General features: G+C 38.5%; 4 protein-coding genes and 1 non-coding gene across 11 annotated transcripts; 1 reads left to right on the top strand and 4 right to left on the bottom strand.

Annotated features, from left to right (window-relative positions):
- Positions 1–42,771: 42,771 nt before the first annotated feature.
- Positions 42,772–59,828, bottom strand: LOC128108916 (transmembrane protease serine 11B-like protein). The gene is made up of 10 exons (XM_052735918.1): positions 59,809–59,828; positions 54,765–54,880; positions 51,768–51,886; positions 51,612–51,679; positions 48,523–48,683; positions 47,658–47,696; positions 46,541–46,715; positions 44,849–45,108; positions 43,729–43,871; positions 42,772–42,933 (listed from the first exon to the last, which is right to left on the bottom strand). Exons 1-10 carry the CDS (start codon positions 59,826–59,828, stop codon positions 42,772–42,774), a joined length of 1,263 nt encoding a protein of 420 aa, XP_052591878.1.
- A 24,062-nt stretch (positions 59,829–83,890) lies between these two features.
- LOC128108575 (transmembrane protease serine 11E) lies at positions 83,891–197,827 on the bottom strand. Of its 3 annotated transcripts, none has more exons than XM_052735308.1 (12): positions 197,665–197,827; positions 192,560–192,632; positions 130,348–130,435; positions 112,119–112,243; positions 106,779–106,900; positions 104,371–104,438; positions 102,759–102,922; positions 100,124–100,162; positions 98,515–98,695; positions 97,340–97,599; positions 93,326–93,468; positions 83,891–87,271 (listed from the first exon to the last, which is right to left on the bottom strand). In XM_052735308.1, exons 3-12 carry the CDS (start codon positions 130,353–130,355, stop codon positions 87,110–87,112), a joined length of 1,272 nt encoding a protein of 423 aa, XP_052591268.1. In that variant the 5' UTR covers positions 130,356–130,435; positions 192,560–192,632; positions 197,665–197,827; the 3' UTR covers positions 83,891–87,109. The 3 variants fall into 3 exon arrangements, with proteins under 3 accessions (XP_052591268.1, XP_052591267.1, XP_052591269.1); XM_052735307.1 differs by having other exon boundaries at positions 192,560–192,805; XM_052735309.1 differs by lacking the exon at positions 192,560–192,632.
- A 61-nt stretch (positions 197,828–197,888) lies between these two features.
- Ythdc1 (YTH N6-methyladenosine RNA binding protein C1) lies at positions 197,889–230,547 on the top strand. 4 transcript variants are annotated; one of them, XM_052735302.1, is made up of 18 exons: positions 197,889–198,264; positions 202,865–202,900; positions 209,624–209,725; positions 210,722–211,050; positions 211,162–211,585; positions 214,951–215,040; positions 215,513–215,566; positions 216,134–216,228; positions 216,983–217,091; positions 217,182–217,299; positions 220,826–220,910; positions 222,219–222,385; positions 224,837–224,919; positions 225,999–226,035; positions 226,108–226,171; positions 226,269–226,331; positions 227,868–228,002; positions 229,573–230,547. In XM_052735302.1, exons 1-18 carry the CDS (start codon positions 198,237–198,239, stop codon positions 229,795–229,797), a joined length of 2,244 nt encoding a protein of 747 aa, XP_052591262.1. In that variant the 5' UTR covers positions 197,889–198,236; the 3' UTR covers positions 229,798–230,547. The 4 variants fall into 4 exon arrangements, with proteins under 4 accessions (XP_052591262.1, XP_052591263.1, XP_052591265.1 ...); XM_052735303.1 differs by having other exon boundaries at positions 226,132–226,171; XM_052735305.1 differs by lacking the exon at positions 215,513–215,566 and having other exon boundaries at positions 226,132–226,171.
- LOC128109239 (U6 spliceosomal RNA) lies at positions 221,543–221,649 on the bottom strand. Its single transcript, XR_008217769.1, has one exon. It is a non-coding gene; the product is annotated as a U6 spliceosomal RNA (small nuclear RNA).
- Positions 230,548–254,724: 24,177 nt separating the features above from the next.
- Positions 254,725–267,618, bottom strand: LOC128108917 (UDP-glucuronosyltransferase 2B31-like). 2 transcript variants are annotated; one of them, XM_052735920.1, is made up of 6 exons: positions 267,147–267,618; positions 264,944–265,092; positions 260,052–260,183; positions 257,913–258,000; positions 256,955–257,174; positions 254,725–255,004 (listed from the first exon to the last, which is right to left on the bottom strand). In XM_052735920.1, the coding sequence occupies exons 1-6, from the start codon at positions 267,616–267,618 to the stop codon at positions 254,725–254,727; spliced, it is 1,341 nt and encodes a 446-aa protein (XP_052591880.1). The 2 variants fall into 2 exon arrangements, with proteins under 2 accessions (XP_052591880.1, XP_052591879.1); XM_052735919.1 differs by having other exon boundaries at positions 266,895–267,618.
- Positions 267,619–288,358: the final 20,740 nt, after the last annotated feature.

The following is a 288,358-nucleotide window of genomic DNA, read 5'->3' on the forward strand; positions in this document are numbered from 1 at the left end:
GGTCACAGCATTAGGAAGAATGAGAACCACTGATTTTGCATGATAATGACCATAGTTTGTTGTATATAGCCTTTATTACATCAGTTACATTCCCCTCACTCCTCCTCTTTTCTGAAGGGCTGTTGGATCATGGCAGACTTTTTTCCTGCACAGGTAGGCAATTGTGAAATTTCTCTCCGTGAGTCCATTTTTGTTGCATATTACATTTATGGATTTGTTTTATTGTTGATGATGAACAATTCCTTTATTTCTGGAATAAAATCAACTTTACCATGATGAATGATCTTTTGAATGTGTTCTTGAGTTGAATTTGAAAATATTAAATGAGTATTTTTGTATCTATGTTCTTCAGAGAGATCAGTCTGTAATTTTCTTGTGTGTGTGTGTGTGTGTGTGTGTGTGTGTGTGTGTGTGTGTGTGTGTGTTTATCTGGTTTATATATCAGGGTAAAAGAGAATAAGGAAACATTTTTTCTTTTCTTATTTTACATAATGGTCTGAGAAATCCATGCTTTTTTTTTTTTTTTTTTATAAAGTCAGGTAGGATTTAGCTGAGATTTCGTCTGGGATTTGACTTTTTTACTTGGGAGGTGTTTTGTTTTTGTTTACATACTTTTTTAATTTCACAGCTTGTCACAAATCTGTTTAAATTCTTTTGTCACACCTTAGTTTACCGTTATTAGGTCATATACAAATACAAATTCATCCATTTCTTCTGAATTTCCCAACATAAAGTGTGGTGATATTTTGTTTGTGCTCTAACAAATAAAGCTTGCCTGCAGATCAGAGGAAAAAGCCAGCCACTATAGTAAACACAGAGGTCAGGCAGTGGTAGCACACACCTTTAATTCTAGCATTCAGGAGGCAGAAACTCATCCAGATTTCTGTGAGTTCAAGGCCACACTGGGAACAGAGCCAGGTGTGGTGGCATAGACCTTTAATCCCAGCACTAGTTAACCATAGAGTCTGTACAGACAGACAGGAAGTGACAGAGCTGGGCGGAAATTTAAGATGGCAAATAATCTCATGCCACATAGTGAATCGTGAAGAGATCTCTGGTCCATAACAAAGAATGTGAATGGCTTTCCATCATCAGAAAGAGCAGATGCCTTGGTTCATTAGAATGGCCAATGAACAAGGAGTTATACATTTGCACATATACATGTAACAAGAATTACTGAAAAATAGAGGCCATGAATTTGAATAAAAAACAGAGGTATATAAGGGTTTAGAGGAAGGAAAGAGAAGGGTAAAATGATGCAGTTGTATTATAATCTCAAAATATTAAAGAAGTAACTAAAAAACCAAAAAGAGTAATAACTAAACTTCATAACATAACCCTTTCTGTATAGCAAGTTTAAAAAGCCTGTGAAATGATGAAGAACATAATGTGATTCTGGATGATAATGCTCTTCCATACTGATTTCCTCTACGAATTGGGAGCTCCATCTATGGATGTTCTTCATTTCCCAAGTAAAAACAGACATTCTTCCTCAAAATCTAATGAGTTTCCTGGACTGTAGGAACAATTGCTTTTTTCTTACTTTTAAAAATATTTATTATTTGTATATGTTGTGTGTAGAGGGGGAGATATATAGGAATAAAGAGGGTGAACTCACACCTATGTGCATGTGTGGAAGTCCAATGACAAATTTAAGGAGCCAGCTCTCTCCTTTTTTCTATTAAACTTTTTCATTTATTTTACATACCAGCTACAGTTTCCCCTACCTCCTCTCCTCCTGTCCCCTACCCCTACTTTCCATCAACCTCCTAGCTGACCCATGCACTCTTCCTCAGTCTCAGTTCAGAAAGGGGCAGGCTTCTCATGGAAGTCAACAAAGCATGACACCTCAAGTTGAGATAGGACCAAGCTCCTCCTCCTGCATCAAGGTAGGCAAGACAATTTAGCACAGGGAATAGGTTCCCAAAAACCAGCTCCGGGACAGGTCCTGACCCCACTGCTAGGAGCCCCACAAACAGACCAAGCCACACAACTGTCACACATATGCTGAGGGCCTAGGTCGACCCCATGCAGGCTCCCTAGCAGTCAGTTCAGAGTCTGTGAGCTCCCACTAGCTCAGGTCAGCTGTCTCTGTGGGTTCTCCTGTTATGACCTTGACGCCCCCTGACTTGTATAGTCCCTCCTCTCTCTCTCTTTGACTGAACTCAGGAGCTCTGCCCAGTGTTTGGCTGTGGATCCTTGCATCTGTCTCCATCAGTTACCAGATGAATGCTCTCCATTGACAATTATGGTAGTCACCAATCTGATTGCAGAAGACCAGTTCAGGCATCCTCTCCACTACTGCTAGGAGTCTCAGCTGGAGGCATCCAACTCTCTCCTCTTACCATGAGTTCTGTGAATCAATGTCCTGTGTTCTCTCTCATATGTGGTTACTATCTTATACTCTCTAGAAATGTGTGCTTAAATTGGGGTACCCACAGAAGTCAGGAAACTAGGAAAGGACAATGAGGTACGATTTCACCAGCATGGAGCCTTTACGGTGTGAAGGAGGAGAGAGGAGTAATGAAATAGGATTAAGTGGTAGAGGGAATAGGAGGGCAAAGTAGAAGAGGGAGTGTGTGGAAGAATAACTAACACTAAGACATTGAAATGCCATTTGGAAACCCAGTACTGTAGAAGCTCCTAAAATACATACATATATGTATGTAAAAGTTTAAATGGAGTTGCCCTGTAATGCATGGGCAGTGCCTCTTCAGATAATATCAACTATCAAACAAAAAGCTCTGTGCCAAGTATGCATTGTGTCTTTCTTGTTGGTTGCTGGAATTCCATAGACCCTCCCACAAACATTGAAAGCAATTGTTTTCCTTGGGTACCCTCAAGAACTTGATGGTAAGGTATTATTGCCAATGGTCCCACGTACTTGAGTTATAGAACACAAGAAATCAAACTTGTACTCTTACAGAAGCTGCATCCCTACTGGCTATCCTTTAGGCACCAGAAGATTCTATACACTAAAAGTCCTGGACATACACAGTGAAATAGTATTTGCTAGACATACTAGGGCTGTTGCACACAGAGCTCATTAAGTGGTCTTGGTGGGCTTAAACAAGAACTCATGGAACTATGAGAGTAACATCATGGGGGAGATAGGGGAGCAGCTATAAGGAAGATGTTTTTGATCAAAAAATATACATATATGAAAATTTCAAACAATGCTAAAAACAATAAAAAGAGTTAACATTTAAGGGAAAATATGTAAGAATACAAAATGTGCAAAACACAATCCTTCCTAATCTCTTTTCTGGAAAAAGAATAGAAAGAACACAATCAAGAAATTAGGGTGCACTCTAGAGTTGTATTCCTAAGAAATGAAGGTAGCTTTTTGAAATCTTAATTTTTCTGTAGTGAAGACTGAACCACAGGGTTGAAGGGTGCTAAACAAGTACTCTATCACTGAGCTACATCCTCGGCCCACATCTTTCTTATGTTAAAACAAAGTCTTTCAAAGTTGCCCAATCTGTCCTGTAATTCGCTCTGCAGCTCAGGTAGACCTCAAACTTGTGAATCTCCCATTTCAACTTCCTGAATAACTGAAATTACAGACCAACACCACGAGCCCACTTTCTAAATCATATATTCTAGGAAGAGATATTTGGATGGGTGAATGGGTAAATGATAAGTAGGTAGGTGGTGTGATGGTTTGAAAGAAAATGGTCCCCAAAGGGAGTGATACTATTAGGATGTATGGCCTTGTTGGAAGAGTGTGTCACTGGGGTGGGCTTTGAGGTCACCTATGCTCAAGCTACTTCCAGTGAGACAGACCATTTCATATTGCCTGAAGGTCAAGATGAAGGACTCGCAGGTCCATCTCCAGCACCATGTCTGCTTGCATGCCACCATGTCGCACCATGACAATAATGGACTAAACCTCTGAAAATGTAAGCCACCTCAATTAAATGTTTTTCTTTTATAAGAGCAATAGAAACCCTAACTAAGACAAACGGGTAGATGGGTAGGTAGGTAGATAGGTAGGTAGGTAGGTAGGTAGATAGATAGACAGACAGACAGATGATAGATTGATTGATAGGTAGGTAGATAGATAGGTAGGTAGATAGGTAGACAGATAGATAGTGCCCCTATTTGTTTTATTTTGTCAACTTTTGATACAAGCTAGAGTCATTTGGGAAAGAAGGAATCTCAATTAAGAAAATACATCCATCAGATTGGCATGTAAGCAAATCTGTAAATCTGTATGACATTTTCTTGATTAATGATTTGATGTGGGAGGGTCCAGCTCTCTAAAGGTGGTACTAACTATGTGCAGGTTAGTCCTAAATGATGTAAGAAAGAAGTCTTAGTGAGAACCTGGGGAGCAAGCCAGTAAGCAGTGTTTCTCCATGGCATCTGCTTCAGTTCCCACCTTGATGTTCTTCCCCTGAGTTTCTGCCCTCACTTCCTTCATGATTGACTGCAACTGTAAGATGAAATAAACCCTGTCCTATCCAAACTGCTTTTGGTCATCGTGTTTATCACAGTAATAGAAATCAAACAAAGGCAAATAGATAGATGGTAGATAGATAGATAGATAGATATAAAATAAGTAGATGATAGAAGAATGATCATTTCTGGACTTCAGTTGGGACTGGGTTCTATTGATGTGCTCCAACAAGATTTACCAATATTACAATTTTTGTATATCCAATTTTTCTAAGAAAAATTCATTTTCATCAGACTCATCATGGATTTTATGAAATCAAACTGATCAAGATCTATTGATACAGAAATGTAAGCTGATTAGATTCCATTACCTTACACATGGGCCCATCCCATCGATAATGTGAAGATCTCTATTCCTTAGTCACTTGCCAGTTTGTTCTTCTCTTAAACCCTCAGAGCGAAAGTTCACAGGCAAGTCTACTCCAACATACAGGGAAAATTTTCTAAATTTTCTGAAGTCTTGATGCCATGTGCTCCTTTCCCCTTTACCATTTTGTTTTTATTCTGTATGCACAACTGTACTACTTTGTAAGGTAAAAATTAAAATGTGTCGTCCCTTAGAAAAAGAATTGAGAGAAGAAGTAGGATGGGGAGACATGAGAGAAATGGAAGGAGTCGCAAAAAGAGAAATAGTAAAACTAAGAGCGAGGAGAAAGGCAAGCCCAGGGAAGAAGCAGAAGAAAATGACAGGGCAGAAAAAATGTGCAGGAAGTGGAGGAAGGAGAGAGATTCCAATTCAGATTACAACAGAATATTCTCTTGAACCATCTGGCGAAGGTTTACATGGTTCTTGATGAAAACACATAGCCTATATTTTATATAAATAAATATATGTAGTTGCACGCACATACTTCTTATATGACTGCATGTTTTTCTTTTTAAATTTTTGGATAGTTATATGTATTGGTCCCATTCCAAAATGTGTACTCATTCAAAATATTCAAATAACTTGGTTATCTTTAAACTTCCTTAAACCAAGAACATTTCCAGTTATTGTACTCAAACTTTCATTTGTTGATGCATGCAGTCATTAAACATTCTATGTTGGACACCTGCTTTGTGACAAGTAGTAAGTTAATTGCAGAGCAAAATAGAGCAAGCATCATTCTTGTCTCTCTAAAATAACCTCACAGTGGATAGAGGAAGAGCAGCACCAAGCAGAGAATCCTAGCGGGTCTGTAATGGCAGCTGAAGTACCAGGTGCTAGAAAGCGACATACTTGTCTCCTACAGTCAAGACTCTGGAATCCAGAGAAACCAAACAAGCCCTGTGTTCTGTCAGTGGAGGGTCATTTACTTTTATTTCATTATTTATTTGAAACTAGCTTAAACATTGTTACTCTTCTATTCCAGTACGTCAAATAAGAATTTTTTATCTGAAAAGCCATGTGATACAGATGCAAATAGAGTCTACAGAATGTTTTATAGAATATCTAGTTTGTAATTGCTATAATTCGTCAGGCTCAAACCTAGCAAGGGAGATAGCAGAAAATATAGAGTTTTCAACACAGTGTTTTGTTTTATGTATTACACAGAGACACGTGAACTTGTGTCAGATGCTGAAAGTATAATTCCAGTTTTCTATTTTCAATCCATGTTTGCAGCCTAAAATTAGCCATTCCTCCCCATTCATTCTCTCAATTCATGGCTATTGAATGATCATATAGATAATATAGTACCTTAAGTTCAAGAGTTCTAATAACTAATAACAACTATGATAAAATTATTTTAATTCAAAGTTTAACTATCTGGCGAAAAAAAAAACAACTTGATTTTGTTTTTAACCCCTCAAATTATACAGGGAAAATTATGTCATTAATTATAAATTAATTATAAATGTTTATGCTAGAAACTTTCAAGCCACACAGAGAAGACATTTGAAACGTGTCATTGATAAGATTTTTCAGGTGAAGAAATATTTTTATCCTTTAAATTTTTTGAGGTATAATTACATTATTTCTCTCATCCCTATTCTCCCTCCCTACATATACCATGCATACATCAGAGTCAATGAGATTTCTGTCTCAAGAGTACTGTGGTGAGTGAGAGAGATGAATAGCCACCATCTTCCTCCGGCCTCCTTCTGTATTCATACACACGGATACACTGCACATTCACACACACACACCCAAATGAAAACCTTAGTACTACACGTACTTTATTCCAAAAATGATGATAACAATTATTTTACTCATATGATGAAGTGCTCTATAGATGCACAGCACAGTTAAATGTGATGGCCTACTCCATCCTTTCATCTTTCAGTCACCTATGTTCTACTCTCCCTCCTCCCTTGAGATCCTTCTTCCCCCTCAATATCAATGGTCCCCTTCTGGTTCCCTACATTCTACAGCACTCTAAATTAAACACACACATCTGAAGATGACACTTCAGATCAGACACTAGGATCTATGTGGGATGCTGTACTGGGTTACCTCACCTATATAATGTTTTCCAGCACCATTCATTTATTTATAATTTTTTCTTTATAACTGATCATAGTAGGGAGGGAGTTTTAAGTTGGAAGAAGGATAGGATGGTAGAACAGAAGTAAGGGACAACTAACACTAATAATTTTGAGAAAGACATGTGGAAACCTATCATTTTTATAAGTGCCATATGTGATTTCATACATAAATATAAAATGGTTTAATTGTAATTAGTTTATACAGGGGATTATGCTCATCCCCAAAGTCATAGTTTGCCAAATAAAGAGCCCAGTTCCAAGTTGTTGGTAAGAGATGTCCAAGATGTCTTCCCAAACAGTGAAAGCTATTGACAATGCTCCTGGCTGTCTACCAGAACTTGGTGGTAGTGCCCTATTCCTGAAGACAAGGTACACTTTGGAAACATGACAGGAGAAATCAAGCTGGTACCAACCAGTAAGCTTCCTCCATGCTGCCTATCTTCCATAGAACTGTAGGGGTGTTACATAGGCTTCTAGGTGGGGATGGAGTCATCATTAGTCTTGCCTGGCTTTGAACTACAATAACGGCTAATGTGGCAAGCAAAATATGCTCATGGGTGAAACAGTGGCACAGATGTTATGGGGGTAACCAGAATTTTCTGAATGGATTTAAGGCCAACTCCATAGGAGGAAACATATGGATAGCATAGCACATATGGCCAATATCCCAATGGTTGGGGAGCTCTTGGGCCCCAGGGAAGAAGCTATTATATTCTGCCAAATGGCAACAGTATCAAATTGCCCTCTAAATTCTTATCTTTCCATCCTTATATTTGTGCAGCTCTGAGACTTCACTGTGAAGTACGTTTGTGTACTGGATGGTAGTCAATGTAGAAACATACAGGTCATCAAGTGCAAAGTATCAGTGATTGCGAGTACTCACCCAGAAATGGGACATCAATATGACTGTACCCACTAAGGCCTCGAAACTATTGGGGAAGAGAGGAAGGAAAGCCTTCAAGAGCCAGAGGCTCAGAAAGAACATGCCTTTTAGTCCTGACAAGACTGTTGTACTCATAAACTCACAGCAGCAGTAGTTGCTTATACTAGACCTGCACAATATTGAGCCAATAAACTTTCTACCATAGAAGTTGAAAGGGTTCATGAGCCCTAGCCCTAACTGAGGAGATATTTGTATGTAATGGCTTCTTGGGAAGACAGAGTCAGTTTTCTAGGTGGCCCCTGGTAGATTGACTGTATTTCAGTGGAAGTTCTATACATAGGAGTATATAGGCAGCATAAACTGGTTTGATGCATTTATTTTAAAAAAAAAAGAACATGAAGTTTCATTATGGGTAGATAGGGTATATCTAGGAAGAGTTGGGGGAGATATGAAGGTAAATATGATCAAATCATATTGAATAAAGTTCTCAGAGAATTAATTGAAGTATTTTAAGAACTGTGATGACCTAAAGAAACTTGCTGATCAATCATGTTCCTCTCAGATAGCAGTAACATAGTGATATAACACATGATACATTAACTTATATGAACTAACTTGATATGTTAGCATAATACTTTTGTTTTGTTTTGTGTTGTTGTTGTTGTTGTTTCTTTTTGCTTTTTCAGACAGAGTTTCTTTGTGTAGCAGCCCTGGCTGTCCTGGAACTCACTATGTAGACCAGGCTGGCCTCGAACTCACAGAGGTCCGCCTGCCTCTGCCTCCCGAATGCTGGGATTAAAGTTGTACACCACTGCTTTTAACTATTAGAATTTTGCAAATTTTGGGGGGATAGAGAGATTTATTCTTTAAGAAGTGATTGGAAAAATCTTTAAATAACATCTCAACTTGCAATAGCTTGACACTTTCTCATCATACTAGACATAAGATACAAATTAAATTTAATTTAGAGATGCTTATGTATTTCACAAAGCATATAAACTTTTAATGAATGTATTATTTTGTTTCCTTTTTTTTTTTTTTTTTTTTTGGTTTTTTTGGTTTTTCAAGACAGGGTTTCTCTGTGTAGCTTTGCGCCTTTCCTGGATCTCGCGCTGTAGACCAGGCTGGCCTCGAACTCACAGAGATCCGCCTGCCTCTGCCTCCCGAGTGCTGGGATTAAAGGCGTGCGCCACCACCGCCCGGCTATTTTGTTCCCTTTTTAACCTGAGCAAAACATAGAAGTGGTCTTTGAATGACATTGTTTGCTAACTTATATTTGTAAAAATGATAGCTTCTAAGACTGTGAAACTTGAAACTTTGTGATTAATGTGGAAATATTTAAAACTTAAATGGTTAGGGAAACATTATTTTGTGGATGTAATTTCCATTTAAACACCCAGAATATATTTTTACTAATTGTGTCCCCTAAACACGGTGACCATTTTACTCAGTATTTAGTTCATATTTATATTTAGAATATTTTTGTACAAGATCCAGATTTACTCTGAGGTATTTATACTATCACAAAGTTATAAATAATTTTCTAAGACTGTTTTAATGTACTCTAAAATTGTACTAAAATATTTTTATTGAGGCATCTTTTAAATAATCATTAAGATTTTCTTCAAAGAACTAAACCAATGCAGCATTATTATAGCTCTGTATAAGGCTGATGCCACAGTAAAATTATCTTGCCTTTGAAAAAGACTTGGAATTGATCCGTGCATGCAAATTTTTATATCTCATTCTTTCGCAAACCGCGCTTTATATAGACTTAAAGTTATATTAAAGTATATTAATATTGTAGCATGTGAAGATAATTTAAAAATTAACAGGAAGAAATTTTGGGTCGAAACCAAATTTCCTTTTCTGATAATATATAGCAAATACATTTAGAGGCAGTGATTTATTTTATTTTCAAATGAGCTTTTTTCTTTATTGCTGACCTTTATATTTATAACACAGTTTTTCTGATATAAAAGGGTTTGTTCATTTTGACATATTCCAAAAGTGAGTTCTTAAGCATTGTACTGATGAGGCTATAGTAGTATTAATTGTCATAACATGGGGTTTTTTTTAAATTATTTTTTAGATGTATGTGGCTATTGCATTTGACAGACTTCTTTGCCCTTTGTTCCACAGGCAGAATTGGTTATAAAGATCTTCACTACTCATATTTACATGAAATATGCTCTATAATGTTCCTCTCAGAAGCAAGTGCAGATTGATAAAAGTGGAGCATGTTAGCTATTCATACATTAGTTATTTGATAGATACTTTAGACAAATGAAAGGATAAATCTTATCCACAATATAAAGACCAGAATAGTAATCATTCACCAATAAACAAATGCATATTGTAGTGTATATATTTCTGTATTCTATAGTCAAGAAGTTGTACTGTTTTCTCACCTCTATCTAAAATAGTATGACACATGACCTAAAGTTGTATGATACATCGCCTAATGGTATTGTTTTTCCTTCTTTGACCTCACTGCTTTATTATTTCTTTCTTGATCCCTTTATATCTGTGCAAAAATAGTTTTAGAAGTTAGAATCGGTTTCAATATGAATTAAATCAGTTAGCACTGGTCAGAACAAAATTCTCTTTACAACCATGACCGCTTTCATACGTGCTGGTAATGTTCAGACAGAATATGAGTGGAAAGATTTCTGAAATTATTTTGTAAAAGCATATATGTAATAGATATGAAACTTTTTTTTTAATTCCAGGTAATAATCTATTGCTCCCATATGGTTCTTGTCTTTCTTTCTTTCTTAAGAAATTTTTTTTCATTTTACATACCAAGCACAGATCCCTCTCCTCCCTCCTCCTGTCCCCCAGCCCCCCCTCCCCCACTCCCTCCTCTGAAAAGGCAAGGCCTCCCAGAAGGAATTAGCAAAGCCTAGTACATCCAGCTGAGTCAGGTCCAAGCCTCTCCCCGCTGAATCAAGGCTCTGCAAGGCTCCCACCATAGGCAATGGCCCCCAAAAGCCAGCTCATGCACCAAGGACAGACCCTGATCCCATCGCCAAGAGGCCCCCCAGGCAGACCAAGCTACACTACTGTCTGGCCCATGCAGAGGGCCTGGCCCAGTCCTCTGGAGGCTTCACAGCTGTTGGTCTAAAGTTCCTAAGTTCCCACTAGCCCTGCTAGGTCGCCTTTGCAGTTTCCTCCATCATGATCCCGATGCTCCCTGCCCATAGAATCCCTCTTCCCCTACCCCCTACCCCCGCATTGGACCCCCAGAGCATGGCCCAGCACCTGGCTGTGGATCCCTGCATCTGCCTCCATCAGCCACTGGATGAAGGCTCTAAAATAACAGGCAAGGTATTAGCCAACTTGACCACCAGGGTAAGCCAGCTCAGGCACCCTCTCCACATTCTCCCCATATCTATTCAATATAGTACTCAGAGTTCTGGCTAGAGCAAAAAGATAACAGAAAGAGATCAAGGGAATACAAATTGGAAAGGAAGAAATTAACTTTCGCTATTTGCAGATGATATACATAAGTGACCCAAAAAATTCTACCAGGGAACTCCTACTGCTGAGTAATGTGGCGGGATATAAGATTAACTCAAAAAAAAAAAAAATCAGTAGCTCTCCTATATACAAATGATAAAAGGGCTGAGAAAGAAATCAGAGACATATCACCCTTTACAATAGCCACAAATAACATAAAGTACCGTGGGGTAACTCTAAGTAAGCAAGTGAAACACCTGTATGATAAAACCTTGAAGTCTCTGGAGAAAGAAATTGAAGGAGATATTAAAAAATGGAAAGATCTCCCATGCTCATGGATAGGTGGGATTAACATAGTAAAAATAGCGATCTTACCAAAAGCAATCTACAGATTCAATGCAATCCCCATCAAAATCCTAACACAATTCTTTACAGACCTGGAAAGAACAGTACTCAACTTTATATGGAAAAACAAAAACCCAGGATAGCTAAAACAATCCCCATATGGTTCTTTGCTGACTTTAAAACAAAGGAATTTACACCCCCATTCTCCATTTTACCTTCACATCTTTCTATAGTTTTCAGTTTACAAATCACTGCTATATTGTTAGTGGGACATTCTTTTTGGACAAAAATATACACTTTTTAGAGTAAGCTCGGGTCCTTACCTCCTTTTAAGAACCAGGAAAGCATGCCAAGTTCTGAAAATTTTACTTTTCTCCGAAGTAAAAGCAGACAGTTCGTATCTACTTTTGATAGATACCGAATATCACTTGAAAGAATGACTATAACAGGTCACCTTTGGAACATTGCTGCACATTGTTTCTGGGAATTATTTCTTTCAAGAATCATTAACCTAAATAGCTACTTCCAACCCAGAACTCTTCCTGATTCTTCTTCCCAGATACTTTGAGATACTCTGCTTCAAAGGGGAAGGAACACTCATGTCCACAAGCGATACCACATATCACTTAAAGTTTTTGGTTGGCAAATAGCTGTAATGCATTTTGATGCAATCCTCTAACATCTCAAAGACTGGGGCTCCACTTCATCTCCTGGCATCCTTGGCTATTCTGTCACTGGTGTCTTCAAGCCCTTAAGGTAGAGAGGTTTCTGCACTAAGGGCTCCAGATATTTCTTTTCCAGTTCAATCTTTCATGATTGAATCCATTCTCAGGACTTTGTAGAATATTCTTCTATTCAGACAACCCCAAAATTTATATCTCCCCTCACCTGTGATTGTAGTCTTATTGATACCCAGTAGGGGTCTTTGTTTCATTATCTTGCCACAGTCTTGTTCAATTGTCTTTTTAATTAATTTTAATTATCTATTATATATCTGACACTGTGCCTGGCATTGTACAAAAGCCAACATGTTAAAATATGTTGCCACACTGTTACTGAAGAATGTAGTCTTTGCCCCTCTTGCTTTTCTGTCTTAGTCGGTGACACTACACTTAGCTTCAATTGCTTGCTTTCAAAATTCGTAGAGCATGCTTGATTCACAGTTCCGTTCTTTGCATCCAGCCAAAATTTGGTAATCATTCCTTCATATTGTTTTGCCCAAATAGTTTCTTCTTTCCAATTTGTTTATAATTTTAAAGCAGTATTATAGCTCAGCTTCCTGACCAATGTACTTTTCTCCTTCCAATACAATTCGTGCTAATCCAAAATCAATTGTCTGTGAGCTTGCACATGAGCTAATGTCAGAGTATTAAAAACAGCTTTCTTTAATGACATGAACCTTGGTAGGTCAACCACACTTCAGGCACCATTTTCAAGAATAGTTGGCCAAACAAATGGAGAGAGGTGAAAAAAGGTCAAAGTTGGGTGATTTGGGATGTGAAGGTAGAGAAGGTGGATATGGAAGGAGTTGAAGGGACAGTGAACATGGCCAAAGTACATCGTATGAAATTCTCAAAAAGGTAACAAAAATATTCTTTAACATATATATTGGCTGGCTCTTGGTAACCTATTCCCCATACTGGGTTGCCCTGCCCAGCCTTAATACATGGGGAGGTGCTTTTTTTTTTTTTTTTTTTTTTTTTTTTGGTTTTTCAAGACAGGGTTTCTCCGTATAGTTTTGATGCCTGTCCTGGAGCTAGCTCTGTAGACCAGGTTAGCCTCAAACTCACAGAGATCTGCCTGCCTCTGCCTCCAGAGCGCTGGGATTAAAGGCGTGCGCCACCCCCACTCAGTGGTGCTTAGTCTTACTGCAACTTGATATGACATGCTTTGTTGAAACCCATGGGAGGCCTGCCCCTTTCTGAACAGAAACTGAGGAAGAGTGGATTGGGGGGAAGGGCCGAGAGGAGGAGGGAGGAAATGGGAGGAGAAGAGGGAGGGGGAAATTTTAGTTAGGATGTAAAATTAATTAATTAAATTTTAAAGAAGATATATATATATATATATATATATAATTTTATTTATTTATTGCTCTTTTGAGACAGGGTTTCTCTGTGTAACAGCTCTGGCTGTCCTGAAACTCATTTTGTGGACCAGGCTGGCCTCAAACTCACAGAGTTCCACCTGCCTCTTTAAGATATTTTAATGGATACCTATTTTTCACCATATCAAGAATTTGATTGGTTTGGTTTGAATATAAAATTTCACTAGGGACCTCCCTGGATATTAGAACTTGGTCTCCACCTGATGGTAGTATTTTGGAATGTCCTGAAAACTGTGGTAGAAGTCACTACAAGAGTGTAAAGGGTATCTATCTTGCTGGGGCCCTTGCTCTTTTTCTCTGCAGCCCATCTTCCGTGAAGTGAAAAAGATCCTCCACCACATGGTGTTCCCATGATATTCTGCCAAGCCCATTGGATCATGGTCTCTAAACCATGACCTGAAGTAAATCTTTTTCCCTGATGTTGCTTCTCCCCAGTATTTTGTCACAGCAACAATAATCCAACCAATGCATGCCCGAATAAAATTCAAACTCCTCTAAGAAGCAAATTCTTCTCAACTCATTCTCTGTGATACATCCGCCATGGACTTTCAAGTCTCACTACATTTTGTCACGCTTCCATCATCTAATGTACATTTTAACACTGTAATTTTTTTTCCGTTATCAGTCTCCATCCTACTGAGGTGTTCTCTCTATTATTTTGTCTCATTTAAATATGTGTCTGTAAAACCCCAGCTTAATTACCACTTCTAAACGTAAAACTCCAACAGCTTAGGTAGCAGTTTAAGTGGGGTGGTTGATTGCATACTTTGACTCAAGACCATGTTCTGCCTTTAGTTTTGTTGTGTCTAATAAGGTACTTGGTCTTCCTGGGCCTCCGTTTCTTCACCCATGTAAGAAGGATGAAAATATCATCTGCCTTTAGAACAGCTTGAAAATGAAATAATGAATGTAGACTATTTGGAATATCACCCCAGAAATCAATCACTCAATAATCATGGCAGCAGTAGCAGTAATTTAGCAATGATAATATATTCCTCCACAGCTCTAATCCTCTCTTCTGGTAGACTTTTCTTTCATTTATAAAAATGACACAGAATTTGGACTTCAATGAGATTCAGATTTTTGTCACTGATATCATCCTATGGTATTCTTAATCTGTCTCTTCAATGCCATTTAAGAGTCCCAAAGAACAGAAACTACGTCTTCTACTGTTCAGTTGTCATCTAGTATGAATTTCAGACTCAGTGTAGGAAGTCCTTTATCAGTGAGCAGCTGAGTTTTTCCTATTCTGCTTCACATTGTGGTCCATATTTACCCTGTGTGTAAAAGCTAGAGGTTGGAGAAGGATCTGCCCTTTCCTTTTTACCTTGATCTCGGAAGTAAATCATAACTTTACACAAATTAAATTAATTTTTTACCTCTCCAGAACTTTTTCAGTATTTAATATTCTTTCTTTACTGAGGAATCCAGGAATCAGATGATAAATTAGACCTACAACAAAACCAGGATAGTCCCTTCTTCTAAACATTTTTCCTGCCAAGGTTTTTGTAGTGGCTTATCTAAATATTCAGAATTGATTGAAGAAATCAACTCTGATAAGAAACAGCATGGGCTATCTACTGCTGCTATCTGTAAATATAGGTGTTTATGTAAATATGTATATGCATATATATGTATACATATATGTGTGTATGTATTTATGTAAATATAAGATTAGTACCAGGTGTGATAGAAGCAAACTATATACAGGAACTCGGGATACATATAATCTTTAAAGAATTGAAAAATAAGGAAACCAATTAAAGTTGGTGTGGTAACTATCTCTATACACCAGCAATGCTAAGCAACATCATTGATAAAATATTCCTCCCTGCTGGAGGTGGACTACTCCCACTGACACCCACAAACATGCATCTCCCACATCACTGTTCAAAAATTATCCTTGTAGAAAGTGGACCTTTTCTGGTCCCTCTGATGATTCTTAAATATCTTAGAACAATTTTAAAAATAAAACAAACAAAAAATCCTTATCATCTTTATTTATTTGTGTGTGTACATGTGGACACACGTGTGTGTGAAGGTCAGAGTACAGTTTATAGAAGTTAGTTCTCTCCTCCCACTCTGTGGGTTCCAGGGATTAACATAAGTCATCAGGCTTGGTGGCAAGTGACTTTACCTGTGGAGCCATCCTGCCAGACCAGCTTTGTTGTGCTCTGTTCCAACATAAAAATACACTTCACAGCAGCACAGTGTCAAAGATACAAACATACATTTCATAAAACAGTCATATTTTACACTAATAGTTTGTAATACTGATTTTGAAAAGTTCTGCTCTGATATGGTGCTTAGTCACCCAAATGGGAATCATCAAGAAAGATTTGTAGGATGAACTAAGTAGTTGCCATGGGCTGTTGTCAACTAATTTTAATTCAAATCAGAAATCAGCTAGACTCGTGGGTGAGGGAAGACACTGAGGCTTTATTTTATGTCCTTTGATACAGGAGCATAGGAAACAGGAATAGTAGAACAGAAACTAATAGGCATGTTGAGGGGTAGACTTCACCCAATGGTACTCCATCTTTGTTCTGAGTTTTCTTTCTCCACCTCTAGCATTGCCCTAAGCACCACTCTCAAGTTCTTGACTTCCACTCTGTCTACAACACATTCACTTCTCACATTGAATTCGGCCCACTTTCATTGACAGCTCCAAACACACAGAACATTGAAGTTTATTCGTCTCTATTCCTTTTTAAACCTTGTGTTTTGTTTCCTTTGTCTCCAGTGAGTGTACTAATTCCTTGGTTATCTCTCTCACTGTCTATGCATAATTCAGGGTGCCTGTCACTGGAGGTGTTACTCTGTGCCCGTAACTTATGAATGAAACCAGCAATGATGCAACTTCTGCTGGTCAGGACTTCCTTTTGAAAGCTATAGTTACATGCCCAATTAACAGCAAGATGAGAGGTTTAAACTTCATGACACATCTCAAGTATTACAAATTATTCTCTCTTATCTACACTTTGGCTTAGGATAGAAACAAGTTGAAGACATGGGCAGTCATTATCATTTCCAGAATGTTATTATAAGCAACTAAAAGTTTGTCATCTAACCTTAGGTAATGGTTTCAAGGAGGACGAGTTAGTCAGTCTCGGTTCTGCATAGTCATACAAATATTTCATGTCAAGTGAAATGAACCTAAACTTGCTTCCATAGGGACTGCAAGGAATAATCATAGAAAAGTATGTGGTCTTCTTTTTAATAGGTAATGTTAACCTAGACTTTTATTTTTAACAGTTTATGTGTCCTAATGATGCTATGATGTGGCACAAGAGCATAAAAAGACATTCAATGACTGAAGAGCTGAGGAGGAGGAATGCTATTTGCAGGATATATAATTTTCCACATGAACATTTGATTATGAGAAAACGGACAAGCTGGTTAAACATTTCAAAGTGAATTGATGCAACATAGAAACATACCAAATTTAATCCTTTCACTAGTAGCTGTTTTTTCATAAGAAATATTACAAAGGGGACATATTAATGTAAGATTAAATATTATTTTATATGTGAAAGGTGGCAATGTATAACCATTTAAACAATATAATACATTTTTTTGGTTTTTTTGAGACAGGGTTTCTCTGTGTAGTTTTGGTGCCTGTCCTGGATCTCACTCTGTAGACCAGGCTGGCCTCAAACTCACAGAGATTCTTCTGGCTCTGTCTCCTGAGTGCTGGAATTAAAGGCATGTGCCACTGCCACCTGGCAACAATATAATACTTTAATGTAAAGGTTCATATAAGCTTTAAAATAGGAAAGAGGGGGAAAACAATAAAAATAAAAATGGATGGAAATAATGGAAGAAAAGAAAAAGGAATTTAAGAATTCTAGTGAGTATAAAACTCAAACGTTCCTTTTGGTATAAATTTTATAATGTTCTCAGACAACATTCAACTACTATTTTGTTTGGAATCCCTCAGAGTCACCAGATGAAACAGCAATATTATTTAAATAAACATTACAAATATATGTATAAGTGTATCTAGTCTTATGTTGAGGTCTTTGATGCACTTGGAGTTGAGTTTTGTGCGGGGTGATGTTGATGGATCTATCGCACTCTCCTACATGCAGTCATCCAGTTAGACCAACACCATTTGTTGAAGATGCTTTCTTTTTTTCCATTGTGGATTTTTGGTGTATTTCTGAGGTACAATTTGAAATCAGAGACTGCAATACTGCCAACAGTTCTTTTATTGTTCAGATATATCTATCAGTGAGGGCAATAAAATAATAGAAACCTAAACTAAACTTCCAAATTTGATTTTCAGCATCGTATTTACCAATGTCTACTTTACAACATAAAAAAAAAACAAAAAAAACAAAAAAAACATTGATTTAATAAAATGAAACCCTCCTAGGATGCTGAAAAAGTGAGCAAAAATTTAAAAGATTGTTGTTTTAGGTTTGTGTAATTGCTGTAAGTAATTCTTCAGTGTTTGTCTTCAAGGTTAAAGACTATACACACCAGTGTGTATATCAATAGAGAATAAGGGACAATATAGTCGAGAGATCTTTTGTTGAGGAAACTCAACAATCCTTGGATTAGCATGAAACATGCCGTATTTTCTATCTGTCTCTGGGTCTCTTATTCCATCTTTGTCATGAGGAAGTTTATACTACCTTATTCCTGAAATCCTTATCTATTCTAAGATTACTGTACTTCTGTGATAAACTGACCTAGGAAAAGCATAGAGCTCTGCTCTTACTAGGGTGAAAATTCTGTGGCTCAGAGAGGACATATTGTTACAGGTTCTCAGCACAATTATGGAAATGACTATTATGGAAGTGCCTGTAGATGAGACATCGGTGTTCATTACAGATAAAATGCACCCCTGGCACACGGTGTCACAGTCTTTGAAGCTTCTGGTTTGCATAGTCACCAGGTGCATCATCAGGGTGCTGAATACCAGATGGACTGAGTCACTGGGTGAAAAAGAACAGTAGCATTTTTGTGGGCTTATATATATTTTTTTAATCTAGCTGTGATAGTAATACACTAACACTCTGTCATTACATGGTTCTTTTACGACTAAATTTTCCTTTGTAAAGAATTAAGCCCAACTTTTTCACACACACTTTGATGTTAAGACCTGTTTATATACTAAAATTCATTATTGAGAAGATATGGCTTATGTGAAACATCAACATTTACTGTATTAGGAATTTAACAAGGAAATTACAGTACCAATTAATTTACTTAAAATTACAATGATAAACAGTTTATATCCCTTGTATTTTTTAAAATTAAGTTTTCCAAAAACTAATGGATCTCATTTTCAAAGTGATAAGCATGCTTTGGTTCTCCCTAAGATTTGAAATATGTTTATTTCTTAACAGTTATGGGTAGCATAGAATATGATGTGCTCTTGTATTATCCTAAAACTCACTGGTTCCACATACCTGATTAGATCTTTTATTGTACATGATTTTATAATATTCACTTAGGAATGCAAGCAGATCCAAACATTGATGTATTTCATCACATAAAAACTATTAACACCAGCACCAAATTCATTATATAAAATTCTAAGTGTTGAGGAACAGTAAAATTCACAAGCTTTCAATTTCCTTATTTTTGCTTCAGAGTTTGAGTTTTATCACTAAACAAAGTGAGATGCTTACTTCACTGACTTTTAACAAATTGTCCTTTACAAATGTAAATCCAAATATCCACACCATGTCGATTTTCCTTTGCATTTACCCATTATACTGTAGTATACACAAGATGTATCAACACTTGCTTTTCATTTTGTTACCCAGGACATTTGTAAATGATCTGAACCTATGATCAGTTTTAATAAATTAATAATCTGTACTGCTCTGTGAATAGCAGTCAGTCCTCAAGGAAGCTGTTTTTGTTTTTGTTTGTTGGTTTAATGTCCCTGTTCTGATTCTGACACAGTATCAGTGTTTCATTGTGACTATGCTGATACAGCTAAAACAGAGAATGGCATTTTTGTGAAATGGTTTTTGACTTCAGCAACTCATGAGAGTCTCAGGGCTCCTCAAGTTTAAGAAATACCAAATTAATCCCTCCAAATAATATAATTATCATCATAAACTTTCCAAAATTCTTCTAAATTTATTCAAAGTAAATTTCTTGACAATAAATTAAAGCATAAAATCATTCATTTAATGCTTAAGTAGAGAAAATTTTGGACAAAAGAACATTTTAAAGTAACTCCAAGAATTTCTAAAACCACACCCACAAGAAGCTAACACACGTAAGAGAGAACACAAGCAAATTTTAGAATATGTATAATCCATGTAGTCTTTTCCATACCTTTTGGTTTATTACCTTTGAATTGTTTCTTCCTTACATAGCTTGTGTTTCTTTGGTTGACTGTTCTTGAAAATGATGCTGGAATAAAAACTCTGGAGTCTTCTCTCTGAGATCCAAAATGGATGAAAGACATACACTCACCCTCCTGTTCCTAAGACTTAACCCTTTACCTCTGACTCAGCCATGTACTACAGAGTCAATCAAAACGGCTCTTGCCTGGAAGCTAGTCACATGTCATCTTTCTATAGCCAATCAAAAGGCCGTAATACAAACAACAGCTGCTCAGTTGAGACATTCATCTAGAAACCTGTAAGTACCACTGTCATTATTTGTGGCTCTTTGCCAGATGGATCCAGAACAGAAAACAACCCATCGGGTTTTACAACTTTCAAAACCTAGAAAGGAAACATTGTCCTCATTTTATATATGGATTATATAATTTGTTTTGTCCTGAAGCTCACTCATCAAAATTAACACTGATCAAAGTTGGAGAAATATATTTATTTCTGGAAATATCTTTATTCTTTTTTTATATGCCTGTATGTTCCCAAAGAGAATCAGCAAGAAGTCTCTCTCAGATGTAGCACTTTGATATTGGCTACATTTTTTTATAATTTTTCTTTACCCTTGAAAATTTAATACATGTATATATTGAAGCATAATCTAATCCATCCCCATCTTCCCGATATAACTCCCCCATATCATCCCACTATGGCCCCTTCCCAACTTTATGTCTTTTGTACTTTTTTGTTAACTCACTAAATTCAATTAGTGCTGTCCATATGTGATAGTGGTGGAGTCATCCACTGAAGCATAGAAAATCTACCAGCAGCCACACTCTTTGCCGTTGGGAATCTGTTTATAACAATGAGCAATAAATTTCTGGGTTTTTTTTTTTATAAACAATTCAGTCTGTGGCACAACACAGACCACTATGGGCACCAACAACTTGAAGGCATGAGCAGATATTTGCTTTACATAAATTGCTAATTGTACCTTTAGAAGTTGATCTGGCATCCAGTTCAAAGGGATGTTGAGTAAACATCACAAGAAAAAAAAATTGTAACTAGACCTTGGCTTTAAATTGTAGATAATTATCAATGAAGATAATCTTAAACTATAGTCTACTGTGTTATCAGTGTACCTTTTGTAGTGGTGATTTGCCTAATACTTGACAGATGAAAGGGATGAATCACAAGACACCTTAAATTTTCATTATGGTACAGCACCTTGAAGACTTTTTCCAATTCTCCACCTCTGCCCACCTATGAAATCTTTCAAATTCTCTGGGTTTGGCTTTTATGTATCTTCTTGGTCACATTTTTCCAACCACTTTCTTTGTTTAAAACATCCTCTATATGTTCATGATAACCAGACAACCATTTCCGATCCTGATGTCTCCCTAGGCTCCAGGCCTGCATGTCTAAATCTCATGCAACACTTTGACTTGTGTTTCAAATTTCTCCTTATACTTCATGTCACTAATTTAATAATAAATTATCCTCTCTGGCAATCTCTAACTGCTTTTCCATCATGTTTCCCAGTCTCAGGAAATTGCACCTTCCTTACCCATTGGCCATGACAAGAGTGTAGTGAATCTCTGCAACAGTTTATCTCAGGGATGGGGAGAAAACAACCTCACACGCTGCCAACAGAAGGAAAGACTCTTCTCAAATTTCTAAGCTTTAAAAAAGTGACTTAAATGTCTGTTAAGCTTGGTCTTGCACCTTCTGTCGATGTTTTATTTCCTTCCTCCCACCTCACATAATTCACTCAAAAATGTATTAATCACTTGGTGCTCATAACAGTAGCTATGCATATGAGGCAGCCAGAGCCTGTGCAGGCAGGATAAGGAAGGCAATGCCTACACAGAAGAAAGTGGAAATAAACACGTATATGCACACATAAAGTTACATATATGGCTATTATTTAGTTCTGCTCACTAAGAGGGCCTTAGAGCCAGAGAACCACAGCATGCAACATTCAGGGTTTTGTTTTTTTTTTTAACACATTACTTTCCACAAGAATTCCTTAGAGATAAGGCTCATTCTAAGGCTGAATCAGAAATTACAAATTGAACCTGGAACATTTTGTTCCACTAGACACTATGGAAACAATTAAGGGACTTATCAAAAATGCTTAATCATAAGGGATGACCACTGAATAATTTTTGTATCAATGCAAATAATAATATTATATTGTTATCTATTAGATAAAACTGGGAACCAAAAAGGAATCTTAATATTAAGTAATAACTGAATAAAGAAATGGGGAAATGTGTAAAGAGAATGGTACAACTAGAAAAACCACCTCCTGGCAGCCATTTAACAAAGATTGCTTTAGATGCACAGCATCACTAGGTGCTACAGACAGTAACTTAGATATTTGGAGATAGCTCAATTCTCAAATAGACTCAATATAGCACACACATACACACACACACACACACACACACAACTTATCAACCTTTAAATATTACAAAGGAGAAATGTGACAGGTTACCTTCTTAATACAGTGATAAAAATCATTACCTCTAGCAATGGGGCAAGTTGAAATTATGTTGTAGGATGTACGGAGAAGACAACAGCATGATTTTTGAGATGTGTATGTTCAAAATCTCAAAGGATCAAATTGAGAGAGAGACACCTTGCAAAGTAAGTGGCTTTTAGATTTCAAAATTATGACGGTCAAAAAGGTTGATGGAAAATGGCAGAAGTCCTCCAGACTACAACACATAATCATGTGTTTTTGTTAGAAGAACGCAGCATGGCGTGCAAATTAGGAGCCTGTGCTACAGAAACATTCTTGACTTTGATGTTTTCCCTGTACTAGGTTAATGTCTGCGTGGAGCAGAAACAGGACCTCTATGTATACAAATAATATGGAGGAAACAAAGACTGCTTAGTAGTCTCATACCACTTTTCTAACTTTGAATATTTTTTTCAAAAAGAAAAAGAAAACTCTAATGAAGATGACATCAATGGCAAAACCACAGTTCTCCAGTTATTTTCCACAATGGAAATGAAGGAAAGATAATTTTCAAAGTTCGGGGAAAAGAACTTCCTTGGCTTACCTTGGTTGCAAATTGATCTTCTTCAAATTCTTCAAAGTGATTGTCATGATTATGTGTTTCTTAGGCCACTCAATAAATATTCTTGTTGGATTAATACTTTTGATAAATATCTATTTATATCAAATTTTGTAACTACTATATTTATAGAACTTATAGATGCAAGTTTGAACATATTATTTTGGTATTGCTTGAATCTTTTTGAACTCTAGTTTTCTGTGTTTCTCTAGCAATGTTGACTCATTAACCTAGTGAGCAGTTTCTAAGATACATGATCATTTACCTAAAACAAATAGATACTAATCATTCCTTTTCTAAATATGTATATGTTCTATATAAGAAGTGGTGTTTTGCAAAATGACTGTATCAAGGCTAACTTATTAGGAAGAAGCTTAAAATCAAATAATATTATTAATATTATTTTCATCTTTATCAAAAATTAAGAAAAAAAATTGAATAGTGACAGGATAAAATTATTGTGATTTCTTCCTTATAAAGTCATATTCTGGATGATTGTTCCATTAGATCCATCAATGCTTCTTGCTATTTATTTCTTTCATAGTTTACATTAATTTTCCAGTAGGAAACGGTGAATGTTTGTGAAATATTGTGTTATATGAGAACTTACTGTACTTTCTATTTCTTTTCAGATGGTTCCCAGTCCCAAAGTTAACTTGATGATATGGCAAAGAAGAGATGAAGGTCAAGGAAGAGACCATAGGTTGAGATTCAGTTGTAGATGGTTTCTTGTATTCCTCATATTTCTGTTTGGGGAGATGTTGTAGAGTCAATGTTTACTTGCTACACCCCGACACGAAAAAAATATGGCTGCTTTTCTTTTTTTGTCATAGGCTGTATCTTTCTCCTGCTGTTCCTTTTTCTTGCATGACATGTAATATGAAGTAAATGCCTATGTCTTTATTTTAAACTTCCAGTGTTCCACTCTACAGCTAATCTGGGTAGTTTCTTGGATTCAGAGTTCTATTTCCCTCAGGATTTGTCTATATGATTCTGTTCAGGAACAGACCCATTTTATTATAATGTTTTACTGATTTTTGAATCCCTTGCTTCTCTTCTCCAAGACAGTACACTGATACACGGTCAAATATTGTTTGTAAGACCCTTGTTAGTAAGGGTCTCAGAATCATAGGACACACACTTAATCTTTCTACATTTCTGGTCTGGTCCTTGGACTTGTCGACACTGAAATATTAAAGAAACCTATCTGGGTTAAGGTTACCATGCTGGCACTCACCACCAAGGTCCAGTCTTGGCCATTTGTTTCCCCTTGAGAGTCCCTTCTTTCTTTACATAAGCCTAGGTTTCAGTCAGTTTCTAAGCCCTCTAAGCAACCTGTGATTTTCCCTGACTTACACAAGAGCAGCCTTTCCCCCCTGTATCTACACCGTGGGGATCAGGCTGCACACTTATCTATCATACCTTCTTTCCCCACTGGAGGTGCTACATTATTGCCACAGCACACTTGACAAAGCTGTGTGTACAGAGCTTCACCTAGACATCACAGTTCTCCTCTGCCATCACATCTCCAGTGTTCATGGGTTCATCCACATCATTTTTTTACTTCTCTCTCATTCTTTTGGAGTTCCACCTCAAGAGAAAGCATGAAGAGGCATCTGACTTCTGTGGCTTGAGTTTTCCTGCCTGGCCCACAGTCAGGACAAATCTCTATCACCTGCCAGTCCCACAGCCGCTCAGACCCAACCAAGTAAACACAGAGACTTATATTGCTTACAAACTGTATGGCCGTGGCAGGCTTCTTGCTAACTGTTCTTACAGCTTAAATTAATACATTTCCATTCATCTATACCTTGCCATGTGGCTCGTGGCTTACCAGCATCTTCACATGCTGTTTTTCATCATGGCGGCTGGCAGTGTCTCTCTGACTCAGCCTTCCACTTCCCAGCTTTATTCTCCTCCTTGTCCCACCTACACTTCCTGCCTAGCCAATGGCCAATCAGTGTTTTATTTATTGGCTAATCAGCAACACATTTGTCATACAGAACATCCCACAGCACTTCCCCTTTTCTTTTTTTAAAAAGGAAGGTTTTAACCTTAACAAAGTAAAATTACATATAATTTGGGAATTTGGGCCTAGCTTCTCTTACTACTTCCTGCTGGAGGGGGGCGCTGTATCTTATGGGGACACAAAGAAAATTTTAGGATTATGGAATAGTCCATGAGGCTGTATCGTCTGAGCCAGTTGCCTTCAAACCATTCTGGATGTTGGATCATCTGGGCCATGGTGTCATCAGAGACCTTTCAGGGGGTCTTGGCTGGTCAAACCTGATGTATCTTAATCTGGAACAAATCCATAGCCTCTTGCTTTCTGTGGAAACAAAAGAGACTCTTTTCCAAAGCAACATATCCTTATATCCAAATTTTGAAGTCAAGGTACCTTTAAAATATACATATTGGCATAACTCAACAGTTTTTACAATCAAATGTTTTTCTGCAGTTAAAAATCCCAAAGACAACACAATCCAGATTCTCTGTGTAATATTCATCTTTACGTGGCTTATTTTTTATATTAATTTTACTGTCTCTTTAAAGACTTTATTTTTTAAAACTATGTATTTGTTTATATAACTGTATATATCACCTTTTTTGTCTCTTTCAAGCCTATGTATATTTTACACACATTGTAAACTATTACATCTGAATCTGTCTTATTGTGAAATCTATTGCTTTAAACTGCAGCAGCTGTGGCTGCTGGCTCCGTCCACCTCAGCTTCCCAACATGGCAGTGGTAGTTTACCACCAGCTCTGGGAGCTATCGTGGGTCTATGCTTTTATCCAAGCAGCATGTAGCCCAGAAACCTCTTTTTTTGTTTTGTACTAGCAAAGGCTAAATCCACCACGCAGTTTAATGTTCCACTTGCAGAGGCCTCATTCCTGCCATACTGCAGGTCTAGCTCGCAAGCTAGGAACCCACCAGTAGCTCAAACGGGCAGCTGCTGCTCATTTGAGAGAGACAATTAGGAACTGTTTTTAGCTCCATTTTAGAATCTTTTTTCTCAGTTTTTAGGTGGAAACTCTTGCCCCACGTTGGATGCCATTTGTAGCTTGAGTTTTCCTGCCTGACCCACAGTCAGGACAAATCTCTATCACCTGCCAGTCCCACAGCCACTCAGACCCGACCAAGTAAACACAGAGACTGATATTGGTTACAAACTGTATGGCCGTGGCAGGCTTCTTGCTAACTGTTCTTACAGCTTAAATTAATCCATTTCTATTAATCTATACCTTGCCATGTGGCTCGTGGCTTACCGGCATCTTCACATGCTGTTTGTCATCATGGCGGCTGGCAGTGTCTCTCTGACTCAGCCTTCCACTTCCCAGCTTTATTCTCCTCCTTGTCCCGCCTACACTTCCTGCCTAGCCAATGGCCAATCAGTGTTTTATTTATTGACCAATCAGCAACACATTTGCCATACAGAACATCCCACAGCAGACTTCCCTTGTTAACTTCTGCTTTTCTCTTTCTCCCCGCACTTCACTGGAATGGAAGGAATGTCTTCCTTTTTCAAACACAGATTTACGTTAATGCATAAGTACCTTCCGCAAGGCAGTAAATCTGTTTGGTTTTGAAGAAGAAATGTCCTTTTAAAATTATGGAAATAATTCAATGATCTTACCAATCCATGCCTGAAAAAAAATGATACTGTTTATAAGGGGTTTTTTATTTTTGGATTGGCAAAGCTTAGGTATTAAAATTTTTTTATTCCTCAAGTACAAGTTAAACTTATTTGAGATTTTAAAAGTTGTATCTAGAGATGGTGAGATGACTTGGTTATTAAGAGTTCTGGCTGTTCTTCAAGAAAATCTTTGTTTGTCTCCCAACACCAGACTGAGTTCATCACAACCACCTATAATTTCATATCCAGGGGATCCAGAATTCTCTTCTGGCTTCCATTGGTACTGTATGCACACTCACACACATACACACACACACACACACACACACACACACACACACACACACACCTGTGCACACACACATTTACATACATACATATACACACAAATGCACACACATACATTCATACATGTGCACACACATACATACATATACACATATGCACACACAGAGACACACACATAAATAATAAATAAATGAATAAATTTAAATTTTCTGTCATTCTTTTATAAAATTTTCATTGTAAAACTCCTAACCTAAATCAGTATACTTTGCACAATAAGGGGTTATTGATGCATAAAACAATACAAAAAAGAAAAGTGTATTGATTTTATTTACAAATATCACCTTATTACATATATCCCATTATCCTTTATTTCTCACAACATTGTTCATTTTGACAAAGAATCATCTCAATTGAATCTCCTGGAGAATTTGGAAGTACTAGATCTTATAGTTCCTTGTGATTTCTTTTTCATTTTTTATTACCCTACCCTGTCTGTGACCTAATCTGAGGATCTTCATCTGAACTATGTGGATCTAGGGATGTATGTTCAATTATAGTTATCATTTAAGGTTTTTTTTGTCCTGGGGATTCCCAATAAAGAGATTTATAGGAAGCACAGAATATCAATTTAAACATTTTATTCTACCACTCATGACTTTTTTTCTTTTTCTGTTAACTACTCATTTATCATTCACTATTAAGAAGCACTTGTACCTATTATCAAGTTTATAAAAGCAATAAGTCCCCATTTAGAACCATGTACATAGGAAATATATTTTTAAGTCATAGTATGAGATAAACACGATAGTCTAAGGGTGTTCAGTTAGTCTACAAGAAAGAATAGGGCAAGAAAAACAACATACAAGATTGACACTTTGAATTTTTCCCAAATCATGACCTTAGGTAACACGGAAAGATTCTTCAAGAACTTCACAACTGCTCTCTTGTGATGAAATTCTACATGACACACAGTCTTATCAAAATAGCTGAAAGACATGTCATTGCTTCTCTCAGTTTTCCATTGAGAAATTAGGTTGACTATAATTAAATAAATTATTGAGAGAGCTTAGACTCACAGACACATTCAAATAAAAGAAATTCTTCATTAGCAACTTAGATCTTATGTTTTTAAGACAGCATTGCACTGAGATGAAAACTACATATTGGTTTATGTCATATATCACATTATATCAAAATTAATTCATGCCAGAGCACTCAAAGTATTACTAGCCCCCCTGCTTTAAAATATGAAGAACTATTTTTCAAAGAGTTTAATGAACAAATTCAACACCACTCAGTAAAAAATTGGATCAAGATCTTAAGTTAGAATGATTTTTTTTCATTATATCATTTTAGTTTATAATTTGGGGAGAATGCTCTCCTCTGCATAGTTTTCTACAAAGCTCTTCTCCATAATTTGAGCAGGGGTGTGGAATATCAGGAACTGCCATTATCTCTAACTCCCCCAAATCTACAACCATAAATACAATTAGATTGCAGCTGGAGAACGGAGGCTTCTCTAGATACATGGCTTCTAGACAGAAAGGAATAAGTCAGTCTAGGCCTCACCACCATTTCCTGGAAGCTAAGTTTCCAAAATTCAAATGACTCTTTTGTCTAAAAAGAGGTTGTGTCCTCATAAAGAGAGGAGATTGAGAAATAGAGCAGGACTCCGAATGGCATCTATCTCGCCAACTTAAAAGGAACAGAATAATATGGACAGGAAAACTAAATACCAAGACACAATCCCTGAGACACAAATAGGCTGAGTCCCTACCTGTAAAGGAACAAGTCAAAATTGTAAATAGAAAACAAAAAGAAAAGGAATAGACGAACAATCCCAGTGACAATTGCACTCTAGAGAAAGGGAAGGTCTTCATCAGTGTCATGTGCCAGTATAGCATTTGCCCAAAAAACTCTCATCTGTGTTTTAGCCAAGCTGAGGAAGGCTGTGACTCCTGACTTCCTTGGAAGCAGCCAAGAACCAGGGGACAAGAAGAACAGGATTTGTCACTCTGATTCAGACATATTTACTCTACCTCCACAGTGTGATATTTCAGTTATGTTTCCTTACTCTCTTAAAAAATACTACAGACCACAAGAATGGAGGTGATGGGCGTTTATGATGTTGAAAAGAAGGAGGGACAGTGGAGAAGGAACTGTTCCTCAATGTGTGGCTTTGTGTGTATTTGACAGAACAAAAATTTAGAGATGGAGGCTGACCAAAAAATATATTTGAGTCTTCGAATATTTTGTTTTATTCTGTGGAGGGTGTTGAGCTACTAATGTCTACATTTATGTGTTTATGGTGACAGGTTAATGGGTGTAACTTCTCTTCAAATTGATCAAGATATACACACAGCATATGTATAGCTCTATGTTTTGTGTGGGGGGGGAGGATAGGGACAAAGAGTTGAAACACAGAATTTATATATAGCCTAAGATGTCCCAAAATTTACTATATATCCCAGGCTGGCCTCAAACTCACAATCCTCCTGAACTCAACATTGGTTATACATAGATCAGGTTAGAATAAGAGAGGGAATTTTGAGTAAATGATGTACTAATAGGGATAAGAAGATTTATCAGATAAAATACATGATTCCCAACTGGATTGAATTTCAGATCTAGTCCTATGCAATATTTCTCATGCCCCATCTCACTAACTATAATGTCCAAATTTGAATCCAGCCACTTATTTTCAAAGACATTTAGGGAAGGATTAGGTGAATATTTTTTAGTGTAATTCAAGTTTACCTGAATGTTCCATATTTTTACTTGAAAAATCTTGAGATTTTTACTCCAGAGTCTATGGTTTGTCTATGTGTCTATTTTTCCATGTTTGTATTATTGTTAGCCTGCATTTGTCTTTATATGTATGCACCTACCTGTGGGTATAAAAGGGAGAAGAGAGATACTGGATGACTTGGAAACTGAGGAGTAACAATAAGGTAAGTTGTGCACCTTATATTTCTAAAACTAAATATATTTTTCTTCTATTAAAATAATGCTATCATATAAATTATATATTTTTAAGTTTGATATTATAATTCAGACCTGTAATCCCAGCCATTGGGAGGATGAGGCAAGAAGATCTTGAACCAAGGTCAGCTTGGGCTACATAGAAAGAGACTGTCTCAATGAAAAGAATATATATATATGTATATATATATATATATATATATATACATATATATATAACAAGGAGAAAATTGAAATCTACAATCACACACTAAAGATAATCACCATTAAAGCTTGCAAATTTACCTAACTTCTTCTTTGCTACTCATACCCACAAATATAAAATAAATTAAAAAAAAATCTTAAAACCATATTAATGTTGTGAAGTATCCACCAGAAAAGACCACTCAGACATTGGATCAGGCCAATAGAAAGTCCTTGTTAGCTGGCAGGCAACTACACTGGGTGTTTGGAATCCAAGTGTGGGCCTGAGCCTTTCTCAGAGTGGGCTTTAAGCACAAAAACACATCCTTGGTTGACACACACCTCAGATAGCAAGGACAGTTAGCCAGGAGCAGAATTACAGAAGACAAAAAGGAAGATTACTATTTTCAGGGACTTTCTCAGAACTATGGACTTTGAATGATGAAGTCTTTGTTTTCGTTTTGGCAGGTGTTGCTGCCTATGGACAGGGTTCCAAGGCCTGAATGGTACTTCCGTCATGGTGTCAGTTGTGATAGGGCTTGGGGGCCTACTAAAGTCTGGGGGTCTGTTACATTTAAGTTAGCATTTCTGGAAGACTTAATATAGCCAAGTAATTCAAATGGTTTATGCAGATGAACACATTAGATCTTTGGTGAGAGCCCTCTGAGGTAGGAATCAGCAGATTTTCATGAAGCATTGCTAGGGTCATAAAGCAAACAGTGGTCCAGCTGAGATTCTGATATGGGGAGTGACTGTGGTGCTCAGTCATAGATGAGTCATCTGGACCAACCTCAACTCACCCAAGACAAAGGGAACATCATGGAAGAGAGGACATAAAGAATGTAAGAGCTGCAGAATGGGGCAGGGAGACCTATGGAAATATTGTCTTCTTGATATAACACATGCTCAGCACTAACTGTATTCAGTGGACTCGTAAAAATAATAAGTTTTTCAAAGAACATGAAGAATTTGGGAAGAAGACAGTTTGGTGGATCCTGGGATGAGTTGGAGGGAGGTAGTAGGGGGATAGTATGATCAATATAATTTGTATTCATGTATGGTATTTGCAATGAAAAAATGATTTCATTTAACTTATGGTTTTTAAGATTTATTTTTATTACTTTAAAATATTTATTTATTATTTAAGTTTTCATGCAATCTATTTTGATCATGTATCTCCTCCTTCAGCTCCTCCCAGATCCTTTATCTCCTTACCCACCCTCCTGCCATACACACAACTTCTCTCTCTCCCTTTTTTCCTCCCTCCCTCCCTCTCTCTCTTCATGGTTTTTTTGTTTTGGTTTTTTTTTCGTATGCTTTTTGGTTTTGGTATTTTTTTGTCTTATTGTTATTTGTTTGTTAATTTTTTGTTAGAGAGAATTTTATTTTTAAAAGCTAAGGAAATAAAGTCTGAACTTTCATTATCATATATCAGTATCAATTCATTTGCTGGAATTCCAGTTGGAAGTGTTATAAACCTCAGGCAGCACATTTTCTTAGTATCCTGTTGGCTGGAACACTTTCTCACACTTTGTTTTTTTAATAACTTTTACATTTTTGAGGAATAAGCACTGGTCATGTATTTTGTAGACTGTCTCTCAGGATTCCCTCATGTTTTCTTTTATATTGGACTAGATTATGAAGCCTTCCACACTGGTGGAAGCCAGTTTTTGTATATTCCTTAGATTCTTGAGTGTGACTTTCCTTTCTGTAGGATGTTCCTCACTTTATTACAGAGGATTGCCTGGTACCCACCACATTAGGACAAACCATTAAGCTTAAGTTTCAGATGCTGGAAGAGTGCTTGTTGATGCCTTCATGCTGGTAGACCTGCTTTCTTAGTACTCCACCAGCTTGGCCAAACAGCTCTATTGAGTTGCTACTCCCAGGCCATCACAATGTTCTCAAGCAAGACTTGAGTATGTTGTCTCATTTGTTCTGTTACATCTCTCACATCCCATCTGAAGTCTTCCCACTGCCTTTGAGATACTGCAGGTGCACTGGCTTGTCCAGCTGGGCCTGGAAAGCTTCACACTCTGCATGAATAGTTGCCAAGCCTCGCTGACCTTCTTCCACCCAAGAGCTTACTCCATGCAGTGTGCCTGATAATGTGTTTGCTTTCTCTACTGTTTTTGAGGTCTAACTTCCTCATAGCTACTACAAGGACCTAGTGAAGCAAACCTAAACTATGTCACAGATGATGTACCATGAGATGAACTTCTTCTAATTGCAGCTGGATAAATACGTCTGTCTCTCTCTCCCTGATCAGACATTTCAGAAACACAGTATCCCCTACAGATTCTCCAAAGAAACCCCAATGGCTTGATGTAAAGGTCTAGTGACATTGGTGATATACCCCTTGTACACATTTTCCCTCTCTTCTTTTTCTTCTCTCCCTTTTCAGTCTTTCCCAAGAATTGTATAGCTAAAAAATTGAGAGGGTTTTTTTTTATTTTTAAATTTTCTTTCCTTTTCTTACTATGACATCTAGCAGAAGACAGCTGTGATCTGAAGATTCACTAGCCTCCGTGTCCATTTATAGAGCCAAAAAAAATGTTCATCATATTAAAAACAATTAGCAATAATTTTAAGTTGTAGTATATAAATCTTTTTAGACTGGTAGTCTGATAGTTAGTAGTTGAAAGGCAGAAGAAAATAAAAAGGAATCAGTATTCTGAGCTACAAGGGAGGAGCGCTTGTCTCACCAGTAGAACTGTGACAAATATCTTCTTGGTTTTAACTTTTGTGCACTGCACACAGGAGGTAGTACAGTGGGTGGAAGAGATTACACACACAACGTTCAAATGCTGAAAATATCTCATCTGATTTGTAAGAGGCAGATGTCGCAATAGGACAGTATATTGACAAATAGGTCATCTCATGAATATTATTTGACAGCTACTGCGCTTTACATAATTGTGTATTACGTATTCACTGCCAAACATCTACAACAAATTTGCCAACATGCTACGCTTAAAGGAGAGCAGCCAATTTTGGAGAAAGAAAAGAACATACGGGGACCACTACTTGCACTTGTTTCCCAGGAAGAAAACTGAGTTGAACCATTCCTGTCGAGTCACAGGGAAAAGGAAATTGAGACACCGGACAAGTCCCAACTTCTGCCTTACAGTTAACGTAATCTAATTGATTTGGGTCTGTGGATTTTATAATAAAAAGCACGGGCCCTAACATAGTAAGGGCTCACATAATATGACATAAATAACAAAAATTCAGATATCTGACTATATAACACTATAATTTAATGTTTTGGGTACTATCAAATATATTGGTAAATCTTAAGTATACTTTTAGATGATTAATTGACACACAATAAAAGATATTGTTTCTATTATACATTTAAATAATCTCACATCATGGTGCTTTTTTTTTTGTCTTGTAGGTTAAGTTGTACAATTTCAAAATGTACTGGTAGTGGATAAATAGGCATCCACATAACAACACACATTGCCTAATAAAAATAATTAATATGTCATAGGTTACTTAATGTTAAGGAGTCTTGATTGATGTCTTTATAATTTGAGCACTAAAATGAACAACTACGTAGTGTAGTTGTATAGCAAGAGCAATCATCTCACCAAAAAAATAAATAAATAAATAATCTCTCACATATTTAGAGCAGCTTTTATTCCCTCTCATGGGTCTCACTGAAATTGGGTTAATTCTTCTGTGGCATCTCATTTACTAAGAATCTCTCCTTTTATGCAGATCAAATGATCGCTCTGAAGCCATTAGATGCTTTTTTGATTTGTATTATTCAGAGAACATGAACATGGCTTTACATAACATAAAAGTTCATTTCTCTTATTTTATACTTTTGAAACTAGTATTTCAGTAAGTATTTTTTTTTAAATTCCACCATGTCTGGGTATTCTTTTGGGTACTGGAATGATGATGGTAGATTTGGAAAACTTCCTGCCCTCATAATAACTTATGTTCAGAGAGATAGATAGGGAGTGAGAAAATAACTCTTCTCTCTGAAGGACTTCAGCTATGGCTTCAGGTCAAACTCACTTGTGTGTTCAAAATTGTTCTTCTTCTTGTCTGAAAGAGCAGCTCCATTTAATTCTGTAGATATTCAGCATATTCAGAGTCTCTTCCCATCGATATCTAGCTTACATGACACGGGACCAGCAGGTTTTTCTTTTTGTTTATTACATGCTTGTCACTGAGCTAAATGCTCACACAAAGAGAGGAGCTTAGTCCTACCTCAGCTTTGTATGTTACACTTTGTTGACACTCATGAGAGGTCTGCCCCTTTCAGAACAGGAACAGAGGAGTGGATGGGGGGGGAGGGAAGCGAAGGAATGAGAGGAGAGAAGGGAGGGGAAAGTAAAGTTGGGATGTAAAATAAATGAAAAAATTAATCAATAAAAAGAAAAAATACTGAACTATTATGAGCCTAACTTTTTAAACAAGTGCAAGGGACAGTGGGGAATTTAAGACACTTGCTTAAGTTCGTAACATCTGGAAATGCTAGGGACAGAATCCCAGCATAGTTCTAGGGTCTCCAATGCCCACATTTTAAGCCATTATTCTAATATAACATACCAGATCACCAAGGGCAACTATCAATCTTGATATGTTCTCACTTCCAAATACTATAGCAGGTACATTTCCTGACTTTTTCGGCCACCTTTTCATTACTATTTCATAAAATTTAATACAGATTTTTCAAGGATGTAGGAAATGATCATATTTTATAATATTTTGTCCTTTTTGACTTAGACTCGGTAATAGAGTTTGTTAGTTTTGATACATGCAAACTAAGAAACATTCGCTAATTAAGCTCTAAATACACATTTTGGTTGTATTACGTTGTTCCCAGTTCACATCATCCGCAACTCCTTCGTCTTTATTGCTTGCAAAAGCCCAACTGCATGCTCAGAGTTGCCTTTATGCCGTCTACCTCTAGATGTTAATGAAGAGCACATGTCTACGAACCCCTTCTGAAGGAGCACGTTTTGGAAGGAATATTCAAAGGAAATATAAACAGTGTTGGAAGAGTCACCTGAGGAAGTAGAACTAACTGTATCCTTCTTTGGTTCTTAACCCAAAGATATAGAAAGAAATCCATGGCAGAAAATAGAAAAAGAAAACAAGATCCTATGATTAGCCTTCTGTACAAACCTGGTCCAGGAAACAGTCTTAGTAACATTATTTCTTTTAAAAATGAAATCCAAACACGCAAAATACCCCCCCTTTCTCCTTTCAAGTCAAACCACAAACAGTTTCTCAAATACTCTGAGATTTTAAATTCACCCTCACTCAGTGTGACGGGCACTATACGCATGATATAACTGAGTGGGAACATTCAAAATCAACCACCACCTTGTATCACAAGAGTCCACCCTACAGACACAACTTACCTCCAAAGGCCAAGTATCCACCTGTCAAAACTGCCCTTACTTGCATGGTGATAGCCCAAGCTGAAAAAAGCATAGTTCTCCAATAAAAAAAAAAAAGCCACAGGCTGCCATCCCTGTAGCAGGTAGTTCCGTTACCACCCTGCCCATCACCCTCAGTGGTGCATTCTTTAAATAAACTTGGTTTTGTTTTTTGTTTTTTTTCTACTCCAGTGTGATTTGGCTGAGTTCTTTCTTAGACTGTCACCACTGGATTCCAACAGAAACTTGGACAAGTTGAGTAGATTTCTAGAAGAAGACAGATCTTAGGGTCACCGGAGGCATCGGCACAACTAAGCAGCAAGCTATGGGAGCAGAGCGAGGACTGCGGGCCCAACGGGCAGAAACGCCTTTGGGGTTCTCAAAGGGACTCTGGCAAAAGATGAAAGAGGTTGAGCTAAAAAAGAAGGTAAGGGCCATCCCTGAAAAAACTGAAGGGGAAAGTCAGGATGTCTTTATTTTTTCTTGTGTTTATTGAGGTGAAATCAGGGTTTGGAAATATCAAAGTAACCCAGGATAACAAAATGACAGAGGGAGTGTGGGAAAAGAGCAGCTATAGCAAATCCTCAGAAAGGCCCCTAGAAGTCTGATAACACGGAGGCAAGAGTTTTAATGGAGAACATTGAAGTGTACTTGGTTGAAGGTACTTTGCAAAGATCTGAGACCTCAGATAATACAGATATGAGCATTTTATTGACCTTTAAATTTTTTTTATGTATTTTTTTAATTTTATATTTTTATTTAAGAAAATTTTTTATTCATTTTACATACCAACAGATCCCCTTTTCCTGTCCTGCTCCCTCTACCCTGCCTACACCCCCACCGCCCCATCCCCTCCTCCAAAGGTAAGGCCTCCCATGGGGAGTCAGCAAAGCCTGGTACATTCAGTTTAGGCAGGTCCAAACCTCTCCCCTCTGCATCAAGGCTGAGCAAGGCGTCCCACCATAGGTAATGGGCTCCAAAAAGCCAGCTTATGCACCGGGGATAGATCCTGATCCCACTGCCAGAGGTCTCTCAAACAAACTAAGCTACACAACTGTCTCCCGTATGCAGAAGACCTAGTCTGGTCCCATGCAGGTTCCTCAGATGCAAATTTATTGTTTTTTATGTGTATGTGTTTGGTTGCTTGTTCAGTAGAGAACCAATTCTGTCCTCTGACCCTGATCTGCATATTGGGGTGTACATGTTCTCTCTCTCTCTCTCTCTCTCTCTCTCTCTCTCTCTCTCTCTCTCTCTCTCTCTCTCTCTCTCTCTCTCCAAATAAATGTATTAATATCTTTAGAATGCTGTTTGAGTTTGTACTCAGTACTTAGTAGTGGAAGATGACAAAACAAAATGAAAACTCTTTTTCAGGTCAGGTTCTTTCTTTTCTAACTTTGCTTTTATACCTGACATAATCTGCAAACCCGATTTTTAAAAGTCAAAAAGAGTCTTTGTGATGTCTGACAAACAGTAGAATTCTTGAGACTTTTCTTCTTAACAGAAGTTTCCAAAGGACTGCAATCCCCTGGTGTTTTGTTGTTTGTTAACTGATTTAACCTGGAAATATTGAATGGGAATATTGAATATTGAAAGGGAAGAGCACTTCTATAGCTCCCATTGGAAAAAAAAATCCTCCTATGGGTATAAACCTTTGAAAATGTTTAAAATCTAAACCTGTGCTCTTCCAGGAAAGTGATCACAAGGAATTAGATATTAGAATACAATTAAATGACTCAGCAGTTCGAGTACTTCCTGCTCTTCCAGAGGAGCTGTGTCCATTTCCTGACAGTTCATAATCATCTGCAACTCCAGGCCCAAGGAACCTGATGGCCTCTTCAGACCTCCAAGGTCACTGGCAAACATGCAGCTTGCAGGCATAAATGCAGGCAAAACACCATGCACTTAAAACAATTAAATAATTTTAAAAAGAATACAAGCCCCAAGTAACTGGATTTCACTCTGATCCACTCCCTGATGTGCTATTTATCACAAAACTTGACACAGGAGGAGGAAGAGATAGATACCTTTAATAAAAGATAAGCTTTGATTAAAACTGATAAGAATGTGCATGAAACATTTTGGTTCACAGTTCTTGTCTAAAGAAATGTAGTTCAGAAAGAAAATTTTCAGCTTGGCTGTGCTGTTCAGCTTCTTGGTGTGACTTCTCTTCATAATCACAGTTTTCAAGTTTGACATTCGTAGAAAAAACCTAAATCCTGATACTTGGGTTGCAGCGCCCTCTGCTGTAGGAAATGAAGAGGTTCGGGTGTGTTCTGCTTATACAAGAAAAATACAGAAGCCTGATGCCTGAAGCCTGAAGCCAGAAGAATGATTAAAGACTTAATGTTTAAACAAATGTGAAAATGTACATGTAGAAAAATAATCCAGACTAACACATTCATTTATATATCACTTGGTTTTAGAATTTAAAATATAATCTAGTTTAAAAAAACTCAATTAAGACCAATTTCCCTAACATACTTGTGGGGAAGCAAGAATGACTAACAAATCCGTCATGCACTAACATTTATAGAAGTACTCTTATTGCCTTTCAGTTCTTTGTTGCTATGGGATAAAAGAGTTTTTCCCAGATCGCTTGATACAAAAGACGAAAATGGTCAAACCTGTTTCAGATTCGATTCCATCCACATGACCCATCGTTGTGGATGAAATAACAAAGACTTTTTGTTATAAAGTAACCATTCTCATTACGGAAAGTATGACAGGCTGGAGAAAACAAAAATTATTAATAATAGCACTAAGATAAACTTCAAAATAAACTCTGTTTCCTACCTTTGCTTCTGGTCTAACTCAGTTTTCGGACAGAAGAGGCATGCTATAGCGCAAAGTTATGGAGCTTCTTTCTATTGAAATAATGGCACATATATCAAAGAAGCTGTGAATGCTTCTCCGCTCAACATAATACTTCTCCCTTCTCTTTTTGACTCTAGTAAAACACTGAGCTTTCCAATAATAGACACTGATCATTGTACTACAGTTAAATCTATTTCAGACTTCTTTGTTCTGGAAATGCACTGCAACTCTTGTGACTTATCATCTTGGTTGATTCTCAGAGCTCCCTATTGCTTATTACGTGGAAACATTTTGTTCTTTCCACACTTGAAATATGAAATTAGCACCAGAGATTTGTTCTAAGGTACTAGGTTAGACCTGAGAAATGTGGCTTTTCAAATAGCCATAAGCCTTGTGGTATGTCTCAGTGATGTTTAAGATAACTTTTAAATGTTTTTCAGTCTTAGTATTCAGTTTACTATCAATAGATATGTTTTCTAAAAACTTCAAAGAAACATTGTTTTTAAAAGCTCCATGAGATTATCAACAGTTTGGAATGTATTAAAGCATTCTGAGAATCTAACATTTCAGATTAGCAGTGTGACAGCTACCATTAATCATTAACTTAGACACAACCTAGATTGTAACATTTCAGAAAAACAGTGTGATGGCTACCGTTAATCATTAACTTGAACACAACCAAGAATTCTCTGAACAGAATCTCAGTGAAGGATTGTGGGGAAGTTTGGCAGGAACTTCAACAGCTGTTCACATAATACCCACAGTCAAGAACACAGAGAAATGAATAAATACATGCTAACTTGCTTGCCTGTGCTTCTTGTGTTTGTTCATGCTTACATAGTTCATGACCCCCTGCAAAGGGAATGGTGCTGCCCACAGTGGGCTGACTCTTCCCACACCAACTAATTTAAGACTATCCTCCACAGACAAGGGGCATTTCTATGTGGGATCAGATGAGAAAACACAATGTTTTACAAATACAAATGTATTTGGGAAAAGTGGTGTTACTGTCATTTCCCAGTATGGATTTCTTGATAGTATTACCTAAAGCTATAAGGAATTTTCACTCTTAAAAAAAAATCAAGTAAGCAAACAAACAAAAATAAAATCACACCACAACAAACAAATACACAAAAATTATGAACTGCTCAAACTTCCTGTCAGAGTTGCTTCCTTACCAAGGCTTCTGTGACTGGTTGGCATAGGACAGGATGGACATTATTTTGTACCTTTGGGCAAGGTTGTTAACCCCTGTGTGTTTCAGATTTTATCTGTAAAGTTAGAGTGAAAGCTTTCCTTATAGAATAGACAGAGCATTAGTTGGGATGGAGTCTTTAGAATCATTCCTTGACACACAGCAAGAACTCAACAGTTGTTAAACAGTGTTGTTTAATTTACTGTCATGATGACAATAAATAATATGGTGTGAAAATAATTGTGACATAAATTAAATATCAAGATAATTAATTGGAATTTAATATGCCAAAGCCACTTTAAGAGAACTGGTCTTTGAACAGTTTAAGAAACTGGGATTATGTGTAACATAAGAGAACCAAAAATACCACTCAAAAGTAAATTTATAATCTGGATGTGATGGCATATGCCTGCAATCCCTGTAACAAGAGAAATCAATTTAAAAAGGTTAATTTATTGTGTGGTTAGACATGATATACACATTCATAAAACCACTATTTAGGATAGAAGAAAAATAAGTAAAATATTTTCTCCTATAGGACCAGGAATATACAAGCACAATGGAAAGCACCTGCTTAGGCAGTATTTAAGAAAGAGAGAGAGAGAGAGAGAGAGAGAGAGAGAGAGAGAGAGAGAATATTTTTCTCTTCTAAATCCTGTCTAGGTCACTGAATATTAAGTAAAATTTTAAAATCTTATAAGGATTTAATCTTATAAAGTCAATAAATGAAGGTTTCAGAAAACACTGATTAAGAATTGTATTTTTCAAGAGTGATTATTAGATTGAAGTCACTTGACTGTAGAGACTTGTGCCTCGTAAACACTGTACTATGCTCATTTCTGGGAGCTGTGGGAGCACATAATATTAAGCACATTTCAAATAAGAGTAGAAATATATGTACATTACAACAAATATGGTTCTGTATTTGTATCACTATACAAATTATCTGGAGTAAGAATATAAAAATAGTTTTCATTTGTATCAATATGCAAGAATCCATAACAGTGCAATTTATCTAAAGCTGATATTTTACTAAATTAGTTTACTAGCATATACAATAATCTACCTTAATATCCTATACCTACCCATTCCCCTTTTTTGCTTTTCTTAAGGGGAATACCAAGTCCAATGTTTTCTTCCACCGCCAACCCTATAGCCATTAATCATAACCCTCAGAGACATGAAACCTTTGGGAAAAAAAGGATTAATATTCTCCCTTATAAGGCATCTTCCTACAGACACAGCATGCCTATCTATCTTCCTTTCTGGCCCCCCTACTACTTCCGGAAAAATCTTAGTCTTCCCCTCATCCCTCTTCCAAGACTCACCAATGCTATTATATGTGGTTGGCTCTTCGTTGTTGACAAGCTGTAGGCTCTCAGGTCAGCCACATTATTCCATCAACATCACCAGCAGGACTTCCTTACTCACTCTCTCTCTAAGTTCTTATCTCCACCAGAATGGTGGGCACTGGAAATAGTGGGTGCTCTCTTGAATTGGCTAAGAAATACCAAAATGCCTGGAATGTATTGAGAATGTGACACCACACTAACCCCAATGGGGACAGTAGCCCCTGGGGATCAGTGGCTCTGGAGATGAGCCTGAAGCAGGCTTTCATGTCTGTATGTCCTGAACCCTAAGGCTTTGACACCCACTTCTGTAGCTTCTTGAAGAGTCACTTCTTAGATCAATCAGGAGCTGAAATTTACTGGGAAGATGAGTAACCACATTATCAATCTCCACAGGCTAGAAGTGTCCCACCTAGGCTAGTGTGCTCACCTTCAAGTGGGACTAGAGACAGTGACCTCTCTCACTCCCACAAGAGAAAAGAAAAACTAGTCTACTTAATAGTAGAACCACTAAGTAAACACACAATCAAGAGCTATTACTGAATAGAAAGATCTTTCTTTACATTTGTTTTAATTAGGACACATCATACATTTTTATTGATCTCAGATAGTTTAAAAAAATATATTATACATAAAAAATTTTCCCAGAAATCTGTGTCTATGCTGAAGAATTACTATACTTATTATCTGTAACTTAAAATGTGCTTTTCTCTCTCGTTTTATTGGTAGTGAGAAACTCACAATGACTTCAGATGTGGGAATGCCTCAGTAAAAAGAGGTTGTAATTCAACACTTCATTTCAGACTAGATAAAGTTACAACTACAGCCTTCCACAAAGCTCTGGACATGAAAGTAGATCCAGCACATTCCAACCTGATTTTTGGGAGGCACTGGTCTCTCATCATGCAGTCTGATAAATCACCAGTCAACAACATGCTCCCATAGTTCTACAAGGTCTACATGATAAAACCCAGTAGCCTTACTTCATGGTGAAATAGTAATAATGTAGGCTGATAAACCAGGACAAAGAGAGTATTTTAACAGTATTTTGGTGGGAGTACTTTCTTGGCTAATGGCTTCCTAGACCAAGAAACTCAAGATTTCTTATTTTGTTTTGTTGAATTTTCTTAAAAGTTTACAAAGATTTCCTTAGGGCTATAATTTTTTCAAAATGGGCCATTATACACATTTAAAAAGCATGGAAAGTATTAGACAATGGTGACTCCATAGTTAAGAGTCCTGACTGCTCTTCTAGATGACCTGGGTTCAATTCCCAGCACCCACAGGGTGGCTCACAAACATCTGTAACTCCAATCCAAAAAGATGCAACACCCTCTTCTGACATCTAGGCATGCATTTGGTGCAGGAAAACACCCAGACACATAGAATAAAAATGTTTTAAAGAGAGCTTAGGGTTTGCTCAGTGATAAAGCACTTGCCATGGAAGCCTACGGACAGGAATTGGGATCCCCAGAATGCACATAAATACCTGGTGGGCATAGAGGCCTGTCTGTACTTCCATCCTTAGAAGACAGAGGCAGGGGTTCCAACAGCAACCTGACTAGTAAGACCAAGAGCCTGTCTCACTGAATGAGGTGAAATAATTGAGGGTGATTCTTAACATCAACTTGAGCATCTATATGAGTGTACACAAAAATGCATGAGCACAGACACACATGTACCCATACATATGCAAACACACGTACATACAAAATGGAAAAAACAATAAAGAAATGGATGTTAAGTAATAGTTACAAGTACCAGGCAACAATGATCTGCATTCAGTACTAGAAGACAATTTCCTACTAGATCCCAGTCTTGGAGGCAATCCAGTCACGGTAGGCAGTCACTCTCATATAGACCCCTGGCTTGTTGATTTTGCCACATTCATGTCCCCAGCTCACTATCCCAACAAGGTACCAAATACCTCGAGAATTGGGGTGAACTAGTGGTCCTCCAGAGTCACCCTAAATAAAGCAAAGAACATTTATCATTTTGACAGGTTCATCTGAGACAGCTAACGCTACCTACATGCCATGATGTTCCAGATGAAGTTGTAAATTATTAATGCATCTTCAAGATTGTGGAGAGGCATAGGATACAAATCCCTATACACCCCTAACCTCAATTGATACTGACCAAAATATATTCTCTGCTTCTCCTTTTTGAGTGAGAATTTGAAAGTATGACCTGAGAAGTTACAAACTAGTTCTTGAGAAAGTTTTTAGGAAATACATTTGAGTATGCTTGAAATTCAAAGTTTTGTATCTGAAAAACATGACCAGGGCTCTAGCTATGAGGGGGATAAGAAAATAAGAGTAATGTGGGAATAGCCTGACAAGGCTGAAATATCTCTGAAACTTATCACTTTCTGACCTATGGTTAAGAGGATGTACTGTGTTTTGAGATAACCCAGAATGTGGGTGCACACTCCTACCACCTAGCAGCTGTGTGATTAATATAAAGTACTTAATGTTCCTCTGTCTCCATTTCCCTATCTATGAAATGAGAATAATAGTACTTATATCATACAGTTATGGTGAGAGTTAAATGAATTAATATTTTTAAAGGACCTGGGATGGAACTCAACTCAGAAAAATCTACCCTCAGTGTTTAGTAAACACTTATAAACATGTGCTACCTACAGGCCTATCAAAGCACAACTAATGAAGAACAGAATGATCTCCAGAATGATTATCATCACAGAATGATAAGGGTTGTTTATACACTATGTGGTCCTTATAAATAATTTCCAGACTCACCTGGCAAGCGTCAATATTGCCTTCCATGTAACCAGCACAGAGCATTGTGTCCAGTATCCTGCCGTTGTAAGCTTCTTCAGCATTACAAGTGTTTGTGTCAATAATTTTAACAGATGCTTTCTGAAGTAACAGTGGGGATTCACCTGAAGGAAGTAAGCATGGTTAATATGGTCAGAAAAACAGGTGCTGAGTATAGACGAAATTCTAAACAGTCTTATTAAATAAGAAACACAGAGCCAAATACAGAGTTAAAAGCCCAAGAGATCCGAGCACTAGCAAAGAGCCAAGACCACCTTATCTTACCACTAGCTGCCGTCCTTACCCTGAGAGAGAGAGAGAGATCTTCTTCCTATGTGTCCTGAGTGTTATTGCTTTCCTGTTCTGCCTTCTCATTGGCTCTAAGCCCAGCCACATGAATTCCTCGTCACTGCCTGTCTATACAGACCTCCTCGTTTCTATGGTTGATATTGGGTTTAAAGACTCAAGGGTCACCACACTTGGCTGTGTCCTTGACCACACAGAGACTCTGCCTGCCATGTGATCGGATTAAGGACGTGGGCTACCACCACCTGACTTTTATTCCTGGCTCTCTGATAATGACCTCTGATCTCCAGGCAAACTTTATTGACATACAAATAAAATCACATTTCAGCACAATTAAAATATCACCACAGCTGAGGACCTGACCAGAATGGACACTTGCCTTTTTTTTAGGATAAACACACACACACACACACACACACACACACACACACACACACACACACACTCCCCTGCCCTCTGTCTTTCTCCCCTCTCAAAACTAATGAAAAATAAAAGTCCAAAGTATTCACTAGAAATACCTTTCAAGTGTTACCATTGCTTTTCCTTCTTACATCATTGGTCCAGAAACTTTTCTATTCGTCTCTACAGGACAAAGAGTCTCTATACCTAAACTGGTCTCCTTTGAAGGTTTTAAACCAAAGTATTCTGAAAGGTCCTGAGCAATATTCCCTGAGGGATGGCCTGAAGGAATTGTGCATTTGGAGATAAAATGCTGCCTAGCTAGCACGCTGTGCTCCGGTGGCTGCATGTTCACATTGCCCCTGTATCTTACGCTTTGTGCTTCTGTTGGACTCACCATTGTGCGAAAGCGCTCCCCATCCTGTAACAACGACTCCTTCACCTGGTGGGAAAATTTGTGTGGCTTCCGGAAGACAAACCCGATGGACATCGTTCTTGAATAAAACTCTTTCAGTGAGCACGATAACGGCTATGTCATCGTGATGTTCCCCCTTTACATAGTTTTCATGAATAATAACTTCTTGAACATAATGTTGCATGTAGGGTGGAGCTACTTCAGTGCCAAAGCTAATAGTTAAGTTTTTTGGATTATTTGTCCTAAGGAAACAAAAAGCACATATTTTTGTATTTATTTTTAAATGCCAGAAATACTGCATTTTATAGCATATGGTAGAAAATTTACATCTTCCATATGTTTTTTATGGCAGCAATATTTCCTTGCATTATAGCCCATTTCAATGGCACAGGCTGATTTTTAATTTTTTTCTGATTTTTTTTACGTGTATGAATGTTGTGCTCGTACATATGTCTGTACACTACGTGCATACCTCGAACTCTTGGAGGTGAGAAAAGGGTATTGTATCCCCTGCAACTGTAGTTATGGACAATTGGGAGTAGTTGTGTGGGAGCTAGGAACTAAACTCAGGTCCTCAGCAAGTATTCTTTTTTTTTTTTTTTAATTTATTTTAATTTATTTTGCAATACAATTCAGTTCTACATATCGGTCACGGATTCCCTTGTTCTCCCCCCTCCCGTCCCCCTCACCTTCCCCCCAACGCCCCCCCCCCATTCCCATCTCCTCCAGGGCAAAGCCTTCCCCACAGACTGAGGTCAACCTGGTAGACTCAGTCCAGGTAGGTCTAGTCCCCTCCTCCCAGGCCAAGCCAAACAATCCTGTATAGGCCCCAGGTTTCAAACAGCCAACTCATGCAATGAGCACAAGATCTGGTCCCACTGCCTGGATGCCTCCCAAACAGATCAAGCCAATCAACTGTCTCACCCATTCGGAGGGCCTGATCCAGTGTGGACCCCTCAGCCATTGGTTCATAGTTCATGTGTTTCCATTCATTTGGCTATTTGTCCCTGTGCTTTAAGCTCAGCAAGTATTCTTAACTGCTGATCCACCTCTCCAGCCCCATATAATCTAATTGTTTTAAATCATTTTTGAAACATCTTGTTTGAATCTCTTTACAGTACACTAGATAGGGAGATAGAGTCCTTGCCTTAAAGAAGCTTAAATTCAATGCAAGTTCTACATTCATATGGGTAATTATAAATGTATAATATTTATGCAAGTAGTTAATGAAGCCAATAAACAGGAGGACATAAATCTGCATGCTAAAGAGGAAGGAAATTTTTACTTTTAGAGAAAACAGTATTTTAGACTGAGTCATATTTACCTAAATGACCAAGAGACTTGGGTATATGTGATGAGTTAGAGGGAGAGAAGAGATATGATACAATATTTTAGGGCGACTGCAAGTGTTTTAAGATCTGAAGTATAAATTGATCAGAAATGAGACTTGTGTAAGAAAAAAAGCATATTAAAAATGAACAGCATAAAAATCAATAAAAATGTAATCACTCTTCCAATTTTTACTGGTAAAAGTAGGAAAGGCTGAGTCAGGCTTACTTGCAATAATATATTTTTCAAACTTGGACACCTGTGAGCATGGACGACAATTTGCCTGAGATAAGGACTGCCTAGCTCCTTGGGTTTCTCCAACCTCAGAGAACATGATGAACTTACCTTTGAAGGCAGTGAGCTGCTGTCAGCAGGAATCTTGCACCGATTAGTGAGGCCCCGCAATAGTGTCTGCCATTCACCCTGAGACTCGCTTGCCAGGGCCACTCTCCTTTCTGAGCAGTGGAACCTCCCTTGATTCTGTCGTAGGTTGCCGACATTCTTGGCCGTCTCCCGCAGCCTTCAGAATGGGTTGATTTGGTTTCATGGAGGATAGAAAGACATGAATTTGATGACAATACAGAAGGTGTTTCCATTCGTTTGGCTATTTGTCCCTGTGCTTTATCCAACCTTGGTCTCAACAATTCTCGCTCATATAAACCCTCCTCATTCTCGCTAATTGGACTCCCAGAGATCCACCCAGGGCCTAGTCATGGATCTCTGCATCCAGATCCCTCAGTAGTTGGATGAGGTTTCTAGCATGACAATTAGGGTGTTTGGCCATCCTATCACCAGAGTAGGTCAGTTCGGGCTGTATCTCGACCATTGCCAGCAGTCTGTGGTGGGGGTATCTTTGTGGATTCTGTGGACCTCTCTAGCACTTTGCTTCTTCCTATTCTCATGTGGTCTTCATTTACCATGGTCTCCTATTCCTTGTTCTCCCTCTCTGTTGTTGATCCAGCTGGGATCTCCCGCTTCCCCAAGGTCTCTTTCCCTCGACCCTCGCCCTTCATTACCCCCACTCATGTCCAGGCTGTTGGGTTTTCAGCTGTTCTGGTTTGGTTATATGTGATACTGTCACCATCCAGCACCAGATAAGAATAGAATCATCCATACGGAGAATCACCAGCAGCTCCAGGAGTCTCTCACATAGTGACTTTAACCCTTGGAGAATATGTAAGTTTTGGAAGACATAGCCATGGTTAATTCATGGGCTCTGCCACTAGACTCACTGAATTTGAATCTTGGCCCTATCATTTACAACCTGGATGAATCCAGGCAATCTTTGTGCTTCAATGCCATCATCTCTAAGATACAATTGTAATCATACCCCACTCTAGGAGTGTTCTGAAGATTGAGTAAGTTATTATTACATGTAAAATCCGCTGTGCCCTGTTGCAATGATCTTGACTGTTGTGGTTTAAATTACCTCATGTGTAACTGGAAAGGGATTTGAACTTACGGTTGTTGATCATCTTTTCAGCATCAACCTTACTGATTTCTGAAATAGACCAAAAAGTCCACAGTAAATTTAAACTGGGCAATGGAGATAGCATCTTCCACAGACCAGAGGTGTCTAGTAGTAATGTGGAATCCAGAACAAAGTATCATAGAAATGAAAGAATTAGCATATTGAGATTTTTTTGTTACATTTATTCAAGTACCAACACATTATATTCAAGTACCATCTTCATTTTTTTTTTTTTTTTTTGGTTTTTCGAGACAGGGTTTCTCTGTATAGCTTTGCGCCTTTCCTGGATCTCACTCTGTAGACCAGGCTGGCAGACCTGTAGACCAGATCCACCCGGCTCTGCCTCCCGGGTGCTGGGATTAAAGGCGTGCGCCACCACCGCCCAGCAAGTATCATCTTCATAATCCAACTTGAGAAATTATATTTTCATTAACTGGAGCTATAGTCTACATCATCCAATGTCAAAAACTGGGACTATTTTCTCTTGAAAAAAGTGTAAGTTCAACAATCAGCAAAACTGATTCACGTCAGCATATAATTACAACTTCTAAAAAGAGACAAGTATTAGAATTGCTAGTCTAATGTTAATTTTCATACATCAAGAAAATAAAAACACATTGCTTAAAATGTTTGCTAAGTATATTAGTATCTATTGTAGAATGAGAGGCCATCCCTCCTTGTTCTAAGCAACTACAAATTGTAACATTATTAGGATATGAATGACAGAATGAAAATCTCTCTATAATGACATTCCTTTAAAATTGTACTAAAGATCAGCTTTGTAGTTGGTGTTTATGACCTATCCTAGACACAAAGTGATACAGTCACGCTGCTGTCATCCAATAGGTAAGCTTACCCACGAGCTTCAGAGACCTGGGATCTGTAGTCGGTGATCCTGAGTGCTTCTCCAGCATCTGACGTAAGATGCTTTCGATTCTCCTTCTTGTGTTTTCCTTATTTGACCTGGGATCCTTGAACACCAGCCATATATGTGCTGTCACGCTGTTGTTATCAGGACTGGAAACAATATAAAGCTTTCACCCAAAGTTAAAACTAACACCCCCTCCTCTAATCTTGAATATTTTGATTTTGTTCTCTCTTTACAGATTTGTGCAATAGCATCACTTTAGGTGACGTTTTCAGTCTGCCATATGCCTACACACATGTGTCAACGGAATGTGTACAGCTGTGCTATGCAATTTGGAGGACATGCAATTCTACCTATCTTTTAGAAACAGAAGTAGCCAAAGGTGCCAAGGAAAGATGATCACAGAAGAACTGAGACATGTCTATGTATTCACCAATCATTTATTGAGCAATTGCTATAGATGTGTAACTTCTCTGAATTCCACTGAGTGATGACTAAGGCACAGTCCCTATCCTCAAGGAATTTTTCAGACTTTAATGAAAGATAAGGCATGTATGAAAGGACTGTAACAAATGACATGGAAACAGATACCACAGATACTTGGAGGAAATACATGTAATTTTTTGCTTAAAGGATTAAAGGAACATTCATGTAAGCAATGATATAGAACTGGACATTAAAGTACTTTTATTTCTACTTCATCATCAAACTGAAATTTTCATCAAGCAGAGATGAGAAGAGCTATATCACAGAACAACCATTGAAAATGGCTGTTATTAATTAGCATGTATTGATTAGTGCTGTGTTACAGGTACTGTATTGTTACATTTATTGATACACGTTTTGTCATCTCTACTATTCTACAGTAAAAGTATTGTTATCAGATTTTATTTTTGGTTTCTTTTTTTGTTTTTTTGTTTTTTTGGGTTTTTTTGGTTTTTCGAGACAGGGTTTCTCTGTGTAGCTTTGTGCCTTTCCTGGAACTCGCTTGGTAGCCCAGGCTGGCCTCGAACTCACAGGGATCCGCCTGCCTCTGCCTCCCGAGTGCTGGGATTAAAGGCGTGCGCCACCACCGCCCGGCTTGTTATTGGATTTTATGAACAAGGACAAATTGAATACCTGAGAGCTTATGTAATGTATTTAGGAGTATGCCACTATCAAAGTAGGCATTTTATTCAGTACAGATGTACTCTGGATTTTTTTAACACTATATATTGTTGTCCTGTGCCTAATTATCCAGTGTGTAGACTGGGCTCTGATGGAGAAGGGCCTTGATGCTAGCCAGTACCCAGCAATGATGACAAAATGTATAAAACTGACCTTGAAGTAATTTGGCTATGGTGTTCAAGGAAGACTTGCACAGCTTGGCAAAAAATAGTGACCAGCTGAAAGACTGAAGAATGGGTGTGTGGATATTCTTTATGATCCCTGGGAGCAGTGTCTGGAAGGAGCCTCAATACTGTGTGTACGAATCAATCATTTCTGAGAGCTACTCAGCTCGAGTGAACTTGGGTTATGAAGCAGTACATAGAGATCAAAGAGAAGTACACTGTCCTGTGGTCTCTTCTCCACTTTGTCTGCACTCTTGCTACCTACTGTAGATGTAACCAACGGTCTTATTAAATAAGAAACACAGAGCCGATTCAGAGAAGAAAGCCAAGAGGTCAGAGCTAAGAGCCTCACCCTTCCTGATTCAGCGATCCTCTTCAGCCAAGAGAGCTCTCCAAAAAGGGGCCTACTTCCTGTGTGTATGTCTTTATATACTCTAGCTGTTCTGCCTTCTCATTGGTTGTAAACCCGAACATGTGACTGCCTCGTCACTGCCTGAATGTACCGCCCTCCAGGTCCTTAAAGGCATGCGCCACCGCCGCCACGCACTTGCTATGGCTCTAATAGCTCTGACCCCCAGACAACTTTATTTATTAACATCCAATTAAAATCACATTTCAGTACAAGTAAAATACCACCACATTTCCCCTTTTCTATTTTAATAAAAAGGAAAAAAAAGAAAAAGGTTATAACTAACAAAAGAAAAACAACCTACAGACACATGAATTACATGCATGTGTAATAAAATAGAAACACACACATACACACACACATGCATGCACACATACACACGCACATTGTGTGCAGTCACCACTGAGAGGTACATGGACCCTTCGACATTAATTTTCCATTTGGGCCAATAGTCAAATTAACCCAAGGTTAGTTCTAATGGGAGCATGAATCTATCCTGCAATCCTGGGAGTCACATTAGTTCAGGAATGGGGACAAAAAGGTAGGCATTAGTGGCATTGATTAAAGTAAAAACAATGTTTTTCTTCATTTGAAATGTGTTTATTTGCAAATATTTCTACACATGCCATCTTTTCTATTTTGCATACTGGTCTATGAAGAAGACAAGAAAGCTGTTGGCATTAATAGTTCATTAAACAGAGAGGCTCACCTGGTAATGTGACTCTCTTAAGGCCCTGGGGCTATTAAATTATAAAATCTGGACTCAGGTTGTCCAATGCCTATTCTAGTACCCTCCCTGTGACTCTTTTGCTACTCTAAACCCATGTGCAGGGAACATATTCTTTATGGTGTATAGAAGCCTTTTGTGACATCAAAGCCTGGTATAAGTGTGATTTCTTCTACCCCACTTAAGGAGAGCCTTAAGAACACTTCAAACAACGTTTGGCTGACTTTCAAGTAGAAAGACAGGAGATAATAAAATCTATATTTTGGATAATCATTAATAAAAACCAAGAGGGGATCAAACATTTGATTTAGGGACCATCTAATGATTTGTGGATACAAATATGTAGGAAATGAGAAGGATAAGTCAAATGTAATTTAAGCATCAATATATTCCCTTAAATCTAATAACCTCAACTATATAAGCTCAATTTGTTTTGGTTTTATATTGAACAATTATGCTAATAGGTATGATAATGTTTGTACTTAATCATTGTTGGCAATGGCTGTGATATATCAGAAAATTTTATATGCATTTTTCCTGGAGCACTTGCAATACAATAATATGTATGATGGTTTTATCTCTTTTTCTGATATTAATGATAGTTACTTACACCAATGTGATGATCTGAGAGTTAATATATTGTCTGTAAATGTTAGAATTTTGAAAGGCATCAACCATCTGTTAAGAGAAAACAGAGTTAAACATCAAATTTCAATAGTATGTTTATACTTTAAGCAGTTAACAAATACATGAAAATCTAGCTTACTTTAGTCTCGAGGATTTCACTGAGGCCATTACTTTCTGGTGATGTCTCCCTCTCATAATTTCTGTTATATGGAATATTCAGCACTTTAAAGCTACCTTGATAGTAGTAGACCTTGTTTTCTGTGAGACAAAAATGATCCAAGAACTATTTAAATTAAATGTATTTCAAGTCAAGACACAGATTGCACAGCAACACAAGGCAGGATGCATTGTGCTCGTTAGATATGGGTAACCCCTTGTGAATATTTCTGGAATGACTAAGTGGATAATCTCTATATTGTAAATAATGGTTTTAAAACCAATAATAAAAAGCAGATAGAGATAGATGATAGATAGATAGATGATGATGATGATGAAGATAGATAGATAGATAGACAGACAGATAGATACATGGATACATAGATAACAAGGAATAATAACATATGTTTTAATCTTTGTGCATGTGCACACACATGAATGATTTGCATATATGACATACATGTGTGTGTGCATATTTGTGTGTGTGAGTTGGGCACACAAGTGCCGTCTAACATGTGTGAAAGTCAGAGGACAACCTCAGCTGTCAGTCCTTACTTCTATGTTGTCTGAGACATGGTCTCTCTTGTTTGCTAGCTGGCCTACAAGCTTCCAGTGGTTCTCTTGTATCCACCTCCCATTTTTCCACATGAGTACTATGATTACAGATGTGTACTACTGGACCTGGCTTTACTTGGGTTCTGGAGTCTGAATCCCAGTCCTCATAATGGGTGGCAAGTTCCTTTACCCACTAAGCAATCTCCCCAGCCCTAAGAGAAGCGTCTTGATTGAGACAGAGAGAACTATATACTACTTAGTAGTGGTTTCTGATTAGAGTAACCAGTTGTCAGATTATAGATTTTAAAAGTTGCCATTCATTAAGTACTACTACCGGATGATACTATAGAAAAATCTTAAGAAGCACACTAATTTTTCAAGAGAAATACAGTCTCACAGTAGTTAGGTAATCTGCATAATATTATATATCTATTAAGAAAGGTCAAGTATAAAAACTCAGTCATCTGACTCAAAGGCCTGCAATCAATACATTATACTCAATTCCTCAATTTTCACAGATACTAATCTAATTGATATACATATCACATCTTACATATAATATAGATAATATCAAAAGACAGTTGCTATTTTCATAAGACAATCCCCAGTAAGAATGGTGAAGATCAACAAAATAACTGACAATAAATGCTGGGGAGGCTGTAAAGGAAAAAGAACCCCCATTCGCTGTTGATGGGAATGCAAATTGGTCCAGTAGCTCTGGAAATCAGTGAGGAAAATCCTTACAAAACTAAAAGTAAATCTTCCTGATTACCCAGCTTGACCACTTCTTGGCATATGCCCAAAGGACTCGACAACCTACTCCACAGAAACTTGCTCTGCCATGTTCACCACTATATTCACAACAACTAGAAAATGGAAACAACCTAACTGTCCTTCAACAGATGAATGGATAAGGAAGAGGTGATGCCTATGCACAATGGAATACTGTTCAGCTTAATTAAAAATGAGATTGTGAAATTTTCAGATAAAGGAATAGAGGTAGGAAATACATTGAGTGAGGTAACCCAGACAGACCCAAGAGAACAAATGTCACATGTCTCATCTGCAGTTCCTGGCTCCAAATCTTCAGATGTGAGCATATAATGTAGAGCAACCACAGATACCAGACAAGCATAGCTATGATCCCCCATCAAATAAGATTCTCTTCACAGGAAACGGGGACCATCACAGAAAACCACAACTGGATAAAATGAAGAGATCAACAGATCATGGAAAGGCCAGCCTGAATGTATACATCTATATTACAGCTCCTGCATCTACAGCCCAGAGAATATCATGGAATAGGGTATGGAAAGGTTATAAGAGCCAGACTATCAGGAGGTTTGCTGTGAAACAGTCTTAGAAATGGCTGCATATAGGACCTTCACAGATCTACATCTAATGGGGTCCTAGAGCTGCAAGAAGAAGTGGGCACATACCCCCATCCCTAACCCGGAAGCTATCCCCAGTTGATAACCACTTGCAAATGAAAATTTAGTTTTCTCCAAGGGAATATTGCTAGGGAAATAGCACTCTTAAGGGAAGAACCCATGCCCAACAATAGATGGCCAGCACAAAATGAACTCAAGAGCATCTTTGGAGGTTCCTTGTCTCATAATGTTAAGTCAAGGTTTTGTATTTTTAACCTTACATGGCCTTTACATATATATTATGACTTCCAGCTTTGTGTTTTTATGAGATTCCTGTGTAGGTACGTGTCCATTTTTTTCTAATATAAACAATATATTATATGAAAAAAATCTATTTTCAATAAAAGGAAAGAAAAAATGAAATGGCTGCATAAACAAAACTGGAACAATAATAGTATCAATGGACATGTTAACAAGGGGAAATTTTATAGATCTCCACCCCTAGGCTGCAAACTACTGACAGTTGGGAGAAGAAGGATTAGCCTGAATCAAGGGCTAACCCCCTTGTTTATCCAATACACAGTGGTCAACCCAGAAACCATATACATACCACCAACAAAAATAGACCCAGAAGGTTATATTTATATATTTGTGCATACTCAAATATGTGTGTCTGTGTAACAATAACAATCAAAGAAAAATAGGCTATCATAAAAGTGGAGGACATGAGAAGGGCTAGAATACAAATATATCAAGAGAATATAAGTATATTATATCTATATTACATATAAATATACCACATGTAGAATTTTTTTGCTTGTTTATCAGTTAATGCTCATCTGAGTCTAAATTTATATTCATTCTGTACCTGTGTGTGAGAGAAGTGCGTCTATAGCACAACATTTGCAAATGCTAGTGATGCTCTCTTGCAGGGCTCAAGGTCCCCAATGCTGCTATAGAGGGAGATAATTCATGGGTTGCAATTGCTTCTTTATATCTCACAGAAATTGAAATAAAAGCACAGCAAAAAGAAATTAATACAAATGTATACCAACCTACTGCCAGAAAGTGAACTAAGAGTCCAATAGTTACCCCAAGCACTGCCCCTACTCCAAGCACACCAAGGATGATTACCCACAACGGGTAAGATTTGCGGGATGCTATGACTGGCCTGTAAATGAAGGACATGAAAAATACATCAGAAAACACACAGATTTTTCAGATCTGTCTTACTTTCTTCTTGACACCTGTAAACTCCCCGTGATTAGGTGCATAAGTATGAAAAGACATAAAAGGGGGGAAAGAGGTCAGCAAGATGGCTCAGCAGGTAAAAGTATTGACTGCTGAACCCATGACATGAGTTTGACCTCAGAAACTCACATGGTGGGAGGGGAGAATCAAGCCTTGTATGTTGTCTTCTAATTTTCACTTATGTAGTATGGCGTGCACACATAAGCCTGTGTACATGCACACACACACACAGAGATACACACACACACACACACACACACACACACACACACACACACACATACATACACACACAATAAAATGTAATAAAAAAATTAAAGAACAGAGAACGTATAGTACTTAGGAAGGAAAACACCAAGAGTGTGTGTGACCGTAGTTGAAAGAAGAGAAAAAACGACAGGTGAGGTCAGCTAGAACAGAAACTCTCATAATCCATGGGAGCGGAACAATGGAAGCCTGGGAGATGATGTCAACAAGGGAAAGAAAATGAAGAATTTGAGAAAGTTTACAGACTAAAAGCACTTGCCAGAGCGTGGGGGCTATGTTAGTAAAGGGGAAGAATATGTTTTAAATGGGAGTACAAAATAACGCCTAGAGGAGATCAGTTGAGGATACAATGATGTTTTTTAGACCTGGGTTTTGAATGATTTACAGATTTCCAGTACACATCACATATGGCATGTTGGTGATTAACTGAGGAACCACAGCTGCGGGTAGGAATTTAGCAAGCATCTACATGCAGGAAGAACAGAGATTGTAAAACCGGGTCGGTGTGTGAGAGTGTTGCACACAATTAGCATTTCTCTTCCCAAGGTAAAACATTTGCTTCCAATTTAACAGTGATTAAGCTGTCACAGCTTTTCATACGCTTCCTGCATTTTCCATTCTGAATGCTTGGTGCCCCTTAAAAGTGTAAGCCTTTAAGTGATGAGCCTGTTTGCTGACTGACTCAAAACATTGTTGATCATCAGAGTTTACCGCAGCTCACAAGAGCTCAGTTCCCCCAACGTGTTTCTCACTGAAGGGGGGTCTAGTCTCAGTCCAAACCCTTTGTCTGCCTGTCTTCCATGAACTTTGACAAATTAGTACTTTTCTAATTATCTCTTAATTAGGGATTCATGTTTATGTTTCTTCTTTTGATTAGTTTTGTTTAGAAAACAGTTCAGAACAGGCCTTTGTACAATCTGGAGACACAAATTTTCTTTGTAATTTATATTCTAATAAAAAACATAAAAGATTTGCTTCTGTTGAATTTTTGCCAAATAAAATTTCTTAGTGTTCATTTAGCATTTTGTTTGAAAAGAAACAACTGAAACAGCTTTTTGCTCATTCATCTTATCCAATAACTATAGGATACTGGGCTTTATAGTTCATTCCCTATCCATGTTCTGCCTTGATTATTTCATGTCACTCTTTGGATTTTTTTTCTGAGTTTTAGCTGTCTTTCACACATAACCCAAAGACATTACAAACTGTAATCTAGCATAAATGATTAAATAAATGCTAACAAACACAAGGAACATTCTCAAGCACAAAAAAAAAGCATTCCAGTGTTAGCCAGTTTCTGATAGCCCACCTTATACTCTTTAGGGAAATCTTGTAAGAGATACTTCAGGGTAATATGGAATATTAGATGTATATTACCATGAAATTCTCACTGTCATGTTCACAAGGCACTAAAACAGATTGTTCTAGGTTTTTTCTAGTTTATAGCCTGTGGTTAACTCTAAGAAAACATTAAAAATAATAAAATTTGGTTTTGAAGCCTACTTCTATACCTGGTGCTCCTTTCACTTCCTGCAGCCATGCATCATTCAAGCACCTACATGCATCCCAAAATTCACCAAAGCCTCCTTAAATCCCTAGCACAATCAACCACATTTCCTAATCCTTCCAAGCTCAGGAATATAATTGGCTCAGTGTTTTACTCTGAGAAGTGGATTACAGAATTAGGGCTTTGAGTCTTGCCTAGGTATCTCAAAATTCTCGAAATAGTGGCTTAATCCTTTTACTTTTTTTAAACATAGGACTTCACAGGGATATAAGCTAGTAGTGGAGAAAGAACGAAACGCTCTATAAATAAAATCTATCATGTACCCAGAATAGAGTTGATAGCTACTCACAAAACAAACACAAACAAACAGTCATAATGGACTTTTTCAACTTAAGTTTGCTTGATGACTCTTTAATTGATAGATCAGAGATATGGAAAATAAGAAAAATTCAGGTCATAATTGAAATACTATCTTTAATACAAAACAAAATCACACATAAATTCTTTAAGCCAAGAAAGTTGTTCTTAGTATGCTTTATCACAATGAGTGTATCCATTCTAGAATAACACTGGATGTTATCCATATAGATATGTCTTATGGGCTGTTTTTTTACCTAAATATATAGATTTAATAACACATACTTCAGAAGAATATTTACATGAGATATACATTAACATCTTTACAGAGACAATGTATAGTAATAGTACTGTGAAATCCAAGATAATATTTATTAATGCACTGTCAGAAGCATGAGCTATTCAACAAATACAAAGAGTCCATGATCCTTGTATCTACTAACCACTTTTTCATATTTAACTCACAAGAAAAGAAAATGTCTCTGCTATAGCCTCTCCACTGGACAACAGTCACACAGTCACATTTTTTTCCATTCACAGGATATTAGGTTACATACCCCTTTTTTTGAAGCACCCCTCAAATCAGTGCTTAACACTTTAGATTCCAAACACAAATACATGTTTGTGACAGTGCAGCTACAGGCTGAAATGCCAACATGCTATGGAATCACTATGTATTTTCCATCTAAGCACAATTATTTTGCCCCAGTTCTTAAGGTAGAACTCGAATTGAGAAGAAATTCTATTTTGTCAGAATTTTAGACTAGCAAATTACCACTTACCTATACATAGTGTGCCGATTCAGTGATTGCTGGTGTTAATATACAGGGAACTTCTGAACTCCTTATGTGTTGATAGTGGTTCTCAGATAAATGTACTAGCTACAAGGAGAGTTGAGATTTTAAGGGTGGGTACGATAGCAGAATGCCATTAAAAAGAAACTTGTTTAACAGGTGTGGTAACAAATGAGGATCTTTAGCTTCAAGGAAATAACGAAGATCGCCTTTGAGTAGAATACTTAGAATGAAAACAATGAGTATAACTTGGTCATCGCAAAGACCCACCCCAAAACACCACCACACATTGGTGAGTCAGTGTTCTGACTCAGGAGCTAGCCTTCCTTTCAGCACACAGACTCTCCCTAGAGAAACTAACAAGTCCATCCGAGCATTCTGACGAATGACTTAACTCCAAGTTGTCTTGTTTAGGATTAAACAATCCTATGAGCGTATCAGTCATTTGAAATGCACTTTAAATTTAAAGAGTCTCATAGGAATAGTCGAATACTTTGTAGAGCTGAAATTACAGGTGACAAGTAGATTTAAAGTAACAAAGCATTTCACTTTTATGATTCTTTGCATAGAAAGTGAAATGACCTAATTAGTCATCTGATAGTTGTTTTACTAAATGAACATATATTAAGTTTTTGAGTGATACACCGAGTTCTTGTGAAAACAGAGCTCGGGGATCCACTTAAGTATTTGTAGTACACACATCTTGTCTCTTGTGACTGTTTTTCATGTCTTGAAGACCACATTTCTCTATCTGCTCATTCATTTAATAAATATTTTACATACTTCCTGGAGTTTCATATTGTTCCAAGAAATGTTAATATACCAATGGGTGTGATGAAAGCCCTGTTCTCACACTCTTACACACTAATGGGAAAGATCAACAAATATAGACTAGTGAATGTATAATTTAATATGAGATAAGTAACCATGCTAGAAAGAAAATAAATGAAACAGGATGGTCGAGTAGAAAGGATGGGGTGATGATCTATAGAGTATGCAGATGAACCTGGGAGATGAAGCTTCAGGCTAACACCAGAATGATGATGTAACTGCTGTGATTTGTTCTCCTATTACATATTGGTGACATGTTTTATTGAAAAAAATTAATGGTTCAGGCAATAGCCTAATTGATAACACGCTTGCCATATAAACATTAGAACCTGAGGTTGGGTCTCCAGAACCCACATAAAAATCCAGCCACAGAAACATGCTTGTGATCTCAATGTTATTGAGGTGGAAACAGGTGGGTCCCTGGAGTCTTTGGTCAGCCAGTCTAGCTGGAAAGGCAAGTTCCAGGTTCAGTGAGAGATTATATGTCCCAAGTTATAACATACAGAGTAACAGGGGAAGACATGATGCTGACGTCTGACTTCTACACACTCTTGCATACATCACAAACATGTATACATACACCAATTGTTTTTAAACTCTCATTGTCTTTCTGGATAAGATATAAAACTCTTTGATTGTTATTGTACCCTTTTGGATTCCAGCTCTTTTATTCAAATAATAGGATGATATAACAGAAGGGATGTGGTCTCTACTCCAATGCCAGGCTGAGTGACAACTAGCTGTTTGACATATAGCTTCTGACACTGACCCTCCCAATAAGTAAAGATGTGTGGGCCAACAGGACCATGCTTGGGAAACAGTTGTATTGACTGAGACATGCTTGACACACATGCACACACACACATACACACACACACACAAAAAAAAAAAACTGTTTGTCTTAATAATTACAATTTGATTTTATTTCAGTCATTTCTAGGTCTTTCTTGAATGCCAAGTGTTTTCCTGCTGTATTAATTTTATTCAAGATCCATAATGCTGCCCAAATTTCCACTTACCTTATCCAGTGATCATTCATGCCTCATGGCCCAACTAGTTAACATTTCTTTCACTGAGACTTACTTGTAAAGCCTTACCTTCTCAATAATCATCTAGCCTTATCAATACTAGTTTTGCATTTAATCATCTGCTTTTATATCAGTTTCTGTTTGTATTTGTCCTATGGGTAGTCTTATCATCTGAAAGCAAGCTGCTTGAACTTGAAAGCAAGAATCATGTGAAATGTCTATTTTTCAGATGCTTCTCACAACACTTAGTATTCAGTGGATTTAGCAAATAAGTTATCCATTCCAGGTATTGCTTAATACTCAAAATATGTGTGTGCCTCCTAAAATTGAAAAAAATATATTAAATGTGTAACTTTAGGTATATATTATGCACATACACAGATATGTGGCTCTGATAGATTCTTCAGACAAAAACACAAGTGGCCAATTAACATAAAAATGGAACTTATCCTCATTATACATAGTATTTACAGAAATAAAAAATAAATAAATAAAACAATGGTAGGTCGCTGCTAAAACTAAAAATATTTATTACTTAAAGAATTTTTTAAAGAGCTGGAGAGTTGGTTTAGTGGTGAAGAACACTGACTATTCTTCCACAGGACCTGGTTCTGTTGCCAACACCCACATGGTGGCTTAGAAACATCTGCAACTCCAGTTTCAAGGTTATCCACCACCATCTTCTGGCCTCTGCAAGCACTGAATGCTCATAGTACACAGGCTTACATGCAGGCAAAACATCATACACATAAAATGAAAATAAATAAATCTTTAAAAGAAAAATAAGATATGGAGAACCAGGCAGAGTAGCCTATGCCTGTAATACCAGCACTTGGGTTATGGGGGTAAGATGAGCAGGAGTTCAAAGTCACCCTCAGCTATGTGATGAGTAGGAGACTAGCCAAAGCTACGTGAGACTCTGTCTCAAAAAACACTAAAGAGGCAAAATTTTTAATCAAATAAAGATTCTGTAAAAATATGGAGCAATGTATTCTAATATCTGGGTAATAGGAGTTAGAATTGAGACAGTATCTTCTCAGGGTGGTTCACAGAATTAAAAGTTAACCAAGTTATTATCTATCCTAGCACACATGTTCAACTAGAAATACATGAAGAAATTTATTACAAAATCCCTAACAGCAAAAAATGGAAATAAATTATTCAACAAAGAATGGTCAAATGAATCATTTTATATCAATACATGAAATATTGCTCAATGTTCAAGGGTATAAGCTTATAGCAGCTCTTATGAGTTAACACACTCATCCTACATTCTAAGGCCCCCTCTTGTGTAGCCACAATTGGGAACCTAAAACCTACATCTTCCATAGTTTCTTAAAATTGTGATTCTGGATACAAATTAAGTTTCTTCCTTATTAGATGAAGCAACCAAGGGCCTTCCTATGTAGAAGTAAGACTGCTATGGTTCTCTAGCAATAGGCCATCGGGAGGTGATGCTTCCCGAAACAATGCATATAATTTGCTTTCCGTCTTCCTGGATCCGAGAAGCAGTTTGTGGACAAGAGGAAGTTGTAGTATTGATGTCATAGTTACTGGATCTTCTCTGTTGCATTCCACAATAGCTTCCCATGGGTGTTGTTTCTTTACTGTTCTGTGAATCATCACTGGGACTCAGTCCAGAGACCCCACCTCCAGCCTTTCAAAAAGTTTTAAAGTTTTGAAAATTTTTCAAGTTCTTTCTGCTTAACATGTCTTTCCTGATTTGAACGGACTCCTTCTCCCTCTCCCCTCCTCTGTAAATTGAATAAATATCTTATGCTTTACATATATATTTAAAATATTATATATGGGGTAATTGTGTAAAATAACATACCATGGTACCATTAAAGCTTTTTCAAAAGGAAATAATACTGTCCTTTACAAATGAGTTCTAATATTTATAAAAGTTTAAAAATAAACTATGTGAAAAGATCTGGAAGGTTTTACATATGGGCTTACTATAGAGGACAAGGAAATAGATCAGAACTGGAAATGATAAATAAGGAACAATAGTCTGATTTTAATGGGTTCATTTTCATCACAATAGTAGTCTATTCATAGATTCCTTGTATGATGTTTCTAAAAATTAAATAAATCTGTTATATTTTTAAAGGTTATCCTCATAAATCCAAGTTGAGAAAAAAGTAGAGTTGTGGATGAAATATAAATTTTTGGAAAGTCAATGTCAAATTAATATTAAATAAAAAATCCTGTGTTTGTCTGTTTTGCAGAACTTTCTAGAGTGAGATGGTCACTTGATGATTGTAGACACAAAACCAATGAGAACAGAGTGAATCGCAGGTCTCATGAACGTGCAAGCTAACTTTTCAAACATGGTATAAGGTTTTCAAGACAAAAATATCAGAGGGGGGTATCTCAGACAAAGTCCATACTATTTCGTTCTTTGGAAATTTTAATATTCTGTTTGGAACCAGATTATATGCAAGCACATTGTGAAAGATAAAAGTAGCAGTCCGTTCTTGATACTGTATTGCAGTTTTATTCAGGCAGACACAAAATTTACCTGCACCAAGTCAATCACACATCCTCTAACACAGAAATTAAAATCATCCCTGAGATGATCATGGTCTGGGAGAATACTTCTCTGCATAGGCAGGTCATTATTTTATGTCTTCAGGAAGTGGAGTGACGGATGCATGCTCTGAGCAATCTGCAGTACCTGCCTGGGAATGTCAGGACATTTCCTAGTGTAAATCACGTCTGAGCTGTTTCTCCATCATGAGTAGGAAGAGTGAATCAAGCTTTGTGCATTTATAAGTCATTCTAGAGTGTTTAGGTTTTCTTCTTTAATGGTGTTGAGTTGGAGGTGGGAAGAGGCAGCGCTGGATTCTAAACAAGAAGAAAATATTGGACAGAATTCTGAACAATCCTTTTATAAGGCTTTAGGGATAATGAGAATGGCCAACAATTTAGGTGATGATGCCACGTTTTCTTTAAAAGGAAGACAGAAAACTGAGAGCATCTTGCAGGTTGTTAAGTGTTCAGCTCCGGCCATAGTTGGTCTGTCTCATTAACTGACTGCGGAGGGTAACGTGAGAACAACCTGTCATGACTCAGTCCAGTGAGCTCTCCATCACTAAATCTGAGAGATGAATGAGAAAGCGTAAACCAAGGCTTTAAATATATTCCATTACTTGATGGGATTATTGTAAAATACGTATTCTCATACTTAGAGTAAATTTTGCTCAGTCAACTGTAAGTACTTTCTGTGACAAATTATAAATGGTACAATTTTGAGGCGAAAAACATGAGAAAGTATAATAGAATTATTTTCACAATTAAGTACAGTGACTATGCAGGATAGTAACATATTATTAAAATGTGAGATTTTCTTGCTAATACCTTAGTGACTATAAACTACAAATATAAAATGTCTTTGACATGTAAATATGAAGTGTCTCAAAAGTAGATGTTTCTGAAATAAATTCCTACAATGAATGGAATTATAGGCAATGAGAAGCATGACTCACCATGGTCACTAGTAGATAATACTTTGGGCATTTAACAACACATCTGGAAAAAAATCCCAATAACTAATTTGTTATATCAAAAAATAAAACTTTTAAAAATATTCCCATTAATTCTTTGTGAGTTTCATACAATGTAATTTTTTATTTCATAATTTAATTTAATTTTACATATCAGCCATGAATTCCCCTGACCTCCCCTCTCCCATCCCCGCCCCTTCCCCCCAGCCCACCCCCCCATTCCCATCTCCTCCATGGCAAAGACTCCCCTGGGGATTCAGCTCAACCTGGTAGCTTATGCAGGGACAAAGTAATTTTTTAATATTCACCTTAAGTCCTCCCAGAACCACTCTTACTGCCCTACCAACAACTTAGTGCCCTCATTTTTTAAGTTTAATAACCCATTGGTTCTAGTTTGTGTTGTGCACACACTTCTGGGTGTGGGGCCACCCACTAGAATGTGGCTGCTCTACCAGGAGCCTGATCCTGAAGAAAATTGACTCTCCATCAACCGTCAATTGCTCCTCAGTTAAGAATGGAGGCTTGTGAACCCCTTCCCACTCTGTGCTAGAGTGTTAACTGTCTTGATCTTGTACAGGTCTTACGCTGGAGACCAGAGCTTCTTTGAAAACTTGAGTGTAGCAGTCCTGTCATGTCCAAAAGACACTGCTTTGTTCAATCTTCCTGACCTCTGTCTCTTACAGTCTTTCTGCCCCCTCTTCCACGATGGTCCCTGATCTTTAGGGAAGAAATGTGGTGTAGATGTCCCATTTGTGGTTAAACACTCCACAGTCACTTATTCTCTACACTTTGAATAATGGTGAGTTTCTGTATTAACCACCATCCACTGCACAAAGAAAGTTCTTGATGAGATTGGAGAGCTATATCAAACTGTGGGTAGAGAGATACAAATTTATTGGGCAGTTTAATACTATGTCCATTTAGCATAATAATATTAGTAAGCTTTCTTCTGGGGCTTTAAGCTCCCTAACCATGGCTTGTTGCTATATTTGCAGTGCTAGGCATGTAGAATGTGCTTTAAATCCAATCAGAAAGTGCTTAGTTACCTCTGTAACATCCATGCCATTCTTGCACCCATATTTGTCATACTTGTTATGATTACAGATTACAGAGTTTGCAACTGAGTAAGCTGTCATTGACCTTTACCCCCAAGCAGCCTTCAGAGCATATTCAAGTACTGAGAGAGCTAGCAAGCAAGGAGGAAGTTTATCAATCAATACCAATATGATTTTCCCATGTCCTATGACTTGAAAATGTGGTATCTTCAGCAATAAAGTTTTATCATCATGTTCTGGTGAACAACCAAAAGCAATGGTGGTAGCCTGTATTGTGTTAGGGTATCTGAACATCTCTTACCAACAACTTGAGAAGAAGTAGCCCACATCTGGTACTGAACTTCTTGTTTGATAATCTATGTCTTCTGTAGGTAATTCCAACATACATATTATGTATTACTATATATTAATATATATTATAAAATAGCAGATTTACTTATGTTTTTTTAATATCCTTAGAATTAGTTATCCCTCCCCCATCCTGATCCTCTGTCCTATACTCCCATCCCTCTTCCCACTTAAACCTCCTCCCGTTACTCCTCTTTCCTCTTTCATATCACCTATATTCACTATCCCTCTTCCCTTAAGAGCTTTCTTTTCCCTCCTTACCAATGGTACTTTTCTGTCTTTTGAGTTCCAGTATTACCCAAATTAAAGATATAAATCTAAAAACGTGATGCTATGATTCACCTTGAATGAAAACGTGATATTTGTCTTTCTGGGTCTGGGTTACCTCAGTCAGTATAATGTTTTCCAGTTCCAATCATTTACCTGCAAACTTTTTAATTTCAAACTTCATAATTTCATTTTTCTTTGCAGATGAATAAAACTGTTTTATGTAGCTACCATGTTTTCTTCGTCCATTCATTTAGTTTGTTTCTATGCCCTAGCTATTGTCAATAGAGCATCAGTGAATATGGATTAGCGCATGTCTTTGTAGTAACAAATGTAAGCCTTTGGGTATATATCCAAAAGTGGTATAGGTAGGTGGTATGGAGGATCTGTTTCTAGCTTTCTATTGAATTACCATATTGATTTGCATGGTGATTTTACTAATTTACATTCTCAAGAACAGTGCATGATGGTTCTCTATTCCCCACAGATTACCAATATTTGTTGCCTTTGTTTTCTTAGTCTTAGTCATTCTGACTACTACAAGATGAAATCTTAAAGTAGTTTTATTTTTTTATTTCCCAGAAGGATAAGGATGGTGAACACTTTTGAGAATATTTTATAGCCATTTATATTTCCTTTGTTGCTGAGGCTTTTTTAAGCCCTGCTTGTTTTTTGGTTTTATTTTCTGGGCAACTGTAGTACCATTCTGCTGTGGGATGTCTTTCTGTATGCTGTGAATATGTGTGGCTCCCATTGGATAATAAATAAAGCTGTGTTGGCCTATGGCAAGAAAGCTTACAGCCAGGTAAGCAGAGATACAGAGAGGAGAAGGGTGGAGTCAGGAGAGACGCGCTGAAGGAGCAACAAGATGCCAGCAGACCGGTAATGCCATGGCCACATGGCAACACATAGATTAATAGGAATTGGTTAATTTAAGATGAAATAGTTAGCTAGCCAGAAGCTGAAGCCATAGGCCATACAGTTTGTAATTAATATAAGCCTCTGAGTGATTACTTTATAAACGGCTGGGGGACCGCGGAGCTGGGTGGGACCAAGAAACTTCCGGTTACACTATTTGGAAAGTTCTTTCCTGAGCCCATAACCTCAAGTGTACTCCTATTTTTTTCTTCTAGAAATAAATAAGGGTTCTGGGGACATTTAATGGATAAGACTATTTGGTACACAAGCATGACAACCTGAACTTACATGGGTCCTAAGAACCCATTAAAAAAGAAACCATGGTTGCACTTTCCTGCAGCCCCAGTATTGGGGGTGTGGGAATGTAAGAACAGACGATTGCTGTCCGGCAAGCTAGCTCCAGATTCATTGAGAGAGCCTGTCTCAAGAGAATAAGGTGAAGAATGATACAGTTGGGTAACTGATGTCCTTCTCTGACTGTATTGTATGTTCACAGGTGGGTACATCTACATACAGACACAAACACACAATGGTGTACACCGCAAACCACACCACATCACATATTCACACAAACTAAAAATATAAAAACTGAAATAGTAAATGAGAAGCAGTTACTTTGATTCATTTGGTAATAAATGTTCAAGAACCAAACCTTGGAGGCAGTGGGTTTGCAGCAGTTTCCACACTGTAACAGTGTTACGGACATTTTCCAAGCTACCCACATGACATCATGACACTGGGATTTATCAAGGGATGAGCAGTAGTGTTCTGTTATAAGACATCCCACACCACACAGATATAATAGCTGTAAATAATTTTATGGCCATAAAGACTATAAATGTAAGACTAAATGTAGGACGACAATTAAGGTGTGTTAAGTTTTAAGTACTTGATGCCTGTGATTTCCAAGTATGATGCATTTCATAATGGGTTCATATAATTCCTGGAGGTTTACCACTTCACTTTGTATACTGGTGCAAGCCCACAAATTGCTACTGTGCATTTAAACTGTAAGGGCTATCAGACATTTCATAACTTTGAATATTTGAAAAGACTCATAAAGACATTTGAAAGGAATCATAAAATAACTTACTGCATTTTTCTTTAGGAACAAGCCTTTCTGTCACATCCTTGCAGGGTAGAAGAGATCAGTACCCTGCACTCAGGATTTCATCCCTCCAGGGGCCTGAAATTCCATCATCTTGGGAGTAAGTGTTGACATATGAATTTGAGAGAGAGTCTGAAATTCAGAATAAAGCAAATGGTCTGATGGATTGTTAATGAGTATCATAGAACCAGGAATGGATGTGGGGTACAGAGATCTCCTGGATGGAATGTGGGAGTTGAGACCCATGGGATGTACCAACGACAAAGACTCATCATATCAATGCCAGGAGCAACGAGAAGAGCTGGGATTTTGAGGACTCAGACAAGTGGGAGCTTTACTGAGAGGATAGGGCACCCCTAAGCCTTTGCTGAGAACAGCACCTCCCTAGTATTTTCCTGTGAAGACAGTCCCATTGGACTTCCCAGGGTGACTTCTGTGTACCAACATCTATGTTAAGTGGCCAGCATGACAACCCTAATATCTCAGACAAAACAATAAATGGGCCTTTTCAGCTCCCAAGGCCAAAAGACACAGTCCAAAGAAAGTGCCTTGGATCAAACAAGCTTTTCACACAGAGGCACAGAAAGGAACAACTGGAAGAAGACTTTACCCTTGCTTGCAGAGAGGAGAGGAAGGCTCTGCCTCAGTGGTGCCCAGAGTTTCTCAGGAAAAACAGAACAGATTTCTGTAGCTGCATTTTGGTCCTGAGCAGAGACTGTGCGTGAATGCCAGATTAGAGTTTAGTCATACAGGCTGATAACAATCATCAGCAGTGACATTGAATATTTTATCACTGATCCATTATCTGAAGAGTCTAAGAGGATGGCCTTCCTACCCCTGGTGATCTGCAGCCTCTGGCCCACTTATCTGCTCTCAAGGGGCCAGACCACTTATTGGTCTCAAATCCCTGGACCTTTATCTGCAGTGAAGTCACTTGCCCAAGGCTCAAGCCTTGGCCTTATCCTCAGTCACCTCCTGGACGATGTTCTCCAGATCCAGAAAACTTCAGGATATGCAGGACAGAGTGCCACTCAACACTTGCATGTCCAACACCTCCAAGTGCCTCTTCCTGGATGCGCCTATCCCTAAACTCCTACAATGTGCTGTTCCGGTGGAATGGATCTGACCTAATGTCATCATCATTTGAAGAGAGACACTCAATCCGCTGGAGAAGTCAAGAAAATAAAAGCAGGCGGGATGACAGCTCCTTCTAAGAGGGAGGACTCATCTATACTTTCCACGAGCAGGTGGCTGGGCTCCTCTACCAATTTCCGTTGATTCCTCTCCGTGTCCCCTGGAGACGAACGCTTCAATTCTAGCCTTCTAATTCTGCCCTATAGCCGTGAAGTATGGGCATCCTATATGCTCTCACATATATCACCTGTGGCATAGTGTGTTAAAGAATGAATCTCTTTTACTCCAAAAATCTTCCCCTTCTCCAATGCTCGCAACTTGACAACCAAGTTCAGGCTCTGAACCCCATTTTAGTCTTTTGTTTTGTTTATTTTGTTTTGCAGCTCAAGCTAACTGAATGGAAACACTTTCTTGATTCAAGTGCACTTGCAAACTATTCTGCTTTTATCCAGTATGTGGTCCATGTCGGTGCAAAGAAAGCTGATGAAGTGCTGGTGGACTCACAACCCTAGTGAGAAGGATTCGCACTGTGTGGGCAGTCCTCTGGCTGGACCGCTGTCACAGAGAACTCTGTAGCTCATGTTTACAGCACTAGATTTCAGACAAATTACAGGCCAAGGACTGTAAAGGAATGACATAAAAGAGGCACACAAAATGCTTTGAAGATTGAGGTTTTATTTAGAATATAAAAGAAATAGTTGTTACCATCCTACACATAATAAATAGATCTTCCCATGAGCATCCTCTGTAGACTGTAGAGGCTGCTGCTTGGTATGTGTCACAAGTTGTCACATCTTCATTTTCCCCTGTCCCCAAATACAAACTGCTTAGCCTGGCATACTAGGTCACCATACTTTCAAACAGGATAAGCGTGGTGGTATTTCTTTGAGTAAAAAATATACTTTAACAAATGAAAATGAAATAGCACTTTGTTTGGTTGGCACAATTATCCATTCATTCATTTAGAGAGAAAGTGTGTTTTCAGTCCATTGTCATTTTTTTAAGAAACAGAAGAGTATGAATTCCTCAACTGAAAGAGTTCACTCTTCTGAAGTTTTTTTCCTGGTTAGTTTTTAATGAACTCAGCACAAGTTAGAATTACCAGGGCATAAGAACCTCTCTTAAGAAAATGTTTTAGCAGATTTCCTGTGGGAAAATCTGTAGGAAATTTTCTTGGTGAATGACTGATGTGGAAAGGCCCAACCCACTGGAGGCAGTGCCACCCCAGGTAAGTGGTCCTGGGTATATAAGAAAGCAGCTGAGCAAACTATGGGGAGCAAGCCAGTAAGCAGCACCCCTTCATGGCTTCTGATCCAGTTCCTGTCTTGATTTCTGCCCTGACTTGCTTTGATGATTGACTATGATATAAAAATGTAAGTCAAATAAACCGCACACCAAGTTGTTTTTGGTCATGGTCTTTATCGCAGCAATAGGAAGCAAACTACGACAAAATCAAATATTTTTATCCCAGGTATAAATCTTTTCCATGTATTTTTACCATCTTTCGTATTTTTTTTCTTATAGGAACCTGTGCATGTGAAAGTCAAATGCCAGGTTCTGCCTAAGATACTATGTTACATCATCCAAAAAGCATGTGTATGATGTTATAGGAACGAGAGCCAACTATGACAAAAGTAGGCTGTAGAACATCTTTATTAATTATAAATATTGCATTGAAATATAGAATACTAAAGAGTCTTTCATAATATTTTACAATTTTACTCTATTTAGTCTAAATAGCTTAGAGAAAGTGATTAGAATCTATTAACTTAGTGTTATATACAGAATGCTAAACCCATACATTTACATGGAGGCAGATAAATATGTCAATAATAGAATATACCATACCCAGATTCAGAGAAACCATTGTGTTCAGAGTTCCTACTCTGGATGTATTTCTGAAAAATCATATTGCTTTTAACTTAATTATTTGTATGAATTCTGTCATCCTACAAATTTTATTTTGAAACTCTAAATGGTAGGGTGATTGTATTTGAAGACAGAGTCTTAAAGAAAGAAATTATGATTAATTAAGATAATTGAGATGAGAACCTATGAGCCAGAGAAATGGCTCAGTAATTTAAAACACTTGTAGCCACCTGAGGACCTGAATTATGCCCCCAGAACCCACATTGTGAAAGGAGAGAATCAACTCAACTCGTTCAAGTTGTCCTCTGACTACTAAATGTGTACTTTAGCACTGTATACATGTATACACACACAATAAATAAATAAAAACCCATTAAGATAAAACAAGAATATTTTTAAAATAAAGAAAATATACTAATTATGCTATTAGTCACTAAATCACTGTAAGGAGAAACAAAGACCAGAACTAAACATCAAGTTAGTATCTTTCCCATCTCCCTAGCCCTCATCTGTGCAGAGTGAAAAGGCCCTTTTAGGATACAGTGAGAAGAAAAAGCTGTCTGCAAGCCAGAAGAATTCATAAGAAAGCAACTCAAATAAAACCTTGATACTGAATTTCAAACTCGCATCTATAGAGTCCTTTGTTGTGGAAGCTTGAGCTTAGTGATACAATTGTTTAGATAAGATGAATAGGAATTTTCTCTATGTCTTACAGTATGACTAAGGATGTTCAGTTTTACAGACCCAACACTAGCCAGTCTGCATGGCAACCAGCCAATTCCCAAAGTTTGTAATAGAGTGTTCTACTTTAACATAGAATAGATGCTTGGTTACCTCTCCAAAGCAGTATGTTAAACTCAGGGCTGGCAACACTATCTGAACTTCAGAAAAACTAGAAAGTTTCTAATGGCATAAATTGAATGGTCCTGCCCTTGTTTTACCAAACCAGAAAACCCTAAGGATGGAGAATGGGTAGGTGGCTCAGTATGTAAGAGTGCTTGCCTTACAAACCCAAAGACCTGCGTTTGAATCCCAGAACCCACATAAAGAGCTTGGCATGAGAAGAGTCATTTGTGGATTTCCCTTGCTACTTACCAATACTATCTTAATAATAAGTACCAGATGTCTGCCAAGGATAACAGTGGTCCTCAGAGTTTGAACTTGTGTACTCAGCAATATATCCAGCCAACTAGAATCTCTCCAAACCAGCTCTTCCAGTGAGTGCTGGCATTGAGCCCTACAATCCTGCCCACACTGCCATACTTGGTAACAGCCTATCAGGAGGCTTCAGACTCAAAATCATTGTAAATTTTGGTGCCAATTCACAGAAAATCATGATCGTGGAATAAAATGGTAAGTAAATAATAAAACTCCCTAGAAGAAATTTAATATTTGTGTTTCTTCTCAATTTTGTGAAGTAAAGGATTGAGTGATATAGAGTAAAATTTAAAATAGCATACTAACTGATGGCCAAAAAATGAACCAGGAGGCTGATAGATACTCCCAAGATTGCCATCACTGCAAGGAAAGTAAGGATCACCGTCCATGGAAGCCATGGTCTCTGGGAGGATGCAGTGGGTCTATGAAAGGGAGGATGGTTCGGATTAGATGCTGGATGTTCTAAATCTACCTGGCTTTCATTCAGTTTAGACATGATTTATAATTTAATACCCTATTGCTTTAGAACACAGGGGATTCAAATGTTTCAAAGAAGAAACACTTCAATGCTCATTCTCTTGAGAAAGGGAGATTTGAATATTGTGTCATCTAATGAGGCTACCACTGAGCAAAAACTAAAAATTAAGCATGATTTCTGTTTTCATGTTACTGAGACAAAAAAAAAAAGACAGCTTACCCAAGGATGACCCCAGCTTGGACTACTGGAAATAGTGGAGAGGGTGCCTGAACTGAACTGGCTTGCCCCAGTGATCAGATCAGTGAATACCCTGTCATCATAGAACTTTTCTCCAATGACTGATGGAAGCAGATGCAGAGATCCACAGCCAAACACCAGGTGAAGCTCCAGGAGTCCAGTAGGAGAGAGAGAGGAGGGATTCTATGAGCAAGTGCATCAGGATCATGATGGGGAAACCTGCAGAGATGACCAAACCAAACAAGTGGGAACTCATGAAAGTTGAATCAATGGCAATGGAGCCATTGATTGGGATTGGACTAGTCCCTTTGCATGGTGAGTCAATTCTGTAGCTTGACTTGCTTGGGGGGCCCCCTGGCAGCAGGATCAGAATCCATCTCTGGTGCATGAAGGGGCGTTTTGGAGCCCACTACCTATGATGGGACACATCGTGCAGCCTTGAAGCAAGGAGAAGGGCTTGGACTTGCCACTACAGGATGGGCCTCCCCATGAGAGGCCTTGCCTTCTTGCGGGGGGAGGGGGCAGGGGGGAGGGGGTGGGCTTGGGGGAAAGAATGGGGGGGCAGGAGAAGGGAAGGGGGGAATCTTTGGTGTGTAAAAATGAATGAAAAAATCTTAATAAAAAAGATAACATTTTATTTATTTTTCTTTATTAAGAAATGTTTTATTCATTTTACATGCCAACCACAGATCTCCCTCTCATCCCTCCTCCCATTCGCCTCTCCCCCCATCTTCTGCCCCCCAGCCCAACTCCCAGCCCCTCCTCAAAAAGATAAGGCCTCCTATGGGGAGTCAGCAAAGCCTAGTACATTCGGTTGAGGCAGGTCCAAACCCCTCCCCCTGCATTAAGACTGTGAAAGATGTCCAGCCATAGATAATGGGCTCCAAAACCCTAGCTCATGCACCAGGGATAGATCTTGATCCCACTGCCAGGGGCCCTTCAAACAGACCAAGCTACACAACTGTCTCACTTTTGCAGAGGGTCTAGTCCAGTCCCACACAGGCTCCATGGCTATTGGTTTAAAGTTCATGAGTTTCCATGAGCTTGGTTTGGTCATCTCTGCAGGTTTCCCCATCATGATCTTGATGCCCCTTACTCATAGAATCCCTCTTCCCTCTCTTCGACTGGACTCCTGGAGCTCGGCCTGGTGCTTGGCTGTGGATCTCTGCATCTGCTTCCATCAGTTACTGGATGAAGGCTCTATGATGATGACAGCTAGGGTATTCACCAATCTGATTACAGGTGTAAGCCACCTCAGGTACCCTCTCCACAACTGCTAGTAGTCTAAGCTGGGGGGTCACCCTTGTGGATTCCTGGGAACTTCCCAAGCACCAGGTTCCTCCCTATCCCCATGAGACAACATTTTAAAAATCAAAAGCACATTATAAAATATTAGATGCAGTTTTATTATATTTTTGTAAATCATGAGTACATCATGAACATGGATATATAAAGATTTATATGCATGATTAAATCCATCCTATTACATCCTGTACAGATTTAATAAATGAGGAAGGAAGCACTGTGCTGTCAGCTTCAGTAATCCTGACGCTATGAAGCTGTGATTGATGGTTTTCTTTGCTGTTTATCTTTCCACCACTGGGTGTTTTTAAAGTTTTCCAACAAATGTCAATTATCTACCTAATATAAGATGATGATTATTGTTTTTTTTTCTTTCATGAAAATCAAGCAATCAGGTGAAAAAGAATCACAATATACACTGGCTTGACACGTGAAGATATAATAGTTAGCTGTAGCCAGGTTTTTGTGGCCATACTTAACCTAGTCTATATGAAGTTAAACACTACCTTTTAAATCTCAAAAAGTGTAATGTCATGTGATTGCCTATTTGAAGGAAGATCTGTAACACACACACACACACACACACACACACACACACACACACACACACACACACAATCTCACTTCAAATATAAAACTACTGCAATTATTTCTTCAGTCTGTGTTCTTCATCACTCTATATAAACCTTCGGAAAATACAGCTGTAGCTGGAACATGCCTGACAGATTAGCTCTTCCCTACAAATATGTGAATGTTTTGTTCTCATTACAATGGACTTTTAGGTGAGTATTTTTTTTATTAGATAGGCTTTTCATTTGCTTTGCTTTGCTTTTCAACATAGCTGTGCAACTCCACCTAGTTTTATTTCCTCTTTACATATTCTCCACACCTAATCCTTCTTCTTCCTTATACCTGTCTCTTTTGATGAATTGTTCATCAGCATTTCCCAGAAACAACCTTATTTGTTAACTCTCTTCGAAGAAACTCCCTATGTCAGACACATTCTGTGTATGCTCTTACCTGAAGCTCTGCTATTTAGTCCCATCCTCAAAAGGAAAATGGCTACCTGGCCAATATTTCTTTATAATGTTTCAACTCTGTTAATACTTTATAACATACCTTTCCTGGTGACTGTAAGGTAAGGCCTCGTGTTGTTTTGGATTAACCTGCGAACTTAGTGTGTGGCTTAGTTCATCTGGGGTGTGGTTATTAGTCTGAGGGACTCAAATGTCTTACAACCTAAACACTGAAGCTAAAGTAGTGAAAAGACCTCTATAAAATAACTACTACTTTACAGCTTCTGAGAGGATGTTCTCTGAAAGCAGCTTTTGAATACTTTGAAAACCATGAAGAATCCATATTGCTGTCTACAGCTCATATAAGAGTGTTTTGCTTCCATATGGCTCTCTTCCAGTCAAAAACAACAAAGGAAATTCTTTTGCAGTGATTTATGATTAATTCAGTCTTTCCTCTAGTAACTGTGATACGCATATTCTAGAAACTGACTTCTGAATAATTGCTAAATATAATGTTGTGTCAATAAAGTCCTGTGCAGGAAATAATTTACTATCTTACCAAATTCTTTTTTCATCATATTTATTTGAGACAGGTGCTTATGTTTCATAAGATACCTTCCAACTACCCATGTATCGAAGGATGAGCTTGGATTTCTACTCCTACTGCTACTGCCACTACCACCCTAGTGTTGGGATTAGAGCTGTGTATTCTCCCACCAGGTTTAGGGGGGTTGGGGGATAAGACCCAGGTCTCTGTACTTGCCAATCTAATGCTACAACTGAGCTACTTCTCCAGCCAGTTTGATCATGTTTTCAGAGGTAAGAAATTAAATTGCTGGATGAATACTTAACAAAGATTTATTTTAATTAACTTTCAACAAATCTAAACATCTTCATATATTAAGCTAAGCTTAGGATTGCCTCACTTTGGAATTGAATCTATTTTAAGAGTTCTTTGTTAATTCTGGCCTAATCAGCCATCGGCCCTTAACTCAACTTGCAAAAATTATGCTATTTTTTAAATTAATATAATTAGAATATTCACAATACTAAAACAACATCCTCACTATGAGTCTATGCTCAGACCCCACAAGAATTATCATTTTCTAGGTTAGCTTTATTCATAACTATATTCAGGAACTGCTTTTGCATGGCAAACTGCAAAGCACACAAAAATATAGTTCAAAATTTGTAAGAATTTGATTTACAAACTGAGTTAGTTGCATCTGAATCTGTTATATAGTCGTCAAAGCAAAAATTCTCTGAATTTCGTAAAGATAAACATTTTTCTGTGGAGGACTTCTTAGTCACTGGAATAAATATTATAAATAAGAAGCCCAGAAGCACAGTTTCTTTACTGGGGTGGGTGGTTTCCACCCCCTTTATCTCCTGAAACCCTGGAGCCCATAGACCTATCTACAAATCCATGAAGTTTGAGAAACGCAAGCAGCCTGCCTGCTGTTGATTTGGTATCTATAGTGTAAAACAGATTTTTTTTTTAAATTAAAGATGATCTGTAATGATACTCATCCTTTTAATTATATATAATATAACTTTTTTATTTGTGTGTGTGTGTGTGTCTGTGCACAAGTACACACGTGCTCATGTACTTGAGTGTGCGTGCAGAGACCATAGCAAGATGTTAGTTATCTTCTTCTATTGTTCTGCACTTTATTATCTTGAGATAGGGTCATCAGAAGCTCACTATTTTAGCTAGGCAACCAGCTCTAGGGTCTTCTTGGTTCTGTCCCCTAATTCTGGGGTTTTAGGAATGCACCATCTTGCTCATATCTTTACATAGGAGCTGGGGATTGGAACTCAGGTCCTTAGACTTGCAGAGCAAGCATTCTTACCCACTGAGTCATTTCCTCGCCCCTAAGAAAGATTTTAATATTACAAAATGTGAAAGTAGCCCTGGTACGTGGTTTGTAATCTCAGCACTTGAAGAAGCTGAGATTATGAGTCAGGTTGTCATAAACTGCATAGTGAAATGTTGTCTCACAAAACCAGAAAACAAAACAAAACCAAAAACATATTTTAATTGTATAAAATTACAGTGTCATTATGAGTGAGTGAGGAAAAAAATGTTACACTTAACTCCATTAATGTTTCAACTCAATTATAAATTTATATTCTTTACCAGGAAAGCAAAATCTTGCTAAGTTTTGATGACTCTTTTTGTTTTTATGTTTTTACTTTTGAGAACTTTCTCATGAACCTCAAGAGGACTTTATACATTAGAAAATAGTGTGTTTCAGCTATGCATAATGGCACACACCTTTAATCCAAGTGCTAGGGAGGCAGAGGCAGCCTGGTTTATATAGAGTTCTAGGACGACCAGGGGCCTATATGCAGAGGCCTTGTCTCAAAAAAAAAAATATTAAGAAAGGAAGGAAAGAAGGAAGGAAGGAAGGAAGGAAGGAAGGAAGGAAGGAAGGAAGGAAGGAAGGAAGGAAGGAAGGAAGGAAAGAAAAGGGAAGAAAAGAGTATGTTTCTTGAAAGAGCCAAGAAATACAAATTAAATTATAGAAAACAACCACTCAACAAAAATTTAAAAAATACTTTCCATCAACATGTTAAGTTTCCCAGACTTACTCTCCCAAACACAATCCCATTTACCTGCACATAATATTCTGACTCTTGTGGCCTTGTCAATGACGAGGGTGATGCCGGGTCTGGTGATGGCGGTGGGGCAGGTGATGATACAAATAGAGCCTTCTGGTGTGGGTTTTTATTTGTGTCTTAGATCTAGTGTTGTTTGGCTGAGTGTTATGGGTTGGGTAAAATGTAAAGAACAAATAAGATGAAACTTGTCTGACTAGTATTAATAACAGACATATTTTGATGGTTTCAGTATAGGAGTCATCAAGGACATAATTTCCTTGACTGGCTATTTAGAAAAATAAAAATAACCCAATTTGGATTGGTCATCTAAAAGGTACACAGACCTAGGCATGCTACCCCTCTCCACCCCTCACCACAGCTCGGGCCTGAGTGTGTGTGTGTGTGTGTGTGTGTGTGTGTGTGTGTGTGTGTGTGTGTGTGTGTGTTTAAATATACAGTATTTTAGCGTGTAGTTGGCTAGGAACCAATGAACGATTCTCCTGTCTCAGCCTCCTGAGTGCTGGAACTACAGGTGTATACCTCCATATCCAGCTGATTTTTAAATTTTTATAATATCATTATTGGTTATGTTTCCTTTGTAATTTGTAGAATGAGCCATAGAAGATTCAGAATTCTCTGGGACTGGGAGATGACTCAGTGGGCAAGAGAATGTATTATGCAATCATGAGGATGTGAACTCAAATCCCCAGCACCCAACGAAAGAATCAGATGTGGCCTCACTGTGGGGTACAGAGATAGGAAGATCACTGGGTCTTGCTGGCTGCCAGCCTAGTTCGAAATTCAGTGGGAGATTTTATCTTAAGGAACTATGCTGTAAAATGATATAGCGAGAGGTCTGATAGCCTCATTTCGTTTTCATGCACTCACAGGCATATGTACAGGCATATATAGATGAGCACATACTCCAAACTAAATGATTTCTTAGCCAAAGAGACCCCATGGAAATCCCAAAACAACCCAGGCTACTGCCAAGGCTATTGGCTGCCCTTCACAAACAGGTGGTAAAGTCCTTTTGCCAAAGACAATACCTACATAACTCACTGAACACGGAGAAGTTGAGCTGGTGCCTACCTAGAGCCTTCACCCCTACCAACTATTGTTCATGGTATTGGAAGACACTATACACACTGTGGGAAGACACTGGTAAACACTAATCCTGCTACAAACCCTGTGATCTACAATAGTGACCTGCCTACAACATACAGTGGTGAAATAGTGTCACAAAAGTCATACACTAGAGTAACCAACCACTATCTGATTATATTTAAATACCACTCCATGAAGGGGAACTTGTGCCTGACACTGCCCAGGTGGCCAAGAACCTGAGACTAGATAGGCCATGGACCTAGAGGAAAACCTAGTAATACTGTCCTGGTAAAGGAGCATGGCAATAAAATGAGTTCTAACAACATTCTGGTACAGTCATTGATTAGCATCTTGCTCAGCCATCATCAGAGACGCTTCTTCCTGCAGCAGATGAGAACAAATACAAAGACCCACAACTGCAAAATGTGCAGAGCACGAGGGACCTTGAAACACTCAGTCCTAAATGGGATGTCTTCATCATCAAGCCCCTCCCCTCAGGGCTCAGGAAGCCTTGCAGGAGAGGAAGTAGAAAGAATATAAGAGCCATAAGGGATGGAGAACACCAAGGAAACAAGGTTTTTCTGGATACAACAGGATCGACACAAAGGAACTCACAGAGACCGTGGCAGCATGCACAGGGCTTGCACAGGTCTAAGCCAGATGAGGTCCCCATGCTGAGAGAAGTGGACACGGATCCACATTTCTAACCCAGAAATTATCTTCAGTTGATTACTGTCCACAAAGGAAAAATTAGTTTTCTCCTACAGAGTCTCACTGGGCATCCAAACCACACTTAAGGACAGGTCCAGCAGAAGATGGCCAATACAAATGAACTCAATGGCACTTTTGGAAGTTTTTTGTCTCATAGTGCTCTGTCTGTACATATTTTTTTAATCTCACATATATTTTACTTATATAGTATGATTTCAGTTTTTGTTTTTGTGGATTTTCTATGTATGTGTATGTGTGTGTCTCAGCATCTATATGTGATTTTTGTGCCTTTTCTTGGGCTACTTTTTTCTGTTTGTTTGATCATATATCTGACAAAAATCTTTTTTTTTTTTTTTGGTTTTTTGAGACAGGGTTTCTCTGTGTAGCTTTGCGCCTTTCCTGGAACTCGCTTTGGAGACCAGGCTGGCCTCGAACTCACAGAGATCCGCCTGGCTCTGCCTCCCGAGTGCTGGGATTAAAGGCGTGCGCCACCACCGCCCGGATGACAAAAATCTTTTTTAACAAAAAAAAAAAATTGCAATTCTACTTTCAGATCTTCAATCACTTTTAAAAATTACTTAAATATATTTCTTTTACTGTGTTTATTTAAATTTTTAATTATCATTTGATCACATTCCAAAAGGAAATTATCAGAATTATGTTTGTATTAATTGACTCTACAGATAAATTAGAGAACAATTGACTTCAAAAAATGAAGATCCAACCTATAAATTTGGTCTAGTCTCTATTAATTATTTTTTTCTCATTAGTGACTTAGTTTAAGTAATACATTTGTTTTCTCAAATTTAGTTTTATAGCTTTAATTTTTTATTGTAAATGGCATTATTATTTAAATCTCATGCTGTTTTATGATTATTATTTAGGAATATGATATCTCTTTGTATGTTGACCATATAACTGTAAAATAACTTGATTGATTTATTACATGGCATTAATTTTAATTTCTTTAAATTTAAATTTAAATCTTCATGAATGTGTGCATGTGTGTGCATGCACACATGTGTATGTGTGGGGTTTCTTTTTGAATTATGTTTGCACCAGGTAGATGGCCTTGAATTTGTAATCCTCCTGCCTCAGGCACCCCAGTGCTAGGGTTAGATATAAGGTCTCTGTTACCACACTAGCCTGATTTTGGATTTTAGAACACAGTGTCACGTTCAACAACGATTATCATTTTCAGATAAGTGCAGTGTTATTATCTCCTTTTATGTGTTTCTATTTTTCATTTTGTTTTGTTTGGTGAATGACTTCTACCTCAGGTCCAGTACCAGCACATTGAGTCAAACAATGATAATGATGTCCTTCTTAAACCTATGATTTCAAGAAAAGGTGTCTAATAGTTCCTCACAAACTGAGATGTTTTATCAAATTAAAGAAATTATTTTCTCTTTTCCATCAGATGACTGTAATAAATGGAGTTTATGGTAAAAATTCATATTTATCTTTTTTGTTTTCATTGAAATAATCCTGATATTTTTCCACATCTAGTTTCAATACTACTATGTAAATTAGAGTGACATTTAAATGTGAAAATAACCTAGAATATCCCCAACTTCATGGCAATTTACTACATAGGTTATTTGTTGCAGGATTTCATGTGCTAATATTTTGCTTAGCATTTTTACATCCATGCATCTGAGACAGAACAACATATTTCTTCTGTCTTGTTATTATGTTTTTTGTTTTTTTTAATATATTTTGTTTTTCTTTTTTTATTTTCATTAAGAAATTTTTTTCATTCATTTTACACACCTATCAAAAATCCCCCTCTTCCCTCCTCCCGTACCCCCCAGCCTCCCCCTCCCAACGTACCCCCACTCCCCCCTACAAGAAGGCAAGGGCCTCCCATGGGGAGGCACACCCAGTAGAGTTAAGTCCAAACCAAACCCTTCCCCTGCCTCAAGGCTGCATGAGGTGTCCCATTATAGGTAGTGGGTTCCAAAAAGCCCACTCATGTACCAGGGATGGATTCTGATCCTACTGCCAAGGGGCCCCCAAGAAAGTCAAGCTACACAACTGTCTACAATATGCAGAGGGCCTAGTCCAGTCACATGAAGGCTCCACAGGCATTGATCCAACTTTCATGAGTTCCCACTAGTTTGGTTTGGTCATCTCTGCAGGTTTTCCCATCATGATTCTGATGCACTTGTTCATAGAATCCCTCATCTCTCTCTTTGACTGGACTCCAGGAGCTCTGTCTGGTGATTGGCTGTGGATCTGCATCTGCTTCCATCAGTCTTTGGAGAAAAGCTCTGTGATGACAGAGTATTCACCGGTCTGATCACCAGGGTAAGCCAGTTCAGTTCAAGCACCCTCTCTGCTATTGCTAGTAGTCCAAGCTGGGGTCATCCTTGGGGATTCCTGGCAACTTCCCTAGCACAGGGTTTCTCTCTATCCCCATGATATCCCCCTCTATCATGATATCTCTTTCATTGCTTTCCCATTCTATCCCTGTTCCAGCTCAACCATGCCTTTACCTTATGTTCTCATCCCCTACCCTCCATTTCCCATCCTTCTTCCCCAGTTTACTCATGGAGATCTCATCTATTTCACCTTCCCAGGGTGATCCATGTGTCCCTCTTTGGGTCTTCCTTGTTAGCTAGCTTCTCTGGAGTTGTGGGTTGTTGTCTGGTTATCCTTTGCTTCACATCTAGTGTCCACTTATGAGTGAGTGCATACCATGTTTGTCCTGAGTCTGGGTAAACTCACTCAGGATTGTATTTTCTAGTTCCATCCATTTGCCTGCAAATTTCATGATATCATTGTTTTTCTCTGCTAAGTAATACTCCATTGTGTATATGTACCACATTTTCTTAACCCATTCTTCAGTTGAGCGACATCTAGGTTGTTTCCAGGTTCTGGCTATTATGAATAATGCTACTATGAACATAGTTGAGCATGTGTCCTTGTGGTATGATTGAGCATTCCTTCTGTATATGCCCAAGAGTGCTATAGCTGAGTCTTGAGGAAGATTGATTCCCAATTTTCTGAGAAAGCACCACACTGATTTCCAAAGTGGCTGTACAAGTTTGTATTCCCACCAACAGTGGAGGAGTGTTTCCCTTGCTCCACATCCTCTCCTACATAAACTGTCATCAATGTTTTTGATCTTAGCCATTCTGTCAGGTGTAAGATGGTATCTCAGAGTCATTTTGATTTGCATCTCCCTGATGACTAAAGATGCTGATCAATTCCTTAAATGTCTTTCAGCCATTTGAAATTCTTCCTTTGAGAATTCTCTGTTTAGATCTATAGCCCGTTTTTTTAATTGGATTGCTCAGTATTTTGAAGTCTAGCTTTTTGAGTTCTTTATATATTTTGGAAATTAGCCCTTTGTCAGATGTGGGGTTGGTAAAAAAAAAAAGCTGGTCCCAGGGTCACAGGAATGGGAAAGCTGACCTTGCAACTTCACCAGCTGTAGCATTCAGAAGAGTGGGCCCTGAACCTTGCCTGGCCAACACAGTAGAGCTGACCCTATTGAGGAGGGTGAGGTGATTCCGCACCACAAACATACATGGGAGATCTGGTCCTACCCCTTATCTGTCATGCAATGGAGTGGGTGAGGGAGAGATGACCTCCCCTCTACACCACCCCTCACTACCTGTGACAGGTGGGAGAGCCCGCCCTGAGGTCATGAGACTGGGAGAATTGGCACTGGCCTTCTCTGGCAGCAGCACCCAGGAGAGCAGCCCCTGTACCTCACTCAGGCAGCAGAGTAGAGCTTACCCTGAATGTAGAGTGCAGTTGAGCGAGTTCTGTAGACATCAGAACAGGAGAGCTGCCCCCACCCCTCCCTCAAATACCATATGGTGGCATGGGTGAAGGAAAGATGCCCTCCTTCTCCCTGCCCCTTGCCAGCAGGCAGGAGAGATGGCCCTAGGTTCACGAGAGAGAGAGAGAGAACTGGTCCACCCCTCACCAACTGCAGCACTTGGGAAAGCGGACCTTGCACCTCACTTGGCCCTGGTGGTGTGGGTGTGAGTGTGGGTGGGAAAGCCAGACCTGAGGGCATGAGAGCAGAACTGATTCCATGCCTTGCTGTCTGCTCCTTTGGGTGAGCTAGCTGGGGTAGTGCCGGAGAGCTTGCCTGGGTGGTGACAGTGAAGGAAAGCTCACATGCTGACCAACCCAGCTACCATTCAGACCCAGAACCAGGCCTAGGAGTTAGTCCACCCCAACGTTCCACCACATCTTTGAACAGCTGGAGCATGTGAAGGGGCCGGACCTGCAGAACTACACTACTGATATTGGGCCCTCACTGGGACTCTTTTTGGATATGTCATTGTTGCCTTGCGTCATGGAGATCCTCATGGAGATATCCAAAAAGAGTCCCAGTGAGGGCCCAATATCAGTAGTGTAGTGTTGCTGGCTCTGCAGCTGGGATCCCACGGTCTCTGATTCCGGGGGCAGGGGATGAATAGATGCAGAACCAAACGACACAGGCTCTGGGAGGTTGTAAGCAATCTCCTTTATTAAACAAAAGGACTGAGGTACTTATGTGTGCAGTTTTCGGCGGGCTCTGCTTCCAGCTACTGTGGTGTTTCCCTGTTGGCTCTGGGTCTTAGGTAAGCAGCTGTCATCTTGGGGGTCTAGTTTCAGGCTCGTCTGGGTCAGGATACCACTGCGCATGTCAGAGCTCTTTGTTTGCTTAAAGCATGGCCCAGTGCTTTCGGCCTTACCTGGCTCAGTGTAGCAGTAGCCAGAGGCCTCGAAACAGAGCAATGATTCATTGCAATGAACACTTACAAGCAAAGATGTATGGACTAAAGGGTATATACGCTGTCTGACTCACTGGACCACACTGCAGCTTCCACACCAAGATTTTTGTTGTTGCTGTTGTTGTTGTTTTCTTTTCTCTCATTTTGGTTTTACTTGTAAATTTTGGTTTGGTTTGGGGAGGAAGTTGCAAGGGCAGAGGGTGGAAGGGAGAGGAAAGGAAGATGAGTGGGATCGGGATGCATGATGCGAAATCCACAAAAATTCAATTTAAAAAGTTTTAAAAAAGGAAACTAGGTGAGTAAATATTATTTTCCCTATAGATGAGTGATTTAGGCTTAAATTATCTAAATACCTGGCTTCAGTTGTATAGTTACGATAAGTTCTGTGATCAGTTTTAAAAATCAGTATGTAAATACAATCATGCATTGTTTTCTGATGGGATGCATTCTGAGAAAAGGCTCATCAGGCTGTTTCATCAACATCAATGAACATCACATCATTTATGCAAAACCCAACAAGAAAGGTGAATTGTTCCACATAAGATGGGCAGTAGTGATGATGGTATAACATGACACAACGTTTTAGAGTCAACTTTTTTTAATGTAGGAGTACATCCTAAATTAACAACAAAAATTACAGAATAGTAAATACATGAACTATTGTTATGGTCATTTATTATCATTATTATTAATTGCTAACGTATTATACTTTCAGATGACACAGTGTAATGGGTTTGTTCACACCAGTATAACTACGAATACATTTATAATGGAGTGCACTGCAGCATCAGGATGGCTAGAACAGCAGAAGGTTAGAGAAAGTTAGCACCATTATAATCTCATGGGAGCACCATCCTATACATGGTGTGTTACTAATGAAAATATTATGTGGCACATGACTGTACAATAAAGCTATGTTTTCTGCATAATGAAATAAATAGAAGATCCATTAAATAACATGCATTAAAAGAGTATTACATAGAGTAAACTTAGTTGGTGGTATGGGTTAAAAGATACAGAAGAGAAATGCCTGTTCTGTATAATTAATAAATATTGCAAGCACCACTCCTTAACCTCCTCCAATTATGGTTAACACTGATATTCTAAAGAACAATAAAGCCCACTTTATATTACTTTCTAAAGTAGTCACTGTTTTACGAATATGGTACTGTGCTGCCTCATATAACACTTGAATAACTGTTATATTTTTGTTGTGACACAAACCTCTCTCTTTAAATGCTTTGTGTAAGGAAATGCTACATGTATTTATCTAAGGAACATAACACCCTCATAAAACCTAAACCTCTAAAATTAATCTTTAAGTCTTTAAAAGTTAGTTTATAGAGATAGATTCTCAAATCATGCAATATTAACTACAGTTTGAAACACAAACTCCAGAAATCTGCAAAATACTAATAAATGTCTTAAATTAACATGAATTCACCTATAAATATGTTTTCAAACCTAGATTTTATTTTGTGGTTTTTGAGAACAAGCTATAGAATTTTGACTTCTGCTTTGACTGTATCATGAAAATACAAGTATCTTTACATTCAGGAGGCTTTCCTGTAACTTCCCACAGCTGTAGGCTGCCATCTAGAGGCTGTCATGAATAGTATACTTTGGGAATTTTTTTTTTTAAGATTTTTCATTTTATTTTATTTTTAAATTATTTCTTTCCTTTCCTTCCTGCAAGCCCTCCAATTTATCCTTTCTTGCTCTTTTTCAAATTCGTTGTCTCTTTTTCAACAATTATTGTTTTTTGTGTGCATATATATGATTTATAATTTCTACATACATGAGTACAACCTGGTCAGCTTGTATAATGCTACTTTCAGGTATGTTTTAAGGCCTGACCGTTTGGTATTGGATAACCAATTGGTACTCTGTTCTCTAAGGACTATTTAAGGACTATTTCTCCCACTCTCTGTATGTATGTATGTCTGTATTGGTGATGTGAGAAGGTGCCCATGGATGCCAGAGGTGTTGGATGCCCTGGGAGCTGGAGTTACTTCTAAGGTAACTCAGTGTGAGTGTTGGGAACCAAACGTCTGTCCTCTGTAAGGACAGTGTGAGTCCTTAACCTCCGAGCATCTCTCAAGCCACACTAATCAGTTTTTAACAGATCTCTGAAACTAATATGACTTTAATAGTCTTATATATCTCTAAAGTTCATCATTTTATGAACTTTCCTCCAAAGAGCTTTTTAAAAAGAACCACAATAATTCAGAATATTAAACATTGACAATTCATGTTAGTTTTCATATCTTATCTTAGACAAGTGCCTAACTTTTATCAGTCGATAAGGTGAATATTATTTGAGTTAATATAAGTCAACATTTTTCCTGATAACATTGGTTTCACAATGGCTATACTATGGTACTATGTGCTCTATTATATATTCTTTTATAGTCTGTATACAATGAGGAGATGGTTGCTGAATGCCTTGGTGAAATCTTACCATAAACATGTCATAGACCATGACATCTGTCCTAATTTCATTATGGTCTGGATCCTTTGGATCTAGGGTATCTAATGTCTCAGTAATAATTTTTCAAACTGAAATCACAAAAGCGGCCAGTATCTGGCTTCTTCTCTTCAGTCTGGGTGTTGAAGTGGGTTCTAATGCAGCACAATGTAGATGCAGCTTCCAGGAGTTCTTCCCTGTGGTCTCATCCCAGCTGAGTGACATCTCAGCATAGACAGATGTCACAAGCCCACTTTTCACACACAGGCTGAAACTGACAGCAGAGAGAGCATATCCGCCATCATCTCAAACTAGAAGACCAAGTCCCAGTTGCAGCCAAATCACTATTATCACACACTAATATCTGAACCTTATTCTAGTCAAGATCTACCATTGGGAAAGGGTTAGGGATTATCCCACCACAGTCGTTAGGTTAGACTGAGTCTTTGAATTCCATTCAACTATACAATTATTTTACCACATAAGGTATGCTGACTATTTGGAAATAAACTTTTAATCTACCTTCAAACCTTGAGAGAATTTCCAGTAATTTTATTAGTAAGCTTCTCCTCATCCTTCATTCCTTCATTAGTTTTCATGTTGCAATGTCAAGCAAGTCAGTGATTTATTTCATTCTTGATTGTATGTTGACATCCTCTGCATGTCAGTTGCAAATAAATATTATTTTCTTTGATTTGTTCATAACAAGTACATTATAAAGAGTTTGTGTGATTATTGTAGCCACAGGAAACAATCATTTTCATGTTGCTCTTGTCAGTCATGCAGGAAGAAAATTTAGCTATATATTAGTTTCTCCATTTCTTCAACTTCTTCTCCAACATGAAATTTTGACCAGTCTGTGGCTGCCCATGCTTGCTGATCTTTTATAATGAATGTGATCACTTCTCACATTCTATTTTTAAAAATTCCTAGTGTTTTTCTGTACATTAAAAAATGTAGTTCCTTTTCATTTCCCACTTTATGTCATTCCTCATCTTGCACTTGAAAAGTAGGAATTCACTAATATGAGAGAAACTGATGAGATAAAGGAAAGGCTTGCTTCAAATTGTAAGTGTGCATGAGCACTTTGGATCAGCAATTCAAAATTTTGGTGACAGGAAACTTGTAGAAAATAAAAGAGTGCAGGTTGGCAGAGTCCCTCTGAAAGAAGCAAGAGGCTCGTGTAAAGAACTAAGCTAGGAAGGAAATGTACACTTCGGATTGTTCAGTGTGGTGGTTTAGGTCCTCCTGATTTATAAAGATTCTTTTGCAGCTGTGTGTCTCTAAGAACAGCCTACAGACTAAAACATCCATTTCATCCCACTGGGTCCTTCTGCTTTAGAGACCAGTGTTTGATGCAATCCAGTCCCGAAAGGAAGTCACTCTGGTATAAACACCAGGCTTATTTGGTTGGGCACATTCATCTCCCCAGCTCACTATTCCAGCAAGGTACCAGATATCTCTAACATCTGGAGCAACCAGTGGTCCTCCAGAGTCACCCTAAGGAAAAATGGAGAGATTATTTAGTTATAATTTACCTCACAAAGGCAGAATTTGTTATTTACCCAAGGTAAACTATAACAAACGTAGTGATTTTCAAGTCTTCAGTGTTGTGGAATATTAGTTTAAGATGTGTTATGTTTATTTATGCTGTGGAATATTTGTTTAATGATGCAAAGATGTGCTGCATTCTTTTATGTTGCATTTGTTTAGTTTTGTAAAGCTGTGTTATTTGCCTGCCTAAAACACCTGATTGGTCTAATAAAGAGATGAACAGCCAATATCTAGGCAGGAGAGGGATAAGTGTGGCTGTCAGGCAGAAAGAATAAGTAGGAGGAGAAATCTAGAAAAAGGAAAAGAGGAGTGAGAAAAGAAGTAGCAGAGGATGCCAGGGGCCAGCCACCCAACCACACAGTCAGCCACAGAGCAAGAAGGAAAGAAAGATATATAGAATAAAGAAAGATAAAAAGTCCAGAGGCAAAACATAGTGAAAAAGAAATGGGATAATTTAAGTTAGAAAAGCTGGCTAGAAACAAGCCAGGCTAAGGCCGGGTATTCATAAGTAAAAATAAGTCTTTGTGTATTTATTTGGGAGCTGGGTGGTGGGCCCCTGAAAATTAAAAATAAAAACCAACTGCACTTCAGGATGTTGAAATAAAGAGCAGTGCAGCTACCCACAGAAAGGCATTCTGCTGCCAGGGGAGTTGGTTTGGCCTCGTGTTTCAGGACACAGACAGAAAGTTCATTTAGCTGAAGAGCAAATAGTACTGTGGATTTAGCTGGTACATCTGACCAGATCACTCCTTCTTCAGGTCACTACCTTATTAATATGACCTAACTCACCAGTAAGTGGTAAATAGTCCATTACTAATAAGCCACACGGACATGAGCTTTGAAAATCCGGAGACCTTAACATCTGAGGCTAGATAAATGGCTCATCTACAAAAAGTATATATTGCTCTTCAGAGAACCCAAGTTTAGTTTCTAGTATTCACAACACACACTCACAAATATCCATAACTCTAGCTCCAGGGAGATCCACCACTTGTAGCCTCCACAGACAGTTGCACTCACCTGCACATACAGACACACATATACACATAATAAAAAATAATAAAAATAGCCGGGCGGTGGTGGCGCACGCCTTTAATCCCAGCACTCGGGAGGCAGAGCCAGGCGGATCTCTGTGAGTTCGAGGCCAGCCTGGGCTACCAAGTGAGTCCCAGGAAAGGCGCAAAGCTACACAGAGAAACCCTGTCTCGAAAAACCAAAAAAAAAAAAAAAATAAAAAAAAAAATAAAAATAATAAAAAATAAAAATAATAAGTATTTTAAAACATTTCACAGTTCTACTGAGTTTGGGAATGCAATTAAATTTTCATCTCACACTAATAGCCTAAAACATGTGAATGAAAATGGCTTTGGAGTATTTGGAAATTTGGGATTAAATTTGAACAAGAGTTTAATTTGGAAGATACAGCTTTGGGGAAGTCATTTTGGGAAGCAATTACAGTTAAATACTTTAAGGTGGCTTCTTTGAATGGGTATAAAGACAAAACAGAAAATTTCATATGAGATCTGAATCTTGACTTCTTGGGTATAGAGATTGCTGATAAGAAAGATAACTAGGGGATAAAACCAAATTTGAGAAGATGGAAGGGGAGGCAGAAATCAGTTTCATGAATTAGGATCGTGGAATCTGAAGAAAGATTATGTTTTAGAAAAGAGAAATTTGCCAAATAACACTGAGATGAGAAAGACCAGACTCAGTTAACAGTGTTGTTTTAGATTATTAATGGTTTTTTGTGATATTAAAGCTGTACAGAGCCATACAGGTGGAGAAAATGGAGACACAATTCTATCTCAGATTCAAGTGTGTACAATTGGCACTCAAGCATCTTCCTGTTCTGTTCATGTTTCTCAATGATCATAATAAAAGTGCCCTGAGTATTGAATTCAAGCTAAAATATTTTAGTGAATGGGAACAGTTGCAAATATGGATTTAGCAAATGTACTTTCAAATAACTCTTTCAATATTCGATTTCACCTTAGGACATTTATTTATAGATTAACCGTTGTTTGTTTCTTCTGTTATCCCAAAAGCAATGAAGATTAGAGAAGAGAAAATTAAACACAATGAAATGAGTCTAATCTTGAGCTTGAGCCTCAGGCATGCAGAAAGGTCAGCTATATGAGAGAGCTCAATTATGCAAACTGAACATGGCTAAAATGATTGACCCAAGAATAAGGCAGGAAAGGTCTGTCTGGTTCCATTGGTGGTCAAAAGGGGGGGGGGGGGTGATGGAGGTGGAAACTGGCAGTGTTCCCATGAAATCATGAGAAAAAAATATGAAAATGTGTAAAGTAAGAGCTTGAAAAAATACATGTCTTTGTATAGCTCTAGATTGAAACCCGGAGAACAAGATGAACTTTCAAAGAATATGGAATTTAAAAAACGTGTTAAACTTAGTCTTCTAAAATTACAAAGTAAAAATTGTAGGAAGGACATACCCAATGAAGCAGTTAGCCCACTCCAATATTTTGTCAGTGATGTTTTTAAAGAAACCATTTGTGCATCTTATAAAAAGATGAATTTTCATACTGACCAAGACACTGAATTGGCAACGCTAGATGGTTTATACTGGGATCAAAACTCAAAGATGTCTGTAATTCAAACTAGGATGGCATTGAGTTATCCCATTTCCTGGGGCTACATTTGGCTAAAGCTAAGAATCAATCGTGGGTTCTAGAAATGAAACAAATATAAAAATATTCTGAAATGTAAGGTGAAGAAAGCAAGTAGACTAAGTAACTTCAGACTTGGGGAGTAGTACAGGAAAAAATTGCATTTTATGGTCTGGTTATTTGAAGCTGAAAAAGTCACCAAGTTGTCAACCTGTGAAGATGTGCAATTAAAAAAATTAATTTTAAAGGTCTCAAGAAAAAAAATTTTTTTCCAGGCTGAGAGATGGTTTAGCACTTATTCTCATAGAGGACCTGGATATGGATCCCAGCACCTAAATGCTTGTTCACAGCCATTCATACCTCCAGTTCCAAGATCCAAAACCTTTGCTGACCCCCATAAGCAGCAGCTACACATGTAGTGTACATAAATGTAGGCAAAATACTCACACCCATAAAATAAATTAGTTTAAATCAACTCAAAACCTCTCTAGTAAAAGAGTCAGAAGTGGGTAGATGGGGAAGATAGAAATACTAAGCAATCAGTTCAAATCAAATAGGTAGACTTGCTGGGTAGTTTTATGTCAACTTATATACACTAAAGTCATCTGAGGGAAGGGAACCTCAATTTAGAAAATGCCCCCATAGACCAGGTTGTAGGGAGACCTGTAGGGCATTTTCTTAGTTAATGATTGATGGGGGAGGACCCCGCCCATTATGGGTGGTGTGATCCCTGAGCAGGTAGTCCTGGGTACTATAACAAAGCAGGCTGAGCAAACCATAAAGAGCAAACCAGTAAGCAATACCTCTCCATGGCCTCTGCAACAGCTCCTACCTCCAAGTTGCTGTCCTGTTTGGGTTACTGTCCTTATGTCCTTCAACAATGAACAGTTATAAGAAAGTGCAAGCCAAATAAACCATTTCTTCCCAACTTGCTTTTGGTCATGGTGTTTCATAGCAGCAATAGAAACCCTAAGACACAGATTCTAGGACTTGTCAGTCTGTACAAACAGGCCCATTCCTTTATACACTGGTGTTAAAGCAGGCTAAGTGATACTGAGACTTTCTTCCCTACTAAGGGACAGCAAAGACCTCACCCAAAACCTCTATGGTCACTATGGGGGAGCACGGTCTACAAGCAGGAGATAATGTGTCATGAGTCTCCTCCCACCATGATGACATCAGAGAACACATAACTGAGTAGTTGTTAGTTTTCATTATTGTCAAGGACGAATAAAACCACTATGTTGTGGTATCAGCAGTGGCTATAAGGGTATGGTAGCAAGGTGTTCCAGACAAAGTGATTGCAGAGAAGGCTTCATAGGGACGCTGAAATTCCATCTAAAAGCAGACACAACAGGGCACTCTCCTTGAGTGGGAACAAGGCAATGCCCACACTGCCCTTCTCCTACCAGTGTGGCCTCAGCAGAAGCTACTAAGACTGAAAATTTAACGGCAGTTTTATGAAGTCAAGTATTCAGCATCCATTTGAAAGTGACTCATTCTGTGGTGAACCAGGAAATTCTCCCCTTGGACAAAAAAGGCAATATGCAAACACCAGCTCTGAGGTGATGGATGAGCAGCCCTTTTTAAAAGTCGCAATATCTCAGCGTATGAGATGAATGAAAACTAAAATAAATAAATAAATAAATAAATAAAGGAAACCTCAGCAAAGAATATCTAGATGCAAATGAGAATAAAATGAAAACCCTAGAACTTAGTAATCCAATAACCAAAATTGAAAACACCATTCAGCAGATGAGCTTTGTGTAAGAAGGGCAGAGAAAGGGTAGTGACTTGAATCGGAATCAAAAAACTCACCCAAGCAAGTAACAGAGCAGTGGAAGTAACAAGTCAAGTGGAAACAAATGAACAACAACTCATGGACCTCTGGGACTACAACCAGAAATGTCACATTAAAGTCCCAGAAGAAGGAGAACGAAAAAGTGGAACTCAAAAAGGAATTCAGAGAAATCACAGCTGAAAATTAGCTCAGGCTAGCAAAGGACATAAACCTATGGACTCAGAAGAATCTGAGCAAACTCTGAGATGAATGAAGACAAGGAAATCGATCCTAAGACATAGGGTGAAACCTCTATAAAGACAAAGGAAAATCCTTGAAGACAAGAGAGACATGTACAAGCAAATCTCATGGCTGTAGATTCTACTCATCTCTTGAGGGAGCCATGATGCAAGGGCCCAAAGAGAGCTATCTGTCTCCTACTCTATATCTGGCAAAATTATGGTGCAGAAATGAAGGTGAAGTAAAGGGCCTGACAGACAAAATAAAAATAAAAATAATAATAATAATAATAATAATAATAATAATAACCTTTTCATCAACAGACCTACATCTAAAATATGGTTAAAGGAAGTTCCTAAAACAGAAAAGAAATCTTAGAAAGGAAGGAGATATGAAAACCTTTGAGTCAACAGAGTTTTCTTCTTCACTTGAATACCTAGATTATGCTTAGCAATGAAGAAAAACATTTCATAATGTAGCTCTCCACAGAGAAGAAATTTAAATATTTGTACTTATTAATATTTAATAAAAAAAGAATGGTAGAGATTTAAAGGAAGGTATTTTTTTGATTCTTCACTCAAATGAATAAAATGTTAATAGCAGCAGACTTGGTAAGGTATATATCACATACATGTATCCACACAAACAAGTTAGAGTAACTACTGCATTTTTCTACAAAGAAATAGTTAAGAGTAGTATCAGATAAAACAAATGGAATTCCAAAATAAGTAATTGTGTGATTTTACTTAACGTCCTGAAAAACCACAGGACTATAGAGATGGAGGAAATAGCGATTGCGTGGTGTTAGAGATGGCAGGGGAGGCCAAGAGTTTATTACCCAATGTAGATCTTCAGAGTAATGGAATAGACGCCATCTTGGCCACAATGGCAATTCCATAAATCTATCTTAGGTTGCAAAATACTGCATATCTGGATGCACAGTTTTGTGTCACTGTCCATTCCCCTGATTTTACACAATTATAACTCCCTGTAGCTTTATCATAGTTGTGTGAATGTAACCACTGAAGGAAATAGAGTAATGAGTACACTTGGGGAAAGATGACTCAGAGGATAAAAGCATTTACCACCAGCCTGGATCCCTGCATCCAACCCCTGAAGCATGCATATGGAAGGAAAGAACCCCATTTAGTCGTCCTCTGGCCTCCACATACACATGCGTGCCCACATGCCATACACACCCAAAATAAAATAGCATGGAGCACAAGTTGTTTAAAAGAGGACATGTGACCTTCTTCCACGAAATCTATGTGGTGCCCTGGGAGTCCATAATTATTTCAAAATGAAAAGTGTACAAACCATCGTACAGTATACTAATAGGCAAGTCCATACCTGGCATGCATCTTTCCCTCCTCTTAAGAAGCCAGCACACAACATCCTAGGAGTGATGGCGCCATTGTATGCTTGAGGTTGATTGCAGGTTTGAGTGTCTATGTAGTCCACCTGTACTTGCCGAAGGTGACTCTGGGTAAATCCTGAGAAAAGACAGTCATCTTTATAGATATGAGTATTTTATAGACCTGAAAAAAGACCTCTGCTCTAATTATTAGATAAGATGACAATATGCATGTGGGGAGGTGAGGGGGTGGGGGAGTGTTTAAGAACAGTAATATTTGAAGGAATTCTTTCTAACTAGTTTAAGTAAAATTTTCAGTGCCTAAAAAAGACCTTCAAATTGCTGAAGCACCACAAGATTTTGTCTGGGGAGAACAGCTGTACAATTACTTAATCTTCACAATTAGGTATATCAACAAACCCTGATTTCTCACATGGCCAATTGTATGGTAGGAAAATCAGTAGCAAAAGCCTAGTGTGTCATCACATGCCCGAAACCCTGGTGGGTTTAAGAGTGGGGAGGCAGAGACGGCTGGAATCTTGAGGTTTGCTGGCCACCGGTATAGTTGAAACAGCTAGCACTAGGTTCAGTAAGACATCCTGTCAAAAACACAAGTGACAGCTTATGCTGGCAAAGATGTGGAGCAAGGGAAACACCCCTGCATTGCTGATAGCAATGCCAACTTGTCCAGCCACCATGGAAATCAATATAGTGGTTGATTCCTCAGAGAACTGGGAATCAATATACCTCAAGACCCAGCTGTTGTGGAATATTCGTTTAAGATATGTTACCCTTGTTTATGCTGTGGAACATTTGTTTAAGATGTGCTGCATTCTTTTATGCTTCATGTGTTTAATTTTGCAAAGCTGTGTTACTTTGCCTGCCTAAAACATCTAATTGGTCTAATAAAGAGGCGAATGACCAATAGCCAGGCAGGAGAGGGATAGGAAGGGCTGCCAGACAGAGAGAATAAATAGGAGGAGAAATCTAGGCTCGAGAGGAGTGAGGAGTGAGAAAAGGAGGAGCGGAGCAAGCTAGGGCCCAGCCACCCAGCCACACAGCCAGTCACAGAGTAAGAAGAAAAGAAAGATATATAGACTGAAAAAGGGTAACAAGCCCAGAGGCAAAGGGTAGTTAAAGTAAAAAGGGATAATTTTAGAAAAGCAGGCTAGAAACAGGCTAAACTAAGAGTGGCATTCATAAGTAAGAATAACTCTCCATGTATTTATTTGGGAGCTGGGTGGTGGGCCTCCAAAGATTAAAAAAGAGAGAAAGAAAACAACAACAACAACAAAATAACTACACTCAGCTATACCACTCATGGGACACTCCATGCTACCACAAGGACATTTGCTCAACTATGTTCATAGCAGTTTCATTCATAATAGCCAGAACCTGGAAACAACCTAGATGATTTTCAACTTAAGAATGGATAAAGAAAACTTGCACTTGGGAGACAGAGGTAGGTGGATCGCTACAAATTCAAGGCCAGCATGGTCTACAAAAATAGTTCCAGGACAGCAAAGGCTACACAGAGAAACCCCTGTCTCAAAAAACCAAAAACCAAAAGAAGAAGAAGAAATGAAAATGTGGTACATTTACACAATGGAGTATTACTCAGTTGTTAAAAACAATGACATATGAAAATTGCAGGCAAATGGATGAAACTAAAAAAAAAAAAAAAAGACATCATGAATGAGTTAACCCAGACCCAGAAATACATATGTAGTTGTGGTGATATATTGTGTTCCCCAATATATTGTGCACCCTAATAAAGCTTATCTGAGGCTCAGAGGAAAAAGCCAGCCACTATATTAAACATAGAAGTCAGGCAATGGTAACACACACCTTTAATCCTAGCATTCTTGAGGCAGAGATCCATTGGAATCTCTATGAGTCCAAAACCGCACTGGGAACAGAATCAGGCATGGTGGCACATGCCTTGAATTCCAACACTAGTTAACCATAAAGAACTGGAGGTCTGTACAGAGAGACAGGAAGTGACAGAGCTGGGCAGAAAGAGGAAGTGACTTAACGAAGTGATACGGCAGGGACAGAAATGCATATAGGCGTGTGTATACAGAAAGTAGGTCTCTTCGGAGACTGAGGCATCAGGATGGTGAGGTTGGCTGTGGCTTGTCCCATTCTTTTGATCTCTCAGTTTTAAACCCCAATATCTGGCTCTGGATTTTTTATTTATGAGACTGTTTAGCAATTTGTGTTACACGTGGTATGTACTCTCTTGTAAGTGGACATTAGCCGTTACATAAAGGATAATCATGCTACAATCCACAGACCCAGAGGCTGAGTAACAAGAAGAGCTCAAGGCGGGGGAATGCAGGTGTGGATGGGAACAGGAAGGATCAGATCAGAGGCAGGGGGCAGGAAGTGGAGAGAAAGAGTACTGGGAGGACATTTGGGGGCAATGTAGAAACCTAGTGCGGTGGAAACTCCCTGTAAATCTACGAGAGTGACCCTAGCAAAGACTCCTAGTAATTGGGGTTACATAGCCTGAACCGGCCATCTTCTGTAACCCGGCAAAACTTCCAGCAGTGAGACTGGGACACCAACCATCCACAAAAGCTTCCATCTACAATGTGTCCTGCAAGACGTTCAGGGGTGATAGTGGTGTAGAACTTGTGAGAGTGGCCAACCAATGACTGGTTTAGCTTGAGGCCCATGCCATGAGAGGAGCCCACACCTGACGCAGCCTGAATGGCCAGGAACAAGAGACTGGACAACCCAGAGATCCAGGATAGAACTGAACACAACTGGTTAAAAAAAAAAAGAAAAGAAAAGAAAGAAAGTCAATGGAATAATTTCTAACAATATTCTGTTACACTCATGGATCAGTGCCTAGCCCAATTTTCATCAGTCAGGCATCATCCAGCAGCTGATGGGAGCAGGTGCAGCAACCCACAGCCAAGCACTAGGCAAAACTTGAGGAACCCTGCATGAGAGGGGAAGAAGGATCATAGGAGCCAGAGGAGTCGAGAACACAGCCCACAGCATCAATCAAGCAGGGCTCAGAGGGGCTCACGGAGACTGAAGTGACAATCAGGGAGCCTGCATGGGTCTGAGCTAAGTTCTCTGCATATATGTTAAGGTTGCATAGCTTGGTATTCTTTTTTTCTCCGAGACAGGGTTTCTCTGTGTAGCTTTGTGCCTTTCCTGGAACTCACTCTGTAGCCCAGGCTGGCCTCGAACTCACAGAGATCCGCCTGGCTCTGCCTCACGAGTGCTGGGATTAAAGGCATGAGCCACCACCGCCCGACATAGCTTGCAATTCTTGTGAGACTCCCAACAGCAGGAGCAGGGCTGTCTCTGGTTCTGTTGCCTGCTCTTGGGACATATTCCTCCTACTGTGTCACCTGAACCTTGATATGAGGGTTTGTGCCTAGTCTTTTTGTAATTTATTATGCCATGTTCAGTTGCTCTCCCTGGGAAATCTGTTCCTTTTTTGAAGGGAAATGAAGGAGGAGGGATCTGGGGGAGAGGTGAGGCAGGTAGGGGCTGAATGGAGTGGAGGGAGGGGAAACTTCTGTCAGGATGTAATGTATGAGAGAAGAATAAAAAAGACATCCTGTATCTAAATAAATAATAAGGTGAATAAGGATGAGTAAAACATTCTGAAATCATCCTCTGGCCTAGACACACACTCACATCAGAGAACACACAAAGCACACAAACATATAGCTCCACACACACACATACATTCCCTACAGGTGCATACACTCATTTAAAAAAAGAAATTCAGTGTCCAACAGGTATATCTGCTCCTTCACATGTCCTACAAAATCGTTACAGTAACAGCAGCAATGCAATAAATAGAAACTGAAGGTGAGAAAGAATGTATGCATTGTCAGAGTGGCTTAAAGCCTGCCTTAGCCTGAATCCACATGATGAACAACCAACATACTTTGTCATGTCATACGTTGTCTCATTTCTTTAAAATGCCTTGGGACTCCAAATTAGGTCATTGTGCCTTGATTTTCCCTCCAGATGCTCACCATCATTTTGCAATGCTCCAAATCCTGTCACAAACATCTTCTGCCCCGAACGGAATTCATGGTTTGCATCGGGGAGACAAACCTTGTGCACTGCATTTGTGCAGGGGACCGGCCTAGAAAGCTGTGCCAGGGCAATGTCGTAGTCATGTGATGGGTAGCTGTATTTTTCATGAACAATTATCCTTCGGAGGCCTGTCCTCAGTTTTGGAGGTTGTATTGTTGCCCCAAAGGAAGCAGTCCATCTGGATGGGTCCTTGTGCCTACCAAAAAAATAGTAGTAATAATAAATTCTAGCTTACTTTGGTATCAGTGTAATAATTGGTAAGTAATGGTTTTATCTGCAGGTATCAGCATAAATGTTTTTTTTAAGTTATAGTTTATATCAGCAGAAATAAACTCTTTCCAATGAGAAAACTGGGCTCTGGGTTCAAGCCAGGGGGAAGCCACAAGGGTGCTTTCCCTCAGTTACATGTCACACTGTGCACCATGGTGTCTGCTGCAGATCCAGGAGCCTTTTCTATAAGTGGCTACAAGCAACACATGAAAAGAAAATTTTGCATAGATGAAAGTAAAACATTCCACATACCCCACATCCTCTGCCTGCAAGAATATATATTTTTCAGAAGTCCACAAAGGTCACGTATAATTTAAAACGCATTACTACTGTGGGTATTGTCAATATTTTGACACCATGTTGAAAAGTCAACATTCCTTCTAACATGAAAAGTCAACTATTCAGTTATAAAATTTGCTACTTTCAACTTCCTTCACACTTGCTCATCTTCCCTCTTGGAATTTCCTCATAGGGATCAAAACTACCATCTGATCAACTTCAGTTCTTGTAAAGATACTTGGTTACCATCTTCTCTTTGATAACAAGCTCAAAATTCAAACGTGACTTCAAGTGCATATTGTTCTTTGGCCAACTATCATAAATTTCTCAATGAATAGTTACACCACAGCAATGTACGTTGGTGTCATTTTCATTCCCAGAGACCAGAAAACTTCCTACTAAGTTATCTGAGACTCCCTCTATGCTTCATGATAAACATACCATTTTTTTTTTGATTTGTGCCAAACTCACTTCTCTAAAAATTCATGAATTATTTCATGAATATACAATATAAAACCTCATGCACTTTCCTTCTGCCCCATCCTCAAAGCCCAGGACTTACGTTCGAAAGCAGTGAGCAGCACTCACAAGCCATGTGTTATTGATCAAAGCTGCTCCACAGCGATGAGACCCATCCCACTGCAGGCTACTCTGCCATGGCCATTCCCCCTCTTCTGCTTGGGTCCCTCCGACAATCCTGAGACTAGTCTGTGCTGCGGATTTATTCCGCCGTGTCCCACAACCTGCCAAGTAAACAGAAGACCGTAATTAGCAGTTCTTTAAGCATCCCAACTCTCTTTTACTGCGTGGTCCAATAGATCAAACATTTTCTCATGTTTTTATCATTATATAAATAACAACATTTTATTTAGTCAACTCCTAAACATCTTGTGAGATTTAAATTGGGCATTGTTTGTCTTTGGGTGACCTCTCTATCAATTTCTCTGCTTCCAAACTAAATTAATTGTGACTTCTTTCATGCTTCCTTAGTGGCAATACTAATTAATGATATCATTCCATATGTGTGTGCAAGTGGTTCTGTTGTTATCATTATTTTTGTTATTATTATTGTATTTGTTGTTGTTATTCCTCCGCATTGCTTACAATGGAGTTTTTCCACAGCCTGGGTGCCACTGCTGCTTAGAGTCATAAGAGTTTTAGGCATGAGTGACTATCCTTAGTAGGGCTTCTGATTGAGACAAACTAGATGTCAGTGATCATGAATCAAGCATCTGGTAATATCAGAGTGTAAACTGCTTTGGGCAGGTATATGTTGCCCATTTTGCATCGCTTTTGGCTCACACAGAACCAGCACACCCTAGGTTCCTAATTATTATTGATGGCAAGAATATTTTGTTGGTTCTAGGCTTAGTGAACTTTATAAACAAATCAACATTCCAAGCTCTTATCTTAATTTTTAATTACACTTATTTACTTAGTGTGTAAGTATGTGTGTATCTACTACTGTGAGTGTAGGCCAGAGGACAGCCTTCAGTATTTGGTCCCCTGCTTCCCAGTATTTGGTCCCAGGGATTGAATTCATGTTGCCCGGCTTAGCAGAAAGTGCCCTTACCTGCCGAGCCATCTCACCTTCCCTCCTTCCATTAAAAAAAAAAAAAAGATAAATAATGTCCTCTTACCAACTGTGTAACTACTAAATATATTTTTGAGCCACAGTGAGTGGTCTGCTATGAGAGAGTGAAGGACTAGGTCTAGAATCAAGACCTTTAAAACTTCATCATTTTTAATTTCATCTAATAAACCACAAGTCCATAATTACCTACAATTTCTATTGTAATCAAACAATATCAAGATGATTTTATTTAGAGTAGTTTGACATTAAGATAAAAAATAACAGCATGTGGCTCAGTGTTATATATTGAAAAACTATGAATATAGCCACATGCAAAGAGAGTATTTTTGCTTCTTCCTTAACAGTTGTCCAACTCACTTCAGTTCCCATGGACACATGGACAGCCAATCTGAAGTTCTCTCAATTTTGCTGTTCCTTAGCGGATCTCAGACACAAAATGAAGTGCCATGAGCTATGTACAAATCATTCAAATTCTATTCTATCTCTGCAGTATCAACACAAAGCCCATGTAAATGTTCTAGAGTGTTAACCTTTCTGCAATCAGATAATGCAATCTTAATGAATACATTCAACTTACAATGGTTGAGATAGTTGTCTGTTTCTGTCTTGTTGATTTCTGAAATACACACAAATGGTGAATAGGATGGGGTGAGCATAAGAGAATTTCACTAAGTTTTCAGCACTAGACAGCTGATAAATTTCTAAAACAGTATCTTTGGGTTATAAGGAAAGGAATATAGTTAGGTTATCACAGACATGCTTTTTTTTACTGTTTCGAAGAGGAGAGGAGGCATGAGCAATGAGCCTAGAACTCTGGTGTGAAAAAGAAGCACATAGATAACCTGTTTATAATGTAGATTACTGTTGCATTCTCAATAACACTGATTCACAAGTTTTGTGTTGAAACCTAAGAATGTGAGTTTTAAACCAGAAAATAAGAATCTGTGAATCCATGGCCTCTCTTTGATAAATATTAAATTAAACTATAACATCAATTCCTTAAATGCAATGATAGGTTTACTAAACATAATATCGGAATATTTTACTACGTACATAGCATAGTTCCACATGTGCAACACAGTCCTCAATTCCATGATCAAAATTAAAAATAATGCTCCTCCTCTCTAAATTTTCTTTCTGCTAGTGTTTTAGATATAAGACTGTCCACACCTTCCCACTCAACTCAGCCAGACCTTGATGACACTCAGCAGTCAGGACCTAATCATATGAAAACAATTGCTCAAGTAAGGGTACAGAATACCCTAAGTACTCACATTTCCTGACATAATAGTTTTCCAGTGATCAACTGTTCTCTTTGAACACATGGCAGGACATGTGTTCTAAATGCAAAAATCATATCAATCTATTAATTTTTCTTCTCATGTTTAATAATTTTGACATACTGAGGTTTGTATTACAAACATTCTTTTTTAATTTATTTATTTTCATTTCATGTGCATTCATGTTTTGCCTGCGTGTTTGTCTCTGAGAATGTGTCAGATTCCCTGAAACTGGAATTATAGGCAGTTATGAGCTGCCATGTGTTTGCTGGGAATTGAACTCAGGTCCTCCGGAAGAGCAGCCAATATCCTTAACCACTGAGCCCTGACATTGTTCTTTTTTACCTTCTCCATCATGCCTTGCAGGAAAACAGAAGATACAAGGAAGGCTGGCTATTGAGTCTCAGTTGCTATTCAGCTACCTAGTAGTCTGTTTCATATAATCTATTCTCTACCTCAAATTCTTGCTAAAAGTTCAGATTTTATCTGTTTCCATACTAAGAATAGCTTTGTGCTTATTTTCAAGTCGCTCTGTTACTACCCTGAAATTCTTAATAATTTTATCTTGTGATGTGTGTTTTGAAAAGGAAGTCCAGTGTGATATTCAAACACAGTATGACCAGAGGAGGCCTATGGAATTTGTGTGTCTGTGATGGCTCACCATGCCACTTGCATGTATCAGTCATGATGCTCTGTGAAGTAGAATCCTGGTGAACACACAACATGTAGGAACATAGCAAGACTCAAAACAAGTACAAGACAAGTGTGTTAAACTCAGGACCAAGCATGGAGGGAGCACTGGCAATAAAGAAGGACATGTTTGTGTTTGAACTAGAAATTTGTAGAACCCAGGAAGAAAGCAATGGCATTCTAATAAGCACAAATGAATATGACACCCTATATAGTTTTTTTTTTGCTCAAAATTTTGTGTATATTGGCTGTTTTAGCTGAAGATAAACATACTGAAATCTATAGACCTTTTTCTACCTAGTATTTCCTTTCTCATCAATAAACCAAAGGCAGAAAGCTTTGAAAGGATGTGTTATATTAAGAAGGGGACTAGAAATAGTCAGCTTAGCTTTGTGTACTGTTCTCACTGTGTTGCAATGAAAATGAGATACAGTTGTCCTTTTGCATCTATAGAGGACTTGTGTAAGGACATTCCCAAAGATCTCAAAACACCAACCATGCTCTGAAATGGTTCAGTATTTGCATTTAACATATATACATCTTCCCATATGCTTTAAATCTCTCTTGACTACTTAGAGTACCTGACAATATAAATACCATGCAGATAGGATACTTACATTCTTAAGGAATAACAAAAAACGTGTGTATTCAGTAAGAATTTTTTTCTGAATATTTTTGGTTTTACAAAAATAATGTGATTTTCTGACTCCATGGAAATAGAGCCCATGGACCAAGAGGACAACTGTACTTGCAGGAACTACAAAATATTATTGCATCATCCTCTGTAGTTCCAGAAAAGAATAAACAAACAAAAATATCACCTCAGCCTATTCGATTACAGTTGTAAAATGCACAGAAATGAGTATATGTGAATTACAGTTGTTCACTGGAAATAATCTTAAGAAAGCAGATGTGAGAAAGAGTATTAAAGCTTTCCTCATGTCATACTCTCAGAACATATGGTGTAAGCAACAAGCAGAAGAAGACTATTCAAAGCCACTTTTTCCATGTTCAATTAGATTCTGTATCCAACATACAAGGCACAATAAAGACACTTCTTGGGAGATAATAAAAGCCTGCATGGGAAGGTTTAGAACACTTTCAAGAGCGAAAATGGTTCATTAACACCATTTAGTCCAAATGTCAAGACCTCAGCAATTAAAGGACAAAAGAATTTTTAACTAAATGCCTAAAGCTATTTTAGAGTTATATGAGAGAAATAAGCAAAATAGACCAACCTACTTTTAATTTCAACTGATTCAGGATCGACAGTGGGGGGTCCTGGAACATATTTCAGCTTTTCATGCAGAACATGTTCAACAATTTGATGCACAGCTTCAGGGTCCTCAGTCAAGCGAATTCGAAAAATCAGTAGCATGTGAGCTGACACTCCATCGTATTCTTTACTATCGTCCCAAAAATATAAAGAAGGAAAGAAGAGAGAGAGAGAGAGAAAGAGAGAGAGAGAGAGAGAGAGAGAGAGAGAGAGAGAGAGAGAGAGAGAGAGAGGAAAAATGAAAGAATTGACGGAGGGAGGAAGTTTGTGAGCAGAATTTATTATGCATGGTTCTTTGGTTTTCTTTTTTTATATCACACTTTATTTTTTTCCGGTCTGTCATCAAATCAGACTCACCTTCTCAGTTCCCGTGGTCTGCTAGTGTCTTAACGCTATGGTTCTCTAAGTGTTCATGCTTCCCCTAAACTTGAGCTTTTTATGTTACAGCACCAAAGGAAGGAAAAATGAGCAATAGCAGGATCAGTAAGATGAAGTCAGCTAACTGCAAAGTGACTTGGGAAATAAAACTGGTAGTGCTTAGTTATTTTATAAACGAAAGGGTCTGGGTGAAAGAGGCTTGTGTGGCAACTTCAGGTTTCTCAGTGGTGTGATTAAATCCTTCTTGAGTTAGGGAATTCACCATGCAACCTCTTGCCAGGGGTGCAAGAACAGACAAATAGTTACAGAAATCAGGAAAACCATTCAGACTGGACATAAAAATCAGATTCCAATAACATAAGATGCCATGTGGATGATGTACCCCTTAAGAGAATGGAGATTTAAGAAGTAGAGAAAGAGTCCAAAAGGATGCTGTCTCAGGTATAGAATTTTTCAGGAGAAAGTCTTCAAAACAATGCCTCAGAAGTGTCAGTGAAGTCACAGGCTGGGAATTAATTCAGAATGGTATCATTTGAATAATACTATAAACAGTTCTTACCCTGTTTTAAAAAAATGTAAATAATGTGTGTTAGAATAAGTTCTTTAAAATCAGTAAGTAGCATTTTACTTAAAAAGTGTTGTGCTTGACAGGTAATTACACACTTGTAATCCAAAGACTGAGGGCAATAAGATTGAGAGTTCAAGGCAAGTTCTGATCTTGACTGTTCAGCAATAATTGATAAGAGTTCTGAAATCCTCTTAAGTACATGTTTGGAGCATGAAAATATAGAATAGAAGAAAATAGGCTAAATTAACTAGGATAAGGGGTGGGTGATAGAAGACATGAGGACATAAAGATCTCATTTGCCGGGATACTGCTCGCTATTAAATTAACCCCCAATTACACACACACACACACACACACACACACACACACACACACACTATAGCATTGGCTCCTATTATACCTATGTCTTCAGCAGGCATCTCACAAATGTTCATTTTCAAATTAGAGACTAAATAAAGGACTCTTTAGCCCATGGGTTTCGTACAGTAGATGAATAAATGCTTGTAAAACTGAATCACATCACATCACCAGTATTTTACAACATATTTGTCAGTGACCAAGTTAAAAATTTCAGCATTGAAACAAGTCTCTTCATTAAGTTAAATCCAGCATAGCATCTTCGGTCTACACACCTGAACTTGATGATGTGAGCCTTGACAAGCTGTCCCCTCAGTGGAGATTTATAAAATGCATTTTTCACCTGTTTCAAGACATTTAAAACACATCAGCAAGAACAGTTTTCTGAAATCCTTCAAGTTAATCCAATGCTCCAGAGAAAATTAAAATACAAAACAAAGCAAGCAAACAAACAAAACACATTGAGAACATTTACAATGGACTGAAGCTGCCTAGTCCTCTGTGGTATCCTACCCAGTGTCAGGAGCTGAGCTTTGTATTCAGAATGACAGCCACATTGAGGCCAGTGAGGACCTAACACGCTCTGCTTGGAAGGCTATCAAAGACAGTGAGCATGCTGTTTCCTTAAAATAGTTCATCCTCTGCTTCCTGAGTTAAGAACTTTTACTGCAGACAGACAAAATGAAGCATTTCTTTTAGTTTTTCAGACTTCTATCACTGTGACAAAATGCCTGAGCATTTAAAGGACAAAAAAAATTGTTCAGACTCATGGTTTTGAAGAAGGAATGAAGTAATTCTGCTAAGTGACAGTGGTTTGTAGGAACGAATGTGTGTCAGGGTTGGATGAGACAGTGACTAAGTATGCTCACAGACTGAGTGTCCAGATCAGACTGGAAATGTTCTGAGAAAAGTCCGTGAATTGGAGCTCTGAACAACCACAGTTACAAAGTTCCTCTAGTATGATGACAGACGTATCTTTGTGAAGCTATTTCTGGCTATAAATCATACAAGTGAATTTAAACTTTAAAATTCAGGACTTGAGTAAGTAAAGAGTTCAGTGATTTCTTGTTTTTAGTGTGTGGATATTCTTGAGACACAGTGAGTGCAGACTGGTGATTTGCAGAAAGAGTTAACTTTTTATTCTGTTCTTGTATTTCCTTGGTTCCAGAACTGATGCTACAGCAACTATAGTACAGTTATGTCCTTGTATTGCTGATTCACTTGGATGTTTTCACTTAAGGGTTTATTTTTATCAAGTATTTCAAAATTATTATTGATTTGGAAGGTACTAAAGATCTATATTCTTTTAGATTGAAATTAATTTGGATCTTAGAAAATTTATTTTGGTAAATGGCCCAAAACACAAGGGATATAGTGACATTTCGGCTTTCTGAGCTCAGTTCACTTTTCTTACTTTACATGTGTATTAACATTAGGGAAGAAGTCCTTTGATGTTTTCCTCGCAAGTACACAAGTCACCAGGACCTCAGAGAGCTACAGTTTCCATGAAAGGGTGTTGGTCGGTTTAAGATTTAGACATGGTTGGAAGGCCTCCCAGGGCTTCATGCACTAAAATTTAATCCCCATTGTAATGTAGTTAGAGAGTGAAAAATCATAGTGTTTATAAAGGTGGGGCATTCAGGAGGTGAGTCAGATTAGATACGGTTATTAGGGTAGAGCTCATGATTGAATGCTGGTGGCTCTGAAGAAGAGTGAGAGAGCAGGAGAGACTCACTATTCAAGTGCTCTCCGTCTTTAGTGTGGTGACATGGTAAGGCTCCCTGCCGTATCTGCCAAGAAGGGAAGATCATCTTTAGATACAACCCTTTGAGCTAGCACTTTCCAACCCATGAACCAAAATAACCTCCATGCATTAGGAACTAGACTATTGAAGTATTTCACTACAGCAACAAATAATGTAGGTTATTTCCATTCTGTCCCTATTCAGAATATTGAAACTAAAAGACATTTTTGCAAATTGCATTAACTTAAAAGCTGAATTAACATACAAGGAAATTTGTCTGGAATGAAAAGTGATCTGCCACACACTGACATGTCACTGACTGACGGCTCATGGCAGAAGTTGCTCTTCAGTTCTCTTTCCATCATGTCATACCATAAATTATCTCAATAGCCAAGAAACTTCCAAATTGTTGTCTAAGTAATATAGTAATGGAAATTCATCACTCAGGCCTTTGTTCTTTTGATCTGTGCTGCTGGTTTTCTATTTTCTTAACTAGTGAATTCCTCCCGCAGGATGAATACTGATGCCTTGTATGTACCAAACTGATACATTAGATAAGTCTACAAGTAAAGCACAGTGTTTATGTATGGGTCTGAATGGTTTTAATCTCTACATTCTTTTGCTCGGAGACTCTTCCCTAGAATGGATGTCTGTGTAAAAGAACCTTATTCTGGGTCAGCCCCACAGCTCCAGAATTTCTGCACTGTGTTGATCAAAAGTAATACATTGTAGAAAAAGAGAGTGGGAGGGACATTCACAATGGCTAGATGCTACTTGGTTTGGCCTTACTGATGTAGTCTTCTAAGTCAGCTATTATGAGTTTTGTTTCAGATCCCTTATTATGATGTCCTATCAGTTTTCAAACATACGCAGGGAATCAATTGATTATTTCAGAAAGATATGCTCAGTGTCATAAACATGGAGAAAAAACCTACTTACCATGGTTTCAATTCTCTGGCTCATTTCTGTGAAATTTTTAGAAGCCTCTCTTCCAAATTCAGAATACAGCTTGTCACTTGTGAATGGCAATGTGCTGTAGTAATGGTAGGTCCTCCTTTGATCTACAAGGAAAGAGGCAAAACCCATCATAATCTTTATCAGATATATAAAGCATCATTATTACCCCATTTGGTGATTACTTGAAACACTAAGACAAGAAGGAATGTTCCAACCCCCGGTCATCAGCTCCATCATCCTGCTCCAGGCTCCAGAGTGATCTCAGAATAAAGGGAAATACTCATCATACTATTATATAGAGTGTAAAGGTGGTGAGAAATGCCTGGTGCTCTGGAGTGCTGTATAAACACCACATGGGAACTGTGGGTTAATTACTCATATGTTTTCCATTCTTTAGTTAGTCCAAAGGATGCAGTCATGCCTTCTGAATGAGCACATCAGGTTGTATTTAGAAGCTTCTCAGGGTTAAATTACTTTATATTAAAGAAGTAGACCCCTCCCCATTCACTAAACTACTCATCAATTCTGGATGTAGTGTGAGAAAAAATATTTTTCTGGAAATGGAAATGAGAGTAGGAATTCAGAAAATAGAAATTTAGGGAGCTAGAATTGCCAGCTGGTGTGGCCTTTATAGACACTAAATAGGTTCACTGGACTCCTCTGTCACAGAACTTATTTTCTCCCACTGGGTTTAGGGAATGTCTTGTCTGCTTCTTAGCCACTGTGTCCAGTCTCTGCTATCAATTCATGCACCTGGTCTTTTGACCTACTGCAGAGTTAATGTAGTGCAGTTTCCCTCTCCTGTACATGAATGAGTTAGAGACTTGAGTCTACTTTCAGTGGATATTAATGCCTACCACATTTTTGTGACAGATGTTGTACCAAGCATTACAAATATAACAGTAACCTAAGACCATTGAACATGGTTATTTGTAAGAAAATGGACTATACCTCACCCAGGCTCGGGTTCTTTCCTCTCCCCGCTTCCTTCCCATTCTTCCTTAAACCCTGGCTAACACTGAGCACTAGTGTCTCAGGCTATTCATATGCCTCATTAAAATTACAAGAACCCATTAGAAAGCAGTGTTATCTGTATTTAGGGGTTTCCTGCAATTGGTTTTGTTTTGTTTTATTTTGTTTTGTTTTATTTTGTTTACTCTTTGTTCTCTGGGAGTCCACCACCCAGCTCCCAAATAAAAACACAGAGACTTATTCTTACTTATGAATGCCTGGCCTTAGCTTGCCTGGTTTCTAGGCAGCTTTTCTTAACTTAAATGATGCCATCTACCTTTTGTCTCTGGGTTTTTACCATTCTCTATTCCATATCTCTTTCTTTCCTTCTTACTTCATGGCTGACTGTGTTGCTGGGTGACTGGCCCCTGGCATCCTCTTCTCCTTCTCCTCTTCTAGCTTCTCCCTCTTCTCTTTTCTTCTCCTATTTATTCTCTCTGCCTGGCAGCCCTGCCTATCTCTCTCCTACCTGTTCAGCTCTTTATTAGACCAATCAGGCTTTTTAGGCACACAGCTTTTAACAGCGCTTTAACACACAGTTTTAACACATCTTCATAGAGTTAAACAAATGTAATATAAAAGAATACAACACATCTTTGCATCATTAAAAAAAAAATCCACTGCATAAATGTCATACATCTTCAACTAATAGCCCACAACAGTTTCCAGTCTCAGAAATGTAAATAACTTGACAAAAATAGTATAACACAGCCAGAAAAAATATATGACTGAATTTCAAAACAAGGCCCAGCTAAAGCACAGTCTCCTTTGACATCTAGCTTCTTAGAATGAAAAAAGCAAAACAAAACAAATAGCCACTCATTAAAACTATGGGATTGCATGTACATGCTGGGTGGTGGTGGCGCACTCCTTTACTCTCAGCACTCGGGAGGCAGAGACAGGCAGATCTCTGTGAGTTCAAGGCCAGTCTGGTCTACAAAGCAAGTTCTAGGACAGCCAAGACTGTTATACTAAGAAACCCTGTCTCAAAAAACAAACAAACAAAAATATGTATGTGCACGGTACACGTGAGTGTGGCATAAGTGGCCATGGGAAGCCTGTGGCAGTCAGAGGACAACTTTGTGGAGTCAGCTCTTTCCTTACACCTTGACATGGCTTCCAAAGATCAAAATCAAATGGCCAGTCTTGTATGGCTAGCACTTTTGTGTACTGAACCTTCTTGCAGGCCCCCAAAAATTATGAAGTTTTTATTATAAAATTAATTCAAAAATCCTGGTAAACTTAAAGATAATACCTTGGCCATCTAGAAGATTTGGCAGGACAGAAGGAGAAATGGATGGTCACTCTGGCAGGCCTAAGCAGCAAATGACAAGAAGAGGCAATGAAAGTTCAAGGACTTCCGGGCAATCTCAACTAAAGTGAGCGACAAGCGAGAGTGGGTGTTTTTGTTACTTCTCCTTCTACACAAACCTTGCCTTGAATGGCCAAGATGACATGAATGACAGGCAAGTCCCTGAAATATAAGTGCTTGAAAGAAAAGTTTTCAAGTCATTGAAATATTGAAAAGTAGCATAACTATCTTTATAAACTGCTGCTATTCTATTTTGCATTTTTTATTTCATCTTATTGGCTAGTATGGTATGTTTATGGTGTGTACATGCATGTGTGTGTGTGTGTGTGTGTGTGTGTCTGTGTCTGTGTCTGTGTCTCTGTGTACATGCACACACCATTACATACATATGTGGAAGCCAGGGGAGGTGGGATGAAGTTCTCTCTCTCTCTCATCTTAATCTCCTGAGACAGGATCTCTCCCTGAACCTGAAGCTCTCTTTCTGCTTGCTGACTAATCAGCAAGCTCATAGGATCTGCCCGTCTCCATACCCCAACCCTGAAGTTACAGACACATGTGACCTGCTAGGAAATCAAATGCAGATACATGTGCATGCACAGCAAACTCTTACCCATTAGAACATCTCTCCAGCTCTATTTTGCATTTGAAACATCTGTCTCGTGGTTAACTATAGCTATCTATATAGCTGCATTCTTTAGTTTGAAATATTGCTTCTGAAGCTGTAATATATGAATAAATGGGCCACCTGGGAATTCTGGCAAAACAAAATAATTGTAAATGCAGATTTTTTGAATTTCTAAATGTTCCAAGCTGATGCTGATGTAACCAGTACTCAAACAAACGTTAAATAGTAATGTTATCAAGAAGGTGAGAGGCCCCTTTATTTGCTTAAGCATAGCTTTTTTAAAATTATAGATTAGATCATTTGAATTTGTCATTTGAAGAGGCAAACATGGTCACAATCAGCACTTTCATATGGATCACCCACAGGAACAATTTATATAATCAATACTGTACTCTGCTCTGTAGACTTAAATAGGCCACTAAGCTTTAGTAGTATTCCCAGCTTCTAGCATTATATGCAATCTCTTGTAATTTAATGACTATTGAACATGTTAAAAGTATGTATGAACATGAGTTTATTGATAATTTTCTAATAGGCTTGTAATTTTACAACTTACAGTGATGTTGTTCACTAACAGATCCACCTGACATCCACAGTCTCAAAAAATGTAAATAGAGCCCCAAAGGCACAGGACAGGAGTTATACAAACAATTCTAAACTGTTCTAGCTTCACAAAGTGAGACTCAAAATGATGTTTTTCCAAATCTAGTCACATGTCTTTATTCTGTAACACATCTATTGAGTTTGGCATGTGAGCTCCAGACTGCTCATTGTTTTAGCTACTAGGTTGTTAGTTTCCACCCCTAGATGGTACATCACACATCACACATACAAAATAGCAACATACAAGAATCATTGTTTATTCAGGTGTGTTGTGTGGGCATTGGAAGGCATGTGTTACAATTTCTGATCTGATTATCAAACAGTATGATACAGGAACCAGTTACTGGAAAACATGACCTGGTTTTCAGTATACACTGTGAGTAAGACCTATAATCTCATAAAACTTGGTTTTGAAACGGCAAAAGAAATGTATGAAGAAGTGTTTTGCTCTCACAGAAGTGATCAAGCCTCTGACATTATCAGGGGTTTCTTATGAAAACAGATAATCCTAAAAATATGTCATTTATTTTTATCACTTAGTATTAAATAAACATTTATAATGGACCTAATATATGCCAGGAATATTCAAAGTATTGGAAATATAAAAATGAATAAATCATAGCCTTACACATGCATACAGAAATAACAATGCTTATAATATAATAAGGCTCAGTATATTCATAACATATAGGCATTGTAATGTTATTTTAGCAACTCTTTTATATTAAAAATAATCCAGAGAAATTTCTATTATCAAAATATACCCCAATTTTAAAGACCTGTGTATGTATAAATGCCACATCAAAAAAATCTGTTTTAAGCATTGTTTTTCCTTAAACCACCCAAAAGAGATGTATCCACCTTGGTCTGGAAACCAAGATTGCACTTTGTAGACAGTCACAGAAGATAACCAGATTACAGATTCCTCTTTCTCTGTATACAGAAGCAACTGTATCAGATTCCCAATTAAATTAGAATCAAGTGATTAGCTTCTATGGTTTCAAGGTCTTCAATATCAAAACATAATCTAGTCACTCAGGGAGATATTAAACTAAGAGGTCATAGTTGAGTCAACTAATTAAAACCCAAGGCACAGAACAGGGAAACTTCAGAAGGGTTGTTACATCCTGGAAGAATAGCTCTGTAGTCCCCTGGGTACCTTCTTAATAACAGCAGCTAGCAGTTCATCTGGCAGTGAGAGACCTCATAACCACAAAGTGAACCTCCTCATAATTAACCTCAGCATATCTTGTCCTCTGTCATCACTAACATTCAAAGATGAGATTTTAAATAACATGGGCACTTATTTAATAATCCACCATTGTGAACGCCTTTCCAACTTACTTAGTACAGAATAGAACTTAGCCTTCCATGATATTTCATTGTCTAATTCACTCATTAGAATGTTAAGATTTTGATGAACTAGATTTTTTTTAAAATAAGGTTGTTGTCCTGTGACCTCAGCTAACTCAAGACATTATATTCTAGATAACCTGTGGTCTTCCCCTACTTAAGATCCCTTTATCACTTATCAGCTATTATGAAAAGTAGCATTCTATTCCTAGCAGGAAGCACTGTTCCCTTAAAGATGGAAGAATGAATCCTCCTTGGTTTGTGGAGATTAAAATGAAAAACAAAGCAGTCAAAGTGTTCTTAGCTACACAAATAAATCAAAGTGATGAAGAAACAACCCCGAGGCAAGTCAAAACAGGAAGTTCCATGAGGAAACAGCTGGAGCAAAACACGTGACACCATGGCATCTCATACTTACTGTATCTGACATAGTGAACGGTGAGTCCAATACACACAGCAAGGACAATCAGGGATAAAAAAGAGATGAGGCCAATAACCCAGGGCTCTACACAAGTTCTCTTCCTGGCTCTCACCACAGGTGACCTGAGGAAAGAAGTAAACAGAAGGATTAGGTGGCAGTACATTCTTCATCTACACTTTAGGCAAGTTAGGAACATTGAACATTCAGATGGCAATGTGCTGCCTTGGTTCCCAGCTGCTGAGACAAATCCTAGTTCTGACTACCCGAACTTGGGCAAGTAATTTGACTCTTTCATGCCTTAGTTTCTTTATTTATAAAACAAAGATGACAGCAATGGTCCTCATATCATAGGATTATTTGTAGGGACTAAACACAAGTTCTATATGTAAAATAATGAGAATAGTGCCGGGCTTGTACACAGGGCTTCTGTACGAATTAGCTATCATATGTCCAACAAACACTGTATGAGCTACAGAGTAGAGTGCTGTAGAGCTATACATTTAACGTTTGTTTCTAGGCAGTAGAATTTTAAATGGTTTATAAAATAGAGTAAAGCTTAAACTGCATAACACACTGCAGATCTAATTCTACTTGCCTTCTAATTTTACGATTAAATTCCAAACCTAACCTTGAGGGTACATGGAAAAGATTATAGAAGGCCTCCTGAAAACCCTAGTGTTTGAGCTAATATTTACCAGTAAGCTTCCATGATGTTTTGGAAGCTCTTTCCATGTGACATCATCTTTCCCTCAAAGCACAGTCCTAACTAACACCTGATGGTAGAGCAGGCTTTTGTTTGGTTGATTAAATTGCCAACCATTCAGGTTATATATTCTAGTTGGTAAGCAAATTCAAATGCTAAATATAATAATAATAAAGTCACTGCTTAGTAAGGCTTTGGGCTATAATGCTGCTATTTTTTTATTTAGCTATTTCTCATGTCTATAAATGGGCTTCTTTCTTTCTAGAATGCTACTCGTCCAATACATGGAAGATGGAGAGAATGTAATGTCCTGGTGGAGGAATTCTGGGTATTGAATCCCATGAGAGAGAATTATACTTCCAGCAGTTTCATTACCAGCTCTGACTCAGTTCTAAACCATTCAAATGCTGTTTCTTCACCTATCAGTAAGGCACAGGACACCCCTCCTGTCTGCAATACCCCAGTGAGTGCAGGAAACTTCTTGCAAACTGCAAAGCCTTTGCAATAAATACTTTTTACTTATGGAAATAAAGAGAACTCATTGCTTTCTATATAGGACCATCAGGAAATATTATGGCATTGATCTTGCAGCACCATCATTATATCTTTGTGCCTGGACACTGAGTAGGGAAAATTGGTGTTACCATCTTCTTGTCCCAGCTGCTGGTTATGGAGTATAGTGTCTAGGCCCAAGGGACTCTAGTTGTTTCCCTCCTTTCTTGTTATGATTTTCCCATGGGATGGTAGCCATGGAAACTTCAGTGTTCTCTCTCTGACCTCTTTGATCTCCAGCTCTCCCTTGAGTAGGGTTCCAAACACCTGTTCCTAGAATGGCAATTACTATAACATAAAAATACTTTTCCATGAGGTGCTTATTTTTCCATGCGCACTTGTGCCCAAGGAGCTCCCCAGCCTTATTCCTGTTCCGTCTATCTCTGAATGCTTGCTATTCATCTGCTGCAGAAGACAGGAGATGCATATAGCAGACGTAAGCAAGACTTTGGGGTCGATACAGGGAGGGAAGGTTTTTCAACAAATGTCTGTGCATGCCAGATTAAAAAATATATAAATTTACATATTTAGAAATCAGGATAGAATGGTCAACAATATATGGTTACAATGCTGAGATATGAAATATAAGTTGTATTTGTTTGACAGTGACTTTTTAATCCAGACAGAAATCCAAGCAAAGCACTAAGTTGTTGACTGCAAATCTGCTTGTATTAACATGAAAGTGGCCAATTATCCATTTAGCAAAAAAAAAATGATGATGATATGAATGAGATGTATTTTATATTCTAATCTTTAAGATAATTATATGGTGTATGCATAATAAAAACACAGGAGGTGCTGGATTATTAGCAGGAAGAAGTAGAATAAGAAATGAACAAAACTTTCATTTGAATCCAAGCATGCCTTAGTTTTATGACAGATTCTTTAAATAATAAATAGTCTTTTGAATTAAACGGAGAAGAGAAAGAAAAGAAAAATGATAAAGAGAGCTTATAAAGAATTAAAAAATGACTGAGGAAGATCAGGTCTGGGGTGTGTGTGTGTGTATGTGTGTGTGTGTGTGTGTGTGTGTACTTCTTTTCACTACCGTGCTAAGGTACCACTCTGGCTTCCTTCCCTGATCCCTGCAATATCTGAGTGGCATGCTTTCTTTGGTGTTAGGGGGCAAGAGGGATATCATGGGACAAAGATAGAGAGAATCCAGTCAAAGCAATGTAGACAAACAATTTTGAGAGTGAGTTTCTGCGTGAGGCCACCAACTTCTTTATCCCAGTAGACGCACAACTCTCTCCTGTTTTCTCTGTACGAAAAACAAGGATTGTTATTCCCCACTCCTAAGCTGGTGAGCTCTATGGCAGTAAAAACGTGAAGTCACTTTATTACATTGAATGCCAATGTGAAAAAAAATACAAATATCAGTAGCATTTATCAAAATCATTTAAATTATTAATAGTAGTATTGATGCCCACATTACCAAGACATATGCCATTTGAAGCACTGTATCTTCTTTTTCCAATCTATAGTATAGCATTGGTTTTCATGCCAATTGACTTGGCTTCCTTTTTCCCTTTATTAAGGTATAATTTATTATTTCTTAGCTACCTTTTTCCCTCAGCAAGTCATTCAGTACTAAACTGCTCCAAAGTAGCTATGGTTAGAGAATGCTCTAAAAACATTCATAAAACAGAGAAATAAATCCATTTCTCATATCGGTTGGTGTTCCTGTATCAAGTGCATGCTCTGTATCAGGTATCCTATCCAAACACTTCTTTGCTCCTCTAAAACTTAGCTTAATTCGCCTAAATTCACCCTCAGGAAGACTTTTTGAATTCTAATTCCTTCAACAAGTTCAAATCGCCAAATTGCTCTCTAATTTTTCTTGTCATGTGGGGAAATGTATAATTAGAGAGAAGCTGAGTAAATATAGGTGTTAAGGTACAGGTACAATTGACTGGCTTTAAATTGCTGGGAGACAAGGGATAGACCCAACATTGTGTTGTCCACATCACTTCTTAATACGTCATGTTTAGAGCAGTACCTTAAAAAAATAAGAAAGAAAGAAAGAAAGCCAGTGAGAGGGAAACATGAAGGAGCAGGAGAGGCGGACCAGCAAGCAGGCCTGCGGGCATGCTGTGGGCGATTACGTAAGGAGTGCGATGTTTGTGAGGAGAGCTTGTCAGAACAAGCGGCTACTTAGCACAGTCAGCACCGTGTTTAGAGCAACAGCGGTTCTCAAATTTCTCGTTCCTTCTCCCTGATGATAAGCCGCGCTGACGCTGTCAGTTCCCACATCTCGGCAGCTCAGTCCAGCCCCGCTGCTCTCACAACCATGTTCCTGATGTCCATAACTTGGTGACCCTGAAGAATGATCATCAGCTTCTTCAGCCAGAGTCTAGCCAGCTTTGGGGTGAAGGTTAAAGTGATAGATCTTTCTGTTTTCTAGGCTGTAGGTTCTCTGCTACAGCTACTCAGTTCCGTCACTGTGTCCTAAAGCAGCCACAGACGATACAGAATCCATGCGGGGCACAGCTGTGTCCTGGTCCGTTTTCATATCTAGAGACCGATACTTAAATATGTTCTAACTGTCAAAATAGTTTATGATCTTTTCCAGTTTGCTTTCAATTATTTAAAAGTGTGAAAACTGTTCTTAGTTAAAACACCATATAAAAGCAAACCATGAATCAGATTGGATCCCTATAGTTTGCTGTGGCTGTTTAATGGATAGACTACAAGTCAACACTAATGATCTGGAGTCCTGACAAATCTGTCCCCTACTCTGCTGCCAATGAACTTGCTTGGGAAATTCCCACCAGTATTTGACTCACAGCTTGATAAGTTTTCTCTTCCAGCTCCCTAGTCTGAAACTCTCTGTTCTAGTAAACTGTCTTTCTACAAGTGCCATGGACAATGGCTTAACCTGCTTAAACCCCACACTGCTTCTCGTAGCAAGCTCTTCCTATTGCCTCCCATGTAGAGTATCTTAGAGCCTATCCTTTGCTCACACCCATAAAATGCTTTTGTATATTTAGGAGATGATTTAAAAATTCTCTGCTCTGGTTGCTCTTTTCATCCTGAGCATCATATTGATATCTTTTTGTTTGAGTTTTTGTTAGTTTCATTTGTTTGTCTTTGTACCTTCCTGGGGATAAGCCTGAGTCTGTATGCATTCTTATCCCATGCTCAAGAGTTGATCATTCTTCAGGAACTGAAGCAAAGTTGACTAAATTAAGTTGCAAAAAACTCATTTTTCAATACCACACTATGGTATTTGATCTTTCTCAATGAACTCGAAGTCCACCTTAGTTCCAGGAAACAACTTGAGATACTGAAGACAAGGAAAGGCAAGTCAGACCTTGTTAAGAATAACTGCTATTTTAGAAAGCCTCATTATTAGACCAATCAAGTGTTTATTAGGCCAAGACAGGCAAAGTAACACACCCTCACAGAGTTAAACAAATACAATGTAAAAAAAATGCAACCCATCTTTGCATCATTACACAAATGTAACACATCTTTAATATTCTACAACAGGAGGACACCTGATGTAGACCTCTGGCCCCAACAGATGCACACTTATGAGCATGCACACCTCCACACACGTACACCACCCATGAGTGCACACATTAAATTTTTTAATTAAAAAATAAAAAAGCTGGCTTGGTGTGGTGGTACACGCTTTAATTCCAGCACCCAGGAAGCGGAGACAGACAGATTTCTGAGCTCAAGGCTCACTTGTTCTACAGAGCTAGTTCTAGGACAGCCAAGTGCACACAGAGAAACCCTGTCTCAAAAAGCCAAAAATAAAATAAAATAGCAACACATCAAATAACATTTGCTTGGTGTTCACCATGTGTTTGAACCAGCTTAGCTTACAGTGATGGTTCTCAACCTGTAGGTTGAGACCTCTTTGGGGGTTGCACATCAGATATCCTGCATATCAAATATTTCCATTATGATTAATAACAGTAGCAAACATACAGTTATGAAGTAGCAACAAAATAGTCTTATGGTTGGAGTCACCACAACATGAGGAACTATATTAAAGGGTCTCAGGACTAGGAAGGTTGAGAACCTCTGGCTTACATGATTGTGCCTGCTTTTTTCACCCATGCAGATGGGTGCTTCAGCTGCATTTTATTTTGAGTAAACCATGTATTGTTAGGACACTGATTTTTTACTCCTTCTGATATTTCTAAAACAAAACTACATAAGTACCCAAGGGAAAAAACAAAGTAAAAGGTATACATAGACATAGGTAGTGTGCTTACTAATTTTATATCAACTTGACATAAACTAGAATTATATGAAAGGAGGAAACCTCAATCGAGAAAATGCCTCCAATAAGTACTGGCTGCAGGGCATTTTTCCAAGAGAGCTGAGAGGGCCAAGCCATTGTGGGTGGTGGCATCTCTGGGCTGGTGGTCCAGGGGTCTATAAAAAAGCAGGCTGAGCAAGGCATGGGGAACAAGCCAGTAAGCAGACCCCTCCATGGCCTCTGTGTCAGTTCCTGCCTCCAGGTTTCTAGCTTGCTTGAGTTCTCCTCCTCCCTGCTTTGATGATGAATTGTTATAGAGAACTGTGAGTGAAGTAAACCTTTGCCTTCTCAAGTTGCTTTTGGTCATGGTATTTCATATCCTCTCAGCAACAGTAACACTGAGATGGGTAGTATGTTTTCATTGCTATCTTTTAATGTATTAGTGGACTGCTTGCATGCATACATGAGTACCACTCGTTTGCCTGGTGCCTATGGAGACTAGACAGGGCATCAGGTCTATAGAGTTTCAGATGGTCATGAGCTATAGTGTGGGGCTGAAAACTGAACCTGAGTCCTCTGCAAGAGCAATAAATGCTCTAAACTGTTGAATTGTCTTTCTAGCTGCCATTGTTAATTTTTTAAGAAGAAATTCAAGCAAATTATTTTCATAAAATTGCAAAAAACCCTATTTATATTCCATTCGTTGATGTGCAGAACACATCTATGAAATATCTAAGAAAATCATCTTATTATGTGGATTGAATTATATGTTTAATCCCTGTAATGATAATTATTAATAATTCTCATAAAGAAATTGCAATTAAAGCAAGAATATCACTAGTTGCCAAACAACTATTTCTATTTTATTTTATAGCATCAATACAAACAAAAGAAAACAGTTTTTTTCTTTTTAAAAAATTTATTATTTTATTTGCCTGCATGTATTTCTGTGTGATGGTATTGTGTAGTTTGATTTTTCTTTTGGGCCATCAGGTCACAAATAATGACACAGAGACATTAATTATGAAAGCTTTGCCATTAGCTTAGGCTTGTCCCACTAACTCTTATAACTTAAACTAACCCATATTTTTATTCATCTACGTTCTGCCACATGGATTTTACCTTTCTCCCATTCTGTGTGTCCAACTCCTTCTGTGTCTCCACGGCATCTCAGAAAACTACTTTTATTTCCAGCTCTGGGGATTAATTTAAGACCTATGTTGGGTAATTGCTCTATAAGTGTTCTTATCACAAATATTTTTGTCTCCCACATTGTACCAAACTGATTTAAGATGACATCTAAAAGTGTGTGTGTGAGTGTGTGTGTGTGTGTGTGTGTGTGTATGTGTGAGTGAGTGTGAGTGTGTGTGAGAGAGAGGGGGGAGTTGTTGTTGCTCTTGCTACTAAATTAAATTTGTGGATGGAAGAAGAAGGCAAAACAAGTAAAAAATATAAAATGGAAATAGTACTAGAAGTATTTGCATACAGACATTTCCTTGAGTCATGCCACAACACTGGTAGGTTTCTAGAAGACATCCCCCAAACAGAGTGAAAAAAAAAAAAAAAAGCAAATTCTGATCTGATATCTTCTTTTTGGCATCCATAAGGAAAAAGCAGCACAAGTGTTCAGCAACACCATTATTAGGCCTTCATAAAAAGCATGCTGTGCAATATAATTAACTTCAGTCTCTATTATTAACATCTAAACAAAAAGAGCTGCAGAACACTCTTATTATTTCCCTCAATACTGGCAGTGTCAATAACAGTTCATTAAAAGTAATTTGACAGGAAAGGGGCTATATTAAACCATTCAGACACAAAGCCCTTCAATCAGTTTTAAAAATATCTGACCAGCGAGGACACTGTGAGAACATGACCCACAGAATCAACTAAGCAGGGCTCACAGGGACTCACAGAGACTGAGATAACAACAGGGATCCAGCACGGGTCTGAGCTAGGTCCTCTGCATGTTTGTTAGCGTGGTGTGCTTGTGGGACCCTTAACAGCAGGAATAGAGGCTACCTCTGACTCTTTTGCCTGCTCTTGGGACCCTTTTCCTCCAACTGTGTTGCCTCATCCAGCCTTGATATGAGGGTTTGTGCCTAGCCTTACTGTGATTTGTTATGCCATAATCAGTTGATATCCCTGAGAGGCCTGCCTTTTTTTTTTTTAAGGGAAATAGAGGAGGAGTGGATCTGGTTAAGAGGGGAGTTTCAGGGAGTAGGGGGTACTGGAGGAGTGGAGGTAGGGGAAACTGCAGTCAGAATTTAATGTATGTAAAGAATACAAATTTAAATTTAAAAAGATTTGACCAGGCTTTCATAATTATTACGGGAATGGCTTAAGAAACACTATCATATTACAAAATAGCTAAAGATTATTGGAATAATAGGCATAAAAGTAGGCTTTAGAAATATCATATTGTTTGGTAAACAATTTCTAAGTTATTTTAACAGAAAACCCTATAATATATTAACTTAGGCAAGCCCTAGAGTATTTAACCAACGACAAAACTCAGGTGATATTTCTTTACAGTAATTCTGGCAAGATTGCAAGTGGTAGCATCAGACTTTGATAGACATTTTATGTAAATGCTAGTAGTGACTCCACAGTGGGGACTTGACCTGACCTATATGACCCTGCCATCAATGTCATTATAAACTTCTCAACCCTATAGGCTACAACTTAGGTTGCCACAAATTGGCATGCATGTTGACATTTTGCCCTACCTCTAGAAATTTATAATTATGGATAAATAAGGCAAAAAAAATTTAAAAATATGTCATTGAATAGTTAGGTATAGGATTATACAGATGTTGATCTGTTGTAAGCTTTAGTACCACCGATGTTTACTTTCCTCATACTCTTCTATTCAAGATAATAAATTGTCATGGGGGAACTTTAAAAGTCACAGTTGACTACAGCAGGACAAACAAGGCATGCCATGGCAGCCAGCACTGGGAGACTGTACCTCTAAAGTGGGGTGGGGCAAGAATTATCAGGCATGCCTATGCTACTGTGTGTGGAGGGGGATATGGAAGGAAGGGTGAGGAATCTGAGCTGGAGACCTCCCTTCGCTGCTAACACAGAGCTTCAGACATTCCAACACTTTCTGTAATGTTTCTATGTTTCTACCAAATCTCCATTTAGACTTTTGACTTCAGTCCCCCTGGGAGAGCTTGATTGACAAGGTGAACTCGCAGTGAACTTGAAGACAAGTGACCTGGATCTTAGTCTTACTTGGAACAGAAATCTGAATGAATATTCAACACCAGAGTAGTGCATGCATCCCAGCCAGCCTCTTGCAGTATGATGTCATATGCTCTATTTTCTTGAGAATCAAGGGAATACATAGAAATTTACCTTAGTGCCTTTTTGAGATCAATCAAAATTAAGGCTAACTATCTCACACAATCCAGAAATAATGTTTAGCAACATTAAAAGCAATCTGCAATGTATTAATCAGTCTTCTATATGTAATATTTCAAATGTACTGCTTTTCTGTTGACTACAATATCAGAAAATTTGACCTAATTTGCAGCAAGCTAAGAGACTTAAGAGACTACAAGTCATCTTTTCTTGATTTTACCAATAGCTTTAATTTTAGGAAACAGGTGTAAGAGGGACATTAAGAAACTTTTATCTTTCATTTTTACCACTTCTCTACTAGTCAATGTTTTTTAAGCTACCGTAAATTGTGTTTTCCATCAATTCAAAATAAAAGCCCCTGAAAATATTGCATGGACAAAGATCAATTAAGTATCAAATCTGTGAAAAGCTTCTTGTTTTAATTATTTGCTGTCTAAACTGGTTTTGAAATTTTCTAAGTTATGCCCTGATGAAGCTTAAAATTGGGATTGGCAGGTGGAACACAAGCTATGCCCTGTGCGCTAGGCACCATTTTCCAGGAAAGCAGAGTAACCCATCACCAAGGATTCCCCAAACAATGTACAAACTCCTGTGCATGCTGAAACGTTGTTTGAATTATCTTAGCAATAAGCATGTAATTAGAAAATTATGGACCCTATTTATCTTTATATGATTTGTTCAAAGTAAATTTACCTAATTAATAAATGTCTTGCCACAAATAGTAACCTGTAACATAGGTGGACTAAAATTTAGATTTCAAATTGATTGAAAGATTTGTGAAGTAGATCATTACACACTCAATTATGCTTCAAAGTATTAGCATTTTAATAATAACACATTAATATCCTCAAATTCTTATTAAAATAAGATAGATTTTTTCCATGTACATCAATACCCTGAAATTACAAGGGAAGGATTCTAATCAGAGGAACCAAGTAATTATAATTAGCAGCATCCATGACTTTAATTTATATCTAGATACTCATAGCTACCAAATCTATAGCTGTGACTCAGCTTCCGAACTTTAGAGTCAGGTATCTCCCACCCATCCCCACCCCTGCTTTCTCTTTATCACTCTACTGGAGGTAGAGACTTCTAGATACCTATCTCAAGGATTTGTGTTTTTCCTTAATAAATAAATCCTTGATAATTATCTAGGGAACATGACAACCTGCAGAATAAATGTGTTCTTTACTGATATGAGCCACCATTTGAAGCCAGGTCTGATCGCATAGGCCTGTAATTCCAAATACTCAGAAGGTAGAATCCTTGGTAATTAACTAGGGAACATGACAACCTGCAGAATAAATGTGTTCTTTATTGATGTGAGCCACCATTTGAAGCCAAGTCTGATCACATAGGCCTGTAATTCCAAATACGCAGAAGCTAGCCTGAAAAACTTAATGAAACCCTGTCTCTAACTTTAAAAAATAAAATGAAGTCTGAAGAGACAGCCCAGTGGTCAAATGCTTACTTAGAATGTTTGAAGCCCTAGATCCAATCCTCAGTACCACAAAAGGAGAGAAGGAGAAAGAGGGAGAAAACTCATCATATGAATGAGTAGACACCAAATAAATCTACTAGACCTCTGACTTGTATGTCATAACTAGAATACACATTAATTAATTAAGTATCCTTATTAGTTCCTGCTTTAGAAAATATGTGCTAATTTTGGTAGAGCAGCATTATAAAAAGAGCCTAGATACCTAATTGTCACATTCTCCTCCCACAGCTTCCAGCCTCCAGACCTGTTTTACACTAAACAAAATGAAATTTCTCAAATAATCTGCTGTTATTCTTACCCTGAGGTTCCTAGTTAAGTCTGATACGACTGTGATGTCCTTATGGTAAAGTAATTTGGTATTTACATGAATTTACCAAATTCATGTCATATTTAGGAAAAAAAGAACCTCAAGATGGATGGTTAGTAACTTTCTAGAAGATTCTGTATCAGAAAAAGAGAACATTTTTATTTAATGTCTTCTACTAGCAGTGTAATTTCTGAAATACAAATAATAAATTTAGTAGTAACATTCCAAAACAGCAAAGTCTCAATTAAGAATCTTCTCGTTACAGCACATGGTCAAAGATGAGGGTTTTGCAGATTAATCCCCCTGGCTCTTATCTTGCCTGGCCATGATCTAATGGTGGCCACAGCTGCAATCTGATAACCCCTTTCCTCTAACTGCAGCCTTGGCCATCCCCCACAATGTTCCCTTCAAGCCACCATGCCCATTACTGTTCATTCTAGGGCATTTTACTGTTCTTTGTTTTATGGCTCACAGTAGAGTATCATGGTAGGTTTTCCCTGTGCATTTGAGAAGAATTGGTACTCTGCCTTTTTTGGGTAGAGGGTTTGCTATGGGTCAATAAGGTCAAATTGTTTCAGGTTCTCTGTCTCTTACCTGAGTTTCTGTCAACTTGTTTTGTCATATCATGATAGGGAAGAGTTGATGCCTCCAGGAGTAACTGTGGATTTGCCTGTTTTACCCTTCAGCACTGTCCGTTTTATTTATCTGAACCTCTGTTCTGTAACAGGGGTAAACACATTCTGGACTGCTATCTTTTTGGTCAGTTTAGCCTTTTATGCCCAATCTTTTCCTCATTCTAAAGTCTGCTTTTTCTAAGATTAATATACATACTTACATATAGCTTTTGATTAGTGTTTGCTTGATATTTGGGTTCCCTATCATATGTTTAACTTTTCTATATTATCATATTTAGAGTGGGTTCCTTCTAGAAGGAAAATAGGTCTTCTTTTTCTCCTTAATCTCATCTGAAAAATCTCTTTCAGCACGTATTCACATTTACATTTTTAAAATTACATTTGCTCATTTGCAGGGAAGGGTATACACACCATGCATATGGAGATCAGAGGACAACTCCCAGAACTCAGTGCTTTCCTTCTATTATGTGTGCCCTGGGAATTAAACTCAGGACACCAGGCTTGGCACAGTGCCTCTACCCACTGAGTTCCCCTTCAGCCCAATCTTTCAGTATTTAGACCAGCGGTTCTCAACCTGTGAGTTGCAACCCCTTTGGCAGTCAAACAACTCTTTCACAGGGGTCACCTAAGACCACCCTGCATATCAGATATTTACATTATGATTCATAACAGTAGCAAAATTAAAGTTATGAAGTAGCGACAAAATTAATTGTATGATTGGGAGTCACCACTTCATGAGGAACTCTATTAAAGGGTCGCAGCTTTAGGAATGTTGAGAACCACTGATTTAGACCACATACATTCAATGTGATTATTGATGCATTATATTCAGATCATTTTACTTTGAAATCTCTATACTATTGTAAATTCTCCTTTAAACGCTCACGTGTATTTTGAAGACCTTAAGAAAATCATTTATTCTATATATTCAAAAATAATAATAATAATCTCCTGTTACAAGCTCTGAAACTTCAAGCTAATGGTTTCCATTCTCTTACTTGGTAGATTAAGACATGGGCTTTTTGGCTATGAACAGCCTGGGTTTGTCCCTTACAGTACCCTTCATTAGCTAGGTGACCCTGGGGAAGTTCCTTGCCTCCCTGAGTCTACATTTTCCCACCAACAAATTGAACCAACACTATAACCCAGTTCATAAGAATCTTCCAACATCAAACGGCAAACATTTGTAAAAGTGCGGGTACTTTTCCAAGCAAACACTAAATACTCAGTGATTGTCAGCCATTGTCATTATTTCTTCCATAATATGAAATCGATTTTCTCTTTGAGTGGCCTCACATGTGCATGAGGGTTTATGGAAGGAAGACAGAGGAACCTCCCATACCTGGTCCTAATCCATCCACAGCAATTCTTTTCTTGATACTGGAGACCCACTTTAGGCATAGAGCAATTAGATTTGAAAAAATAATTGCAGAAAAGCATCCATCTTGAAGTCAATACCGTGCTAGGCTCTGAGTAGTCATACAGCTACCTCATATTAATCAAGGTGTGTACAGTGCAAGTGTTAGAGCTCTTTGAATTCCCAAAGCCAGAGGTAGCAAATGAATGACCAAGTGCTTAACAATGGCTTGACTGTACTGCATGTTTGAATGACTGTTTTACAGTGTCATAGGTGTATATTAGTTAACTGGATTTGAAATTTTCTTGATTAGAAAAGTTGAGATGCAAAGATGAATGAATTCTTTAAAAAGACAAGGAAAATTAACTCTGCTTAGCCAAGGTAGGACTTAGGAATCCAAGGCTGATGGCATGACAGAGACGGAGGAGTACAGCACAGAGCTGGGGCTAGAACATGCCTGTTAAACCTTCAGTTCCACCACCCATCACTGACTCAGAGATTTGAGAGACTCAGTCTTACCAATCTTTAGTTTCCCTGTGTGTATTGCCATCTAATATTAAAATTAGTTGCCTCACTGGATTGCTAGAAGGCAACAAATGACAACATCTATGCTGGAATCTCTGTCCATCAGGGAGTGTTTTTTATTCCCCCTGCATGTGTCCTCCTGGCATTTTATGACATATGGACTGACAAGCTTTCAATATTCAGTCTAACTTTATAAAATAGACTTTCAGTTAACCAGGAGGAATAAGCACCAGAGAGCTACCACATAACAACTACATTTAATAACAATGGATCATATGCGTGAAAAGTACTGAGGGTAGATTTTACCTGTTCTCACTAAAAAATAATAATCTATGTGAAGTACTGTACATGTTCATTTGCTCAATTTAACCATCCTATAATGTGTAGGTATTTCAAATCAACATGTATATAATAAATGTATAATGTTAATTTTTTTAAGAGGGCCATTTATTTTTATTCAAGTTCTAACAGTATTAGTCATAACAACAGTTCCTGGGCCATGTAGTTAGCCCACACTAACCTATCTCTCCTCCTAAACTATGCACAGTACACAGGTGCACTGGGAGGTCAGATTCTATCTCTCGTACTGACTGACTCACCTATTCCTGTGGCCATATGCAAATTAGTTAATCTTGCTCTGTTCCCTTTGTAGAATGGAATTTCCGTGTTTCCTGCTGCAGAGGCTAATTTTAGAGGATGTTTATTGGATAAGTGAATCATTCTTTCAAAGTACAGCTTTTCTATCTCTTAATACAGTAAGACAGTTAAACTGGTCACAGAGGACCCACATAGACGAACAGAAAGGCCCAGTAAGGATGGGTCAGTATTGCAATTAAAACGTAGGTTTTGGAGTCTTACAGACCTGTGTTCCTTTTCAGTTCTGTCATTTATTAGCAATTGAAAAACAATGATATGTCTCTGAGCCTCCATTTTCCCATCTATAGAATGGGTACAATACAACCATGGATTGTTATAAAGATTAAACACAAGGTAATGTTTTAAGATGGTAGCTGTTGCATAGTATACTCAAATGATAGCAATTATTATTTTGTCATGTGCTGACTCACAGTTTAACTTTAGACAAAGTGCAAAATCCCTCTGGGTTTACTTATTCAGTTTCAAAATACATATGTCATCTGACATCTTCAGATGAAACGTTCGCAAGATAAAATTTAATGATGCTTCAGTGGTATTTTGGATTTCCCTGAAACTAGTTTATTATCTTAGAATTACTATTTGAAACCCCGAGAACTCACCCTCCCACACAAGCCATGTATGTACCTGGAGGAAGGTCAGGCTTGCAGGTCCTGTTATGAAGTCCTAACGCCTCTGCAACCCACTTTCATTCTCAGCCTTCAGTCCTCCTGATCCCTAATCTACTGATCTCAGACTTGTGAGATTATTTACATTTCCTGCCCATTATCTTCAATTAAGTAGCTCCCAGAAAATGTGTTGGAATTAATTCTATCTTATTCTGTTTTGTTGAGCTGAGGTTTCACTATATTGCCCAGGATGTCCATGAACATTTGAACCCAAACAATCCTACAGCCTCGGCTTCTTGAATACCACCCCACCCAACCTGAGTAACTATTAATATAGTTCTTCAAAACACTAACACTGACAGAGTCATTGAACATCCATGGAACCCATTTTTCCACATAATATCTCAGAACTATTCCACAACTGCTGAGTATAGAATGCTTTCCAATTTGGGTATAAAACTCAGTGCTGATATTTCAAATTGTTCGCTCTTTAAAATGACCAATCTTATTTCAGAAGAAAAGACAGTCACGGTTAATTTTAACCGATGAACTCATTTATGGAAAACAGTGATGTAATCTAAATGCTATGCTCACAGTCACTGGTCACCTTTAAGACAATGGGGAAATTAGGTCACATGTTCATTTTATAGAAGACAAATTTTAGACATTAGTAAGATAGTGGATTCTTTAAAGATGTTTAGAGACCCATACATGAAAGTCAAGTTATACTCTAGCTTCTCCTCAGCACATGTGTAGACAATTTCATGTGGCTTTTTACATACCGTCTGTCTCTTGACCTTTGTATTTATATTTTATCCATGTAGATATATGGGGATTTTTTTTCCATTTCTGTCAGGCTCTCCAATGACTGAAGAGTCCTTCAGTAACCACCTGTGATAGACACTCTGTTGTAGGTAAATGGGCCTGGACTTCCAGACCGCAAATGCAGGTGCTAGATCCCACAGTGAGCCTGGACCATTTATTTGTACCACACCACCTTATCTTTTAAAAGGGGTGATAACAGTAACCACTTAGAAGAGTGATTATTTATTGTATTCACTTGCTTGATGGTATACATTTTACAAGATACATAATCTGAATCCTCATAGGGCTTATCCCAACGAGAACTGACTACAGCTTTTTCGATGGACAGCACTGATCTTAGCTGAAAGAGAAATGAGTGTGTGTTAAAAACCCTTGTAGCCTAGACGTGTCGCAACTCTAAACCTACCTGTCAATGAAAAATCCTTTCAGTGTCACTACTGACTAATTTCTGGGTGTGGTGTAGTTTTACGGTGAAGTTTTTCCTGTAAACAAACCTATTTTGAAGATAAAAAAAATAAGGCCGGCTTCCCTGTTGGACATGAACTGTTCAAATACGTCTGCCCCCTCCCTTCAGTTTCCATACCTTCTGAAATGACCCCCGTCTGCAGCCATCACCATGCTGCACAAATAAGTGCTCATCTTCCTTGAAGGGAAAGGTGACTAGGGAGAGAGTGCCTCTCACTAAGATACAATTATTTCAAGTGAAACAAAGCAAAGGGTGATTCTTTTTAATAACAACTGTTTCATTAATGCTTTGTGGGTTTTTTTTTTCAGCCTCACATATTCCTTTCTTTTTCATGTCTACACTGTATTGTTTTTTTCTCAAATGTAAGGGAGTTGAGATTTCCTTTGGGCAAGTGTTTAACATGTGTTCCAACCATAAATTTATTAGGCTTTACGGCATGGGGCCAAATAACTCTACTTTTATTAGGTGCTTATTGATTCTAATGGGAGGGTGTATAGGGGCTACTCTCTGAGAAGTAGTTTGTAAGTAAAAATTAAAGTTGTATATTTTATTTTGCTGGAATAGTACTCTTTCACCTTCAGCTATTTAAAAGGTCTGGACAGCAATCCCTGTAAGTTTGATCCGCTTACTTTTAATTTTCATTATCATCAGTTACTGGTAAACATATTTAAGAAAATAAAAATATTTAAGAAATATCCTCTCCTCTTCCTCCTCCTATAAGCTTACACAGTGAGGATTTCATTCTTTCTTCTGTATGTGTTTATAAAACCCATGTGTTGACTTCTTTGTGCTCAAAAAATAATATAACATAACTATTTGAAGAAAATTGAAGGGTAAGAGGAAAAATCTTTACCCAGTCCAAATTATTTTCTTACCCTTACATTTCATAAATAATGATTCTCATTTAGGTGGACTGGGAAGAAGGCTGTCAGAATTTGGCTAAAGATGAAGGGGAAGAAAATACAACTCTCCAGCTGTATCTTCTCTGCTCTAGCAATGAGCCAAAGTCCTCAAACAGCAATTATCAACATATACTTATTCCTGTTTCTTCAGAGCAACCCTGTTGAAAATTTGTGTAATAAGCCCAGTCCCTTTCCACCTCAGCCCAGTCCCTTTCCACCTCAGCCCAGTCCCTTTCCACCTCAGCCCAGTCCCTTTATATCTCATCCAATATTGCCCCCATTCTCACAAGTTTGCTTATAAAACCTTCAGATGGGGAAGATTTTTTTTTTTTGATTGTTAGCTGGTTTGGAATTTTTTTTGTTTGTTTACTTGAGAGGTAATTTCATCTATTCTGAAACAAGACTTTTGAAAATTAGCACATCTTTTGTTTTAAATTAGAGATAAATTATAGAAAAAGAATTCACTGCAATATTTCCTTCATTGCAGCTTCTCTATGTGTTTAGAACCAAATTCAAATCCAGTCAGATCTAACATAGACAAGATCTGGAAGCTAGTATGATGAACGTGATAGAGACTTTCTTGAAGTACTATTTTCTATAGTAATGTTCTTAAAGTGAATGAAAGGTAAAAGGATAGATACAACAAGCATCATGCTTATCAAAAAATGCTTGTAAAAGGCAGATATCACTATATTTGCAAGATCTGTAGCTCTTAGTTGCCTCTTTGAGATATTAGAAGAATATCCAACTTCTTATAAAAATACATGTAGAATTTCTACCAGTGACAAAATCAGGCTTTTTCCTTATGCAGTGAAGGCACAGATTTCACTGAAATTTTTATATTTTCTTCTCAAAGTGTTAAAGATACTTACTCATCAAGTATAAAACAAAAGGGACTTATCAACATATTTGAGAAAATGAATTTTAATATAAAATTAAATAAGATTATTTTGATTCCAAATTAGTAGACTAAAATTTTCTTACTATTTAGGTTCTGACATTGAAAGAAAACAATAGAGACGTTTATTGTGGCCAGGTATATTGGAATTTGATGTGTCTGTGGTGCTCAGGATTGAAACCAAAGTCTCTGACCAGCCAGATAAATGCTCTACCCCTGAACTACTACATCTCCATCACTAGATTTATTTTCAAAATCTAATTATGGCAATTTAGCTATTCAAAGCAGCCATCTGAAACTCATTCTTATTCTTTCAAAATTTTGTACTTTTTAATTTTATACTTTTTAATATTAGACTACTTAGAGAAGTAAACAATTTTAACCCACATGAGCTCACATTTACATTTCTTATATACACTTTATGAAATGAGTATATTTTCTCATAAGACCCACAAAGCCTAAACAAGAAAAGCATAGTATTCTTCCCCCAAACAAGCAAACTAAGCATAGCAGTACATTATTGTCTCCTTTACATTTTGGAAAACTCTTCAGAGCATGAACAGAGAGAGAGGGAACACTCCTAGAGAAAGAACAAAAACCTACTTGACACGATGCCATGTATAAAACAGTATAAGTCAGCTGGAGACCCAAGAGTCCTTGAGTGCAGACTACAAGTTACTGGGTAGAAGGGAGACCAGGACTCACCGATGCATCGCTGACTAGCAAGATCCGAGTCCTGTGGTGACCGGTCCGCGACTGAGCATGTGCATCAGCTCACCCGTGGCTTTGTAGGCTAAAGTGAGGTGAAGAAAGAAGTCGCTGATGATCCATAGAGAACCAGTCTGACAAGTCTTGGCTAGTGTGGAGACTATTCGTGCGACTAGTGCAACAAAGACATTTTTTATAGAGAGCAACAACAACAAGAATAATTTATAAGCACTTTCTAGGAGTAAGGACTTAAAAGCTATTGTCTTGAACTGCTTTTAAAACATAAACATGACGGGATTTTTAGGATGTCCAGTTGTTTAAATATATAAAGAGGCAAAATTAGGAGTTATTCTTCTCAGCCTCCTCGAGCTTCCAGGCTTAAGTTAAATGAGCGGCTCGACAGGGACTAACACCAGTATTTTTTTTAAAGTAAGCTGACACATTTTCTTCTCAGTCAAGCATGTAAATGAAAGTTTCCCTTTGGAATTAACGATAAGCCAGGTGTTGGAAATACATCAAAGATGGGAAAACATTAACATCTTAAAACTATGTGTCATTGTTGTTCTAGAAAAGTCAAGCCATTTACAAATACTAATCCCCACTCAAGGCAGTCTATTTCTTTCCTTTTTTTAGAATCTGTCACATTGCCTAACTCACTGTTTTATTTATCTCAAAAAACAAATAAAATATATTTGACAGTGTGTTCTTGTAAACAGAATGTAAGACTCTATATGTTTGCTTGAGACATTATCTGCAAATTGCTTTTTCTAATCCCCATAAAGCAAGTTAGCCATTCACCTCTGGGCTCTCATGGTGTTATGACTCTTGTCTACTGTAAAGGAATTTTTTGTTTAATTGTCTCTCACTCTACTTGGTTATAAAAGTTTACAGGAATCTCCTGTAGCATGCACAGACTCTTAAAATTGTATACGGAAAGGAAAGCACACTGCTTGATTGGACTGCATAACCAGTTATCCCAGGGCTCAGCTGAACAGGAGCAAGAAGTAGGGATTCGTGATGAGGAATGAGGGAAACGTCACTCTAGCAATACTGCAAGGAACCTCTATCCTGGGCAGGTTGTCCTTGTGTCTTCACAGATGTACTTTTTTTTTTTAATCCCTTCTATTTGGGCTCAAGGAACCCTGTAGAAGAGGAGGCAAAGTGAATGTAAGAGCCAGAAGGAATGGAGCACACCAAGGAAACAAGGCCTTTTAAAAAACAGTGGAACCAACACACATATGAGCTGACAGAGACTGAGGCAGCATGCACAGGGCCTGCAGGTGTCTACACCGGATGGGGTCCTAGAATTGAAAGGAGAAATGGACACAAGCCCTCATCCCTAACCTTAAAGCTATCTCCAGTTGATAACCACTTGCAAATGAACATTTAGTTTTCTCCAAGGGAGTCTTTTTAGGAAATAAACTGCTCTTAAGGGTAGGCTGTATGCCCATCAGTAGATGGTCAACAGAATTTGAATTTCTGATCTTTCTGCCTCAACCTCCCACTGCTAGAATTACCAGCAAGCACATCTGGTTTAAATGGTGTTGGGGATCAAACCCAGGTCTCTGTGCACACCTGGGCAAGTTTTCCACCAACTGAGCTACATTCCCAATCCAATGTATTCAAGTCAATAAATTACTTAATACAGGTGAACAATATACATATTTACTTACAGGAAGTTTTTCAATATATGTATCAGACTTTCGTCTACTTAAAAATCATCCAAAATTAAAAAGACAACAAAATATAGTTTAAAAAAAAGAAAAGAAAGAAAAAACAAACAACAACAAAAAAAATCCTCTGGATTTTGAGGTGAAATTGTTCTTAAACAGCCTTTAAAAAGTGGCGCTTCTGACAATGAAATGTTATTACTTAATAATACTACATCATATTTTGAACTTGAGTTCTTTTGAAAATGTTCATTAGGCATTTATCTTCAAGGGAAAGTGTACTTCTCTCCCAGATAACTCTGTGCTGAGACTTGCCAGACTCAGCTAACAAAATCTCATGACTTCTTTTGTTATTTCACAAATACTACATTTCAAATTCAAATAAATCCTTTATCTAACTCTAAGGTTGTATATACATGGGTATATGCATACCTATATATGTATACCTATGGATAAAGATGCAGAAAATGAGAGGACAGTCTTTGACTTAGTTTAAACACTGTGAGAACAGGCTTCTACAAAATCAAGGACTATGTATATGTAAACAGATTTAAATAGGTAACTGTTTAAAGATATTGAAAGATAATCACAATATGTCTGTCCTCTATTCAGGCCACTCAAAAGCCACTACACAGCCTGGGAGAGCCATTTCAGTGGGCCTTGATTCTACTCTAATATCCACAATGAAAACTGATCAGTATCATGCACATGTCACCCCAGCATCATGGTTGTGAGGTATAGGGGTGTATAGACAGGAACCTCCCTGGAGCTCGGTAGTTGGCCAGTCTAGTAAGATGGTAAATTCCATGTTTATTGAGAGACCCTGCCTCAAGAAATAATGTGGAGAGCAATGGAGAAAGAGAACATTTGATGTTGACCTCTGACCTCCACAGGCACACATCTCACTCACACACAAAGCTGTAACAGTATATAACATCAAATTTAATGATATAGTTAACAGTTTAGTAGAAATTTTAAAACGACAAGGAAAAGAGGAGAGAAGAAAATATTAGACTTGAAGACTCCACTGGGAGAATTCATGAATTTAGGCTTTGTTGTTGTTGTTGTTGTTGTTGTTGTCTTTTTTTTTTGATGGTTACTCCTGTAGGACATGAAAGCAAAATTAATCATTTTAAAAGTATCCCTAAGAGAGACAAAAAAAGTTTCTTAGAGAAGAATTTATTTTTCCTTCAAATACTTTTTCTTTGCCATTTTTCGGGAATCATTCTCTGCATCCTAAGCCGTGGAGTGAAGAAACCTTCACTCTGGGCATGAATCAGTTACGAACGTCACAGTCCATGGAACAGTGAAAGTAGAGTCTAGAGAATATCTGGGCAGGAGAGTCTCTTGTAAGACCATAGCAGATGTCCTGCACTTCGTAACCGGTAAAGTTAGCAACTTGACCACAGGTATTTTTATCAGCCGACAAATTATTACATTGTCCTTCTGTACACTTAGCAATTTTACAACAATGACCATCTGGTGCCACAAGCTTCAGAGGTATAGTGCCACTGTGGCTAGTCAGGGATGATTTTTATCACTGCTTAAATACACCCTAGCTTGTACCAAGTTCTTTAATGCTAGATAAAACACGGATGTCTATAATAATCTGATTAATTTCTGGAAGCCCTTAAAATTATCCTGAGGTTGTATCACTCTAATAATAAAGCAATGCTTTTTATTGGTCAGTTTATTGGGATGTATATTACACATTGACCAATATTGTTAAACTAGTGAGTGAATTAGCTGTCTGGGTAAGCAAAGATGTTGCCATTAGTGAATTTATTTTCGTGTGTGTGTCTGTGTGTGTGTGTGTGTGTGTGTGTGTGTGTGTGTACATATATATATATATATATATATATATATATATATATATATATATATATATATGGAAGCTGGCCATTCTAGATAGATAGATAGATAGATAGATAGATAGATAGATAGATAGATAGATGATAGACAGATGATTTGTTAAAATTGAGAAATAAGAGTAGGTAAAATGGTGGTAAAGACACCTGCCACCAAGTCTAATGACTTGAGTTTGATCCTCAGTGAAGAACTCTCCTCCAAAGTACATGACAGCTTAGTCAAACAGTAAGCACATGTAAGAAAAAGTGGAAAATCAAGTGTGCTCTAGATCTGGTTTAAGACATTTGTTTTGCTAGAGTTATAACAATGGTTTTGTGCTCTTTGGAAGCAAGAATAGCATGGGAAGCAAAGTCACACAGTTCTCATTACTGAAAAGAAAAAACAACAGAGGGTTAGAAATCTGTCATTTACGCTGATAAAGGAATGTCTCATATGAAGCACCATTGTATTGAATATCATCAGGAATATTTTCACAAAAAACTATAGAATTTAATATAATCATTTATCATATTTAATTAGAGATATCTTAGAATATAACTGAAGCTGAAGTAGGTCACTGACTCTTATAAAGACATATTTTATGTGGTCATGTATGCATACGTACTTCTATTTAGCTTGATCTGTAGCTGCCTAGGAGAGTGGCACAATGTTCCTTAGATGAGTCTTTTGTGAATGGTAATTCTCCCACAAGAACTTACAGGAACAAAACAGGCAATGATCTGAGGCCATATCTCTGGGAAGGGCTTGGAGAATTTAGACGTTGCTAAGTGAGAAAACCAATTACCTTATTAAACCAAAAAAACAGTTGAATAATCTATACTTTGTGGAAACAGAATCCAGATGATATTTTATTTGAATTACTCTTTATAGATAATGACTTCTGAGTCCTTAGTTGACTTGCTGTGCCTTGTTTGCTGTATATAATATCTCAGAAAATAACCTTAAAATAATTTTTCTTTTTTCCAGTCAGGCATCTAGTCATGAAGTATCAAATCTCACCTTCGTGTTCTTTTCCACTAATTTTCGTCATTGACACTTAGTTTGTCAAATCCAAAATTTCGATTACAAAGCTAACATAAATATAACCAACCCCTTCACATAGACTGTGAAACTGACTGTGTGGCATCGAGATATTGGGACAAGTTCTGACGTGGAGCTATTCGCCCTCCCTCGCACTCCTTAACTTCTGTAGTTTTGGTCTCTGGTGAGGATACAAGGGTGGTGAACATCTCACATACGCGTTTGTGTATCTGTGGAGGAGGTATATGACCTAAGTCTTTTGCCAGCTAAATCCCATTCTGTCTATCACTGACAGATTTTGGCACTGGGAAATATTCCTGGTGATATATGTGGTTTTCTAGACACAGTGTTCAACTTTACTCATCTTCAATCTACTTTGGCCTTTGATACCAATCCCTGTACATATTCCTTCTCCATCTGGAGTATCTATCCCCTCCTATATCCACTATCCTGCCCCTTTCCTTACTTCCATGGTGCATACAACTCCTATTGGGTTCTAATCATTTGATCTTAGGCAGAAAAAAGATGTATGTTCCCTTTAGGAAGAGGAGTAACCTTTCTCCATGAATGTTGTTCTACATATGAATCCACTAACTAACCCTACACAGCTGTCTCAGTTTCTGTGTCCTCATATTGCAAACTGAGTCCTGAATGCCACAAGGACAGCACCCTATAATACCTCGCAGTTTGCTGGGTAGAGAAGTGGCTGGTCCAAAATTTTAGCATCTTAGTGAACTATTTTCAACTATGAGCAGTTAAAATCGTCCCCTAGCCATCCAAAAATCTTGCTTATTTCTAGATATAATTTCTTTATAATTTTACACTTAAGGTATTTTAACATGATACTCATCATTTCTATTGAGTTGATGAATATAGCTATTATCTATATAAACCCCAAATCATTTGGTTACTCCTAGCTCATCCCCAAATACAAACCTTTTCTTTTACCACATGGCCCCTCTGTTTGCTCCTGAACTACTGAATTTGTCTCTGCCTCCCTGTCTTTATTCTGTTGTTCCTGTTTTCTAGAATTCTTTCTTTTCTGATTTTCTTAGTATTTATTCTCTCACTTCATTCACATCTATGCTCAAACAGCAACTACTCCAGAGAGTCCTGAACACTCCATCAAAAATAGCTTGTCCTAATATCCACGGTAATTCAACTTAATTTTCTTCATTTTATGATGATATGAGAAGGCTGTATGCATTAAGTAAAAACTATGTTTTGAGATGTGAACATTGAGCTTTTCCTAGACTAACATTGTTTACTACAATATTCTCTCGACATCCCGGGCAGCAACAGGGAGACACAGCCCTGAGTCAGATAGGCAATCGTGAAGATTGACCATCTTTTCTCTACAGTGTGGTAAATTTCTAAGCTGTGATGCTTGGTAGGTCAGGTGTTCTCGGTGCATTTTCACTCAGTATTTTCAACTTTCATGATATTTATGTATTTATGTATTTATTTATTTATTTATTCATTCTTTCTTTCTTTATTTATTTATTTATTTATTTATTTATTTATTTATTTATTTATTTATTTTGGTTTTTCGAGACAGGGTTTCTCTGTGTAGCTTTGCGCCTTTCCTGGAACTCACTCTGTAGCCCAGGACTCACAGAGATCTGCCTGCCTGTGCCTCCCGAGTGCTAGGATTAAAGGTGTGCCACCACTGCCCAGCTAAGTATTTTCAACTTTCTTTGGGCTTTTAGAGACACTAACATTGTTCTCAATAGAGGAACACTTGTATCTCCCATTAGTCTCCATTCCTACAGCCACTGTCTTTTCTATAAGGTCATTAATACATACATATACACACATATATATATAATTTACTATAATACAAACAGTTTGCTTCATTGGAATGTAGTCCCTTCAAACTAGAAACTGCATCTACTCTTCCTTAAGTCTATACTCAGAATTTAGTCAGTGCCTGACATAAATGCACTAAGGAAATACTTGTTTTGAGGACTGGAATGTAGCTCAATGATAGAATGTTTGCCTGAATTGTACAACATATTGGCTTCAGTTCTCAGCATCACACACACATAAAAATATTTGTGTCATGTTTCATTGCATGCAATCTAATCCTGGAGCACTGTAAGACTACCTGCATAATTGAATAGTAAGCCTCCCCATTCCAGTAAAGTGAAAATAAGTAACACTTTGAAGCATTTACCTTGTCATGCCCTCTTTTTAGTACTTCCCATATATTTGTTGGCCTAATCTTCACAACAATCTTACATAGTAGGTGTTATTATTTTGTTGTCTCTTTGCTGATGAATGAATGGAGATAGCTGTTAACCCAGGTCACACAATTGTGTATGAATTAGCTGTGATTAGAGCCAAACTCTAGTTTGTAGCATAGGCTATGAAGAACCGTATTATAATACTGCATATATCACTTCTAAGCCAATGACCTTTCACTTTTAATGTACTTTTAATTTTAAAAATACCTATAAGAGTATCACTTTTATGAGGCAAAATTTGGATTTATTAAGTAAAGAAGATTACAGGGTTTATTAAGACAAAATACACAGTCAGGTTTAAACACGGGCATTAAGAAAGTGGTTAATACTTGATAACATTAGTATGCACCCCACACAAGGTCTAAGAGTGATCTTCTTCAGTGAAATTCTATGTAAGACCACAATGTGTTGAATGTAGGCTAACCAGAAAGAAAACATGTGTAAATTACTGTCTAAATTGGATGCATTAACTGTTCAAGATTCAATGCTACAAAATCTTGCTTTCTTTTTAAAATGTATTTGCGGGGCAGTGGTGGCACATGCCTTTAATCCCATCACTTGGGAGGCAGAGCCAGGTAGATCTCTGTGAGTTCAAGGCCAGCCTGGTCTACAGAGCAAGTTCCAGGAAAGGCACAAAGCTACACAGAGAAACCCTGTCTCGAAAAACCAAAGAAAAATGTTGTCCTGTAAAAGAGAATTATACCTTTCAAAATAATAATGATTTAGTACATGATGGTTTGAAAGTTATTTTTCTAATATTATGATCCTCCACTCCTAATCAACAAACAATGAACAGTTGATGGCTTCTGGGAGAGGGAGAATCATTTTTCTGTAAATGAATAGATTCTCGTACACTGACTTCACCCCAACAGATGGCCCACACCTGGGAGTATATGGCAGCATGAATTAGAAGAAGAAAATGATGGTGATAATGAAGGAGGGGGAAGAGGAAAAGCAAGACTAGGGAAATAAGAAGAAAGAAGAGGGAGGAGGAAGAAGGGGAGGGAGGAGGAGAAGTAAGAACGGAAAGAGGAGGAGAAGAAGGAGGAGAAGAAGGAGGAGGAGGAAGAAGAGAAAACAAAACAAATTTAGGGGCTGCAGGGAGATAGATAAAGATGAATCTTGAAGGACTTTGCTTGAGGGGAAGGACTATGAATGACTATGATATAAACATACATGAAGGTAGTCTAAATGAAATCACGGAAAAACAGGGGAGACAGAGCCCCAGTCAGCCATTGCTTGTCACCAAATGAAGCTTCCAGTACCAGGATTGGGTTACATCTTATTAAGTTATTGGCCAAACGGACCCCACAGGAATCCCCAAATAACCCAGGCTGTTTGCCAAGACTATAGGTTATTCTTCACAAACTGAAAACAAGACCCTATTTCTGGACAACACCTACACAACTCATTGAATACTTAGAAGTCAAGCTGTTGACTACCTAGAACCTCCACAACTTCTGGCTAGTGTTCTTGATACCAGAAGGTATACCACAACACCAGAAGGTACTCCACAAGCTACTAAAGAAGAAATGTAAACACCAACCCAGCTACAAACACTTTGATTTACAATGGGGTCCTGTCTTCAGGATACACTAGTGCAGTAGTGGCACGGAACTAGAGGGAGTAACCAACCAATATCTGATGTGACTTAAGGCCCACTCCATGGGAAACCATACCCAACACTGCTTGGGTGACCAAGATATATCTTTCCAATTTTTTTCTCTGCAGTACTGGGAAATGAACCAATGATCTTATGCTTGCAAAGCAAGTACTCTTCTGCCGATCTATATCCTTATTCTGGCACATGCTAATTTATTAAAGGTTAATGTCTTATATAAGGAATCAGAATTTTGTAGCATTTTAATGCCTGATATGTACTTAGAGTTGGAAGAGAAAAAAATCTAGACTAGTGTCCAGAGTCCTTTTGATGAAATAACTTGAAATGCAGAGTTGAATGCCATAAACAGGGGTAGCATATGTGAGTACAGGCCTTTCTTCATCTGACATCCCATTATTCTTCATTAGTCAGCCCTGATTAGGTGTGTTTCCTCTATCACCACCTTAGAGGAGTTACTCAGTGGTTAGGCGTGTCTGTTTCTGAATCATGCAATGAGTCCCACCTCACACCTCACCTTTCAAGACAAATGCCACTGTTACCTCATTCTCTTACTGATAATCAGAACAGTAAACCGAAGCTTTTTGAATACTGACACCACCATGGTCTTTTAATGATAAAGTAATCAAAACAATCATTAAATTGTAAAATAAATTGAAATTTAAAAAATTTAATTCATAAAAATTTAATAGCCAATGTGTTTACTATACAGGGTTCTGAGGCTAAGAGAAAGAGTGGTTAATTTTTTATGCAGTAGAAAGGCAAATACGAATTTTCCACTTGTTTGCATAAGTGAAGGGCTTAGGCATGGACTGAAGAAGAGACTGATTCTGCTGGATGGAACACCACAGTTCTGTGAAATGAACATACTTACTTTCTAACCCACAAGTCCAAGCTATCAAATTCTGTAGTGCAAGAAGCTCCCACTTCAAATGCCACTTTAGCAATCACTTCATTTATGAGGAACCATATTTCATGACTGACCAAGAGAAAGTTTTTATTCAAAGAGGAAATTGCCACTCCTTCCTTGTCCCATATGGTAAGAGCACCATATTCCTAGATGATTTCTCTAAATCAATAAAGGGAACCCATTTTATGTTTCAAGCACAGTAAGACTTTATACAATGTTGTACTTATCAGCCAATTTTGTAATGTCTTTTAGATTTAATGTATGTCCTTCCTAATACTACCTCTGCTTAAGGTCAGAGATTGTGTCCCTTCTAGCCACAGTAACCCCAAGGCTTTTCTAAGTCTCAAAACCATAGCTGGCATCCAGCAATTATTTCTTAAATGAATGAATATATTGACACTTGGAGGTTCTGGGTCTGTATTAGTTACTTTTCTAGTGCTGTGATAAAACACCATGGCCAGGCAACTTACAAAAGGATGAGTTTATTTGTGCTTACGGTTACAGGAAGACAAGGGTCCACCATGGCAGGGAACTGTGGTAGCAAGAACAGCTGAGAACTTACATCTTAGCCTGCAAGCAGGAAGGAAAAAGAGGAATTTGAAATGGTGCCAGCCTATAAACTCTCAAAGCCCATCCCAGTGGCATCCTTCCTTCAACAAGGCCAGACCTCCTAAAGTTCCCAAACAGCACCATCAACTTGAGACCAAGTGGTCACATGCCCAAGACTAAGCTGGCAGTGGGGGATGGGGAGGGATATCTCATTCAAACCACCACTGGGTCTATGATCCTCTAGCAGAGTACTGAGCTAGGGCTGACTAAGCCATGTCCATTGGGTAAGAAAGTGAAAATCAGTCCTCCAGTGGAGCATGATATGAGAGGACATTCAGAATAAAAAAAACCAAGGGTACTAAATTCAACCCAAAATCCCTAAAGAGAATGGGGGGGGGTTCAAAACCAAGGAAGAAAGTCAAAGCCTAAGTAGGGAGCCATTTCTAGGCTGTGCCTCTTAAACTAGGGATCTTGTGCTCACAGGAGTATTCGTCGGGGTACCTCAGAAGACAAGAAGCTACAAGCCTAGCATGGATCATCTCCCAGCTACATCAAATGTGCTCAGTGGTAAGTATATCTGAAATATTCCATTTCTGTTAATGCTGCAGGTAAACTGAAAAATTCGCATATTTCAGACATAAAAATAACGGTGCGTTCAGCGAGCCCTCTCAGCTCTTCCTGCACTCAGGCTCACGTATTAGAGCACCACCAGCTCTCCTGGTGTTTGGGATCGCTACACTATGCAAATTCTCGAGACACAGAGATAAACAACCTAAGTACAGTTTGGAAAGGGCCTTGTACAACTGAAGGAAGAACATCAGACTAGCCTCAGCTAAATGTTGCTAATTCTCCCTAAGGTATATTCTGTAAATGAGAAACTATTAGCAAGTGACTAGATCATAACTTCTTTCTAACTAAAATCAACATTTTTTTTCCTTACTATTAACTACTTAAGGCGAGATTTGCCAAAAACTGGATAATTGTTGAAGTTTGCTAACTTGTGTGGTGGGATTCATTTAGCTATTGCCTTCATTTTCTTTAATTTGCTTAAAAATCTCATATTAAAAAATGAAAGAAAGAAAACAATGTGTGCTGATGTATCATAGAATATTACACATATAAAGAAAAAGGCAGAAATTTAAAAACAAATATGATTCATTGTCTAGATACTAAGATATTATAGTATTAGTTTTTTAGCTATTCATAAAGATGGGTAGACACTAAAGTGTCTATAAGAAAGGAATCTGAGAATTCAGATATTACATTGTAGTTTAATTTCCTAGAACATCCATTGATAAGTATAGGTTATACAGAGACTTTTTAAATTGTGTATGACTACATTAATGTATCCTATATTTTTCTTCATTAGTAGGCAATAGTTTGAGTTTGGAAATAACCTTAGCTTAGGAGCAAGTCTGACAGATGTAAAACTTATCATATGTCCTTAGCTATTATCAGTTGAACATCTCCTTCAGCGCATGAGTAGCAAGTAGTTATACACAGTTGCACCTGGAGTCAAAGTTTTATTGGGGTCACCAACACTGAGTTAAAGTGATATTTGGGGTAACAGAATAAAGAGCCAGAAAGAGCCCGGCTTCTTGACGTCATTGTTGTACCACCAAGTCAACCAATCCTGAAGCTCACCCTACCTCTGTACTGTGTTAATTACATTAATTACTGTATAAAAATAGAGAACTCACCTTGGTTCATTTTGAATTCGATACTCTTTTACATGCTACCCAAATTGTCTGACACCTATATAGTGTATTCTTTTGATACACTTCGTTTCATATCAAAAAGCATCTTTTCAGGTCAATAGATTCAATTTTGTAGTCTCCTTTACATCCCTTTGTAGTATTTTACCATGTACCTGTGTCTTCCTAGCAACCCCAATGTTTATATCAAAAGAATGAAAGGATTTTTTTTAATTTATGTGTGTGTGTGCATGTGTGTGTGTGTGTGTGTGTGTGTGTGTGAGAGAGAGAGAGAGAGAGAGAGAGAGAGAGAGAGAGAGAGAGAGAGAGAGAGAGAGAGTGTGTATGCCTCACAGAAGAAGGTTAGATTCTTGAGGCTGTAGTTACAGGTTGTTGCCAACTATCTGACCATGGGTGCTAGGAACCAAACTCTGGTCTTCTAGAAGGGCAGCAAGTGCTCTTAACCACTCAGCCATTTGTTCAGACCTAGAATGAAAGATTTTAAAGGTGGATCCATAAAAAGCACAGTTCCAGTATCAGTAGAGTTATAAATCTCTTCATAACAGTGCTTTTTCCTCATAAATATGTCATTAGGCAGTTTTTTCATTGTGTAAATATTATAGCATGAACATATATAAACTGAGGTCAGTCTCTCAATGTGGTCTCCTTGTGAAATTCAGAGATGCTCAAAACACAGCATCTATGAGGCTACTACTGACATGACCCAGCATGTTTTACAGCACATGTTTTTAACAAGATTGTAGTCTAAAATAATGACAAAAACCAAGTATATTAAAATATATAAACCAGTAGCAAATGTTGTATACTGTTCATAATTGTATGTGATCTGCTATTATTCAACTGGAAGTACAATAGATTTGCTAACTTGGACATCACCACAAACGTATGAGGAATATGTTTCACTTATGTTACTACACAGCGATGAAGTAATGACAGCTATGGTGCCATGTGACATGAGTTGGTCAGCTCCATTCTGGTCTAATGCAAACAGTGTTATGTATGTGGCCAGTCATTGCTCAGAATATTGATGCACACCTATATTTTTCATTAAATAATCATTATATTTAAGATGATAGCCATTTGTTCAAAATTATTTTATCCAAGTTGAAGGTCTGACACCAGTATAAAACTTTATTCTTAGGAGTTCACAGCCTTACATACTATTGTCTAACTAGGGAAAAGGTTACCACAATTTAACACTAGAACAAATCTGTCACGTGATACAGGGTACTATGAGAAGTTCCTCCTCACTGAGTTCCACACAAAGGGAGGTCCCAGTCACAAGAAATTTGTCATGACTGTTCTCCTGACATATAGATGTGTCACTCTGAAAGTTAAGAAAGTAACAATTCACAAAGGAACAGGAACTCTGCCTGTTAGAAGGGAAGGATGACTTGAAAACCTTCCATTTATGGGTTTTAACCTTGTTATGTCATGGTAGTCAATTATCTTTGACTTGCTGTCAAAGACGATATTGCATTACCAGATTAAAGTTAACATTATCTATGAAAATAAATGATACTTTCTTTTGACCATAGCATTTCTGTTGTTAAGGATTCCCACCATGGTAGAGAAAATGTGGAAGAAATAGTTCAACTGTGTTAAGTTACTTAAGGAGTATCATATAAAATGCCTTATCAAACTGAAAAAAAGCAAGATTGCAGCATAAATATTGGAAATGAGTATTCAAAACTGAATTCTAGCCTGGTGATGATGGCACACGCCTTTAATCCCAGCACTCAGGAGACAGAGCCAGGCAGATCTCTGTGAGTTCGAGGCCAGCCTGGTCTACAGAGTGAGATCCAGGACAGATACCAAAACTACACAGAGAAACCCTGTCTCGAAAAACCAAAAAAAAAAAAAAAAAAAAAACCCTGAATTCTACTTGTATCACTTCCTTCATTGTTTCCTTAATTTGTCACATTTTTAAATTGTGTTTGAGTATATTGTTTGCCCGTGTATATGTGCACCGTGTACATGGTTGGTGCCATGGAGGGATGGAAGAAGGCATCAGATCCCCAGGAACTGGATTTATGAGTGGCTTTGAGCTACTGTGTGGATGTGGGGATACTGGGAACCAAACTTGGGTTCTCTACAAGAACAAGTGCACTTAATTGCTGAGCCATCCATCCAGCACTCATTATTACCTTGTTAAGGTCAATATTTTGTCAGGATACTAAAACATGTACCATTTTAAGTTTCATGAAAAGACAAGTCAATTTTATGTTCTGTTATCCCTATTTGTTATGGTGAGATAGTGCTGCTAAATTGAGAAGGGTCCTAATCTAGATTATTTATGAAAATAAAATCATCACATAGACTACAACCATGGCTAATACTCGGTACAATCTTTTCTTCAATTAACTAACACACACCCAAAGACACATACGGATTCCAGGGATGTCCTCAATAATAATCATCCATGTACTACCAAAACACACCACTCTTCTCCAATGAGAAATTACATAAAATCATATGTGTCAGAATTTCACAATGCCAAGAGTTCAGTGGCCTCCAATTTATATTTTGTGTGGAATTCATAAACTCCCTTAATGCACCTCAGTTACATGTTAATGTGAAGCTCCACCATACCATAGTCTGGTTACATGACCACTTTCCATGTTCTTTTGATCAAGATCCCAACAAGAAATGTAAGGAACAACAAAAGAGGAATGTTTCAAGGAAAATTATCTGTGAAGTTATTATTTACAAATGTGTGGATGTAACAACTAACACATATGAATCTAGAAGCCAAGGTTCTATAGTAGCTGAGTGGTTCCTTTTAGGCTAGAAATAACCAAAGAGAAAGTCTTGGGACTTAAGATGAGGGATGACCCTCAGTTGAAGAACACAAGAAGCAATTTTACTAGGAGTCAGCCTTAAGATAAACACCTTGCTGTTGTTATCTTGCCTCTGTCTGGTATACTATTAGGTCTTCCCATTGACTCATTGAAAATCAGAGAACATATGAATCTGTACATGATGCTCATGCTTGTCAAACTCTAGGCAGGGAAGAGTCTACAGAATGGATTTGGAGATATAAATAATGAGATAGTAAAGGCAGAATAATTATAATAAAATACTGCAATAAAGTATCTCATTAAGAGGGACAGCAATCCTTTACTAGAAATAGGCCCTGTACATAAAATGTCCATGATTTACTGTCTTAATAGTAGTTAATCTAACACTTTGCTGAGATAATCAGCACCTTGAGCCCTGCTCTTTGGGAATATTTCCTCTGTCTTTCCATGTACAAGGGGGAGGGGCTTGGACCTGCCTCAGCTGAGTGTGCCAGGCTCTGCTGACTCCCCATGGGAGACCTTGATTTGGAAAATAGGGGGATGGGGAGTGGGTTGGGGGCAGGCTGGGGGTGGGAAGAGGGAAGAGGGGGGACTCTGTGGTTGGTGTGTAAAGTGAATAGAAAATTTCTTAATAAAAAAAAAAAGAAAGAAAACTAAGCAAGCCATGAGGAGCAGCCCATAAACACCATTCCTCCATGGTCTCTGCTTCAGTGCCTGTCTCCAATTTCCTGATTGAGTTCTGGCCATGACTTCCCTCAACAGTAAGATGTATTCTGGACAGGTGAACCAAATAAACCTATTTCACTACAAAAAAAAATGTGCAAGGCTGCTTGTGGAGGGGTGTTGGAGAGTTTCTCTCTAAATAGCTGCATTGTCTTTGCAAACCCGACTTGAATTTAGCAATCTCAGCTCAATACTAGAGTTTCCTACCTCTCCCCAAATTCACTTAATAAAACAAATTGTGTTGTGGAATATTAGTTAAAGATGTGTTACATTCTTTTATGCTGTGGATATTTGTTTAGTGATGCAAAGATGTGTTGCATTCTTTCATGTTGCATTTGTTTAACTCTGTGAAGCTGTGTTACTTTGCCTGCCTAAACTACCTGATTGGTCTAATAAAGAGCTAAATAGCCAATAGCTAGCCAGGAGAGGGAAAGGTGAGGCTGCTAAGTAGAGAGAATAAATAGAGAAGAGAGAGGGGAGAAAAAAGGAACAAGAAGAAGAGAAGGAAAGGAAGACTCCAGGATCCAACCACCAAGCCACACCAGTAACAGAGTAAGAAGGAAAGAAAGGTATAGAGACTAGAGAAAGGTAAAAGTCCAGAGTCAAAAAATAGATGGGATAATTTAAGAAAAGCTGGCTAGAACCTGGAAACAACCTAGATGCTCCTCAACTGAAGAATGGATAAAGAAAATGTGGTACATATACACAATGCTGTATTACTCAACTGTAAAAAACAATGGCATCATGAAATTTGCAGGCAAATGGATAGAACTAGAAAATATCATCCTGAGTGAGGAAACCCAGACTCAGAAAGACAAACATGGTATGTACTCACTCATAAGTGGATACTAGATGTGAAGCAAAAGATAATCAGACTACAACCCACAGCTCCAGAGAAGCTAGGAAACAAGGAGGACCCTAAGAGGGATGCATAGATTGCCTTGGGAAGGGGAAACAGATAAGATCTCCATGAGTAAACTGGGGATGGGGGGTAAATAGAGGGGGAAAATGGGGGATGAGAATATGAGGAAACGTGATGGTTGAGCTGGGGGAGGGACAAAGTGGGAGAATAATGAAAGAGATATCTTGATAGAGGGAGACATTATGGGGTAAAGGGTGCTAGGGAAATTCCCAGGAATCCACAAGGATGACCCCAGCTTAAAACTACTAGCAATAGTGGTAAGGGTGCCTGAACTGGCCTTGCCCAGTAATCAGATTGGTGAATACCCTAACTGTCATCATAGAGACTTCATACAGTAACTGATGGAAGCAGATACAGAGATCCACAACCAAGCACCAGGCTGAGCCCTGGGAATCCAGTCCAAAAGAGGGAAGAGGGATTTATATGAGCAAGGGGGTCAAGACCATGATGAGGAAATCTACAGAGACAACTGAACCAAGCTCATAGGAACTCACAACTTTAGACCAACAACTGTGGAACCTGCATGGGACTGGACTAGGCCCTCTGCATAAGCAAGACAGTTGTGTAGCTTAGTGTGTTTGAGGGGTTCCCGGCAGTGGGATCAGGATCTGTCCCTAGTGCATGAGCTGGCTTTCTGGAGCCCATTATCTATAGTGGGAGGCCTTGCTCAGCCTTGATGCAGCCGGGAGGGGTTTGGTCCTGCCTCAACTGAATGTACCAGGCTTTGTTGATTCCCCATGGGAGGCCTTACTCTTTTGGGGGGTGGGTGTCAGGGTGGGGAGGCTGGGGGAGAGCAGGAGGAGGGATGAGAAGGGGATCTGTGGTTGGTATGTAAAATTAATAAAAAAATTTTAATAAAAAAAGAAGGAAAAAAAGAAAATCTGGCTAGTTTGGGCATTCATAAGTAAGAGTAAGTCTGTGTGTATTTATTTGGGAACTGGGTGGTGGACCCCCTAAGAGCAAAAACTTAAAAAAAAAAACTATAATTCTGATGCCTTCAAGACAAACTGAATTTAGGACTCTACTCACCCTTACTAAAATGAGAATGTTATGGAATTGTTCTCATTGAATCCTTTGGCTTGTTAATGAAGGGGTCTTAGTATGCCATCCCTGTGTCATTCCTGGGAAGTATTGCCTGTAACTCTCTGCTTAATGGTCTTTACATGCTCCTGAACAAGAAGAAGTACCTGAACTACTGAGAGTGAAAAATACCACAGCCTAGTCAGGAAGTATTTTCTTAGTCCACTGGTCAGGAAGTACTTCCTTAGTCTCGCTGGTCAGGAAGTATTTCTTTAGCCTCATGAGTCAGGAAGTACTTCTTTAGTCCACTGGTCAGGAAGTACTTCCTTAGTCTGGCTGGTCAAGAAGTATTTTCTTAGTCCTATGAGTCTGAAAGTAGTTCCTTCGCCTCACTCATAAGGAAATACTTCCTTGGTCTCACTGATCAGGAAGTACTTCTTTAGTTCCACTAATCAGGAAGTATGTCCTTAGTCCACTGGTCAGGAAGTATTTCTTTAATCCCACAGGTCAGAAAGTACTTCCTTAGTCCCACCAGTCAGGAGCTGTTGGAGGTGCTTCAGAACAGTTAACTTTTCTGACTTGCTAGACTGCCTCATTACAACCACAGGGCTCCTGCTCTTTTCTAATGGGCTCATTAACCTTAATATCTTTTCACACTGATGAGGTTTAATTTTTCCTGACCTTATTAGAGACTTTAAAGCTGGTCATAGAAATCAGGTACTTCAATTAAAATTTATATGCCCATATTATTTTTATATATCAATTTCATAGTGGCCAAATTGGATATAGCAACTATTATTGAGTGGTATTACATTTTTAAAGAATTATGATTCACAAATTACATTTCTAAAAGCCCAAATAAATACCTAACACACTTGAATACCTTGATATTTTTCTATTATGGCCATAATTTTTTGGTCCCCACATGGGGAATGTTTATTGAATGGTTACTGTATCCCTGAGACTTTTGGAACCACTTTAGAAGCTCCACAAATAAGAACCCTGTTCAACGAAGCCTTTGCTCTCGATAAATAAATGGTGTGGTGTTTATTCCTATTTCTCTGTTGTGTGTCAAAGACTATTGCTTTCCCAGCCAGAGGCTGAAGGATGATCCCTTTCCTCTTAGTCCAGTTCAGCTCCTTTTGCATCTTAAGTTCTGTAGTTTTTAAGTTCACTTAAAATTTATAACTTATCTGTTGAAATTATGGCAGAGTTGCTTGCATGATGATTATGATTGTTTTTTGGTTTGGGGGAATTTTGGGGGCGGGGCATTGATTTTCCAAAACAGGGTTTCTCTTTGTAGCGTTGGCTATTTTGGGAATCACTCTGTAGACCAGGCTGATTTAGTGGCACTTTCTTTAGTCCAAAGATAGTGCAGTCTGCCAGCTCCCAAATAGTGACATGGAAACTTATTAATTATGAAAGCTTGGTCTTTGCTGAGGCTTGTTACCAACTAGCTTTTAAAACTTAAATTAACCCATTTATATTAACCTACGATCTGCCAAGTGGCTTGTTACCTCTCCTCTATAATGTCCGTCCAACTTCCTTTACGTCTCACTGATGAATCTTCACCTCTCTAATTTCTTCCCAGAGTTCCTATCTCTGCCTGAAAGTTCCTCTTATTGTCTCCTGTCTAGCAGGAGATCAGCTTGGTAGATCAGCTCTTTATTAAACCAATCAGAAGGTGCCTTGGCAGAGACAAATCTTTACAGTGTACAAAAAAAAAATTATCCCACAACAAGCTGGCCCCAAACTCACAAAGATTCACCTGCTTCTGACTCCTGAGTGCTGGGATTAAAGGAGTGCACCACCACTGCCCAGTGAATATGATTGTTTTGATAACAGCAATCTAAAACACAAGTAGATTGGTTTTATTTCCCCTAAGAATTTGGGGCTTGTTTCTCAAGAGTAGAATGGGAAAATTCGCAAAGTGAACTTCACAGCCTAGAATTCATCATGATGAGCCCTGAGCATCCCAACACTCTCCAGCCTCTATCTGAGCCTCTTGCCCTATAGTGGTAATATTAAGTAGTTTTATGCCATCACGTATCTTCCTTCTGGAACACACACATCACATTTTCTTACACAAAATGAAACTTTTAATCTCTTCCTGATTAGAGTCTTGAAATCATATTTGCTGATATTCTCTAGAAGCCACGTTCATGAAAGTAGGACTCTAGGCAAACTACCCTGATGGCCCATACTCCCAAGAGAAATATTCAGATATGTTCTCATAGTGGGGCTTCTTTGATAACACAGGGTCTAGCAATGACTGTAGAAAAGGTGGGGAACTCTACTTCAGATGTGCTAGAATCAAAAAGCAAAAAGGAGAGATTTCAGTCAACTGAAAATGAATGCCTTTTCCTATAGCTATTGGTATTTATGAAATGTATTTGGTTTTCTCTTTTTTTTTTGAGGACAGAGGAGTTCTCACTTGGGCATGCCAATTTCAGTTAGAAATGTACTGAATCTGGGAGTCTGTTATTGTTTACTATAGAATCATTGTCTATCCTAAGATGCACTTTGCTCAGATAGAGCAACTTTATTGTCTTAGAATTTAAACTATAACTTCACTGATTCTTATTAAAAAAATAATTATTTATGGTGGAGATTTTTCATAGATAATACATTTAAAAAGCCTCAAAGTTACCCAGTCTGACACAGATATTTATTTAATACACACAAGTAAACACATTATTAAGAATATACTCTTTGCCGAGTGGTGGTGGCACATGCCTTTAATCTCAGCACTCGAGAGTCAGTGGCAGGTGATCTCTATGAGTTCAAAGCCAGCCTGGTCTACAGAGTGAGTTCCAGGACAGGCTCCAAAGCCACACAAATAAACCCTGTCTCAAAAAAAAAATACACTCTTTGCATCTTTTTCAAAAAGTGCTTATATTTAGTTTTTAATTAATATATGATTGACTCATATTTGTGGGGTACTAGGAGATGTTGCAGTACATGTCATAGCATGCAAATCAGGGCAAGCATATCTGTTTCCTTAAACATGAAGTGCATACACAAGTACCATGGGTTCAGAATAAGCATATACAATGGGAAGATTGAACAACTTCATTAAGTGAGGATAGAAAATCTATAAAGGCAGCAGTGTGGGTAGAGTTGTGAGGTAGTAGTAACTCTTTAAAGAAGATGGGAGGAACAGGCAGAATGAGGACTGGGGTAAATGCATAAGGAACAATATGAACACCAGGCAGAAATCTAGTTAATTTCATGAAGTTTATTTCAAATAATTTCATGGTTAACTATTGCTGTGGGATGTTCTGTACGGCAAATGTGTTGCTCTGATTGGTTAGTAAATAAAACACTGATTGGCCAGTAGTCAGGCAGGAGGAAGTATAGGCGGGACAAGGAGGAGAAGAATTCTGGGAAGTGGAAGGCTGAGTCAGAGACACTGCCAGCCGCTGCCATGACAAACAGCATGTGAAGATGCCAGTAAGCCATGAGCCATGTGGCAAGGTATAGATTTATAGAAATGGATTAATTTAAGATATAGGAACAGTTAGCAAGAAGCCTGCCACGGCCATACAGTTTGTAAGCAATATAAGTCTCTGTGTTTACTTGGTTGGGTCTGAGCGGCTGTGGGACAGGCGGGTGAGAGAGATTTGTCCTGACTGTGAGCCAGGCAGGAAAACTCTAGCTACAAACTATTTGACCACATAATTGAATACAAAGCACACACCTTATGAAAGAAAAATGTAGGGCAGTCTTCATCATGAAACGGTGGACATCTGATAGTATCCTCTCCTACAATAAGGTCATAGAACTTAAGAAATGTTGGTTTAAAATAAAAGTAACCATGGTGATGAAGAGGAAAATGTCAGTATTAACAAGTTACCTAAGTAGAAAAACCATGGTTATTCTTTACACCACAGGAGTTGATGAGGAAGAAGTCAGAATTCATAAATTCTCTTGGCAAAACTCTCACTTGGGAGGTAGATCAAGAGGACAGATGCTCTGGGATGAAGGCGGTGATCCCAGAGCAGAAAGGGACCCAAAAGCCAGGGGCAGGATGGTTAATCAAGCACCATAAACATAGATGCCAGGCATCCTGAGCTCTTCCTCCACTCTCTCCTGCCCGACCAGCACTGATCTCTGTCTCCACACAGGGTGGTAGAGAAATAGGCCAATGTTTCCTACTACAGGCTTCTTCACCAGGCCTAACACTCTAAATAGACAAGAGAGACTACTGGGGAAGAAACATTTCAAGAGAATCTTCTAGAATGGCATGAAGACATGAAACCTCACAAACAGGCAGTGAATTTTACACAATCAGAAACAGACAGAACATGATGAAATCTCTGAGAAGCCAGTCAAAAAGGGAAGCCCTTGAGACTACCAGTGAGAATGATTAGATTTGTTGGAGGAAAATGAGAAAAAGATTGACACGTGACTTTTTACTCCATACTGCTTACAGTGAAACATGTGAGTGCAACGTTGAACCACAAAAAAATACTTTAATCCTAATTCCATAAATTGTAGAACTATAGGGTTAAAACTTTAATTTTGGGATAACACTGACAGAGAACTTGGCTGTCTTGATTTCTAGTTCTGCCTGAGTCGAGTTTAATATTAAATACTTAATTGCATTTAGCTTTGCTTCAGATGGTATGTGACTACTCCTATGCCTGGGCCACCTGCCAATTGCCCCCCAGGACTAAATGTAATCACTATTATCTCTGCCACTGAAGAGATTCTTTGGAAGCTGCACTTACCTTGCTCCTTTGGTTAACACACTTACTTTCCAGTCACTCTCCTGTACCTTTCTTCTTCCCCATGTGGAAGATCTCCTAGATTTTAAATTTAAATCTCTTTGTCTCTGGCCTGATTTCCATCACAAAGCCCATGCTTTTACCAGCCTCACATTTTTTTCCAGGCCTGAGTCATGGCCTCTCCCAATCTGGCTCATTCAAACACCACTTAAATCTTGGTGAAGGCTGACTTAAAGCTTTAGTAGCATACCTGACAACATGTTCTTGTAGAGTTTAAGGCTGTAATATTTAATAAGAAATCAGAGCAAATACAAGTCATCTAGACTTGGAATTAAATGCTAACACTGCAATTTACTCCTTATGTGACTCGGGGCAAGTTTTACTGAACATGCCTAAGCTTATTTCTATCTAAAAAAAAAAAAAAGGAATATTTTTTTTCTCCAGGATTATTACTCAAAACAGAAAACATAATATACTTAAGGAACAAAATAACAGTAGATTATCGGTAAATATACATTTTTTTCTCCCTTATGCAATATCTGCTGGTTGAGAATGATGAATTCATTTAATCATAAGAAATAATTTGAGCCACATGCCCCTCCTGCACTCATTGGGAAGAAGAGGTAAGAACCTATCTCCTACTAGACAGCCTAGTTCTCTAGCCTCTAGACCCCAGAGGCATGTTCCATGCCCCTCCCCCCAGCCACCACAGCCACAGGTCCCACCTGCACCTCTCTACCTATGTGGGTTGAAGGAAGAAATGGGTAGACAGCAGTGTAAGAACACATTCAACAACATAAAGAGCAATATGGCACCATCAGAATTTAGTAACCCTACAACAGCAAGACCTGAATATCCCAATGCAGATGATCCAGAAGAAAAATAACCTTAAAAATAACTTTAAGAAGATGATAGAGGTACTTAAAGAGGAAATGAAAAATTCCCTTAAAGAAATGGAGGAAAAGACAAACAAAAAAAAATGGAAGAAATCAATAAATCCCTTAAAGAAAGTCAAGAAACCTAAGAAAAAACAATCAAACAGGTGAAGAAAACAGTTCAAGACTTGAAAACTGAAATCGAGGCAATAAAGAAAACACAAACTGAGGGAATTCAGGAAAAGGAAATATATAAGTAAACAAACAGGAACTATAGAGGCAAGCTTAACCAACAGAATACAAGAGATGGAAGAGAGAATCTCAGGTACTGAGGATACCACAGAGGAAATAGATTCATCAGTCAAAGAAAATGTTAAATCCAGCAAATTTTTTAACACAAAACATCCAGGAAATCTGGGACACCATGAAAAGACCAAACCTAAGAATAATAGTGATAGAAGAAGGAGAAGAATTCCAGCTTGAAAGCACAGAAAATATATTCAACAAAATCATAGAAGAAAACTTTCCCAACCTAAAGAAAGATATGCCTATGAAGGTACAAGAAGCTTACAGAATACCAAACAGACTAGACCAAAGGGGGAAAAAAAAGTCCCCTCATCACATAATAATTAAAACACTAAACATACAGAATAAAGAAAGAATACTAAGAGCAATAAAGGAAAAGGGTCAATAACATATAAAGGCAGACCTATCAGAAATACATCCAACTTCTCAGTGGAAATTCTAAAAGCCAGAAGGTCCTAGACAGACGTTCTACAGACACTAAGAGACCACAGATGCCAGCCCAGACTACTATACACAGCAAAGCTTTCAATCACCATAGATGGACATTTCATGACAAAACTAGATTTAAAAATTACATATCCACAAATCCAGCCCTACAGAAAGTACTAGAAGGAAAACTCCAACCCAAGGAAGTTAACTGCAACCACCAAAACATAGGTAATAGATAATCTCATACCAGCAAATCCTAAAGAAGGGAAACATACACAAACACTACCAACAACAACAACAAAACCCAAAATATCAAGAATTAACAATCACTGGTCATTAATATCTTTTCATATCAGCAAACTCAATTTGCCTATAAAAAGACATGGGCTAACAGAATAAGTAAAAAAAAACAAGATTTGTTCTTCTGCTGCATACAAGAAGCATACCTCAACCTCAAAGACAGACATTATCTCAGAGTAAAGGGTTAGGAAAAAATTTTCCAATCAAATGGACCTAAGAAACAAGCTGATGTAGCTATCCTAATATCCAACAAAATAGACTTCAAACTAAAATCATTCAAAAGAGATGGGGAAGGACATTTATCAAAGGAGAAATCCATCAAGATGAGGTCTCAACTCTGAACATTTATGCCTCAAACACAAGGGCACCTACATTTGTAAATAAACCATTATTAAAGGTTAAATCACACATCAAACCCCATACACTAATAGTGGGAGACTTCAACACCCCACTCTCACCACTAGATAGATCTGCCAGACAGAAACTTAACAGAAAAATAAGGGAACTAGCAGATGTTATGACTAAAATGAACCTAACAGACGTCTATAGAACATTTCACCTAAACATAAAAGAATATAGTTTCTTCTCAGCACCTCATGGAACCTTCTCCAAAATTGGACACATACTCAGTAACAAAGCAAATCTCAACAGATACAAAAAAATTGGAATAACTCCCTGTAATTTATTGGACCACCATGGCTTAAGGTTAGAATTCAACAATAACACAAATTGCAGAAAGCCTAAAAATTCATGGAAACTAAACAATACTCAACTGAATCACCACTGGGTCAAGGAAGAAATAAAGAAAGAAATTAAAGACTTCCTAGAAAGCAATGAAAATTAATGTACAACATACCCAAACTTGTGGGACACTATGAAAGCAGTGCTAAGAGGAAAGTTCATGGCACTAAATGCCCACATAATGAAGTAGGAGAAATCTCACACTAGTGACCTAACAGCACACCTGAAAGCTCTAGAACAAAAAGAAGCAAACTCACCCAGGAGTAACAGATGACAGGAAATAATCAAATTTAGGGCTGAAATCAATGAAATAGAAACAAAGAGAACAATACAAAGAATCAATAAAACAAAGAGTTGGTTCATTGAGAGAATTAACAAGATAGACAAACCCTTATCCAAACTAACTAAAAGGCAGAGAGAGAATTTCCAAATTAACAAAATCAGAAATGAAAAGGGAGACATAATAACAGACACTGAAGAAATTCGGAGAATCATTAGGTCATACTTTGAAAACATGTACTCCACAATATTGGAAAATTTAAAAGAAATGGACAACTTTCTTGATAGGTACCACATACCAAAATTAAATCAAGATCAGATAGACTAGTTAAATAAACATAGAACACCTAAGGACATAGGAGCAGTTATTAAAAGTCTCCGAACCGAAAAAAAAAGCCCAGGATCAGATGATTTCAGTGCAGAATTCTACCAGAATTTCAAAGAAAATAAATACTCCTGAAATTGTTCCAAACAATAGAAACAGAAGGAACATTGCCAAACTCTTTTTAAAAGGAGTTACCCCAATACCCAAACCACACAAAGACGCAACTAGGAAAGAGAACTACAGGTCAATCTCCTTCATGGACATTAATGCAAAAATACTCAATAAAATACTGGCAAACCAAGTCCAAGAACACGTCAAAAAAAAATCATCCATCATGATCGAGTAGGCTTCATCCCAGAGATGCAGGGATGGTTCAACATGTGAAAAGCTGTCAATGTAATCCACGATATAAACAAACTGAAAGAAAAAAAACACATGATCATCTCATTAGATGCTGAAAAAACCTTTGACAAAACCCAGCACCCCTTCATGATAAAGGTCTTGGAGAGACCAGGGATACAAGGAACATACCTAAACATAATAAAGGCAATTTACAGCAAGCCAACAGCCAACATCAAACTAAATGGACAGAAACTCAAAGTGATTCCACTAAAATCAGGAATAAGACAAGGATGTCCACTCTCTCTATACCTATTCAATATGGTACTCAAAGTTCTAGCTAGAACAATAAAACAACAAAAGGAGATCAAGGGGATACAAATTGGAAAGAAAGAATTCAAACTTTTGCTATTTGCAGATGATATGATAGTATACATAAGTGACGCCAAAAACTCTTTAGGGAATTACTATAGCTGAAAAACACCTTCAATAATGTGGTTGTGGCAGGATACAAGATTAACTAAAAGAAAAAATCAGTATCCCTCCTATATACAAATGATAAACGGGCTGAGAAAGAAATTAGAGAAACATCACTCTTTACAATAGCCACAAATACCATAAAATATCTTGGGGTAACTCTAACCAAACAAGTGAAAGACCTGTATGACAAGAACTTAAAGTTTTTGAAAAATGAAATTGAAGAAGATATCAGAAAATGGAAAGATCTCTCATGCTCTTGGATAGGTAGGATCAACATAGTAAAAATGGCAATCTTACCAAAAGAATCTATAGATGCAATGCAATCTCCATCAAAATCCCAACACAATTCTTCACAACCTGGAAAGAATAATACTCAACTTCGTATGGAAAAACAAAAAGCCCAGGATGCCAAAACAGTTCTGTACAATAAAGGAACTTTCAGAGGCATCACGATCCCTGACTTCAAGTTCTACTATAGAGCTATAGTAATAAAAACAGCTTGATATTGGCATAAAAACCAATATGTGGATCAATGGAATCAAATTGAATATCCTGACATTATTTTGCACACCTATGAACATCCGATTTTTGACAAAGAAGCCAAGACTGTACAATGGGGGGGAAAGCACCTTCAACAAATGGTGCTGGCATAACTGGATGTCGACATGTAGAAGAATGCAAATAGATCCATATCTATTACCATGCGCAAAACTCAAGTCCAAATGGGTCAAAGACCTTAAAATAAATGCAGTTACACTGATCCTGATAGAAGAGAAAGTGGGAAGTAGCCTTGAATGCATTGGCACAGGAGACCACTTCCTAAATATAACACCTGTAGCAGAGACACTGAGAGCAACAATTAATAAATAGGACCTCCTGAAACTGAGAAGCTTCTGTAAGGCTAAGGACATGGTCAATAAGACAAAATGACAACCTACACAATGCGAAAAGATTTTTACCAACCCCACATCTGACAGAGGGCTGATCTCCAAAATATATAAAGAACCCAAGAAACTAGACATCAAAATATCAAATAATCCAATTAAAAAATGGGGTGCAGATCTAAACAGAGAATTCTCAACAGAAGAATCTCAAATGGCTAAAAGACATTTAAGGAAATGTTCAACATCCTTAGCCATCAGGGAAATGCAAACCAAAATAACCTTGAGATACCATCTTACACCTGCCAGGATGGCTAAGATAAAAAACTTTGATGACAGCTTATGTTAGAAAGGATATGGAGAAAGGGGAACACCCCTCCACTGCTGATGGCAATGCAATCCTGTACAGCCACTCTGGAAACCAGTATGGCGGTATCTCAGAAAATTGGAAATCAACCTACCTCAAGACCCAGCAATAACACTCTTGGGAATACACCCAAAAGATGCTCAACCACACCACAAGGACATTTGCTCAGCTATGGTCATAGCAGCACTATTCATGATAATCAGAACCTGGAAACAACCTAGATTCCCCTCAACTGAAGAATGGATATAGAAAATGTGGTACGTTTACACAGTGGAGTTTTGCTTAGCAGTAAGAAACAATGACATCATGAAATTTTTAGGCAAATGGATAGAACTAGAAAAAATCATCCTGAGTGAGGTAACCCAAACCCAGGAAGACAAACATAGTATGTACTCACTCATAAGTGAATATTAGACACAAAGCAAAGGATAAACAGGCTACAACCCACAACTCCGGAGAAGCTAGGTAAAGTGAAAGACCCTGAGAGGGACATGCATGAATCATCCCAGGAAGGGGAAAGGATTAAGATCTCCTGGTTAAACTTGGAGTGGGGAGTAGAGGGGAGGAGATGAAGAACATGAGGGGATAGGAACATGAGGGCTTAAGATGGTCGAGTTTTGGGAGGGACAGAGAGGGAGAACAATGAAAGAGATATCTTGACAGAATGAGCCATTGTGGGTTTAGAGAGAAATCTGGTGCTAGGGAAATCCCCAGGAAACCACAAAGAGGTCCCCAGCTGAAACTCATAGCGATGGTGGAGAGGATGCTTGAACTAGCCTTCCCCTGTACTCAAATCAGTGTCTACCCTAATTGTCATCATAGCACCTACATCTAATGACTGATGGAAGCAGATGCAGAGACCCACAGCCAAGCACTTGGCCGAGCTCCTGGAGTTCAGTTGAAGAGAGGGAGGAGGGACTATAAAGAACAAGTGGGGACAAGATCATGATGGGAAAAACCACAGAGACAAACTGACCCAAGCTAGTGGGAGTCCACAGACTCTGGACTGGCAGCTGGAGAGCCTGCATGGGACAGCTCTAGGCCCCTTGAATGAGGGTGACAGATGTGTGGCTTGATCTGTTTGTAAGTCCCCTGGCAACTGGACCAGGACTCATCCTGAGTACATGAACTGGCATTTTTTAGAGCCCATTCCCTATAGTGCCATGCCTTACTCAACCTTGATGCAGGGGGGAGAGGATTGGGTCTGCCCCAACTTGGTATGCCAGCCTGTGTTGACTACCCAAGGGAGGCCTTACCCCCTATGAGGAGTGGATGAGGGTTAGATAGGGGAGATGGGGGAAGTGGCAGAAGGGGAGGGAGAGGGAACAGTGGGAGGTATGTAAAATGAAAAAAAAAAACTTTAAATAAACAAGTAAACCTTAAAAAAAGAAATAATTTGAGAAATAAAAATAAAAATGCATATTTTTCAGCCTATAAATGTTAATTAGTTGACTGCATAAAATAATATCTTACTATGCCCATTTTGCCATCTGTAAATGCCTACCTAAAATCAAATTATCAAACTCTAACTGAGTGTATAACATATTTATAGGCCTCTCAATGCATTCATTATACCATGCAATTATATAATATATTTTATGCAACTGAAGTACAGAACCAGAAAGCTTGTCTGACAATTTGAAATGATAAATATTGTTGATTTAGTGAAATCAACTATAATTTCCAGATTGTCCAGTACATTTTCTCTTGGTAGACAAATCTACTGGGAAAACCAAAATATCAGCGTATGTCTTAGGAAGCATAAAATCATAGCCATTCGTTATGCAATTCCAATATTCCTGATACAGCTCTTCCTCCACAGGGACTGTCTACATGTTAAGTTACCCAGAGACTGTAGGAGGCCTGGCATTGCCTTTTCCCAGTGCATATTTCTTCCTGGTGATGTCAGTCCTTGAGACTCTCTGATTGCTTCTGCCTTATGACTGGCCAGTCACATTTCTTGCTGAATTGTGCATTCTTCAAGTTTGTTTTGCTTTTGAGCTAAATTGTTATCTCATTTTGTTGATCTGCAAATGGCTTTGCAGATGGCTTACTTGACAGGTTAGCCCTCTGTGATTATTTCCTTTTGCAATTAAATGTTCTGCCTAGTCAAGCTGTGGGAGTCCAGCTCTGACCTTCTTCTACCTTTTGAAGGGTTCTTAGGAGTAGGAGAGAGGGATAAGAAAATATCAGATAGAGAGACCTATCCAATGAGAAGAAAGACAGAAACACAGAATAGATTCAGGAGGGCCTGGGTCAAACCCAACAGCCTCATCCTTTATTGAAAAGGACTTTTTATAACATGCCAAGGAGAGAGGCAAAAGACCTCCCCTGCTTGCAAGATCAAAGCACACTGTACAGTCAAGTGTAGACTCTTCCAAACACCTGGTAAATATGCCCGTGGTCAAATCATCCCCTTATGCAGCCCTGCTGGGTAAAGCAAGCTCAGATTTTCTGACTCTGAGTAAGTTCTCACTGAGAAAGCTCTGTGGGTTTCCACATAAAGCAAACTATAAATTTGTTTAGTAGGAGAAGATTCCAACAAGAAGGTACCATGTAATTTTTCTGCATGCTGGTATGGAAATTAAGTGGACCCCTTTCCACTAACACACAAAAAGCATTATTCCTCACAAAGGCCCAATATACTGTGTACCAACTACAGAGCCTTACATTTGGTTAAAATGTTTTGTTTATGGGGCTGGAGAGATGACTCCGCAGTTAGGGGCACTTGCTATTCTTTTCACAGAGGACCCACGTTTCATTTCTAGTACCCACACAGTGGCTCACAAATATCCTGAATCCTGTTCTAGGAGATCTGGCACCCTCTTCTGGCCTCTCTGGGCACCAGGCATGCTTGTGCAGGCAAAACACTCATACACGTAAAATTATAATAATAATTTAAAAAAAGAAAGAGAAAAGTAAGATTTTCTATAATTAGAACATTAATTTACTTTTACTTATTTACTAATATAAATAAGATGTTCTGATAAACTTGGTTTATCAGCAAGATGAACCTTCATTGAAATACAGACAGCTTCTCTTAAATGTGGATTGAGCCTACTCACTGCCTAAAAATTCTTAATAGTGTTTATCAGTCGGGGGTGGGGTTAGCATATACAAATTGCACATAAAATGCTTCAGTCTGATATTTTCAGACACGTATGTAATCTGTTTTGATCACATTCATCCCTTTCACTTTCTCTTGTCCCTCTCCCACTCTCGCTGATCCCTTCCTCTTTAAGAATAGCCCTCCTTGTACTTTCCTGTCTTTCTATTTTTATTTATGTTTTGATGACCCAGTGAGTTTCATTCTGGCTGGTGGCAGGAAGATGGGTGATGATTTGTTTACAGGATCATGGACGCCTTACCAGTGGCTATACCACAGGTGCTACCGATTCAAGAGTGCCGCAGTCAGATGGTACCCGGAAGTCAGCATTCCACACCATTGCTCTCTTCATCCTTGCCTATGCTGTTCTTACGCAGATATTTTCTTCCAGAAGGACAGGGTTCGAGTTCCAGCCATACACGCAGTAGTAACTTTCCTTTGTCTCATCCTGGAGGCAAGATTGAAAGTGCCAATGCACGGGGGGTGGGGGTGGGGGGGGGTGGGGGGGGTGGGGGAGGGGAGTGGGGGGGTGGACACCTTTAATCCCAGCACTTGAGAGGCAGAGGCAGGTGGATCTTTGTGAGTTTGAGGCCAGCCTGGTCTCCACAGCGAGTTCCAGGAAAGGCCCAAAGCTACATAGAGAAACCCTGTCTGGAAGAAGAAAAAAAGAAAGAAAAAAGAAAAGAAAGTGCCAATGCAAAAGTACAACTCTCACCTCAAAGAGGATAAGAGATAGCTTATTCTGCCAAATATGAGTGACCATGACTGAGGAACGGAGATTTAGGGTCCAATATAAAATTTTCCTGAGGTTTTCATAGTTACAGATGAAAGAAAACCATAAATCAAAACACTTTTCAAATACATCGGTGAAAACATCAGAGAGGCCAGTTACATCAGAATGGGGAAATCTCTGTTGTTGGCCTCAGATGCTCTCTGATAACACATTTAGCTTTTAGGTTGGTGGAAGTCAGTGGTCTACTCAGGTAAATGCGTTCCAAAGGGAAACGGGTGCTCTGTATGGACATTCCAAGTGATTCACCTAGTGATCACAAGGCTGTTAGGTCAGGTACAGAGTAGGGCAACATATGGCCATGAAGAGGGCTAAAGATGGGGCAAGATAATTTGACTCTGGATTGTAGTGGTATTTGCTCTACCCATGACCTTGGGCTACAGGGCCCTAAGGAGGTGCTGCTTCCTGACCTCTTAAAAGGAAAGGGAGAAGGGTCATGAGTCCCTTCGCCTTGCTGCCTGCTTCCTGGTGGTCTGATCAAATCACCAGGTGGATTCACTCCTAGTCAGAACAGAGGACAATTTCAGCTGTTTACTTAGTTCTGTATTTGTGAGTGTATTTCCTCAATTTGTATTTTAATAATCCCCATTACCCATTAAATAGACTCACGTGGATTGGTCATAATACTGGATTTACAACATTCTAAATGTGCCACAATCACTTTAATCAGTTCATTAGCCTTGCAGAAGTTTTCGTTTGAAGGTGAAGATTCTCTCTGGGAACATTTGTTACAAAAGCAAACTGTATTGGATTTGAAGTAGCGGCATGGGAACCATAATATAACTTTCTCATCTACAGAAAATGTTGTGAAAGACTAACTTGGATGAGCCAATGATGTTTTTTGGAGTACTTTGTGGGTCAAATACCAATAAAGAAAAATATAGGTTTTCCTCTGGTGAAAATATAATTTTCATTCATGTGCACTCTGGGTATGAGTACATGTGCAAGTGTGTTATGTTGGCATTTGCTATATTGAAGTCTCCTGGATGCCAATCAAGAAATAAGAAATTCAAGCTGGGTGATGGTGACGCATGCCTTTAATCTCAGTACTTGGGAAGCAGAGGCAGGCGGATCCATGTGAGTTCGAGGCCAGCCTGATCTACAAAGCAAGTTTCAGGGCAGTGGGGCTGTTACACAGAGAACCCCTATCTCAAAAAAACAAAAAGAAAGAAGAAATCAGTTGAGTAATGAGTTCTAGGAGTAGCAAGTAGTGCTTCTGTTAGCAGCTATTAACCAGTGGCCACAAGTGGTGCCTTGTAGTTCCATGGAAGTCCAATACAGTTTCTCCTTTTTCATGGAGAATGTACTAAGAGTTCACTTGCATGGCAGGTGGCTTTCTGACATTAAAGGCTAACTTTAAGTCATTTCCATTATCAGTCAGACTTCTGTTCACATTTGAGTTAAGCAACTCCTGGGAATCCGAGGCCTTGCCAATATCCTATCTGGAACCAAACTGTGTCATGGAGAATGATAAAATAAGCATCTTCATCTAGCAGCTGAAGGAGAAACTCCAGCTGAAGTTAGAGATGGAGTTTAAGTCTGACAATAATAGCAATAAAGGTGGCACCCTGCCAGTCAGCAAGGTGAGGGGGCTGCAGGGAAAATCCTGGCTACAACAAAGCTTCTAAACACACTTCAGGCAGTACCATGGAAAACCTTCCAAATAATTTAGTAACAAATAGGTGCCAATAATTAGTAAGCAAATAGGCTTTTGTATAATGATGCATAACTTCATTTTATAGTGAAGGGTGGTGTGGCTCAAGAGTTGTGTCACATGTTCTAAAAAAGCCAGTCCGAGATCATCTCTTCACAGTTTGGTGTATCCTCCTTCTCATGTGTTTTCACTCAGCCTTACCTTGTATATGGAAGCAGCAGTAACTAAGGAAAATAATTAAGACACTGATGTGGTTTTGAAATCTACAAAGTGTATGTTACACTATAAAGTACACATTTACTTTAAATGTTGAGGTGTGTGTTACATTTTCTTAAATATAGCATTTTTTAATTCTTTTTCTATTTTATTTGTTTCTACTCTAAATATATGAGTATTTCGTCTGCTTGTCTATGTCTGGGCATCATTTGGGTGCCTGGTGCCCATGGAGACCAGAAGAAGGCATCAGATCCCATGGATCTGGAGTTACAAATAGCTGTGAGCCACCATGTGGGTGCAGGGAACCAAACCTAAGTCCTCTGAAAGAGTAGCTGTGCTCTTAACCTTTGAGTCATCTCTCTAGCCCTACCTCTTAACCTCTTAAATTTGCACTTTCATTTGCTGTTGCAGTTACACTCTGTAGACAAAATTCTAAACAGTCTTAGTAAAAAAGAGACACAGAGCCAAATACAGGGGTAATAGCCGAAGAGGTCAGAGAATTAGCGAAGAGCCACTGACTACCCTTTAGTTTACCACCAAGCTGTAGTTTCCTACACGAGAGAGCTTCATCCTGCCTAACCTGAGCTTTTATTGCTTTCCTGTTCTGCCTTCTCATTGGCTCTAAGCCCAGCCACATGACTTCCTCATCACTGCCTGTCTATACAGACCTCCAGGTGTCTATAGTTGGTACTGGGATTAAAGGCTCGTGTCACCACGCTTGGCTGTGTCCTTGACCACACAGAGACTCTGCCTGCCATGTGATCAGATTAAGAGCGTGGGCTGCCACCACCTGACTTCTATTCCTGGCTCTCTATGACCTCTGATCTCCAGGCAAACTTTATTTATTAACATACAAATAAAATCACATTTCAGTACAATTAAAATATCACCACAACAATCCATATGGGTATTTTGGACGTATGTATTATAGAATTGTATTGAACACAAATTTGTGAATTATAGAATAGGCAACAATGAATTTATGCTCTTGTTTTTACTTTAGAAGGATCTGCTGTGCTATAGTTCAAGACTGGGAGTTAACTTTGACATAAATTGAAATATATTACTGGATAAGGTAGAGGGGTTGGGTATCTTCTATATGAGAGGAACTAAATAAGCTAAAGAGGTGGTAGGGATCATCATAGTCATGAATTATGTTGTTCAGGGTTTTCTACAGCAGTGGTTCTCAACCTGTGGGTCTTGACCTCTTTGGGTATCAGATGACTCTTTCACAGATGTCATATATCAGATATCCTGCATATCAGATATTTACATTAAAACTCGTAACAGCAGCAAAATTACAGTTATGAAGTAGCAATGAAATCATTTTATGGTTGGGGGTCACCACAACATGAGGAACTGTATTAAAGGGTTGTAGCATTATGAGGTTAAGAACCCACTGGCCTAGAGAATCATTATGAGCCCAACTATGTAATATCAGAGAGATTAAAAGGCTGTCAGGTGGAAAACACAGGAAGGGTTAAAATCTTCCATATGTTTGGTTATTTCCAAAAAGAATCCACTATATTTATATGGCTGATTTTTAAAATTCACTTTATACTTAGGAAACATAACTGTAAGCAGTGTCAACAAACTACTAATTTTGCATGTTCTTCATAGTATTTTATAAACACAAGTCATTAAAGCAATTTTTTTTTTTTAAAAAAGCAACGATCTTCATTGGAAAATACTGAGATAATCAACTGGTAGAGGGGCTTGTGACTTTTCAACTTCATAAAACATTGCCAAGTTGCTCCCCAACACAGTTTACTCAGTTAGACTCCCTTCCACAGTGATGAGAATTCCTGTATCCCTCAATGGTTATCTCTCAAATCACAACTCAAGCACTTTAACACACAACAATAGCAAGATGGGCCAGGCAGTAGTGGTGCACTTAATCCCAGCACTCGGTTGGCAGAGGCAGGCAGATATCAGTGAGTTCAAGGCCAGCCTGGTCTACAGGGTGAGTTACGGGACAGCCAGGGCTACACAGAGAGAAACTCCATCTCGAAAAATGAAAAATAGCAATATGGACAGATGGATAGGAGATGGATGAATAATTGAATACATGACATAATATACAAAGTGGGTTTTTTTTGTTTTTTTAGGAGGAGGAAGCATATTTTCATTCCACAGTATGTTAGCTTGATTTACCACTTGTACATATTTGGACATACATTATGTGGCCCGCGCTTCTACCCATTTGCTTCAGCCCTCAAGTGGTAGCGATAGGCCTGTAAGTCACCACTATGTAACCAGCTGTCCTGGCTTATTTTGGACTAAGGGCGTTTTCCCTGGGAGACAGGATTTAAAATGCACTGCTCATAGACTTCATCCTACCCTGGAGACAGGATGCCTGGCTATAGCCAAATGACCTTGAATTTCTTTCTGACTCTGAGAGCAGGACTCTCATCAGTGAAATTCTAGTAAGATACCAAGATAAAAGCATAAACAGAAGTTGTGGTTTTATTGTTGTTGTTCCCAAAATAAGAACTCTAACATATCTAGATCTACAAATCAGTAGCACTTATTAGATTATAAACAGATCTAGAGAGAGCAACTCAACTCCCTCTGATTTATGTGGAACAAGGTGTTTCTAAAACCATTGGGACAGTCTTAAACACATGTCCAGTAACAGTTACTACTGGAGGTGTGTGGATAAAAAGTCATAATTTACGCAAAGATGTGCTCAGAGGAGTCCACTACACAAAACAAATAGAGGCTGGGGAATGGTTGAATTCCAGCTATCAAAGTGTAACAGAATATAGTAAGACAAGGCAGCAAGGCAGTCTGGTGCTACCATGGAACAGTCTAGACAATGGGAATGCTAACTCTGAAGATAAGATACCAGGTAACTACAAGGCAGAGACCTTGTAGAATCTGTTAGAGAAACTATTGGCTTCTACAGGGAGAAAGATAGCACAAGGTGCAAAGTACTTTAAGGGAGACGGACGTTGAGTGGACACTAGACGGACTTCCCAGAGTCTGGCTCTGTCAGACAGTACCTGTAACTTCCAATTGCAGCCCTGGACTCTCAGTCTCCATCAGTGTCAATAGGATTCTGGCAATAGTTCATGATCCGTGGTATCACTGCTAAAAAGACTTCTCTCCTGTCCATGTTTATTTTATCCTGGCCATCTCCTCCCTCCTGACCATCATTTGAATTACATCCATTTTTCTATTCAGTGTTTCCTATTCTATTACTCAGTCGGTTGCTTCTGGTTCTCATGTTCTAATATTAAATTGTGACTTCTCAACTTTAGCTCATTTCACTAACACCAGTGTTGCCAGTTAATCTGCTGGTGTGGGCTATTGTTCTGCACACCTCATCGTCTGCTGGGTATTACGGCAGCACCTTCCTCATATTACTCACTTCAGGAAGGGCTTTCTTCTGAAACAACGGGAGGGGTGTGAAACCAAATGATGATTCAGTGAGAGAGCATAAGAATTACTGCAGTGGGGGATTAAAAATCTGGTTTTAGAGCCGATGAAATGGCTCAGTGGGGATGGAAAGCTGATTGCCACACAAGCCAAATGAACGGAGTCATAGGAGTGGAAGGAAAGAACAGACGTCCACAAAGCTGTCCTCTGACCTTGACACAAGTGCTGTAGCTTCAGTGCCCACCACATAATAAGTATATAAAAATAAACAAATAAAAATAGAGGTTAAGTTTGAGAAAAAAAATCTAGTTCTGATTCAGCATTAACTTGACTAGTTTTCAGAACTACGCATTCCAAATGAGCAGTTGCATAGTATGAAGAAGTCTCTGCATGAAAGTCTGTATAAATCATGAAGCATTATAATGACAGCACGATGTATATGACAGTATGGGCCCCACTTTTCCATCTTTCCTTTGTGTTTCCCACAATGAAGCATCACACTGTCATTTCTTTGGGATCTACTAGTCTCCTACACACTGAAGAGATAGGGCAATTTTTTTCACTAGTTAGTTAATATTAATTTTGAATTTGGTACTAAAAATTCAAAGTATAATCAATAAAGAACCGTATTTGGTACTCAAATGTTAATTAGTAAAGCAGCAATTCCTGTGTACGTCTCTGAACATATTGACTAACCTGAACATCAGCTTTAATCAGATGTACACACTTATGAATGCCTTTATAAAGTTCCTTAAATCAGTAACATTATAAAGTATTAGCAAATGAAATTTTCTACCTTCACTCCTTCCCTGGCACTTGCAGAGAATATCTGAAATTCGGAAGAATTCACTTTCATATCACCAAGTAATGTAATGAATCTCAGACACTGTACAGAAGATATACAATTAAACTCTATCTTCATGAGGGTCTGATTTGGTAGTGAGGATTTACCTTCTCTCTTGAGTCTGTGCAATTTATAATTTGATGACTGTGTTGAGGTCAATAGTTTCCTTCATATCAAGCTATGCTCCCTGTTATTTTCTCAATAATGATTAAATGAAATCAATTATTTAAAAGTCAACATATAGCCCAGAACACTGTAAACTATTGGTTTATATGTTAATTCATGTGACAAATATTTATCCCTGATGAACTGTCTATTGTAGCTGCCTGGCACAGGGGTCTTGTGCTTTGATTCAATATAAATGACATAAATATCCTAAAATTTGGCATGCAATCATGCATATATTAAGTTCCATCTACATTCCTACTGAAGAAACAAAAATATATGTTCTACTTGGTTAGGGTTAGTGTGTTTTTTAAAGATACACCTATATACTTAGACTATCTTTGACATTGAAACAAAGAAAAAAGATGTTTATAAGGGAGATATGGTAAGACAAAAGTAAATAAAAGGAAGATTTTTTAAAAAGTCACTGTAATGATATTTCAAAATTATTCCTCTTTGGATTGTGTACAATCTTCTGGAGACTATCTTAATCAATAGTAGGCACATTTAATGTGTCAAAGATTCTGACTTTCCTGAAACGGGACATAGGTTTGTCAATTAGAAGAGGTGGAAAGGTGATTCCAGCCCACCCTGGTCCTTTGTATCACAGTTTTAGCCAGAGTCTAAATATATGTGTGCCCCAAGAACTTGTACATAAAAATTAATACACGACTGTTGTCACTTGAGTGAGAAATGTCCCCCATGGGCTCTGACATTTGAACACTTGGTTCTCAGTGGCGCTGTTTGGGCAGGAAGTGGAGCCTTGCTAGAGGAAGTACATCAAGAGTTTATAGTCATCTCACTTACACAACTTAAGTAAAATATAGCTCTCTGAATAGATGAAGATAGGTTTCTTCTGTATCCCAGAATCTAATCAATATTTATATGTATAATTCAACTATCATTTGGCTTAAAAGGGCTTATTGGGAATTGTTATTATTTTTACTATTTTCTACAGAGAAAATATTTTCCAGTTTCAAATAACCCTGGACTTTTGAATTATAACCTGTTTTTACGTCCAAAAAAAAAAAAAAAAAAGGAGTTTGTAGTCTTGCTCTGCTTCCAGTTTTCTCTCTTTGCTTTCTGCTCCAGCTGCTGGCTGCCCTGCTTCCCTAGTCATTATGGACTCACCAAAATTCCTTTGAATTTTTTATTTTCTAAACACTGTGGACTCTGCCTTTCTTTTAACTGTCATTCATTTTCACTTTGTCTATTTATCTTTTTCATCTTCTCACATATACCAAACGAAATGCATAATTTAGAGAATACATAAAAATAAATTGTGGAAACACTGAAAAAGTGAAAATAACTTTTAGTTTGTTATCACCATAGTCTGCTTGTGTTCTTGCATAGCTTATATGGTTTGGCATATAGACCTGAAAAGACCACTACTTTTTTTTTTTTTTTTTTTGAGACAGGGTTTCTCTGTGTAGTTTTGGTGCTGTCCTGGATCTCACTCTGTAGACCAGGCTGGCCTCAAACTCACAGAGATCTGCCTGGCTCTGCCTACGAGTGCTGGGATTAAAGGCAGGAGCCACCACCACCCAGCTAGACCACTACCTTTTAAGATATCTTCTTATTGTCCCTGAAAAAGGACCAGTGGTAATAATTCTTATCTTGACTTTTTTTTTTTCTTAAAGCACTATAGAAATATTTCTTAACAGATTGATTGCCAAATGGCCCTGACACATCCACTTGTGGACACACAAGCTTTCATTAAGCATGACACATGCTGAGTGACATGAAGACAGAAATGACAGAAACCCTGGTGTGTGGCTGTACAGAAGCCTAGCATAACACGTAAGCAACTAAAGAACTGTGTGAGGAAAAGTGTCATGAACTATCCGCTTTTCTACACCAACTGAAAACAGATTGCCAACTAGTTTCCTCTGTGTCACACAACAGAGACTTGTAGCCAGAGAGCTATGTCACAGTATGTCATGCATCAAAAATATGTGCTGAAAGAACAACTCATGGTTTTCCCTTGGTTAGCATATGATCTGGATTCTCCTCTGCTGTTGCACAGACATAAAATAATAAGAGAATACCTGCTTTCTAGGAAGCTTGTATGTACTCTTTCTGAAAGAAAGCATTGCGATATTTGAAGAGAAATCCTTCTATGTCTTTAAAATAAGACTGAATAGAAGTATAAAATATGGCCAAGGGCCAACTAAGAAGTTAAATAATCAGCAGAATTTGAAATACATTTCTTTTTTGGCTTCCTGATCTCAGAATTAATTAATGTTTTCTTTTACATTCTTTGATAAATTTTTTGCAAATGATGTGTGAAATTTTTTTGCTAAACAATTCTGGGCTGGTTAATATTGACTGAAAAGTTTACAAGATTTAGAATCATGTAGGAGACAAGATTCTGGGTGTGTCTGTGACAGAGGCATTGTCTAGATTGGGTTCATTGAGGTGGAAAGACCCATTTAAAGTGTGTGTGGTGGGGAGCACGATCCCATTGTCTAGGGCTCCCAATTTAAAAAAACAAAACAAAACAGGTAGACACCAGCACTCACTGCTAACTGCTTCCTAATGAAGGATGCCATGTGGGCAGATCCCTGGGGCTCCTGCCACATAATTTCCCATCATGATGAACTGTCCCCTCAAACTGTGAACTTTCCTTCATTCAGTTATGTTTGTCTGGCATTTTGTTGCAGCAACAGGAAAAATAACTGAGATATCATAGACGATTCAGGGTGGAGGTGGCTGTCAATTAGAGGTAGTTCCGTGGTTATGAGTGGGAGATCATGTTCACTTCTCTCACCGATGAGACCCTGTCTGGCATGAACTTGTGCAGGTCCTGTGAATGCTTCCACAAGCTCTGTGAGTTCACATGTGTCAGTCCTGTGTCCCTGCTACACAGGCTGTAGGAGCTGGGGGAATGGAGCCAATAAATGTGTCAGACTCCAGTCTCATGCAAGAGCCAATTTATTCAGAGAAACGGACAGTTTATACTCTGAGGGTTAAGTTCGTATGAGTAAAGTTCATATGAATTGAAGCCATATACAACGACAAAGACAAGATGAGCATGACAAAAACATGTTCCTCCATAGAAGAACCCCAAGGACAATTTTTAACTATTATCAATAACAAGCAGTAACACATAATTTGATATAAACCCACTCCTTTCTGCTGTCTCTGGATGGAGCAAGAAAACACATTCCAAGAACATTTCCATGTTTTGGAAAAAACTGAGTAACAAGATGTGGTCCTTTGATTGTAATTGCCCCCATAAGTTCATAGGGAGGGGCACTATTAGGAGGTGTGGCTTTGTTGGAGTAGGTATAGTCTTGTTGGAAGAAGTGTGTCACTATGGGGGCAGACTTTGAGGTCTCTTTTGCTTAAGCGTTGCTCAGTGTGACACTGCATCCACTTCCTGTTGCCTTCTGATCAGGACGTGGCCAGCACCATGTCTGTCTGCATGCTGCCATACTCCCAGCTGCCGTGCCCCCCACCATGATGATAACTGACTAAACCTCTGAAACTGTAAGCCACCATCTCAGTTAAATGCTTTCCTTTACGAGAGTTGCTGTGGTCATGGTGTCTCTTCATAGCAATAGAAACCTTAAGACAGAAGTTGTTATGAGGGACTGGGATATTGCTGTGATAGTCTGGCCATGCTTTTGTTTGGAGGAATTTGGACTTTGGTACTTTGGGCTGAGAAGGCAGCAGAATGCTTTAAGCAGCACTTCATGGGCCATACTAAGGAAGCATGGAAGACAGAGGTGCTAGGAGTTATTCGAACTGTCCGAGGCTGGCTCAAGAGGTTTCAGAGGAGAAAACTTTTAGTATGTTGCCTAGAGATCATTCTTGTAATATTTTGGTGAAGAATGTGGCTGCTTTCTGCCCTTATCTAAAGAGTCTGCCTGAGGCTAAAGTGAAGGATTTTGGGTTAATTCCATTGGCAGAGGAAATCTCAAAAACAGCCTAGGATTGACTCTGTTGTATGGTTATTAATGGTAACTCTAGTGAAGATATGTAATGAAAAGGAGCAAGCTGAGCAAATAAAAATACAAACCATACAGATTGAGAAAAGGTGCACCAGGAAGTGGAATAGAGCCAAATCCTGTGTTCAAGGAGATAAATAGATTAAGAAATGGAATAAAGGGAGTGGTGACCTCAGGACTAGATCCCACCCAGCTAAGTTTCCAACTTGTGAAAAGGAACTAAAGGAAATCTTAGAGCCATGTGTGGTGGTGCACACCTTTAATCCCAGCACTGGGAAGGCAGAGGCTGTCAGGTCTCTTAAGTTTGAGGCCAGTCTGGTCTATAGAGCAAGTTTCAGAACAGCCAAGCTTAGGCAGTAAAGGACAGAAAGCTGGTAAAGATGGAACAAGGGAGGGGGCAAAACTTGGCAGCTGTGGCCATGTAGCTCTGGCTTTAGAGTTAAGGATAGCAGTAACAGATTATGGAATTTGCCTCTGTGCCTAAAGAAAGCCGCTGAGGCTAAGCATATGTCAGGGGTGTCCTGAATGGGGACCTAGAGAGACCATTGCATGAAGCTGTGAAGTTGAAGCCTGGATTGCCTTGGAGACCCCAAGATGTTGGAGATGCCAAAGTTGTCGGATACCTACCTAGGAAAGCTGCTAACAGGGAGTGGAACCAGCCCAAGAGAAAGAAGTGTGTTGCAGTCAACGAAGCTGAAATGAGGTGAAGATCTGACCAACATTTTGACATCAGACACAGAGATGCAGAGTTTGGAGTTTGCCCAGCTGGTTTTTGGTCTTGCTTTAGTCCAGTATTTCCTTGCTATGCTACCTTGCTTTGTTTTGGATTGGTAATGTGCATCCTGTGCCATTATATGTTGGAAGTATGTGATCTGCTTTTTGATTTTGATTTTACAGGGGATTACAGTTAAGATATTGCATGAATATCAGAAGAGACTTTGAACTTTGGACCTTAAAACATTATTGAGACTGTGATAGACTATGGAGACTTTTCAAGTTCAACCAAATGCCTTTCGCATTTGATATTGTTACAAGCTTATGGGGGCCAAGGGGTGGAATGTGATTTACAATACATGTGTCTCCAACTGGGGAGTGAGCTTTAAATCATAACATTCATGATGCTATTGTACTCAAGGGTATAGTTTGCCATGCCCCTTATTACTGTAGTTCATGGGTTCACAGCTGGGTAAAATTGTTCATGACTGATCGCCTAGCACACACACAGCACCTTCCAGTACTATGAGAGCTAGCAACAGGAAGGAAACTTAACTCACTTATTCCAACTTGATTTCCCATGTGATGAAAGTTTGTAGTGTCTTTAGCAACAGGGTTAAAGAGTACGTTTCCCTGTGGCTTTTTCAAACATCCTGTGCTAGCTGTCCTTCTCCCCACCCCTTCTCCATCCTACTCACCCTTCCCTCGCCCTACTTAAACCTTCCCCCATTATTTCTATTGTCTCCTTCCTATTACCTGTGTTCTACTTCCTCCTTTCTCTTAATACCTTTCTTCTCCACCCACTTCTAGTTTCACGAATTCTATAGATAGTCCAAGATACTAATCGAAAGACTAAAATCAACATGAGTAAGACCATGGGATGTTTGTCTTCTGGCTCTTGGTTACCTCAGTCTGTATAATGTTTTCCAGCTGCATTTACCTGCAAATTTCATTTTTCTTTCCAACAGGTTCCATATTTTCTTTATCTGTTCACCAGCTGATGGACATCTAGGCTGTTTTCATGTACAGCAGTTGTGACTAGAACAGCTATGAACTGGATGAGCACGTGTCTCTGTAGCAGCAAATAGTTCTTTGGGTGTACACCCAGGAACGGTACAGCTGAGTCATGTAGTAGATCTATTTCTAGGTTTTTTTTTCATTATTACATTTCTTTATGTGTGTGCATGTACACGTGCCACACATGTGCATGCTAGAGTTCTACGTACAGGAGTCAATTCTCTTCTTCCATTATGTGGGTCACAGGAATTGAGTTGGCAGCAAGTGCTTTTATGCACTAAGCCATCTCACCAGGCCCTATTTCTAGCTTTTATTAATGGGTCTCCACACTGATTTCCACAGTAGCTGCACCAATTTTCACTTAAACCAATAATGCATGAGGGTTTCATGTTCCCCACATCCTCACCAGCAATCGTTGTCTCTTGCAATTTTGAATGGGATGAGATGAAATCTCAACGTAGTTTTAATTTTTATTTCCTGATGACTAAGGATGCAGAGCATCCTTATCTGTTTATATTTCTTCTTATGAGAACTCTCTACTCAGTCACAGAGCTTACTTTTAATTGGGCCAATTGTTTCCTTGTTGTTTAGTGTTTTTAGATCTTTGTATATTCAAGACACTGATCCTCTGTCAGATGGTTTGCTGGCAAAGATTTTTCACATTCTGTAGGCTGTTTCTTTATTCAGTTAACCATTTCCTTCCTTTGCCACACAAAGGTTTGTAATGTCATGATTTCCCACCTGCTGATTGTTGGTCCTATCTCCTGGCCAGCATGGGCTACCAGAGTAAGACGGTCTCATAAGAGAGGAGGCTCTTTTCAGTTAGAAATAGCAGAAGACACAGTATCAAAATTGTAGTTAATACAGGTAATCATCCTTATTCTAATGTAATCCAAATGCCACTGTTCATGCCCCAGATCAACCAGTTCTTTCCAGACTAATCATCTATTTTTATCAGATTTTTCCTGATTAATTGAATTACTAAAATTTTTACAATGAATATTTATTAGTTTTCCTTCAAATAAAATATTATTATCTTATATAGAAATGATTTTTCTTCTACTTCATTATCTCAAATTTATGTAATAAACATATAGAACACAATGTAAGCCATTTTTATTTCCCAAGAGACTATTATTATGAAGTTTCATTTTTATAGATTTAGTACTAAGAAGCATATGAAATTGGAATTTAGGATACTAACATAATAAGGACAAGTACACTATGAAAATGAATCAACAGATCCAAAACTGGCCTTGTAGCAGTGTGGAAGGGTGTTCTGGGCAAGCAGCATGCAAATTTACCATTTTCAACAAGGAATTTTTGCTCTGGAGCATCCCATCTTCTGTCGGGTAAGAAAGACAGAACGAAAAGGTTTGGACTAGAAAGAGGAAGTTTCATCATAGTAGCAATACTATTCAATGAGATATCAGAATAATTTGAGCTAGAAATTAAGAAGCCAGACATGGTGGCAGATGTTTAATCCCATTACTTGAAGGGCAGTTTACATGTATGTAAGAAAACCTCATCTTCAAATCTTGTTTTAAGAAACATTTGACCAGGCTGGGTGGTGGTGGTGCACGCCTTTAATCCCAGCACTTGGGAGGCTGAGGCAGGCGGATCTCTGTGGGTTCCAGGCCAGCCTGGGCTACAGAGTGAGTTCCAGGAAAGGCACAAAGCTACAAAAAAAAAAAAAAAAACCTGTCTCGAAAAACAAACAAAAAAACAAAAGAAAAAGAAAAAGAAACATTTGACCAAAACAAAAAATTAACAGAGGGAAACTTTTCCTGATGACTAGAATTAAATAAGGACGAAGACAGCAACTAACAGACTTTAATTTTACTTTCAATTTTTCAAGTGAAAATGCTTTGCTTTTCCTGGAACTTACTGTATTATGTTCTTTTATTATTTTTTTTTGGAGCTGAGAACCGAACCCAGGGCCTTGCACTTGCTAGGCAAGCACTCTACCACTGAGCTAAATCCCCAACCCATTGTATTATGTTCTTTATGAAAACCTCCAAAGCAAATGACAAACTTGTTTGAGGTCCCCCAAGGCAGTTTTCAAGGCTGTGCTAAAGTATGAGCCTGGAGCTACACGAAGGACTAGGCAATTGAAGGTGGCTGTCTTAAGTCATAGTGACCATGCTGAACTTGTGAAGCCCCAGGGACAGCTCACTACGTGCTGTTCATGAGCCTCATGTGTCTGTGGGTACTACCACACCCCAGTGTTATGTGACACTCCTTTTGTGTGATTTATTCAGGGTGTTGCATGTTTTGTTAGGTCGATGTGTTTGATAAAGTCACAGATAGGTCTGCTGCATTTTGTTTTCTGATGTTTTAGATATGCCTATGCTTGCAATCCACATCAATGAGCTCATCGATGGTGATTTATTGCAGTCAGGAATGAGTTCCTCACCAGGCCAAGACTTACTGTCTATGATGGGCAGGTGCTGGCTGTTAACGTCACAAATGGAACTAAGCATCATTCTTCCCCAGCATTTGCACTCAAACTGAGTCAGGGAAAGACACATTGGAAAAGCCATTGTCCCAAACGATGTTGTAACTTTGAGCAGAACAATAACAGAGAGTAGGCAATGTCTAATTTCAAAACTTTCCAGGCAGGCATGCTTCCACACTGTCTCAAAATCAAAACAAAAATGCAATGTGCAATTAGTGACTGTGGCCACCCACATGAATTCTCTAGGAATTTGCTTAAACTAATCTCACTTACAGAAGTAGTTGAGAAATCACTGTAGGCTGTGTGTGTAGTTATTTTTTAAGCCTCAAGATAAAAAAAAAATAGTTGTAGTGTGTGAAAGGACCAAGCAGATGCCATAACAGGCTGTTCAGTCTTCTCTCAGAGATCAGGCCTCAATTTGTTTCCTGAGACTTGAGCAAGCAGTTTCTGAGAGGGCCATGAACAAAAGACTGCTCAAAGTTCAGCCAGATGTTTACTTTCTGGGGCCCCTCACCAACTTAGAGTTATGTGCAGTACGTGCTTGGCCAGCCAGCCCCCATGGTGGCTCAAGGACAAAGCCTGGGACTTGTGCTGGACTGCCCCCAAAGTAATAAATTGTAACCACCAACCAGTAAATTCAAAGGTTACATACCCTCACCCAATTAAAAGAGAACAGAGATAAAAATAAACCAATCCGAGTTGCACCCGTGCAAAATTCCCCCAACCCCCCTGAAGGGCTTGTGGATTTTGCCTTTAAAAAGCTAGCCACACAAAGAAAAAGCAAGTTCCTCCTGGCCTCACGACTACGAGTGAGTGCTTTGGATCGAGCTTCCCTGTCCGCGGCTTGTAAACAAACAGAAATAAACCATGCTAATTGCATTCTGAACCTAAGGTCTGTGGTGGTTGTCTTTGGGGTCCCAATCTGGGCATAACAGTGTACACATGAGCAGATATGTGTAATTTGGGATTTTAACTCTAAGTTTTCTATATAAAAACTTTTTGGCAATCAAACGGGCAGAGACAGGTTTTCACCTCCACAGCAGACACACAAATATTTAGAGGAGAGAAGGTGTAGTCATCTAAAAAAATTAAATAAATAATTAGTATACCCATCATCTTACACATATATTGTTCTCTGTGTTGAGAACATTCAGAATCCTCTCTGCTAACCATTTGGAAGTATCAGTAGGTTTTATTAGTTACAGTCATCCTACTTTGTGATAAATCATCAAAACTTCCTGTTAACATTATTCAATGCATACATGAACCAGAACATTAGATTGTGCCCTGAAAATGTGCACAAATATGTGTCCATCAAAACAAAACAAAACCAAAGGAAGAAGTTGAGTGGTACTCTTTTGCAAAGCTTTGGGGCACATGTTTAAAACTGGAATTCCTCTTTAGCTTTCCTCCATTTGTATTTACTCTCCCCTCCCCATTCCACATGTGTGTGTGTGTGGGGGGGGGGGTGAGTCTACAGGTTGACATTGTTGTGCCCAAGTCGCAAGACCACCACAGAGCCAATATCCGATGCAAGCACACAGAGGTTTTTAATAACAAAACAAGCAAACTTGGTCCCTGTCCAACATCCGACACAGCAGGTAGAGGAGAATGGCCCTGAGCACTCACTTTAAGGGGTTTATATAGGAAAGGTTTCCATGCAGCTTGGGATTGGACGACGGGGCTAGGAGTGAAGTAGTTCTTTGAAGTTACTGGCTGAACTATAAGCATGAGGTTACTGATGGATAACAGGATTCAGGGTATCTACAGAGACATACATTTTTTACTCCCTGTGTCCTGCTTTTGTTGAACCCAGGATATATACATTCAGATTTATTGTTCCAGTCCTACTCTCCTCTAAGGTCAACTTCTGGTCAGTTGAGCCCATTATTCCCCATATCTTGTTTTTCCAAATACAGGATACATAGATTTATTGTCCCAGCCTTATAAGTTCAACTTCTGGTCACTTCTAAAACTGCTGGTCAGCAAATACCTTTGGAGGAGGGGAGGGGCAAGCGTCTCTCAAAATTCAACATCAATTGCTTCTCTAACTTGCTTTGAGACAGGCTCTCTCTGGACCTGGAGCTCATAGATTCAGCTAAACTAGCTAGACATGGAGCCCAGCGTCTGCCTGTCTTCTGTCCTGTCTTCACCTCAAGTACCGGGGTTACAGATAGAAACCATGCCTGGCTTTTACATGGGCACTGTGGATGAGAACTCAGGTTCCCCAAATTTGTATGACAAGCTCTTTAATAAACCATCTCCCTAACCCTTAGGTTTAAGCTGCATTAAACAAATATTCCACCACAACACTGTCACTTCTTGATGCCTTATGCAAGATCTCAGTCTCCTGAGCTTTAAGCTCACTTACTTGTTTTTAGGTGAATTCATTCTGAAAAGCAGTATCCATTAAACTGTAAAAGGCTCAACATAGTATTAGACTTCATTTTTAATTGTTTCAGCTATTATGTTTTCCCATGTTTCAGTTGACCCTCCAACTTGCTTTTCTGACTTGTTTTCAACTTCCTTCTTTAGGCTTTAAATAGTTATTATGCTTTTAAAAATTGTTATGTGTCAGCTGGGCATGGCGGCATATGCCTTTAATCCCAGCACTTGGGAGGCAAAGGCAAGCAGAGTTGGAGGCTGGCCTGGTCCACAAAGTGGGTTCCAAGGACAGCCACATGGAGAAACACTGTCTCAAAACAATTGAAACAGAAGTTTGCTATGTGTTAGTTACTTTTCTATTGTTGTGAATAGACACCATGACCAACGCAAGTCATAAAGAAAATTGGGTGCTGTGGAATGTTCTGTATGGCAAATGTGTTGCTAATTAGTGAATAAATAAAATACTGATTGGCCATTGGCTAGGCAGGAAGTGTAGGCGGGACAAGGAGGAGAATAAAGCTGGGAAGTGGAAGGCTGAGTCAGAGAGACACTGCCAGCCGCCACGATGACAAACAGCGTGTGAAGATACCGGTAAGCCACGAGCCATGTGGCAAGGTATAGATTAATGGAAATGGATTAATTTAAGCTATAAGAACAGTTAGCAAGAAGCCTGCCACGGCCATACAGTTTGTAACCAGTATAAGTCTCTGTGTTTACTTGGTCGGGTCTGAGTGGCTGTGGGACTGGCAGGTGACAGAGATTTGTCCTGACTGTGGGCCAGGCAGGAAAACTCCAACTACAAATGGCATCCAACGTGGTGGCAAGAGTTTCCACCTAAAAACTGAGAAAAAAGATTCTAAAACGGAGCTAAAAACAGCTTCCTAATTGTCTCTCTCAAATGAGCGGCAGCTGCTGGTTTGAGCTACTGGTGGGTTCCTAGCATGCGTGCTCGACCTGCCTATGGCGGGAATGAGGCCTTTGCAAGTGGCACTTTGAGCTGCATGGTGGATTTAGCCTTTGCTGGTGCAGAGCAAAAGGGGAGGTTTCTGGGCTACACGCTGCTTGGCTAAAAGCATAGACCCCCGATAGCTCCCAGAGCTGGCGGTAAACCATGGCCATGTTGGGAAGCTGAGGTGGGTGGATCCAGCAGCCACAGCTGCTGCAGTTTAAGGCAATAGATTCACAATAAGACAGATTCAGATGTAATAGTTTACAATGTGTATAAAAGATACGTAGGCTTGAAAGAGACAAAAGAGATGATATATAGAGTTATAGAAACAAATACATAGTTTTAAAAAATAAAGTCTTTAAAGAGACAGTAAAGGTAATATAAAAAATAAGCCACGTAAAGATGAATATTACACAGAGAATCTGGATTGTGTTGTCTTTGGGATTTTTAACTGCAGAAAAACATTTGATTGTAAAAGCTGTTGAGTTATGCCAAAATGTATATTTTAAAGGTACCTTGACTTCAAAATTTGGATATAAGGATATGTTGCTTTGGAAAGGAGATTCTGCTTTTGTTCCCACAGAAAGCCAGAGGCTATGGATTTATTCCAGATTAAGATACATCAGGTTTGACCAGCCAAGACCCCCTGAAAGGTCTCCGATGACACCATGGCCCAGATGATCCAACATCCAGAATGGTTTCAAGGCAACTGGCTCAGACGATACAGCCTCACGGACTAGTCCATAATCCTAAAATTTTCTTTGTATCCCCATAAGATACAGCGCCCCCCTCCAGCAGGAAGTAGTAAGAGAAGCTACGCCCAAATTCCCAAATTGTATGTAATTTTACTTTGTTAAGGTTAAAACCTTCCTTTTGAAAAAAAAAAGGGGGGGGGGGGAAGTGCTGTGGAATGTTCTGTATGGCAAATGTGTTGCTAATTAGTGAATAAATAAAATACTGATTGGCTATTGGCTAGGCAGGAAGTGTAGGCGGGACAAGGAGGAGAATAAAGCTGGGAAGTGGAAGGCTGAGTCAGAGAGACGCTGCCAGCCGCCACGATGAGAAACAATGTGAAGATACCGGTAAGCCACGAGCCATGTGGCAAGGTATAGATTAATGGAAATGGATTAATTTAAGCTATAAGAACAGTTAGCAAGAAGCCTGCCACGGCCATACAGTTTGTAACCAGTATAAGTCTCTGTGTTTACTTGGTCGGGTCTGAGTGGCTGTGGGACTGGCAGGTGACAGAGATTTGTCCTGACTGTGGGCCAGGCAGGAAAACTCCAACTACAATTGGGGGTTTACTTATAGTTTCAGAGAGATCATCTATGACCGTTATGGCAGGGAGTATGACAGCAGGCAGGCACGGTGCTGGACCAGTAGCTGAGAGCTTACGTGTTGCGACGGCACACCAGACAGAGAGAAAGAGACTGGGCCTGCCCTGGACTTTTGAAACCTCAAAGCCCAGCCATAATGACATACCTCCTCCAACAATGCCATACCTCCTAACACTTCCCCAAACAGTTTCACAACTAGGGACCAAGCATTCAAATATATGAGCCTTTGGAAATAGACATTCTCATTCAACCACTACACTGTGATCACTAAAAATTCTTTTTTGTTCATTTGTTTTATTCTTTAAAAGATTTCTCCATTTGCTTTTTTAATCTTATACCATACCTACATTCCTCACATATTGTGATTTCTTTCTTGTGAACATATATTCAAATAAGATCTAGAGTAATATCCAAATGAGTTAGTAGCCAATACAGTAGGGACTGCAGCTAATTTGAACAGAATGTTGATATAACAGACCATTTGGAAAATCACTGCAACTACATTCTGCTCAATGGCTGAATATTAGCTCACAGTCTAATGTGGGACTGATTGTCAGCTAGCCACACAAGTTATACAAACCATCAAATTGACATCTGGCTACAGAATTCTTGTACCCAATACTACCTGACTGATCCAGTTCTGATCTTGATCCAAATTGGTTGGCAACACAGTTTTTAAATCTTCTCCTCTGCGATTCAACAGTTTTTATGATTTAAAGAAACAATGGAGGGGGGCTGTTCAGACAGTGTCTCTCTGAGTAGCCCTGGCTGTCCTGGAATTCTCTATGTAGACCAGACTAGTCTTGAAGTCACACAGATCCATCTGCTTCTGTCTCTGCTGGTGTGCCCCACTATGACTGGCTTAAAGATGCATTTTCTTTTTAAATTTTGAGATCACAAAAAGTTTAATGATGATCACTGTTTGCATCACCCTCTAAACAACTAAGCTAACCAGAAAGCTAGGACAATAATTTAAGAGCTGTCTAAGCCGGGCGGTGGTGGTGCACGCCTTTAATCCCAGCACTAGGGAGGCAGAGACAGGCAGATCTCTGTGTTTGAGGCCAGCCTGCTCTACAGAGCTGTCTAGAATAATTTGTTCACTGGCCAGCAAAGAAATTATTTTCCTTTCATTATTTAATACCATGACAAATTACATCCACACCTTATTTTACACAGGAAGGTTTTTTTTTTATTATTATAGTTTAACAAAGTAAAGGTGACATTTATCTGGTCCTATAATATTTGCTGATTTCCTTTTAAGTATGTGGGTCGCCAAACCTGAGACTGTTTTTTTAAGGGCTTACTTTCAATTAGCCTCTCTTGCCACTAGGTGGTGAACCTAGCCGCTAAATCTAGCTGGTCAAGTGTAATGTTTATGAGCAAGGTTTCGTCTTAATCTGTTGAAATATTAATATTCCAGTTGCAAAAGTGAATATAGGACAATTTTTTCCCTGCCAGTTATTAAATATGAACACAATAAGCCTTTTTCCAATGCCGGCTCTAACTCTCCTTTGTTGTGGGAATTTAGCAGAATCACTGTATGGGTTAGATATTAGAATCAACAACTTTTTTAGAAGTACTTTGACCTTGAAGAACCCGTGTGGAAAACAGTGACTGTTTTCTGTGATCTGTAGAACTGTTTTGCTGAAGGGGCATTGCAGGCATCCCATGGCTTTGGTCACAAGACGCCTCAGGCACACCTGAGGCTCTTATATTATTGTGTATTGCACAGGATCCATAATAAAGAACTAAAGTCATGGAGGCATGTGATGCTCTTCTTCAGTAAGACATGCAAATTAAGATTAGGGACCTTGGAATGAGGAAATACTTTGTATAACAATCAATAAGTACGCCTTTGTATGGCTCAGTCCCTCAGAAGGGGTTAGACCTTCCTGCTGCCACATAGGCCTTAAAAATTCATCTTGGGAGTGCCTTCTTTCAACTGACCCACACTACGTTGTGCATGCCAACACTCCTTGTATGAACTTGGAAGGAAAGGAGAGGTTTTGAGCACCAGAAATAGTAATAGTTAATAACAAAGTTCCCATCATTTCTAGCTCAATGTTTTACATTCTTCCTGCTAGGATTCAGGAAGTAGGTTCCTGGCAGCCTGAGGTTTCCATGGAGCCTTACCTGGCCTCATTTCATCAGGAAAGAGCAGTTAATTTGCTGGCAGATTCCATAGGTGTCATGACAGCTCTGGATATTCAGACCTGTTGTCCTTTCCAGAGTGAGAGAGCTGACCAGACACAATGCCCCTCCTTCCATTGTGCTTGCTGTGAGCTAGACATAGCATGGACCATGTTTAGGAAATCCCTAGATGCCATAAAATTATACTGCTACATACTCATTTGCACCTCCATTTAACGGTTGCATTATAAGCAAGCATATCATCTTGCTTTTAAGCTAAAGCTCCCCATATTTAAGTTTAATCTGAGGAACATTACAGGGAAGAAAGTTTTCTTTGTATTTGTGTGGTTGATATATTGTGCACCCCAATAAACTTATCTGGGGGTCAGAGAACAAAACATCCACTATATTATAGGTTTAGGCAGTGGTAGCACCTGCCTTTAATCTTAGCATTTAGGAGGCAGAGATTCATTTGGATCTCTACTAGTTCAAAGCCACACTGGAAACAGCCAGGCATGGTGACACGCCTTTAATCCCAGGAAGTGATGGCAGGAAGCAGAAAGGTATATAAGGTGTGAGGACCAGGAACTAGAGCCTTATTAAGCTTTTAGGCTGTTAGCAGCAGTACAGCTGAGATCCATTCAGATCAGGACTTTCAGTCTGAGGAAACAAGATCAGCTGAGGGATTGGTGAGGTGAGGTTGGATGTGGCCTGTTCCATTTGTCTGATCTTTCAGCGTTCACCCTAAAACCTGGCTCCGGGTTTATTTTTATTAATAAGACCTTTTAGAAATTCATACTACATATTTGCTTGAAATACCTAAAAAGAAACACTGCCTATGAACTCAGGGCTACACCAAGGGGTCTCTAAATGTTAGTGCTGTCCTACTTCACTAATAATGATATACATGAATGAAATAAGCCTGTTGTTTTCTACCATATTAGATAAACTATAAACAAACTGCTAAGAAATACTGAGAAATAGGCAGAGGCTGAAGATGTGGCTCAGCTGGTAGAGGACTTGGATAGTATGCACAAAGGCCTGGGTTCTTTCTCAGCACTACATAAATTAGGGGTGGTGACCCAACACCCAAATGTATGGCACACTGGGGTAGAGGCAAGAAGATCATGAGATCTTGAGATGTATCCTTGGCTGCATAGCCAACTAGAAGACAGCCAGGGCTACACTGTCTCCAAAACATAATAAAACAAACAAAAAATCCTTAGCTTTAACAATGAATGAGCTGGGCTTAGTGTCATGCTTTTTATCCCACACTCTGGACGCAGAGTCAGGTGGATCTCTCTGTGAGTTCAAGGCCAGTTTGGTCTATATAGTGAGTTCCAGGACACACAGAGGTACACAGAGAAACTGTGGGGAGGAAAGGGTGAGAAATGGGAGGGGAGGGTGAGGGAGAAAGAGAAATAGGCAGGCTTAAGATTTAATCATTGATCACTGGTGGTGAGAATTAAAATGTTCACCTCACTAGCAAAAGGGGGTGGCTGTGTACTGCATGTGCATGTCAGAGAGCAACTTGACCTTTCCTTCTAGCATGTGGGTTCTATAGATCCACCTCAGGCGGTCAGGCTTGGTAGCAAGTGTCTTTACAGCTGAGCCATCTCACAGGCCTCCCAAAAGTTTCCTTTTTGGTTGGTTTGGTGGTGGTTGTTTTTTCCTGAGACAGGGTTTCTCTGTGTAGCCCTGGCTGTCCTGGATCTCACTCTGTAGATCAGGCTGGCCTGGAAATCACAGAGATCCATCTGCCTCTGTCTCCCGAGTGCTGGGACTAAATTCGTGCACCGCCATCACCTGGCTTCAACGTGTTTTAAGGATGCAATTCTCTCTTCTGAAAATCCTAACAACTGTGGCAATCACGACGGACAGTATGGAAAGGAGGTGGATGGATGGAGAATAAATTTAAAGGTGTTTTCAAGAAGACAATGTTGCAATTGTTATAAAAAAAATAGCTTGAAATGTTTCACTCAACAATCTATTGTATTATGACAGAAAAATGTGTAAAATCCTGAAACTCCAGAATTCAAATAATGGCTAGATGACAAAATATGTTACTCTGTTTTTCAATACAATCCACTTAAAAAAAAAAAATCAGGATTTAAGAATGATTGATTGATTTGAGACAGAGTCTGATTTTGTAAACCAAGCTGGCCTTGCATTGCCAATAATTCTGCAGGATGGGTCTCCTCAGAGCTGGAATTATAGGAAGGAGCCACCTTATCAGGTTTACAACCCACTCTGTTTTCCTGGCTTTGGAGGGGGTAAAGTTAAAAACTACATTTCCCAGATGCGCTCGAGGTTAGGGTTGCCTTCACCAATCAGATGCCGGAGGTGGTGCTGTTTGATGTTGTGAAGCAAACTTCTGATTTTATTAAATTTTAAGCCTGCCTGTTTCTCTTTCTCCCTCACCCTTCCCTCCCATTTCTCACCCTTTCTCCCCACAGTTTCTCTGTGTAGCTCTGTGTAGTACTTTTTTAATGTACATTAATGTACATTAGCCTCTAGTTTGATGGTTTGCCTGGGCAATTTGGTCTCTTGATTCTTGGACCACCTGTTAGAACTCCTAGCCATTCCCCCATGACTGCGCATGCGCTGGCAAAATGCTTAGTCATCCCAGGGCCTTATGTCCTATGTAATCTGTGCGCTGCATGATCATGTAATCTATGCACATGCGTGGTGTAGCTACATAAGCCCCTATGTGCATGTGCGGAGGGGAATCTATAAAAGTGAGTCCCACATACCCCTCCCCCCTCTTCCTGTTCGATCATTCGCATAGGCCTAAGCATATCCCTTCTGTTCCCCTTCCCCTAATAAACTCTTATAGTGGGTATTCTTGTACCTCCTGGCTTTTCTTGCACGGTAAACAGCACTGCTTAATAAATAACACTGCCTACGGTGATTCTGGGAAGCAGAGGTTCTTTCTAGAAGATTACACAGCGGCTGGGACAATTCCAAATAATTTGTCAGACAGCCAATAACCCACTAATATATCTCTATTTCTGTTCAAAGAATGGCCTGCCACTGTACCATACCCAGTATACTACCTATACCACACACTATGGCATATCGGTTCAAAAGTCACACTATAGAATGATTAGTGATACAGAGTACACACCCAAGTTTGTTTGGAGACAGGGTTTCTCTGTTTGACCCTGGTTGTCCTGGAACTCACTCTGTAGACCAGGCTAATCTTGAACTCAGAGATCTGTCTGCCTCTGCCTCCCCAAGTGCTAGAATTAAAGGCATGCACCACTACCACCCGGGTAATACTCCAAGTTTTAATTGATTCAATTTTTAATTTAATGATTTCTAACTTATCAAGTGCTATTTATACTGTAGCTATTCTCTTCTCAAGGAGCATGTATCTTCTGATGCAAAAACAGTGGCTCAGAATCTTAAAAATAATGTCCACATTGGCTTAACCATGATTCTGTTTATATTGTCCAATTTTCCTTAAAAGGAATTGTTTCTACGTGCTTTCAAAGGCAACCAAGAATGGTTCAAATCTTTCACATAAATATTAAGTTCTATATTCTTCACGGTTTCAATTGTTCCACCTATTTTGGGGAGGGAAATGAGAGGGTAGCTTGGATTTTTTTTTTCTCTTGGAACAACTGACTTCCTCGCACTCAGAATTGATGGCAAAAGAAACAGTCTTGTGCCGCTCAGTAGGTAGAAGCCGTTTTTCCTTTTGTGCTGGTTTCTTCCTCTTCCTCCTCCTCCTTCCTTCTTCCTCCTCCTCCTAGTACACAAGACTAAAGAATTAATCACAGCTATTTGTGGATACCTTTGTGAAAAAGAACATGCATGAATATCAAAGAAAGGTAAGGTCAGGGCTATCTGACGAGGAGGCCTCAGGCAGAAGAGGCTTGGGCCCCAGGGGAAGCAATAGTGGAGAGGACTTAAATCTGCGCAAGCCCAAAGATTATCTAGGCGGTGCTCCTGGATGGTGTCAACATCTCCAAGGAGGCCCCTGAGCACCATTTCCAAAGTCTCCGTTCTGTATGAAGGGGATTTACAAGACTCTCAATGCCAGGGATGTGCTGTTGGCCATAGAAGTGAGTTCCAGCAGTTTGTTATACCACTAAAGCTCCAGACGCATACACAAGCAAAAAAAAAAAAAAAAAAAAAAAAAATGCAAGAAAGCTCCTGAACAAAAGAAGGACAGAGACAGGAGAACAGATTCAGAAGAGCAGAACAGGGGGAAGACACTGAGGAGGAAGAAAGACTGGTGTGCTGGGTGGTGGTGGCAGCGGTGGCACACGCCTTTAATCCCAGCACTCAATCCCAGAACTGACCACCCTGGGACATGTTTATGTGAAGCTTTTCCCTGCAAGGCTTAAACTTGGATGTCTGAGATCAAAATAAAAGCTGACCAGAATGATCAAAACCAGCCCTTCCCGGACTCAGAGCATCTGAGGGACAGAATTCTATTTTGCTGAATCAGTCTGGAGGTTATGACTTTTTAGTATGAGAGATACTAAATGGCTAATTAGTTTGATATCAGTAGTTTAAGTATATGGCTAGCTAGCTTTTGATCCCATTTCTGAACTGCCCCCTAAAAAGTAATAACTGCTATGGTGCTGCTGTGCTCTAGGTCACAGAGGCAGTAAAAGCTGGGGTGGAGGGGGGCGGGAGTTGATCACTGTCACACTGATTGCACAGTATTTGGCAATGGGTATTAATGGTTGGAATGGTTGTGCTTTAGGAAATGACTAACAGCCATGAAAGAATAAAGAAATCTCTTCACTGGATGGTAACGTTACTTGTCTGTCTTTTGTTTTGTTTTGTTTTGTTTTCTAGACTTAATTAGCTTGGAGCCTTTCTTTATTGTCTGTAGATGTTCAGTGTGCTGGGATGGCTGAACTCCTGTGACATACACTCTAAAATTCTCAGTGTTGACGGGAATCTGTCAAATAAGGGTGCCAGTATCTTAAAAAGAGGTGGCTTAATCTTTAAGATAACTGCCACTGTAGGCTTTAGTTCCTGGAGGTATAAAATCCCAGCCTTTCTCTTCTTGTAGTCCATCTACAAGATTTATGACTGGTGTTTTTCATTCCCTGAACTCACGACAGACAAGTTCCACACTTGTTCCCCTAGGCACAGTCTTTCCCTCTCTATCTCTCTCTCCTGCTCTCCTGCCTCTGCTTCCCATCCCCACTTCCTCCTCGTACTTATTTTGTCTTCCAGTCTAGGAACTTTGACTATCTACGTAATATCCCAGAGTGCAAATTCCTCCAATCCCTTAGTCCTAATCTCTTTATTATTATTAAGAAATTTTCTATTCATTTTACATACCAACCACAGATCCCCCCTCCTCCCTCTTCCCGCCCCCCAGCCTTGCCCCCAACCCACCCCGTATTCCCACCTCCCCGATCTCTTTTAAAAAGGAACTGAAACACCTCTGAACCTCAAGGTAAATGTAAAGGTACTCAGGAATCTAGCAACACAGCCGCCACTGCTGTAGCTCCAAAAGTATCTCTGATGGTCTTTCCTTTCTCCCCAGTTAGTGCTCTAAGCACTTCGCTTTGTCTCAGTTGAGCACTTGAGGTTGACAGGTAATGTAATATAGTTGGACATGGTTAATTAGTCAAGTGAATACAGTGAAGAGTTTGTTGAAAGTGACTGGAGACTGTTGAGAAGATTTGAATGCTTTATATAAATAAAGAACATTTTTTTAAAAGGTAAGGTCAGTTATTCCAAGAAAGGACTGTTATTAGAAAATTTGGGGAGTCACACTTGTGGGGCGGGCCCATATTACAAGTGAAATTGGAGTCCCCTCTTGGGGTTCTTGGTCTCATTAATAAAATAATTTAAGAACCAATTCAGAAAGAAAGTTAAAGGATACTTTAATAAAGTTTAAAAGGAAAGTCCAGGGTAGTAAGCTTAGGCTCGTTCCCATCTAGCTTTTATAACTTAAAATTAACTGATTTATAATAATCTGTGTTCTGCCATGTGGCTTGTTACTGCTGCTCTATACTATACGTCTCCCTGGTGAGTCTCTCATGCCAGATTCTTTTCCAGAGCTCCCATTTCTGCCCGGAATTCCCACCTATCCTCTCCTGCCTAGCTCTTGGCCTTTCAGCATTTTGTGGTGGTATTATGTTCCCCAAAATATTGTGCACCCTAATAAATTTATCTGGGGTCAGAGAACAGACAGCCACTAGATACAAAGGCTAGAAAATGGTGGCACTCATACCTTTAATCCTAGCATTCCAGAGGTAGAAATCCCTCTGGATCTCTGTGAGTTCAAGGTCACATTAGAAACAGCCAGGCATGGTGACACACGCCTTTAATCTCAAGAAGTGGGCCTTTAATCCCAGGGAGTGATGGCAAAAACAGAAAGACATATAAGGCGTGAGGACCAGAAACTAGAAGCATTTGGCTGGTTAAGCACTTGGCTGGTTAAGCTTTCAGGCTTTGGAGCAGCAGTTCAGCTGAGATCCATTTGGATGAGGACTCAGAGGCCTCCAGTCTGAGGAAACAGGATCAGCTGAGGATCCGGCGAGGTGAGGTGGCTGTGGCCTGTTCTGTCTCTCTGATCTTACAGCGTTCACCCCAAGACCTGGCTCAGGTTTGATTTTATTAATTTTAAGATTCGTGCTACAGCTCTTTACTAAACCAATCAGAAGGTGCCTTAGGCAGGCAAGGAAAGACAGACATATCTTTCACACAGTGTGATCAAATTTTCCACAACACAGGTGGCAGAGAGAGACAGACATACTGAGAATGGCATAAGCCTTTTGAAATCTCAAAGTCCACTTGCAGTGACATACTTCCTCTAACTAGGCCCCATCTCCTAATCCTTCCCAAACAGTTCCACCAACGCCTAGAGGCCAAGTATTCAAACCTGTGAGCTTATGGGAACCATTCTCATTCAAATCACCATACTTACCCTCTTGTGTCTAAACACTGGGAGAATATTAAGAACGTAAGTGTAGTTACTATTGTCACAGACACCATTTTTTGATTGTTTACTACTGTTCCTTGCCATATGCTATATATAGTAGCTAAATTTGCACAATGACTCTACACAGTAGATAATCTGATTTCTGGCTTCCCTTGTTTATAACAGGGGCAGGTAAATCCACAACTACATTACAATAGGATGTAGGAAAACAGTAGCTCTATTTACTTTGGGGTTTTGTCAGAAAAGTGTTCAAATATTTATTCTAATCATTATCTCCCAACAGTGCAGAATTCTTTTTTTTTTTTTTTTTTGATTTTTCGAGACAGGGTTTCTCTGTGTAGCTTTGTGCCTTTCCTGGATCTCGCTCTGTAGACCAGGCTGGCCTCGAACTCACAAAGATCCACCTGGCTCTGCCTCCCAAGTGCTGGGATTAAAGGCGTGTGCCACCACCGCCCAGCTCAGTGCAGAATTCTTTATTGGCATTGTAACTGAAGATCAACTGAACATTTCTCAGTTTGTATTATACTACTATTATACTAGTTTTTGTACTTCAGTTTTTGCTTCATGGTTCTCTTTTGGTTTATAAAGAAGAAAAAACATGTTGTTTGTAACATAAGGGGAAATATTTATAACAAGGTGAGGTTGTCTCTCTAATTCTAAGAGATACAGAATGTAGCCAGGCCCCAGGAAAATTTGAATGCTTTAAGTAAGACAACTAGGATATGTTATTTCCTTGTATCTATTTTCCTGTTATATGTCTGCATTTTTTCATCTTTCAAAGATCAATCCTATCTGCTCTTCACTTTATGTTATGGCTAAAGGGTAAACAGTTGCAGTTTCAAATGTTCATGAATTATAAATTTGGCCGGTCATCACAGCCTGCCCCCGCCCCCAGACAGGGTATCACTATGTAGCCCTGGCTATCCTGGAACTCACTATGTAGACCAGAGTGGCTTCGAACTCAAAGAGATACACCTGCTTTTGACTCCCAAGTGCTGGGATTAAAGGAAGACGCCACTACACCCAGCATATTGTTGTTTCTGCCCAATTTCAAACTGGGAACCTTTCCAGTGTGAGGATAATATGATAACCACAACACTACAGAAACTGCCCCTAAACTCATCCAGTCATAATAATGGCCTTTTCATTTTCCTATTTAGTCTATCCAGGCCCCTAGCCTATAAGGTAGTATTGCCCACATTCACAGTATGCCTTCCCACCTAAGTTAATCCTTTCTAGAAATGACTTCACAAATGCACCCAGAGATATACTTTAGTAACTTGGGCTTTTCTCAATCCAATCAATTTGACAATAGAGATTGGCCAATACAATTGTTGCTCACCAGAGATGACAGAAAATTTGGAAAGATGGGTATCAGTCTAGATAGCCATATATGTAAGTAGCTACAGAAGACAGTCTCTGAGAGAAGAAGAGAGCAAGGGACTACAGAGTAGGCATTGGTTTCTGGCAGCACACTGAGTGTGTGTGTGTGTGTGTGTGTGTGTGTGTGTGTGTGTGTATGTGTAATTTTAATGCAAATAACATAGATATAACATTGAATTGTTAAAATTAAATTCAATTAACTAAAAGATAATATCATAGTCAGGAAGCATGTTCAGCTCTTTATCACAATGGTGAGCAAGCTTGCTATCCACCTCATAGCCTTCAGCTAAGCACCACAAATGTTTTGTTGACTGAGTAGAAATCCCAGAAATCATGTCTTGGAAGTGGGCATCTCCTCTCACCTCTACCAGTCCCAGTGGATACAGCTAGAAAACAGTCCCACAGGTAAGGCTCATCAGGGAACATGGGGGAAGAAGAGGGGATGGGAAGACTGTAAGAGCCAGAGGAGCAGGGAGTCCGCTGTAAGATTGTATCTCCTGGTAATATCAGAAGCTACACCCAGAAACTCTCACCAACACCACTGCCTAAACATGTACTGAACAAGGACAACACTATTAGACATGCCAAAGTGAACAGGGCAAGTCCATGAGGTCTCAAGAGAGCCCAGAGCACAGAGAACTATAGACAACTGAGGACTACTGAGAGCAGGGGAAACAGTCTTCTCCAGGGAAGAGCACGCCACTTGTTTGTCCAATACTAAATAGTTAGCTCCAAAAATATGTGCATGAGTAACATTACACATACGGCAAAGGTTCTATTTGGAAACGTGTGTGTGTGTGTGTGTGTGTGTGTGTGTGTGTGTGTGTGTGTGTGTGTGTATAGATAGATAGATAGTAGATAGATAGATGCATGTAACAACTATTAATGAAAAAAGACATGAATTTGAAAGAGTGAGGAGAGGTGTGGAGAGAGGAAACAGAAGGGAGAAATAACGTAATTATAATCTCAAAAATGAAGGAAAAATGGAAAAACTAACCTATCATTGCAACAATTTCTTTTTGAGACTATGGTCTCATTATGTAGTGCTGACTAGGCTAGAATTCACTATGTATACCAGGCTGGTTTTGAATTCGCAGAGATGGTCCTATCTGCCTTTTGAGTACTAGGGTTAAAGGTGTGTGCCACTCTGCCTTGTATTAGCTTTTATTTACTTCTGCCATGACTTTTGTTAGTAACAGTGCTTTACTTCTGTTAATTGCATTCTTTTTTCTTTTCTTTCTTTCTTTCTTTCTTTCTTTCTTTCTTTCTTTCTTTCTTTCTTTCCTGTTTGTTTTGTTTTGTTTTTTCGAGACAGGGTTTCTCTGTGTAACTGCTGTCCTGGAACTCATTTTGTAGGTCAGGTTGGCCTTGAACTCACAGACATCTGCCTGCCTCTGCCTCCTGAGTGCTGGGATCAAAGGTGTTGCCACCATGCCTGGGCTGCATTCCTTTTTTTTTTATTCATCCCATGCTGCTGGAAGGACCAGTCTGTAGCAGTTCACGAGTTGAAGGGGAGTCACAGAGTCAGCAGACTAATCACTCAATTGACTTTTCTATCTGAGGGAGTAAAACTTAGTTCTCTGGGGCCAATGAGCAGGACAAAACTTAACTCTCTGGGGCCAGTGAAAAAGAGAAATACACACGCGCATGCATGCTCGCACACACACACATCAACATGTCAGGATCTCACCTAGGGTACTAATGAATGGCAAGCCTTCAGCAGGTCAGAGAAACTGAAGCGGAGATTCAGAGTAGGTGAATAACTGGATAGACAAACAGACACATGAGGCCTTTTCTGAGAGCCAAAGCTTAGTTCTTCATTTTATTATTCTTTGTGTTGCTTGTTCTTCTCTTTCTGTTCTGTTCTTCTACGTGATGGTTCCCTTCTTCTGCGTCTCTTTGTTTTTCCCTTGCAGCTTATATACCCCAGCAAAATCTTTCAACCAATATAAAAATTACAATATCGTTAGATTCTATTTTTAAGTAAGGACTACAATGAATACTAGCAAAAGACAACATGTTTCCCATTTTCCTTACATGATTAAGCATTTTACATGTTACAGGTGAAAAGCAAATCATCCCCAAGAACCCACACTCAGTTAAACATTCATCTTTTAGACTCCTCACAGATCAGAAGCCTTTCAGCCATAACCGTTTACATAGGCAATAGTTTTTATAATTGCCAGAAAAACAGGTTACTAGTTTCACTTTTCATATTTCAGAGTCCAGTCCAATTACCTTAACTAACCATCCAATTCTTTGTTTCCTAGTTACATGAAGTCATTACTTAAAGCTTTGTTTTAGCTATGATGCACACCAAAACCTGTGAACACATTTCCCCTTATCAAAAAGAACTTGAGCTAACTCCTGAGACTCAACTGTTTTCCTTAATTATTAACCTAAACCATAGTCTATATGGCTCCTCAAATAAAACCCCTAAGTCTTAGCTGCATGACACTTCCTTGTTCTTATTTTCTATCCTCTGCAACCCCTGCTTTTTCAGTGGCAGGGGGCAACACTATATCCTACCTTTACCTATACTAATTTCCCCACTAAACTAACCTCTATCATAATCCCTTACTATATTTGTTAGAAACCCTTAATCATCAAATTTCTATTTAAACTAACACTGTTTGCTGGAGATGTCCTTCTGTATGCTGTGAATGTGTGTTACTCTGATTTGGTTGATAAATAAAACACTGATTGGCCAGTAGCCAGGCAGGAAGTATAGTATAGGAGGGATATGCAGAGAGAAGGATTCTGGGAACAAGAAGGCTGAGTCAGGAGTCACCAGCCAGACACAGAGGAAGCAAGATGTTAAGATACTGGTAAGCCACGAGCCACATGGCAAGGTATCGATTTATAGAAATGGGTTAATTTAAAATGTAAGATCTAGCTAGCAAGAAGCCTGTGCCATTAGGTCATACAGTTCATAAATAATATAAGCCTCTGTGTGTTTACTTGGGACTGAGAAGCTGCAGGACAGGCAGGAGAGAGAGATTTGTCCTGACCACCGGGAGGCTGGGACACGGGAAAACTTCTAGCTACAACTGTTATTGTATAAAATCACTGCTTCAGTTAAACAGCACAGCTTAAGAGGAAATCATCTTCATAATAATCCACAGGTAAAAATGCCCAGTAGAATGGTATATTTCCATGAGATGATCACACTGCATTAAGGGCAGTGGGGATTCCCCAACACCCATCCACACCATGCCAGATACCAGAGAAAAATGGCAGCGGCAGACATGCAAAGGCACAGCAGTAGCAAGAGGCATCCTGGAGCTGAAGCCCTCAGGGCCTTGCCTACCGGAGATTCACCTATTAGTGCCTTGCTTCCTGGTGGGCCAACTCCTGAAGCTCAATTGCCACCAAGTGTTCCTCTGTCATGGCTACTGGCACTTCTGCTTTACCATTTTTCTCATACCTGCTTATCGTACTGTTAATGAAACACACCTTAAAAGAAGAACACACAATACTAGGTGTTTCTGCTGAGTGTGTGTATATCATGTAATAGAAACCAGGAAACCTACAGAGAGAGAGAGAGAGGAGAGAGAGAGAGAGAGAGAGAGAGAGAGAGAGAGAGAGAGAGAGAGAGAGAGAGAGAGAGAGACACGAAGACACATAGAGACACGTAATTTTTTTGAGAGGGTGTTGAGACAGGGTTTCTCTGTGTAACAACCCTGGCTATCCTGGCACTCACTCAGGGTTTCTTTGTGTAGTCCTGGCTGTTCTGGCACTCATCTGTATAGCAGGTTGGCCTTGAACTTGTAGAGATCCACCTGCCTCTGCCTTCCAAGTGCTAGTATTAAAGACACATGTCACCATTCCTGGCTTAATATACATAATCTTAAAGAAACCTGTGAGGACATAGGAAAAGGCTAGCTAGTGGAGATGACAATAACAACAGGAAAGATAGGATTCTAGGAAGAAATCTGGAGCAAATTTATAAATATAGAAAACAATAAGGTGTGTTGAACAGAGAACAATGGGGAGAGAAATTTAATTCACCTACATCACTGAAGTAGGAGATAAGAGTAAAAAGTTTGGTATCAACATGTGCAAAGTCTGTTTAAGGTTTAATTATTTCTTGAAAACTAAGGAGCTACTTGTGGTGGTATTTTACTTGTACTGAAATGTGATTTTAATTGTATGTTAATAAATAAAGTTGTCTGGGGGTCAGAGCTATTAGATCCATAGCAAGTGCATGGCGGCGGTGGCGCACGCCTTTAAGGACCTGGAGGGCGGTACATTCAGGCAGTGACGAGGCAGTCACATGTTTGGGTTTACAACCAATGAGAAGGCAGAACAGGAAGACTTTAAAGACAGACACACAGGAAGTAGGTTTTTTTCCGGAGAGCTCTCTTGGCTGGAGAGGATCCCTGAATCAGGAAGGGTGAGGCTCTTATCTCTGACCTCTTGGCTTTCTTCTCTGAATTGGCTCTGTGTTTCTTATTTAATAAGACCGCTGGTTACATCTACAACTACTTGTATATCAGAGAGAAAAGTAAGTGATCACACCATTTTTCTGCTGTGATCACATAATTTTTCTGCTGTGATCACAGACTTTTCTGCTGGTTTTGGGCATGACATTATGGGTCCAGCAGAAAGGAGCCAGCTGGGAGGCTACCAACGTGAATGGTAAAAATGGAAAGGGCAGCAAAAAACGGCCTAAGAAGGACTAGCTTGGATGTTACTTTTGGATTGTTGTGAACAAAATCTCTCAAATAGTAGAGAGAAAGAACGCCTTATTTGGCTCACATTTCAGCCAGATTTCAGCCCATCATGATGCAGAAGGAATGCGACAAGAGCAGCTCCCTGGAAGCGGGAATGTGTGCTGGCAGCTTTTCACATTTTGGCAGACCAAGAAACAGAAAGTTAGACTGGAAATAGAGACCTGCTCTTAGTAACCAATTTCCATCAGATAGGTACTATGTTTTCAAGCCTCCATGGCCTTGCCAAGGCCACAGGCTGGGGAATCAAATGTCCAAAGAGGAGCCTATAGAAGACATTTCACATGCAAATAAATCACAGCCTTTCATCTCGTGCCCACGAAAGCTCATTTATCTGTATGATTATGTATATAGTACATATGTCTGAGAGGGATTCTCAGTTTTTATTGCTTACTCTGGCAAGGAGGGGGCCGAGTGAATCTGGTTAGTTTCAGGGACTTCATGAAGTTATTTTGAGTTGTTTACTTTCCTGCTTAAGGAGTGTCCCTGCAGGATGGAATGTTTCAACCTCAGGAAACTGTTATACAATACCTCAAAGACACACCAAAGTGTGCCTCACCAATCTTCTTGATAATTCTGAGTCTAGTCAAATTGACAATACAATCAGGCACCACAGATTGATGTAGTTATACCAGGAGGCACCTAGCACTTAAATGTCTTTCTACTGTTGTTGTTATTACTACTATTTGGGGTTTTTTGTTGTTGTTTTTTCAAGACCGGGTTTCTCTGTGTAGTTTTGGTGCCTGTCCTAGATCTTGCTGGCCTGGAACTCACAGAGATCCACCTGGCTCTGCCTCCCGAGTGCTGGGATTAAAGGTGTGTGCCACTGCCGTCCAGCTACTACTACTTGGTTGGTTTTTGTTTTGTTTTGTTTTGTTTTCCGAGACAGGGTTTCTCTGTGTAGTTTTGGTGCCTGTCCTGGATCTTGCTCTGTAGACCAGTTTGGCCTCAAACTCAGAGATCTGCCTGAATGGTGGGATTAAAGGCGTGTGCCACCACCTCCCGACAACTACTTGTGTTTTTTTAAGACAGAGTTTCCCTGTTGTAGCCCTGGCTACCCTGGAACTTACTATGTAAACCAGGCTCTGGCTCCTGAGTGCTGGGATTAAAGGCACGTACCGCCACAGCCAGTTTGTTATTTTAATTACTATATGTAATGTATTACATGTAGCTAGCTACATTATGTTTATTTCATTAATGATTATAAAATGGTGATGTCTTACTTGTCTGGTTCTTTGACGACGGGACATTTGCTTTACCAACTACTCATTTGGTGTCTCTGAGGTACAATTTGAATTGGAAAGTCAGGATAAGTGTTATGAACCACAGCATGCTAGCATATGCTAGCACTTGTGTGGTAGAGGCAGGAGAGTCATGGGATTCAGGACAGTCAAGTATAGACTTTTTGAGAAAGTGCCTTTCTCAAGAAACAAAACAAAAAATGGTAAAGATGACTGGCTGGTTTTCTACCACCATCCAAAGGGTTTTAATGAACTGCTTGAACTACAATGATTTCATGGCTTGAAGCATATTTTATAACTTTCATCCAATGCAACTTTATCTTTACAGCTGCTCAAAACATCCCAGGTTGACAACCGAGCCACTTTAACTCCCGATCCTTAGCTTTCTGGTATGACTAAATGTTCTACGCTATTATACATTTGCCTTTCCTTTAAATACTGATACTTTCTTAAGACTCAAACATAATCTTAGGGCAATACAATCTTACTGTAACTTTTTTCAACAAATCCACACATTTGATAGGTGTGCTGAGGACCAGTGAAAGTGGCCAGGGCTAAGCCAAGTGCGAGGTGGTTCAGTCAAACTTTAGAGAGAAGTGCACACTCTGATCTCATGGAAGACTTCTTTGAAAGCCCCCAGGAAACACACACAAGGAAGTCAAGAGTGCCTTGAAGGCAGAGAACAGATCCTGAAGATATTCTAAATATCTAGGCCTAGAACAAACAATATGTAAGGAGAAACAGTACACATTACTAAATAAATAAAAGAACATTACGTAACAGCCTCAGATTCTGTCTCCCATTAATCATTCAAGGCCTACCAAACGTTTCAGGTGGGAAATCGACACCCCCCGGATGTGGGAAGCACGGCCGCCAAGTCCAGAAATCACGTGCCCTTCCGCCCTTGGAAGGAGGGAGGTTCCCTGGACGTCCAGGCTGCGCGGGGCGGGGCGACGTGCCGAGGCCACGCCCCCTCACGTCCGGCTTCTTCCGTCCTCCCCCTGTGACGTTCCGCGAGAGGCACGGAGCGTAAACAGCGCAAGGCATTTCGGGAGCGGGATTGTTTCAGGCAGGAAGCAGGCTCCATTTTAGCGCCGCCCGCCGTCGCCATCTGTTTCTCTCCCCTCCCCCTCGTCCCTGTGGTGGCTGCGTCCCAACAGGAAGCCTGAAGCCCAGGCCGCCCGAGGCCGGAGGGAAAGGCGGGAAAGGAGAAGAGAGGACGGGCGGCAGGGTGCGCGTCGGAGCCGAGGGGCGCAGGTCAGGCCGGAGCGCGCGGCCCGCCGGACGGACGGACGGACGGACGGACGGACTCGTGCGCCTGCGGCCGCGGCTGCTGCGGCGCCCGCGCGACTCGCGTCCCGGCAGTGGCGGCGGCGGAAGCGGGAGGGCAGCCATGGCGGCCGACAGCCGGGAGGAGAAAGGTGAGAGCGGAGGACGGGGACCCCGGTGGGCGGCGGGCGAGGGGACCGAGTAGCCGCGGCCTGCGGGCGGGGCTGGAGGGGAGGGCCTCGCGGCGGGCGGGCGGGCGGTCGCGCAGTGACCCGCTCCCTGGGAGGCCTGGCCTGGGCTGGCGTCCTCGTCTCCATGGGGCCTAACACCTTGGCCAGGGCTTTGCTACGGCCCGGACTTCACTCCGGACTTAACCGTGTAGTCGTCCCGGGAGCGGTTGGGGGAGAGGGCCTGCTCGGAGTTGCCTGCCCCCGGGCTTGTTTCCTGGTAGGATTATGCGGCTGTAATGCGTATTTTCTGAACTCTCTTTCTGGTTGACTTTTTCGAAAGTAATGTCATAGTTAGCGTTGATAGACTAGTGAGGAGGCTCGTTTAAATGATAACGGGTGGGTTATTAATTTCGAGAAATAGCAGTAAGTAACTTCTAACCGCTCTCCTAGATAAGCAAATACTTGTTTAATTCCTCGGGCACTCACTTTAGAAAGGAAGATGCTAGGAAACAATAACACGCCCCTCCCTCCCCCATACAGCCCAAATCCAGAAATACAGTGTATAACTCCTAAAAGGTACAGCCAGGAATACATAGGTGTAGGTTATAAGAGACTTGGTAAAATGGAAGAACTTAAGTTGATAAATGTCATTTCTTCTGAAAGAATGACTTTCCTGAGACCGCAGGTGGCAGTGTAGGCTCCAGATCAGTACTTTGCTGGAGGGTGGTCTAGATTGGATTTTGCCTTGAGGTATTTCTCAGCTCTGGGGCTACCGTGGCAGTCTTGTGATAGTATAATGAAGATAAACCACAATTGCTGCCCTATGTTTCTCAAGTCTCTGTGTGGCTCATTAATTTGAGATGGAGATTTGTTCATTAAGTTGGACTAAACTTTCTGTTTTTCTGATCTATGTCAATAGGGTATGCTTCAATAAATTGCTTTCGGATAAAGATGGGCTTTGGAAGTGGAATGAGTGAGAATATATTTATGATAATGCCTTTGTCATAAGCAGTGCTTGTTTTGTTTTTGAGACAGGGTTTCTGTGTAGCGGCTGGTTGTTCTGGAACTGACTCTGTAGACCAGACTGGCCTTGAACTCAGAGATCTACCTGCCTCTGCTTCCTGAGTGCTGGGATTAAAGGCTTAAGTAATTCTTTATCTACTATTTGCATTTTTATTTTCTGTCCTTCAGCTAACAACCTCAGAATTGCTCCTGAGACATCTTGAAGGAATGTGAACAAAGAATTCTGTTAGTGAATAAAGGAAGCCAGTTTTTTTATTATAGTAAAGTCAGTTTTAAAAAGATCTTAAGGTCATTTTATCAACACTTAAAGATTCATTCAAACCTTGGTTGTCAGGATAAGATTTATGACTTCGAAGTATATGACTTCCAGTGGCTGCCCTGTTATGTTAGGCAATGTGAACCAAACACAAAAGCAAAATAATACTCCATTGTCCATGTATTGTCTCTTAAAGTGAACATAACTTAGAAATGAGTAATACACACTAATGTACAGTGAAGAAAAGTAATGATCATGTAGTTTTAGAAATGGACTTAATAGTGAAGATAAGGTCCAAACACTCTATTGTTGAGTAGTGGTATCACTTGTCACTAGTGTTTAGAATTATTGGAAATGGTTTTTTAAAATTTAATTTTTCTAACTATGATTTATTTAAATTTCCTGGCTCCAGTGATTCTTTTTACAGTTAAAATCCAGATTATCTATTCTATACAAACACCTAGTAGTCTACTGGAAGTGTTCAGTGTAGTTTGACCATTGTCAGACACCTGTCAATTATAGGCAAAATTAGAATCAATAAGTAACATTTTTAACAAGGAAAATTGAGAATGTTAAATATGTTATATATTTAATAAGAAATAAGAACCTCAGTCATGTCAAAACTTAAGCTTTTAATAAATTCTACGTTTTAGAAGTTCTTAATTAAAAAGTCTCAGTTGGCAGAAAATTGCAACTCCTGTGTCTTAGTCACAGATTGAATGTTTTTTTTTTTTTTTTTTTTTTTTTGGTTTTTTGAGACAGGGTTTCTCTGTGTAGCTTTGCGCCTTTCCTGGAACTCGCTTTGGAGACCAGGCTGGCCTCGAACTCACAGAGATCCGCCTGCCTCTGCCTCCCGAGTGCTGGGATTAAAGGCGTGCACCACCACTGCCGAATTTTAAAGAGAGTCTTAGGAATTCTTAATTTATTTGGGCTTTGTAATAAACACATTAGTTCCTATAATTCATCAATGAGTCCTCTATACTTGGACAAATTACCAGGTTGACGATTTGTCCACACAGTAAAGTTGAACCATCAGAGTTGACCATTTTGTGGGTTCTTTTGTTTGTTTGTTTCGGGTTTTGGTTTTTTGATGATGTTGGGAAACAAAGTGCCCTGTGTGTGTCAGATAAGTACTCTACTACTAAACCACATCCCCAGCTCTTCATTTTTCTGTAGGATGAAGAAATGCACATCTTTTCTGTTAAAGTAACATTTTGCATGAATTTTATTTGAGTTTCTACAGAATAGTTAACCCAAAATGTATATGAATTTTCACTTTTGTAAGTAACTTTCTACATTTCTAGATCTAGGCTTCAAGGGGGCAAGGGATATGCTTGTCTTGTTTATAAGTGTCTCTTAAAGTAACTGCCCTATGTCTTAAATATTTACATGATTGAACTTCATGAATAACTGAGGATGAGTAGTATAAAGTTCTGAGCTGAGTTTTAGTTATGCACATAAATATATACAAGCTACTGTGTACATAGAGACACATACATACTCTTGTATACATGTTGTGGTCATCAGTATTGTGAACTAGTTACCTGAAGAAGGGCTCTGTAAAACAATTTGAGTTTGGTACATATACCCCTTCCCCATTTTGGCTCTTGTTTTGGTTTACCTGTAGTAGAAGTAAGTGGAAAATTAAGATACTATCTTTAGGTGTCAAATGATGATATGGAGGGTGGGAAATATGATTGGAAGGTTTTTCCAAGTCTCTGGACATTATTTAGAAGAATGATAGTTTGCAGGCTGGAAGAATGGCTCAGCAGCTAAGTGTACTTGGTAGCTCTTGGGAGGACTCTAGTTTTGAGTTTCCAAGAACCCACATACCAGCTTACAACTGTCCTTAATTCCATTCAGTTCCAGGATCTGATGTCTGACCTTCACCACCAGGCTTCATGGTGCACATACATAAATGTAGGCAAAACACTTAGATACATTTAGAAGGATGGTAGTTTTTAATGACTAAAATATATTTGAGGGATTATCCTGATGTAAATGTACTTCGCATGATAACAAAAGGTGAGATTGCAGGACATTTACCTCACTGAAACTGTGTTAAAGTGAGTTGAAGAAAAATGAGTGAACTTCCTTACCTGGGTTTGAAAATGTGTATTTAACATCTCAGTTTTTTTTTACTCTTGATCTGGTGATGAACCCTGAAATAAATAGTGTTTTGTGTTTTTTGACTAACAGATTTAATGTTGTCAAATTGTGTGTCCCAGGTCGAAGATTGCTACCCCAGTCTCTCTGAAGTTAAGGTTTATGACTTTTTTATGTAGAGTTGAGACTTTAGTTAAGTCACTTAAATTCTTTGGATTTTATTTCAGAATTCTTCTTATAAAACATAACCATTTAAGGCTAGGCTACTTTGAAAATCCTGCTCCTACTTCTATCTAAAACCCCACAAGAAGCAGAATTAAAGATGAAAATAAGGCTCTAAGAACAGTGATTCCTGTTTTTTGGGTTTTTTGTTTTGTTTTGTTTTTTACTTTGTTTTGCCTCCTACACCTAGAAATCCATACTTTTACCTCAAACTCAATTTGCTAGTGGTTTGGCTAACAGTGATTTTCATATATGAAAGGTAATGTAAATAGAAAACATTTGCAGATTTTTCTGCAGAGAAGTCATTAACTTGGTTTTTAAAAAGCGTTGTGTTTCTTTTTCTTTTTTTAAATTGAGGCAACATTTAAAAGTAAGACTGTCCTAAGTAAAATTTGGGTTTGCAAATGTGGTTGAAAATTTGCAGAATATGATAACAATACTTGGGTTTTTTTGTTAGCAGTCAGTCTAATGGGATTGCTTAGAATTGTCCTTGGTCCCATACTTTTACAATGTATAGTCATATACCCTCCATCAATATTTGAGTCAGTAATGAATTGCTTGCATGGTGTGATCCCACGGGATTATATTGCCTAATAGTGTACTTAGTCTATGAGGGCAAGTTATTTACAAGATTACAAAAACCTTCTAGGGATTGCTGCACATCCCTCAGAATGTAGTCTTGTTGATAAACAACTGTATAAACCCAGACATAACTTCAGTTCAGCTCTGCCTCATTGCCATTTGAACTGCATTAATCTTTAGTTGAAGTTCTCTTGCTGCAGTATTACTAAGTTGCGAACATATATTCATGCTAGGATAAGGCAGATAAAGTACTGCTAACACAAGAAGCAACAGTATTGTCTTTAGAGATACCAGTATGGCCTGTGTTTAGACAGTATTAGTTAATAGTTTCATTACCATAAACCCAGAGCACCTCATGCAAAGCCTTGACATGTTACTTCTCTGTTTCAACAGAAGATTGCCAAGACTGCTCCAGCTGGTTGTTTTCAGGTGAGAATATGGGCCCCCAATGATGAATAGTCCTTTTTTTTTTTTTCAAGTGGGTTTTTATGTTAAATATTTAGCCCTTTTTAAAACAAAGCATTCAGTGACTCTTCTGTTGACTCTTTTGCCTTTGAGTGGGTTTGAACCTTAGTTCTAAGTAGAAATACTATTGAATGAAATCATTATTTTGTTGAGCTAATTTTAATTGCACTGCTCACCTTTTTAAATAACATTTTATGATAGTTTAATTTTGAAACAGATGCTTTAAAATGATTTTAGGTCTAGTTTTCTATGTAGACATCCAAGGGAAACTGTTTTAATCCCACAGAAATTAGGATTCTACAGTACATGAATTGTATGGCCACAGAATTTTTAAGCTGGTATTCACCAATCTGTTTCTTTTACTGTTAACTGTTCTTAGGTGAGGCTGTTGCTGTGGTCTTACTATGAAGTAACTATACACATGATATATGCATGTATGTATGTAAGAAAGGGCTTCTTAAACTTTTATCATTAGTGACCCCTAGATCAAAGAATTCTTATGTGGCCCTGGATATATAAACATACAAAATAAATATATGTCAAACATTTATGGATAATAATCATAATGTAATTTCACTTTTAAAGACAAAAACAAATTTGCATACTAATGAGAAAAGCTATGATCTCTTTAGTTTTACATAAAGAATTAAACCTTGAGTGAGTGATACTAGAGGTGGTTGAATATTTAATTCCATTTTGCATAAATCTGTACTGCAGAAGTATGTTTAGAGTGGTTTCAGACATTGTTGGAAATCCTTTGCTAATCCCAAGGCAAGCTTCACTTAATTGTTGTGATATGCAAATCATCAAGTCAAACAGCAGTTCTAAAAGTCAAATATTCTAATACAATCTAAAGGTGCATTGGATAGTCACATGTTGAAAAGTGACTGTAGAAAAACATCTTCATTTTCTACAAGAAAACGGTTATATTTCTATATGACCATAAATTTTTGAGTGTAGACTAAAAGACCTCGGTTCATTTGTGTTGTGGGATGGTACAGTGCAGAGTATGCATGTTGTATGTTCAAAACCAAGGTACAGTAAATTCTTGGTGTAATATAGTAAGTGCTGTGATAAATGGTTCAAATTCATTTTGATTCTGAGTTAATTTTTGGTTGTTATGCATTACTTTTTACTGGTGTCAGATCTCACCACCTCACATTGTTAACAGGTTGAAACCCACAGTTCAAAGTGCTCTAGTATAATATTAAAAACATCAAGACAAAGTGTGATGGAAAGTTTATTTAAAGAAAGTTGTCCTAAAATTAATATATTTTTTAAAGATTTATTTATTATATATACAGTGTTCTGCCTGCACACCAGAAGAGGACACCAGATCTCATAGATGGTTGTGAAATACCATGTGGTTGCTGGGAATTGAACTCAGAACCTCAGGAAGATCAGTCAGTGCTCTTAACCTCTGAGCCATCTCTCCAGCCCTAGATATTTTATTTTTTAATTTCATTGGAGAGAGTTATTTTTTTATCCCCAAATGACAGAGATGATTATTGTCTTTAAGGGCAATAGCATGACATTTTTAATGTTTCCTTTCTTTATAACTAATTCATTTTAAGTTGAAAAATGAAATGTATACAAAGTGTACTTTTTATAACCAAGAAGGAACTCACCAGAGGAATGAGCTTACATTATTTTATAATACCTACTATTAAGGTTATTTACTAGTTTTAAAAACCTCTTGCCCTCATATATTTCTCCCAGCAGTGAAGAAGTGTGCTTCTTCTCCCCGAACCTGGGTGGGCTTTTATCAGTTGTCTCAAAATCAAATACTGATGGTGTTGCTGGGTTTTGCCCACTTTTCTGTGTTGGGATATAACACTGAGAGCTCTAACCCACACTGGAGCTGCCATAAAGGAGAGTGACTGTAGAAAAAGACCAAGAAGCCCTAGTTACTTTGGGTCTTCTCAGCCTGTTCTTTAGCCAAAAGTATTTGAGCCATTCTTAAGACCCTTGGCCTCAGCTAGCATCAGACTCCAAACTTCTGAGAGATCCCAGTTGATGACCCAGAAACATGAGCAATAATGAAAAAATGATTGTTATTACCTTACAGTGTCATGTCTCAGGGTAATATCTTCAGATAATTGGGACATGTATGTTCTTATTGAATAGATTCTATGCTCTGAACCAGATTATAAATATGATAAGAGCCCCAAATGTTACACTATAAAAGGATTGAGGTGGGCTGGGCAGTGGTGGTGTACACCTTTAATCCCAGCACTCAAGAGGCAGAGGCAGGTGAATCTGCAAATTTGAGGACAGCCTGGTCTATATGAGTTCCAGGATAGCCAAGACTACACAGAGAAATTCTTTCTCGAGGGAAAAAAAAAGAAAGAAAAAAAAAGGGTTGAGATGGGCAAGGTTTAAGATCTCACTGTGGTAAGGAAAGGTTTTATAGGTTGAAACACTCATTAGGAGTTTAAGTCTCCTTTCCCCAATGATTATTTGTGTTTCTTTTTGATTGGCATGCAAAATATTAGATAGCATGACATTTTCAAACACCGTGTGTTTTATTATATTCTTCTCCCCTTGTATCTTCCCTACCTCATTGCTCCCCATAGCCCTCTCTCCATCCTCTTTCATATCACATTATGTTTTAAATTTTTATTTGTATTGTGTGTTTGTTAGTAATGTCTGGTTAGAAGTGAAAAAATTAGAGCTCAGAAAGACTTGATTTTCTGGTTCATAGTTACCATAGAATTATCTAATCTGAATTTCTTCATCTCCTAGTTTTCTGTACATCTTATTTCAATTAATATATTAGTGGTTTCAGTGATAGGGAAGATAAAATGTGGTTATTTATACCAGGGAATAGTAAAACATTTTATTAAGGGTTAGATAGACTTTGTGAGCCACAATTCTTGGTTACATATTTGCCAACTTTTTGATAAGACTGTATACTTAGCTTATTTGTTACAGACTTAATACTAATAAAACTATACTCATCGAGGAATATTAGTTTTCTGTATTAAGTGAATTTTAAATGTTGCTGGATATATAGAGCCAAGGCTTTGGGCACATTAATTTGAAGTTCATACTACTTTTAAAATATTTTACATTCCTGTTGTGTCTTGTTCTCCATCTAATTGTAGACTTTTGAAAGCTTGAACTCCAGACTTATATCCACCTTCACACTATATAAGCACTTTTGGTCAGCTTTTCTTTTTCTTTTTGTTTTTTTGAGATAGGGTTTCTATGGGTAGCCTTGGAAACTTGCTCTGTAAACCAGGCTGGCCTTGAACTCACAGAGATCTACCTGCTTCTGCCTCCCAAGTGCTGGGATTAAAGGCATGGCCACCACTGCCTTTAATCACTGACTTCTGTGTTTTGTTTTTAAAGATTATTTTATGTGTAGTAGTATTTTTACCTGTGTGGAAAATCTGTGTACTGTGTGCCTGCCCAATGCCTGTGGAGGTCAGAAGAGGGCATCAGATACCCTGGGACTGGAGTCAAGGATAGTTGTAAGCTGCCCTGTGGGTTCTGGGAACCAAATACTGGTCCTCTGCAAGAACGAGTGCTTTTAGCCACTTAGGCACCTCTAGCCCTGAGCTTCTAATTCTTTATGCCTTCTTTATTTCATATGGTCATATAAGTGAAAGTGCTAACATGTTAGCACTAAGATGTTTTGTTAAGTAGGCATTGGATAATATGGAAAAGTTTGTAGACATTTTCTGAAACAGCAGTCAGTACCCAAATTTGAAATTGTTAAAAACTTTACACTGTAAAATTGCTTTTTTTTTTTTTTTAAAAAGATTTATTTATTATGTATACAATGTTCTGCCTGCATGCCAGAAGAGGGCACCAGATCCCATTACAGATGGTTGTGAGCCACCATGTGGTTGCTGGGAATTGAACTCAGGACCTCTGGAAGAACAGCCAGTGCTCTTAACCACTGAGCCATCTCTCCAGCCCCGTAAAATTGCTTTTTATAAGGAATTACGATGTAGGTGTAAATTTTAAATTAATTTATGTATTTTTTGTTTTTATATTTAGCACATGAGGTGTGATGCTGGGTTTTTTTGGGTTATTTCTCATTGATATTGGTTATTTCATGAAAAGATTTGCCTATTTTCACTGATCTGCCTATAGTTTTTCACTATTTTCTATGAATATATTTCATCCTTTAAAAACTAGTTGATGCCACTTTAAACTAATACAAGAACTTTTGAGTAGGTAATTATTAAACGTCTTCCAAATTTGGATTATTTCTAACAAGCTGTTTAATTTTGGTTTAGGTTTTTAAATTTATATGTATGAGTGTTTTTATGTCTGTGCACCTCATGTGTGCATGATGCTCACAAAGCAGAAGATGGTGTTGGATCCCCTGGAACTGGAGCTAAGGATGATTGTGAGCCACCTTGTGGGTTCTGGAAACCAAACCCAGGTCCTCTGCAAGAACAGCACATGCTCTTAACCACTGAATCATGTCTCCAGCCCTTAATCCATTTATATATTTTTTAAAAATTAATTTAGAGTCTAATGATGGTACTGCCATTCCGATCTTTGAAGGATCTTTATGTGAAAACACATCTAGATTATATGTTCCTTTTTATTCAATATACATTGATTTTCACTAATAGTAAATGAAGAAATATGACTCATTTCTTCATTTTAGAAAAGCGGTGAAGTACAGATAAATAGTCATAGCACCCACAGAAGTCAGTCATCATTCCGATAACAGATTGACTTTTCTAATTTTTCATAAATGGAAAGAAGCATTTTTGTTTTCTGTGTTAACTTTGCGTCACTTTTTCTTGCTTGTGGTAACCGTTACAGGTATCTTCATTCCTGATTCTTTTCCTCTAATTATTAACCTCATTGTGCTTCTAGTGGGCTTTGTTGTTTACTGTAATTGTTTCATCAGGTTTTATGACCGTATAATTCCTTACCATCGTAAATTTTCAAAGGTAGTTTTTAACTTTCTTTTTATCCTTTGTGTCTTTCACATCATGAATCTTGATCCCTTTCATTTCCCTTCCCTTTGTATCTGCCCTTGCAACCCCTCCCCCACAGACAATAAAGTAAAATTGAGAAAAAAAAAGGAAAAAAATCTCATCATGGAAGTAGTGTGACACAGTAAGTGGCAGTCAACCCTTTTATCCATGTCTTTACTTGCAAGTGTTCATTGCAGAGTCTTGATCTGGTCCGAGGCCTCTGCTTTCTGCTGCACTATCAATGCTGGGCCCTCAATGGGACTCCTCTTGGATAGCCTGATGTTGCCCTGTGTGTCCTGGAGATCCTGCAGCCCTGGATCTGTCCTTCACGTGCTCCTGCAGATCATAGATGGGGTGGATGCTACACATAATCCCGGTTTTGGGCCTGGGTAGTTGCAGGGTTGGTCAGCCCTCAGCTTTCCCCCACCTTCACTACCAGGGTGAGCTCTCCAGTGTTGCCCTAGGCTAGTTCATCCCTTGCAGTCATGAGCAAGGGACAGGGTCAGTTCTGTTTTCATGCCCTCAGGGTCTGCTCTTCCACAGCTACACCATCTGGGCCAGCTCTATGTCTAAGTGAGGTGCAGAGTCACTCTCCCAAGGACTGCAGCTGGTAAAGTGCAGAGTCACTCTCCCAAGGGCTGCAGCTGGTAAAGGGGGTGGTCATCTTTCACTTTTCTTTTACCACCACCTGACAGATGACGGGTGTGTGGCCAGCTATCCCACTCTCACACTATTGGACCAATTCACCCATGCCTCTGCCAACAGGGTCAGCGCTGCTCCTCTGCGAGGAGCAGCAGTATATTTTTATACTAGAAGATTTATTATTTGCCGTGAGCTAGATAGAGTTGCTTTTCTGAACAAGTGAATCTCTTTTATTATTAGCAGGATGCAGATACTTAGAGTTTTGTAGCACAACATTTATTTTGTTGTGTAGCCGTGTGGTCTGGAGTTTGAGAACCCTCTGCTTAGTCTCAGTAGTTTTTATTCTTAAAACTATTTTAATGATAATTTCAGATAAATAAAGTAGTTATAGAAGTAGTACAAAGAATTTTTGTATACTCCAACTGCATTCTGTACATACTACCATTTATTTGTCACATTTATGTTTGTGTTCTCATTTTCTCTCTGGCATTCACTCTCCTTTCAAGTTGATCTGTCTTCATGGCATATGTGGGTATATGCTTGTAGGCCTGTATTTTTTTCTCCCAACTATTTATTTGCAGTGGGTGTGATACATCTTTGCCCGTAAGTACTTAATTTCCTTAAGCATATTACAAAAAAATCACAAAATTAAGACTTAATCTCATGTGGATTTCACCTATTTCCCCAGTTAACCTTGGATATGGCTATCTTTGTCTTGTTTCCTGTATCATGAAGTAAGGGAGTGTGTGTGTGTGTGTGTTTCATAGACATTCAGATTTTGTACTTTTGGATACATACATCACAAAACTACTACTCTGGTCTAAGTGAGCCATATTTAGAGTTTTTGTGATGATAATTTGTGTCCTCTTGGTGATTCAGCTGTGGTGTGTACCATCTTTTCATACCTTATATGGTATACTTCTGGTTTGCTAGTTGAGAACTATATGCGTCTTCTTTAATGAGCTCAATCCTTAACTAAAACCTTGAGGGTTATGACACTCTTAATTACTCAAAATAAATGATTGTTAATAAGTACTAAAAAATAAATGATTAATAATACTGATTTTTTTTCCCCAATTTTTAAATGTGTTTGCAGATGGGGAGCTTAATGTTTTAGATGATATTTTGACTGAAGTACCAGAACAGGATGATGAACTGTACAATCCAGAGAGTGAACAGGATAAAAATGAGAAAAAAGGTAAGAATTGTGTTATTTTTGTTAAAATTCACAGTTTAACCCTGTCTCTGGGCAGGCGGGGGGAGGATCACAGTTTAAATAAAGGAGATTCAATTTTTTTCTTTCACTCCCCCCCCCCCCCCCCCCCCCCCCCCCCAGTTTCTCAGTGTAGCTTTGGAGCCTGTCCTGGAACTCGCTCTGTAGACCAGGCTAGCCTTGAACTCACAGAGATCTGCCTGCCTCTGCCTCTAAGCGCTGGGATTAAATGCACTAAAGGTGTGTGGCACCACTGCCCAGCAGGAGATTCAATTTTTTAAGAAAAATCTCTGCTTTTGTACTTGTACCTTGACATTTAGTACCAAAAGCCCATAATAAACTTTTGCATAACAGACAACCCCAATCAGTATGAATAAAAATATTTTTTAAACAAGTATTTAAAACAAGAGGCTGGCCGGTCAGTGGTGGCACATGCCTTTAATTCCAGCACTCGGGAGTCAGAGGCAGGCGGATCTCGGTGAGTTCGAGGCCAGCCTGGCCTACAGTGTGAGATCCAGGAAAGGCTCAGAGCTACACAGAAACCCTGTCTCAACAAACCAAAACAAACAAACAAACAAAACAAGAGGCTGGAAAGATGGTTTGGCATTTAAGAGTACTTGTTTGTACAGAAGACCAGGGTTCAGTTCCCAGCACTCCCATGGCAGTTCACAATTACATGGATCCAGCACCTGCTTCTGATCTCTGGGGTACATACATGCAGGCAAACACATAAAGTAATAAAAATAACGTTTAAAATCTTTCAAATAATGGGCTTTTAGTTCAGCAGTTGGAAAGCTGTTTTGTTTAAATTTGTTCTGGAGTTAAAATATTTTAGGAAATATTTTAAAGAAATGAGATTTTCTATTTATTTTTATATTGTTTTTTCCTATACCTGATTGATACGTATTATTTGTAAATCGGTGAAATTAATGACGTGTAGTACTAATACTTTAACCTTTCTTTTTGAATTGTATTTTAAAGGATCAAAAAGAAAAAGTGAACGAATGGAATCTACTGACAGCAAGCGACAGAAGCCTTCCATCCATTCACGGCAGTTGATTTCCAAGCCACTGAGCTCATCTGTTAGCAATAATAAAAGAATAGTTAGTACGAAAGGAAAGTCGGTTACAGAATATAAAAATGAGGAATATCAAAGATCTGAAAGGAACAAACGTCTAGATGCTGATCGAAAAATTCGTCTCTCAAGTAGTTCTTCTAGAGAACCTTACAAGACTCAACCAGAAAAAGCTTGTCTACGGAAAAGGGATTCTGAAAGAAGGGCCAAGTCTCCTACACCAGATGGTTCTGAGGTAGTAAATGTTATTGCAGATAATAAAGCAGGTTTTTTGAGGCTTTAGAACTTGAATCGTCTTGACCTTGTCTGTTAATGACTGCTGATTCCCTTTTTCTTTAAACATCAGAGAATTGGGCTTGAAGTTGATAGACGTGCAAGCAGATCCAGCCAATCCTCAAAGGAAGAAGTAAACTCTGAAGAGTATGGCTCTGACCATGAGACGGGGAGCAGTGGTTCTTCTGATGAACAGGGCAACAACACTGAGAATGAGGAGGAAGGAGTGGAAGAAGATGTAGAGGAAGATGAAGAGGTAGACGAAGATGCAGAAGATGATGAGGAAGTGGATGAAGATGCAGAGGAGGAGGAAGAGGAGGATGAAGAGGAAGAGGAAGAAGAGGAAGAAGAAGAGGAAGAATATGAACAGGACGAGAGAGATCAGAAGGAAGAGGGAAATGACTATGACACCCGGAGTGAGGCCAGTGATTCTGGTTCTGAGTCTGTTTCCTTCACAGATGGGTCTGTCAGATCTGGTTCAGGAACAGATGGATCAGGTACTGTTTGTTTGTGTTTTTTTTGTTGTTGTTTTGTTTGTTTTAAATACCAGATGGTTTGTCCTCCCCTTTGGCGGGACTTGGGGGTTCTTTTGTCATCTTTTATATTAGTTACTTTTCCCTGAATGTCAAATAATACATTTTAATAATTTTGAGTAAAATTTACAAATTATTAAGATGTTTCCTGACTGTGAGTTTAGTATGACTTTGTGTGAGTCCATGTTTGTTTATATGAAAGTATATTTCAGGCTTTGATTTTATAGGTTCTTAATATTTACATCATTGACAGCAGCTTGTTCAGATATATATGCATCTGGTATAAATTCACATGGAATCTTTCCACTAGTTATTAGGACATTTTCATGGTAGAATGCCCCTACGTTTCTATCGTGTTGCAATAAAGCAAAAATGACTGGGATATCCTGTAGAGGGCTGAGATGTGGTGAAAAAGAATATAAATATCTTGTAGAAAAATTAGGTAAGAGACATATTAAGTTATCTCCTTAATACTACCTTTCCTTTATGCTTACTTGGTTGGTTAATCTGTGAAATAAAACATAAGTCCACTCACAAGGCCAAGGTGCCCTTTGGAAGGAAGATTCAGAGGTAACAGCAAAAAGAGGTGCTTATAGTATCATGGGCATTTCTTGTAGGATGCTGCTATCAGATTAGATGTGCTACCTAATTGAAATAATAGTCTGTATTACAGAATTTTACCATTAGTAGGTCGTTGTAAGTAAATAATAATGATGTAGTTAGTATAAATGACAGTAATTGACAACTGGAGTGCTTTAACCTTGTGTTCACTTGAGAAGTAGTTGTGAGGATTTAAGTACTTTTTTTTTTTTTTTTTGGTTTTTCGAGACAGGGTTTCTCTGTGTAGCTTTGGAGCCTGTCCTGGAACTTGCTCTGTAGCCCAGGCTGGCCTCGAACTCACAGAGATCTGCCTACCTCTGCCTCCAGAGTGCTGGGATTAAAGGCGTGCGCCACCACCGCCCGGTGTACTTTTCTTATTTTAGTTCTTTCTATACAGACCTTACCTGGTTTAGACATGTTTTTGAGAGAAGTCTTTTAAAGAAGTATTTAAGCGAGTAGATGATAGTTGGATTTTATTTAAAAAGTTACAAACGGTTTGTTCCATCATTCATTTTACAAACTAATGGACTGTATTTTTTCATTCTCTATAATGGATAGGGAGTATAAGTCAATTGGCAAGGTGTTATCTTAGGCACTTGGGAAGGTAAGGCAGGAATATTGTGGTTTGAGGCCAGCCTGGTCTATGTTTAAGACTGTCTCAAAAGCAAAACCAAAATAAGTTGCTAATGTGAAGAATCTTCAATTCTGGAGACAGAGGAAATTTTGTTACAGAAATTGTATGTTTTGGGTATTGAATCAAATATGGGGTTTGCTGAAGTGATTAGGACCTGAAACATTTTTCATTTTTAATAAAGTTCTTATATGAATCTGTTAGTGTGGTAGAGTACTTCATATTTTTTTAATGGAGAATATATTCCAAATTAAATTATCATTTTACAACAAATCCATAATTTTTATTAATAGATTGTTATAAAAGAGATACCTAGAACTGAAAATTCCTTATGTGACATCTACTTACAACACTATACATAGGTAATTTATGTTATAAATTACACACACACACACACACACACACACACACACACACACCTTACTCAAAAGAGAAAAAATGGGGTTAGTATGGAACTTTCTGATTTGGATATGCCCGTTTTTGAATATTAGGGACCACATTTAAGTTCAGTATCACTAGTTTTCTAGATTCCATTTCAGTTTCTCCAGTTTACCTTTTCTCAGAATTTTTAGTAATATATAAAATAACTCACTAGTCGATTTAAAAGCTTTTTTTTTTTTTAAATGTCCATGTGCTTAAAAGTAGTGGTACTTATATAGTATGCTGAAAATTCTTTTGCTGTTTCATATACTAATGCCAGGTTTGTTATGCTATAAATTCAGTTGGACAAGATCTGTTTTTCTTTTCCCTATATTATCTCTGTGAGGGATTTTAGCTACAAGAGATGTCTTACTCTTTTGGGCTAAAGAATTTGTAAAGTTTTTACTTTTGAAATATTCAGGGAAGGAAATTTAAGCATATCAAGCTTTGAAAAAAAGTAATCATTTTTAAAGAAAACCCACCAAAACATTCGCCAGTTCTAGAATGACCACCTCGTTTTCGAGTTCTTGGTGTCGTTGCTCAAGAACTGCCAGAATGTCCTTCCTTTATATGTTAAAAGTACCATGGGCAATCTGCACACTTGTGTTAGGGTGCATCCTGATGAGTACTAGTGCTTTCAAAAACAACAACACATCTGCAAAATATCTTTCGTTTACTCAGGAAGAACTGAGCACAAGTATTGTACTCTAGCTTGAAGGCCTGCCTTTCAAGTTGTGTCTTACTACTGAAGAACTAGAATCTTTTGCTTGGTTTGGGGGTGTTTTTGGTCAAGGTTTTCGTATCTAAACCTCAATGAGTGTACTCTAAGAATTAAGAGAGAAGAGAATTTAGTTTTTAAGTAGGTAACTGACATTATATAGTATTATATAGTAGGGTATTGTATGTCTGATCACTACATTCTTTTTCCGCTTTCCATTGTTTTTGGTTTTTGTTTGTGTTTTTTTAAGATATTTTATCCTTCTATTCCTTATCTTCCAGTTAAAGGGATTAATCATTGTATGATTACAATGGCAAGAGACACGAGAGCTTAATTCTGTTTCCATCCTCATATATATATATATATATATATATATATATATATATATATATATATATATATTTTTTTTTTTTTTTTTTTTTTTGAATTTCCAAATTAAGCTCTATGTAGTGGGGAATCAGTTTTTGGTTATGTCCATATGTGTGTTTTCTAGTCGGAATGCTTTGTGTTCTGATATTTGCATACATCACAATAGACTTCTGAGAAAGATGGTAGTGTAGTTCAAACAAGCAACAGGACTCAATACAGCACTCCATGGTACATACAAAATACACTAAATTTTATTGAAGAAAATTTTATTTGCTTTACAAATTTCCCTCTCTTGTGGAAAACTTTTTTCATAAAACAAGTAAGTAAGTACTTGACTTCTTTTTTATTCATGTGTTTTTATTGTTTGAAATGTGTGACAGGGTCATTACATACTTTTTAGCAGTATTGTTTGAAATGAGACAGTGAAGAAGTTAAGCAATGAGAAGACGAAGAACTATGATTAATGTTTAAGAGCTGGATAACAAGACTAGATCCAGGCAGGACAAGCTCTCATTTGAAGTGCCTTTTAGAGCTTCTTTTGTACTGTGATACTTTAAAAACTTGTCTGGGTTTTTTTTTTTTTTTTTTTAGATGAGAAAAAGAAGGAAAGGAAGAGAGCTCGAGGCATATCACCTATTGTTTTTGATAGAAGCGGAAGTTCTGCGTCAGAGTCATATGCAGGTAATCCCATTTAATTTTAGGATCATAGATGACTGATTGTAACCTGCTGTAGAAAGTGTTGAGGTTGTAGTTTTAGTGTGAACTGTTGATGTCCATTAGTAACTGAACTTTGGCATGTTCAATGTAATAATTCTAGAGGAAACTTAAGCTTTTTCTTATTTTAATCCTGTTCTGTTACTGCTTCAGTGGAATTTTCAATTTTCACTTTTTTTTTCTCTTGGAAGATGATGATTCAGTGACTAGTTTTCTGAGTGGGAAACTTCAAATATACCAAAAAAAAAAAAAGAAAAAAAAAATTCGAACAACCCCAAAACAAAACACTCGTACACATTGAGAAATATTTTTTTTGTGTGTGGGTGAGCCAGGAAGAATTAATTTGTCTTGAATGAGAATTTTATGTGACAAGACTGTAGAAACTTTGTCTTCATCTATTAAAGCTCAATCTGAACAAATGTACTTTGGCTAAATACAGGTTCAGAAAAGAAGCATGAGAAATTATCATCTTCCGTTCGTGCTGTCCGAAAAGGTATCATTTAAATTTGAAATTGTTTTCATTGCATGCTCCATAAAGTCATTATTTTACCTTATTGGTTCTCCATCAATAGTTGGTTTTAATGTGGTCATGTTCCGATATATCATGTTAAGGAGAAAGCATTATAAACTTAAAACAGAAAATTCCGTGTTTGGGGTCTGCTTTTTATTGCCTATTTTTTCCAATAATTTTAGACATCTTGGTATATCTTAGTTTCTAGACATAATTATTGGTATAGTCACACATTTGGACATGTGTTTAACAGCATAATAGTCTATGATCAATCTTTAGATAAATCTGATAAAAGTTTGTAGAACTTGAAACCATGGTCATACTTAAGCATGGGTCTGATATACCGGAACATCGCTGGGTGAGGCTGCCCTGCACAGTGCTGGTTCTCTCTCCTTAGCTTTACTTTATTCTGTTGTGCCTGAGCTTTCTAGGCTGATTGGGTGACTAGAGTTTTTACAGTTTAGCTGGGTTTGGAGGGCTAGTTAGTATAGTTGGACACTTAGGTGTTATAATGTCCGTGGTTAATGAAACTGAATTTCTTTTTTTCAGATCAAACCAGTAAACTCAAATATGTCCTTCAGGATGCAAGATTTTTCCTCATAAAGAGTAACAACCACGAGAATGTGTCTCTTGCCAAAGCTAAGGTATTAGCATTAGCCCTATTGAAATAATACCAATCCTGAAATGTTAAAGTGCAATGATCAATGAAAACTACCTCCAGTAGTAGCATAAGATGCTTTGAATTTCCCAGTTGCTACTCTAGATCTGGTTTGTGATGAGAAAGGGCACCTGGTAGAGATATGAATTTACCCTTTTCTCTCTCTCTCTTTTTTTTTTTTTTTTGGTTTTTCGAGACAGGGTTTTTCTGTGTAGCTTTGCGCCTTTCCTGGAACTCACTTGGTAGCCCAGGCTGGCCTCGAACTCACAGAGATCTGCCTGGCTCTGCCTCCTGAGTGCTGGGATTAAAGGCGTGTGCCACCACCGCCCGGCCTTTTCTCTTATTCTAGAAACCATAGTACAGTGTTGAAGATTGTATTATTTATATTGTAATAGATGTGTTTCTGTTAATATTTCTTTCTAAATCCAGCCATTAATATATTTAATGTCACTTGGATTTAGACAGAAGGGGGAACCATAGCTTTAAAGGTCCCCCCAAGATTTTACCAAAAGGATTATCAGTTGCTGGAGGATACTGAAGAAGTATAGTACATTTATGTTTTACGCCAGTTACTGTATTTTCAAATTCTTAAATTGCATAACATTTTCTACTGATTATCAGAATGTTCACATTACTAACCATATTTCAGTCAATATTAATAGTGTTTCTAACTTGGGTTAATGATTACACATAAAACTTGTATTTAATTTCAGTTTGTAATCTTTGTATTATTTCTATAGGGTGTATGGTCCACATTGCCTGTAAATGAGAAGAAATTAAATCTTGCATTCAGATCTGCAAGGAGTGTTATCTTAATATTTTCTGTCAGAGAAAGTGGAAAATTTCAAGGTAGGCATAAATTTTTTTGTTATTTTGGGCATATAACAATAATAATTACAGCAATGCTTAAATTATTTTGTGATACTATGGTTTCCTTAGGTTTTGCCAGACTGTCTTCAGAATCACATCATGGTGGATCTCCTATACACTGGGTGCTTCCAGCAGGAATGAGTGCTAAAATGCTTGGAGGCGTCTTTAAAATTGACTGGATTTGCAGGTAAATTAACACACACCAGCATAGAGAAAGTTGGCAACTGGTTGGGAATAGTGTTAAAATTCTGTAGTAGTTTGATTAAGGTAGATTTTTCATGGCATGTTCATATCGTTATATACAACATTAAATATCTGAAACGGACAATATGAATTCTATTTTTTTTTTTGAGCTGAGGATCGAACCCAGGCCTTGTGCTTGCTAGGCAAGCGCTCTACCACTGAGCTAAATCCCCAACTCCATGAATTCTATTTTTTACACATTGGCTGTGTTGGAATTTAAAGGAATTAGAAATGTTACAAAAAAGGAAACTGAGCATGATGGCACACGTCTGTAACATCAACATATCGGGGTGAGCAGAGGCAGGAGGATCACTGAGTTAAAAGCCAGGGTAAATTTCATATTAAGTCAAGGCTCAAGAAACCCAGTGAGGAGAGAAAATGCTGTTTCTGTTTCTACTCCATGAAGTTGTAGGAATGAATCCAATAGTTCTGTGAAAGAAGAGCCAAAAGGTGAAGAGCAGTGGTGCGACCCAGCCAGAACTTAGGGAAGCCAAGTGGGAATATTGTAGGTCACTTTTGAATAGAATGCTCAGAAAGGATGCAGATTCTTTGAAGATTTGAGTTTTTGTTTTAAAATATTTTTTCTTCTTGTTGATTGAACTTTGTTATTTTGAGATAGGGTCTTTTTATATAGCCTTGCCTGTCCTGGAACTCAAGGTAGAGCAAGGCTGACCTCAAACTCAGATTTTCCTGCCTCTGCATTGCAAGTGCTGGGATTAAAGACAGGCACCACCACACCTCTTTCTTACTCCTTAAGATTTTATGTATATATGTGTGTCTGTGTACATGTGAGTGTAGGTGCCCACAGTCTAGAAGAGCTTCAGTTCCCCTGCAGCTTGAATTACAGGTAGCTGTGAGCACATACTGTAGATGCTGGGAACTTGAATTCTGAATGTCTCTTTACACTGGGCTGTCTCTCCAGCCCACAAATCATATTTTATGATCAATTTCTATAGCAAAAACTGAAAGGCTTCTACGTTCTGTTAAATAAATATGAAATTGGTTAAGTGAAGTATGTTTTGTCTCATACAACATTTTGCAAAAATAAATGTTCATGCAATACATATAGAAACTGAATAAATTTAAAAAGTACATGATTACAGAGCATTGGAATGAGACTATTGTGTGTGACTGACTCTTTTCTACTCCCTGGTTTACATATGTGTAGTTAGAAAATGATGATTTACTTAAGTTGGAATACAAACTTTAAAATTTTGGTGAGATGGCTCAGCAGGTAAAGGTACATGCTATGAAGCCTGAGGACTTAGTTTGGAAGGAGAGAACTGACCTCACATGCACATGCATGTGTCCACACACGTACACACACACATACACACACACACAAAATACTATGAAAATTTGATTATTTTTTAATTGATACAGGTAAAAACAGTTTTTTTTTTTTTATTTGCGGCTGCATAATTGTAAAGGCCAAAGGAAATACTGTAATATAAAAGTATGTAATTGTGAATATTTTTTGGGAACAAGAGACAAAATTATATGTTATAACATATTCTATGTTAGGTTGTTTTTACTTGTATTGATTTTTATATTTGCAGATTGGTAAGTTTCTTAATTTTAGAAGATGAGTTATATTTGTTATTTTGTCTTGATGTTGTATTTTTTACATTGACTCATTGGCTGTCTTACTAACTAGCTAACTTGCAATTAAACTTGACCTGTGTTTAGCATGGGAATTCATGAGGATACCCTGGAATAGTCCAGCCTACTTAGACCGGATATAAAGTTTAAGGCAGAAAGGCTTTTACTTTTTAAAATTATTAGATGTACTTACATAAAATTTCTTAGGGTGAAAACTATGTATTGTTTAGCACTAGTTTTATTAAAGTGTAATTTTATGAAAGTTCTGGGAGACACAGTATTTTATGGATACTTGCTACATTGATACTTCAGGTAAGTCATTTAAAGGCTGAGTTTTGTTTTTCTCCACAAAATGAGATTTACATTGGATTGTCAGAGCTTAAATTATTAAACAGTCTAGAGTCCTGAAACCCATTTTGAGTTTCAATCCCCAATAATTCAGATATTTTGTAGCCACATGAAAGTTGGAGTAGAATGAATGTTTGTATACAACTAAGAAAGGCATGTTGAAATAACCATGTTGCCATCTGGAATGAGCTCAGAATAACACTATAATCTGTGTAATACCATTTATCCAGAATTAAACTTAATGTACATAGCCAAATCATTATTATATCACATAAAAGGCTTCACTGTTTTATATTCTTTTATTAAATTTGTCCTCTACAAAGTGACTTAAGTCTTGGTATCTCCCATATTTTCTGGTGCACTTAATATTGTAAATGTCATATCTGCACTCGTATTTCATAGCTTATTTATCTGTTCAAAAAGTGACTAGATGCTTATTCTGTAACTGATGTGAGCAGATAGTGCGTTACATGGATCAAGGATGCTATTATTTCTAACATGCTAAATTTTGTTTTCTCTATGGTATCACAGTTATCTGTCACACTCTGGCTGAGATGAACTAGTATCACCCAGTGGTGTGCAGTGTCTTCAGTCTAATTATGGCTGATGGTACCAAAAAGTCATGGCCCTAAATGATGTGTCTAGTTTGACAGAGACCTTTATTTTAGATATTGAGTATTGTGCTACGTTTCCAGTGATAAAAGTAATAATCTGTAACTGTATTTTGTTAGCTGTAGGTTTTCAGTTTTGTGAATTTTTTCTTTTTTAACTTTATGTGCATTGGTATCAGATCCCCTGGAACTGGAGTTACAGACAGTTGTGAGCTGCCATGTGGGTGCTGGGAATTGAACCCAGGTCCTTTGAAAAAACAGCCAGTGTTCTTAACTGCCAACCATCTCTCCAGCCCCCCCCCCCAAATGTTTTAAACTGATAACTTGTAAGAAAAATTTAAGAAGTCTATATTGAACCAAGCCAGATATAAATAGAGTCACCTACATCTGAAAGAAAGGTTGGGGATGTAGTAGTGTGATGTGCCATTTATCTTACCAACCTTGGGTGGCTGGAATACTTTGGTTTGTGTTGTAGGGTCATTAATTTGATACTACTCATTACAGACAGGTAACTGAAGTCTTTTCAGTGCTTTCCATTTTTTTCCCTCTTGTAGCTGATACATGCTTGTTTGATTTTATAAATAACCCATCCTCCCTCCACATTGTGTCTTGTTGATAAGCTGTGTTTATTAGGTTAAACATAGTAAATGTATTTTGACTTAAAGTATTTTCAACTTTGGGTTTCACAAAGGATGTAATTCTTTTTAAATTAAGGAACACCTATATTGTGTTTTTTGGAGAAAGAGGGTTTTGAAGGGGCTCTCTGTGGAGGGTTATATATACTACCAGTGTAAGTGATTCTTTAAATTTTTGATGCGTTTAATTCACAGTTAATAGATTGACTACTGAAGTAGTACAGCATCCTTAAAAGATTTCAAAAGAATATAATTTATACTATTTTTTATTTAGGCGTGAATTACCCTTCACTAAATCAGCTCATCTCACCAATCCTTGGAATGAACATAAACCAGTCAAGATTGGGCGTGATGGACAGGTTTGTTTCATTTTTAAGCTACGTTATTCAGCCATTTGTACATCTGTGGTGGTATTTTACTTGTACTGAAATGTGATTTTAATTGTATGTTAATAAATAAAGTTGCCTGGGGGTCAGAGCTATTAGAGTCATAGCAAGTGCGTGTCGGCGGTGGCGCACGCCTTTAAGGACCTGGAGGGCGGTACATACAGGCAGTGACGAGGCAGTCACATGTTTGGGTTTACAACCAATGAGAAGGCAGAACAGCTAGACTATATAAAGACATACACACAGGAAGTAGGTCCTTTTTGGAGAGCTCTCTTGGCTGAAGAGGATCGCTGAATCAGGAAGGGTGAGGCTCTTAGCTCTGACCTCTTGGCTTTCTTCTCTGAATCGGCTCTGTGTTTCTTATTTAATAAGATGGTTGGGTACATCTACATGCATCTTTATTAAAAGACATTTTAAAACCATGTCTGTAAAATATGAATTGTGAAAAAAGTATTGGGGAATTCCTGATTTCTGTGATTGTGACTGACTAGTAAGATATTTACTAATGTTGGTACTCAAGTAAATGGTACTTTCACTGATAAAACTAAAGAGAAAGTGATGAAAGAGAAGTGGCCCAGGCTTTGTTGTTTTTCATTATAAGTGTTTTAAATGTGGGAATGCTTGATAAAATCTGCATCATCCTTTCTCAAGGGGCGTACTATTCTTGTCTTTATCATTCTGGTTTTAGTATATGTGCTGATGGAACAAGCACTCATAAATTTTGTAGTTTATAGTATAGTTTTAGAATTGCCATTAGCATGTCTGATTTTTTTCTGTATAGAAAATGACCACTGAAAAGACAGATGTATGAAGGTATGCACACACGTCTGCAAATTAAGTTGAGCATGTATAGTGATTTAAAATAAACCCAAACCTTTTATGGTTAGAGTTCCTTCATGTTACTTGGTACCAACAGATACTCATTATTCCTACTGCTTGTGAGTAAAAATGTTGGTAATTAAAAGTAACAATTTTGTATAAGCTTGTAGGTTAGTCTGCCTCTAGGTTTTATGCAAATATTTCTTTGGATAGAATGAAAGAGAATAGAGGGCAGTATGAGTTTTAAGTGACTGCACTTGTGGATGCGAGTGTACACCTGTAGTTTCTATTCTTCAAATAGGTTAAAACCCTTTGGAAGAGTTTATAAATCTGTAAGTGTATTAGAATCTCGTGTTTAGTGCTTTGGGAAAAAAGTCTTTGAAGTCAGTGTTCAGTTTTGTACATGAGGAAACTGTCTTTAGAGATTTTATTTTGCTCTTAATTGTTACTTTAACATTACAGGAAATTGAACTTGAATGTGGAACTCAGCTTTGTCTTCTGTTTCCCCCCGATGAAAGTATTGACTTGTATCAGCTCATTCATAAAATGCGTCACAAGAGAAGAATGCATTCTCAGCCTCGATCAAGAGGACGTCCATCCCGTCGAGAACCAGTCCGGGATGTGGGAAGGTTAGAAACGTTCTTTGGACTGATAATAGGCACATGTATCGGGATAACATGATGGAGGAATGTGATTCGTCAAAAGTTTGTCCTGCGGTAAAGAAGAAAGAGAAAATCCTCAAATCAAGCTGCATGGACTAGTTTGTGGCTTCATTGAGGATTTCACATGGTCACCTTGGTCTCAGTCATTTTTTTCAAGAGGAAAATGGGGATCTTTCCTAATGCAGAAAAAATAATTTACTAACAAGTGATGACCACTTTAGACTAGCTAGTACTCTGATAAAACAGTACGCAAGTGAAATGAGGTAGGCATTTTGTTGCTAAGAACAGGTTAGAGAGGAGGAAGAGGAGGAAGTCTTTATTTGCAAAAATTGTTAATATTTTATAAAAAGCCTTTTCTTTCAGGTATGTCTCTGGATAAGCCTTATCACATATGGGACTTTTATAAAGGATCACTAATATTTTTTGAGAAGATGACGCCTCACTTAGAGGATAAAATGTTTTAAGTTATTTCATATTCAAGAGGAGCATTATTGGGACTGTTTCCAATTTTGTCACCGTGATGTGTTAACCCCATTGCCACATTTTCTGTAACATGTGCCCAGTGAATTCACACATCCTGCTGAGCTTCTGAAAACAATAGGTTCTTTCCAAAGGGGATCAAGTGGCCCTGGGAGACCCGGCAACAAACCAAAACGAAGGGCTGTTGCTGTGTCTGTTTACAACTTTTCCAGATGCTGGCAGTACCTGTGGACTTAAAGTGGTTTTTAGAGGATCGTCATGGTTATTGATCACTACCTTATGAACTAAGCAGCATTTTCCAGGAAAAGGGGGTTTAACTTGTTACAGAATTGGAGAGAAGTCTTTGAAAAGAACTGATTTAAGCCCTTCTACCCAACACCTTCCCCTGTATAGATTTGCATACAGCTAAATCTAAAATATTCTGCTAAAGACTATTGGATGTGTGGTTGATGGGATGAAACCTTTCGTTAAGTTCCCTTTTGGTGGAAACAACCTGTGGTAGGTACAGATAATTCAACAAGAGTCCCATTTCTTGAGCTTAAAAAGGACTTTGTCAAGTAGGTAGGAGGAAACCTGGCAGAGCCCCCTTACTTTTGGCCTAAAAGGACTGATCACCAAGATGTCTTTTGAAGTTTTAAGCTAAGAGGTTTCCAGTGCAATACAGTATATACAAGTGAAGTTTTTCCTCAGTTTTGCAATGGACTGCAAACTATACTTAAAACACCACTACACCTTCTCAAGCCTGCCAGGGCCTCTATTTATGTATGTGGCTTACAGCTTAAAGTCAGTAGTTGGACTACTATATGAACTGTTACTATCATGTTTTATACCGGTCGTAAATGCACTCCCCAAACTACAAGAAAGCGGTATGTTTATTTTATAAACCAGTTTTTAATTTTATTAGTGCTATTTATTGTAGATGCAACTGTTTTTTATTCTGTTGGGGGGAGGGGTTCTTGGGTTTGTTGGTTTTAACTTCGCAGTTTTGAATGACTTGTTGCAAAAGTTAATGAAAATATTCAATATTTAGAGAACTAGCTGGAAACTACTGATGCTGGGTTATTTTATACTATATATTTGAAACTAATAGTAAAAGGATATGTTTATTTCCTAAATGTTTTGGACCTTTTGTTTTTATTTTTGTTTAGCTCTTATTAAATGCTAAGTGTGTTTTTATGATGTGTCGTTTTACTAGCCATCAAGGTTTATGAAAGACCATAAAGAACAACCCTCTGCAAATTAATAGTATCTTCTAAAGTTAAATTTTGGCCTAGTTTTATGAACTCTGTTAAAACTTACTACATGATAGTTCATGAGAGCCATTTTATTATAAGGCATTGTCTCTGGAAAAAAATACCTTAATTACTAATGTTATTGAAGTAAATGTTGCTGAGATACTAGTTTTTCAAATAACTAACGTTTTCAAAACTTTCCTGTTACATAGCTTTATTAAATTTAAAACTTTCTGTATACTCATGAAAGTACAGTTTTGTGTAAAGCAGAGGCACCATTTAAGACATTATTAATTTTGTTTAGATTGAATCTATATAAATTTTAGTCTAAGCTATTGCATAATTGCTGGTATGGTTTTCCTCCTGTTTTCACCTGAATGGTGACATTTGGGAAACTGTTGGACTTGTTGAAGAACTCTGCTTATATGTTTAGACTACTAAAATGTGGTTTATAGGCTTGAATTAGGTAATCCATGGGGTTGTCTCATAGTGTGAGATTACAGAGAAACCTACTCCAATGTATAAGGTTTGCCTTTGAGGAATTAAAATTTAAGAACTTTAAGATAAATTGTTCAACAACATTTAGTGGAGACTTTTTTAGGAAGCCTTGGGCTATTCTTTGTACTCATCTCTGTCAAGCTCTTGCTTTGCTGTTTGTTTTCCCAGCTGTTATTGGTTTAATTTCTAATGTGTCTAATTTGTATAGGCGTCGACCAGAAGATTATGATATTCATAACAGCAGAAAGAAACCAAGGATTGACTATCCCCCTGAGTTTCACCAGAGACCAGGTTAATATTTTATAATCCTGAAGATTATTTGACTTTAAATTATTAAAACAACAAAAAATTTCCAGTAGGTTTAAAAGTAAAGAACATTTAGGGCATGACTACTTTAGGAAATCATTACTGCTTCTAATTAGTAGTTCTTCCCCTACCATGTGTAGATTGTTCTGTCTATTACAGCAAGTCATAATTTATTAATTACTTGAAATTGCTGGCTTTGCAAAAATGGAAATTGATGTGTACTACATGTGTAAGATGCAGGAAAAAAGTGACCTATTTTCTTGTGCTTTCTGTTCCCTATGATGCTCAGTGTTTCCTACTAGAGTATACAGCATTAATTGGAAATCAAAATAGAAATTATACCTTTTTCAAAAAAAATAAAAAACCTGATACCATTTTCGAGAGTGATGGGAAACACTTGGCTTGTCATATCCAAGTGTCAATTTTCAGTTAGTGTATTGTTCACTGGGATTAAAGAAGGGGTATGTTTCAAATATGTTTCAAATACAGTCACTGCCACACCTGTAAAACTCTTATTTTGGTTAGCATTATAATGCTAGTGTTGTAACAGATGGCTTTATATAAGCACTTCTTTTTTCCCTGAAGGAGGTAATTGTATTCCATTAGGACAAATACTTTCCCCAGTAATAGGGCCTGTCAGATATATTTACGTATTAGTTTGTTGGATCCTTCCTAATGGAAGCGGGGAATAGAGTAGATTTTGTTTTGTTACTTGGTTCTTGGAGTATTATACATGTTCATTTTTGCAGCTTTTGCAATTTTGTGTTCTTTTTGGAGTCTTCATGTTTTAAAGCTTAGCTGTAAGTTCTCACGTTGAAAGGTAAACATTCTTTAAAAGGATTTTGCTGCAGTGTCCTCAAGCCAGTACAGACTGTACACTCAAGTTAGTCCTCTGCCCTTAGCTCACATGATACATGTGAACACCTCTAGTAGTTCAATGATAACATCCTTTAAAGTATATTTCATGGGAAGAATTGAAACAATTCCCATTAAGGAAGATTTAATTATTATGCCATAGTAAAAACATAAAATTTGATTTACTAAAATGCTTGATGTTTGAACAGGGTATTTAAAGGATCCCCGATACCAGGAAGTTGACAGGTAAGTTGGGTTAACTCTTGCTTAGCTTTGAATTACATTCTTGGAACTAGTTTATGAATTACCTGAATTTAGTTTCACAAATCTTATTCCCAACAGACGATTTTCAGGAGTTCGCCGAGATGTGTTTTTAAATGGGGTAAGCATTAAATTTTACATATTTAGAGCTAGGATCTGATTTGTTTTGTATTCCCTCCATTTTAATTTATTATTGACAATATCATCTTTTATTTTAGTCCTACAATGATTATGTGAGGGAATTTCATAACATGGGACCACCACCTCCTTGGCAAGGAATGGTTTGTATCACTCTGTTTATCATTACTCTATTTTGCAATACTCTATTTTAACTTCCGTTTTGCCAAGTCTAATTTTAAATGCTTACTCAGAATGTGATACCTATACTTATCCATTAAGAGACTTAAAGTACAAATTTTTGGTGATAATGGGTTAAAATGAAAGACTTAAGTTTGTTTATGCTTAAGTATGGGCTTAATAATACGGGCTTACTGTAGTATAGATATATGTAAAACATCATGGTAATGGTTAGTATAAGCTCTTAAGCTGGGTGATGAGATTTATTCTCTCATTTTTCTAACACTTTGACCAAGTTCCATGATAACATCTGTTTACTTCTTACATAAACTTCACCGGCCATTCATTCTTTGGCTCATCAGGCAGATACTGAGTAATTTGTGCACGGAAGTATGCTTACTTTGCCATATATGTTGATAAATGAAGTGAACAGTTATATCCATCTCATAAAGTTAAACCTCAGGTCAAATAGTGTCAACTTAGGATTGTATATAGAAAAGAAATTCACTAAATTCATACCAAGTTTCTAATTGGACCTAATTGGGATAATAAGTAAATTTAGGTCCATTTAAAATAAGACTGAATTAAGTCCTGAGTTTTAATTTTCTGTCTTCAAGAAAATTTGATATTTTTCTTAAAGTATATTCTGACATGGTTTCTAAGAAGTGAAACTTTGTAGCTGAAGTGCCTCTGTGTTTCTTCCTCATTTTATTTTTAAATGCTGTTAGGTGACATCTTACCTTTCTTTGGTTTCTCTTCAAGCAGTTTCACACTATCTTATATATACAGATTAACTAAAAATGCTTTGAGTCTGAAATACTCAGATGAACTTGATGCCAAAATCTATCATGTTCCCTTTATTAATTTTGTAATTGCATTTTAAATGATACTTAATTATTGGTGTGTCTGTGGGCATGTTGATGCCATACACAGACATATGGGTCCTGGGGATTGAACTCCGATCATCCTGCCTGGCAGCAGGTGTCTTTACCCTGAGCTATCTCACCAGCCCCTATAATGGTATTTTTAAAGTTTCATTAGCTCCGGGACTTTATTCTGGAGATAGATTTGTGTGTAAATGATTTCAGAGCCCAGGGTACTGTGATTGTATCTCAGCTGTGTGTGTACACTTTCTATTGTGGCCCTTTACTGTAGGCTAGTTGCTTAACCTAGAATTAGTATAAATTTGCTACATTAAATGCCAAATAAGTATAAAGTGCTTAGGGATTAGTGCTCCATGTTTTTTTGTTTTTTTTTTTTATTTCTGTTAGAATTTAAATGATACAAGTAGCAAGGTAGAACATGTTAGATAGATCTTAAAGTATGTCTTTATTATACGTATTTTGTTTTTAACAAACAGGCTCTTTGGGGGGAACCTTAATATTTTCAATGTATATGAATAGTAATACTGAAATTAATTTGTTTCGGATTGGTATGATTTGGGAATAGGAGTTCTAAGAATGGGTCTGTCTACAAGGTTATTTGGGAGAATTTTTATGTAGATGATGTTTGTGTTTTAGCCTCCTTACCCAGGAATGGAACAGCCTCCACACCATCCTTACTATCAGCACCATGCTCCACCTCCTCAAGCCCACCCCCCTTACTCAGGACACCATCCTGTACCACATGAAGCCAGATACAGAGATAAACGAGTAGTAAGTGCACAAAAGGCAGAGGTGTGAGGGAACTGCTTAGAATTTCTGTAGGTGGTTTACATAGGGGCGCATACTAGATTTCAGTGACAGACTGTTTGTATTACCGTATATAAGCATTATAGAAGTGTACTTATGATATTCTTCCTTTATTAGGACCTTAATTACTAGCTATGTAACTCAAAACTGCTAGTATAATTTTTTTCTAAATCTCTTAATTTTTCATGTAAGATGGTAGTTTTTTAAAGTAATTTTAAGGTAGTTTCTGAATAATATATATATATATATATATATTTTTTACCAAGTTTTATTTAAAACTAGTAACCAAGTGATACACAGAAATTCTAAGTAGTTATCTCATAGTAGTAGGGCTGTTTGATTATTAAAACCAGTTTTCTGCTAATACATATATATATTTAATGAAAATTGTTTTCTGGTACTTGATTGGAAGGATATTTCCATACACATTTAAGTTTGACTTTGAATGGTAGTTCAGTACTAAAGATGGAATAAATATGTGTGTGCGTGTGTGTATGTATATATGTATATACATATATATATATTACAGAGAGTCAGAATAGTAAATTCATATCCTTGAGATTTTTTTTAATGGATTATTCTTTAATTCAAAAGAGGAGTCCATTAAATTAAATCTTAACATTCTATAAAACAGTTTAATGATGTAATGATTCTGATGAATATTGCTAGGGTAGAAAATGACAGCCTTTTTTTTCTGTCAGTATATGGACTACATATGGTGAAATCTTACTTGTTTATCATGAAGTCTTGTATAAATGCTAATAGTGAGCTTTATGAAAAGAAAGATCTTTGAAATAGGAAATCAGTCCAAGATTACTGGTTAACTAGCCCTTGTAAACAAGTTCTATTTTATGGACCTTCATTTAGTAATAATTGGGTTAATTAAAACATCCATGTTTATAATGCATTCACATTTTACTTATGTATGCAAGGTAGTATGGAATTGTGTTTTAAACCTTGCTTCTTCCTATACATTGAAGCCGAAGTTTGAAAACGCACCACCCTCTGAGAAAAGATGACAGGAAAAGTGGAAGTGTTAAGGGAGAGCAGGCACCAAGCTTAGACTTGCCTCTCCTTGTCTTGCTTCTCTTTTACGTCTGTGCTTTACTCTTTGATCGTCTTCATCCTTCAGAGTGCTTTGTTAGCTTTATGTGGGATAGCTTCCTAGTCTTCCTGAAACACATTTTCTTATAGTTCAGAAGTCAATTTTATAGTTCATCAGATTCTCCAAATTTTATTTCATCAAATTCCTTAAATTACTATTAACAGTAAACAAGTGGTATGAAGTTTATAGCCTAAGTCTTCCAGTTGAATAGGAAGTTACAGAAAGAGATGTGGATTCCAGTTTATAGCCCAAGTCTTCCAGTTGAATAGGTAGTTACAGGAAAAGATGTGGATTTTGTTTAGTGGTATGAGTGTCAAAATTAAGTTCTTTGAAATCATGGTTGCATTTTTTGATTTCTTCTTTACCAGACAACTGTGAGGAAATCCCATGCAAAGTTTTGCTTTGCTAATCAATTTTCTCCTTTTTTAGCATGACTATGATATGAGGGTGGATGATTTCCTTCGCCGCACACAAGCTGTGGTCAGTGGTCGGAGAAGTAGACCCCGTGAAAGAGATCGAGAGCGAGAGCGAGACCGGCCTAGAGATAACAGAAGAGACAGAGAACGAGACAGAGGTCGTGATCGAGAAAGGGAGAGAGAAAGAATATGTGATCGGGACAGAGACCGAGGGGAGAGAGGTCGTTACCGAAGATAATGCGCTTTTGGAAGCATTGATTGAAGATAAAAAAATATTGTATTTTTTTTGTGTGTTTACAAGTAGTAAATTTATTTTCAGCTGTCTACTTAAAGCTCATTGTGTAGAAGGATTTATTATCATCTTTGTTCCCAGCATGCAGTAGAATAAGAACTGGAAAACTCAGATCTGCCAGAAATGCACAATTGACAGTTGAGTTGACACTTTTATTGGGGCAGAATGGAACAGTCCAAGAATGTAGATATTGATTCATTCTCTATAAATGTTCTTTTTACAGTATATTCATCCTAGAGTTATTTTGTTTGTTTTCTTTCTTTTGGATCTTGATCAATAACTGCCATAGTATTTTTGCTTTGTGTTTCTACATGTAGCTGCACACGGTTCAGTTAAAAATAATGCTGCTATCAAGTATGCAAATATTGAAGTATGATGGTTTGACTATATGGCAGTGTTGTAGCAGCCTCTTGGTTTCTCCTCTTCCCTCTTTTTTTAAACCTATAAAGTCACTTCATATTTTTTTTAGTCTTCAATGATGAGAGCAATATTAAGAAGACATTGCTATCTAATTTTTAATCTTTTTAAAGAAAAAGTTCCCATGTTCGGTAGCATGGTTGATGCTATTGTTTAGCCCTCCTAAACTGTACATCGGCTTGGAATGTTCGCAGTTTGCGTGTGTGGCAGCAGAAGATAACCCCATATTCTACGTTGCTACTTTTTTGTATGAAATAAATTGGTAAAGATTGACACTTACTTGCTGTATTCCTTGTCTGATTGCCAGTTTTACAGTGTGTAAGCATAACAGTACATTCTCTAGTATACAAAATCCCATGGAGTGGGATTGTGTTGGTAATTTAGTTTGTTATTTATACATCTGATGATATTTTGGATCCATATTTTAGGCTTTTTGTTTTCATCTTCTGCTGTTGAATTGCTTTCTACAGTTTTCTGTTTTCTTGGTCTTTAGTGTTCTCACATTTTCATATATTGCTTGTCAATCATTCCTTGTAACAATTCTCTACCATAGTAAACCATATAAAATAATAATTTTTTTGCATTTTAATTTCTTGAATTGAACCTGAGGTTTGGTCTGTATGAAATTGACTGTCTAAACATTGGGAATGTGAATTTTGGCAGTTTTCTTTTTGACAGTGTCTGCACAAAATCAGCACATAGTTTTGTGTTTTGTCTCTACTTGTATGCCTGCAGAGAACACAGCAACTTCAGTATGTAAAAGTATAACTTCATAAGTGTAACTGTATCTTCCTATCCAGTCACAATTCTATTTTACTAGTGTCAGAATACAGCCTGTGGATTCATTAATTACATGCATGTAGATGTAACCAGCGGTCTTATTAAATAAGAAACACAGAGCCAATTCAGAGAAGAAAGCCAAGAGGTCAGAGCTAAGAGCCTCACCCTTCCTGATTCAGGGATCCTCTCCAGCCAAGAGAGCTCTCCAAAAAAAACCTACTTCCTGTGTGTCTGTCTTTAAAGTCTTCCTGTTCTGCCTTCTCATTGGTTGTAAACCCAAACACGTGACTGCCTCGTCACTGCCTGAATGTACCGCCCTCCAGGTCCTTAAAGGCGTGCGCCGCCGCCACGCACTTGCTATGGCTCTAATAGCTCTGACCCCCCGACAACTTTATTTATTAACATACAATTAAAATCACATTTCAGTACAAGTAAAATACCACATTTCCCCTTTTCTATTTTAATAAAAAGGAAAAAAAAGAAAAAGGTTATAACTAACAAAAGAAAAACTATATACAAAAGTACAATGACTATATACAATATATACAAGTAATAAATGTCTAAACAATGTCTAGTCCATTTGTATTTGACAAATTCAGAGAAAAAAATTTCATTATCCTATTTTGTTAAGTCCAAAATGTATCTAATTCACTTTCTATCCTAATTAATCTTCAACTATAACTAACTAATCTTCAACTCCCTCAGAGACCCAAGAAGGAAATAATATTAGCTAACAAAAATAAAAACAGAAAGTGCATGCAAGCAACTTCCAAAAAATTTGTGAGTTGACAGAAACAGCCAGCTGCCTGGACAGTCACCTGAGGTTTCTCTGCAATGCTGGGGCATCATCTTCAGCCTATAGGCTTAGCATATCTGACAGACTCATTTGTGAAGTAGGATGTACACAAGGTCAACAGTTCAACTTCACATTGGGTGAGAGCAGTCCATGTACCAGAAATACCTGAATTCCACTAGTGTCATGTCATGATTCAGGATTTTAAATTCTGGAAATTGTTGATGGTTTTTTAATTCAGCTGTCCATTCTTCTTGGCTCTGTATATATGGCTTCATCTCAGCATCCCGTTCTTCTCCACATCCCTCTGTCAAATGCCAGTCTACTATTGTGAGGCGTGAGCTTAGTTACTCTTCAAGAATAACTGTTTCAGCTGCTGTTCCATTGCACATCAGAAGCCATCGGCCCACTGCCTATTCAGCTGCCTTCAAAGAAAAGGGCACTGTACCTTTTCCGAATTGTGAAGGCCATTTCAGGGATGGTGCCATATTGTCCTGGTCTTTGATAAAGCCATAACCACACTTGTTTTGGCAAGACTCAGTAGTTTTTTGTTTCATGTCCTGTCTGTCCATTTTGTCAGCAGTTGATTCGAGGATACTTTGTTGTCCAGTGGCTAACTTTTGCCACAATGAAAGTTAACTCCATATGCAGTTTCTTCAATGCCCATATTTTCTCTGAAGTAGATTGGTACTGCCAGGAGCCGACATGTCTCATAATCATAACAAAAAAGAAAAATTTTCTAAGTTATTAAAACATTTTAAATGCCATATTCTGTAGATCTCTGAAGGGTTTGAAGATGACCTGTCGAAAATATATCTGCTCAATTTTTAAAACATATCTAATATGACAACAAGTTCTATTGTAATGTCTAACTACTAACTTTCATTTCTTTATATGCTAATAGTTGGTAATAATAACATTCAAGGATCAGAAAATTGCATTGTTAAATGAACGGTATAAGTACAATTAGAAATATACATATAGCATTTTCTAACAATATCAATTTCAGTATATATATAATTTGTATACAATATAAAACAATCCAATCCAATGTAAAGTATTTAAAACTAGTAATTGTATTTTTCTTCTTCTTTCTTTCTCTTTTTTTTTTAAACAAGAACCTTAAATCTAATCTCCTTTGCTTTGCCTTTTTCCTAACCCTTGACAACAACTTGTAACCAACTCCCCTAAACAATGAAAATTATCCCAGACCCAAAACCCATTAAAAAGACCAAAAAACCACCCGCCCCACACCACCTCTTTGGGAATGTGGGCGTCGTATTCTTAAAATTGCTTCCTGCTGGGTATGGGTGAAGTTATCTTTATCCTGAAAGAAAAATTTTAGGTTAATTGTCAAATTCTAGGAAAGGTAACCATATCCTTCATTATCCAGTCTGTGTATAATGCCAAAGTTCAGGGTTTATCTCAAGTCCTTATTCAAGTAGTCTTTGAGACTGGATCATCTCAGGTAGTCATCTCAAAATTGCTATGTTACCTTGTAGTTCAAAGCTGATCTGTAGATGATGTTTGTCACCTTAATGATATTATTGTCCACGTGGAATTGTTGTTGTTGTGGGACCCCAACTTCTTCCTGGAGACTTCAGTTGATGTTAGGCCTGGCCGTGATTTCCTGCAGAAAACTGATAAGAGACTCGAACACAAAGACATATATATGCAGCTAATTGAAGCCTTTTTTCTAGAATTAGTTAGTACTCTATATGACCATTCATATCTTAAAGTTTAAAATGTATATATAACTATATATATATATATATATATATATTAATCTTGTAAATTTTGATATAAAATTTATACTTTAAGAAAAGTTTTAAAGAATCAGAATAGAATCAAAGAGTTGAGATTAGTAATAGAATAGTCCCTTACTTAATTTGGCTTTTCTCCTGTCCCATAGCAGAAGATGGCTCTTTTATTCTGGCATGATACAGGGGCTTTGCATTTTCCTTTTAACAACATGCTTGAGTTTAAAGAAGGAGAGAGCCATTCTCCAACTCTAAAGTCAGCTTTAAATTTTAATTGAACTGGGACTATTAGAAGACCAATAGTGTTAAATTTTTAGAGAAAAGCAGAAACAAACATTTAGGAAGACATAAAATTTTTTAGATATATATACCCATACGCTGTTTCACTCTGTTTCCTGGGATAGATGATTTGTCCCTTTTCTTCAGTTGTCTCATTTGTCCAGTGTTCTTCAGATTCCTTAACCTTCATTCTCCTAAAAAACAAAAACAAAAACCTTTCCCCAAGACTAATTTTGGGGATGTTCCTTTTTGGCAAGTTATTATCCGATTAAATGAAAAGACATGTGTTACTGGTAAGTTAGTTTAATTTGGATGTTCATGCTGGTTGATGAACTATCACCTCTAATTAAGAGGTTTCTCTTGTTCAAATCGAACCTTTATCAATTTTGATGGTACCCACAACTTATCTTCTCCTGTAGAAACAAAAGCAAAACCTCGTCCCCAACGTAGCACATACCCTGGTTTCCATTCTGAGGTCAGCACATCCTTAAAGTATATAGGCTGATTTAATTCTGTAGTTTTTTCTATTATCCAATGTCTCTCTGCAGCTGTTGTTCCTTTCTCATTGGCATTAAGAAAATTCAAAGTTAATAGAGCATTATGCAGTCTGTTTCTGGGGGTTTTTGTTACCCCTTTCTGTTTATTTAGCATATCCTTTAGAGTTCTGTTTGATCTTTCTACAATCGCTTGACCTGTAGGATTATGTGGTATGCCTGTAATATGCTTTATATTGTAATAAGCAAAATACTGTTTCATTTTAACAGAGACATATGATGGAGCATTATCAGTTTTGATTTGTGCAGGTATACCCATGATGGCCATAACTTCGAGCAAATGAGTGATTACAGAATCAGCTTTTTCAGAACTCAAAGCAGTTGCCCACTGAAATCCTGAATAAGTATCGATAGTGTGGTGTACATATTTCAGTTTTCCAAATTCTGCAAAGTGAAACACGTCCATCTGCCAGATTTCATTCCTTTGAGTACCTTTTGGGTTACATCCAGCTGGTAATGGCGTTTGATTGTAGAAGGAACAAGTAGGACATTTCTTTACTATTTCTTTGGCTTGTTGCCAGGTTATGGAAAAATCCTTTTTTAAACCTTTACTATTGACATGATGTTTTTTATGAAATTCTGAGGCCTCCAGCACATTTCCTATCAATAATTTATCAATCTCATCATTGCCTTGTGCTAGAGGGCCTGGCAGACCAGTATGGGATCGAATGTGAGTTATATATAAAGGATGACTCCTTTTCCTGATTGTATCTTGTAATTGAATAAATAGTGAAGTTAATTCTGAAGCATCAGGGTTAAATTCTGCAGTTTCAATATGTAATACTGCTCTTTCAGCATACTGAGAGTCAGTTACTATGTTGAGAGGTTCTGAAAAATCCATTAATACCAACAGAATAGCATACAATTCTGATTTTTGAACTGAATTATAAGGACTTTGAACCACTTTAATTAAATTTTCTGATTTGTAACCTGCCTTTCCTTGTTTGTTGGCATCTGTATAAAATGTACGAACTCCAGATATGGGTTTTTCCCGTACAATTCGAGGCAAGATCCAATCAGCTCTCTTTATAAGATCAATTCTATCGCTTTTGGGATATTTGCTGTTAATTTCTCCCAAAAAATTATTGCAAGCTCTTTTCCAAGGTTCACTTTCTGTCCATAATTTTTCAATATCCTCCTTAGTTAAAGGTACGACAATTTCTGCTGGGTCTATTCCTGCTAATTGACGAAGTCTCAATTTTCCTTTCCAAATCAAGTCAGAGATTTTTTCCACATAAGTTTTTAATTTTTTATTTGGTTTATTTGGTAAAAATATCCATTCTAATATAATATCTTCCCTCTGCATTAATATTCCTGTTGGAGAATGCCTAGAAGGTAAAATAACCAAAATGCAATCCAGCTTTGGATCAATACGATCCACGTGCCCTTCATGTACTTTCTTTTCTACCAAGGCCAATTCTTTCTCAGCTTCAGGTGATAATTCTCTTGGACAATTTAAGTCCTTGTCACCTTCTAAGGTTTTGAACAAATTATGCAGTTCATCATTTTTTACCCCAACAATAGTTCATAAATGAGAAATATCTCCAAATAATCTTTGAAACTCATTAAGAGTCTGTAGTCGATCTCTCCTAATTTACACCTTTTGGGGTCTAATTTTTTGTAGCTCTATTTTATATCCTAAATAATTAATAGAATCTCCTCTTTGTATCTTTTCAGGAGCAATTTGTAATCCCCAGCAAGGCAAAATTTTCTTTACTTCTTCAAACATTCTTTCTAAAGTATCTGCATTTGAGTCAGCTAGTAAAATATCATCCATATAATGATAAATTATAGATTTAGGAAATTTTTTACGTATCACTTCCAATGGCTGTTGTACAAAATATTGGCACAAAGTTGGGCTATTCAACATTCCCTGTGGGAGAACCCTCCATTGAAATCTTTTAACCGGTTGAGAATTATTATAAGTAGGCACTGTGAAAGCAAATCTTTCTCTGTCTTTTTCTTGTAAGGGTATTGAAAAGAAACAGTCTTCTAAATCAATAACTATGAGAGGCCATCCTTTTGGTAACAGAGTAGGCAAAGGAATTCCAGATTGTAGAGAGCCCATTGGCTGAATTACTTTGTTAATTGCTCTAAGGTCTGTTACCATTCTCCATTTACCAGATTTCTTCTTAATAACAAATACAGGAGAATTCCAAGGGCTGGTTGATTCTTCAATATGCTGAGCATTTAACTGTTCTTCTACCAGCTCTTCTAAAGCCTGGAGTTTCTCTGTTGTTAAAGGCCATTGGTGGACCCATACAGGCTTGTCTGTTAACCATTTTAAAGGTAGAGCTGTTGATGTCTTTGGAAGATCATCAGTTGTTGTGCCCTGTTCTTGTATAATATGGATGCCTGGTGACCATTCAGAATATTGCCTTCTAATATTTCTCTCAGAAACATGTGCTAGTTTATGATTTGTTTCTGAGATTGGAGGGATGTTAATCTGAGTATTCCATTGTTGTAACAAGTCTCGACCCCACAGGTTCATAGCTATGTTAGCCACATATGGTTTTAATTTTGCTCTCTGTCCTTCTGGACCTATACATTCGAGCCATGTTGCACTCTGTTTCACCTGAGATAATGTCCCAATTCCTAACAGTTGAATGTTTACCTCCTGAAGAGGCCAAATTGGATGCCAAAATTCTGGTGCAATTATGGTAACGTCCGCACCTGTGTCTACCAGACCAGACAACAAAACACCATTTATTTTTATTGATAATTTTGGTCTTTGTTCATTAATAGAAGTTTGCCAAAAAAATTTCTTTATGTTTTCTCCTGAATTTTCTATTCTCTCTGTTTCATCATCCTGACCAGCATGACTTATTCCAATAGGCATTTGGTTATTTAATTGCTCTGAGTAGGGGTTTCCTCTACGACTGCATGAAAGGTTTGAACTGGATTTGCTATTGGGGCCTGCATGAGGCCCCTCTGGGAGTTTCCTGAAGACTGAGGCAAAGGATTACCCTGTCTGTCCTTTGTTGATCTACATTCGTTGGTCCAGTGTTTTCCCTTACCACACCTTCTGCATACTCCAGAAGGAAGGGGCATTCTGTTGCCATTGTTCCTTGAGGAAACATTGTTTCTAGGAACAACCTGTTTACAGTCCCTTTTCAAATGTCCTTGCTTTCCACATCCAAAACATCTAACATTCCTCAAACCTTTTGAAATTGCTTCTCCTACCCACGTATCATCATGCTCATGAGCTTCAACATTAACCGTGTCTCTAATCCAGTCTTCCAAAGGTGCAGATCTTGCCTTTAACTGCCTGATTATTGTTTTGCATGCTGCATTCGCATTCTCAAAGGCCAAAGTTTCAATTATTATCTTACTAGCTTCTGAATCCGGGACCATTCTCTTTACTGCTGAAGCCAGTCTTTGTAAAAAATCTGTGAAAGATTCTTTTGGGCCTTGTACAACCTTTGTAAATGACTCAGTTTTTTTTCCTGGTTCCTCAACTCTGTCCCATGCATTCAAGGCTGCTGTTCGACATAAAATTAGGGTTTGGACATCATATAAACATTGTGCTTGTGCTGAAGCATATTGACCTTCTCCAATAAGCTGATCCTGGCAGACTTGTATTCCTTTATCCCTCCACTGTTTTTCTATGTTTTTAGCTTCATCCTTGAACCAAGTTAGCCACTGAAGCCTTTGACTGGGTTCAAGAACAACTTGTGCCAGCTCCCGCCAATCCTGTGGTACAATCCTATTATATGTTGACCAAGAGTTTAACATTTACTTTACATATGGGGAATGCATGCCATAAGATACTATTGCCTCCTTAAACCTTCGTAAATCTAACATTTCAATTGGAGCCCAAATATTTTGTGTAGTCATTTGATCAGGCAACTGTTGTATGGTTACTGGACAAACTAAGGGTGACTGTGTGAAAACAGGCTTTCTTTCTGTAACCCTATGATCCAATCTTGAAGCAACTTCACTGTTAGTTTCTTCTGTCTGAGTTTGTACAGGTTTATCAAGTTTTTCTAAAGCTGTCATCCTGGCACTTAAATTGACTATCTTTTTAAATAGTAAAATGAGAATAAGCATAGTAATAAAATGCATAATTTGGTCAACATTAATCTTCTCATATAGCTGTTCCATTGTCAGACTGTCTAAAATTGCAAACAAAGCCCAATTTTCTTCCAATGAACACAGAAAACCTATTTTTTTTAAATGTGGAAAAAAATTTCTCTTTTAAATAGTTTCCTTTAAAATATTCGATATGTTAAGTGACTTACCAAGTCCTCGTAGAACAGTACCAATCCGAGGGAATTTCAAAACAGCCTCCTAGTGTCCGAGGTGTGAATCCAGAGAGAGAGAGAGAGAGAGAGAGAGAGAGAGAGAGGAGAGAGAGAACACACAAGAACCGTAGCCACAAGTTCTGCCTAAGAACTTGAATCCAGCCACATGTTCCCGCTTGAGCCTAGTCAAGCCTTGGCTCTGGCTACCTTAAGCTCCAACCACGTGCGTTGGCTTTACAGGCAGGGACCCTGTTCGGCAGGGCAGGCCTGAATTGTCTGTAGCACCGGCTTTAAGCAAGTAGCTCAAAGTTAGTCCGGTCTGAGGCCAAGCCGACCTGGGCCCGGGCTAGGGAGCCTGCCACCCTGGCAGGAAACGGGACCTGCCGGCCGCCCTGGCGGGAAACTGGACCTGCCGCCAAGCCAAGTTAATTGGTTTTTAATGGATTCTTGTCCCTGTTCGGGCGCCAAATATAGATGTAACCAGCGGTCTTATTAAATAAGAAACACAGAGCCAATTCAGAGAAGAAAGCCAAGAGGTCAGAGCTAAGAGCCTCACCCTTCCTGATTCAAGGATCCTCTCCAGCCAAGAGAGCTCTCCGAAAAAAACCTACTTCCTGTGTGTCTGTCTTTAAAGTCTTCCTGTTCTGCCTTCTCATTGGTTGTAAACCCAAACATGTGACTGCCTCATCACTGCCTGAATATACTGCCCTCCAGGTCCTTAAAGGCGTGCGCCACCGCCGCCATGCACTTGCTATGGCTCTAATAGCTCTGACCCCCAGACAACTTTATTTATTAACATACAATTAAAATCACATTTCAGTACAAGTAAAATACCACCACACATGCATGGGTGATAGACTTGCAAGAGTATTTAACTCTTAGGGAACTGGGCTTGCAGTTCTGGCATTGTGTTTAATTAACTAGTTGGTGATGTTAAGTTGGGTTGCTCATATTTTTAATGACTAATTCTTTGATAATTTTATGTTTATATTATATATTTTGTCCTTAATCATCCCTCCACTTCCCTCTTCTCCACCTGCCCATCTTCCTCACAAGTCTCCATCTCACGTTCACATTTTTTTTTGTTTTTTGCTAGGTGACACCACTCAGGTTTTTTATTCCATCAGTAAGTTAAACCTTGCACTGATGTCTACTCTTTTTCTAAATCCTTAAAACGAAATATATTCATTAGAAGCAATTTGTAGCTGGAGTTTTCTCTCCAGCTCCCTTCAAGCCCCTGCAGTCTGACAGTCTACTTACAAAATAAACACACAGACTCTTCCTAATGGCTCAGGCTTGCTAGCTGTTTTTATATCTTAAATTAACCCATTTCTATCAGTCTGTAAGTTGCCTTGTGGCTCGTGGATTACTGATCTCGTTTGTCATGGCAGCAGCTGGCAGTGTCTCTCTGCCTCAGCCTTCCACTTCCCAGAATTCTCACTCCTTGTCCCGCCTATACTTCCTTCCTGGCTACTGGCCAATCATGTTTTATTTATTAACCAATCAGAGCAACACATTTAACATACAGAACATCCCACAGCAAGAATTTTTTTTAAATAGTTGTACAGAACTAGTAGGCAACATTAAAGTTATTTCTTGATGTTAAAATGGGTTGTAAATCACATTGAACACATTCTGCACTGTATACTTTTGTGTTGCTGTGTACGACTACATCCACATAAAATTCTGATCTCTGATTAGAATCGGATAACAGGTTCAGAGAGTAAAATTACTCAGTTTATGTTCCCACAGAAGTTACTTCATTGCTAGTAGAAAGTAGAATTTAGGCATTCTGTAAGATGATGAGCATGATGTCCATCCTGATTATAAGCATTAACTCTTTTCTTCAGGCTTCATTAGTCATAGCTTTCCTTAAAGTCATTCTAAGAAGCTTTGTAATTTGGGGGTTAGTTTCTTTTGGCTTACATTTCTATTCCCAACACAAAGTAATCCTGTGGCAGTGGATCACCAGCAGCTCAAAGACAGCCTGAGCTATGAACTGAGACCTTGTCTAGACCCATTTACACACACACACAAAAAAAAAGTATTCTAACTAAAAGTTTATTTATGAGACATGGTCTAATCAGGTATCCCTGGCTATTTTGGAACTCTGTAGACAAAGCTGACTATAAAATCTGAGGCCCACCTGCCTCTCTCAAGTTTGGGGATTAAAGGTAAGTGCCTGCCTGCTTTAAAAGCTTTTTCAGTGGACAAAAATTTAGTTTGCATTTTTTTTTTGTATATCCATCGTACAATGGTTCAGTCCATTAATCAATGGTTCAGTCCAGTAATCATTGCCGCCTCCTGTTATCTTTTGGGAAGAACATTTAACATGCATTTAAAATCAGTCTCTTTCTTAAGCATACATTGCACATCATTGTCATTGTGTATATCTGTCAAACTTGGTTCTTTGATCTAATTGTAAACGTGAATCCATTATCACCCTCCTTACCCCAGTCATGGAGATCAATTTCTTTTAGATTTGACAAAGTGAGATGATATGGTATTTGCTCTTTTTTTGTTTGTTTACATAGTCAAACAAATATTTCAGTTAGTGATAGTTCCTAAGAAACTTTTAATGGTTCAGCAATGTGAGCTGAATTTAGTCAATTATATCCCTGCTTTGGATGGAAACATTTATATTGGCAATCAGCTGGTTTATGAATTAGTGAAAGTGCTTGATTTCTGTTGACTGTAAGGGGTTAGAAGAAGTTGAAAATTCTAGTAGAAAATTAAGTGGTTTCTATGACGTGTTAAATTCTGTATTTCATTACTGGAAGTAATTTTTTTCTATAACTTTAGGAAGATTATAGGGACTAAACATTTAAAAAAATTGTCTCAATCATTTAATTATGTGAAATAGTCATACCACCTGTGTTTTTTGTTTTTTGCATAGGGTTAAAATCCTTGTTGCTATTTCTAACTTTCCAACAAATCATATTTCCTGCTAAAATGTTCATTTATGAACTATGACTAGAAATCCATTTAGAAAACCTTTAGATTTTGGCATGGCTATGAGGACACAATTTGAAGGTGTTTTTTTTTTTTTTTTTTTTTTTTTTAAAGATTTATTTATTTATTATGTATACAGTATTCTGCCTGCATGGGTCCCTGCAGGCCAGAAGAGGGCACCAGATCTCATCACAAGTGGTGGTGAGCCACCATGTGATTGCTGGGAATTGAACTCAGGACCTCTGGAAGAGCAGTCGGTGCTCTTAACCACTGAGCCATCTCTCCAGCCGAAGGTGGTATTTTTAGAAGAGATTTTACCAACTTTCTAATAGCACTTTAAATTTACTGACTTCTTGTAATACAGACAGACTCCCATTTATTTTTTGAAATTAGTTTACTTTGAATAAGTCATCCCACTCTTACTCCACTCTCATTCAGGAATATCCATCCTGGCTTCTGGACTGACCAATATGGTGATCCCATTCTCTTGGGAACTCAGGGCTTGCTTTGTCAGGACTTGCTTGAGGATTACACAATGTATAGTCCTTTGGCAAAAGAGATGCTGGGGAAATCAGAATTGCTGGGAATAGTTTAGTTGCTCTGAGGATATAGTAGAAGATACACTTTGTCCTTGGCAATAAATTACATGAATGTGAAGCCTGAGGAATGGTTTAAAGATAATCCCAAAAGAAAAAGCTAAAGTTTACTGCTAAATGGAGTAGAACCTTTTTGTAAGGAATTCTTTTAATTCATTGGTTACAAAGACTTTGTTAAGTACAGACAGACACAGAAAACAAGTTAAATTTGGGAAGAAGTCATTTAATAGGTTAAACTGCAGAGCAGGAATCTAGATGGTGTGCTCTTCCATGAACCGGGGATACCACTGACAATAATGAGTAGCTCATTTGGCCCACAAGTGTTAACCTGGAGAATAGGCCCCAGAGTTCTTCATAACCAAAGGAAAAATCAGAGGAAGAAGGCCTGCAACTTCAATGTCATATTTAATGTCCACATCGTGTTCTTTTTATTTCGTTTTTCGAGACAGGGTTTTTCTGTGAGCGCCAGCTGTTCTGGAACTCACTCTAGACCAGGCTGGCTTTGAAATCAGAGATGCCTCAGCCTCCTGGATTAAAGGCATGCACCACTGTCTGGCTCACATGTTCTAGCGGTGTGTATGAATACACTGTAAGACTGAATTGGCTTGTCTTCTAAGGAGGAAGAGAGGGCTTACACTTTATTTTTAGAACATTTCTGGTGCAATGTGGGAAAATTAATACAGTTGGGATGTAGGAAGGATACAAATACAGGAAGGATAGAAACAGATCATTGTTAAACTAGTTCTACTGGAGCCATCTTAGAGCTCCAGTTGAAAGAATCAGGAGCTAGTTGATAATTTGAAAGCGGTAAAATACAGCATAGCAATGAATTTACATGAATTAGTTTCAGGAGTTGGTTAAGTACCTTCAGTGGAACATTAGGAGAGTGTATTTGTTACTTTTCTGTTGATGTGATAAAACAGTATTCCAAAAGTGACTTGGGAAGAGTTACAGATCCGGAGGGCTGAGTCCACAGTGGTGGGTAAGCATGGTGGCAAGCTGCAGGTATGGCAGCAGTAGCAAGAAGATAAGAGATCACCTCTGATTGCAAGCAAGAAGCAAAATGAGCTAGCAGTAGGGTGAGGTTCTAAACTCTTCAGAGACCGTACACCAATGACACACTCCAACAAGATAACACCACCTTCCACAACTCCCAAAACCAACTAGGGATGAAGTATTCAAATATCTGAGTCTATGGGGGAAATTTCTCTTAATCACCACAGGGAGATAACATAAATATAAAATAATTTTCTTTATTTTTTTATTTTTTTTGGTTTTTCGAGACAGGGTTTCTCTGTGTAGCTTTGCACCTTTCCTGGAACTCACTTGGTAGCCCAGGCTGGCCTCGAACTCACAGAAATCTTCCTGACTCTGCCTCCTGAGTGCTGGGATTAAAGGCGTGCGCCACCACCGCCCAGCTTAAGAATTTTCTTTCAAAGAGAGTATGACTTTTACATGGAGGTGGGCAATCGAGGATGCACGCATGGCCAGGTGTTGAAGAAGGGCTGATAGGGGAAATGGGTGTGACTTAAAAAGTTGGTGGTGGATGACTTGCAAAGTGCTTTGCTTAAAGTATGTTCTGTAAAAGCCAGGAGTGATGGTGAGTGCCTGAAACCTTAGCAGGTAGAGGTGGGGTTAGGAACTGAAGACCAGTCTTGCTTGCATAACATCTGTGAGGCCAGCTTCAACTACGTACAACTTCATCAGATTTTCAAAAAGCTATGTTAGCCCAAGATTGTTTGATTATTTGCTGGGATTTTATTGTTTCTTTTCTATAAAATGATAATCACCTTGGGGAAAAAATGAAGTATTAGAATTACACATTGAAGCTATAAAGGTAAAATTTCTTCAAGCAACTACAAAAGCAAAGCATAAAATGTGTAATAGTCTTACTTTCTAATCTGATTTCTACGTGTAGCTAATTTAGTGACTTTTTTCTACGTAATGGTGTGTTTGTGTAAGGTGTGGTGTGTGTCAGTTTGAGTGTGTGCGTTAGTTCCCATGTGGATCTCAGAGGACAATCTGTAGGAGTCTGTTCTCTCCTACTACCATGTGGCTTCTGGGGAATCAAACTTGGTCATCAGGCTTGGCAGCAAAAACCTTTACTCACTGAGCCATCTCACTATCCCTAATTCAACGATTTCTTCCAGGCATTTGTCTGGATTTATGTATTTTTATTCATCATTTTTAAGTTATTAAAAATGGGGATATTTTGTTTTCATGTGCTTTGTAATAGTCAACAATAGACTACATACATACTGGTGCTGGTAGAGGTCAGAAGAGGGCATCAGATCCCCTGGATCTGGAGTTGCTTATGATACCGTGAGTCATGCATCATAAAGATGGTCATGAGTCAGCAGGTGGGTGCTGGAAAGTGAACCCAGGTTCCCTGCAAAAGTATCAAGTTCTCTGAACTGCTGACCTATCTCTCTGTCCCCAGAAAGTTATTAACCATGTTTCTTTTTCTGATAATTTTCTATTTGATCATTTGATCTTTTTACTGTATGTATGAATATACATATAAAAATTATTGGATTGTGATATATGTTGTGTTTTCTACTCTGTATAGGTTGTCTTTTTTTTTATCTGTATAAGAGTTTACATTTTTGGTGCAGTTAAAGTGGAGATTATTTGTAATCCTGGCTTTGTACTATTTTCATCTCAAGATTCTAAAAAGTGCTTAATATATTTTTTAGGACTTTATTTATTTTGAACATTTAAAAGTATAACTCACTCTTATGTTAGTTCTTGTGAGGATATAGCACAGAGGTCCCATTGAGTAATTGTCCCAGCATCATTTGTAATTGAACAGTCATGTGAGTGATTTTATTTTTTTAAGATTTTATGTATGAGTGCTTTTTATGTACATATGTGCACCATGTGCATGTAGTGTTCTCAGAGGCCAAAAGAGGGCACCAAATACCTAGGAACTGAAGTTGTCAATGGTTATGTGCAACCACCATGAGGATTCTGGGAACAAAACCAGGTCCTCTGCAAGAGCAAAACAAAACGCAGGGTCCTCTGCAAGAGCAAGTCCTCTTAGCTACTGAAACATCTCTCCAGCTTCAGATGAATGATTTTTAAATACTTCTACTTATATCTGACCCTGTCTGTAGTGGTTTGAATGAGAATTCTCCCATCTCTCTAGCATTTGAATATTTGGCCTCCAGTCAATGGCTGTTTGGGGAGGACTGGGAAGTGTAGCCTTGCTTGAGGAAGTATTTTACTGGGTTTTGAGGTTTCAAGAGACTCGTGATGTTTTGAGCTAGCTTTCTGCTTCCTGCTTGTGGCTTGAGATGTGAGCTTTCAGCTGCTGCTCCAGAGCCATGCCTGCCTGCCTGCTGCTATGCTCCCCTGCCATCATGGTGATGGACTTCTTCTCCCCTTGGAGCCATAAACCTAAAATAAAACTATTTCTATTTTATAAAATTTTAGTGTGTAAGATATATTTATAAAAGTATTCATTTTAGCAGTTCTTGGGGGGGGGGCAGGAAGAGTGTCCAATGCACTTTCTACAAACAACCAGGTCCATTGGGAGTCTGTTTGTTCATTGATGTGCACCAATGCTGCAGAGTCTTTGTATCTGTGCTCCACAAGTATGAATATTTTCAGTTTTTCCTTGTTTATGTAAATATTATTCCATAATTGCAATAAATTTTGTCTCAGAAATATTTTCAAGATTTTGAAGCTAATGCATTGAACTCATTTAATTATTTGGAGAGTGACCTGGACCAGACATATCAGGGTTCCAGACAGGGTCCAGAGGGGAGGGTTGGGCACAAGGCATGAATAATGGAAGGGAAGAGTCAAAAGCTGAGGACAAGAGTGCTCCAAGAGGTAATGACCCAAGCCAGCAAGTATATTAGCTGCAACAGCTTTTTGTACCCATCAAATGAAGCAGAAGACAAAGCCAGCAAAGAGCATAGACAGCAGAATTACAGGGATTTCAGAACATCTCCAGGCTCCCTTGAAGCATTAATATAATCTTAATAAAAAATCGAGAGTCAAATATCAGGGTAAGAACCTGGAAGATAAGAGAAGCAGGGAGCAGCTGCTAGTCACCTCTTGCCTCTTCTGTTTCTCTGTCCAAAACGGTGGAGAGCCTCTCTCAGCCCCACCTTACTACTACTTCTCATCTGTCTGTCTACAGTCCTCCAAATTTCGGTCAGCTGGTGACTAGCTCTGCCCTCTGACTCCAAGCAAGCTTTGTCAGAACACAATCAAAATATCACACATTCCCCCCCCCCTTTTGTTTAAACAAAAAGGGAAGGTTTTAACTAACAGGAAAAACTACAATAAGTACAATAACTATATACAAAAATATACAGGCAATAATCACATTAACAATGTCCAGTCCATTTGCCTTTGACAAATTCAGAGAAAATACACCATCTATCTTGTTTTGGGGAGTCCAAAGTATTGTACCTAATTCACTTTCTATCCTAACTTGTATCACCAACCCAAAACTATCTTTTTATGTCTCTCAACCTTATATACTTTACACTTCTTTTGTGAATTTCTTTTCTGAATCTGGTAACAAGGAAAACTATAACTATCTAGTCTTCAACTCCATCAGAGATCTGAGAAGGATATAATATTACCTGAGTAAACAGGAAGTGCAGAACAAACAACTTCCAAAACTGAGAAATGACAGAGACAGCTGACTGCCTGAACAGTCACCCAAGGTTCCTCTGTAATGTTGGGGCATCCATTTTCAGCCTGCAGGCTTAGAATACCTGACAGACCTTTCTGTAAAACAGGATTTTTGAAGGACTACCCTGCCTTATCTTGGCAAAGTTTGGTAGTCACTTTTTTGTATGTCTTGCTTGTCCATATTGGTCAGCATACTGTTGATGCATAAAACTAATTAATCTTATCAATAAAAACCAGGATTTAGATATCAGGGTAGAAACCTGAAAGAGAAGTAGGGGAGCAGTCACAGTCTTCCTGCCTCTACCTCTCCTTCATCCAAAATGGGCCTAGATCTGCTGTAGGATGTTCTGTATGGCAAATGTGTTGCTGATTAGTCAATAAATAAATCACTGATTGGCCATTGGCTAGGCAGGAAGTGTAGGCGGGACAAGGAGGAGAATAAAGCTGGGAAGTGGAAGGCTGAGTCAGAGAGACACTGGCAGCCGCCAGGATGACAAACAGCATGTGAAGATGCCGGTAAGCCACGAGCCATGTGGCAAGGTATAGATTTATAGAAATGGATTAATTTAAGCTGTAAGAACAGTTAGCAAGAAGCCTGCCACGGCCATACAGTTTGTAAGCAATATAAGTCTTTGTGTTTACTTGGTTGGGTTTGAGCAGCTGTGGGACTGGCAGGTGAGAGAGAGTTGTCCTGACTGTGGGCCAGGCAGGAAAACTCAAGCTACATAGATCCTCTCTCCATCCTGCCTTATCATGTCCTCTCTCCTCTCTGTACAGACCTCCAGACCTCTATGATTAACTAGTGGCTATCATCACCCTCTGACTCCAAGCAAGTCTTTGTCAGAACACAAACAAAATATCACACATTTCCCCTGTTTTTGTCTAAATAAAAAGGGAAGGTTTTAACTAACATAGAAAAACTATATACAATAAATACAATAACTATATACAAATATATACAAGCAATAATTGCATTAACAATGTCTAGTCCATAGCATTTGACAAATTCAGAGAAAATACTCCATTATCTATTCTATCTTGGTGAGTTCAAAATGTTGTGTCTAATTCACTTTCTATCCTAACTTGCATTACCAACCCCAAACTTTTATGTCTCTCAACCTTATACACTTTACACCTCTTTTGTGAATTTCTTTATTAATTGGGTAACAAGGAAAACTATAATTATAACTATCTAGTCTTCAACTCCATCAGAGACCTGAGATGGATATAATATTACCTGAGTAAACAGGAAGTGCAGAACAAACAACTTCCAAAACTAAGAAATGAGACAGCTGGCTGCCTGGAAAGTCACCCAAGGTTCTTCTAATGTTAGGGCATCCATCTTCCACCTGACGGGGGCGGAGCCATCAGCCACAGCTAAAAACAGCTTCCTAGTTGTCTCTCTCAAGTTAGCGGCAGCCTGCAGGTTTGAGCTACTGTATGGCGGGTTTGTGGCGTTCGCGGTTGACCCGCAGTATGGCGGTTTTTAGCTCTGTTTTAGAATCTTCTTTCTCAGGTTTTAGGTGGAGACTCTTGCCAACCTGTTGGGTGCCATTTGTAGCTAGAGTTTTCTCTCCAGGTCCCACCAAGCCCCGGCAGTCCGACAGCCCACTTATAAAATAATCACTCAGACACTTATATTATTTAAACTGTTTGGCCTAATGGCTCAGGCTTCTTGCTAGCTGCTCTTATATCTTAAATTAACCCATTTCTATTAGTCTATAAGTTGCCACATGGCTTGTGTCTTACCAGTACCTTACATCTCACTTGTCATGGTGGCATCTGGCAGCGTCTCTCTCCTCAGCCTTCCTGTTCCCACAATTCTCTTCTCTCCTTGCCCTGCCTATACTTCCTGCCTGGCTACTGGCCAATCAGTGTTTTATTTATTAACCAATCAGAGCAACACATTTAACATACAGAATATCCCACAGCAGGAAGTCACCTCTCCTATCCAAGTATCATCATGGTTATAAGATTCAATATTGACCATACCTCAGATCCATTTCTCTATGGTTGCTGATCTTGCCTTTAAAGGCCTAACTACCCTTTTGCATTGTGAATTGGCATTTTCAAAAGCCAAGATTCAATTATTATTTGTCTAATAAGTCAATCTTTGTAAAAAAAAAATCAGTGGTTTCTTTTGGGCCTTGTATAACTTTAGTAAATGACTCAATTTCTTTCCTAAACTTCTCCAATTCTGTCCTAAGCATTCAAAGCTGCTGCACAGCATAGAGTCAAGGTGTGTTCATCATTTATAGACTGTCTTTGCACATCAGCATAATCACCCTCTCCAAGAAGTTGTTCTTGGGAAATTTCAATACCTCTAGTCCTACTTCGTGTCTCTTCACAGCAGTAGAACAGTGATTAGACAGTTACCCAGGTAAGTCATAGCTGTTTCCAACTTTTTATGTCTTTTTATTCTTAAGTAAATCTATGTGTAGTAGTGTTTTCTTTACAAAAGTAGGTGCCCTGTGTTTGGGACATAGATTTTAAGAATTGAGATGTCATCCTGATGGTTTTTTCCTTTGATGTGTATGTAGTGTCCTTCTCTATCTTTTTTGATAAGTCTTGGCTTGAAGTCTATTTTGTTAGATATTAAAATGGCAACACTAGCTTGCTTCTTAGGTTCATTTACTTGGAATATCTTTTTCCAACCCTTTACCCTGAGGTAGTGTTTATCTTTGATGTTGAGTGTATTTCTTGGATGAAGTAGAAGGACAGATCCTGTTTTCATATCCATTCTGTTGGTCTGTGTCTTTTTGGGGGTGGGGGGAATTGAGACCATTGATATTGAGAGATATCAATGACCAATGATTGTTGATTCTTGTTATTTTGTTTTTGTTGTTGTCCTTACTGTTGGTGGTGTTTGTATGTGTGCTTCCCTTCTTTTGAATTTGCTGCTATGAGATTATTAATTTCCTGTGTTTTCATAGGTGTAGTTAACCTCCTTAAGTTGGAGTTTTTCTTCTAGCATCTTCTGTAGGGTTGTATTTGTAGATAGATACTGTTTAAATTTGACTTTATCATGAAATATCTCATTTTTTTCCATTTATGGTGAATGAAAGTTTTGTTGGGTACAGTAATCTGAACTGGCATCTGTGGTCTCTTAGAGTCTGTAGCACTTCCATCTAGGCCCTTCTGGCTCTTAGTGTCTCCTTTGAGAAGTCAGGGGTAATTTTAATAGGTTTCCTTTTATATGTTACTCTGTCTTTTTCCCTTGCAGCTTTTAATATTCTATCTTTGTTCTGTATGTTAGTGTTTTGATTATTATATGGAGAGGGAACTTTCTCTTCTGGTCCAATCTATTTGTTGTTCCATATGCTTGTAGTGTGACTGGCATCTCCTTCTTTAGGTTAGAAAAATTTTCTTCTATGATTTTGTTGAAAATATTTTCTGGGCCTTTGAGTTGGGTTTCTTCTCCTTCTTTTATTTTGATTATAGGTTTTGTCTTTTCATAGTGTCCCAGATTGCCTGGATGTTTTGTGTCAGGATTTTTTTTTTTTATATATTTAACATTTTCTTTGACTAATGTATCCAATTCTTCCAATTGTATTTTCAATACCTTGGATTGCTGTGGATTATTGATTGATAAATAAAACCCTGATTGGCCAGTAGCCAGGCAGGAAGTATAGGCGGGACTAGCAGAGAGGAGAATTGGGAGAACAGGAAGGCAGAGTGGGAGGAGACGCCAGCCTGCCTTCCAGGGAGCAGCATGTAAAGGCAACAGGTAAAGCCACAGAACACATGGCGACATATAGATTAACAGAAAAGGGTTAATTTAAGATAGAAGAACTAGATAACAAGAAGCCTGCTACAGCCATACAGCTTGTAAGCGATATATAATTCTCTGTGTGTTTACTTGGTTGGGTCTGAGCAGCTGCGGGACAGGCGAGTGAGAGAGATTTGTCCTGACCGTGGGCCAGGCAGGACTGGAGAAAACTTCAGCTACATCAGATTCTCCCTTCCATCTCTTGTATTTTGTTGGTGAAGCTTGGCTTTGTAGTTTGTGCTCAAATTCCTAAATTTTTCACTTCCAGAATTCTCTCAGTTTGTGTTTTCTTTATTGATTGTATTTCTATTTTTAGATCTTGAACAGTTTTATATAGTTTCCTTTCATACAACTTTTTGTTTGTTGTTTCCTGTATTTTGTGAAGGGGTCTATTCATTTCCTCTTTGAGGACTTCTATCATCTTTATATCATTGGTTTTAAGGTCTTTTTCCTGTGCCTCAGTTATGTTGGAATATTCAGGGCCTGGTATGGTACAATGGCTAGGCTCTAGTGGGGATATATTGTCCTGGCTGTTATTGATTGTGTTTAGATGCTGGCATCTAGACTTTGGGGTGGGTTTAGGATGATTATAGGTCTATGTGCTGATTTCTGGATTTGTCTTTGTTGAGGGGAGGGTTTTGTTCCTTGGTTTCTGTTTCCTCTCTGAAATTTTGGAGAGTATAATGGTTGTGTGTTGCCTGTTCCCTGGCCTTCTCAGATGGTATGTTCACAAGGAATGCTTTCTGGTGTTGGAGGCTAGAATAGTGGGATGAGTTGGAGGAGAGAAGAGTGGAGAAGGTCTTTTTGATTCATTGGGGATGAGGTCAGAAAGGAAAAGGGAGACCACAGCAGGTTTCCTGATACAGAGATGGGGATGAGACAGGGGTGTTAGATCTAGGAGCAGTAGGAGATGTATGGGTCCACTTTTAGCCTACTTGTTACCCTGGGAGAAGCAGCCCTTAGGTTATCAGGGGGTGCCTTCTGGGGTTGGAGTCTGACAAAATAACAAGTGTGGGGAGGAAGGTTAGAAGGGGAAGATCTGTGGGATCCACAGGAGATGGGAGGTATGGCAGAGAAGGTTGCCACAGGTGTTCTACTGCCTGCTGGAGTTGGGGGATGGGGATAAAGGGATGAGTTGGGGAGGGTTAGAGAAGATCTTTGTGATTCACTGGGATGGGAGCATGGAGGGAGGGGAGGCTGCAGCAGGTGATCTGTTACAGAGCTGGGGATGAGACTGGGAGATTGGATTTGGAGGAGTGGAGGAAGAGGTGAAGATCCGCAGTTAGACTACCTGTTTTCCTGGCCTGCATGCCATAAGTATATATAGTACCATAACCTGTAATTGAGACCTTATATCTATCCCTAAAGGCTGAAAATAATGACAGTAAACAGGTGAAGAGGTTTTTGGGGTTTTTATTTTCTATTTTTTGAATTTTTTTTATTAACATGCCTTTTGTGTTGATTCTTTGGGAATTTTACATCATGCACCTCAATCCCACTCATTTCCCAGTCCCTTTGTATCTGTCTTTCACCCGTGTAGTATTTCTCCCCCCCAAAGGAAAACTAAAAAAGAAACTATAAAAATAAGATTAAAAATAATAAAAATGCAAAAAAGAATATTAATTCAAAACAAACCAACCAAAAAAAGCTAACAAGAAAAAACAAACAAACAAACAAAAAACAACACTTTGCTCCTCCATCTTTCCTGCCTCTCCACTGCCTCTTCGTTTGTAGTGGCATTGGGAACTGCTGCACAGCATGCAGTATAATCTTTTCTCCACACAGCTTTACCTGCAAGCATTTATTGCTTAATGGGTTGTTGGTCAGGTTCAAGGCCTCTGACTTCTGGTTCACCATCACTATTGGACCCTCACTGAAACTCCTCTTGGATTGAAGGGAGCAGGCAAAAAGCACCTTGGCCTAAGTACAGTCATTTGACTTCAGACTCCATTTTACTTGTAGGGTGAAATAAAGTTCAGGGCCCCAAGTCCTAGAGGAGCTGAGAACTTTCCAAAGGGTGACCAACTTCTTCTCTAAACCACAGAAATAGTCGTTAGGTATCTTTAGTTCTCCAGAAACATTATGACTGTTCCTAACAATAGAAGGAACAAATGAATCTGATTGGTTGGACTGAGGGCTTTCATTGTATATTGGTCGACAATGATGGAACACTCAAAGAAGTCTCTGATCTCTAAATCCTGATGGGTGAAAATTGTAACTCTAACTTGGTAACGAATGTTTGTGGATTTCATGCTTCTGAATCCTGCTTATTCCCCTGCTCGGGCTGTCAGAAGAAACAAGGCTCCTGAGTCCTTGTCCTGTACTTCTGATGGATTAACAGAATACAGTTGCCCCCAAGTCATGAAGATCCCGTGGCTTTGGTTCTGTAGGACCAGTCCCTTCATATACTCCAGCAGGTCATAGTTGGGGTAGATGTTGGGGAGTGCCCACTTAAAGCCCAGGATGTGTGTCTGGGTGGTAGCTGGATTTTTCTGACCAGACTGCTGGGACCACCCCGATTAGGTGAGTGGCTCTGCCACGCCCAAGGTGAAGGGTGGGACCAACTTTCCCATGTCATTGGGGTCTATTATCCCAGGGCCTGAGAAGGGTAGGGTTAGCTCTTTAGTGAGGGGGAGTGTGGCTCAGCATGGCCCTGTACTTCAACACATGGTTCAACCCATGGTTCTCATGGGCCCCTGTGGTAACACAGGTAGTGAACATCAACACAGACTTCAGCTATGGCAGGACCACAGACCCAGACATTTCCATCAGAAGCAGGTTGAACCTGGATATCACCATGGCCCCGGGTGGCAGCACAGACCTTTGAGATCGGCATGGTCCCTACATAGTCTACTGTGATAGCTGGAAGCAGGTATGGAAACGATATCTCTTTGTGAACGCATTTAACTGTGAGAAGACCAGCAGGAAAGAGGTAAACACAGCTTCGAGTCACGAGTGCTGAGGCTGGAGGGCAATACAAGCAAAGCAGCACCCTTGCTCAACAAAACCAAGTGGAAGAGGGTCTTAGTCGGTGCCACGCCACTGTGAAGAGACACCACGACCATGGCAACTCTTACAAAGGAAAGCACTTTAAGTGCTTTCCTTAATTGTGGATGGCTTACAGTTCAGGGGTTTAGCCCATTATTGTCATGGTGGGCAGCAGGGTGGTGCTTAGGCAGACCTGCGGCTAGAGAAGGAGCTGTGAATTCTACATCTGAATTGGCAGTCAGCAGGAAGAGCCAAGTGAGCCACTAGGACTAGCTAGAGTTTCTGAAACCTCAAAGCCCACCCCTCAGTGACACACTTTCTGCAACAAAGCCATCCCTACTCTAACAAAGCCACAAGTCCTAATCCTTTCAAATAATGCCAGTCCCTAGGAGCCTATAGGGGTCATTTTTATTCAAACCATGACAAAGTATAAATCTTTTGACATCTTGTTTGGGAAAAATAAAAACTACATAGTTCTGCAACTGTGTAGCTAACACATGCTGAGTATTTGCAAAACAATATGGATCCTATGTGTGACTTTTTGAAGGCCCTTATGTCCGTCATTAACTTATGAACTGGAATTAAGCCTGATAAATTATGGCAGTGTAACATGGGACTTAGAGCAGTTCTTTAAAGATTCGCTTATTTTTATTAAATGTGTGTGATTGTTTTTGCCTGCATGTGTGTATGTATATCACGTGTATGCAATGCCTGAAGGAGTCAGAAGAGGGCACCAGATACTTTGAAGTTACTGATGGTTGTGAGCCACCTGTGGGTGTTGGAAATAAAACTCAGATACTCTACAGGAACAAAAAGTACTCTTAACCCGGGAGCCACTTCTCCAGCACCGCAGAAATATTTTTTAAGAGGCACTAATATAGTTTGATCTTTAATTTTTCCTAGTTTCTTGCACTGTGACCAAAAATATTTCTAACATATAGTCGTGTATTAAAACTCTGTAAATAGTGTGATTTGACTGGTCAAGGAGAGAAAAGCTGTCTCGTCACAGGATGAAGGACCCTGCCATCACAGCATCTCTTGCTGGGATGCACTGGGGGAGGTCTGTGTGTCTGTCCTCCCCACTTCAGCTACTCCCTTTTCTTCTTCTTTCCAGCTTTAGCAAACTTCTGGCAACAAAAGAGGCAACACTTCATGATGATGAGCATCACAGTCAGCACACAGGCCAGCAGGAATGCAAGCACATCCAGAGAGTGGTACTGGAACCAGGTGAGGTCATGTGCTGCCACACGAAGGTGCTTGGCTCCTTTGTGGCGCATGACGTACTCAATCCAGAAGACGGCTCTGTCCAGGGGCTTCACTGGCTGATCGTGGTGGATTCTTGATAGCCTCATGGCATTCTCCTTATAGCTAAAGATACCAATATGGAAAACCAATTAGTTTACTTAAGTGCATGAAGCCTATGGAAGGTTCAGGGAAAGCATCACGAGACTCAGTACATTCCTGAGATTAGCCGTAGATATAGTGTGCTTTTTTGGGGGGGACATGTTTGAAAGTTTGCCTCAAGGTTGGCATTTTCTGAAAAATTCTTTCCAAAACTGAAATGGGAAATCATTTGGGGAAGTAAATCTTTCCAGCAGAGGAAAATTAGTAAGCTGTTTCAAACACTGCAAGGTAGGTGGTTCAACCCAGTCTGAAGATGATATATTGATACTTTTGTGAAAAAACTGTGCCAAAATTCTTTGTAAACTCAATAGAAATGCTATGAATGATTAAAAATGGGTAAATGGCAGGAAAGGGACATACTTTACAAAAGATGACATAAGGGCTGAGATGCAGCTCATTGTTTGCTTGTCTAGAATGTTCCAGGGTCTGAATTCAACCCCTAGTACTTCTAACAGCAGCAGAAGCACAGGAATGACAAGGATGCAGAGGATGTGGTACTTGTCAATTATTTTTTACCCTTCCACATTCTAAGTGTGTCTCTATGGGACCCTGAGGGTGTGACGTGTACCATGCAGCATGTGTGGAGGGCAGAGGAAAACTTGTGGGAGTCAGTTCTCTGCTCTTAAAATGTAGCTTCTGGGAATTGAAAGTCAGGCTGACAGGCTGGTCAATGGCAGGAGGATGAGTATTACTAACAGAAGTGAATGCTGGAGTCTAATTCAGTACAGTAGCTACTAAAAGAGCATGGATTTCCTGAACAGTTATTCTGGGTTCTAGCTGTTTTGCTATTAGGAATCTTTTTAAAGAAATAGTAAACAAGTTATCAAAAAGATCCCTTAAGGTCCATGTTTTTTTTTTTTTTTTTTTTTTTTTTTTTTTTTTTTTTTTTCGAGACAGGGTTTCTCTGTGTAGCTTTGCGCCTTTTCCTGGAACTCACTTGGTAGCCCAGGCTGGCCTCGAACTCACAGAGATCCGCCTGGCTCTGCCTCCCGAGTGCTGGGATTAAAGGCGTGTGCCACCACCGCCCGGCCAAGGTCCATGTTTTTTGCAGCCCTGGTCATGAGAGTTAGGAAGTGGAATTATGGGATGATAGAGAAATAAAATGTGGTATGAAAACATAGTTGAATATTATTCAACAATTATAAAGAAGGAAATCTTGTCTTTATAATAATAAGGATGAAATCACAGGATATTATACTAAGTCATACAAACTAGGCCCTAAATGAAAACACTGTACAACCACCACTGTGTGGAAACTGCAGAGCTGATTTCATAGAAGGAGAGAGTATAACAGTGGTAACCGGAGTCTAGGAATGGAGAGAGTGAGTGGGGATAGAGAGACATCAGCTAACACATGCATCCTGCCACTGGCTAGCAGGACAGCACTCTGTAGTGAGTCAGTGACTGAATTACAAGTTACATGTCTTCCTGTAACTTGTGGAATGTGGAAGAGGGGACTTTCCACACTGACAAAAATAAAATTATAAATGTCTAGGAGATGGAAATGGTAAGTCATTTATTTGGTCATTACATATTATACATATATATCTACACACATGTGTTAATATATGCATAATTATTCTGCTTTGGTCAGTGAGTAAGAATTATTTAAACAAAGAATAAGAGTTTCAGAAATTTTAGTCATTGATTTGAAATATTTTAAATTTAGCTTCAATATCCCATTTGTTTTTTTGATCATCTTTGGAGACATTGTGTCCTTTCAATCATCAAATTATTCTAAACTAACTCCTTGTACAGCAAATCAGCAGGGATAGTTTGCAGTCTTGATTGACAGAATAAGTTTTATATTGTTGTTGTTTTCAAACTTAGACTAAAGATCAGATGAATCCTACTGTGACCTTGGAGAGAACCTATCTGGACCAGTACCATCTTGAACAAAATCACTGTACTCACGAAGGGTCATCAGTGACTGTCTTCAGTGCATCGACCAGATCTGTACTGGACATTGTGAGAAAGTCCAGTCTAACCCCTGCTCCTTTGGTCTTCATACGAACAACATTATCAAACTGGTCTCCAAACAAAGGAATGCCAACCACAGGGATCCCGTGGTAGATCGCCTCATAGATACCATTAGTGCCACCATGAGTTATAAAAGCTCTGGTTTTAGGGTGACCTAGGAAGAGGAGAAATTAAAGGCAAGTATTAATCATAAGTCTGAGATAGAAAATGAGAGGCAGGGGGAAAAGGCACAGAAAGGGTAAATATTCTCTAGATATCATTATCATAACTTCAGGATGGCGTTGAATTCCTCCATGTCTTATAGCAAGGAACAGTGCAAGTCCCCAGAGATTAAGTGAATGCCACATAGAGGAGGTGCAGTGTGAAAACAGAATGGTTTTGTACAATGGACAAAAAGGGCAGCAAATAGCATGTGAAAGCACAGTCTGTGGTTCAGGAGAGTGTGTTCTCTTAAAGCAACAGTGAAGCCACTGCTCTGGATGGGTTGGCTTCACACAGGAGGGGTTGGGTGCTCACTGTGATGGAATAAGACTGAGGACATTTCATCACGGGGGTACCATCTCATGTTGTGGGATCTTTGGAGGAGCATAGTAAATGAAGAGTCATTAATGAAAGAATACCATTCCCACTGGCATATACAATTGCCCTACAGTAGGGGAAATGGTGGATGTAAGTTATAGACATAGGAGGTGGACAGAAAGAAGAAGTGACTTCATGTGTCTGAATGGTAAATACAGCAGAGATAAAATAGATTCTCCCATCTCAAATGTTACTGGAAGAAAATTCCCATTAGTTCTTGTATGCATTCTCCCCAGGACTAGATCACAGCTGTCATAAATGCATTAGTGTTGAGCAGCCATTCCTCATGTCTCAGGTGTTTCCTGATGCTTACCGAGAAGGTCATTCTGGGGGATCCATTTGTAGAGCCTAGTGTTGGAGCCTAAGGTGTCTGGCTTCTTGCCTTCAAATCGCCAAAGAACCTGTTAAGATGAAGCTAGCCTCTTATTACTCTGATCAAATGTCAAGTTACCCCTGCTACTTACTCCTGGATAGATTAAGAATCAATGGTGATAAATTCCCAATGTCAAAGAGCCAGTAGGTGAGGATGGATGATGGGAACCATGAAGAACTACTACAGCAAGGATGCAACACTCTTCACTCTCCTGCATTTATTCTCATGTTTATCCAGGTGTCAGCATGCCACCTTAACATTTAACCAACTGCAACTTAGACAAAGGCAGGTCCAGCAATGTCAAGCAAGAGGTAAGAAATGTGTGAATGTTAATTCCAGTTCAACAATCCGTCAATGTTACTAATATATATCTGGTTTTGTTTTTCCAATATATATTTATAGCAGTTTATTTCCATATATATAAAATTTGTCCGTGGTATTTGATTTAGTTCACTTATAATTACTTTTTTTTCATAGGTATTTTATTAGATTAGGTTCTTGTAGTGTGATACATGGTCACTTCAAGAGCAAGTTCCCAAGTTCTCCTGGTTTTAGAATTAACAGGCTTAGTCCCCCAGCTGAAACTGAGGCTAGTAAATCCTGTCTTACCTACTTTTTTCGAATAACAACATAAATATACCATGCATAGGTCCATTTTAAAATGGGGGTGATCACTTTTGGCCAAGATTACAAAGGAATATGACATTACAACCTCAATTCCAATTTTTAAACTTATATTTTTCTTTTACTTAAAACAGATTTTTTTCGTGCAACATATTCTTGCTTGTGGTTTCTTCACCCATAACCCCTATCCCAGATCTTCATGTTTCCTCCTATCTAAATCCATACTTTTTCTTTCTGTCTGTTCTTAGGAAAGAAACAATCATCTCAAACAATGGTTCTCAATCCGTGGGTATTGACCCCTTTGGGGATTGAATGATCTTTTTATAGATGTTGCCTAAGACCATCAGAAATATCAGATATTTATACTATTTAATCATAACAGTAGCAAATTTATAGTTATAGAGGAGCAGCAAAAATAATGTTATGGTTGGGGGTCACCACCTCATGAGGAAATATATATATTAAAGCATTAGGAAAGTTTAGGACCACTGATTAAAAAAAAAGATAAAAGAAAAGTGAACAACCCAGAATAGCAGAGATCCCATTTTTAAAATGAGAGTTTACTTTCATTTATGTGTAAGTTAGTGCATTTGCATGTATGTGTGTCTGCCTGTGTGTGTGAGTGTGTGTATTTCTGTGTGTGTGTTTCTGTGTCTCTCTGTGTGTATTCATGTGCATGGGAAGTGTGTGTGTGTGTGTGTGTGTGTGTGTGTGTGTGTGTGTGTGTGTGTGTGTTAGTGTTCATATGTATGGGAAGTGTGTGTGTTCATATGTATGGGAACTATGTCTGCCTCTGATGTGTGTGTGTGTATGTGTATGTGAATGTGCGTGTGTGTCTGTGTCTGTATCTGTGTCTCTGAGTGTGTGTTCATGTGTATGGGAAGTATGTATGGGTGTCATCTGAGCCCTGAAGTGTGCTTTGGATCTCACCTGATGGATTTATAGGCAACTTTGAACTGCCAGACATAGGAGCTCAGAACTAAGTTAGATCCTCTGGGTGAGGAAAACATGCTCTTCAAGGATGTTCCTCCTCTCCCATCACTGCCCATGTTGAGTGCCTGCTTATCGCTACTGGGCCAGTGCACTTACTTCTTAAAATTTAATAGCAGTCTGATTACACTGTAATGTGTGTACTCCCCAGTTTTCCTCCAAGGTAATGGAGGAAGTGACAAGGCAGACTCTATGTATGTGCCTATGATACCTTCCGAACACTAAGTTCACAAACTCTTGTTAACTGTTTTTCTTTCTGAACACGATGTTAATAACAAAGTTATTAATCAAAAACACCATCTACTATTTGGCATCTGTCCCCTGTCTTTCTGTGTCACAGGTGACTTCAGACATCAGCTAGAGCTCTCAGGACAGCTTCAGTTTCACACAGGAGGTTTCTGCCATCACACCTGAACAGAATGTGACCATCTTAGTGGGAATCAACACTGAGGCACTGTATCTCACCTTCTGTGGAATCTGGGCAAGACCCGCTGCAATCACATTGGCCCTTTCTTCTGTTAGGGTACCCACCATGGATCCCAGGGAAAACACCACAACACCATGTTCTCCAGAAGACTGGACAAAGTCTTCTATTTCCTGTTAATGAAATACCAGCTCATCACAAACAGCAGCAACACAAAATAATGAGCATAGAAACTGACACCAACATCCATAGGAAGAAACTGAGCAGCATTAGAAATGATTAGAGTAGTGGGTTCTTAAAAACTATTCACATCCACATATAAGATGTATAGTTGTAGCCAACTATAAGGTTACAGTTCTCTGTGTTAGATTTATGTACTTCTTCATACAAATAGCCCTGACTTATTTTCATCTTGAAAAACAAGATTTGTAGCATTAATTCTGAATTCCTCTTTCTCCTTCCCAGTCCCTAGTTGCTGTACCTTCCCTTGATGCTTCAAGGATTTTGAATAGTCTATGTCGTACATGTGATGACCACTATGATATTTTTTGTAATATTTTACTTGATGTGATTTCATTATGGTTCTTGCCTGGATTTAAAGGCTTAGTTATAGGTCTCTGTATTGATATACCCTCTATTGTTTACCAAAACTCTATTATAAATTGCTGACTAGGTTTCTGCTACTTCTATAATTGTCCTTCCACAGAAACCTGCTTGAGGTCCTTCAATCACTTGTTATATGCATGCCCAGGAGTGGAATCCATGGTACATAAATCTATTTTTCATTCATAGAAAACTCCATTTTCTTTTCAGTAGTGGTTGTTTTTAAGTAGAGCTTAGTCAGTTTTGTTGGAAAGACATTGCCTGTTTGAGATCACTTTCTTTTACTGTATATACATGTGCAAGAGTATGTGTATATGTATGTATGAATGCATAAATATGTGTTTGCTGGCAGGAAGGTGTGTATGCTTGTCTGTTTCACTAAAAATGCAGAGAAAGCAATTGTATACTTTTGAAAATGTTTTTCTTGGCTAAACTGTGGTGGTTTGAATGAAAATGGCCCCCATTGGAAGTGGTACTATTAGTGGGTGTGGCCTTGTTGGAGTAGGTGTGACCTTGTTGGAGGAAGTGTATCAGTGTAGGTGGGGTTTGAGGTTTCAGATGCTCAAGCCAGGCTGAGTGCCACTGTCTCTTCCTGATGCCAGATGTAGAACTCTCAGCTCTTTCTCTAGCACTTTGTCTGCCTGAATGGTGCCATGATTCCTGCCATGATGATAATGGTCTAACCTTCTGAACTGTAGGCCAGTCTCAATTAAATGCTTTCCTTTATAAGAGTTGCCATGGTCATGGTTTCTATTCACAGCAATAGAAACACTAAGACAAAAATTATATCATTCTTATTTTAGATCATTTTGTTTAGGACTTGGCTTTTGGTTTATCTCTGCATTTAGTGTTTGTACATTTTTTGCATCCTCAATTTTTAGCAATATTTTATTTATTATTAGAGAATTTCATTTAAAGTATTTTAACAAAAACACCCCCCTATGAGAATTCTTCCTTTTGCCATCCCATTCTTTTCCTCTCAACTTTGAGAACTTTTCTATTTTTCTCTCATCTTTCTCAATTGAGTCTAGTTTGTGGTGCCCATCTAGTCTGGGGGTAGGGCCTCCCTTGGTTTGTGGACAACCTGCCATGCATCACATTATTAAAGAGAACTGACTCTCCCTTTCCCAGCAGCTATGAAATACCAAGAGCTCCACAGCTAGTCATAGGATTTCATGAACACTCAAGTTTCAGAAGCCATACTCTACACAGTTGTTCTCCACTTGTGGATTATAGCCCTTTTGGCAAACCATATGTCCAAAATTATTTACATTATGGTTTATAAACAGAAGCAAAATTATAGTTATGAAGTAGCAACAAAAATGATTTTATGGTTAGGGGTCTCCAGAACATGAGGAACTGTATTAAAGAGTTGCAGCATTAGGAAGTATGAGAACCCCTGCTCTAAGAGAATCTTATTGAATTAATGTTACCCAAATGCTGACATTGGTCCTGATTATCCTTCATGTATTTTTCACTTCCTGCATAGTTCTTTTCATTCCATAACTTCTTGTTCAAATGGTCAGCCCTGAAAACATACATACAGACTAAGCAGGTTGTATTTATGTATTTACATATGTGAGCACACACTGATATGTAAATAACAACATTTAATGAAAGAAGAGGCTATGAATTTTTAAGAGCAAAGAGGAAATATGGAAAGAAGGAAAGGAAAGGGAGAAGTGATGTAATTATAGTCTAAAAAATTAAAAGGAATAATAAAAATGCTCAATTGAGAAAAGTATATGAACAAAAATAAGATTTTCTCATACTCTCCATGCAATACTATGTCTGATTTTTTTAAAAAAATGTATGGTTTTAGTGTAGGTATGTCATTCAGTGATCGACTGTGAGCTTAGGGTGCACAAGACCCTGGGTTTAACTCCAACAAACACACATTGCAATTAATTTATTTTTTATTCTATTCATGTAATACACACACACACACAAAACCACAACAGGATATATATGTTTAGGAAACAAATCCTGTTATCTAAATCTTCAGTCCTAAGAGATAGCACAATGTCAAATTTACTTCTCCCCCTTACATTTTCTAAGTAAATTTATGTTATACTTGACAAGATCAGTTAAGCATTCTTTGATACAATAATTGTAATATATGTATATAGTATACATTTAAAACTAATACTTGATTGTTTAAATTCGTTTTATTGTTTCTTTAATCAAAACTGTTATGAATAATAATTACCTATGCTTACTTTTCTATGTACAGTTTCTGATAAGTCTATTGTGAAACAAATGCCAATGATTTTTTTAATTGATACTCATTAAATCAAGGTAAATAGTACATTCACCCAACTGCATATTACTCAGAATTTTAGTTTGAGAATGCTACAAATCCTGTCTCTTAGCTATTCTGGAATATACAAAGTGTTTTTTTTGTTGTTGTTTGTTTGTTTTGTTTTTCCAGACAGGGTTTCTCTGTGTAACCTTGGCTGTCCTGGAACTCACACTATAGACCATGCTGGTCACAAACTCACAGAGATCCACCGACCTCTGTCTCCCAAGTGCTAGCATTAAAGGTGTGTGCCAGTACCACTGAGCTTTCAAAACATTTTAAAATGTGCATTTTAATGATTTTCATTAGTATAATTTAATGACTTCATTACATTTATTTATTATGTGTATGACATCTGAAGAAAATTGTGGGACTTACCTTATTCCTTTCACCATTTGATTCCCAGGATTTAACTCAGATTCAAAGGCTTTGTTGCCAATGCCTTTAAGCCCCAAGCACCTAGCAGGCCTGCATTTTGTATCCTTGAAGTATTTTGTCAAATCTATTCTTTCAAATGCGCAGAAAATTTAGTTGTAGCTGGAGTTATCTCCTGTTCCACCCAGGCCCGCAGCCATTCAGACCCAAATAAACACACAGAGACTCACGTTACTTATAAACTGTTTGGCCATGGTAGACTCCTTGCTATCCAGTTCTTTTATCTTAAATTAACCCATTTATATCAATCTATAAGTTGCCCCGTGGATTGTGACTTACTGGTACTTTCACATCATGCTTCCTCTGTGTCTGGCTGGCAACCTCTGACTCAGCCTCCCTATTCCCAGAATTCTCTTCTCTGCTTATCCCACCTATACTATACTTCCTACCTGGCTACTGGACAATCAGCATTTTATTTAGCAATCAATCAGAGCAATACATTCACAGCATCCCCAGCATTTTAGCATCTAATGAGAAGAGGCGAGTGCTTTGGAGAAATAATTTCCATCCCAAAAGTATCAAAAGAGTTGAAAATATTAAGACTGAAAACTATTTCCTATAATTTCAATACAAATTATATTATTCCTAATTATCATGAGTAAACTGCATTTTTACCTCTGCTTCCTTCCTTCTTTATTCCTTTCTCTTGCACTGTGCATGTGGGGCCAGCTCTCTGCTACTGAGCTGACAGCCTCAACACACCCTGTAAGTCCTCAGTCTACCTCCCTCCCACCTCTCCTGCTGATCTTGCCATCCCTTAATGTAAAGACAGAGTTGTTTGTAACAATGCTGACCTGCACAGAACTTATGAATCATCCCTCAACTTTTGGATTTCTCAATTACATCTTAACTAACTTTAAAAAACAGACACGTAGTCTTTGGGGTAAGATCAGACTGTATGTTGCTGTCATTACACAACTATAAAAGGGGTCTCCAGAGACATTTCAACTAGAGCAGAAAAACTTTCACTTTTCGCGCATCATGAAGTGTTACATTAAAATCACAATGCCTTCCTCTGTACCTTCAGAGGGATATCAAGCTATGGCTTACAGAATTCATTTGCAGTCATTAACTAAGGGCAGGCTTTAGTGACCAGATAGAGCTGAGTTTTCCTCACTACAGAGCTGTTTCCCTACCTATGCTCCATCTCTGCTCTTTACTTTTACTGCCAGGCAACTTGGCCTTTCCTCACTGTAACATTTCCATAGTTCTGTCACTTGTTCACAGTTTGTCTTCAAGGCAGAATTGCTGGTGTTTGTGGGTGAGCCTGTGCACACTTTGTTTCCCTGTATACTCGGAGCTTTACTGTGAAGTGTCCCTGTAACTTATCTGCATGTTCTGTGTGAATCACTGAGGTTTTCTCTGTGTTGAGTAGGACTCTAACTGTTCCTGTCTTCAGAAGTCCCACAAGGCTCCATAAATGAAGTTCAGACTCTTGTGAGGGGATAGATACACTCATTTCTACTGGCCAGTTTCTTCACCTAAATTCCTGTGACACTCTGAGTTTGACACAAACATTCTGAAGGAATGAAATAGAATCACTCCTGCCAAATATGTAAGGAAAAGAGAGAAGCAAGCAGACAGGAATATATTTACTTCTGGTAGAGGCTTGGCAGGTCTGCAGTGGAGTCCTCCAACAAAATCAAAATTTGGTAAGAGAGGGTGAGGAAATTCCAAATCCCAGTAGGTTCGAATGAGCCATACATCTGCCTTCCCCATCGACTCAATGAGTGTGGTGGGTCTTCCTGAAGAGGAATAAGAACAGGGAAGGTATAACTGGTGACAAATGTCAAGTGAAGATGAGTATGCCAGGGAATATTCTGAAAGCACTTTTGATGACATAGCCAGAGTTGTCTATAATTATATCTCTGGGATATAATATGTTTGTGTGTGTGTGTGTGTGTGTGTGTGTGTGTGTGTGTGTGTGTGTGTGTGTATGTGTGCATGTGTGTGAGACTTGAGAAAAGACAACACATCTGTAACACCTTGGAAATTCATGATTACCAAATATCTAGATATGCCATTGAAGTGTAATCAATTCCATTATCTATGAATCCTGCCTGTCGTGCTCAGGGAATCATTTCCCCTGGTTTTCTTCATCTAGTTTGTTCTGTTTAGTGTTGGGACCTTGATGTGTGCTGCTCTAAGGGAAATGGGAACTTTATGATGTGTTGTTTTGAGATAGTCTGATGGAGCCCAGGGTGGTCCCTATGTCACTATAGAGCCAAAGTTGACCTTGAACTCCGGATCCTCTTTTTTTCTCAACTCAACTGCTAGGATTACAGATGTGTGCTGCCATGCCCAGTGTAAACATTTGTGGGGATTTCAGGATTTCATTTTTAGACAGGGTCTCACTATATAGTCCTGGCTGACCTCAAAGAGAATTTCAATTGTGTGTGAGTTCCTTGTCCTGGTACTGCTCTGAAATTATGACTGAATGTATGTATGAGTATGTTTGCAAATAATAAGTGATAGTAAGTCTTAGAATATGGGAAGAGATGTCTATTCTCTATAATTTTTCCTTAAAAAACATCTAAATCTCTGTAACTAATAATTTCCATGTCCACATTTGAACATTATAGGATTTTAAAAGATATTTACTTATTTGCTTTTGTGTGTGTGTTCAGAGGACATTCGGAGGAAAACATTTTGTTCTTTCACTCCTTACGTCCTGTGAATGGGTCAAGGTCTTCAGGTTTTTGGCAGCATGGGCCTTAACCTGGTAAGCCATTTGCTGGGGCCATTAAAGGTTTAAAGGGGAAGAGTTTTAAACACCCAGTGATTGAACATGGATTCTCTAAAATCTGGCATTCATAAACTTGCTGTGTCCGAGACAGAGATGGTGTATGTCACAACTGTGAAGAAATTCATTATGTAAAGTCAGAAAATATTTCAAATTTTAAATAAAATAACTGATTACCTTAGAAGTGATAAGTTCTCCATGTTGTGTAGATAACTGTGGCAGAAATAATTGTTGATCCTCAAGCTACATGTCTGTCACTCAAGAAGACATTGGATGAGTTTAAAACAATCATTTTGGGGGTCAGCCAGATGCCCCAATGTGTTAAAGCACTGGCTATGCAAGGTGGCAGGCACACTTCCATCCTCAGACTGTGTGTAAAAGTGTAAAGAGAGAATAGACTCCACAAAGTGTCCCCTAAATTCCACAAGTGTACCTTGACACATGGCTTCCCAATCAATGCTCAAATAATAATAATAGTGATGATGATGATGATAAACACCACAGGTAAAACTGTTCTAAAACATGTGATAAAATAGCTAGTAAATGCCTATGTACTTCGTAAGAGAAATCCACAAACATTGCTTGGTGAATGTTTGGCATTCTAACCTGTCCTGTGCAAGTTAAGACAAGGCTTTCCAATTTGCCATTGAAACACAGGGTTTTCTACAATGTTTTCAATTTGGCAGATAATTTCACAGATTTTTCACCCTTTTGCTTATGATTATCTATCCTGTTCTTTCAAGTACATCTTCAATGATGCAGCAAATTTAGAATGCTGTAGCTAAAACAGATCATGCTACTTACCTAATACTTCACTGTAAAGCTGATTCCACCTCTTCTCATTAAATGTTTGAAACCAAAAGTCAAAACAAAGGACATAGATTACATTTTGCACCCTCTCCATGAATGTCATTCGATCACTCAATTCTGACATAGCAGGAGGCACATAGGAAGGAGGCAGTGGGAGTCCTCCACTGTACTTTTCATATGTGGATCCAGGAAAGAAGCGGAGACTGTACACAAGTGGTATCTTGAGAAGCTCAGCCAGCAGATCACCACAGGGTATGAAGGGATCTGCTACCATGACATCAAAGCTTGAATTGTGTAGTTTTGTCATGAGTTCCTTGTTAAAAACCACATCTTTGCAGATTCTCTCAGTAAACTCAGAGTCTAACCAAAAAAGTTCTTGCAACATTAAAAAGTATCTCCAAAATGATTGCTTTGGCAGCTCATAAATGCATTTCCTCATTGAGTCCATAAAAAATTCCTCCAAATCAGTCTTGGGAAAGGATGAAGTGTACGTCTCAAACTCAATAGCAGATGTGTTGTCAACCTCATAAGAAAGGGAAGCTGAGGGTATCAGAACAGTCATTTCATGTCCCTTCTTCCCAAGCTCATCTAGGATTACCTTTAAGTTGAGCCAATGGCTGTATTCCATTGGCCACACCAACACCTTCCCACCACTCCCAGATCCAAAGAAGTCACTGAGCTGGAGCAGGAGCATGGCCACTGTCATTTTCACAGACATCTTGGTTAAGTTCAGAGCTGCCTTTCAAATGGCGATTACTCAGCTCTTGTAGATCTAGACACAGTAATTATCATTTAGTTAAAGTACAACTTGTACCCACCAAAGCAAATACAAGTGGGATAGTCACAGCCTCTTGATGCCAAGTGCAAAAATCAGGAGGCAGATGTGGACATGTGAAATGACTCCTGATTCTCAGTGACCTTAAATGAGTCATTTATCTTTGATATGTTAGAGATTAAAAAAAAATTATTAGAATAGTGAAAATGAGCATTCTGCTGGACTGCTCTAGGGAAGCAAAGACAGGCAGATTTCAGAGTTCAAGGCCAGCCTGATCTACAAAGCGAGGTCCAGGACAGTCAGGGATACACAAAGAAACCCTGTCTTGAAAAAAAATCAAAACCAGGTGGGGAGAGAGAGAGAGAGAGAGAGAGAGAGAGAGAGAGAGAGAGAGAGAGAGAGAGAGAGAGAAGAGAGAGAAGAGAGTTGAGAAAGGAGAGACAGACAGAGACAGAGATATGAAGAGAGAAAGAGAAAATGAACTTTGTCAAAAAGTATACATTGATATAGAACCTGAAATAAAGGCAACACTTCTGTGTCAGATTTTTTTTCTCACTGTTCAGTAACATTTTCCCATATCAAAGTGTATGATGTATTAATTATGTATCACATAACTCCTCAACTTTACATCAATAGTCCAGAGGTTCATAGTATAATCTCTGAATTATAGATCAACTACTATAACAAAGTTTGTAGAAGTACAATAGCCCAGATATATGGACTTGTTTTTACCCTTTCCACTTGACTCAGCCTTTGCCAACTCCTTATCTACTTTCTTAGGTTATTGTTTCCTTATTTTGAGCATATCACATAAGTTGTATTACAGGATGGGTGGTATTTTGAATTTAGATTCAATATTTCTGAAGTGTTTTAGCACTCTCCATGTTATAGTAACCATGTAAATTAGTTCTGTGTAGTCATCAAATCCCATTTTGAGATATGATAAGACCACACTTGTTTATTCATTCCTGAATTTATTGGGATTTTTTTTATTGTTTCCCTACAGTTTGTCACTATAAATGTTGTGGTGGTATTTTACTTGTACTGAAATATGGTTTTAATTGTATGTTAATAAATAAAGTTGCCTGTAGGTCAGAGCAATTAGAGCCATAGAAAGTGCATGGTGGCGGTGGCGCACGCCTTTAAGGACCTGGAGGGCGGTACATACAGGCAGTGACGAGGCAGTCACGTGTTTGGGTTTACAACCAATGAGAAGGCAGAACAGCTAGACTGTATAAAGACATACACACAGGAAGTAGGTCCCCTTTTTTGGAGAGCTCTCTTGGCTGAAGAAGATCGCTGAATCAGGAAGGGTGAGGCTCTTAGCTCTGACCTCTTGGCTTTCTTCTCTGAATCGGCTCTGTGTTTCTTATTTAATAAGACGGTTGGTTACATCTACATTTATCGCCCAACGTGACAAGAATCCATTAAAAACCGCTTAACTTGGCTTGGCGGCAGGTCTGGTTTCCCACCAGGGCGGCCGGCTCCCTAGCCCGGGGCCCAGATCGGCTTTGCCTCAGGCGGGACTAACCTTGAGCTACTTGCTTAAAGCCAGTGCTACAAACAACTCAGGCCTGCCCTGCCAAACAGGGCCCCTGCCTGTAAAGTCAATGCACGTGGTTGGAGCTTAAGGTAGCCAGAGCCAAGGCTTGACTAGGCTCAAGCGGGAACACGTGGCTGGATTCAAGCTCTTAGGCAGAACTTGTGGCTACGGTTCTTGCGTGTTCTCTCTCTCTCTCTCTCTCTCTCTCTCTCTCTCTCTCTCTCTCTCTCTGGATTCACACCTCGGACACTAGTGGCTGTTTTGAAATTCCCTCGGATTGGTACTGTTCTATGAGGACTTGGTAAGTCACTTAACATATCAGATATTTTAAAGGAAACTATTTAAAAGAGAAATTTTTTTCCACATTAAAAAAAATGGGTTTTCTGTGTTCATTAGAAGAAAATTGGGCTTTGTTTGCAATTTTAGGCAGTCTGACAATGGAACAGCTATATGAGAAGATTAATGTTGATCGAATTATGCATTTTATTACTATGCTTATTCTCATTTTACTATTTAAAAAGATAATCAATTTAAGTGCCAGGGTGACAGCTTTAGAAAAACTTGTCAAACCTGTAAAAACTCAGACAGAAGAAACTTAACAGTGAAGTTGCTTCAAGATTGCATCATAGGGTTACAGAAAGAAAGCCTGTTTTCACATAGTCACCCTTAGTTTGTCCAGTAACCGTACAACAGTTGCCTGATCAAATGACTACACAAAATATTTGGGCTCCAATTGAAATGTTAGATTTACGAAGGTTTAAGGAGGCAATAGTATCTTATGGCATGCATTCCCCATATGTAAAGTAAATGTTAAACTCTTGGTCAACATATAATAGGATTGTACCACAGGACTGGCGGGAACTGGCACAAGCTGTTCTTGAACCCAGTCAAAGGCTTCAGTGTCTAACTTGGTTCAAGGATGAAGCTAAAAACATAGAAAAACAGTGGAGGGATAAAGGAATATAAGTCTGCCAGGATCAGCTTATTGGAGAAGGTCAATATGCTTCAACACAAACACAATGTTTATATGATGTCCAAACCCTAATTTTATGTCAAACAGCAGCCTTGAATGCATGGGACAGAGTTGAGGAACCAGGAAAAAAAACTGAGTCATTTACAAAGGTTGTACAAGGCCCAAAAGAATCTTTCACAGATTTTTTACAAAGAATGACTTCAGCAGTAAAGAGAATGGTCCCGGATTCAGAAGCTAGTAAGATAATAATTGAATCTTTGGCCTTTGAGAATGCGAATGTAGCATGCAAAACAATAATCAGGCCATTAAAGGCAAGATCTGCACCTTTGGAAGATTGGATTAGAGACACGGTTAATGTTGAAACTCATGAGCATGATGATACGTGGGTAGGAGAAGCAATTTCAAAAGGTTTGAGGAATGTTAGATGTTTTGGATGTGGAAAGCAAGGACATTTGAAAAGAGACTGTAAACAGGTCATTCCTAGAAACAATGTTTTGCTGTGGGATGTTTTGTATGGCAAATGTGTTGCTAATTAGTCAATAAACAAAACACTGATTGGCCATTGGCTAGGCAGGAAGTGTAGGCGGGACAAGGAGGAGAATAAAGCTGGGAAGTGGAAGGCTGAGTGAGAGAGACACTGCCAGCCGCCATGATGACAAGTCGCATGTGAAGATGCCGGTAAGCCACGAGCCATGTGGCAAGGTATAGATTAATAGAAATAGATTAATTTAAGCTGTAAGAACAGTTAGCAAGAAGCCTGCCATGGCCATACAGTTTGTAACCAATATAAGTCTCTGTGTTTACTTGGTCAGGTCTGAGCGTCTGTGGGACTGGCAGGTGAGAGAGTTTGTCCTGACTGTGGGCCAGGCAGGAAAACTCTACCTACAATGTTTCTTCAAGGAACAATGGCAACAGAATACCCCTTCCTTCTGGAGTATGCAGAAAGTGTGGTAAGGGAAAACACTGGACCAACGAATATAGATCAACAAGGGACAGACAGGGTAATCCTTTGCCTCAGTCTTCGGGAAACTCCCAGAGGGGCCTCATGCAGGCCCCAATAGCAAATCCAGTTCAAAACTTTCCTGCAGTCATAGAGGAAACCCCTACTCAGAGCAATTAAATAACCAAATGCCTATTGGAATAAGTCATGCTGGTCAGGATGATGAAACAGAGAGAATAGAAAATTCAGGAGAAAACAAAATTTTTTGGCAAACTTCTATTAATGAACAAAGACCAAAATTATCGATAAAAATAAATGGTGTTTTGTTGTCTGGTCTGGTAGACACAGGTGCGGATGTTACCATGATTGCACCAGAATTTTGGCATTCAACTTGGCCTCTTCAGGAGGTAAACGTTCAACTGTTAGAAATTGGGACATTATCTCAGGTGAAACAGAGTGCAAGATGGCTCGAATGTATAGGTCCAGAAGGACAGAGAGGAAAATTGAAACCATATGTAGCTAATATAGCTATGAACCTGTGGGGTCGAGACTTGTTGCAACAATGGAATACTCAGATTAACATCCCTCCAATCTCAGAAACAAATCATAAACTAGCACATGTTTCTGAGAGAAATATTAGAAGGCATTATTCTGAGTGGTCACCAGCCATCCATATTATACAAGAACAGGGCACAACAACTAATGATCTTCCAAAAACAACAACAGCTCTACCTTTAAAATGGTTAACAGACAAGCCTGTATGGGTCCAGCAATGGCCTTTAACAACAGAGAAACTCCAGGCTTTAGAAGAGCTGGTAGAAGAACAGTTAAATGCTCAGCATATTGAGGAATCAACCAGCCCTTGGAATTCTCCTGTATTTGTTATTAAAAAGAAATCTGGTAAATGGAGAATGGTAACAGACCTTAGAGCAATTAACAAAGTAATTCAGCCAATGGGCTCTCTACAATCTGGAATTCCTTTGCCTACTCTGTTACCAAAAGGATGGCCTCTCATAGTTATTGATTTAAAAGATTGTTTCTTTTCAATACCCTTACAAGAAAAAGACAGAGAAAGATTTGCTTTCACAGTGCCTACTTATAATAATTCTCAACTGGTTAAAAGATTTTAGTGGAGGGCCCTCCCACAGGGAATGTTGAATAGCCCAACTCTGTGCCAATATTTTGTACAACAGCCATTGGAAGTGATATGTAAAAAATTTCCTAAATCAGCTGGGCGGTGGTGGTGCACGCCTTTAGACCCAGCACTTGGGAGGCAGAGCCAGGTGGATCTCTGTGAGTTTGAGGCCAGCCTGGGCTACCAAGTGAGTTCCAGGAAAGGCACAAAGCTACACAGAGAAACCCTGTCTCGAAAAAAAAAAAAAAAAAACCAAAACCAAAACCAAAAAACAAAAAAAAAATTTTCCTAAATCTATAATTTATCATTATATGGATGATATTTTACTAGCTGACTCAAATGCAGATACTTTAGAAAGAATGTTTGAAGAAGTAAAGAAAATTTTGCCTTGCTGGGGATTACAAATTGCTCCTGAAAAGATACAAAGAGGAGATTCTATTAATTATTTAGGATATAAAATAGAGCTACAAAAAATTAGACCCCAAAAGGTGCAAATTAGGAGAGATAGACTACCGACTCTTAATGACTTTCAAAGATTATTTAGAGATATTTCTCATCTACGAACTATTGTTGGGGTAAAAAATGATGAACTGCATAATTTGTTCAAAACCTTAGAAGGTGACAAGGACTTAAATAGTCCAAGAGAATTATCACCTGAAGCTGAGAAAGAATTGGCCTTGGTAGAAAAGGAAGTACATGAAGGGCACGTGGTTCGTATTGATCCAAAGCTGGATTGCATTTTGGTTATTTTACCTTCTAGGCATTCTCCTACAGGAATGTTAATGCAGAGGGAAGATATTATATTAGAACGGATATTTTTACCAAATAAACCAAATAAAAAATTAAAAACTTATGTGGAAAAAATCTCTGACTTGATTTGGAAAGGAAAATTGAGACTTCATCAATTAGCAGGAATAGACCCAGCAGAAATTGTCGTACCTTTAACTAAGGAGGACATTGAAAAATTATGGACAGAAAGTGAACCTTGGCAAAGAGCTTGCAGTAATTTTTTGGGAGAAATTAACAGCAATTATCCCAAAAGCGATAGAATTGATCTTATAAAGAGAGCTGATTGGATCTTGCCTCGAATTGTACGGGAAAAACCCATATCTGGAGTTTGAACATTTTATACAGATGCCAACAAACAAGGAAAGGCAGGTTACAAATCAGAAAATTTAAGTAAAGTGGTTCAAAGTTCTTATAATTCAGTTCAAAAATCAGAATTGTATGCTATTCTGTTGGTATTAATGGATTTTTCAGAACCTCTCAACATAGTAACTGACTCTCAGTATGCTGAAAGAGTAGTATTACATATTGAGACTGCAGAATTTATCCCTGATGCTTCAGAATTAACTTCACTATTTATTCAGTTACAAGATACAATCAGGAAAAGGAGTCATCCTTTATATATAACTCACATTCGATCCCATACTGGTCTGCCAGGCCCTTTAGCACAAGGCAATGATGAGATTGATAAATTATTGATAGGAAATGTGCTGGAGGCCTCAGAATTTCATAAAAAAAAATCATGTCAATAGTAAAGGTTTAAAAAAGGATTTTTCCGTAACCTGGCAACAAGGCAAAGAAATAGTAAAGAAATGTCCTACTTGTTCCTTCTACAATCAAACACCATTACCACCAGGATGTAACCCAAAGGGTACTCAAAGGAATGAAATCTGGCAGATGGACATGTTTCACTTTGCAGAATTTGGAAAACTGAAATATGTACACCACACTATCGAAACTTATTCAGGATTTCAGTGGGCAACTGCTTTGATTTCTGAAAAAGCTGATTCTGTAATCACTCATTTGCTCGAAGTTATGGCCATCATGGGTATACCTGCACAAATCAAAACTGATAATGCTCCATCATATGTCTCTGTTAAAATGAAACAGTTTTTTGCTTATTACAATATAAAGCATATTACAGGCATACCACATAATCCTACAGGTCAAGCAATTGTAGAAAGATCAAACAGAACTCTAAAGGATATGCTAAATAAACAGAAAGGGGTAACAAAAACCCCCAGAAACAGACAGCATAATGCTCTATTAACTTTGAATTTTCTTAATGCCAATGAGAAAGGAACAACAGCTGCAGAGAGACATTGGATAATAGAAAAAACTACAGAATTAAATCAGCCTATATACTTTAAGGATGTGCTGACCTCAGAATGGAAACCAGGGTATGTGTTACGTTGGGGACGAGGTTTTGCTTTTGTTTCTACAGGAGAAGATAAGTTGTGGGTACCATCAAAATTGATAAAGGTTCGATTTGAACAAGAGAAACCTCTTAATTAGAGGAGGTGATAGTTCATCAACCAGCATGAACATCCAATTTAAACTAACTTATACCAGTAACACATGTCTTTTCATTTAATCAGATAATAACTTGCCAAAAAGGAACATCCCCAAAATTAGTCTTGGGGAAAGGTTTTTGTTTTTGTCTTTTAGGAGAATGAAGGTTAAGGAATCTGAAGAACACTGGACAAATGAGACAACTGAAGAAAAGGGACAAATCATCTATCCCAGGAAACAGAGTGAAACGGCATATGGGTATATATTATCTAAAAAATTTTATGTCTTCCTAAATGTTTGTTTCTGCTTTTCTCTAGAGATTTAACACTATTGGTCTTCTAATAGTCCCAGTTCAATTAAAATTTAAAGCTGACTTTGGAGTTGGAGAATGGCTCTCTCCTTCTTTAAACTCAAGCATGTTGTTAAAAGGAAAATGCAAACTCCCTGTATCATGCCAGAATAAAAGAGCCATCTTCTGCTATGGGACAGGAGAAAAGCCAAATTAATTAAGGGACTATTCTATTACTAATCTCAACTCTTTGATTCTATTCTGATTCTTTAAAACTTTTCTTAAAGTATAAATTTTATATCAAAATTTACAAGATTAATATATATAGATATATATACATTTTAAACTTTGTTAAGATATGAATGGTCATATAGAGTACTAATTAATTCTAGAAAAAAGGCTTCAATTAGCTGCATATATATGTCTTTGTGTTCAAGTCTCCTATCAGTTTTCTGCAGGAAATCACGGCCAGGCCTAACATCAACTGAAGTCTCCAGGAAGAAGTTGGGGCCCCACAACAACAACAATTCCATGTGGACAATAATAACATCACTAAGCTGACAAACATCATCTACAGATCAGCTTTGAACTACAAGGATAAAGATAACTTCGCCCATACCCAGCAGGAAGCAATTTTAAGAATACGACGCCCACATTCCCAAAGAGGTGGTGTGGGGCGGGTGGTTTTTTGGTCTTTTTAATGGGTTTTGGGTCTGGGATAATTTTCATTGTTTAGGGGAGTTGGTTACAAGTTGTTGTCAAGGGTTAGGAAAAAGGCTAAGCAAAGGAGATTTGATTATAAAAAAAGAGAGAAAGAAAGAAAAGAAGAAAAAGACAATTTACTAGTTTTAAAAACTTTACATTGGATTGGATTGTTTTATATTGTATACAAATTATATATATTGAAATTGATATTGTTAGAAAATGCTATATGTATATTTCTAATTGTACTTATACCATTCATTTAACAGTGAAATTTTCTGATCCTTGAATGTTATTATTACCAATATTAGGATATAAAGAAATGAAAGTTAGTAGTTAGCCATTACAATAGAACTTGTAGTCATATTAGATATGTTTTAAAAATTGAGCAGATATATTTTAGACAGGTCATCTTCAAACCCTTCAGAGATCTACAGAATATGGCATTTAAAATGTTTTAATAAATTAGAAAATTTTTCTTTTTTGTTATGATTATGAGACATGTTGGCTCCTGGCAGTACCAATCTACTTCAGAGAAAATATGGGCATTGAAGAAACTGCATATGGAGTTAACTTTCATTGTGGCAAAAGTTAGCCACTGGACAACAAAGTATCCTCGAATCAACTGCTGACAAAATGGACAGACAGGACATGAAACAAAGGACTACTGATTCTTGCCAAAACAAGTGTGGTTATGGCTTTATCAAAAGGCATCTTCTGAGGCCAGGGCAATATGGCACCATCCCTGAAGTGACCTTTGCAATTCGGAAAAGGTACAGTGCCTTTTTCTTTGAAGGCAGCTGAACAGGCAGTGGGCCGATGGCTTCTGATGTGCTATGAAACAGCGGCTGAAACAGTTATTCTTGAAGAGTAACTAAGCTCATGCCTCTCAATAGTAGACTGGCATTTGATAGAGGGATGTGGAGAAGAACGGGATGCTGAGATGAAGCCATATATACACAGCCAAGAAGAATGGACAGCTGAATTAAAAAACCATCAACAATTTCCAGAATTTAAAATCCTGAATCATGACATGACACTAGTGGAATTCAGGTGTTTCTGGTACATGGACTGCTCTCACCCAATGTGAGGTTGAACTGTTGACCTTGTGTGCATCGTACTTCACAAATGAGTCTGTCAGATATGCTAAGCCTATAGGCTGAAGATGATGCCCCAGCATTGCGGAGAAACCTCAGGTGACTGTCCAGGCAGCTGGCTGTTTCTGTCAACTCACAAATTTTTTGGAAGTTGCTTGCATGCACTTTCTGTTTTTATTTTTGTTAGCTAATATTATTTCCTTCTTGGGTCTCTGAGGGAGTTGAAGATTAGTTAGTTATAGTTGAAGGTTAGTTAGTTATAGTTGAAGATTAATTAGGATAGAAAGTGAATTAGATACATTTTGGACTTAACAAAATAGGATAGATAATGAAATTATTTTCTCTGAATTTGTCAAATACAAATGGACTAGACATTGTTTAGACATTTATTACTTGTATATATTGTATATAGTCATTGTACTTTTGTATATAGTTTTTCTTTTGTTAGTTATAACCTTTTTCTTTTTTTTCCTTTTTACTAAAATAGAAAGGGGAAATGTGGTGGTATTTTACTTGTACTGAAATGTGATTATAATTGTATGTTAATAAATAAAGTTGCCTGGGGGTCAGAGCTATTAGAGCCATAGCAAGTGCATGGTGGTGGTGGCGCACGCCTTTAAGGACCTGGAGGGCGGTACATACAGGCAGTGATGAGGCAGTCACGTGTTTGGGTTTACAACCAATGAGAAGGCAGAACAGCTAGACTATATAAAGACATACACACAGGAAGTAGGTCCCTTTCAGAGAGCTCTCTTGGGTGAAGAGGATCGCTGAATCAGGAAGGGTGAGGCTCTTAGCTCTGACCTCTTGGCTTTCTTCTCTGAATCGGCTCTGTGTTTCTTATTTAATAAGATGGTTGGTTACATCTACAAAATGTTGATGTTGTTTTATTGAAAATTATTGTGTTCATATAATATATTCTGATCATAGTTTCTTCTTCTTCATCTCCTACAGATCCTCTCACCTCTCCACCTATCCATCTCCATGCCTTTTTTTCAGTCTTAAACACTAACAGGCAAACAAACAAAACAAATGAACAAACAAGCAAACAAACAAACCAGAATTGAAAAAACAAAGAGAAGGCACAAGAAACACACAGAGCACACATAAAAATGCAAAAACAGAAACTACATATGCAAGCAAAGACCAGTAAGATAAAAGAAATGCCCAAACACAACTATATGAGACCAAATATAAAAAAGACTTTACAAAACTATAATGGAGCTTGTTTTGTGGTGGCCGCCTAGTCCTGGGCATGGGGTCTGCCTTAAAGTGTGGTTTATATATCCAGTGAGATTACTATGGAGGAAATTAATTTTCTCTCTGAGAGCAGTTGGCAGTTGGAGACAGGTTTGTGGGGAGGGATAAGGAACTCAAACCCACTTCTGTCTCTCCACACAGAGATCCTGTCTGGTTTGAGCCTGTGCCTGACTCATGTATGCTGCCACAGTCTCTATAATTTTTTTAACTTTCTTTATATTTATTGTTTGTGTCTTTCACATCGCGCATCTAGATCACATTCAGTTCCCATCCCTGCATATCCACCCTCTACCCTCCCAGCCACCATCACCCCCGAATAAAATTTAAGAGAAAAAAAAAGAGAATTAAAAAAAAGGGGAGAAAAATATCATCATGGAAGCTGTAGTGTGACATGATGTGTCATGCAGTAACCCTTTCGTCCATATATCTTTATTTGCAAGTGTTCATTGCAAAGAGTTATTGGTCTGGTCTGAGGCCTCTGGTTCCTGCTACACTATCAATGCTGGGCCCACTATCAATCCTGGAACTCCTCTTGGTTATTCTGCTGCTACTGTACTGTGTTGTGGAAATCCTGCAGCTTTGGGTCTGCAGGATGAGTCCCTTCACATGCTCCTGCAGATCACAGATGGTGTGAAGGTTGGGATGGGTGAACCCATAATCCTGGTTCTGGGCCTGGGTATTTGCAGGGTTGGTCAGCCCTCCAGCTCTCCCTTGTCCTCACCACCAGGATGAGCTCTCCTGCATTGCCTTGGTGAGTTCATCATTCACAGTGGATGAGCAAGGGGCAGGGCTAGTTCTCTGGTTTTAATGTCCTCAGGGTCAGATATCTCACACCTACACCTTCAGGGAAAGCTCTACTGTGTTGCCCAGGCAGGGAATAGGGGCCAGTCTCCCAAGTGCTGCACCAGATGAGAAGCAGGAATAGCTCTCCTACTTTTATGACTTCAGGATCAGCTCTCCCACCTGCCTCAGGAGTTGATGGGGGAGGAGTGGCAGTCACATGGAAGGCAGGGGCATTGGATATCTCTTTCTTGCCCATACTGCCACATGACAGATGAGTAATGTGGATAGCTCTCCCATGCTCACAACTTCAGGGCTGGCTCACCCCTACCTCTGACAAGAGGATCTACTCAATTGTGCTGCCTAGGAGAGATACAGGGCCTGCTCTCCTGAGTGTTGCATCTGGTGGCAGACAGGGACAGCTCTCTTGCCCTTATGACCTCAGGGCCATTTCCCCAACCAGCTTCAGGTGTTTATGGGAGGGGGAGTGAGGGAGATTCTGTAAATTTACATGTACTAGTTTCCTATTGTGTCTGGAGGCACTGTTTTTTGATGCCTTACAATCTTATTACACTCAGGACTGAGTGTTCCAAAGTCTCTCACTCTCTGCACATTATCTAGTTGTGGGTCTCTGTATTAGTTTTCACCCACTACAAGAGGAAGTTTCCCTGATGATAGGTGAGCAAGGCACTGATCTATGGACATAGAAAAATATCATTAGGGATCATTTTATTCCTATGTTCCTTTAGCAGAACTGTAACATATGGACTTTCCCTAGGCCCACAGCCTATCTAGGTCCAGGTTCTCTATCTCATGGAGTGGACTGTCACTCCAATCAGAGTGGTTGGTTGCTCCCACCACATTTGTACCACTGTTGCTCTAGTGTGTCATGCAGGCAGGTCACCTCTGTAGATTTCAGAGTTTATAGCTGAGTTGGTGGTTATCTTTCTCCTCTGATAGGTTGCAGAGTACCTTTCAGTACCATAAACATTGGACAGTAGGGAGGAAGGCTCTAGGTAGATGCTAGCTCAACTTCTCCATTTTTCAATGAGTTAAATAAGTGTGGTCTTCAGCAATAGGTCCTTACCATCAGTTCATGGGGAGAAATCAATAGTCTTGGCAATAGTCAGAGTTGTTTGAGGGTTTCCATGGGGCTCCTTTGACCAACAACTCATTTAGATGTAATCCATTCATAACACCAGGAGTTTCTCTTTGTGCTGGGAGATGTCTAGTCTCCCCAATGCTTTGGTAATTCCACTTAGATTTCTTTCATATTTCTATATATTTTAAGAAGCTTCAACAGTAGAAGATTTCCATAGAGCCAGACAAATGGTCCTTTAATTTCTTGTCCCTCCCTGTATTCCATCACTTACTCCCTATTGTGGTTTGACAGAAAATGGCACCCAAAGGGAGTGGCACTATTAGGAAGTGTTGTCTTGTTGGAGGAAGTGTGTCACTGTGGGGGTGGGCTTTGAGGTCTTGTTCTCAAGCTTCACTCAGTGTAACAGTCAGTTGACTTCCTGTTGCCTGCAAGGCGTAGCACTCTCAGCTCCAGCACCATGTGTGCCTGTGTGCTGCCATGCTCCCCATCATGTTGATAATGGACTGAACCTCTCAAACTATAAGCAAGCCTCTCCAATTAAATGTTTTCTTTATAAGAGTTGCTATGATCATGGTATAAAAAACCCAAACTAAGATACCAACCTCTTTTAATCCTTCCTCATTTAATCTTTCTGTTTCAGTCTTTCCACTGTCTCTCCATAACTATATATTATATTTCCCCTTCCTTGGGAGATCCTCTCCTCCCCCTAGTCTCTCACTCTATATCTGACCTCTATGTTTTCACACATTGTAGCATGTCTATTGGAGGCTTAAATGCTAATATACATACTTTTTTTGTCTTTATTTGTGTTTTGATTCTGGATTACCTCACTCAACATGATTTTTTCTAACTCCATCTATTTACCTATGAATTTCATAATTTTATTTTTCATTTTTAAAGCCCAAATAATATTCCATTGTGTAAATGCATCATATTTTAATATCCATTCATCTGTTGATGGACATCTAGGCTGTTTCCAGTTTCTGGCTATTATGAATAGAGTAGCAACATCATGGATGAGCCAGTGTTTCCATAGTAGGATGTTGAATCCTTTGGTATATTTAAATCTTCAGGTAATCGGCTCTTGAGGAATGACTTCCATTGTCCCTCATTCAAGTTCGAATTCCTCCCAACAGTAAATGATATTCCCCTTTCCAGGCCAGCATTAGCTGTCTTTTGGTTATTCTTGATCTTGGCCATTCTGACTGTTTTTAGATGAAATCTCAAAGTAGTTTGAACTTCCTTTTCCCTGATGACAAAGGCTATTACATGCTTCTCTAATTGTTTCTTAGGCATTTGTGTTTCATCTTTTTTTTTTTGAGAATTCTCTGTTTAGTTCTGTCACCCATGTTCAATTGTTTATTTGTTTTCTTGATGTTCTGTGTAGTCGGTAGCCATTCCAGCTTTGATCTGGAAGTTCCAACCCCCATTGAGACTTTGGCAACTGTCACGCCTACAAGGTGGGGCCAAGCGAGGCGCCTGGAGACCATAGATCTGGATGGGCCAGAGCTCTCTCTATTCTGGGACCCTAAATGGTGGAGGTGGACCAAGGAGAGCTCCAGAGAACACTGCTGGACTGCAATACACCTTCCCCAGACCCCACAACCTACCTATCCCTTAATTTGTAAGTTATGCCTTTAAATAAATCTCCTTTTAACTACGTGGAGAGACCTAGAGAATATGGCATTTAAATAACTTAGAATTCTGTTGACATGAGACACATTGCTCCTGGGTGCACCAATTTGATCCCGAGACAATGTTGGGTTTCTAAGACATGTCCATTTGGAAGTTTGTCTTCTTGGCACAAAATGGCCTACTGGGCAAAGAACTGCCCTTGCCTCAATGGCTGACAGTATGAATGCAATGCTGTCCTTTCTGGACAAGCCGGACACAAGGAAAGCGACCACTGTACTCTGCCAAGACAGGGTAAGATGGTCTTTCAGAATTCCTGCTTCTGAAAATGGTCTGTCAGTTACTCTAGGCCTGTAGCCAATTTGAATGCACCAACAATGCTGAGAAACATTAGGTGACTGTTCAGGCTGCCAGCTGTCTGGGTCTACTCTTGCAAGATTCCTGAAAGTTGCTTGCATCCATCTAGCATTTCTCAGGTACCATTATATTCCTTCTCAGGACTTTGATGGGATTGTAGACTAGCAGTTATAGTTACAACTTAGTATATATATATATATATATATATATATATATATATATATATATATATATATATCTTAAATAGAACATATTAAGTATTAGATTCAGGTTCTTAAGATAGGAAACCTTTTGGAATGATCTTTGTAACATGCCATTTACCTATGCTCTATACTTCTCTGGATTTTAGTATGTGTTTCTTGCTTGATATTGATTGCTTTGGTTGTAGTTCCATCTTATCTAGGTCATTATCTCTCATTATTCCTGGACAATATTTGATAACCATTCCTTTGTATATAGTCTTGTATTAGGTTAGAACCTTCTTATTTAGACAAAAAGGGGGAGATGTAGAAGGTAGCCATTCCAGCTTTGATCTGGAAGTTCCAACCCCCATTGAGACTTCAGCAACTGTCACGCCTACAAGGCAGGGCCAAGGGAGGCACCTGGAGACCCGTGATCTGGATGGGCCAGAGCTCTCTCTGTTCCAGGACCCTGAACGGTGGAGGTGGACCAAGGAGAGCTCCAGAGAACACCGCTGGACTGCGATACATCTTCCCCAGGCCCCACAACCTACCTATCCCTTAATTTGTAAGTTACGCCATTAAATAAATCTCCTTTTAACTACGTGGAGTGACCTTAATAATTTCACCAATAGTTCTGTTTCTTTTTAATCCTTTATACATTTTAGATATCAACCTCCTATCAGATGTCTCATTGGTAAAGACCTTTATCCATTCTGTAGCCTGTTGTTCTGCCAGATTGGTGTTGTAATTTATAATAAAGTGGCTTTCCAGTTTCATGACGTCCATTTTTTAAGAGCTGGTCTTAGTGCCTCTTGTTGTCAGTGTTCTGTTCATGAAGTCCTTTTTTGGCCAACAAATTCAAGACTATTCCCTACTTTCACATCTATGAGATTCAGATATTATGCTTTATGCCTAGATTCTTGATCCATTTGGAGTTGAGTTTTGTGCGTGGTAATAAATATGGGTCTATTTGCAATCTTCTGTTTGCAACCAATCAGTTAGGCCAGCACTATTTGTTTAAGATGCTGTTTTTTTTTCTTCATCAAAAATCAGGTGTGTGGACTAGTGTTTGGGTCTTCAATTTAATTCCATTGATCAATGTGTCTGCTTTTATACCAGTACCATGCTGTCTGTATTTCTAAAGTTCTATAGTAAACTTGAAAGTGGGGATGGTGATACCTCATTGTTTTAGCTACCCTGTTTACTTGTGTGTGTGTGTGTGTGTGTGTGTGTGTGTGTGTGTTTGTGTGTGTGTTTCCATATGAAGTTGAAAACTGTCCTTTCAAATTCTTTGAAGAATTGTGTTGGAATTTTGATGGGGATAGCGTTGAATCTCCAGAATATTTTGGTAGAATGACCATTTTCCCTATAGTAATCCTACTGGTCTGTAACCATGAGACACCATTTCATCTTCAGTTTCTTTCTTTGATGTTGTAAAGTTTTTGTTTTTTGTTTTTGCAAGTGTTTTACTTGCTTACTTAGAGTTTCCACAAGATATTAAGATTGTAGCACGAATCTTAAAAGTTCTTATTAATAAAAACAAACCTGGAGCCAGGTATTGGGGTGAATGCTGAAAGATCAGAGAAGCAGAACAAGCCACAGCTTCCTCTCTTCCCCAGTTCCTCAGCTGATCCTGTTTCCTCAGACTGGATGCCTCTGCGCTAAACTGCACTGCTCAAAAGCCTAAAAGCGCTGGGCGGTGGTGGCGCACGCTTTTAATCCCAGCACTCAGGAGGCAGAGGCAGGCGGATCTCTGTGCGTTCTAGGCCAGCCTGGAACAGAGTGAGTTCCAGGAAAGGCGCAAAACTACACAGAAAAACCCTGTCTCGAAAAACCAAAAAAAAAAAAAAAAAGCCTAAAAGCTTGACCAGCTTTAGTTCCTGGTTTTCACACCTTACATACCTTTCTGCTTTCTGCCATCACTTCCTGGGATTAAAGGCATGAGTCATCATGCCTGGCTCTTTCCAGTGTTGCTTTGAACTCACAGAGATCTAGATGGATCTCTGCCTCCCAAGTGATAGGATTAAAGGCGTGTGTGCCACCATTTTCTGGCCTCTATATCTATCTAGTGGCTGTTCTGTTCTCTGACCCCAGATAAGTTTATTAAGATGCACAATATATTGGGGGACACAATATATCACCACATAAGATAGTGCATTTAATTTTATTTTTTGAGGCTATTTTGAAAGGTGTTTTCCTGATTTCTTTTTCAGTCTGCTGTGGGATGGTCTGTAAAGATTGGCCTGTGGCCAGGCAGTAGAGCTGTTTTCTGATTTCTTTTTCAGTCAGTTGAATAAAAGAAAGCTACTGAATTTTTTGAGATAATTTTTTATCCCACCAATTTGCTGAAAGTGATTATCAGCTGTAGAATTTTCCAGGTTTTATTTTTAGGATCTTTTCTGTATAAAATCACATCATCTACAAATAAAGATAGTTTGATCTCTTCCTTTCCAATGTATCCCCTTTATCCAACTTAGAGTTCAAGTGGTATATTTAGTAGATATGGAGAGAGAGAGAGGACATTCTTGTCCTGTTCCTTATTTTAGTGGCAATGCTTTGAGTGTCTCCCCATCTAAGTTGATGTTGGCTGTGGTATTTTTTAATTCATTTATTATATTACAGATGTACCTTGTATCTCTACTTTCTCCATAATTGATATCATAAAGGGATGTTGGAGTTTTGTCAAAGAACCTTTCTGCATCTAACAGATGATCATGTGCCTTTGACTTTCAGTCTGTTTATTTGGTGGATTACTTTTATCCATTTATGTATGTTGAACTATCTCTGCATCTCTGAGATGAAGCCTACTTGATCATGGTGGATGATCTTGATGTGTTCTTGGATTCTGTTTGCTAGATTTTCTTGAGAATTTTTGAATCTATATTCACAGGGGAAATTGTTCTCTAATTCTCTCTCTTTGTTGGGTCTTTTTGTGGTTTGATATTAGAGTGATTGTGGCCTCATACTAAAATGAATCATGCAATTCTCCTTCAGTTTCCATTTTGTGTAATAATTTGAGAAGTATTGGCATTAACTCTTCCATGAGGGGCTGGTACAATTCTGAGCTGAATCCATATAGCTCTTGTATTTTTGGTTGGAGACCTTTAATTACTGTGCCTATGTCACTAGGGGTTATGGGTTGGTTCAAATTGATTATCTGATCTTGATTTAACTTTAGTGCATTGTATATATCAAGAAATTTATCCATTTCCTTTAGGTTTGTGCTTTTTTTGTCCATATTGTAGCGCTATGAAATTTCATTTTACAATGCTTAAATCCATTATTCAGCATAGGATTTGAAAATGTTTTCTTCAGCTTTATGACTTGTCAGTTAATTTTGTACTATTGATGATATTATTTGACATAGAAATGCTTTAATTTTCACAGTAGCTGCCAGGATGCAAAGAGTTTTGCAAGCTATACAGGGTACATAAGATAAATGTCTAAGCATAATTGTGTCCTGTCAAATCTATATGTGTTGCTGACTTCTAAAGAACACAGAGAAACACAAGGTGGTCTGACTGCTTCACTGCCTGAGGAAGTGCCTTGGCTTCTCAGAAACTGAAATGCACAGATTGCCCCAGGAGCCATGGATTTTAACCCGAAATCCTATGATGCATGCCTATCAAAACAGCTAGACCAGGCCAACTCCATGTGTCCCTGCAGCCAGTGATAGGCTATCATTAGGGAAGGGAACTGACTGAGTTCTCTTAATCAGGACTTTGGTTCTGGTGTCACAAAGAGCAACAGAGGAAGAACTAGGGTATCTTGTTTCTGTGCAGTGAGTTTATAGAGGATGGAAATGGGACAGGAGTGGCTAGGCAGTATGCAGGTCCAAAATCCAGGCTGACAAGGCTAGGTTGCCTATCTGGGTTCCAGCCAAGTGTGTAGTATGTGTGGGGTCCCAGGTAGACCGTAGTTCTGCAGGACTTTGGGGATTCACAAAAGAATGGAGATGGGCTAGGAGAAATAGCTGAAGGATTCCACAAGAATAACTAGGGGTACTGTGGGTCCAACTCTTCAAAACTTTTAAAATAGTGTTTGTGTGTGTGTGTGTGTGTGTGTGTGTGTGTGTGTGTGTGTGTGTGTGTGTGTACTATAGCACTCTTCTGGTGGGAAAAGTTGTGTGGGACTCAGTTATCTTCTTACTGCATGTTGGTCCCAGGGATTGATTGATCTCAGGTGGTTAGGCTTGGAGGAAAGTGCCTTTATCAGATTAGCCATCACAGTGCACAATATCATAGAATGCTTTCTATTCCTTTAGAATTATTTTTGTCAGTTTGGCACAGGCCAGGAGCATATGAAAAGAGGAAACCTCAATTTGAGAAAATGAATGTGTAAGAGTGGCCTCTAGGCAAGAGTGTGGGGCATTTTCTTGATGGATGATTTATGTTGGGATCCTCAGCTCACTGAAGGTGCTGTTAACCCTGGACAGTTGGTTGTGGGTTACATACGGGAGCAGGGTGAGCAGGCCAGTAAATAGTATTCCTCTGTGACCTCTGTTTCACTTCCCGCCTCCTGGTTCCTTCCTTGACTTCCCTCCATGATAGATTAACCAGAGAGCTATGAACAAAAGTGAAACCTTACTTGTCCAAGGTGCTTTTAGTCATGCTGTCATTCACAGCAATAGAAAGCAAACTAAGACAGAAATTGGTACCACAATTTGTATGACTCGAGTACTCTAAAGGAACAGAACTGATAGACTCAATGTATATACGCCCATGCCTCATTCTAATAATTGCCATTTAGGAAAAGATGAATGATTTCAGTTTTAGCTTCTGACAACATAGAAGAAGTCAGAAGAAGTTTATGTATGATATTTGATTTATATCTATTATATATTTATATGTTAGATTAGACTGGTTCAACGTTGTCTGGGTAGTCCAACAGGGCCTCTGTAATGACACAAAAGCTGAGAATCTGGTAGTTAGTCTACAAGGCTGGATGTGTCAGCAGTCCCAATCTGGCACTGGTATCCTGGAAGATTCCTGGAGAGTTGTTAGTTTTCAGTCTATACTGGAATCCTGAAGTTGAAAGTATTGATAAACCTGCCAACAAGCATGAGGGCAAGCAGCCAAAATCCAAAGTTTCCTTTGTCCATGTTGTTTTCTGTGGGCTGTCAGAAGAAGGTGTGGTCTAAACTTAGGGTGGGATTATCTGCCTCAGCTAATCTAATTAAAAAAAACCCCTCATAGTTGTGTCCTACAGATTGGGTTTTAGTTGATTAAATGCAAATTGACAGTTAAGATTGGCCATCACACATGATTTTTACAATTATAGGTTATGGAGTATTGATCATAATTTCTCTCTCTGTGTTGTGTGTATGTCTATTATATGTGTGTGTGTTTGTGTGTGTGTGTGTGTGTGTGTGTATGTTTGTGTTTGCATATATCTATACCATGTGAGTAGGCATGTGAATATGTATGCATGCACTAATGTGTGTATGCAGAAGACAGAGGACATCCAGTGTCTTGCCTGCTCTCTTACCCTCTATCTTATTCACTAAAGACAGTATATATCACTGAACCTGAGTTTGGCCACTTCTCTTAGGCTGGGTGGCCAGTAAGTTCTGGGATCCAACTGTTTCACCGCCTTCCCAGGATGCATGTTATAGACATCCCCACAAACATGCCTGGTTTCCACACATGTGATGGAAACTTGACCCAAGTCTTAATTCTGATACAGCAAGCACCCTAACCACTGAGCGATCTTCCCAGCACATAGTTATTATTTCAAAACATCTTCTATAGAAATACGGAAGTCACAACATAAATGTGAAGAACATAGGTAAATTATATTCTGTAAATATATAAAAAGGGACACACATATACACAGCTACACACTAAAATAGTGAACATACATTTTTGAATTTTTGTTGTGCTATCAAAACATAAAATTGAAACCTTCATCTGTTCCCAAAGATTAATTATGGTAATGAGGCAATTTCATTATTCTTTTTAAAGGGTTAAGTGGAAATAAAATTCCTTTCATGAAACCAAGTATTTTCCTTAATATTTATTTATTTTTTATGTGTACGTGTGCAGTCTACATTGTCTCTGCAACACATGAATGCAGTGCCAACACAGGCCAGAAGAGGGCATCAGCTCCTGTGGAACTGGTGTTACTGAGAGTTGTGAACCACCATATGGGTGATGGGAATGGAATGTGGGTCCTCTGGAAGAGGAGCTGGTGTTCCTAACTGCTGATCCTATCTCTCTAGCCCGAGTGCAATCTTGGTAGACTCTTAAGTAGAAGGTCTTCCAGAGGCTTCATGCCTAGCATGAGACCAGCACCAATACTGGTCTCCCAAAGACAAATGTAACATCAGGATTTTTACACAGCTCCAATCCTGAACTCTTTACCTAGAAATTCATACTCCAAAGTCTACAACAA

This window comes from Peromyscus californicus, unplaced genomic scaffold, assembly GCF_007827085.1.
Source record: "Peromyscus californicus insignis strain IS unplaced genomic scaffold, ASM782708v3 Scaffold_13__1_contigs__length_99412109, whole genome shotgun sequence".
NCBI lineage: Eukaryota > Metazoa > Chordata > Mammalia > Rodentia > Cricetidae > Peromyscus > Peromyscus californicus.

Excerpts from the sequence above, each read along its gene's own strand:
- LOC128108916 (XM_052735918.1), bottom strand. The coding sequence starts at position 59,828 with ATGATTATTGAGAAGGTAAG. Across the intron at positions 51,887-54,764 it reads AGTTCACTTTCTGGCAGTAG|AAAACAAGGTCTACTACTAT; the intron begins GTTGGTATACAT and ends TTTGTCTCACAG. Across the intron at positions 51,680-51,767 it reads GTGAAATCCTCGAGACTAAA|ATGGTTGATGCCTTTCAAAA; the intron begins GTAAGCTAGATT and ends TTCTCTTAACAG.
- LOC128108575 (XM_052735309.1), bottom strand. Across the intron at positions 102,923-104,370 it reads GCTCACATCATCAAGTTCAG|TAAAGAATACGATGGAGTGT; the intron begins GTGTGTAGACCG and ends TTGGGACGATAG. Across the intron at positions 87,272-93,325 it reads GAGGGAAAGATGCATGCCAG|GGTGACTCTGGAGGACCACT; the intron begins GTATGGACTTGC and ends ATTTTTCCTTAG.
- Ythdc1 (XM_052735302.1), top strand. The coding sequence starts at position 198,237 with ATGGCGGCCGACAGCCGGGAGGAGAAAG. Across the intron at positions 209,726-210,721 it reads GGATAAAAATGAGAAAAAAG|GATCAAAAAGAAAAAGTGAA; the intron begins GTAAGAATTGTG and ends TGTATTTTAAAG. Across the intron at positions 220,911-222,218 it reads AGATTGGGCGTGATGGACAG|GAAATTGAACTTGAATGTGG; the intron begins GTTTGTTTCATT and ends TTAACATTACAG.
- LOC128108917 (XM_052735919.1), bottom strand. The coding sequence starts at position 267,618 with ATGTCTGTGAAAATGACAGTGGCCATGCTCCTGCTCCAGCTCAGTGAC. Across the intron at positions 265,093-266,894 it reads GCTTTACAGTGAAGTATTAG|GAAGACCCACCACACTCATT; the intron begins GTAAGTAGCATG and ends ATTCCTCTTCAG. Across the intron at positions 257,175-257,912 it reads CCCCCAGAATGACCTTCTCG|GTCACCCTAAAACCAGAGCT; the intron begins GTAAGCATCAGG and ends TCCTCTTCCTAG.